General features: G+C 58.1%; 4 protein-coding genes, 1 long non-coding RNA gene and 1 other non-coding gene across 15 annotated transcripts in view; 2 read left to right on the forward strand and 4 right to left on the reverse strand.

Annotated features, from left to right (window-relative positions):
* The first annotated feature begins 5,483 nt into the window (after positions 1–5,483).
* Positions 5,484–40,282, forward strand: PGS1 (phosphatidylglycerophosphate synthase 1). 2 transcript variants are annotated; one of them, XM_047833683.1, is made up of 10 exons: positions 5,484–5,644; positions 14,444–14,633; positions 17,254–17,331; positions 18,820–18,919; positions 19,670–19,859; positions 20,502–20,680; positions 22,546–23,067; positions 31,218–31,366; positions 36,018–36,147; positions 40,150–40,282. In XM_047833683.1, the coding sequence occupies exons 1-9, from the start codon at positions 5,502–5,504 to the stop codon at positions 36,135–36,137; spliced, it is 1,671 nt and encodes a 556-aa protein (XP_047689639.1). In that variant the 5' UTR covers positions 5,484–5,501; the 3' UTR covers positions 36,138–36,147; positions 40,150–40,282. The 2 variants fall into 2 exon arrangements, with proteins under 2 accessions (XP_047689639.1, XP_047689640.1); XM_047833684.1 differs by lacking the exon at positions 40,150–40,282 and having other exon boundaries at positions 31,291–31,366.
* On the reverse strand, positions 39,794–144,570 carry DNAH17 (dynein axonemal heavy chain 17). Of its 2 annotated transcripts, XM_047833654.1 has the most exons (82): positions 144,523–144,570; positions 141,478–141,643; positions 140,131–140,590; positions 138,878–139,071; positions 135,828–136,020; positions 135,534–135,633; positions 135,311–135,396; positions 135,007–135,132; positions 134,192–134,344; positions 133,994–134,080; positions 132,607–132,774; positions 132,268–132,384; positions 127,671–127,936; positions 126,782–126,977; positions 124,758–124,904; positions 119,337–119,445; positions 118,267–118,370; positions 114,677–114,817; positions 112,255–112,398; positions 109,390–109,572; positions 106,133–106,387; positions 104,917–105,086; positions 104,116–104,338; positions 102,715–102,831; positions 102,548–102,634; positions 101,352–101,504; positions 99,224–99,472; positions 97,311–97,433; positions 95,695–96,042; positions 95,497–95,588; positions 95,034–95,160; positions 94,245–94,397; positions 92,878–93,003; positions 92,621–92,728; positions 91,288–91,419; positions 90,831–90,991; positions 90,043–90,199; positions 88,876–88,980; positions 86,540–86,697; positions 85,972–86,110; positions 85,620–85,847; positions 85,100–85,237; positions 83,850–83,982; positions 83,527–83,654; positions 82,765–82,913; positions 80,140–80,422; positions 79,875–80,048; positions 79,438–79,645; positions 77,800–77,965; positions 76,921–77,023; positions 76,140–76,287; positions 75,662–75,753; positions 74,855–75,016; positions 74,198–74,362; positions 73,780–73,971; positions 69,073–69,339; positions 67,891–68,052; positions 66,209–66,442; positions 65,700–65,864; positions 64,138–64,233; positions 63,766–63,983; positions 62,287–62,494; positions 61,871–61,986; positions 60,221–60,413; positions 59,472–59,707; positions 58,696–58,818; positions 56,797–57,001; positions 56,177–56,341; positions 55,831–55,971; positions 55,401–55,571; positions 53,733–53,855; positions 53,002–53,195; positions 50,054–50,202; positions 49,193–49,320; positions 48,270–48,497; positions 47,008–47,199; positions 43,990–44,169; positions 43,479–43,661; positions 42,403–42,585; positions 41,907–42,050; positions 41,239–41,464; positions 39,794–40,242 (listed from the first exon to the last, which is right to left on the reverse strand). In XM_047833654.1, exons 3-82 carry the CDS (start codon positions 140,473–140,475, stop codon positions 39,995–39,997), a joined length of 13,389 nt encoding a protein of 4,462 aa, XP_047689610.1. In that variant the 5' UTR covers positions 140,476–140,590; positions 141,478–141,643; positions 144,523–144,570; the 3' UTR covers positions 39,794–39,994. The 2 variants fall into 2 exon arrangements, with proteins under 2 accessions (XP_047689610.1, XP_047689611.1); XM_047833655.1 differs by lacking the exon at positions 144,523–144,570 and having other exon boundaries at positions 141,478–141,698.
* Positions 59,699–67,137, forward strand: LOC125152032 (uncharacterized). Of its 2 annotated transcripts, none has more exons than XR_007147022.1 (5): positions 59,699–60,138; positions 60,241–60,430; positions 61,444–61,540; positions 62,314–65,890; positions 66,115–67,137. It is a non-coding gene; the product is annotated as an uncharacterized LOC125152032 (long non-coding RNA). The 2 variants fall into 2 exon arrangements; XR_007147021.1 differs by lacking the exon at positions 59,699–60,138 and having other exon boundaries at positions 60,299–60,430; positions 62,314–64,883; positions 65,397–65,890.
* Positions 144,571–174,037: 29,467 nt separating the features above from the next.
* CYTH1 (cytohesin 1) lies at positions 174,038–254,345 on the reverse strand. Of its 3 annotated transcripts, none has more exons than XM_047833692.1 (13): positions 254,214–254,345; positions 195,363–195,445; positions 193,759–193,823; positions 191,671–191,737; positions 191,255–191,373; positions 190,860–190,940; positions 190,339–190,451; positions 189,270–189,418; positions 188,796–188,908; positions 183,509–183,587; positions 180,084–180,155; positions 179,283–179,437; positions 174,038–175,817 (listed from the first exon to the last, which is right to left on the reverse strand). In XM_047833692.1, the coding sequence occupies exons 1-13, from the start codon at positions 254,233–254,235 to the stop codon at positions 175,739–175,741; spliced, it is 1,197 nt and encodes a 398-aa protein (XP_047689648.1). In that variant the 5' UTR covers positions 254,236–254,345; the 3' UTR covers positions 174,038–175,738. The 3 variants fall into 3 exon arrangements, with proteins under 3 accessions (XP_047689648.1, XP_047689647.1, XP_047689649.1); XM_047833691.1 differs by lacking the exon at positions 254,214–254,345 and adding an exon at positions 214,901–215,451 and having other exon boundaries at positions 183,509–183,585; positions 188,797–188,908; XM_047833693.1 differs by lacking the exon at positions 254,214–254,345 and adding an exon at positions 204,984–205,325.
* Positions 187,285–187,386, reverse strand: LOC125152228 (U6 spliceosomal RNA). The gene has a single exon (XR_007147087.1). It is a non-coding gene; the product is annotated as a U6 spliceosomal RNA (small nuclear RNA).
* Positions 254,346–265,077: 10,732 nt separating the features above from the next.
* Positions 265,078–278,614, reverse strand: part of USP36 (ubiquitin specific peptidase 36) — a 37,249-nt gene continuing 23,712 nt past the window's right edge. The window contains exons 12-21 of one of the 5 annotated variants that reach the window (XM_047833664.1): positions 277,702–277,802; positions 276,936–277,074; positions 274,084–274,743; positions 273,334–273,461; positions 270,925–271,461; positions 270,271–270,482; positions 268,584–268,685; positions 268,006–268,121; positions 267,441–267,592; positions 265,078–267,140 (exon numbers count right to left, since the gene is read on the reverse strand). In XM_047833664.1, coding sequence (XP_047689620.1) covers positions 267,461–267,592; positions 268,006–268,121; positions 268,584–268,685; positions 270,271–270,482; positions 270,925–271,461; positions 273,334–273,461; positions 274,084–274,743; positions 276,936–277,074; positions 277,702–277,802 — 2,127 coding nt within the window. In that variant the 3' untranslated portion in view covers positions 265,078–267,140; positions 267,441–267,460. Of the gene's footprint in view, positions 267,141–267,440; positions 267,593–268,005; positions 268,122–268,583; positions 268,686–270,270; positions 270,483–270,868; positions 271,483–273,333; positions 273,462–274,083; positions 274,744–276,935; positions 277,075–277,701; positions 277,803–278,614 lie in introns of those variants that run through there. The other 4 variants (XM_047833663.1, XM_047833662.1, XM_047833665.1 and 1 more) reach the window with 4 other exon arrangements.

A 278,614-nucleotide genomic window follows, 5' to 3' on the forward strand; every position in this document is an offset into this window, starting at 1 on the left:
GTGAGGCTGGCCCCCAGGAGTTTTTGCCTGGGCTCAAGATGGCCTTGGAGAGCCAAGGGTTGGTGGAGAACCACCGGCTGGAATAGCTTGCCTACAGATGGCTGGCTCCTGGAGCGAGGCAGCTGGGAGCCCCTAACCCATTGGGTTCCTGGGTTTGGGACTGCTCACCACCTCACCTGGGCGTGCGTGTAGCATCTGAACTGAGCCCCCCCCCCCCCTGCATTAAGCTTCCCGCAGTGGTGAGATCTTCACGGCGACCCCTTGAGTCCCCTAACCAGGTGTGTGACACCACTAGCAAGGTCCTTGGGTCCCCGCATTGTGAAGCACACGCTGGCATGCACTTTGTTAGGCACCAATTCGTGGGCGAGTTCAAAGCGGAAACGATACACCTTCTCTCTGGCTCCCAAGGTCTAGAACCAGCCATGGGGGCAGAGAAGTGTGTCCGAAGGAGTGGGAGGTGGGGGTCTCTATCAGGGACAGAGGTGAGGCTCTAAAGCATGACGTTGAGGTGGGTCTCCTAAGCCCCTCCTTCCCACTTCTCCCTTGGCTCTCATCTGGCCCCATGCTGTGTCATTCAGAGTTTCTTAACCGGGGTACAGGTACTGCCCCCTCCCCAGGATTTCATAAGCCCCCTGTATTTGTAAACAAAATGCCAGCGGCGGTCCAGATTTCTGGGGTAGATAAACCTACCTGGAGTCACTTCCTGCTTCTGCAAGATTTATTTCACAAAGTCATTCATTCATTCATTCATTCATTCATTCATTCATAAGAGGTCATTGTTGAGCGCGTTCTGCGCATCAGAGATTGAGCGGCGTGCCCAGAAGTTATCAGTTTGGGACCTCAGGAAATTTAGATTCTTTCCAGGAGGTCAAGATTCTCCCACAGTTATGTCATGACTAGTCAATTTTGAATGCACCATGAGTCCTGTAAAGGAAGAGTCCTGGGGGGCTGTGTGAGCATATTATGGGGAGACTGAATCTACTGGGGGGAACAGCCGAGGGGATTCCCTGAGGAAGTGACACACGCAGGCTGGTGGGAAGCTGAGGTCTGGAGGGGTCACCTGACCTCCCCACGTTTCCCAGCCTGTAGGTGCCCGGGGACCGGCGCACCTCCAGTGCCAGGGTGTCTGGGATCCACGGCCCCCCCCGCTGAGTTTACAGCTCACTCTGTCTCTCTCTCCCTCCCACCTACTAATGTAACGGGCCTTGGCCTTCGATCCCTGCTTTCAGGCTCAACCTGAGGCAGCTACAAACTGGTAAGATGAGAATGTTGTTCCCCCTTCAACCCCTGAGAGGTGGGTCAGACACATTCTCTGATTTTTGGAACTTTGAGACTCAAAATGTGTTTCACAAACAGGCAATACAGTCCCAGGGTTCGACATTCAAACGTTACAAACAGATGAACTGTGGTCTTTTACTGTCTTCAACTCTTACCTTGTTCTCCCGTGGTGCTTGGGACATTGTTTCGCAGACCGGAAGATGTGAGTGGAGTAGTGAACTAGGGCTGAGCATGACCCGTAGAGGCACTGGTTAGACTGCAGGGAATTAAAAACATATATATATGTATATATATATATATATATATATATATATATATATATATATATATGTTTGAGACGACATTTAAAAATCTGGAAATCTCACATTCACATCTGACTTTGGGGCTTTCTTTGGAAAAAATGGATCGTCTGGCAACAGTGGGTCTACACTTGGCAGGTCTCCACTGGCTCCTTAGATGGGACATGGGCTCTCCAGCTCAGCATTGGCCCACCCCCAGGACCGGCCTCTCCTCCCCCCTCCGCTCCCCGCCAGGAGCCCCAGGCACTGAGGCAGCAACCCCACCTGGCCTCCGTCTTCCCACCTCCCCTTTCTAGGCCAAAGGGCAAGAAGGACGACATTCTTTGAGTCTCTTCCCTAAATTCCAAGAGACTGGAAATAAATCCAGCCTGGTCCTGGGAGTCCCACCTGCTCGGTGGATGTGGCCTCATCTTAGGCAAGACTCATCCTGAGCTGGGGTTCTCGAGCGAGGCCTAGGGCACGCTTAGCCTCTTGCTTCAATTAACCGTGGGGGCCAGGTGGGGAGAAAAGCAGGGCACGGCCATGTCAGGACGGGCTTCTGCCAAGGAGCCCCCAGCAAGCTCGCCTCCGCTCCCCAAGCAGGACCCAGAGAGCCAGGGATTCCCTGGGACAGAACTGGCCACGGGCCGCAGTGTTTCCCCACGCGCTGGACTGCTACATCAGGAGGAGGCCGGCAGGTCCTTGCTGGGGTGGCGCTGGCTGCCTGCCACGCCACAAGAGGCTGAGATTCCCCTGAAACCGAGAGCTGCATTTATCTCTCACCAGCGACACAGAGAAACAAACCGGCACGCTCTGCCCAGGAGGCATGTCCAGAAATTTGGGCCCGGGCTTCTTGTTGATGAAATGCCAGATTATCCTGGGCCTCTCTGCGGCAGGGAGGCATGGATCACATCGAGGGACAGGTGGGGTTTTGTTTCGCCGATGACAAGACTTTTCGACGCCGAAAAGTTTAAATGATAAGTACAAGAACCTTGACCGGCTCCCCGAGCCCCCCCACCCTGTAGGTTGCTGTTTTCAGCTTCAGTGCTTGGCAGATTTGTTTTTCACAACCTTCAGCTCCTCTGGGCCTCGTCCGCAGCCCCCCCCCCCCCCCCGGCCACCTGAGGCCCCTGGTGCTAGAAAGACCTCATCTCAAGCACTTTTAGGGCCACGCAGGTCTGGGAGGGCTCAATGCCTGGTACCTCGGCTACGGCCATGGGAAAAGACCTGATCTGAAGCAGAAGTTGGCAGACCGTGGCACACAGGCCGGCAGACTGTTTTTGTAAATAAAGTTTTATTGGAAATACGGCTGCACGGGTTCGTATTGGTTGCGGCTGCTTTTGTACCCGGTTGGGCAGTTGCCCGTGAGGCCACCCGGCTCCAAGAGGGTAAAGTAGTCGCGACTGGGCCCTTGAGGGAAACGTTGGCCGACCCCTGCTCTGGGGGAACAGAAGCCCGGAGGGCTGGAGTCAGGTCTCAGTTTGGAAGGGGGGGGGATGAGAGGAGCTGGGAGGACGTGCTCATGAGTGGACAGAACAGCTAAGCAAAGATCCTGAGGTGGCAGCTTGGGGGTGGGGTGGGGGGAGGGAGGGTGTTGAGGGATTGAGAAGAGACGGGTGGTGAGGCCGGGCACGACGGAATGAAAGAATGCAGTGGTCCCCAGCTGGATGCAGTGGTCCCCAGCTGGCTTCATCCGCCCAGCACCTAAGCTCCATTCCCCGGGAACCAAGCACCTAAGCTCCATTCCCCGGGAACCAAGCGTGCACTCCTCAGAAGCAGCTGATAGCCCCCGCCTACGGGACAAACCTGACAAACCAACAGGAGAGTTTTTCCTTGCCGGAGGGAGGTGGGCTGGACCACCTCTTCCTCCTTCTGGAATTTGCTAAGTGCCCTGTGGCTGAAAGAGACCCTTGCGCCCGAAGTAGTCTGGGGAGGAGGGGCCTTCCGCTTGCGTTGGCCTGATTTTCGGTTCGTGTGTGAATCACAGACAGTGAGGCATGGGCCCTTGGCTCAGGATTTCCTGATGTTTCCTGCCCGGGACAGCAGCCTGGCTATCAGGGGCCGCAGCCCACCCCTCCCTGACGTCAACTCTCCTTCCAGTGAATGCATTTCCTTTTCCGTTTGGGAAGACCTGATATCTGTCATCGGTCTCATCAGCTCTTGTCATTGTAACCCTGGCACCTCCTGTTCGGGAAGGAGCCGGTGCGACTGGCCAGAAAGCAGTGGGTGAGGGCAGGAGGGTGAGGGGGGGCCTCAGCAGATGGGCTTTCGAGCCATCGGGGGTCTCAGAGGGCACATGCCTTCTGGCCCAGGGTCATCAAGGTGTGCGTGGAGAGCCCTGCAGCAGCCTAGCCCGCTGGCCCTCCAAGCAGCTTGGGGTACTCCCAGGCCTCTTCTCTGGGCCACCTGTGTCACCTCAGAGTGACTTATCTCCTTTACCTGTGCCCGCTAACCAGCCGACGTCTCTCCTAGTGGAAAGTGTTTGTCTTGTCATCGTGTAAATGCAACCATTAAAAAAAATTGCTCAATCCCTGAAAACCATTATTTAAAATTTTTGCAACTTCTAAATGTGCACGTCCTAGGGCAAAGTCGTGGTTGCCTCATTCTGGTAGCAGCTCTGACAGTTTCAAACTAGCCATGAAGGACAGAGGCTCTAGGTGGGTGGCTTCAGAAGGCACTGGGTCATTGCCTGCTGTTTATACGTAAATACTTACTGGTGTAACTTACCATGCTGTAATACGACCGTATTAATTACAATTTATTTTAGATGGGAAATTGCCAACGGGACAGTACTATGGTTGTCTGTCTCACTCAATACCTCACCCGGCAAAGCACCACCGCGTTGCCAGCTCTCTTCTGGATGGGTAGAATGCTCCTGTGGTCACCATTAAACATCATGGTGCAGGCATTCAGCCACTTGACCCTACAACTACCCCTTGTCCTAGGCCCCGTGCAAAAGTGGAATCAGGCAATGGATGGTCTCATCCTAGTTACTGGAAATTAGGAAATTTGATGATTCACCACTTCTAACTCGGAAGAGGTGAATCAGAGTCCACCTTGTATTTGTAAAGCTCTCTAAACGTAAAGGAAAGCTTGAAACAATCTGAAACGCTCGTTGGTCGTAAACAAGTTGGAAATTCTTGAATAGCCCCACGTAAACAATGTTAGCGGTTTTGTGTATTTACTTTCAGTCTGTCTGCACACGATGCTGTCTCCAATTTTTAATTTTCCCAACGAGATAAGCTCTATACTACTAAAATCTGGACTTTCCACTTGTGTCACTCAAGATTCTTCTAGGACGTAATTCTTCATGGCTGCGCGCGGTCTTCCCACGCAGCGATGCCCCATTATTTATTTCACCAACTCTCCCACTGTCGATTGCTTCCACATTTTTGGTATCATGCACAATGCTGAGACGAACATTCTTGCAGGGAACGCGTAACTGACTTCCGTGGGATACCTGGGTGGAAGCGGAGCTCGGAATGTTTTGCATCCCGTGTGTCCACAACACCCCCACCCCGGGACAAGGACGATGTGGCCACCTCCTACGGCTCTTCCGGTTCCCGAGTCCCAGTCCACGTGGGTCGGCCGAGGAACCCCATGTTTCGGGTCAGAGCCATCTCCCCTGCCCCTCAGGACATTGCTACATCTTCTTTTCGAAGATCGGCTAGAGAAGGTGCTCCCGGTTCCACGGACGCGGCCCTCGGCTCGCAGAACCGCACGTTCCCCGGGCCTGCCCGCTGCACCTGCTCGGGAGCCCCGGCGTCGGGCACGGCCGCGACTTCGCGAGGCCACTCGGGCGCGCGGGACGCTCCCGCGGCGTCTGCGCCTGCGCCCCGCGCGCCGCCTGCACACCTGCGCCCGCCCCGCCCCCGCCGCCACTTGTCCGCGAGGGCCGCTGTCAATAAAGTTCTTGCGCGCCGGAAGCGGAAGCGCCGAGTCTCCATGGCGGCGGCGGCAGCGGCGGCGGCGGGGCCGGTGCTCTGGAGGCGACTGCTGGGCCTGCTGCCCGGCCGCCCCGGGCTGGCCGCGCTCCTGGGGCGCCTGTCCGACCGCCTGGGCAGGAACCGGGACCGCCGGCGCAGGAGGTGAGAGGCGGCCGGGCCGGCCGTGGCGGGGTCGCGGCCGCAGCCCTGCCTCCCTCCGCGCCGGGAGTGCGCGCTCACGCGGGGGGCCGAGCTCGGGCGCCCCGGGCCCCGGCGGCTGGCGTGGCGGGGTCTGGTGGCGAGAGACGCCGCTTGGGTGCGGAGGGGGTCTTTTCCTTACGTGGTCCTGGCCGCGGGGTGGCTCGGCCGGAGTGAATCAGCTCAGCCGGGATTGTGTTCGTGCAGCGCTTCTCACATCCTGCCCGAGAAGGCTGTGAAGCAATCCTGAGTCAGTGACTCTAAGGCCAGGGAAGAGGAACCACTCGACCCCCCCCCCCCCCCCTTCACACTTTTCAAAGGGCCCGTGTTCTGGAAAAGTACTGAAGTGACTTATGTAAATGGCGAGGGAGGCTTTGAAGCGGTTTGTTCAGGCTTTCAGAGTCAACATTTGCCCAGAACATGCTGACCCAAGAGGCCTGCTGTTAGTGCTAATGTAAAAAGAAAAAAAAAAAAAAGATTTCTTGTGTGCAAATGGTTTTCTTATCAGAGACACTCAAGTCTTACCCTTGATCCTTTAAATTTTTTTTTTTAATGTTTATTTATTTTTGACAGAGAGAGAGACAGAGCATGAGCCGGGGAGGGGCAGAGAGAGAGGGAGACACAGGATCCGAAACAGGCTCCAGGCTCTGAGCTGTCCACACAGAGCCCACGTGGGGCTCAAACTCGTGAACCACAAGATCATGACCTGAGCCGAAGTCAGTAGGCTCAACCCACTGAGCCACCCAGGCGCCCCCTTTGGTCCTTTAAAAGAAAAAAAAAAAAAAAAAAAAGAAGAAGAAAAAGATCTTAGACGTAAATGCCTTAGTAGGGTTTGCGTTGTCTTAGATTTTATCTGTGCTACTTGGGTGAGGATGAGACCTCCTGACTTTCCGTGCACAGATCTGTGGTCCAGTCATGCGTGCTGTTTCTAGGTATGGGAAGCAGCCTGCTTCATCCTGGGTTACGGTGGATGATTTTCAGTAAAAAATCGAGTTTGATTCAGGGTGACTTTCAGGTGATAGCATCGGGGCTATATTGAGCCCTTAGAAGCCTGCTGATCAGAATGGCTTTAAGTTTCATATCAGTGAAACCGGCGGGGGCAGGGCAGAGGTGGCCTCAGCGTTTTCTGTACTTGGTGTTTGGCCAAGACCTGGCCATTGCGGTGGGTAGTGAAGTCCGATGACTTCCACGTCTCGGCATCAAACCCCTGGGAAATTTGGTTTAAAGTTTCAAGAAATGTGCTCTCCTCAAAGATGAGGTGTTCAGGCAGTTTTGTAATTTCCCTGTCTATGTTTAAACTCTAGGAAGAACACTTCATTGTTAATTCCTGTTTAGCATTGGCATTGACTATTAACAAATTCTTTTGAAAAAGACATTTCTCTTGAGTGATTTGTGTGTGTGTGTGTGTGTGTGGCGGGGGTGGGGGGGGTGGGGTGGAGAGTGTGGCAGTGGGGAGAGTCTAAACTGACTTCCCAAAGTCCTTTTTGTAAATGGAGGCAGGAGGTGTGTCACCGTATTTCTTTTTGATTAAGCGGAGAGAGGGAGTTGTATCTCTGGGTCAACAGTTAAACCAGAAACTCACTTAAGCCAAAGAAACACAAGTGTCTGAAATTTGTGTTTTATAATCCTTAGGGGAAAAATGCTACCAGGACTGACTGCCGATAAGTGCTGCGACCAGTGTTGTGACAACACTGTAGCTTTCTGACCCTTTTTTTTTTTTTTCTTCTTGCCTTACTGCCTTACGGGTTTGCAGATTTTCCCGGACTCTTTGTGGCCTTGGTGTTGGGGTTTCTCTGGTCTTGTGTGGCCACTCATCCTCTATTGGCTGCTGACTTTCGTTTCTCCTCCAATCGTACGGTTGTACCTCGCAACGCCTCATTCCCCGAATGATGTGGTTTCTTGTAACTCTGGTCGTTGATTCATTGATAATAGTTCTGTGTAGTCATGAGCTTAGACTTTTTCAGATTTTAGCTCTGCCAGTCTGACTCAACTGTTGGAGTGCCTGGTGAATCCTCGTGGCTAACACGCGGGGCGGGGGGGGGGGGTGGGGGGGGAAAGGAGGGTTCTTTCCTTGCAGCGGTTTCCTTGTTAGTTACAGAGACAGCCATAGTGACAGAGAATGCTACTTAAAATTACTTCCAATTAGTGATCTAGAAATACTGTTTTTCTCTTGAGCAGGCGTCTGACTCATTATCGCTTTGGACTGTTGGGTTCATTCGTTTATTCAGCATGCGTGTGTAGAGCACTGCTGTGCTGTGCGTAGGTGCCTAGGAAGACAGGTAAAGACATAGCCCCACCTTCAAGATGCTCAGACCCATAACAGAAGAAATAGTAGAGTAAGGTAGAAGGTCACGGCTGCACCTAAGAGGCACACCAGGAGGTCACAGAAGGCTTCCTGGTGGCTGTGATCTCAGAGCTGCGTTTTGGAGTATAGGAGCAGGCTAGGGAGAGAAGGGGGAGCTGGTGGTGTTCAGGGAAGGATCCTGAATGATGTGGGCTGCTGATTGTAGCAGCAGAGGCGGAAGGCAGCTCTCAAGTCATTTCCAGGAGCTGACTGGGGGCGCTGAGTAGGGAAGGGAGGTGGAGAGAGGAGCTAGGAACAAACATCCTCTGGGCTGAGACCCAGGGAGGCAAGCTCTGAGATTTCTTGTAGTTTCCTTTCCGAGTGGTCTGGGCCTGAGGTGGTGGGGAGTGGAAGGTAGAATCCGCTCTGGTGGGGGAGGCGTAGGGGGAGTGCCTGGGGGGTAGGTCGTGTGTTTGACTTGGGTGACTGCGTGAATGGAGGCACGCTTCACCAAAACAGGGGGTAAGAAAGGGGACTGGGTTTGGGGGTGATGATAAGGTGACCTCGGGGCAGGTCCACTAGTATCCAGGCACGTGCAGGTGGAGATGTTCTGACAGATCCGGAGCTCAGGAGGGGCAGCTGACACCAGATAGTTTGGAGTCATCAGGCTACACAGAATCGACTTGTTATTTGGAGTAGATGAACCTCAGTGGGAAAGGTGTCAGGGGGGCGCTGGTTCCTAATCTCGAGCTTGCCTGCCATGCGAGGAAGTATTTTCTTTGTGGCCTCCTTCTCTAAAAAAACAGCAAACAAATGATTTTCAGTTTGAGCTATATGTGCAGAAAGGGCTTTATTTTTGAGACTCAAGTCCTGTTTTCTCTCTTCTAGGTGTGTGGGTAGGTGTGAGTATGAGGAGTGGTGAGGGGGCTCCAAACGTGAGTTAGAGGGAAACAGAGTCCCAGAAGGCTGTTCGTTTGTTCTTTTTCTTTTCTGTCTCTCTTTCTTTTTCTTCCTTCCTTAATTTTTTTTAACATTTATTTTTGAGAGAGAGACAGAGACAGAGCACCAGGCGAGGGAGGGGCAGAGAGAGAGAGAGGGAGACACAGAGTCCGAAGCAGGCTCCAGGCCCAGAGCTGTCAGCACAGAGCCCGGCCTGGGGCTCGAACCCACGAACCGTGAGATCATGACCTGAGCTGAAGTTGCATGCCCAACCCACTGAGCCGCCCAGGCGCCCCCACAGAAGGCTGTCCTTTCAGTTAGATTGTCTTCAGTTGTAACGGCAGGTCAGCACCCTCCGGTTCAGCTTGTTAGTATCTTCTACTCTGAGGGACCACCAGATTTCCAGAAATCACTTTTTCTTTAAACTTTGTAATGTTCCTTACTTGTTAGGGTTTAGTAGAGTCTGCTCTTGGTTTATTTACAGTAATAGAATGGGTGGGAGGGGGATACTTAGAGCGTAATTTCCCCCAAATAATTCAAACTTGATCCTGCAGGGAATCAGCGGACAGACTTTTAAATTGTAGCTTTGTTGAGTTCACGTTAACCGTGACTGTCCCCCAGCACACTGCGGCTGGGGATGTGCATTAGGCTGGGTCGGTCAGCTGTGTGCCCCTAGAGAGTTAGCAGGGAGCCTGGATTAAAGCGTTTGGATAGATCGTCCACTTGTGAACATGTGATCTGATTCACGTAAACGAGTTCTTTTCGAGGCTGCTGGGAAGTCAGGCCCGTCCGAGCCATTGGATTAGTTGAACGTGTGATTGGTTCTCGAAAGGCACTTGTGCTGTGTCTGGTGCTCTCACCGACCGACCACACCGTGTTGTGGGTTCTGTGGGATTTCTGGCCCCTGGATGTGAGCGACTTCCTTTTGGGCAAGTCCAGAGGACAGTCCTCTAGCTGGTCAGCACGTAGCCAAGTGCTGGCAGCCGCAGCCTCTCACGCCGGACTTGTGGTGGGAGTGCAGAGGGCCGTTGGTCTTTTGTAACCTACGGGAATTCACACTCACTTCCCTTTCTCGGGCTCGGGTCTTGCGCTAGTCAGGAAGGGCCGCCTGCTGCCGGGGACGCAGGAAGTACGGTGCCTTCATGTAGTTTCTTGAGAGCTTTTCTCAGGAAGCGCTATGACTGTTGCTCGCTTCTCATTAGCTCACTTTTTGACGTTTCAGTGTGCACGACTGGGGGGGAGGGTGGGTTTTTCTTAAAAAGTAGTTTCTGAAAATATTGCAGTCCACCGAGCTTGGTTTCTCTTAAAAACTTCATTTTTTCGTCATTTTGTACAGATTTGGGTGGGATCCAAGCCACAGAGCTTGTACCACGAATCTTATCTTACAGTTCCAGAAGAGCCCACGGACCTTCGGAGCATGGCCGAGCCCACGGTGGGGGCCACTTAGTTAGTACCCCGAGGGCGGTATGGGACAGGGGGTAGGGCTCCTGTGCTGTCCGTGGAGGATTTGTGGTTAGTGTCTGAGGACGGTCCTGTAGCATCGCTGTTTTCTTTGTTCAGAGCCCAGGATGCCCCCTTTTGAGAAGACCCCGGAGAGGGCGGCCCGCTTGTCTGGTTCCCGCTGGGGCGGGTGAGCTTCCGCAGCCCCTGGGAAGCAGACCCCTGTCCTCCGAGGCGGAGAGGCTGTGGAGGGGACGTGGGAAGTGTAGACCGGGGTGTAATCCTCTGGTGTTTGCCTGCCTCTGTTGGCCTCTCGCCGCTGCCACGGGGGAGCGGGGTTGGACCTCCGGGCACCCTGCCGCGCATCCAGACGGAGGGAAGATGCAAGGCGTGCCAGTGGTTTTCCATGGAGCACCTGCAGCTCCAGGATGTTTGGTGAAATGAGCTCCTGTCTCCCCACGAGAAGGAGAAGCACCTCCTCTTTCCCCTGAGGCCCCCAGGGTCAGGAGCAGCGTCCGGTTGTGTCTCCGTGGCTCTTCTGCCGTTTCCGAGCGGCCGACTGTCACGAACTCCAGTCCCCCCGCCTCCCGCTGCCTCGGCGGACGCTGGGCCGCTCTGTCCCACCTGGGATCACCCCTTGGGCCAGTGGGCTTCCGCTGTTTTCACTTAGTGGCGGCCGCCGGTCTGGGGGCTCAGGGAAAAGAGCCTCCTCGGTCAAGGCGGTTCAGATGTGGGTTCCTCTTAGAGATGGTGGGAAGAGACTTCGCTCCCCACGCCCCCCCCCCCCCACGGTTCCCCTCCCTTCATACTTACTGTGCCCTCCTGGAGTCACCCTGAAGCCTTCCCCTCGCCCCCCTCACCCAGGGGGAGGAAGGGCCCCAGGTCAGGGGTCCTGAGCCCTAACACCCAGCTGGCTCCCCAGTGCGGGACTCTGCAGATTCTCTGCCCGAAGCCTTAAGCCTCAGGGCTGAACCTTTGCGGGCCTGCCATCCCGCGGTGGCCGGAGCCTGCCCTTCGGAGGGCGTGCTGCTTTGTTCCACTTTTAGACTCATGGGCTGGGGGGGGGGGGGGTGTCAGTGTGCTAGGTTTGTTGTTGCCTCTGGCACCTGCTTGCCCTAGCCCTGTTCTCCAAACTTCCGTGGTATTCCGAGTAAAGGGGCTTGCCTTGGGAGGCCGGGTCGTCAGCAGAAGCTGTGATCAGGTCCCCAACCCCCTCTCCCCACTTCCTCTCTTCGTAACTAGAAACCGGGGCTAGGTGGTACCGGAGAGATGATTCAGGGGCGTCCAGGTCTCGGTGTGGAAATTGTGTGTGTGTGTGACTGACATGGCTGTGCTTTTTTGGTAAAGTAACCACAGCTCCTCAGATCTCTCGGGGCTTCGGTTCCTGACCTGGGACGTGTGGTTTCTTAGTAAACCTCCCTGGGGTGCGGGGACTTGCCCGCACAGGTGGTCGCCCCTGGAGACTGGGGTTACTGTGCAGTGGGGTTGCTGCTGGCACTGGAAGGAACCTTTTCTGGGAAGATTCCCAGGAGTTAGGCTGTAGAAAGCGGGAACCAGCCCCCCCATGGGCTTCTGGCCGAGGTGAGGGAACAGCGTGGGCCCCCAAGTGGCCTCTGGCTTGGCTGTGCCTGCCCTGGCCGGGGCCCTTCGTTTCGAGTTAGATCGTCACCTGGCCACACGTGGTCTCCCCACGCCCATGTCGGCGCTGTGGGGCCCTTTGTAGAAGGCTTTGCTCCTTTCCAAAGTGCCTTCCACTTTGGGTGTGCGAAATTGCCACTTGAGGGCGGGGTCTCCCTCCCCCCCCCGCCGGGCCCCTGCCACCTCTCAGCTCCTTCTCCTCTCTAGCAAAAATAAACCTGTCAGTACACAGATTAAACAGGAAGCCAACATAAAAAAGCCCTCAACAGATCTTGGACGGAGGCCCTGGTGGAACATTCCCGGGGAAAGCTGCCTGGCAGGGACGAGACCTGCCCAAGGCAGCCCCGGGCCCTGAGCCTGGCCCGCCCGAGCCTGCCCTGGGCCTCTCCCGGGCAGGACGGGGCCGACGCTGGACCCCTTGGCGTGTGTGTCATGGGGACTGGCCGCAGAGACCAGTTTTCCCGCTCACGGTGGCTTTTGCCAGTTCCCACTCCTTAGGTTTGCTCGCCCCTCCTCTCTCCTGGGGCAGCCCTCAGGGAGTCCGTCTGAAGGCAGGTGTTGTAAGGCCTCCGGGGGCTCAGGCGCCGAGAGCTCCCCTTTTCGGTCACTCGAAGCCCATGTGCTGTATGTTTTGACCTTTAATTAATGGCAGCGCCTGTGTCTTGTGTCGTTCTTGGAGGATCTCAGGCGTGTCAGCTTGTGAGGCCGCTGGGCTCGTGGGAGCCCGGGGCCGGGCAGCTCTTCCCCTGCGCCCCTCACGGGCCAGGGGGTGCTCACGTGATGACCGGGATGGAGGCCCCAGGCCCGCGCTGGCCCCCTCCTGGGTTGCCATGTGCCGAGGACGTGTTTCCGCATCTCCCTTTTGGGAAGCTGATTGCAGTCTCTGGGCCCAGATGGGGGGTGTGGCCCGGGGTGTTGGCTGGTGCCCTTGTCCCTTCTTTGGTCTGAGAGATGACAGGTGCCATGAGACTGGGGGTACGTCGGTCTGGTGCTGCTGCTGTGGGGTTTTCCGCCTCGGATGGACCATGTTTACTGAATGACTGGTAGACTTTAGGCCCCCTTCGGGCCTTCGGATGGATTGTCCCGCAGGCTTTCCCATCATCTCGTGGTCTTCCATTGGACTGGAGCGTCTTTCCCTCTCCTGGAAGCTGTCTTTGAGCACTGCAGGAACAAGGCTTACGGTTTGGGAAATCGAGGCAGCAGCTGCTAGTCTACGTGTCTCGGCCTTTTGCTTGCCAGCTGCTGCTCATCACCTGAGAACCTTAGCGAGCCAGTGGCCCTGAGTGCCATCACCCCCCCCCACCCCTGCATCGCAGACAGCGGGAAAGGCTAGCTGCTCTCCTCCCTCTGCCTCTGCACGGTGGGGCCCCAGGCCAGTCCCCGACTTCCCAGGATCCAGGGAACCGCTACCTTCCACCCGCTGACTAAAGCGTTCTTGGCAATGAGTCGGCCGGGACAGACCGACGGGCTTTCTGGGAAGCACAGCTGTGGGCCATCTGGCGCCTGTGTAGGGACGTTCGCAGGCCCTGGGAAGATTCAGCGCTCTATCATGAGGCAAGTGAATGAAATCATCTTCCTGGAATCTGTGGCTCTTCAGGCCTTGGTTGGGGTGTTGCAGCGTCCCTTCCCCAGAGCCCCTCGCAAAGCTGCGGTAGAAGGTCACGCACGGCACAGGGGTTTCCTGCTGCTGCTGGCTGGGATTCAGAGTCGGCCCGGGCTCGCGTGGGGCTCCGGGTGTATTGCCCCTCCCTCCCTGTCCCCATGGAGGTGCCAGCCGGGGCGGGCGGCAGACCCGCGGATCCGCGGGTGCGAGGGCAGGACCTCGGTTGCCACTGTCTCTGCCTCAGCGGAGTAGAGCCTGTCTGGGGCGCAGCTTTATGTGGCGTGAGCCCCGGGGACGGTGTGTCCCAGGGCCGAGGGGGGGCGATTGTCGCCACGGCCGAGATGGCCCCCCTCCTCCAGGCTCTTCCTGCTCCAGCTCTTCTCTCCACAGCTGAGTATTAAAGAGAAGACTTTGTTTTTCTAGGTCCTTCCCTAAATAAAAGCCTTGTTTGTCTCTGCAGTCACACAGCTGGCGGCCTGGGTTGCAGTGATCACCCTCATCCCGGGCCTGCCTTCGTTCCAGGTGGCCTTCAGTGGCTTTGTGCAGGCGGGTTTGTCGGGGCGCCTCCGTGTTGAGCGCGTGCGGTGGCTTCCGTGAGTTTACTCGTGGCCGCACTCGATTTGGAGTTGTGTGGACCCAGCTGCCAGTTTGGGGTTTCTCTCTAGGCCTTGGCACTTCTCAAGTTGCTCAGCTCGGACGGGCTGAAGGAAAAGCCCTCGGGCTTACCTGAACTAGGCTAGAAAATCTGAAATCGGTTAAAACACAAAAACCCTCCACTTCCACCTGTCCCCCGGTAGCTGGGACAGACTTCGAAGGGAGTGTTTGAGAAGTATGACCCTTTGCATGTCTCTTTAACCAGGTCACCATGGCTGCTGTTGGCTCCTTTGCTGTCCCCAGCGGTCCCCCAGGTCACCTCCCCTCCTTGCTGCCTGTGTCCAGAGGGTGTGCACAGGTTCCAGTGGATCCGGAACCTGGTCCCAGAGTTTGGGGTCTGCAGCTCGCACGTCAGGGTGCTTTCCTCCCCGGCGGAATTTTTTGAGCTCATGAAGGTAAGATGTGTCCGCAGGAGAGAAGGAGGGACGTCTGAGCTAGAGGCTTGGGGACTTGGGGGCGGGAGGGTGTCCTGAGCAGAAGTGTCTTCTATTCTGGAAGTTTCTTTCTTTTCTTTTTTTTTTTAAGTTTTTTTATTTTGGGGGGGGGGGGGAGCAGAGAGAGAGAGACTCCCAAGCACGCTCCACACTGTTAACACAGAGCCTGACGCAGTGCCCTGACTCACAAACCACAGGATCATGACCTGAGCCGAAATCAAGGGCCGGACGCTTCACTCCCTGGGCCCCCCAGGCGCCCCGCACCGTGGCAGTTTCTGATGGCTACTCTGCTTGTTGCTGTGGGTTCTTCTCCCTGTTAGGTTTTCAGCCTCACAGACGGTTGAGTTGCACTGTCCTCGGACGTTCCTGTGTGGCTCGCATCTCAGGTAGAGCAGCCCAGAGCGTGTGGGCACGTGAGGGGCGGGTCCCGGATTTCGAGTCTTACGGACGGACTGACTGCTTTGGTTCCATCAGGAGGGAGGCTCGTGAGGGGGTGTGGGCGTCCTTGCCGACGGGGTCTGAGACGAAAGGAACCTTACTCTAGTTATGGCACGAAGGCCCCTGCAAACGTCTTCAGGACACAGAACGTCCTGGAGACGAAGACCCGGCCGAGCCACGGATGACACTCGATGTGTAGGAAGTGGCTGGAATTCTCTCATCCGGTGAGGAGGTGTTTAGAGACCACTGGGAGATTTGGACATCCGGTTTTAGGCCTTATGAGTCCTGTTCTTTCCTGTGACTTTGTCTACAGTTTGTGCCTTTTCTGTACTGGGGGAGGGGCTAACCTTTTGTGGGGGGGGGGGCGGGCAGGCTCGGCTTGAGCCTTCAGTGCCCAGGTCTTCCGGTCTCATCCAGGTCCTCCAGGTTCAGCTGCGAATCGGAATAATTCATTTGAAGCTGATCAATTTTTATTAACATGAACTCTCTGGGTTCAAGTTGGCAATGATGTTAGAGTTAAGGTCTGAACAGGTCAGACAGGCAGAAAGGGGGGAGGTCGTAGGAAATGTATGTAGAGATTAACTTTTCTACGGAACGGTCTGTAGTTGACTTGAATACTCGCCCCTTCTCCTTTGGCCCTGCTGTGCTGCGGAGCGCCGCTTAGCTTAATTTCTGACTGGCTCGTTCCAGAATGCATTCTGCGTGCGTGCGTGTTTCCCTGTCTGTGTACAGGCTCTCCCCACCTCTCCCCTGCACTGCTCCTCTGTCCCGTGCGTCCTTTTTGGCTAGAACTGATGTCAGGCCGTTTGCCTTTTGCTCCTACTTGGTTCTGGGTTTGGCTTGAAGAAACCGGTTCTGCAGAGGCAGGTTTTCGTGTTCTAGTCTACTCTGGGTGAATGACTGGCTGCGTCTCCGTGTGGCGATCCCCAGGCGGTACACCTGCCCGGGCAGGGCCGCGGAGGACAGGAAGGGCCCCGGGGCTTGGCCCGGCAGGCCGGGAGGAGGCCCTTCTGTCCTGCCTTCTGGGTGGAGTCGAGGGCAGTTCTCCCCGCACGGGTGGTGCAGAGTGGGATGTATCTCTTCCTAGGGCCCACAGAGTGGCCCTGTTCCCTGATTGGGGAGTGCAGCCTGCCGTCTGCCTGGCCCCGAGCCCTCGTTACAGCCGAGGCTGCTCCTACGGGCCTGGCGGCGGCACCCACAGGCGGTCTGCTGCCTGAGCCGGGGTGCCTGTACCCGAGTTGTTGGTCTGCGTCCCCGCGGTCCCCGCGGGAGCACTTCATAAATAACAAAACAGAGACAGAGGGGTGGCGAGCTGGGAAAATTCTCCGTGCTTTCCTTGTCTGCAGGCCTCTTGCCGGTGTGTTTGCCTGCTCCTGGAGTCAGGGCGGCCCTCCTGTGCGGGCTGGGGGGCTGGGGGGGCCGCGTCCCTCTTTGGTGGGGAAGCAGACACGTGCCCTGCCTCCTGCTTCTCTCTTCCCGCCTGCCGCCTCCCCAGAGGCCTGGCCCTCCTGTCTCCTTCGAGAGCCTGACGGAGCCTGACTGTTGGAATGCCACCGACCTTTCTGCCCTCGCCACCCCCCTCTGGGGCAGGGTGCTTCGAACTCCAGAGGGGGTCATTGTTCCCCGGGCTAGAGCAGGTCTAGGGAAAGGACTGAGGTCACAGTCATCTTTGAATGCCCGTCTGGTCTGTCTTCGTCCCTAGGGAGCTGTCCGCATCGCAGAGGAAATTCGTACGTGCTTGTTATAAAAGTCAACCATGCAGGTGCAGAGGGGGCATGCAGGTTGGCGCCCACGCTGCCCTCCTGCTCTGCCCGCAGGGACCACTCTCAGCAGTCGTGAAGCCCCTGTGTCAGCAGGGTGTGTGTGGGGGGGCAGTAGGTGGGGGAGCAACTTGCTTTCATCTCAGCGGTATGTTGCAGGCACCCTGTCGGGTCACGGCACAGACCTCCCTCGTTCTTTCGATGGCTGCGTCGTGGCTCGTACAGTTAGGCCGTGCCTTACTTTCGGGGGGAGTATTTTAAATTAGGGTCATGGGGCCTTACTTGGTAGCTCACCGTAAGGCGTAAGCGAGTTCAGCCTGGAGGCTTGTACGTTTTCTCAGTGGGCTGTTGGGAACAATCGGCAACTGTTTTTCCTCTTTCAGGGCCAGATAAAAGTGGCGAAGAGACGGGTCGTGATGGCGTCTCTCTACCTGGGGACGGGTCCTCTGGAACAGGAACTGGTAAGGTTTGAGGTGGGGTGGTCCCCACGGCAGCAGATTCGCTCTGACACCCCCCCCCCCCCACCCTCACTGGCCACACGGCCCTGGGAAGTCGGGGCCAAGCCTCCCCGCCAGCTGCCGGTTGTCTGGTGTGTTAGGAGGGCCAGTGACGGGTGCGGGGAGGGCTCCTCCTTGCTCACGTGTCCTCCTCACCCTGCACGGGGCTTCCTGGGCTGCTCGTGTCTGCCAGTCCAGGGCTCAGCAGGCCACATCTGGCCCGCCGCCTGTTTTTGTGTGGCCTGTGGGTTAAGAATGGTTTTTGTGTTTTCGAACGATTGGGGGAAAAATGAAAAGGAGGAGGCTATCTGTGACACAGGAAAAATGTGAAATTCAGATTCCCGTGTCCATAAACAAAGCTTTGTTGGAACACGGCCATGCTCGCTCACAAACGTGTTGTCTGTGGCTGCTCTCTTGCCGGGACTGCAGAGCTGGGTGGTTGTGACAGGGACCATCCGGCCCACCAGACCCAGAGTATTTACTCCCTGGCCCTTTACAGAAAAGATTTTCTGACCCCGTCCTAGACAAATGAGTGGAGTGCAGGTGGGGCTGGGGTCAGGCGCCTGGGCTGTGGTCGGCCTCGTTCCACCCGGACCTGCCGTCGCCCACGGTGAGGTGGGCCAGATGGGAAGGAGCGGAACCCGCTGGTTTACGCGGCGCGGGGGGTGGTGCGCGGGCACGGCGTGTAGGCTGACTTCACGTGAGCGCACGTGAGGGGGTTCTGTTATCCTCATTTCAGGACGCCTTGCACCCTGACGCGGTGAGATGGGCCTGGCGCCCACAGCGTTTTCTTGTTCATCGCTGTCCAGAGACGCACAGCTAGGGGCTGGGGAAGAATGCCGGGGATGGGGGGCAGAGGACGAGGGACTCTGGGTCAGAAGCTCTCTGTCCTCTCCCGCTCTGAGAGGGAGGCCTCCCTCTGCCTCAGGACATGCTTTTAGCAGCAGGCTTGGGAAGCCTGTTTGTTCTTCTGGGAGAAGACTGTCACGTCCAGCTCATGGAGAGTGGCCAGCGGGCAGGTTGTGTGTTGGATTCATCGGCTCAGCAAATATTTACCAAGTGCTCTCCGCGTGTAGGCACTGTTTGCCGTGTGTCGGTGGGGATTGTCCGTCGAAATGTGCGAGCACTGGTGTCTTTCTTAGCCTTTCCAAGAGTGGCAAGGTCCAGACTGCTCGGGCAACGCGTCTCTGACCCACAGACCCTCTCTTCCTTAAGGCCCGGCTGGAGAAGGGTGCCAGGTGGCGTCGCCTGGTTACTGTTACTGGTCTCTGTGGTACGGACTCTTGAGCACTCGGGGCACGTGTGTGTGTGTGTGTGTGTGTGTGTGTTCCGAGAGGACTGGGCGCAGTGGGGAGGGGGCGCGCGTTACCTGGAAAGTAGATCCTTTTTTTTAATACATAATCATCTTTTTGGATCTTACACTTTTGTTCTTTTGGGTTCTCTCCTTGGTAGGTAGATTGCCTGGAAAGCACTCTAGAAAAGTCACTCCAAGCAAAGTTTCCTTCAGACCTCAAGGTGTCCATTCTCTTGGACTTTACACGGGGCTCAAGAGGTAGGGTCTGACACGTTCCCTGCCCCGAGTTTGCCTCTTTTGGAGCCTGTTTCACGAGTTATGCTCTCGTCTCCCCCGTCCCGGGCAGAGGCAAGGCTGTTTGAAGACAGCCTGGAGTATCAGCATTCCTTCCGTAGGAAGTGACTGGAAGCCCAAGGAAAAACAACTTAGGCAAAAAAGAGACTGTTTTTGACTCCCATGACTGACCTGCTCTGGGCAGGTTGATTTGGGGGGTTGGGTGTTCACCAGGACCCATCTGCTGGCCCTCCTTCCTTTGGCTGGCTTTATTCTCAGGCTCCATGCGGTGGCCCTTGGCAGCCCCAGGCCCATCTGGCCGTGACATCTTGTCCTTGTCTTGCGCTGTCCGGCCCCGCCTGGGCCCGGGCACCCTCCCGTGGAGCTGGGGTGAGGGTTCAGGGTGGGTGGAGCCCTCTTTACGCCGAGTAGATACGCCGAGAGTTGAGCGGGTGGTACCCCTGGGAGGGACTTGGGTACAGTTCCCGGGGGTGGGGTGGGGTGAATGGGTGCTGGGTGCCCAAATGGCAGGGGTTTCCTGCACCGACTGCTCCAGTCTTGCTCTGAGACGTGGTGGTGTCCAGAGCTGAATTCGGTCTGAGCCCCTCGGGCTCACGATGGCACCAGGGGTTCTGGCCGATTGTGACGGGCGGTAGGTGGTTCCCCCCTGCAGGCGGGGTGTTTTTCCTGGTGTGAATCGCCCATCCTCGTCCTTCCCCTTGCCCACGTGTTTAGGTAGGAAGAACTCACGTACGATGCTGCTCCCGCTGCTGCAGAGATTTCCAGAGCAGGTTCGCGTCTCCCTCTTCCACACACCTAACCTCCGTGGGCTTCTCCGGCTCCTGATCCCCGAGCGCTTCAATGAGACTATCGGCCTGCAGCACATTAAGGTGTACCTCTTTGACAACAACGTCATCTTGAGTGGGTTAGTTTGCTGCCTTCCGTCCGGGACCTCCCCTTGATATCGTCCGGGGCAGAGGTTTGCAGAACACAGAGAAGGGAAGACCCGTCTTCGTAAGCCTCCGAGAACGTGGTCGTACGTTTCTGGTCTAGTCGTCACACCGTGTCGGTGTCTTCCGCGGCGGCGCGTCTGCTGTGGCAGCGGGAGGCCCGCCAAGGGCCGTCAGGAGGGAGCCGCGGCTTGCAGAGCGCTTGGTGGCTGCCAGGCCCCGCCCTGCGCCCTGTGTGTGCTGTCGCTGTGACCCCTGCGGAGACCCGCGTCGTGCTCTCCTCGCTGTATCCACGGGAGACTAGACCAGTGACACGGGAAGAACAAGCCGGAATGGCGGGTCCACGTCTTCTGATTCTAAAGCCCGGGCGTTGGTGACGAGCCCCGTGGAGTAGTTGGCTTTATAAGTGGCGTTCTCCTCTCAGCTGATTGTCAACTCTGAGGGGCGGGGCTCTGTGGCTCCCTCCTCTGTGTCACCTCACGCTCAGGGGAGCTGCTGGTTACTCGGTCTCTGCCGTGGGGTCCTCGTCCGTGTTTGTCACTGCCCCGTCCCTGCTGGTTCCCCGGGACCCGCCGCGGTCCTGCCCGAGTCCTCAGCTGCTTCTTTCCTCCCTGCAGCGCGAACCTGAGCGACTCCTACTTCACCAACCGCCAGGACCGCTACGTGTTCTTGCAGGACTGCCCCGAGATCGCGGACTTCTTCACGGAGCTGGTGGATGCGGTGGGGGACGTGTCCCTGCAGTTGCAGGGGGATGACACGGTGCAGGTGGTGGAAGGGATGGTGCATCCTTACAAAGGTAGGGTCCTGGGCTCCGCTGCCCTCCTGAGCTGGCGGGCGGGGCCGCCGGCTGTGGCGAGCACGCCTCTGGCGGCCTGGCTGCGGGCTGGCGACCCTTGGGTGGCAGAGCCTCGTTCTGCTTGTGTCTCTGCCGCCAGAGGCGACTCACGGGCCATCGGTGCTGCTCTGTGGGTCCAGGGAAGGCGGGAGGGCGGGCTTCAGCCGGTGCCTGGGGGAGGGGACCAGGGGTCTGGCCTGCGCTTACAGGAAGCAGCCCTCCCCAGGGTCAGTTCCCCAGCGGGGAGCGAGAGGCTCTGTGGCCTCCTGCCTGGAAAGTGAAATGGGAGAGCCCTCAGCTCTGCTCCCTGGAGACAGGCGAACCCTGGCAGCTAGCGTTCTGGGGGCATTTGCATTCCTGTGATTCCTGTGGCTTCCTGGTGGCCTTTGGGAAGGCCTGCTGCTGAATTTGCAACCGTGTCAGCAGCGTGGGGAGGGGTAAGCGCTGACCGTATAAGGACAAGAGCCCCTGTCCAGGGCGCTAGTCTGTGAGCCGGGTGCCTGCCCTGCCTGCTGCCGGCCTGGACGCTCAGTTATTACTATGGTATTTTCCATTTTCATCAATAAAAAAAAATTGTGGAAATTTGTTTTCTCTCTTGTCATATGAATACCTACGTGTTATTCTCAGTTTTGCCCTTTGGCTCACAGAGCCTGAAATACTTAGCTATCTGGCCCATACAGGAAACATCGGCTGACCCCTGGTCTGACTTTACAGGCCAGGCATGAATATGCAGAGAAGAGGGCCCCGCGTTCTGGGAAGGATGAGTCAACACGCAAAGGGGGCAGGTGGGGGCGGCCGGGCCTGCACAGATGTGCTCTGGGGACCACAGCGGCTCGGAGGGATGCAGGGGACACTCACGACACTCAGAAGGACAGCCTGAGACCTCCTGTGGTGGGTGGCACCTCCTCCCGTGTGGGTGCTGCTGTCACCGTGACACGGTTTGCACAGAGCACCCCTTCTTGTCCCGGAGCCCGCCCCCAAAGGCGCTCAGGCGTGGGAGCAGATAAGGACCGGGACGGCCGTCCTGGTCCGTTCCTCTCGGACGCTTGGCTCAGTGTTGCCTGGGGCCTGCTGTCGCCTCATCTCCCCAGAGGGCTGGCTTTGCACAGCACTGACACTCAGTGTCCTGTTCTCTTCCCTCCTGCCCTTCATTCTCTCCCTGCTCCTGCTGGGCTTGTGGTCTCACCCCGACTGCTCAGGTCGGATGCTGACTCGTTAGTGCTCACCTTCCGATAGCGTTTATGGTCCTCTCTCGTCTGTCCGGTGTGTCCAGACGGCCGCTCGCCACCAGTGTCTCGTGTAGACACGCGGGGCCCCGGGCCTGTCTGTCCCCACGCTGTACCTCGAGGGCCCCGCTCCCACCGTGTGGAGCTCGCTCGGCCCGCGGTTGTGCCCACGCTCTGTGGTTCGCGCACCCGCACGCGCCTTTGTTAAACGCTCTCGCTCAGGTGCAGCCTGCATGCCGAGCGCCAGCCCCCGGCGTGCGGGTCGGGAGCGTGTGCGTCACAGGCCCTTCCCAGGCACCGCGTCCCAAGGTCCCGCTCCCCTCGTCTCTGTCCCCCTCAAGTAGTCTGGTCTGTTTTTGAACTTCGAGTACGTGGAACTGACAGAGGCCTTTTACATCCCCTGGCGCAGGCTCTGTGTGGGCTCTCCTCGGACGTTTCTGTCCACGGGGGAGCCTCGCTTGCGGCCTGCTGCCTGCGCTCCGCGGGAGCGTGTCTCTAGACGGTCGGTTGGGGCGTCTGTGCTTGCCTGTCTCGTGCCGCGTCCCCGTGCCAGGCAGGAGTCCAGAGCCTCCGCTTTCCTCCCTCCCTGTGTCCCTGCAGGTGACCGGGCCGCATACTGCAGGGCGGCCAACAAGAGGGTTATGGATGTGATCAACTCAGCCAAGGCCCGCCAGCAAGTGCTGCACGCCCAGACCTTCCACGGCGACTCCCTCTTGACCCAGGAGGACGCGGCAGCTGCTGGTGACCGGAGGCCGGCCCCCGACACCTGGATTTACCCGCTGATCCAGATGAAGCCCTTTGAGATCCAGATTGACGAGATCGTCACCGAGACCCTGCTGACGGAGGCCGAGCGAGGCGCCAAGGTCTACCTCACCACTGGCTACTTCAACCTGACCCAGGCCTACATGGACCTGGTCTTGGGCACGCGGGCCGAGTACCAGATCCTGCTGGCCTCCCCGGAGGTGAACGGCTTCTTTGGGGCCAAGGGGGTGGCGGGTGCCATCCCGGCCGCCTACGTGCACATCGAGCGGCAGTTCTACGGCGAGGTGTGCAGCCTGGGGCAGCAGGAGCGGGTGCGGCTGCAGGAGTACTGGCGGAGGGGCTGGACGTTCCACGCCAAAGGTACGCGGCGGCGGCGGGGCTCGCCCGTTCGCCAGCGCTCGGCCCTCCTCCTGTCCTGTGCTCCCGGCCGCCGGGGCGCCCGTGCCGCCGCCTCGTGTCTGAGCGCGTTTCGGTTGCGCCGGTTTCTCCCTTTTTGCGCCCGGAAGTTAAGCCTCCCGTGGCTGGGGCGGCTCTTTTAGAAAGCGTGCGCGTAACTTCTCACATGGGTGAAGAGGTGCGTGATGTCGCCTTCTCTTGGTCATCGGAGTTTTCCCGCGTTGGCCGTGCCCTCCTCGGGGACGGAGGGTTCGTGAGGCGTTACTTATTTGGCATTAAACAGCCCGGTTTTCGGTCTTTGCCTCGCCACTGCGGTTCGTTTTCCTCTGTGTGAATCTTCCTCTTTTTTTCATAGCTGTGAAGATCGAGGCCCCGTCCTTTCTGTTTTTAGCCGCACAGCGCTGCCCCCACGTGGGCCGTGGTCTGAACCGTATGTGGGTTATGGTCCCCCGCAGGCATGGGTGTGCATTGCCGGGGCAGCCCACACGTGCCGTAATCCCAGGAATGTGGTCTGAGACGGGGATAAACGGGTTTAAAACCGTGTGCTCCGCAGAGGGATTGTCCCCGCTGCTGCTTGATGCCTCGAGGGCACCTGCCTCACGTGTAGTCACTCCTTCCCATGCTCCACGGGTCATAGTCCTGTGTTTGGAGGAAGAGCGACTGGCGCAGAGAGCCCCCGGCCACGAGTGACGGACGTGGCTTTTCTGGCTTCTCTTTGGTGGTCCGGAGGCCCCTTGTGCTCTCGTGCTGGCCCTGGAGTCTCGCTCAAGGGCTGGTCGAGGAGGGAGCAGACGGCGGTACCTTGACCTCTGGTCCCGGACTGGGAGTCCGGGCTGCAGACAGCCACGGCCGCTCGTCTGTGTTGTTTAGATTTGAGGTCCCTTGGGGATCATTGGGTGGGACTCTTTCTGTTACATCGGTGCTCTTCACCCATGGGTACTTGACAAATACTGACGCCCACGTTGCCCTAGACCTGCATCCAGCTCTCTCGGGGACGAATCCAATATGGCATTCACACACAAAAAAAAAAAAAAACCTCTCCAGTTTCTGATGCCTCAAGAATCACTGTCACAGCTCAGAAGGGTGAAGCTTCTGGCCTCGAGGGTGGTTCCCGCTTCCTGCTCGGAGGCCCTGGGTGTGGAAGTGAACTGTCCCCGAGTGCTGGCGCTGGTGGGCTGAGCCGCACAGGTGGGGCTAAGCCAGCGAGGGTGTGAGAAGTATCTCAGGGTTGGTTTCGTTACTTCTGAGAATAACAGCGGTGCCTCGGTGTGGGGTATCGAAGGCGGACAGCTGGACGGCGGGAGAAGCTTTGTTTTTCCAAGAGGACGCGAGTACCTGGGGAGCTGTGTGGGGTCCGCCTAGATGGCGCCCGCTCCCGGTCTGTCCCGTGGTGAGATCAGCGAGGAGGTCCCTTGGCATTCAGGGCTCCCAGCTCAGCCTGGCCTGACAGTTGTGACCGGGCTGGGGGTTATTTCCCTGAAGCCGCGCTGATAAACGTGCAGCGACTCCCCGGTTACCGTTGAAACAGAAACACCCAACCGGCTTTTCCAGTGCGTCTCGCCTTTTCCCGGACTGGCATGTTCCTGCCCCCCCCCCCCCACCTCGGGTGGGGCCCTGCACTCCCGGGAGCACTGGGTTAGTGGGGAAGGCGGGGATCCCAGGGCACGTGTGTGAGAAACAGAATGGGGGATGGGCCCGTGAGGAGGAGCCAGGGGTCAGAGATCCCTCTGTGTTGGAGAGCCCAAGATCCTCTCCTGTGACTGTGATCGGTACTGGCCGGGGGTCCTAAGTCAGCCCCCTTTTCTGGCTCATCCCTGGATGCTCACTCTCCCCGAAGTGGCCTCCGAGAGGAGCAGGCAGCCCAGGTGCGGGTGGGGGAGAGGGCTGGGTTTGTTGTCTACTCTCGGCCAGGCCTGTGCCCGGGGACAAGTGGAGCGTCTGTTCGCTCCTGTCGATGGCTGAGTAGCCGGTACCCTGATGGCCTTATCCAGGCCCCCGCAGGACGGGCCTGGCTGATCTCGACTCCTCATGCTCCCAGAAGCCCTTGGTGAGGAGAGGGAGCTGGACCCCACGTTCGCCGTGTGCATATCCTTGTGGGTCCAACAGCGCCATGCCCCCTAGGAGTCGGGCAGGGAGGGGCTCTGTGTTGCACCTACCTGTGGCATCGTGAGTGTGACGATGCAGGAACAGTCTGCGTGGTCCCTGCCCGCAGGAAGCTAACAGGTGGGGGTGGGAGGGGGAGGTGGCATCCTCCTCGTGGAAGTGACCGCACCGGTCAGCAGGTGCCAGGGAATGGCAGGGAGTTCCAAGGGCTGGGGGGCGTCCTTCAGTCTTCTCCTGCCTATCAAGTGTGAGGATGTCAAGCGGTGGTTCAGAGGCGTCTTTGGAGAGACGGAGCAAGGTAGCTGTGGAAACAGCACTTGTCCTGGTCGGTGGGCTCCTGAGTAGAGGCGTGTTTCACTGGCATGCTTGGCTGATCCCGTAGCAGACTGGAGCATAGATCGCTTAAAAAATTTTTTATTGTGTTTTATCTATTTATCTACTTTATTTTTTTATTTTGGAGAGAGGGAGAGAGTGTGCAGGGGAGGGGCAGAGGGAGAGAGAGCCAGAATCCCCAGCAGGTTCCGTGCTCACTGAGGAGCCTGACCCAGGGCTGGGTCTCACGACCCCCGGGATCACGACCTGAGCTGAAGTCAAGAGTCGGCCACTCAACCGACTGAGCCCCCGGGTGCCCTTCTTCCCCATTTTCACATTGCCTCAAAGTACCAGAGAAACCTTCCACTGTTTAAAGGCACGTACCCCAGAGAGTTTTGCCACGTGGTTTGTCTAGCGTTCTTCGGGGTTTTGCAAAGGCCACCCATTCGGAATGCTGAGGAGGCACCAGACTTGGAGTCTGGAAGCCTGGGTGAGGTTCCGCGAGCAGGATACACCACGAGTGCTGCCGGCGGGTCACCTGAAGAGGCGCTGGGCGTCCAGCCACGTTTCTTTTTTCCGTACCTGCTCTGGTTTACTGCGTGGGCATTAGTGCCCCGTGTGGCCCTTCACGGCCTAAGTAATTATTTTTTCCCTTTTAAATGACAATTTATACTCTTATTTCATGCATTTACTTCCAGGAGACTTAATTTTTTTTAGAGCGGTTTGGGTTCAGAGCAAAATTGGGAGGAAGGCACAGAGATTGCCCTTACCCTGCCCCCCTCCCCCTACGCACAGCCTCCTCCCTCCCGTCAGCATCCGGCACCAGAAAGGCGCAATCATTCTCACCGATCAGCTGACGTCGACACGTGGTATCACCCAGAGTCCACGCTGTATATTGAGGCTCATCTTGTGCATTCATGAGTTCCCACGGAGGAGGACATGTGCCCATTGTCACTGTATTATACGGAGGGTTTCACTGCCCTAAACACCCTCCGTGCTTCCTGTCCGTCTCTCCCATTTCCCCCCAAATCCTGGCAGCCGCTGGTCCTTTCCCTGTTTCCATGTTTTCACCTTTTCCAGAATGTCATACAGTTGGAATCACACAGCCCGTGGCTTTTTCAGACTGGCTTCTTTCACTTAGTGAGGTGCGTTTAAGGTTCGTAAACCCGACATCTTTTCGTGGCTTCACAGCTCTTGGCATTTAGTGCTGAGTAACATTCCGTTGTCTGGATGGACCACAGTTTATTTCTCCACCCACCTACCGAAGGACACCTCGGCTGCTACAGGGATTCCCCTTTGAAACCTGATCCTGGTGGAGAGTGGGGTACAGGGGCCAGGTGCAGAGTGGCCTTCTCGGCGGTCGTCAGCACCGTATCGGCCACGTGCCGTGCCAACAAGCTAACCTCTTGAGGTCTTGGAGAGGCAGCAGCCCCAGGGGTGCCTGAGTGAGGGTGCCGTGTGTGTGTGTGTGTGTGTGTGTGTGTGTGTGTGTGTGTGGCCTGCTTCTCACCTCTCCCGCTTCCAGCAGGGGAGTGGCCTGATCTGCTGTCCCATTGTGGGGCTTCTGGCTGGAGCAAGAGGCACGCGGCTTCGCCGCAGCCCCGTCGGGCAGGGGCCACGTCCACGCTGGAGGACATTTCAGGGGCAGGATCAGAAAATGAGTTTTGAGGTGTTGGCTTCGATTTCATCTGGGTGTGGTATCCTAGCACTGAGAGCATGGTGTGTGGCTAGGGCGGGGCAGGGCCGTGGGATTAAGAGATTTCTGGCTCCTGCTGACAGAGGAATCTGTTAATGATTGTGAGAATTGTCACTATTTTTACTGCTTTCCCGACAGGCTGCCGGTTGGCCTAGTGCCCAAAGGTGAGCTTGCAGTGCAGGCCGGGCAGCCGCACCCTGTGTGCCCAGGGCACGTGTGTCTCACCTGGGCGCCAGCAGGTGCACACCAGGGCAGACAGCCTCTTTGTGGCCCGGAGTGTAACAGGCGGGTGCTTACTCCTCTGAGCGCAAGGCTGTGATGTCTCCTGGTCCCTGTTATTTTTATACGGGTCTGAGAGCCTCTGAAATTTATTGCCAAATACTGTGGCAGAGATGAAGGAGGGGTGCATGAGTGAAAATTTTTTGGGGCGCCTGGGTGGCTCAGTCGGTTGAGCGTCCGAGTTCGGCTCAGGTCATGATCTCACAGTTCGTGGGTTCGAGCCCCACATCGGGCTCTGTGCTGACCGCTTGCTCAGAGCCTGGAGCCTGCTTCGGGTTCTGTGTCTCCTCCTCTCTCTGCCCCTGCCCCGCTCACGCTTTGTCTCACTCTGTTTCTCAAAAATAAATAAGTGTAAAAAAAAGATGAAAAAAAGAATGTTTCCTTGGAGTGAAACTCAGAAGCGTTCCTGAGCTCTCGCTTTAGAACTCAGAGCTTTTTGTATTTCATCATCACGTGTCAGAAGATGCACTTTTAGCCTCGTTTGTGTAAACAAATATTTATTGAGTGTCTGCTGTGTGCCAGGCAGCATTTGAGGTTGGGAATAAGTCACTGGGGACAAGACAAAGCCCCTGTCCTCTCAGGATGTCTGGTTTAATAGGAAACAAATAATGGGCCAATGACTCTATTCAGATACAATGTCCAGTGGTGGAGAGGGTTATGGAGAAGACCAGAGCAAGGGGAGGGAACAGATCTGTTAAATGGGGGTGTCGGGAAGGCCTCTGTGTGGACGGGACACTGAACGCAGTCCCCGGCCCAAGGGTCTGGGCGGAGGGAGCAGGAATGTGAAGCCCCGAGACCTCGAGAGGCGTGACGAGTGAGGGGGGCGGCCTTGGGGGGCAGTGAGGCTGGCAGGTGGCCGGGGCCCATCAGGAAGGCCCAGAGGCCCGGTGAGTGAGCACCTTGGGAGCCATCAAGTCACCAGGTTTACTCTGTGGCACGATGCTGGGACCGACCGCGTGCTGAAGGGACTGGAGGTGCAGGCAGAGCAGCAGAGGTGGCCCCAGGGGCGGTGGGGGGAGCAGGGGTTCTCCTTCTAGAGCCTGGAGCCAGCAGTAGCCTTGGGTCTCAGTCCAGTCATCTGCATCTCCCCCCCCCCCCCCCCCCCCCCCGCCCCAGGATGCTCTCTCAGGGCCTGAGGACCGTCCCCAGCCAGTCCCCTCTGTGCTGTCAGTGTGGTCCCTTCGGCTGCAGAGTGTGGTAGGTCATAGAGTGATTGGTGTTTAGCACAAAGGTCAGGCCCCGGCCTTGATAACAGGCTCATGGCCCTGCTGGGAAGTGCCCTGAGCCCCCGCCCCTCCCCTCCCCCGCTCAGGCCCAGAGCAGGGATGCACCCGCTGTAGCTCCTGCCCAAATGAAAGTTTCCCACTGTCCTGGGGGCCTGGCCCAGGGGTGAGACAACTGCCTTGTGGAGCTTTGCACCCAGAGGGGCTGGCTGTTCCTGGGGCTGCGTCCTGAGCCCCTGGGGCACGGGTACAGCGGGGCCTCACCATCTGTGGTCTTTACGTCCTCCGGGTGGAGAAAGATCGTGGTCCACGTGGGCCTACAGAGGAAGGTGGTGGGGCGGTCACAGGCTGCGTGCTCCCCTTCATCAGAGAACAAGAGAGCTTTCGGGGTTGGCGATTAGGAAAAACGGGTCTATGGAAGCTCTTCAGGGGCCGGTAGTGAAAGCAGGCTGGGAAGTGGTGGCGGGCACAAGGAGCCGTCGGAGGGGGCCGGGGATGGGCCGCCCACCTCCCGTGGCTGGCCCCTAGGTTGCCTCAGGAGGAAGCCGTCTACGTTTAGGCAGATTTCAGGAATAAAAAGTACACACAGGACCGGGTCCTGTCGGCCTTCCCCGCCGGGCCCCGCAGTCCAGGAGCCTTGGACGGACACACTCAGGATGGTGTGATTCACATCAGCCTTAGCTGGGGTCGGACCTCCCTGCCGCTCACTGGCCCTGTCCCATCAGAGTGGGCTTGGGAGAGCCAGCTGGATGGGCGGCACTCAGCAGCCCCGGTGCCTTTCAGTCTTTCTGAGCCCATCGCAAGAGTTGGAACAGCGATGGCAGGCGGCCTTTCCTCTGTCCCTGGCCCTGTCCCCCCAGCTCCAGGCTGCGTGGAGAGGAGGGGCAGGAGAGGCGGAGCCTGGCGTAGGCAGAGAGCCAGAACTGCAGTGGCTGAGGCGCAGCCATTCCAGTGGACCTCGCTGGGCATCTGGCCCGCCCCGTGGTCTCTTGACACGAGATAAGGGGAACCGAGTGGTTGCCTGTGCGGCAGTGGCCCCATGGGACGGTGCAGTTGCCTGAGCGATACAGGCAGGCGAGCAGCTCTGATGTGGCCCCTGTGTGGGGGGGGGCGGGGGGGAGGGTCGAGCACATTACAGGAACAGGCAGCAGAGCACCGTCATCTCTTACCCAAGATATTCTTGGAAATGCTCTTGCTCTGAGTGAGAATTAGGAAATGGCCTTCTATTTTAGGCTCCTTGGCGTGTAGTACGTCGTTGATTCGCTCACGATGGTCATGCGCACCCGAGGGCCCTTTGACAGGGCCGTGTTGGCAGAGGAGGGACCAGCGGCGGTGGGAGGGTGTGAGGAGGCTGGCCCTGAGCAGGGGAACCCTGCGGGGGAGCCGCGGCCAACTTGGGCACCGGATGTTGGGCTGGGTTTTCTGGGCTGAGTGTCCTGGGTGTAACATGCAGGAAAAGACGGGGGCCAGACCCAGGTCTGGGGTCGCGTAGGAGGAAGGAAGTCTAGGGCAGTAGATGTCCCGGGGAGGTCAGGTTTGGGACAGTCTTTTCAGAAGTAGTTGTGATGGGCACTGGGCCGTCCGGGCAGGCCTTGGGACTCGGGATGGGAGGACACAGTGGAAGACCTGCCTGTTGTCTGACGAGGCAGGACCCTGTACCCCCCATCGCCTCATCCTGTGCCCGGCCTTTTCTCTGGCTGTGCCGTCGGCTGGCTCATCTCCTGGCAAGATAGGGGGAACAGTGTTCTCTGGGGTGGGACGGAAGCTTACGGCGCCTCTTGGGTTCTCTCCTCCGCTGGCCTCTCGTGGGCTTTGCCTGTCTGGTTGGATGTCCCCGGGTCCCCAGCAGCCACTCACTTCTGGTGTCCCTTTGGGCGTGATGTGTCGGCAGCCTGAGTCGGAGAATCGCGCGTCCCTAGGTGGGAAGGGGTGCAGAACGGAGTAACCTGTGCTTACCAAGAGCCTCTGTCACACCCGTGGGACCTGCGCCTGCGGGCTTGGGTGGACGAACCTGCCGTTCCCTCGTCCACCTTCTTAGCACAGGGGGGGTGTCTTTCCCGAGAAGCAGGTACGGACTGGACTCTGGTGCACTTACTTCGTCCCCTCAGTGCTCGTGGCAGGACCGCGGAGCCTCTGGCCAGGGTGGGTTCCGCGTCTCAGTGGCCAAGATGTGGCTGAGGCGGTTCGGAGGGGGGCCTAGGGGCCCTGAGGTCTCCGGGAGGGGCTGCCGCACGGGGGCCGTGAGAGCGGAACCTGAGCAGCGGCCTCCGGGGTTCCCTGGAGAGCCCACTTCTCGCCGTGCTTGGGCAAGAGAGGAGGAGGCGGCCTCCTGGGAACGCCGGGGGTCCGTGCCCTCCTGACAGTGCCCGGGTGGAGAGCACGTCCTGCCCGACCGCTCCTTCCCGGCAGGGCTGCTTTCCCCTTAGGTTGAACGAAGCGAAGCATGGAGAGGCTCTCAGCAGATGCTCATTTCCTGTCTGCACGTTTCCTTTTCCCTGCAGGCCTCTGGCTGTACCTGGCAGGGAGCAGCCTGCCCTGCCTCACGTTGATTGGCTCTCCTAATTTTGGGTACAGGTCAGTTCACCGGGACCTGGAGGCCCAGATCGCCATAGTGACGGAGAGCCGGGCCCTGCAGCAGCAGCTTCACCAGGTTGGTTGGGACGAGTGGGATTTCCTGGGGTGAGGGGTGGGTAGCTGGGTGCTCGGCCCTGCTCACCTCACCGGGTCCCCCGAGAGCCGTCTCCGCCATCGCCTCCCGCGTGAGAAAGAAGCGAGTCCTCCCAGTCTGCTGGTGGCCGTCCCGAGAGAAACCTGCTGCGGGGCCGCCCTGAGATGTGGCCGCTCCCCAGAGGGGCCCCTACCCCACAGCCCCGGGGGGATCCTTTCAGTGCGGGAGGAGAGCATTGTTTTCTCACTGGGCCGTGGATGCCGATTAGGAATCCGTTGTGGTCCCCAGCCTCTTGTAAGAACGCACGTCCGTCCGTGTGAAGGGCCACCAGGGGGAGGAGCCAGCCTCACTCGGGGCCTCTGGTGAACAGCCTCAGCAGGAAGGCTTGCCACGCAGGCAGGAAGGGTACTCCGGGAGCCAGTGTCTCTGCCAGGGGATGCAGAGAAGAGGCAGACCTCGTAAGGAGCCCTGAGTGCCAGTGCAGAGGGGCTTCGTGGCAAACTGAGTCATTGCCAGGGCTTGGACAGTCCTGCTCCTAGGTTCATATGCCCTAGCGTCCCTGTGCACCGATCACCTGGGTTCCATCTCACTCCCCGGTGGTTTCCTTTGGTAGTGCTCTGGCTTGGGATTGAAGGCGCAGGAGGTGATGGGGAGGGTCTGGAAGTGTGCCAGCCAGCAGCCGGGTTCCCTCGTGGTGTGTTTGCAGAGTCTGGAGGTGGACGATGTGTGGGACCCAGCAGAAACCCTTGGCTGCCTCAGCTCCCTCCCCCTGGCAGGGGGATGGCGATTGGCCGAACAGGCCCCCTTTTCCTCGGGGACTTTCGGCGTCTTGGAACCATTGTGCTATTTTCCTCGTGCTCGCAGCTGGGACAGGGCTTCTGTTCCTCTGTCCGCGACGAGAGGCCAGCGTTGTCCTGAGCATGGGGGGTGGGGCGTGCTCTGGTGGTTCGGCACGGGGTATGCTGGCCATCGGGAACAGGTGGCCCATCGAGGATCCTCCTGCTTCCCTTGGAAGACCCACTTGGAAGTGGGGAGAGCAGCCCTTTGTCCTGAGCTGGGGTTGGAGACCCTGGGCCCTGTGCTGCCGGCCGGCTCGGGCCCGAAGCAGCAGTGGGGAGAACCTGGTTTCCTCACCGGGGCAGGTCGCAGGGTGGTTCCCAAAGAGTCAGCAGCTGTCTTGGCCCTCCTTCTGTGGTGTAATATTTCATTTTACATTCAGAGGAAAACAGAAAGTTCCTGAGCATTCCGTGGTGCTCTCGTGGGACTCTGTGCCTGCCTGTGGCAGTGCTGCTGGACTTCGGAGAGTGCCAGCGCTGTGCCTGTGCGGGAGACCAGGGCGGTGCTGTGGGCTCGTGAATTTGTGACCTTTACAGCAAAGCCTTTCCATGGAAGGTGCCAGCTTCCCTCCTGAGTCATAGGAATACAGATAACGCTGCTGTAGGCCAGACCTCAGAAGCTTCGGCTATTGACTTTGTTAAGCTTTTATTCTCCAGTGTTTGGGAATTAGTGTTGCGAAACGGTTGGAGCCTTTGTTGCTGGACAAGGAAACGGTAACTGCCTTGTTCCCTGGGACCTGCCTTCTGCCATCTGGGAATCCTGTCAGCGGCCAGTGGGGCCTTGGTGCCGGGAAGGCCTTCGCGACCAGGGGCGAGAGGAAGTGGCGGTGGCTGTGTTCTGGGTGGCCGGTGCGGAATCCGATCTGCTCAGCAGGTTTCTTGCTACCGTGAGGCTTCCAGAAAATGAGGAAGCCTCAGAGCTGAAGCTCCAGTCGGGGCCACTGGTGTGAGAGGGGCAGGGCTGCGCCCGGGCGGGGTCTGCCGGACTTGCGTGAACTTCCGCCCTAGGTCAGCACAGAGTTGTGGGTGTGAACTTGGCCTCGGGCCGGGACGAGTTCTCCACAATCTGGGTTGATTTGTGGGGGCGCGTCCCCCAGGCCTGTGCCCAGGGTCCTCGTACTGGCCGCTACCCCCCCCCCCCCCCCCCCCCCCCCCCACTGCCCAAGGAAGGGGATTGAACCCACATCCTGGATCTTGAGAAAAGCCGGCGGGTTGCGGTCAGCAGCTCTTTCCCTAAATGACATATTTGGGATATTTTCCTTTTCTTCCCAAACCTGAATCCCAGGGGCTTTGGGTTGTGGGAGGGTTGTTGCAGCTCTTAGCTCTTCCCTTCCTCAGGGGTACATTGATTTCTGTGGCTTTGGAGTGCGGAGACTCATTTCTAGGCAGTTCCACCTGTATGCCTGCATGCTGGGACTTCGCCCTCCCCCCACCCTGCCAGGTGGCCCGTATAGTGCCTGATCCTGGGGCTGCCCAGCCATACAGTGGCCCCACAGCCCAGAAAGTCCCTAAAACCCCGGCTGCCCATGTCCCTGCTCTCCTTGGGATACTGGGAAGGGTCCTATTTGTAGCACGCTGGGCCCTGGGAATAGAGAGGTATTTTTATCAGAATCCGAAGTCCCTCCCTTGACTTAGTACGCACGATAAAAACTGAAAGCTTCCTGGTTTTGTTCAGAGAACACGGTTTACCACTTGTGACCCAAGAAAGACTCCCTTGAACAGCATTGTGACCTTGATCAGCTGACTTCCTTCTCCAGCCCCGTTGTGGGGTCTATGAGGAAACTTAAGTGTTTCTGGTAATCTGTTTGAACTCTCGGCTGAGTATCCATCTGAACACATAAAGCTGGGTCTGTGGAGACATCTGCACACCGGCCCTCCGAGCAGCAGGCGGCTCTGGCAGGCACGTCCAGCTGGAGACTGGGGCCCTCGCTGCTGCCGTTAGGAGGCCTGAGGGTGAGAGCTGTCCTAGAAGAGCCCACCCGGCATAGTCGTGCCGCCCGTGCCCTGCTCCGTGTGGCGAAGGCCGTGAGCCTGAAAACCATGCAGGAGAAATGCAGTTGGGGCCCCGGGTCTGCCCAGCCCTCCACGTGGACACTTCCCAGAGCTTCCTCGTGTTCTGGAGGGTGAGGTGTCCTCTGCCCTGCTCTCGCTGGGGCGTCGCTGCCCCCAGGAAGGGAGCGTGAGCTCCCTGGCACCATGGGCTGCGCCCTCCCCGAGCTCCCTTTGGTGCCCCCTGCTGCTACAGTGGGCGGGGTCTTCGAGGCCGTTTGGTCCAGTCCTTATGATGTTGCGGGATAGTCGGTCCTTATGATGAAGTTGGTGTCTTCTAGACGGAGTGATGCAAGGTCCAGAGAGGGATCGCTGTCTCAGCCCTGAGTGGTGGAAGCAGTCAGGGTCACTTTCCCGCTGCTTCTTCAACTACCTTATTAATGGGAACACAGGACTTGGAGGGTGTATTGTTTTTTTTAAAAAAAAAAAAAAAAAGCTTCCTCTCAAAGATTCTAAGCACAGCTTAAGAGAAGGCTTCTTTGTTTTTTATTTTGTTTTTAAGTATAAAGTAAACATTCATCGTGGACATGAAGAAAACTTAGAAGACACCTCCTCCTCCATTCATGGAAGTCATTCTGAGGATTCCCTCTCATTTTTTGTGCCTGTGAGAGGCATAGCTTGTTTCTTGTTAACGACATTAGGATTATATTCTGTGTCGTTTCTTCTAGAACACGATTATATCGTGGTGAATGCTGGTTTGTCTTGGGGGTTTATTATATTTGACTAGTTGGTGTTGGACATTTAGGTGGTTTCCAGTTTTTCCCCTATTCATAAATGTTGCTGTGACAGATAATCAGCATACAAAAATCTTGAGTGCATAGTTATTTTCTTGGGATAAATTCTTTTTTAAAAAAAAAAAAACGTTTATTTTGAGAGAGAGACAGAGGGAGTGTGCGAGGCACAGAGAGAGAGGGAGGGAGAGAATCCCAAGCAAGCTCCACACTGTCCTCGCAGAGCCCGATGTAGGGCGCAGTCTCACGAACTGTGAGATCGTGACCTGAGCTGAAATCAAGAGTGGGACACTTCATTGATCAAGCCACTCAGGGGCCCCTTTCTTGAGATAAATTCTTACAAGCAGAGCTTCCTAAGGCTTTCATACCTGTTGCTCTCTAGAAAGCAGGCGTGACCCGTTTCCATCAGCAGTGCACGAGATCGCCTGTTTCCTTGACCTCTTGTCGGCACAGGGTCACGATATCACAAAGCCACTTTTTGCTGACTTGAGAAAAGAAAAACCGTCCCGTTTAAAACTCTTGTCTTTGAGGGGCGCCTGGGTGGCTCAGCGTCCGACTTCGGCTCAGGTCACGATCTCGCGGTTGATGAGTTCGAGCCCCACGTCGGGCTCTGTGCTGACCGCTTGGAGCCTGGAGCCTGTTTCGGATCCTGTGTCTCCGCCGCCCTCCCCCCCACTCAACGCTCTGTTTCTCTCTGTCTCAAACATAAATATAAACTTTAAAAAAAATTAAAAAGTCCTAAAAAGTTAAAATTAAAAATCGTGCCCGTGAGTTGCTCTACCTCGTTTAGTGGGGTCACTTGTAAGTATTTTTCCTACCGGCTGTACTTCCCTCCGTGTCGCCTGTTCCATACACCCGTGCGTTCCGAAAGCATCGAAGCCGGGGCTCTCGAGCTTGTTTGCCAGGGAAGGGGTGGCCCACGGGCCAGCGTCCCCCTCCCGCCCCTGGGGGGCTCCACATGTCGCGTCCTCCGGCCCGCGCCGCGGGAGGCCCTGATGGTTTGTTCCTCTTCCTCAGGAGCAGGAGCAGCTCTACCTGTGCTCAGGCGTGGTATCGTCTGCCACCTTCGAGCAGCCCAGTCGGCAGGTGAAGCTGTGGGTAAAGATGGTGACCCCGCTGATCAAGAACTTCTTCTGAGGACGGACAGGTGCTGCCCGGCGAGGCCACGGGGTTGGGGGGGGAGGGCTGGTGGCTTCCGCCTCGGGCTGGGTGGGGGGCCCGAGGGCTCCGTCTCTCGGGTCACCATGGTCATCATCCAGGTTTTCGAGGCCTGGATGTAGGTGAGGCGGCCTGGGCGGCACGGAGCGGGGCCGGGGCGACGGCAGCGGGAGGGGCGCTCGGAGACTGGACACGCTCTGCCCACTCAGGAGGAGCCTGCCACTAGGGATCTAGGGACGGAGGCTGCCGCTTGGTGCCCGGAGCCGTGGGCTGTGTCCTCAGGCGGCCGCGAGCGGGGCTGCGGGAAGGCCAGGCGGGGGGGGGGGGGGCCTGGCGGGTGCAGCTGGCGGTAGAGGGGGGGGCCTCTCCCGAGTGAGCCTGCCCTTGCCCCTAGACGCCCCGGATGGGACCGGCCCTGGGTGGGGGTGCAGGGAAGGGGGGGTGGGGCTCGGGCGGCAGCGGGTCCCTTGGGTGCTGGAGCCACATTTCTGCCTTTAAGACCACATCGCATTTAACTTCATCGTCCAGTTTTTCCTCTATCTTAATTACTTTTGATTTTATTCACATAATACACAAATTTAGAAAGTACGGCTAGAAAACTGACAGACTGCAGCTGTTTCCTGCCCTCTTGCGCTCCCCTCCCCCTCCCCCGCAGCCACTTTTAACTCTTTTATCGGGTTTTGGTTTTTGATACTTACGTAGTGGCCCATGTTCCTAAAGAATGTGTGTACGTTGCCATTCCCTTCCCCCTAGATATTGTGTCTCTTGTTAAAAAACCAAAAACCCCACCCAAACAGGACACCAGGGTGGCACCTGAGACAGTAGCTGGAATCCCTTAGTGTCATCAGATACCCTGAAGGCGTTCACAATTGCAGTTGTCTTAGAAGTATTTTTATTTCATTAAATTTTTTCCATGTGTTTGAAGTTCCGGTTAAGGTCCACACTTGTGCGGTGACCGTCAGCCAAGCCTCCTTTCATCTGTGGGTTCCCCTCAGGTTTTTCTCTTTGCAAATGAATGAACCCCCTTTTTATTGGATCTGCTCTAAACGCCTCACAGCGGGGCATCTTTGAAACTCACGTCCTGTTGCTTAGATTTGTCAAAGGCCAAGGTCCCGCCCCCGCCCCCACTTGTCTTCAGGAGCAGATTGCAAAACCTTGCTGCCCAATCTCTTCATCTCCAGGTGCTTGAACCTTTTGCACAGAGAGGCCTTCCTGAGAGAAGGCCTTTCAGCCCCAGGGTCTGGCGGCCCATCCTTTGTGGGGGGGACAGATTGCTTTCCACCGCTGCGTGTTGCCCCAGAAGCACCTTTGTGTGTCTCTTTTGCTGGGGCTGGCGGTCACCTTCGTGGGTTCTGGAAGGCCGGCCTCATCTACACTCTGGCCGTGTGCACGGGGCGCTGTGGCGCCTCGTCTTAGACAGAGAGCATCTGCAGCCCTTCTCCCCTCCCCTCTCCCCCTCCCCAGGGCCGGCAGACGTGCAGGCTTCAGTGGGTGGGAGTCGTGTTTGGGAATCGGGTCGGGGCCGTGGCTCTGCTGCTTTGGGGCAGTGGCACATCAGTTAACACTGTTTGCCTTCATACTAGTTATTAAATTGTCCTGTGGGACAATTAGACTAGAGAAGCCAAAAGAATGTGCCAGGGCACTGGGTTTCTGTTTGGAGAGAGGCTTTCGGTAAACAGCGTTCACATTCCTGCAGATTCTGTGGGACCAGAGTAAACATTGTGCCACAGCCTGGCTTGAGCAATCGAGCCTATGCCCTCCACACTCAGCTGCTCCCTTTGTCTCTGTTAATTCCCTCAAGACGGCTCTGCCCCCCCCTCCCCCCCCCCCAAGCCCTGCACTCTCCGCCAGCCCCTCCGGTCCCCTAGGAGGTGGGGGCTTGGTGCAGAGGGGGGCGCTGCAGGCTGGCACCTTCAGACGCAGGGCGGGCTTCTAGCCCACTCCCTGTCCCCCCCCCCCCCTCTGGCACCAGATTGCAACCCAAAGGTGAATCATCTCTTGGAAAGTTGGGAGATAATTTTGTTGGCTACCCACAATACGTGTGGAATAAATTGCTGTTTTATTTCAGGCTCTAAAGGCAAATTGGAAAGCCTTCCCCTTTGGGGATTATTACCAGGGATTAAAAATGAGTTGCCTGGTGGCCACTAGTTTTCTCTCTAGTCTGAGAAGTGGCCGGCTTTCTGGCCCTCCGGCGCCCCCTCTGGTTCCCTGGCCCTCTGTCTCCGACACGAAGGGCAGCAGCGACCCCTCCTGGCCGGCAGAGTGGCTGCCCGGCAGCCTGGTCCGGTGGCCCAGAGTCCTGCCTGCCTTGAGGGGCGGCCCCAAAGGGGTTGGACCCTCAGTCCCCACGGGAGGATTTGATGGGCAATTTTCCCTCTTCTGTGAGCTCCCGGGCCCCAGGGCCGTTGTGAATTGTCGCCCTCTGAGTTAGGTCTTCTGGGGGTCTCCGCTCCTGTGGCTCTGGTGAGAATGCTTGGAAAAAAGTTTTCACGAAACTTCAGGATCAGATGGAACCTGGCCTGAAGCCCGATACTCCCAGAGGGCTCCCTTTGCTCCGCATTTGAGCCTGAGCGCTGGCCTGTGGGCTTCCCCGGAGACCATCTTCTCTGGGGCCTGTGGGCCCGGCTGGCTGTCTTCCCCGTGGCCCCGGTTTTCTGGCTCGTCACTCCGTCCTGTCTGTGCCGCTATCCCAGCCAGCCCCAAAGGGCAGCCCGCTCACATAGCTGGAACAGCCACGGAAAGTCCGGGCCTGTGGTGTCAGCTGGGTCGTTCCAGCCCGGCCACCCCCGCCGTGTGCAGCAGGCTGTGTGCCTGGGGGGACGGTTCTTAGTCCTGTCTCCCCGGACAAGTTCAAAGGCCTGAAACACAAACAGGCTGAGGGCTTGTCCGAAGGGACGGGGATATCGGTCTTCCCGCGTCCGCTGCCGTGAGCGTCCCCTGGATCGCGGTTCACCGCGGGGAGGCCTCACTTGTCTGGAAGCCAGGATTCCCCGGCCCCGGCTCGCAGTTAGGCGGTGGAGGCCGAATCCCCCCGCCGGGGAGGAGGGGACCCCAGGGCAGGAGGAAAGGAAGGTGCCGAGTCCGCTAAGAAGGGACCCATGGACTCCGCTATTGTGGAAATGACACGTGAGTGACCTCCGAGGACACACATGTTTAAGGGGGGGCCCGGCGTCCATGTTTGGTATGTTCTGTTCCCACGGTTTAGAAAGCGGGCAGGTGCAGCTCCGCCTGAGGGAGAAGTGGCCTCTGGAGTGGCAGGTCTCCAAACTCCGGTGACGGGAGGGGCTTTGTCATAACCCAGAGAGGTCCCGTGTCTCTGGGAGAAGGGGACTGTGTAGAGGTGGCAGCTCCTGGGAGGGAACACCCTGTCCCCTCACTGGCGGGTGGCGTGCGTATAGCCTCAGGCCAGAGGGTGTGACCCCGCACCCAAAGCCTGTGTGCCACTTGTGGGAGAAGACAAACCCGACGGCCTTCTGCCCCTCCGGCAGGTCGGGATCTGGGGGTTGGGGCCTCACCCCCAAGCCCGTGCCAGGCCCCTGGTGGCTGCCCGGTGCTGAGCTGCAGGCCGGCCCCCGTGAATCAAACAAGCACAGCTAAGTGACTTTGCTGTTTTAATTCAGACCGTGCCCTGCTCTTCCACACTGTCCCCTCCCTCTGGCTAGGCCACGTTTCCGTGGTTCTAAAGTGCCTGGGTTAGAACAAAAAGCAACCTGCAGTCTCTATAAAAATCAGTGGCCTTTGCAAGATTGAGCTTCTGTTGTCCGTTTGAAGTCAGGGTTCGGATCTGGCCCTGGGGAAGCGGGGGGCCTGCTGCAGGCCCCAGGCAGCCAGCCAGGCTAGACCTGTAAGAGCAGGGCCACGGCCGCCAGGATCCACTTGGCCGCCTTCTCTTTGGTTTTGAGGTTAAAGGTCCACACGTAGGTGGGGCCGCGGATGCGTGTTTTGTACACAGGACACTCATACATGTTCTTGGTCTCCATGCGGTCCACAGGAATGGCCTTGATGAAGACGACGGGCATGGCTGGCGTCAGCTCCTTCAGCCTTGCTTCGGCGATGACTCCGGTCTGGGTGTCCCAGCGAGCTCCTGCAGGACAGCGCGGCGAGGTCAGGGGGGCCCGTGGGGTCGTGCCCGGGCGCCGTGTGGCGTGCTGGCCGTGAGCCACGCCGGGGGCCGGCGGGGTGCCGGGGCTGGACTGGCACAGGGGTGGCTGGAAGCGGAGCCGTGAGCGGAGGCCCGGGATGGGATGCGGTACACGCGGTGCCCCCCGGGACCCCGCCACGTGCCTCTGAGGGACAGCTCAGCCTAAAGCTCTCGGGGCCACCCGTTTACATTTGTGGTGTTTCCAGAACCTACCCGTCAGCCTTCTTAATTTCGGTGGCAGGAAATCGTACCTCCGGCTGAATGTTACGGGAGATTAACGTTCCCCGACGCCCTTCATATGTAGCGTCTAGCCTACGTGTGCACGCACAGTGCACGTGATTACATGTATGTGCACACGGAACTTTCATTTGCCTTTAACCAGACTGCTCTGTTTCTACTCATCCTGTTAATGGTGTTTGTATTTCCTGTCTGTAATTCCAAAATAAACACGTAGAGCGACTCTTGCTGTGCTCGTCTCTGATATGGGGACCGGGGAGCCCCGAGCCCTTGCTGGCCAAGCCCTGCACCCCCTAGGTGAGGGGGCGGCGTGAGTCGCTGCCTGGGCTGGAGGCCTGTGGTGCGGTAGCTGCCACTCAGCTCCACGGGTCTGAGGGACGGGGCTGCCCGGTGGCCTCAGCGGGTGCAGGACGGGGTGGCTGGCGCCCCCGGACATCCGGCTGTCCCGGGGCTGCCTGCTTCTCGCTGTCCTGCGAGGGCCACACCCCACACTGCCTTGAAACAGGGGCTCACGCCACTTTTGGCAAAGCCAAACCAGGCTGGCCGGGCTCTAGACTGTTGTCTGAGCGTGCCGTCTCAGCCGTGCCACCGACCCCGGCCGGCGCCGGGCCTCAGGCCCACCCGCCCCTCCGCGCGCCTCTCCCACCTGCCCCTCCAGCCACTGCCTCTCCTCCAGCCCAGCAGGAGAGGCACCCCCGTTACCTTCCATGAAGAGCCCGTACACGTAAGCGCCCTCTCGGGGCGGGGCCGTCATGTCCTCCCGGTTCTTCTTGGTCACTTCCACGGACAGACACATCTTGTCCAGGGGCCACTCGTTCTTCCTGGCCATGGACTGCATGATGGCCGTGAGGAAGGACTGTGGGTTGAAGAAGCCGGCCAGCCACACGGTGGTGGGCAGGGCGAAGTCCGTCGTCCAGGCCTCGAGCTCCTGGTGGAAGTATGCCATCGGGGTGACGCCCCGACCTTCCCGAGCCACGTAAATGGGTCAGCGAGGCCCAGCCTACCTGTGCCACAGCGGTACCCGCCGACTCCAGTTAAAATGTAACGGGAAGAGGGGCATGGGGGGGGGGGGCTCAACCTTTGAGGACAACTTGGGGGCCTGAAGGAGGCTTTGATGAGCCGGCTCCCTGACGGGTTCCCCCCTGGGTCTTTGGGCTGTGGCGGTCTATGGAAGCTGCTGCAGGAAGCGCCTGCGCTGTCAGGCGTCTGTGTGGTGTGGGCCGCGTCCTTCCAGCCCTGCTGTGACACGGGCCAGGCCGGCGGGGGCCTCTGGCGGGGCCCACAGCCGCCCCTTCCCACCCCTCAGCCACAGTCCCGGAGGCCTTGGGGGGCGGGGCGGGCCTCCCGTGACCCGCGGAGACGTTCCTTACCCTGATTCGGAGTAGCAGGTCGGCAAACCAGGCCGCCAGGCCCATCATGGAGGGGTAGGCCCGGGCCATCCATGTGTCGGGCACAGTGTCATAGAACAAAGCCACGGACAGGTCCTCCATGTCAGTCGTGATGGTCAGCTCCCCCTAAGGGACAAACGGACAGGGCGCTGGTAGGCACGCAGACCGGGCCGGTCACACAACTTGTCTCCCCCTTCCCCCCGCCCCGACCCCCCCCCCCCCCCCCCCCCCACCGCCGTGCCAGGGGCCCTCGAGAGAAAGCAGTTTGCCACAGAGCCCCGGTGTGCGCCACCCTGGCCTGGCAGGCCTGCAGCTCAGGACCAGGGAACCAAGAGGAGACCGTACTTCGCTAGCACCCAGGGCCGGTCCCCGCCCCCGCCCCCGCGTCCCGCAGCCGCCTTGCGAGGTGAGTCAGCTTGCGGCACCAGCCTGCCTCCGAAGTCGCGTCCCTGGGTCCCGGCTGACCCGTGTGTTTTACCTTTAGCCCCAGGTTCAATTCCTTCAGTGAGCGGCGCATCTCGTTGGTAAGGATGTTCATCCTCTCGCACTCCTGGAAGGCGACCACCACGTATGGGGTCTTCTCGGCTGACTTCGCCATGATCTCGGCCATGTTGAATGTCTCCGGGACCTTCTCCAGGATCTCCTCCAGCACGGCCTTCACCTAGAGGTCAGTCCCCGACAAGCCCCTTCACCACACGCACCTGCCGGCCCACCCCCGGCGTCCAGGTCGGGGAGCCTGCGTTGCACGCACACGGCTAGGACCCTTGGAGCAAAGGGCTCTGCGGGGGGGGGGGGGGGGGGTGTCTGAACAGCAGGGTGCAGAGGTGCAGCCACACATCTGACAAGAAGAGGGGATGTTGGCCGACAGGCTTTGACTATTTGGGTCCCATCGTCAAGACCATGGGACTCTGGCCACGGGGGCAGCAGACCACCCTAGCCTGGTGCCTTCAGACGTTCCCGAATGTCAGGTCATCTGACCGTGTCTGCCGTGTAGGCTGTTCCTGGGGACTGCGTGGTCACACCCTGTCCAGGAGTGGCCCGCATGGGGTCACGTACCCCACTGCGGTCGGGAGATGTGTGGTGTCAGTCATCACACCAAGAAAAGGGTCCTGAGGCCTCATAGCATCGAGGGTCTTGCGATCCAGAATTCGGTCTATTTACTGGGAAGCCCCCTACTTAGCTGCCTGTTACTAGAACCTGTCCAGGATTTCCTAAGCAGCGTAAACGTGCCAATTGCACACGAGAAGGCAAGGGGGAGTGCAGGGAGAGGTCTTACGTTGTCTGGGTTGTGTTACTGGGGTGAGCCCACCGTGGTCGTCTGAGCTCATGGGGAGGGACTGTTATGCGTCCAGCCTGGTGAGCTCCCCCCTCGCCGCTCATGGGCCAGTTCAGCCACGTTAGAGGCTGAGGGGGGGAGGCCGCCCAGGGACTGGCCCCACTGGGGCCTGTCAGCCGGCTCGCAGCCCCAGCCTGCTTTCTGGGGACGCACTTTCCGACCCCAGGTTTTGGGCCCCGCCCCTTCTCTGCCGCTGGGCGCCGTGTTGAGACTCCTGCCTTCTCCTCCCGAGATACTCCGGTGCCTGCTCCTGAGTTGGTCTCTTTGGGCTGCATTTCCAGGACCGTGCGGAACAGTTTCTCTGAGGTGACTGTCAGAAAGCCGATCTCTGCATTGGGGTGCAGGCCGTACAGGTAGGGACTCTCGGGGGGCAGGTTCTCATTGATGTACTCGTGGTAACCCTGCAGAGGGGCGGTCGGTGAACAGGGCTGCCAAGGAACCTGTGTCCGCCGTTGACGAAGCATTTCCGACCAGAATGTTCCGCCCACGCCTTGCCCTCTGTACCAACCCCACTGGTTCTCTAACACCCCCCACCCCAGCCACATGAACGAAGCCTCCACGCCCCCTCCCCAGAGGCTGTGTTTCAAGCCATCCCGGCCTTCTTGCTCAATCACTGATACTCTGTCTGTGACGCCAGGCTGGCCCCCCGGAGCCGGCCAGGACAGCATTGCCCTTTGCTGCTGTTGCGTCATAGGGTGAGCTTGTGTCCCCGAGAGAGGGCCCCCTCACCTTGTAGTCCAGGTTGGGGGGGATCTGAAAGCCCGGGGCCAGCAGGGTCTCGCCCTCCAGCATCTCTGCCCGGACGTACTCCGCCAGGTACGTCCTGCAGAGCCGGCGGTCCCAGTCGTCCGTGATGTGGCCGCCGTACATGATTTCTCCAAACAAGTAGCGTAGGTCGTCCCAGGGCACCTTAGGAAGGACGGAGGCGGTGAGGAGAAGTACCCCCTGCCCCGTTGAGGTTGGTAAGAACCGACAGTCAGCCATCAGTGTGAGGTGAGGGCCGGCTCCTCCTGTGTCACCCCGTCGCCGCCTTGTCCGCTGCTCGGTAGGGTTACCAGGCCTCCCCTCCGCCCCCTGCCCCGCCCCGTCGATGTCTCACCCGGAGGCCCGCCCCTCCTTGGCGGGGTCCCGCCTTCTCTGGCAAGGGCTGCCCAGCGGCTCCCCTCTGCCCACGGCCTGGCCTCTGTGTCCCAGGACGTCCCGCTCCGAGGCCTGCCCTGCAGCCCCAACTTGTGCCCTCGCTCGGGCCATCCTTGTGACCCCCTGCCCGGAAACGTGCAGCCACCCGTGACTCCTGACCAGAGCGGTTTAATTCTGTGCTGACTGGGGGTGTGGACGCTCGGGTGCCGTTTCTGTTGGCCAGTCGGTCTGTGCAGTGTGTCCGTCCGGTGGGTCTTTCTTGCCATCCCGCTGGGCTTGCCTGGCGCCGAGTTTCCTGGCTCGTCGCCCCTTGTGCTGCGTGTGCCCCGCGGGGCTTTGCAGCACCGGGAGCTTCAGCAGGGGAGCTCACCTGCCCAACCTGGGGCGTCTGACCTTATGCTCAGCCCGGAACGCTCCTTTCTACCACCACTCACCAAGGCGACGCCCGACTTCCGAAGCCAGCTCAAATGCCGCCTCCTCCGGGAAGCCAGCAGGTGAGCTCCGGCTTCCAGGTGCCAGCACATCGCTGTTCCTTGCACACACAGCGCCGCCCGGGGGGGGATCCTTGTAGTCCAGGTTAGGGGGGATCTGGAAGCCCGGGGCCAGGCACGGGAGCCACAGATGGCAGCCACACGCGAAGTTTCAGATTTGCCAGCACCCACGTAAGAGCCCTGTTCCAGCAGCAGTAACCAGCATGGAGACGATGAATTAATGAGGTATTTTCCGTTCTCTCACCTGCCCCAAGAGTACTCAGTACAGCTCACATCCCACCCGCAGTTTGGACTGGCGGCCGGTCCGCGGCTGCCTCCTGACACGGTTAAGAGCTTGCTGATTGAATGGTTGATGGATTTAGTCTTCTTTTACTCAAAATATTCACATGCTCTAAATTGTCATTTTGTGCCTGAGAATTTGTGCTCTGCCTGGTTATCTTGGGAATGTGCTGAGCTGCGTATTTCTGCGTTTTGCCTGTTTGCTTTGGGGACAGTCTGTTTGTTCTGGGAGGCCCCTGGCCCCACGAGCTGCCTCCTGTCCGTCCCCGCGGGGTGGGGGCCGTGGGACCAACAAGCAGGGACGGTGCCGGTGGGAGTCCTGGAGTGCACGTCGGAGACGGTGCCCGGCCTCTCCCGAGCGACTGCTCGGAGTCGGGGGCGGGGGGATACGAGCGTGGGACGTGGACATCATCCCAGGTGTTACCTAACGACAGAGGAGGGGTCCCGCCACCCCCAGCCTGGTGCACTTGGCTCGGCGGGACGCGCATTCCTGTGTCCTTCACTGCTGTCCACTGGGCACGCGTCCTCGAGCAGTTTCCTACCCACCTTGGCTTCTGTATGTGCATACGATGGGGCGAAGAGTCTGAATAAACGTCTTTAAAAAACTCGAGCGAGACCGTTCCTCCCACGCGCATCTCCCCAGGAGACTTCTCTAACCGAAGTGCAGAGATGGCGGTGACCCTTCGTCGTGGCTGTTCCCTGCGTGTGCTTGTTTGCGAGTGCTGGAAGGCGGCTGCCAGTGTTCAGCTCTGACTCTAGCCCTCCCAACCTACGGGTGGAGAAGGCCTCGCCCTCCCCCTGGAGAGCTGACTGCTGGCCCCTCCTGCCTCCCGGGGCTGGGTTTCGCCAGGAATGAAGCCAGCACGCGACACCCTGCACTCGGACTCGGGCGGTGGCTGTCCCATGCGGTCAGGGCCAGGGCAGTGGCGCTGTTTGCCCTCAGAGGCCACCAGAGGTGGTCACAGATGGTCCCTGTCTTGGGCTGCTTGCGGGGAGCAGGTGTGCGGGGCTGTGCTCGCGTCTTGAGCTCTTTATGGTAGGGTGGGAAACGGGTGGGTGGCCCAAGATGTGCCCTTAAGCCAGCCGGGGGCTCTTCCCTTGCTTAACCCCTAAAGCTTGAGGCTGGGTGCCTGGTCAGGGGCAGAGCCGGGCTTCGCTTGCGACATTGTCCCCTTCGCTTGCGACCTTGCGTTGGGAGGGGTGCTGCCTTGTCCCGCCATCTGGCCCCCCGCCCCCCCGCTGCTACCCACCCCTGCGCCATGCCTCAGTCCCGTCTCTGCTGATTTGGGGGAGCCAAGGCGTATGGGGTACGCAGGCGTCTGCCTCTCCTGGGGGGTCACAACACTCCCGTGTCAGCACCAGGCTCTCTGAGCCAGACTCCAAGAGGGACCAGGAAGGGGGGGCGGCCGGCCACTCCCGGTCCTCCGAGGCCCCTTGCAGATCACTGCACACATTTACTTCCATTTTCAGGAGAACGAAAGCAGTGCTCTTGTTATCCAGGGGGATTTTTCTGGCTCTCCCTTTAAACCTGGGTTCTGTCTCCAGACACTGCACCCCGGGGAGGTCCCTCATCCACTCCTCCCGCCCAGGGATTTCTGGGAAGGTCCCCCAAAATACCTGCCCCCGTGCAGTGTGCTAACAAGTGGGAAAATTGCCAGACAGCTGACAGGTGCTGCAGGGGTGGTGGCCAGGGCCTGGGTAACAACCGTCCTATCAGCCCGGTGGGGTCACGGGGCAGGTTTTCTTTGACTAATGAGCTCTACGTGATGCGTCCTGAGCATGAGGCGGGAAGGGTGGGAGGGCAGAGAAACCCGCTGGGCACCAGGCTCAGCCTTACCTTGGTGTTGGCCTCGAGGTAGTTGTATAGCACGTTGATGGAGATGGTGAGGTCCCCATTGTTGAAGGGGTACGACCTGTTCCAGCCCTGGGCCCCGAACTTGCGCCTCTCGGCCACCACGGCGTGGAAATAGCACAGGGCGAATAGGATGCACTTGAACTCGATCTCCTTGGTGCACATCTCCAGGGTGTCCTGTGGGGGGGCACAGGTGCCCCGGCTGGGACCCGAGTCCTGCCTCTGCCAGCAGCTTGCTGGGGGCGGGAGGGGCAGGGTGGGCGGGGACCGGCCACCTGAGGCCCCAGTCCATGAGGGCTGGAGGGGAGCATGATTTCTTGTGCTTCTGTCGTTCAGAAATGCTGTTCTATCACCTAAGTATTGATTTTAAGTCGGATTAAACTGCTTCCTAAATAAAACATTCCCAAACTCAGGACATTTCTGGATTCCTTTAATGAGAGGGACCGTCCTCAGCGGCGGCCAGCGCTCCCCCTCATGTGCATGTGAACACTAGCCCAGACTCTCCAGGAACAGGGGCTCGCTGTGCGTTCTCGGCACAATGTGCTCCACAACGAGATCTCTGTAGGTGTTACCAGACGGTACGGGGTGTCTTGTCTTCCTTAAAAAAGGTTTCAGACCCCACTGGGGAGATCAAGTGAGCGCACCCAGAAAGTTCTGGTGCGGAACAGAAGATCAGGGGATATGCTAGGGGCTTGTGGAAGGGGTCTGGTCGCGCAGGGACTCTCGAGGAGGGAGGAGCCCCACCGAAGCAGGTGGAGGCCCCGTGGGGATGGGCCGTGGCGGGGGGGGGGGGGGGGCAGGGAGTGAGCAGCCCGGCAGCCAGAGCCAGTGAGAGCCCGGCCGTTCTCTTCTGCTGCCTCTTGAGCCAGAGGAAGGCCCGGGGGGGGGGGGGGGGGGGGGGGGCGGGCACAGCAGCCCCGAGCAAACCGCCAGGAGCAGGGCCCCTTCCTGAGGTGACGCACACTGCATTTACCTGCACTGACTCGCAGGTCGCGAAAGTGGTTAAAAGTACGCATTTCTGGTTTTTACAGCCGTAATTTGAACGCATCGCACGTTCGACTCAGTTTTGCACGAACATGTTGATTTTGTGGTGCAAGGTGCGAGTGTGCGCTGTGGTGTGGCGTGCTGCACCGAGGACCTGTGCGGAGGCGTCCCCACAGTTCCCCCCACAGTGGGGGCCAGGGGCTGGGGCTGCATGGGGGCCGGGGGGCCGGGGGCCGGGGACGCACCAGAGGGAAGTGCCTCACCTGAGTGAAGAGGTCCAGAGCCTTGTGCAGATTGGCGTGCATGCCCGTGGGCGGCTCGTTGGTGATCTTGATGGCGTTCTCCAAGATGCCCTGGGGGATGATGTGGGACTCGGGGCTGGGGGCGGGCTCGGCGCTGATGAACACGCGGTAGTCCTCGTGGCTGCCCGTGCTGTATCGCTCCACCTTCTTGTCCAGTGTGCTCAGCCACCGCGCCACGAGGTGGATGTTCTGCGGCCGAGACTGGGGCTCAGTGCCCACGCGCCCCTCTTCGCCGCAACCGCGTTCCCTGGCAGGGGGTGGTGCCCGCCGTCCACCCTTCCCCTGGGCGCGCTGGGGAATGTCAGCTACACGGCTGAGGCCTGGGAGTCCGTTCTTGTGCTCCGTTAATTCAAGACCCCCAGCCCCACGGTGAGTCCTTCCCGGCCGCCCCCGCCCCCCACCCCCGCCGGCACAAGGCTGGACACTACGGTCCCCACCCCTCCCCTGAGAGGTTTGGGTAAAAAGGAATGGCCTGAAGCTGGGGTCTCCACGTGGGACCAGGCTGGCCCTGCAGACTGAGGTCAGCACATGCTGGGGTCTGTGGGAGCTGGGCAGGCCTAGAGGTGCTGGTTGAGGTGCAGGAGAGGGGGTGGAGAGGCTGCTGGGCCCAGCTGGGTTTACCCAAAGTGTGGACAGAGTGCCCCCAGGCCACTTTTGCTTCCCCCAAATGAGGAGGAGGAGGGGTGCTGTTGGCCACTCGGGTGTTTTGTGAACAGCATCTCTTTCGGGGTCCTCGGGCCTAACCCCAGCTTCCTGGGAGCCGCCTGTCCCCTCCCACGGTTGTGGGCATGAACCCCATGACCGGCTTTCTTTCGAGGCTTCGGGCCTGTCCCCGCAGCCGCCTCAGGGTGGGGAGCCCCTGCACCAGAGGGGCGCCTCCGTACCTGCAGAATGACCCAGTGTCCCATCTCTGCCGCCACATCCAGAGCATTCTCGGCCACCACCTCTTGTCCCTGCCCCAGGGACACGTTGTGCAGTTTCCCGTTGTCTATGGTGAATCCCAGTTTCTTCCCTAAAGGAGAGGAAATGCATGGGGGGCCTCTGACGAAGGTTGAGGCTCCGCAACCCAGCTGAGAATTCCACACGCTTCCTGCTCTGTTTTGTATTGTGGTAAAACACACTTCAGAACGTCAAATTTACCCATTTAAGAACCATCTTAAAGCGTACAGTCTGGTGACATTTAATAGTCACGATGTTGTGCAACCATCCGTCCGGTTCCAGGACGTTTTCATCACCCCGAATGATGCCCCGCCCCTCCCCTTCCTCTCCCTCCACCGCTCCCCGCTCCCCGCTCCCCCCGCCGCTGCCACATCAGCGGTCTGTCGCTACGGATTTACCTATCCCGGATGTTTCAGATAACCAGAACCACATAAATGGGGCCTCTGTGTCTGGCCTGGATTCCAACCGGCGCAGTGTTTTCTAGCTCCTTGCGGGTTGCGCGTGTTGGCACCTTATTGCTTTTTGTGGCTGAGCGCCAGCCCGTTGAATGGATTTACCACGTTGGGATTAGCCATTCAGTAGTTGAGGGACGCTGGGTTGTATCTGCCTTTTGGCTGAGCCAACAGCCCTACGAAGTACCTGCTCGGACACCTGTTTTCACGCTCCCTCCGATGCCCATCACTTTCTGGGTCTTTGACAGAAGCTGTGAGACCTCACCGCGGTTTTGATGGGCATTTGCTGACGACCAATGATGTGGCCGCCCCCTTCTGTGACCCCCGCCCCCGCCCCCAGCCGGCCACACTCACCCAGGGCTTCCACATCTTTCAGGGGGTCGACGCCTGGGGAAAGGATGAAGAATATCGGCGTGGAGGGGCTGCTCTCCTCGTAGGACTTGGAAAACTCAACACTCCGGCCCTCCACAAATTTGCTGCCCATCTTCTCTTCCACGAAGTTCCTGAGGGAGATGCACTGGTCAGCCCCGAAGGCAGAGGGGGACCCCTCTGTGACCCCAGGGGGAAGGGCCATTTCTTAGTAGGCTTTCTAAGGCAGAGGATATCCCCGGCCGGAAGGCAGTCCTTGCGGGGGCTTTCCTCGTTGCAGGGAGAGGGTGTGGAGGGGGAGCAGGTGCTGGCAGCCCCCTGTCTCTGCCCAGCCCTGCAGGGCACACTACCCTAGAGAGGCCTGCATGCGAGCAGGTGAGGCCGTGTCATGCTGCCCCGTTTTCAGAGGCTCCCAGGTCACCTGGGGGTGGGGTGGGGACACAAGCCCCAGTGGGGCCACAACCCAGGACATCGCAGGTGAGCACGCCCCGGTGCCAGGAGGCCCCTGGGTCCTTCGAGCCCTCTGTGCCCCCAAGGAAGGGGTCGGGTCAAGTTCTCTGCTCCAGCAAGGGCGGCAAGAAGGAGAACACAGATGGGGCTCTGCGTCCTGGCGGTCCCCCGACCAGGGGTTGAGGAGGAAGGATGTTCATGTCGTAGCCATTTTGGTGAACTTCAAGGACCACAAAACATGGTTCATCAGAAAAATCACAGGGGGAAAAAAAAAGGAATGTACATCAATACCTCTCTTCACAAAAGCACTTCTTTGTTCCAAGTCCCAAACTGTCTTTCTTGACCCTCAGAAGTCTGGGGTCCATCAAGGCCCCTCTCATGGGAGATCTAGTGTTCTTTGGGGTGACCTTTGGATCTCGCTCTGCCCCTCTCCCTCCATCACTGAAGGCTGAGCTTACTGTATTCTCAATGAGTCACAGGAGCTGAAATGCTAGGATTCAGTGTCTTTGGAAGAAGCAAGTCAGTCCGAAAGAACAGTGGGAGAGGAGGTGCTTGCTCTCAAGCAGCCGGTCATCTGGATGCTCTGTCCTCATCTTGGAGGACCGTCAGGTGGCCTCTTGGTGGCCTGCTCACTTGGAGGCCACCCCATGCCCTCCCAACTCCTTCCCTCTGACTCCGTGGGGAACCTCGGAGGCTCAGGACTTTCCAGGGACACTTTTACAGTGTTCACCCGCTGCTCTGGCCTTCGCTGGCTTCTGTGCAGTTTCCCAAACTGACACTGGCTCCTGGCCAGGAGGGGTGGGGTGGGGGGGCACGCCTTCCAAAGGCCTCCAGTTGTCCTCGATTCCGGCCTTTGGAACTGGCTGGGAATGTGGATGCTAGGATCCTTGTCCAGGAAGGACTTCTGGAACGTAGGCAGGAATGTCACTAAATCACGGTTACTAATGACGTGGCCAGGCCACGTGGTCATTCTCTGCTGGTGAATTAACGATGAACGGCGCACACTGGTTCCTGATGGGCTCCGCCACTCTGGGCACCGAGTCCTTGGCAGAGGATTGCGGGAGCCCGCTCCCAGCCGCGACAGCCACAGTGGAGAAGCCACATCACAGAAACTGCTGTAAACCAGGGCCTTTGTTGGGAGAGATGTTTGCCGGCACCCCCACCCCCAGGTGCCGCCCTCTCTGGGCCAGTGAGCCTCGGGCCATGTGGGGGGGCCCCGAGTGAGTTCATGCTTTGAATGGTGCCTGGCACACAGTATGCCCTCGATGAGTGCTGCTGTTTCTCGCTGTGGATTTGAATTCCCTTGCTTTTAAGCTACACTGCTTCTCTATACCCAGGGACACTGCAGAAACGTCACAGCGGGATTTGGGTTCACCTGGTGTTTGGGGTCACCCAGGCCCCTGCAAGGTGCAGACGCTCATGGGGTCCGAGTTCCTTCCTTCGTGACATTGTATCGTGCCATGTTGGAGAGTGGGCGCAGGTGGTGACTCACCACAGTGCTCTGGAGGCAGCCGGCGGGGACACCCGAATATGCCCAGCTCCCCCAGGGGGCCGTGTGCCCGCTGTGCTGGCGGGGTGTGCGTCCTTCGCCCTGACCTTTCCCAGACTTTGTTCCAACGTCTTCCAGCATATGACGGGGATGTCTTGTTTCTGTCTGGCCCCTTCCTGCCCTGCCCGTGAGCCCCAGCAAACAGCAAAACAGAAATGTCTGTGAACAGCCAGTGGCAGAGTCCGGCCGCTGCTTTGGTTGGAGGGGAGTTCTGTTAGGGACACAGGCACCGTTTGGGGAATCTGGGTGCTTTTGGGCTCTGCTAGGACAAACAAAAGGCAAAGACACCATAATGTGTCATGTTGGAGAACAGACACTGAGCTTGGTTCCTTGTCTGCTCTGTCCTCCCTCCTGGTGGCATCTCCGTCCTCCCTGGTCGCCCTAGTGGGCAGGAGGGAAGTCCTCTCCGCTCCAGGGGAGGGTGGATGGGACATCTCAGGTGTCACCCGTGGGGGATCGGTGCAGGTGTTCTGTGATGTGGCTCCGGGAGCCTTTCTGTGAGAGGACAGTCCCAGCAGGGGCGTGAACGGGATGGCTTGCCAAAAGGCCATGGTGATTAATTTTCCAATCGTGCAGACGTTTCGGGGGCAGAGAAATTATTCACGAAATTGGAACAGTTCTCTCTGCAAAGGAGCCAAAACTGAGGAAAAGATTGAGCTTCAATTTAGCCAGTGAGGGCATCAAAGTCCTGGGGTGCTGATGGCTTTGCCACTGTTCCCACTGCATCTTAAAAGGACTCTGTGTGGCCCCAGAGCCATTAACGCCCACACTTTGAAGAATCTTGACGGCTCAGGTGGGGTGTCCTGTTTCCCCATCACTTGTGCCTTAGGCTAGCAGGAGGAGGGGGCGGAGCGCTGGTGGGCGGGGTCCCCGTCCCGCCCACCCCCCACAGGGTGGGGCCACAGGCAGCTCCTCCCCCGGGCGCCACGCCCACCTGACTGCGTAGGTCATGCGGTCCGGCCGCATGCATCTCAGCACGCACAGCTTTTGCAGCGCAGTTTTGTTCTTCCACTCCTTGGGGAAGATCTCCTTCTCCGGGGCTTCTGACTCCACCAGCTTCTTCCACCGCTTGGCGGACCCTTCGATGTCGCTGTCCAGGTTCTTGAACTCATCCATCTCCGACAGGGCCTGGGGGCAGATGGCCTTTCAGCTCCCCGGCGCTGGCGGAGGGTGGGCCGCCTGGCTCCACTGTGGGCCCCGGATAGAACCACGGAGCGCATGAGCCGGGGCCGGCCTCCTCCCCCCCTCCCCCCAGAGGGCTGTGGGACTGGGGCCGCTCCCACCGCAGGGGACCCCATTCTAAAGGTCTTGTGAACGGAGACCCCCAGGGCCCCTGAGTGCGTGTGCCCGGAATCGGAGGGGCTTCCTTGGCCCTTTGCACTCGGCCAGAACGGGAGTAGGGGTTGGTGGTGGAGGGGCCGCCCCGCCCGTGGCTCAGCCTGCGGGGTGCAGGCAGGGCTGTGTGCGGGTCGTAAGGACCGCCGGGTTCAGACAGGAAAGTAGAGTTTCCTGCGAGCCGGCAGGTAGCCCTCTGCACCCCGGCCCCTCCTCCGGGGTCCGCCCCCCGCCCCGTTTCGCTGAATGTCCGCCTTGTAAACGTCTCCAGTGTGAGCCCCAGGGGCTGGGCGGCAGAGAGGGGTCGCAGTGCTGGGGCCCGCAGCCCACCTTGATGCCGCCCCATCCCTGGTGCTGCAGGAAGTCCACCGGCGACAGGGCCCCGGCCTTGAAAGGGAACCGCAGGAGGAAATCCAGCTCTACCGGATTCAGCTCTTTCTTCATGGACAAGACCTGGGGGGACATGGGGGCCGCTCAGACGTCACCCCACAACAGCAGGGCAGGGCGGCCGCCAGCCCCTGGCAGGAGCACCTGGGACCTCGGTCACAGACGTACAGACAGACGCAGGGCAGGCCGAGGAGCTCACACCCCTGGCCTGTGGGGGGAGCACCCTCCTGCCCTCTGGGTCCCGGCAAGACTTTCTTTTCACCTTGACTTGTTGATTTTTTAAATTGTGGTAAAATACACAGGACACAAAATGTACCGCCTTACCCCTATTAAAGCATAAAATTTTCGTAAAATCGTATCACCTCTATCTAGAAGCAGAGCTTTCTCTTCTTCTCAAAGGGAACCCCTGACCCTGTGCACAGCACGCCCCCCCCCCCCCCCCCAGCCGGGGCCACTGGTGACCCCAGGGTCTATGCTCTGTCTGGATCTGCCCGTGCAGTGGAATCCTGCAGATGTGGCCCGCTCCCGTCAGCTTCTCTCACTCTGTCCTCCAGGTTCACCCACGTTGTAGCCAAATGATGTCCCGTCGTGTGGAGAGACCACGTGTGGTTTATCCACTCATCCTCTGATGGACGTTTGGGCCACATCCACCTCGTGGCGATTATCAGCAGAGCTGCTGTGTTCATATACAAGTCAGTTCTTTGGGACACGTACGTCTCCGGTACGTATACACATACGTTTCGGGACGGGGAATTTTCTGGGTCCTAGTCCGTGTTGCCTTGTCACGCGTGCCCACCAGCTCTGTGGGTGCCCAGCAGGCCGGGTCTCGGCCCTTGAGAGGTGGCTCGGCCCACTCCGTCCATCTGGCCGGGGAGCTGGGGCCGCGGTCACCGCAGCGCCACAGACGGACGGCCGCGCAGCTCCTCTCCGACGCCACGGAGCAGAGTTTCACCCGAGTCAGACCCTCTCTCTCTTTTTCTTTCTGTCTCTTGGTCAGAAGAGAAACTCCTTTGGAAATTTAGGGCGTGCATCAAGTATCCTGCTGCCCCCTTGGCGGGGAGAAAGCGCACGCCGGGCCTGCCGCTCAGGAACTCATGCAGGTGAAGGAAAACCTCTTTGACCTGGACCCTGACTCATAGTTTGAGTTTGGAAGGGAAGCAAACTTCCAGAAGCTATCTAGAAATTCGTGTTTTCTGCCACACCCACGAGACCGTAAACCAGAGGGTGGAGGGGCTGTTTGATCGATTTAATGGAACAATCCATTTAATGGCTGTTTGGTCAATTTCATCGGGTCTGTCTGTATGAACAGGAGAACTATTTATCCGTCAGTATCTTTACTTCCTTAAGCGATAGCGTTCGGCGTCCACGGTGTTTAACCGCCCGCTGGCGCAGGACTGCTCGCTTGGCATTAACGTAAATGCGGTGAGAACGATGTGTCTTTGTAGAATTCTCTTTAACGGACCTCCCCTCCAGTGGTTGCCACCTACAACCGTGCCCGGTGTCAACAGAACCCCAAGCAGGTCCCCCAGCATCATTTGATGACTCCAATGAACGCCATCACCTGGGAATCTGCATTGCGGGCCACACTCTGAGAAGGGAGGCCAGACTTGCCTGGAAGGCCACCTGGGCCAGGAAGATGAGTTTGTCCCGTTCGAAGAGCCCTCGGGCCGTGTACATGTAGACAGAGTAGGTGATCTCGTCCGTCAGGTTGATCACTCGCTGCTTGACCTCCTCGGCCGGGGCGGTCTTCTGGATGGCTTTCTCGAATACCATGTTGAAGGCCTGGGGAAGGGGTGCATACAGGCTCATGGGGCTGGAGGCCACCCCGTGCTTCCTGTGGGGGCTCCAGTTTATTTCCGCGGCGGGTGGGGGTCTGGGGCACCTGGAGAGGAGCCCCTCCCCGGGGTGCCGGCCTGGAACCGATCCCGTGCCCCGGCTCCCCCTTCCCGCCCCTGTCTGCAGCCTGGACCCCAACTGTCCTGACGGCTGGGGGTTCTGTGGACTCCAGGCCCCCCGCCCCGGAGCCTGGCCGCACCCACACCTTGAGCGAGAACTGATAGATGGGGTTGATCTTGTTGAGGTCGTTGAGGATGAAGTACAGCAGGGACGCCCTCTCTGCGGCTGGCCGGTAGTTCTCTCTGGCCTCGTTGATTTTAGCCTCTGTGATTTTTGCCTCTTGTACCTCAAAAAAAAGATGGGGCTCGAGTGGGACGAGCAGGTGGATAGCGCCAGAGGGCAGTGGGTCCGCCCCCTGCCTGGGGGGACCCTCGGCCGGCAGCTGGCATGCTGCTCCCTGCCTTGGGCCCGGGGGCACGCATGGGACTGTGGCTTCTCTTTTCAGTGACCGGGGGAGGTGGCCCCCCACGGACGCGGCCGTGCGCGCTCACCTTCTCCTCGATCTCACTGGCTGTGTGCTTGGTGGTCTCCAGATTCTCCACTAAGGCTGTGTCCCCCAGGAAGTTCCCCGACGCCGCCGACAGACGGGCCAGCAGGGAATCTTCCAGCTCTTTCAGAACAATCTTGAATTCATTTTGAGACTTGGTGAGGTTGGCCTGCAGGAGGGACAGACCGCGGGGCTGGGGGGCGGGCTCAGGCAGCGGCCGGCGCTGCCCCCACCGCTCAGCTGAGGCCCCAGCACGGACGGGAGAAGCCTGAGCCTGTCCTGGGCAGCCGTGTGTGGCCAGGGAGCAGGGCCTGGGACCGCTCTGAGCCCGCTCTGACCACGCACAGGGGCCGGCCGCAAAGGCCATGCTGGTGGGGCAGCGGTTTGGCACATGGGGCCGTCTGGGCACCGCTGAGGCTCCTCTGCCATCAGTGAATTAGTCGTCTGGTCTGGAATTCGGTTTGGGAGGCCGCCGGGGAGGAAGAGCGGCTCGTTCTGGTGCACCTAATGCCATCGGTGCGACAGGCTGGGATGCTTTGGGGTGGCCGCTGCTGGGTCAGGGAACCTCGCTGTGACTGAACAGCCCGCCCCGAGCCACGTGGGGCTGACGTCAGGCCCCGGTACCTTCAGCTGCTCGAGATCCGGGCGCTCCTTGGCCACCACGGCAGCCAGGAGTTGGTCCTCGAGCCCGTCCCTGGTGACCAGGAAGTTGATGAGGGTGCACTGGGCTTGCACCTCGGGCTTGTAGTGCGGGTTGAAGTACTTGGTGTGCAGGATGAGGCGGAACTTGGGGTGATACTCCACCTCCTTGTCGCCGATCTTAATGAACCTGGCCGTTAGGGGAGGCAGGTTAGAGCTGCGGTATCACCCACAGAGACCACCTCCCATAACAGCCTGGCGGCCCCCTTGCCCCGGGCCCTACTGCCACCACCAACTCTCCTCGGGTCACCAGGAAAGGGCTGTGTCTCTCCTTGTTCCAGTCTTTCTCTCTGGCCTGTGGTCAGGACCTTCTAGAAGGTGCGCCTGCTCTCTCTCCGGCTGGTTTGTGCCGATCTTTATAGCGGGGATCGCGGGGCTTGGTCAACTCTAGCGACACTTTGTACTCACCCGGGAGCTGGCACAGAACTACTCTGCCTGGGCCCCACCCCAGAGCCACGAACACCAGAAGGACGCTGACGTCCCAACTCAGAACGCCATTACGTTCTGGAAGCTCCCCCGGGGGTGGGGGGAGTCTGAGAACAGCCAGGGCCAGAACCTGGTCTGCTGATCCACTGTGGGGGGACCTCTTCTCTCTGTTCCCCTTCTTTCTGGTTGAGCTCACTGCTTTGGAGGCTTCTAACTTCAACTCTCGGGCATCACCACTCATACCAAGCTCTTTTCAGAGGCTAGGACATCAGCATATTTGTTTGTTACCTCTGTTCTGGGCTTCTGCACGCACCCCTGCATTGAAGGGTGGCCCCTAACACCTTTGACGTTTACATTTTCAAAGTTGACTTAATTAAAATTTTTTTAATGTTTATTTTTGAGAGAGAGAGAGAGAGAGAGAAACACCGACTGAGCCACCCAGGCACCCCTAGTATTTTTTATATTAGAAAAGTAATACTAGCTCAGTGCATCAACCAGTGAATGGAGCCACACTGCGGACGGTTACTCAGCAGTAAGAACGATGAGGTCCTGACACACTACTGAACAGACGAGCCTTAAAGACACAGCTCAGGGAAAGCGGCCAGACCCAAAAGAGCCACGCCGCAGGACTCCCTTTATGTGAAATCCACGGAGCTGGAGGGCACAGTGGTGGGCACCAGGGCCTGGCCGGTGGGGGGGGGAATAGGGAGTGACTGCTTCGTGAGTACGGGGTCTCCATCTGGAGGGATGCAAGTGTCCTGGAACCAGACAGGGGTGATGCTTGCAAAACACTGTGAACGCACTCAGTGCCACTGAGTCGTTCACTTTAAAATGGCTAATTTGGGGGGCGCCTGGGTGGTTCAGTCAGATAAGCATCGGACTTTGGCTCAGGTCACGATCTCATGGTCCGTGGGTTCGAGCCCCGCGTCGGGCTCTGTGCTGACAGCTCGGAGCCCAGAGCCTGCTTCGGATTCTGTGTCTCCCTCTCCCTGTTCCTGCTCCACTGGCACTCCATCTCTCTCGCTCTCAAAAATAAAGTTTAAAAAATAAATAAATAAATATAAAATAAAAATAAAACGGCTAATTTTATGTCGGATAGATTTCACCTGAATTTAAAAAAAAAAAAAAAAAAGCTCCTGCGGGCTCCTGGTTTGTATGATGAGTAAAAATGGAAGAAGCGTGGCCACTGAGGACCACTGCTGGCAGGGGGCCTCCGGCAGGTGTTGGTGTCCGTGTTCCTGGCCGGGATGCTGTCCTGCACCTGCCAGTCTCTCCCTGGGGACCGGCACTTTGTTGACCCGGCTGCCCACCAGGAAGGCAGGATTCCCCACGCTTTCTCCACGCAGAGGCCGCACCTGGCCACTGAGGGCGTCGGCACGGATGGAACCGGGAACTCACTTTCCCTTTTTAATGGTATTCCTGCCCAGCAGCGGGTCCAGCACGGGGTCCACGGTTTCGCCAATGTTCTCGATGAGCAAGGTGTGCCCTTCGGAAATGGCCTGCTCGATGATGTCCAGGTAGCTGCGGGACGACACGGGGGGGGGGGCATTTAATGCGGGGGGCTCAGTGACGGCACCACTGGGTGCCCCAGGGACAGCTGTCAGAGCAAGAAGGCACCTAAAGACGAGCGGCCGAGGGGCCGGCAGCACCTGCCCTCTGCGACCCGCCTTCCCCGAGGGGCGCTCCCCTCCGGGCCTATGGGAGCACAGCTCTGTTCTCACTTCTGTGTGTGGCTCCACGTCCCCAGTGCTCCAGGAAGGCGCACGGGGTGGCCTTAGTGACCGTCTGTAGCAAGGAAGCCAGCCCCGCTGGAGATAAGAAATGAGAAAATGACCAGCCGGAAGCCCCTTGGCCAGCACACGGCCGGGCGGGACGCAGCCCGGGCTGGAGCCCAGGTGAGCGCTTCCTGCCCGCAGCTGCGGCGGGTACTGGGGGGAAGAGAGGAGAGCCCCGAGTTTGCTTCTTCGCTCTTGCCGCTGTTCCCCAAGGCCAGATGTGGGAAAACAAATCCCCGTGCAGGCCAGCATCTGTGTTTCAAGATCACCCATCCGTTTAACAAGGACGAAACACCCCAGGTGACTTTCCACACACAGGGGCCCAGCGGCCAGTGGCTACGCTTAGAGCCCGCCCCCCGCCCCAGGCCCCTCCGGCTCCTGCCTGCCACCATCGCGCACCTCTTCTGTCCCAGGCGGATGGCTTTCAGTTCACGGCCGTATTTGTTTTTGATCCACTTGATTCCTTGCAGCTGGGCGTCCACGATGAGGGGCCACCGCTCAGTGTTGCACAGGATGGTGGCATTCTCAGTGGACATGCGGTCACTGGGGAGACCCTGGTTGTTCCAAGTGGCCACGTCCGCGTCATCGGTCAGTAGGCTCAAGGGGTCCAGACCTTCCGTGATCGGGATGGGGGCCTGCCAGGGGGGAGCACTAGTCCTCAGAAGAGGTGATGTGGCCTTACTGCCCCGCGGGAAGCAGCTCTCCAAGTGACACGGTAGGTCTGTGGTTAGACCACGGACGAGCCGTGTCGTCTGGAAGACAGCCAAGCGGCTGACAGAGCCCCTGGGAACCCGCCAAGAAGGGCAGCAGCACGCTGGGCCACAATTTATTTATTTTAGAGCGAGGGCACCAGCAGGTGCACGTGTGAGTAAGCCGGCAGGGGCAGAGAGCGAGAGAGAGAGTCCCGGGCAGGCTCCACACTCGTGGCAGAGCCTGTCACGGGGCGCTCAGTCCCACGACCCTGGGATCATGACCTGTGGCTGAAATCAAGAGTCAGATGTTCAACCAGCTGAGTCACCCAGGAGTCTCTGGGCCACAGTTGAAACCCGCAATGGCCAGAGCATCTGTGAGTGTGGCATTTGGCTGGGTCTGCCCTGCCAGGGGCCTCCCCAAGTTTCCTGAGCCACGAACGCAACCCAACCTCTTACCTTTAACTTATTTATATAAGGGATCCAAAATCTCTCCATCAGCTCGTTGCGGTATTTCTTGGTGAAGTAGCCCATGTAGGAGACGAAGGCGGAAATCAGCAGGACGTCCCCACACAGGGTGACCCCCTGGCTTTTGAAGTTCTTCACCGACTCAGCCCAGCGGATGTTTTCCGATGCCAATCCCCCTACCAGCCTGAATGGAAACACGAGGTCAGTGGGGGCCAAGGGAAAGACCGGAAGGCGGCCTCCGCCTCTAATGCCGTGAGGCTTGGGCGTTTCCTGTCCTTCCTTGGCTCGGAGCTTCGGCAGTGGAAATGCGTTGGGGGACGTTTGGGGGAAGGACTGCTTCAGGGAAGCAAAACTAATGCTTCCTGGAGGCACCTGGGGACCGAATTCTGCGTTGATGTCATTGCTCCACTGACGTTATTTGAATGTTTCACCCACGTGCTATATAAAGCTGCAGCCCGGTCACCGCCGAGCGCGGGCTTGGCAAATGACAGGTCCTGGTAGAGGTGGAGTGGCCACGGCGGCCACGGGCCAGTGTGGCATCCAGAGGGCAGCTGGCCCACGTGGAGCGGGGACTGCAGGGGACGCATCATGTGTCACGGGCCACCGGCCTGAGAACTGGTCCCTGACCCTAGATGTGACCCCACAAACCTGAGAGCATTGAAGTGTTTGTTGAAAGCGCAGGCCCACCGAGGCCCGTCCTTAGCATCACCCGAGGGGCCCTTGCCTCCCAGGGAGGCGCTTTGATTTTTTTGGCAGGCGTGGTCCAGTCTGCACCCTGCTGGAGGCTAGGGCCGTGCAGTCTGGGGGTCTCCCGGGGTCCCCGTGTCTCACTGACCACAGCTACAGTGGGCTGCCGGCCCCCTCCGGGGCAGAGAAAATACCACCAGAATCCATGCACTAGGACCGACCCCTCTGGCAGCTCTTGCGCCAGGCTCTGGGCGTCGCTTTCGGAAATCCAAAGACAAAGCCCTGAAGCCTTGCTGTCTACGGGGGCAGCCGCCGGCACATGTGGCCAGCCCACACCCGCGTGGCCGGTCTGAATTGACGTGTGTGTGTGGGTTTCAAGGGGCCGGGGGGCGAACGTGCATCAGTGGTCTCACCGGTCATTCTTAATGATCACATGTGATCACAACTGATCACACGTTGGAACGATCAAATTTGGGGTTCCGTAAAATGCATTATCGAAGTCCGTTTCCTCTCCGTCCTCTGCTAAGGTGGCAACCAGAACACATAAAATGATGGGTGTGGCCCCAGTCCCTTTGGACAGCCCTGCTCTGGAAGCCCCGGAAGCCGGCGCCCACACCACGGGCGGTAAGAGTGGGAGCAAGGGGGATCTGCCCTGGGGGTGGGGGGGGGGTCTGTGGACGCCGCCTCCCAAGCAGGTCAGGGTAGGTCTGGGTTATGCGGGGTTCCCCCCTGGCCCGAGGTCACGGGATGCGTAGGGGTGCGTCGTGGAGGGCTACCGGCTCCGGGAGGTGGGGACACTGGCCAGTAGTCCGTCAGGGGGGTCTGTCCTCATGACTTAGCACAAGCGGGGACATTGCTGCCTGCACCTGGGGCTGTTCCTCCCCCTCCAAAAGCCGCCCGACCCTTCAGGGCACCTGAAAACAGGAGGGGCACCCGCGGGGCCGAGAGAGCTACCTGTTGGCCAGCGAGATCACCCTGTTGGTGGCATCTGCCTCTTGCTGGCACTTGATCTTCTCCGCTGTCGCCTTTTCAAAGGCCGACGTTAGGTTGCTCAGGTTGGCATTGAGTTCCTGGGAAAACAGACGGGGAGAGGCCCTCAAGTGGGGCCGTGCTGGGCATCCCAGCATCCTCGGGAGCGAGCGCCGAGCGGGGCCTCCCGTGCCGGCTGGGCCCGAGGAGCGAGGAGTGCGGGCCTCTGGTCCCTGCGGCTGGCTGCGGGGGTTATTCGCGGTGCTGAGTACCTGGCGGCCGCCGCGCCCACCCCTCCTCTGTGGGGTAGTGATGGGCAGCGTGAGCGCCTGGCTCGGGTGCTCCCCCCGCCGCCCCGCCCCGCCCCCGGGGCTGCAGGTGCCGTGTGGACCGGCGCTCACGGCGATCTTGTTCTTGATCCGTGACAGCTTCTCCTGTGCCTCCGCCAGCTCGGCATTCGCCTCCTCCAGGGCCTGCCTCTTGGGGGCCACGTCACAATACACCTCGTAGAAGCGCACGATGTTGATGCACCAGGAGCACAGGCCCGCGGCGGCCGTGGACTTGGAGCGGATGAACTCGGGGTCGAAGGTCGGGTTGCCTTGGTAGGGCCTGGAGGGGGAGCAGGTGTGGGCTCTGCAGGCCTCAGGCCTCCCCCGCGTCTGTCCCTCCGGCCCTCAGCTGGCCGCTGACCGCGGAGCACAGGCAATGACCGGGGAGCACGGTGAATCGGTTTCTTTTGGGGGGGGGGGTGGGGAAGGGTCTTCAAGAAGAAGAAAAAAGTGAAACACTGAAGTCTGGCCCCAGAAGTGGTTTGGGGTGTGAGGGGGCACAGAGGCACTTTAGACCCTTCTGGAAACCAGTATTTTAAGGAGCGACAGCGACGTCGTTAAGCGTAACAGACTGGACTCCCTGCAGAAAGACTGGGCTAATTCAAAATAGAACCGACGAGCAATTCGGACGTCGGCCGGGAGTACAGCCGGCCATCCCCGCCCTCGGTTTACTTCGTGTTTCCTCTAGGTTGACGTGGCGACAGGTTTACGTGTTTAGACGCCCGTCGGGGGCCGCGGCCGTCGGGGCGCTGGCAGGGTGGAGACGGCCTGAATCTTCCGCGGTTTGGGACCAGTTAGGGAAATTACACTCTGCCTGCCGCCGAGGCCGTCCGGCGGTTAGAGGAGAGCCCGATGAACCGGCAAGAAAACGTGTTCTCCGGTCAGCGCCAGGAGCCCCGCGATCTCTGCGCACACACAGGCGTCTCGACCGTGGGGGAACCGGCGCCAGCGAGGAGGCTGAGCGCGCGTCCACCTCCCGGTGGTGGAGGCCCCTCGGCGGCATTTGGTTTGCTCCCCCCGCCCGCCCCTCGGCAACACGGCCAGCCCGCCGGGTCTGCCCCTCCAGGTGTGGCGCATTTACGGTGACAACAGCGGGAAGCAGAAAGCACGCACGACGGGGCCCGAGTCAGCGGATGCACACGGCACGCGTGTGTGCGTGCGTGCGTATGTGTGTGTGCAACTGCTCTCGCCTCTAGGGGCCCTGGTGGTGTTTCTCGTGGTCCTGTGGGCTGTGTGACGGGTTGTTAGACCCTCCCATGCGCTGTTGTGGATTTTGAGCCACGGGCCTTTCCGCCTGCACTGACTCCTTCCGGTGGGGAAGGAAGAGGGTGCTGAGGTGCCCCAGGACCCGGGTGCGGCCACGTTTCCCCAGGCCACCCCACCGCCAGCTCCGGGGGCCCACCTTGCTGCACACGGCCTGAGGCCCTGCCCCACCCCGGCCGGCACAGCCTTCCCCTGGGAACAGGTCTCTGGCCGGGGCGGGCGGGAGGGGACCCGGGGGACCCTGGCACCATTGTGCTGAGCTGGGCGGTGCGGCCGAGCCTGACTCACTTAAACGCCTTCAGGCAGGCCTCGGGGATGTGCTCCTTGTCAAACTTCTTCAAGGAGTCCAGGAACGTGTCCACTTTGCCCATCATGATTTTGGCCGCTTTCCAGCTCTTGTCCTTGGGGATCTTGCCCCCCGGCGCGGTCAGGATCATGACGGCGGCCGTGACGTTGACCACGGCGTCCGGGGGTGACCCGAAGGACTTCAGCTCGGTCAGGTTGTTCTGAAAATGACAGATGGGGAGCACCTGAAAGGGGCCCGCAGGCCCCGGGACCACCCTGGGAAGCTCCCACAAGCCTGCGGCCGCTTGCACGCACACACCACGGCTTTCTCCTCCACTCTGACCGGTCCGTTTCTTGCTCCTTCCCTTCCCACACCTTATTCAGCGTGTCGAGAGCTTCCTGCGCGGCCAGCAGGGCCGGCTCCGCCTTGGCCAAGTCCGTCTCACATGCCTTTTGTTTCTCTGTGACATTCTGGAAGGAAGCCACGCGGGCAAGATCAGTGCAGGGATTGGTGGGGGCTGCGTGTGAGAGTGTGTGTGTGTGGGTGTGTGTGTGTAGCCCTGGGCAGCAGCGAGAGCACGGACGGAAGTGAGGAGGGTGCTGTGCCCCGTGCTCCCCTTCATGCCCGGGAGGTCACTGGTCGCCGCCTGGAGCCCGCCTTCCTCCTCTCCGCCCCTGTGCCCCTGCCCCTCAACAGGCTGGAATGAGCCAGGGGGGTGGCAGACTTGGGGTTCCGGAATGGCCCCCGCTTCCGGGACTGACAGCGGTTAATGTCCGGCACCCGCCCCTCTCCAGCCCCTGCATCCAGAAACGGCCCCCGCGAGGGTGCTCCGGGGAGGGAGGCCCGGGTGCTATCCCTGGGGCAGCCTGCCCAGCCAGCACCTTCCACGCCCGTTCCTGTGGTCGTGCCCCACGGTGTGCTTAAAGTCGGGGGCAGGATGCACTCTCCACGGGGTGCCTTGCAGAGAGACCCTCTCCTTTCTGTCCTCGTCCTCTGCACCCAGCAAAGCCCCCAGCCCCTACTGGCTCCTTCCTGATGGACACCACGCGGCTACTGGTCTCTGTGCTCGGCACCCAGAGACTCGGAGGGGCTCTTCCTGATCCGAGGAGCGAACGCACAGGTGCGTGAACACGTTCTCACTTCCTTACGGGGAGGGCGAGCCAGACCTCCGAACTGTTCCATTTTGGAGAAATCACACACTGGCACTAAGAGACAGTAAGGCCTCAGAGCCAGTGGCGGGGGCTCCTCGTGGCCCAGGTCTCTTGGGGTGAAGGCGCTGCCTGGGCGGGCTAACCCGGGGGCACCACCCGGGGCTTCCTCCCCGGGGAGCACCCCTGACCCCGGGTTTGGAGAGTGGTGGGTGCCTGGACATTAAGAGCCACACGTGGATCAGACGGGCAGGTCACAGAGTTTGGGGTGTGAATGTGGGTCCTGACTGCTACTCCCTAGTTTCGAGACCCCCGGGCACGTTGCTGACCACCCTGAGCCTCAGAGGGTCATGGTTCTGCAGCTCCTGCCGCCCCGCCCGGCCCAGTGACCTCGGCACCTCTGGAGGGAGCTCCTGGCACAGGGTCTGAGGACCAGGGCCCCCGTCCAAGGGCGGGGTGCTTCTCAAACCTTAATGTGCTCACAGGTCCCTGGCATCTTGTTAAAATGCAGACCTGATTCAGCGGAGCTGGGCCGGGGCCCGAGAACCTGCGTCTCTTAACCAGCTCCTGGAAATGCCACCAAGGTGGCCTGGGGACAGACGGCACGGCTCCAAGAGGAGGCGGCCCTCCTCTGAGCTGGGAGAGATGCCCCCTCAGGGGGCTTCCTGCAGGTCTGGGAGCCCTCCCGGCCTTTGCCTGGGCCCATGGGAGATACTGACCACTCAGGGGAGGCCTGGCCTGGCATAGCCATGAGCCACAGCCCACGGAGGCCCCACGTGTCTGCACACCTTGTTGATGACCTCCACCTTGGCCTCCTCCTCGTCCGCAATGGCTTTCTCTTTGCTGACCTTCTCGGTTTCCACACCCACCACCTGGATCAGCTTGTCGGCATTCTCGTTTTTCTGCTTGAGCTCAGCCTCCTGAATCGCCAGCTTGGCTTTTAAGTCATCCACCTCAGGGAGGAGACGCCAAGAGACGGGTGAGCTTGGGCCCCGGGGCCACGACACGGAGCGGGAGGGGGTGCGGGGAGGCAGTAAGTGATAGGGTGGCCTCAGTGCAGGGCGTCCTGGAACGGGCACGTCACGGACGCGCCAGACTGGACGCACGAATCCCGCCCGGCTCGGCCGACGCGAAGCACCCAATGTAACGTCAGCACTGCAAAAGCATTTTGAACCCGTTTTTTTTTTGTTTTTTGTTTTTAAGTATTAAAACCCACGCGTCCTTTCTGGCGTGAGAATGGACGTTTCTCTAAGGCCGGAATCCCGTTCCTCCGACTCGGGGGAAGGTTCTTCCCTACCTGGGACGCTGTGCTCTGCAGTTTCATCAGGCCGTTCTCCAGCCTCTCGATCTTGGCCACCAGCTCCATTCTCTTCCTGGCCAGCAGGTTCTGGTAAAGTTTGATCTGCTCCAGGAAGGTTTTGGGGGTGGTGTAGTTGTAACGCCTCTCGGTGGCCAGGTACAGCCTGGACATCTCGTTGACTGTTGTGTGCACGTAGGCTATGAAGAGACTGATGGAAGCCTTGACATCTCCCTGCAAAGGCAAGATGGGCCGTTGGTTCCCTGTCCCCTGGCGGGAGCGACCCCACTCCGGTGGGGGCCCTGGAGGAGCCCCAGGAGGAGTGGGGGCCGACAAGACAGCAATGCCTGTGCAGGCCGTCGTGGGAGCTTGGTGACATTGTACCACCAAGGGTCTGGCTCAATGCCAGGGACGCAGCATGGCTTGACTCACGTGATCACCTCCACGCCCGCCCATACCTGGGAGAGTGCAGGGCCCGACGGTATGTTTGAGTGACCTGGGCCATCCAGTAGGCATTTATTGTGTGAAGGGTCCTACGCTGGGTCCTGCTTCCCACGGCAGGGTCACAGCCACCACCGTCTGGGTCCACCCCATCTGCCTGGGCGCCTGGTCCCAGGAATGGTCCAAGCCATACCAGCCATGATTCAAGGTAATTTGGAAACGTGTTCCCCCTCACACCTGCTGCTTCAGCCATCTGACCTGTGGCCCTCACTGGTGCCAGCCGTGGGGGCCTTTCCCCGATCTTGGGGGGGGGGGCTGGAAACCCCACATCTGTGCCCTGAGCAAAGTGTGGGAAGGGCCCATCCCAGAGTAGGTGCTCTAGCAATGACCAGCAGATTTTACCCACCTTTCCCACCAGGCCCACGGTTAATTTCAGGTTCAGTACTTAGTAACTGAATATGTGTCCAAAATAAAGCAAAACATGATAACCAAGTGTGACTTATTCTAGGGCTCCTCGTTTTCCCCACTGGCTGGGTCAGGGTTTAATGGCCATTTCTAGGCCAGCAGTTAGCGCAAACAGTGAACGTGGGCACCGTCTTTCGATTAAAGAAACGGCCTGCAAAAGACAAGCAGACTGACTTCCCCATCACAGCCGTCCTGGCCTGTAGAGGAGAAGGGCCAGGGCACAGGGGACGGGGCAGCCCCGGGCAGGGCTGTGCCAGAGCCCGAGACCAGAGTAAGTGTGGGCCTCTGTGCACGCTTACCAAGTAAACACGGGCTCCCCAGGCAGCCCTGATCAGGCACTACGTTTAAAGCCTGATCTGCTCAGTCTGTTTGTACCCCAGTGTCAACCCTCCTGCCCCAGCCCCGTGGGGCCGTGGCCTCAGGGGAGGGGACTCCAAGCTGGCAGAAACGAGCGTCTGGGGGCACAGCAATGCAGGATGTGAAAAACAACAACCAGAAACTTATCATCATTTGCGATTTTGATCAATTTCGATCAAATTCGTTCGTTGTGAATTATTCGGCATTAATTTGGACGGTTAACAGTACTGCATTAAGACATCACCGATCTTGACTGCTTGAAGTTACTCCCTCCCTTCTCTTAAATTTTGCACCAAGGCGAGTCCTTACTTGCCTGGAGGCAGAGTGCGTGGGGTCCCCCTGTCCCACGCGGCAGACCCTCCCGGCTCTGTGAGCCCCAGTACAGGGGGCGGCAGAGGGGGCCGTGCCCAGTGACTCACCTGAATGCCCTCCGTTTCCTCGAGGAAGCGTGCACTCACGGACACCAGGGCATCTTCTGGCCACTCGTGGAACCAGCTGATGGCCGTGCAGTTGACAATGGCGGGGAATTTCCTTGCCCGCACACGCAGGACGGAGCCCACGGGAGAGAAACACAGGATCACCTAGATGCGGGACACAGAGGGACAGCTCATTGGTCACGGTGCTGCTGAGGCCAGAGCCTGCCAGTCCGGCAGAAAGCTCCTTCGGAAGGAAAGCTCTCTGTGTCGTCCGTTTCGGGTGTCCGCAGAGAGCACCCGGGGTTCCGGGTTTGCGTCACAACCGATAAATGCTCCACTGACGTCACGCCTCTCGTGAGGGATGGAGAAGTGTGCAGGCAAGGCCCTCTGTCACGGCCGCCGCAAAGTGGGGGAGAGAAAGGCTGGATGAAGGACAGAGTGGGGGATGAGCATCCAGGCGGGCAGATAAGGCCCAAGGACAGGGCCGGCCTCCTCCAGGCCTCCGAGAAGGTGGCTAATCCCCAGACAGTCAGGACTCCCTGGGACCCCAGCTGTTCATAGGTGCTATGCAAACAGGCCCTGGGGTCCCTTTGGCTGGACTGGGAAAAGCCTCAGCCCTGCGGGCCCCTCTCGTCCTCCTTCCACGGGGACCCTGGGCTGGCTCATTGGAAGTGGCCGTTCGACCGGAGAAAAGCCGGGCGGGGCACGGGGAGCATCCATCAGGGGCTCCTTCAGCCCCCAAACGATGTCTACTGGTCAGACTGTGTGACCCAGCAGGTTCTAGAAGAGCTACTGGGCTGAACCCTCCCAGAGGGCAGCACCATCTGGGTCAGGGGGGCAGCTGCCCCTTCTGGATGCTGACAGAAGGGAGAAAAGGACCCGAAGTGCCCTCAGTCCAGTGGGGTAGTTCAGCCCAGTTTCCCTAAGAAAGAACGTTGAAGGTCAAGGCCTACTTCCTCATCTATTTACACCCGTGTGTGTGTCGGGGGGTAGAAAACGCTTCTCTTGGCCACGAGACACCTCCGTCGGCTCACGTCCACCACGCAGCCCCACCGTCCTCTCCGATGGGCCTTCCTCGTGCGAAGGGGGAGCAGCCCCTCCACCCCCCACCCGACTCCGCACGGAGGAAAGGACCTGAGCCCCGCGCCGGGCCCCCCGGGATGCCGCGAAGACGCGAGCTCCCACCTTAAGCTGCCTGCGCACTTTGTCAATGAAGAATTTCCAGCACGTTTCCCGAGTGTCGTTCATGCCGAGGGACTTCACTTGGGGTCGCATAGAGGAGATGATGTTCTCCAACTCGTCGTCCGTAAACAGCCCCGGTATCTCCCCCGAGGCCAGCAGGTCGTTGATCAGCACCAGAAACTGCTCTTCGGCCACCTGGGAGTCTGTCATCAGGAACACCGAGGGGACATTCTTCACAGCTGACTTTATGTACTGTGCACCCAGGTCAACCTGGACGCAAGGAGAACAGGCCGAGGGTCGGTCACGGGGACGTTTGCTTGGAGGCGTCCCCCACAACCACCCGGGAGGGGACAACCGGGGATCAGCTTTGTCAGCAACGTGCGGGGTCTATAGAAGGGGGCCCAAAACCTTGGGCGGGGAGTAGCCACGCTCACAGCGCCCACGCGGGCAGAAGCAACCCAAGTGTCCGTCGGCCAACAAACGGACAAAGGTGGCCTCTCCATATGATGGATTATTGAGGCTTCAGCAGGAAAGACATCCTGACACCTGCTGCAACCCAGATGTGCCTGGGGGACGTGACTCCCGTCCGCAAACGACAAATACCGCAGGATTCCACTGGCAGGAGGCCCCTGGTGTGGTCAGGTTCATACAGACAGAACGTAGCGGGGTGGGCGCCAGGGGTGGGGACTTCGTGTTTCAGTTTGGGAAGACGGAGACGGGGGGGGGGGGGGTTATAAACCAATGTGGGTGTGCTCAATGCCACTGACCTGTATGGTGACAACGGTAAATTTTGTGTTGTGCACACAGTTTGCTACCAAGGAAAGATAAAGGGGGGGGGGAACCCTCAAATAGAGATCCCAAAGGAGGTCCTCAGTAAATGCATCGCGGGCTCAGGTCTGGAGCTCAGTGCCAGGAGGACACCGCTCCGCGCAATCCCTACACGGAGCAAAACGCCTGTCCCGTCCCTACTAGGATTTAAAGAAACAGCCGCACGAAACGACTATGCTCATTCTGGAAGCATCCGTGAAGGAGACTAGTAAAAAGGAGAAAGAACAAACACACGTGTCAGAACGGTACGAATACCTTGCGTTTCTCGAAGAATGTGCCCCCTTACACGCGAGAGATGTAAATATTCGTTCGAAACGTCTGTTGTCCAGGTACTAATGCGAGTTTGCAGGGTTTGATGACCTACTACGTGTAATGTCTAATTTTTCTTTGAGACGGATGGGCCCGTGGAATCGTTTCAAAGGCTTTAAAACGGGCCAGTTGGAGGCATCCCGTGTGGCTCAGTGCTGCCCTCTGGCAGCGGCCAGCCTCCCTGGCGTCTCTGTCCGGACAGAAACGTTACCAAGGTCCTTAGCTGGAGGGGACGGCGGTGGAAAGCAAGCCCCAAGTTCCACGTGTTTGACAACTTAGCACGAAAGAAAGCGAGGGGAGGTCCTGAGCTAGAAGAGGAGGGCCACACCGGTGGGGTTCGGGCAGGGGCAGGGGCAGGGGTGCAGGCTGGAGGAGCCTCAGAGCTAGGAGGAAGGCTCTCCTTGTCTTGCCGCCCCACTGAGCCCGTGGTTGGAGATGTGTCTAAATCCAGAGGCCTGAGCGTGCGCGGCCCGGCTGTCACCCCCAGGGAGGTGGCGGAGGGCAGCGGGTCTGTGGGTGGGAAGGCAGCTTCTGGGGTGGGGGTGGGGTCGGCAGGATGCCGCGGAGGGCCCTTTCTTCCTGCAGGTGGGAGCCACTGGGTGCAAAGCTGCAAAGGTTCCCCAAATTCAGATTCCAAGTCTGGCCCGACTGGCTGAGGCGCGCAAAGCTAACTGTACGGCCGTCCAGGTCAGGGTGGGAGTTTCTGGAGAGACTGAAGGCCTAGGAATGGGGATAAGGGGCTCCTCCTGACCCAGCTGCTCCCCCTCCCGCCACGTCTCGGTCTGTGGCTCCTTCCCATCAGCCCACAGGTGCTCCGCTGCTCGGCCGGCTGGCTCTCTCGGTGCCCCCAGAAGAGCCCGTGAGGCTGTCCCTCCTCTGTTGCGTCCCTGTCCTGCCCTGCCTTGGCTCTGGCCCCGCCGTCTCAAAGCTTCACCCCTCTGACCCTGGCGGCCACACCTGCCCTCATGTGGCCTCGGCCCTGAGTGCTCTCTCTTGCCCGTCCCTCACTCCCACCCTCTTAGGCTGCTGGTCCCGTCCTGGGGTCCCCGCCTCCCACCTCCCAGCACTTCCCAGCCCCCCAGCACGTCCTTCCTCTCCCCCAAATTCCTCAGATGCCCGTGTGTGTGGAGCGGCATCACATAGGTTCCTCCCGGCTGCCCCCCGGGCCCCCAGCCCAGATCTGCCCCGGCATCATTTGCGGCCTGGCAGAGGGCACCACCCTGCTGGGCGCCGCTCCGGGTGCGGACGTCACGGCCAGCTCCCAAAGCTCGGGTGCCTGCGGGTCCCTTCCCCACTCGCCCCTCGTTGACAAGGAGGTCAGTGATCACCCGCGTCCAGGGGGAGTCTAGGGGTCTGCGTTGGTGGAGGGGAGCACACGCTCCCATCTCTGGCTGGGAGGCCCCCTAAGCTGCTTATTATCGTCAGACCATGGGCTGGGCCCTGACTCAACTTCCGGGGCTCCCCATCAGGTGCGTCCCTACTCTCCGGGCTATGACTCAGGCTTTGGGGGAGCATCCCACAGGAATACAAACACGGCAGCGCTGGGGCCCGGAGAGTGGGGAGCCCAGCGAGGCCCCGCCCCCCTACTCCCTCCTGTGCAGGCAGAGCCCTGGCGGGTGGGGGCACCCCTAGACTGCCCCTCAGGTCTCTCCCTTCCCGCTCCCTACACGGCCCGGTCCCAGCCCCTGTGGGGCACGAGGCTTTTCTGCACCTCCCCACCGCTCACCCCGCGGCACTCTCTGTGTCCTCAAACCGCCCTCCAGTTTGTTCTGGAACCTTCCCAGGTCTTGGTTCTCTCTGCTCAAACACTTGATGGCATCTCGTTTCCTGGGGACCACGTCCAGGATTCTCCACAGTGTCCCTCGGGGGCGGTTCCCGACCCCTTTCCTGCCTCTAACCTCCAGCGGGCGTCCACAGCTTATGGTACGGACCATGTAACGACATCACGTCACTAACGGCACAACACAAGCCCCGTCAGCCCGCTTTGTCTCCTTCTTTACTTCTGAACACACAGCAACTGCTCAATAAGTGATAGCGGACGGTTAGCACCAGCCGGCTCGCAGTGGGTGTTGAGGTCACGGTCCTCAGATCGCCTGTAAGAACGCTGTTCAGACTCAACACTCACAACTGGCCCTAAAGTGACGTGCCAGGGACAAAATCCACACGGCGACAGACACTGGGATGCAATCATAAAAATAAACCAGTATTTGGGGCGCCTGGGTGGCTCATTCGGTTAAGTGTCCAACTTCGGCTCAGGTCATGATCTCACGGTTCATGAGTTCAAGCCCTGCATTGGGCTCTGTGCTGATGGCTCAGAACCTGGAGCCTGCTTCCGATTCTGTGCCTCCCTCTCTCTCTGCCCCTCCTCTGCTCACACTCTGTCTCTCTCTCTCTTTCTCTCTCAAAAATAAGTAAACATTACAAAAAAGAAATAAACCAGTATAACTTGGTTGATAGATTAGAAACTTTTTAGCGGAGAAAACCCAGTGAGATGATACAGCTCAGAGGCGAGGGTCCTAAATGCCGTCGAGTGCACCCGGGAAATCAGAGTGAACTAACTTGACCGGATAAGCTGCGAGCCGGTCCAGTCCAGGAGGCGGTGTAGCCCCCGTAGGAAGACCTTTCCCTTAACGCAAGGACCTAAAAATACATCGGCTAGTCCTTTGCTGGAAAGAGTAGGATCCACTGGGGACAAATGCCAAGGACAGAAGCCACATGCTTGTCCAGAGGTTGTGGTCCCTGGCAGAGCCCCCCTGGCAGAGCCGGCAGGGCTGAGAATTAGCACCCCGTCCCCACTGTTGTTCCAAGGGTCTCTGCCAGCGGCCCACCTCCTCCCGCAGAGCATCCCAGGGCGCTGTGCCCCGGCAGGGCTCCAGGTCACCCCGCTAAAGCTGCCCACCAACGACCCTCAGGGTCCTCGGGGCCCCGTGCAGTGGGGAGGGTCCCCGCCGGGTCCGGCCTGCAGAAGCGGCCCCCCCGGCACCAACGCAGAGAGAGATGCGCCCCCTGTAATGCGGTCGAATCAGTTTCAGTTCTAATCTGAAGCAGGATGCCGATTTGCCCTGGGCCACTCATGTCTGGTGAGCACAGTTCCCTGGCCAGAGCAAACTTTCGGGAAAAAGAAATCAATGAAAAGCCTCCGCGGCACGTCTTGGCGATGGGAGACCCGTTGACACTAATGTTTGTTTGGTTAATTCAAAAAGTGGCCTGGCAGGATCCAAGTTCGTAGTCAGATACCGAGTAACCGCCCGGAATTATTTACTCTGGGGACCCGGGAACGACACAGAACAACTCGGCGACCAGGGGCAAGAACCGGGTCCCGCTGCTGCTGGGCTGACCCTACAGACTCCAGCCCGGCGGGGACCCGCACGGCCTCTCCCCTGGGCCACAGGGGCGCGGGCGCTGGTGGAAGCACGTGTCCCGGCCCTTACTCCCTCCAATGAGGACCCTGCAGGGACGTTCACTTTCTGTGTCCCGGGGGGCCTCTTTTCGGACCGGCGCGTGGTCAGAGTTTCCCTGCCCCCCGCCTCCTCCCCTTCCGCAGGGGCGGCTCGTCAGAAAGCCACGTCTCACCTTGAGGTCTGGGATCCCATAGCCCTTCCTGAGGCTGATCTGGAACACGTCCAGCGCGCTGATGTAGGCGGCCAGGCGCGAGAGGCTCTGTTTACCGCTGCCTCCCACACCCACCAGCAGGGCGTTCCCACGGGGCGACTCCAAGATGCGGTTGATTTTGCAGACGTGAGCCACCGCGTCTTCGAACAGCACCTGCCGAGAGCCGAGAGGCTTCTTGGCATCCCGGGGCGCGCGGGCGCGGCTCCGTCCACGGCCCAGACCCTCCTCGGGCGGGGGGCGGGGGGGGGGAGAGGTCCAGGCAGCCTTTGCCGGGAGTCACGCCGCCCCAGGGCACCGCCGTGGTTCCCAGCGAGGCGGGACGGGGAAAGCGGGGTCCCGGCCCCTCGCCTGTGCTGTCAGCACGGCGCACGCCCCTCACCAAGTTCATGACCGCGTTGACTTCGTTGTAACTGTCGAGGACGTCCACCAGGAGCTTGTGTAGATGGGCCACGTTGGTTACCGCGAGGTATTTGGGCTCGCCGATCCCGTGAGAGAAGTGGCAGAAGATATTTGGCTTGGCGAAGAGAAGCTCTTCGCCGAGATCCTAGGAATAAGAGGTAGGGCACTCCCGCGGTCCATCGTGGGCACGCAGCTCAACGCCTCACGCTGCTTGCCGCAGCGGCCCCGGGACGCCGGGCCGAGTCTTCATGGGCCCAAACCGCTGCTGCTGGGGCCCTGCAGACCAGCGGGCAAAAACCTCCCCGGTAGGACGGTCCCATCTCCCATCACGTCAGGAGAAAGAAAAGAATCTTCCAAGAAAGCCTAGGACGTACGAGCAGAGCGCCACGAGCCAAGCAGGCCTTTCTCTACCCCAAGCGGACGGAGGGAGCTCATCACATCCTGTCCTACTGAGGCGTCAGTCCTTCCCCCAGACACACACTCGCGTGACCGAGTCATCTCTAGGGACCTGGCGCGGTCCTTCGCACGTTCACGTCGGGGCCCTTCCGAGAGGGCTCGCCTTATCGGCGGGCCCCAGGCACCCTGCCCTCCTAGAGCCTGTCGGGGCTCATCAGAGGGACTTGGCGGCTTGACTTACATCAAAGAATTTCTTGGTGGAAGCCATCGTGACTCTGCGCAGCACGTCCTGGTCTTTCCCGTCCACCATCTTGTCGCCATACACCCTCTCGGCTTCATGCAGCCAGAGGCGGACTAGGTCGAGCGGTACCCTCAGGATCTCCGCTGTGGAGAATAAGAGCCCCTGCCCCAGGCACGGGACGGTCAGCGTCGTCAGCTGCACTACGGAGGCCAGCCAGGTGCCGTACGCGGCTGACGCGAGAGAGTGGTCACTTTCCCAGGCGGTGATCTGCCAAGGCACGGATGGCCGAGGCCATGTGCATCCCGGAGGCTGTGTCGCGGGCAGAGATGTGGGGGAATCCTCCTCCCACGACAGGGCCGATGCCTTCATTCTCTAACGGGGTGGCTGGCGGAGAAGGGACAGACGAGTCTGGCCACGAGGGGGAACCAGACTCTCGAAGGCCACCGGGCGGGCAGTTACGGGCCGGGGGTCCGCCGCAAGCCTGCCTGTGTCCGGTCCTGGCTCAGCCGTTTGCCGACCGAGTGCCCCGGGCACGTCCGACAGGTTCTTAAGGAGAGTCTACCACGTTCCAGACCCTCTCTGGGGCTCCGGGATCACGGCCCAGATAGGCCCTGCTTGCATGGGGTCCACACTTCGAGTGGGAGATGCAACCAGGCAAGCAAAACAACAGGGTAATGACACACGCAGCCCCATCATCATTGCTGTCATCAGTCCTTAGGTCGCTTTGCTTTCTCTCCTGAGAGCAGCACAGGAGGAGAGTACCCACGGATCAGGGACTTGGCCAGAAGAGGGCTGAAAGAGCAGTACCTGGAAAATACTGGAGAGGTCCCTCAGGTTGAAGACATAATGAAATTTAATGGCCGTGGGAAGAAACATTGCAGTGACTTTCTGATGCAGGGCTGTTACCGGAAAAAGATACATCGATTCTTAGGTGCTCTTAACGGCCTCGGGAAGGGCAGAGCTTAAGGTACAGTTTTGAAAGCAAACGGACTACGAGGTGGTGACAGTTTGAGTAAGAAGTTCTGCACGGCCGAAGAGGGAGGCTTGCTGCCCTACTGACGTGTAAATCACTCCTTGCACACTGAATTTCCTACCCCTGCCCCCCGCCCTCCCCTCAAGCCACTGGATTTCATCACATCTCCTGCTGCAACATAGCATCGTTTAAAAATATTGATTTTAAAAGTATAAATAACCTATCTGCCAGGGGAGACTACGAAGCAGCCATCAGCCCCATGAAGCAGGAGGTTTTCCTGACAGGAGGGGAGGGGATGAGCCGTCAGCTTACCCAGGGCCGAGGTCACCAGCTGGGTGCTCATCTTCTGAACCACCATGGGGACCGAGCGGAAGGCCAGGTGCTGGGCCAGGATCGTGTTGTAGATGGTGGTGAGGGCCTCCTGGCCCGGAAAGCTCACGGCAAACACAGAAAAATGGCGCTGCCGGGAACAACCACAGATCCCCGTCAGGCGGCCCCGGGGGGACCAGCTGGTGGCCCGGGCTGCCTGCCTGCCTGGGGGCGCAGGCTCTGCCCCCGTCACCTAGTGTCTCGCGGGCATGGTCGGAACGGACGGTCTCCCTCCTTGGGCCTCATATGTGGTGAGATCGAACGAAATCATAAGGATCCGCTTGGATCCTTCAGAAGCGAGGTCCTGCCTGGATGGGGTTGCAGACGGGAGATCCTGCTAAATCTGAGTTTCAGACCGGCGCTTGGGGGGCTCAGTCGGTTCAGCGTCCGACTTCGGCTCAGGTCACGATCTCGCGGTCCGGGAGTTCGAGCCCCGCGTCGGGCTCTGGGCTGATGGCTCAGAGCCTGGAGCCTGTTTCCGATTCTGTGTCCCCCTCTCTCTCTCTGACCCTCCCCCGTTCATGCTCTGTCTCTCTCTGTCTCAAAAATAAACAAACATTAAAAAAAAAAACCTTAAAAAAAATAATAGATAAATCTGAGTTTCAGGTAAATAACAAACAATTGTCCTGATGAGTAAGCGTGTCCCAAATACCGTAGGGGATGTGCTTGTTCTGAGACCTCAACCCCACGGTGGCGGGACGAGCTGAGTGTGGCTTCCACCCACCTGGAGCCTGGGGTCGATGGTGAACGATCCGGAGGTGGGGTTCATGCAAGCCACGTACTGACAGTTGTGGATGTCCTTCAGCGTCAGCTTCTGTCTGTCGTACCTGCGCGAGGGAGACCCCCCCAAAGTCGTGCCACCGGCCCCCACCCCGCCCGCCATCATCTCTCGCACGTGGTGACCAAAACCCGCCATGAGTGTCGCTTATATATGAACGGGCCGATTTCACTTCCTGTCCTCAAGGAAAATCTGGAAACGAGAGGCAGCGGGGTGGCTCAGCGTGCAGGCGCGAGCTTCCGCCCCAGCTCTGCCGTCCAGCAGCATCGGGCCCCCCCCTCCCCCGGGCAAGGCAGCCCAGAGCCCCGTGCCCTGCGCCAGCACGGGGACTAAATGCGCTAACGCACGGAGACCCGACGCAGGGCAGGGGTGCCTGGCCCGGGTCGTTCTAATCATGAATGATAATGACAACGACGATTCTCAGATAGGCTGGCCATTTCCCTGACAAAACTTGCAGGGACTCGGATGAGCCGAAAGGTTACATTTTTCACGTGCCTCTTACCTGTTGGGGTTCCCCGCACCGCCCACCCCCCCTTATGCGTTTTTCTCCGCTGGGAGTCATTGCTTGCTCTTGGCTTCCAGGAATTCCTGGCACGCTCCGGATACCGACCCGCCGTCAGCCTCTGCGAGTCCTTGTCCCTGTCCTGCTAATGCCGGATGGTGCTTGTGCCGTTACCGTGGGTGTCTTGTGAACGGGGGCCCGCGTGAGCGAGGGGCGGAGGGAGGCCAGGCTGTCCCGAGCCTCGCAGGAGGCGCACTCCTCTGGCCCGGTCTGCATCCCGGTCCTGGACCCTCCCCGCAGCCCCCGCCCCACCGCCCGCTTACCAGTGCCCGTGGTCCATGTGCTGTCGGATGAGCGTATGGGGCGCCACGGTCCCGTACTTGTCCACCTCGGGCATGTTCATGTCGTCGATGAAGTAGATCAGCTTCTTGGTGCCTGGCGGGCCGTAGTTCCTCCCGGATTTCTTCTCCAGCGGCTTCTCCAGAACCCCTGGAGAAGGGAGCCAGCCGGCTGCCACCATACCTGGTACATCCTGGAAGGAGGTCCTACGGGGCCCGTGGTCCCCAGCACCAGGTGGCGTGGCCTGGGCAGTGGCCCTGGAGGGGGCCCTGAGGATGGGTGGGCTTCGACTCCGTCACCCCCAGGAGCAAAGCTGGGAGCCTTGGGCATCAAGGGTCCAAGGCGCAGGCGGCAGGAGCCTTGCGCCTGGACAACCTTGGGGCCACCCCAGACTGGCTGTGGCGGGAGCTCCCGGTGGGATCTGCCCAGGAGCTCTGGGATGAGGGGTCCTGGCGACTACTCCCATCCCCCCTCCTCTGAGGACGGAGGCCAGTGGAGGGGGCGTGGCCGGTGAAGGGGACCCTGGCCAGTCCCTGGTCTTCAGTGAAAAGGGATAATGGGGACTGTGGCGGTAAGGGGCCAGCCACTGGGATGAGCGTGACTGGGGGCGTCCAGGCGGGGCTGTGAGGACCCATCGTGGTCATTGAGCCCCCCCTGTGCCTTGCTCCTGCCCCTGTCCCACTCTGCACCTCAACCTGGCCCTCTACTGCACCCCTTTCCCTGGCCTCACCCCTTCTCCTGGTCCCAGCCCCACCCCACACCCCTGCACCCCTGCTCCTGGTCCCGTCCCACTTTGCACTTCAACCTGGTCCTCTACTGCATGCACCCCTTTCCCTGGCCTCACCCCTTCTCCTGGTCCCAGACCCACCCTGCACTCTAGCTCCTGCCCCTGGCCCCACCCCTCACCCCTGCACCCCTGCTCCTGGCCCCGTCCCACTTTGCACCTCAACCTGGCCCCCTGTTATGCCCCTTTTCCTGGCCTCACCCTGCACCCCTTCTCCTGGTCCCAGCCCCACCCTATACTCTGGCATACCCCTGGCCTCACCCTACACCTCAGCCTGGCCCTGGCCTCATCTTGCACCCATGTTCCTGCCCCTGGTCCCACCTGTAGTCCTGTTCCTGGCCCCAGCCCCATCCTGTACCCCTGGCTCCTGGCCTTAGCCTCACTCTGCACCCCAGACTGGCCTCAGCCTCACCTTGCACCCCTGTTCCTGCCCCTAGCCTCACCCTATACCCCTGCACCCCTGCTCCTGGCCCCGGCCCCACCCCACGCACCCCTGCTCTGGCCCCAGCCCCATCCTGTACCCCTGGCTCCTGGCCTTAGCCTCGCTCTGCACCCCAGACTGGCCTCAGCCTCACCTTGCACCCCTGTTCCTGCCCCCAGCCTCACCCTATACCCCTGCACCCCTGCTCCTGGCCCCGGCCCCACCCCACGCACCCCTGCTCTGGCCCCAGCCCCATCCTGTACCCCTGGCTCCTGGCCTTAGCCTCGCTCTGCACCCCAGACTGGCCTCAGCCTCACCTTGCACCCCTGTTCCTGCCCCCAGCCTCACCCTGTACCCCTGCACCCCTGCTCCTGGCCCCGGCCCCGGCCCCACCCCGCACCCCCGCTCTGGCCCCACCCTGCAACATGGCCGAGGTCGTGTAGAAGTTGAAGGGCACGGCCTGCACGAGGTAGTCGTCGGTGTTGAGGCTCTCCAGCTTGTCCCCCATCAGCACCGACTTGCCCGTGCCTGCGTTCCCCACCAGCATCACCGGCCACGACTTCTCCATGAGCAGATCCATGAAGTAGCGGATACGCGTGGTTTCTGTGGTGTGCACCAGAGAGGCCTGGGCCGGGGGGGGGGGGGGGGTGGGGTGGGGGGTGGGGGGGGAGGAGTCGTGACCCTCAGACGTCCTGCACCTCTGATTTCCACCTCCCGGCTAACCTGCAGACCCAGCGGTTTGCCAAGTCCCCGGGTTTACTGTTGAAAATCGTGTGTGTTCGGTGACCCGTCAAGAAGTGTGAGACGGGGCGCTGAGTCCCGCTCCCCAACTGTCACCACCCCGGGGCGGGCACCTGCAGCGGGACGTCGGGGTCCAGCTCGAAGGAGGGCACTTTCTCTGTCCACGGCAGGAACTTTTTCGTGTCGGGATCTACGTAGTAGTCAAAGATGGTTCCCTGCGAGGGGAACTTGATCGTCTTGAACTCGTTGACCCACCATTTGCTGAACTCGACTCGATAGTCCACAAGCTGTTGAAAAGCAAACCGGAGCCCGGCTAGGGACGCCCAGAGGCCCCACCTGGACGGCTGGCTCCCCGGGGAGGGGGGGGCGGCCGCTCACCTGGTCCTGGAACATGGCCCCCCCGAAGGCCCAGAAACAGGCAAACACAAAGTAGAGCTCGTACAGCTCCTTGGAGGAGTCGGGCGGCACGCTCTTCTCTGTGAGGAGGCACTCCAGCAGGTACAGGATGGTCTGGATGACCGTGACCTCCGGTATGGGCGTGATCTTCTTAAACCCAAAACGCAACTTGTCCAAGCACGTGGGCAGGTACTTGTCAAAGAGGATCATGAGGTTGGCCTTTTCCGACTGCACCTTGCGCCTCTCAATCCAGCTGCTCACTACCCTGGGGGAGACGGGGGGCACCGGGTGGTGGGGCCACCGTGGCGGGCCCGCGTGGCCTCCCTCCCCTTGGTGAACATCCCCGGCGCCTCTGAGTGACTCTGGCGCTCCTGCCTGGTGATGCGGCCAGATGCAGACCTTGAGAGGGTCTAACGGGGGTGGCGGGGCCTTGGGGGTGCGCTCTGCCCCTGGCATTCTAGCCATAGGGGGTCCTGTAGCCTAGAACGACTGGGAGACATCTTCGCTACCCCAGATGAAGCCACTACTGATGGGGGCAGAGCTGGACATAGGGGAGGAGAAAGATTTCACATCGTCTGTGTGGAAAGGGGGAGGGGGATAGGAAGGGAAGGGAAGGGAAGACAGAGGAACAGGCACCTCTCATTAGATCATCTGAGTTCCTGGATCCAGCCATGCCTGAAGCACCGCTTGGTGAACTGAGCCAACCTTTTTTTTTTTTGCTTTAGCTAGTTTGAGATGAATTTGTCACGTTCTACGGAGGCGTCCACACTAATGCAATAGGGAACCATTGAGGACCCGTGTTGGCCTGTCTGGTGTCCACCCGCTGCTGGCGTGGGTTGTTGAGAAGTGGGCCACCCCAAGGGCGAGGGTACAGACTCTGGAGCCTGCTGCCTGGGCTCGAATCCACTTCGGCCAGCAGCAGCAGCTTGGGTGAGTTACTCAACGTGTCTGGTTCCCAGGTTTTTCACTTCTGAGTGGGAGTGAGGACTGCCTGGGCTGATATTTTTAGAGCCCGCAGAAGGGAGCCTGGCCTGCCGTGAGCGCTAAGTGGCCTGCCTAAAGCATAAACAGCGTCCGGCCCCCTCGTGGGTCAGCGAGCGCATCATTTCCAGGATGGGGCAGAAGCGGGGGGCTCACGTCACCAGACACGGCTAGCCTGGCATCCGCAGCCCCGAGGACAGGCTCCGATTCCTACCGTGCCTCCATCAGGACGGAGGACCGGCAGCTAAAACGTCTGCCCCACTGCACCCTGGATTGTCCAGAATGACAGACCGATCCTTTCCACGATCTGTGTCCGCGGGCAAAGCGTGGTGAGCCCCCGCCCGGCTCCCAGGGGGAAACCTTGCTCCCCTTCCTGCTCTGGGATGTGCCCTGCGGTCTCCCGGCCTCAAGTCACTGCTGTCCCCGTGGGAGGGATGCCTTCCTCCCGGGGGTCGGGGGGCACGTGTTGGCCCCCTGCCCTCTTCACTTCCCCCCCGCCTCGTCCCCAAACAGCCACTCACCGGCTGGGTCCTTCCTCCGGGGGCCTCGAGAACCACTCCTGGCACAAGGCTTCCTTTCGGCTCTCTCCTTCCTCCCCCCCACCCTCCCCCCCCCGGTGCCCCCGAACCCTCCACCTCCCTCCTGTTGCCTCGCCTTCCCACCCTGGAAACTCTCACATGTGGTGTAGTGGCTCCCAAAACACATGTCCACCAGGACCCATAAATGTGACCTTCTTTGGAAAAGGGTCTTTGCAGATGTAGTCAAGGTTAGGATCCCGAAATGAGGGCGGGCCCCAATCCCATGAGTGTCCCTACAAGAAAAGGGGACTGAGGGGAGACCACGAGAGACACAGAAAGGTGGCCATGTGGATGTGGACGCAGAGATCGGGTGATGCATCCACGAGCCAAGGGTCGCCACGGGTGGCCCGGAGCCACCAGCAGCCAGGAGAAAGGCCTGGGCCGCCGGCTCCCTGGGAGCCTCTGGGTGGACCCAGACCCTCCAACACTCTGATTTTGGGTTCGGGCCCCCGAATCAATGCCAGATCTTCCATTTCTTAAGATTTTGAGCATTTCTCACATTGTCCCTTCCTCCCTGCCCCCAGTGGTCACCCATCGTCGCCTGCCGTGGCCGGCCCTCTTCACCCCAGAAAGGGCCCCCGTGTGGGCCCCGCAGGCCGGTCCAGTATCAGCTCCTTCCTGCCAAGAGCATCTTCAGGCTTGACGCTCCATCCACGGACACCCGACCGCCACCGGGACCCTGGAACCTTTCACTCTAGCCACCCCGCCCCGCCACGTTCCCGTCAAGGCTGGTTCTCGCCTGGCGAGCTCCCTGCAGTTTCTGTCCGCCTGGAAAACTCCCTCTCCCGCCAGGTGTCAGCCCAAACTGCGCCTTCCTCTCGGGAACGCTTCCCCGCAGGGTTCCCGGCGCACGGGGCCGTGTGCTAGTCACCTCGTGTTTACACGGCTGTCGCCGGTCCTTCCGCTGCCGTGACCCGGGGCCCGGGGGAGGCCCTGCGTGCGGTATTTGTTGAGCGAATGCCCGCACGCCCGCACAGGCGACTCGGAAACGCCACCAGCCTCGCCTTTCTCTGCCAGTTTGGAACGGAAAAGGGAAAACCCAACTCACGGGTTCCACCCCAGGTCTGCGGGGTTGATGTACAGGATCCCGGCTCTGGAGACGGTGGCCGGGGTGGCCGTCCTCAGGTGGCTGATCTCAAACACCAGCCTCATGGTGCGGTTCAGGGGGATTCGCTCGTTGCTGGCCAGAGTGAGAACCTGGGAAGGGGGTCAGGCCTGTGGGTTTTCAGCGGCCGACGTGCCATTGTCCTGATGGTTCGTCACACGGGGGTGTCTCAGAACAAAGAGGGCCCGTGCACCTGTGCTCGTCACCAGCCAGCTTCCCTAGATGTCCCTGACACCTGTCCCACCCCCAGACAACACAGGAGGCTTCCCGAAGTGACCACCGCGTAGGGCATCACTGTGATACCACATTTGCTTCTGGAAAGCGTGGCCCTCCCCCGCCACCGGAGTTCTTGTGTTCCCTGTTCCACCCAAGAATCGTCGTCTTCTGCCGTTTCTAGATCATTCTGAATTCTGTTTCTGTCTTCCAAGATGTTAGACGTCCTGCCACGTTATGTCACGCGCCATTTAGGCAAGAAAGTTTTCCATATCTGTGCCCTTCACCCATGCTGCTGCTGTTCCAGACAGACCCTCACTCCCCAAGGGCCAGCCTACAGAAGGTTCCGTCTCACTCCCCAGGGCCAGTCTACGGAAGGTTCTGTCCGTTGTGTGCAGCAGGTGGTGACGTGCTTCCCGTGAGCCCCCTGCCCCCCTCCGGGCCATCGTCAGGCTTTGAGGGTTAGCTCTAGAACCCAGGAGCCCCTTGAACCTTGTTGTCATCCATGACGGTGTTGAGAGATTCGATCCACATAGGGTCTATGTCCCCATCCAGGACGATCCACTTGGGGCCATCATGAGTGATGTTGGCCAGGTCCCGCATTATGGTGGAGAAAAGGCCTGTGAGTGAGCAGGGCCAGGGTGGGTGAGCAGGGCTGGTGTGGGTGAGCAGGGCTGGGGTGAGCAGGGCTGGGCTGGGTGTGCAGGGCTGGGGTGGGTGAGCAGGGCCGGGGTGGGTGAGCAGGCCCGGGGTGCCCCTGGGACCCCTCTGGTGACCCACCTCCACTCCGCCTGCCCGGACCCGGCTCCTCCTACCGTCTTTCCACTCCCTGGTGGCCGGGTTGATGATCCCAAAGAGCTCGTCACAGGTGACTGCCTTGGGGTCCAGGTCCACAGCGATCGGCTTCCTCTTCATGTTCTGGTAGGTCTTGTGGAGAGACTTGAGGACCTGGGCGTGGGGGCGGGGGGCGGGCGTTCACACCGGGCTCGGGGGCCCGGCCACTCCGGCACCCGAACCCAGCAAGGTGCCCTCCACGAGGGCTGCGGGGGCCTCCTGCGAACCCCAGGCAGAATTCCTGCTCCGCGACTGTTGTGCTTTGCCGACACACGGGTGAGCGTGCGTCCCCCGAACGGTGGCCGAGGCAAGTAACCCGGGGACGGGGACCGCAGGCGCTCCCATCCGCGGACAGCGGAGCACCTTGTGCCCGGAGACCGGGCTAAGCTCGGGAAAACTCGCAGGGATTTCCTGACCGTGGAGGCCGTCCCCGCTCGCGGAAGAAAACTCCCCGCCATCCCTCCACCCAGAGAAAAGGGTGTTTAAGGACATTTGTCGGTGGTTCACGTGAACGCGCGTGTGTGTGCGTGTGTGCGTACAGACATAAACATGCATACGTGCGGGGCGCCTGGGGGGCTCAGCCGGTTGCGCATCGGGCTTCGGCTCAGGTCATGATCTGGCGGTTTCTGAGTTCGAGCCCCGCGTCGGCTGTCAGCACAGAGCCTTCTTCTGATCCTCTGTCCCCTCTTTCTGCCCCTCCCCTCTCCCTCTCTCTCTCTCTCTCTCAAAAATGAATAAACATTAAAAATGCATACATATGTATATGTTCCTTTTAGAAGACTGGGTTCATACAGTTTCTGCCTTTTTAAAAATAACTTGTGAGCGTCCCCCGTGTTATTACTTTGGAAACGATCTTGAATTAATAGCACGGGAACCCATCCTGGGGGCGTTCAGCTGAACACTTGGCTGGCTTAGAATCTTCCGATGTTATCGATGTGAGTAATATTGGCCGCCACCCTCTGCTTCTCACTATGCCCAGGTAGTGGCAGGGGACAGGGGACAGGAGGGGGGGTGGGGAGCTGGTGCAGGGGGGCAGGTGGGGACAGGAGGGTGGGGGTGGGGCACTGGCCACAGAGGGCCAGGTGGCTGGTGTCCAGGGGGAAGGAGCAGGAAGAGAGGAGGACCCAGGACAAGGGCTGCGGCTGCCCCAGGGGTGTGGGGAGGTGACGAGGCCCTGCGAGGGTTGCGCAGGGGGCGGGGGGGTGGGGGTGGGGGTGGGGGGGCGGCGTGCCTGGGATTTGCCGCTGCCCGCGTTCCCGATGACGAACACCGAGTGCCGCACTTGGAGGAGCTCCTCGAGCTGTACGACCTTGAGCACGAAGTTGTCTTCCGCCTGCAGCTTGAGCTCGACGACGCTCTGCTTGATGATCTGGGGAGGCGCGCACAGGGCGGGGTGCTGGGCGCGGGGACCAGGCGGTCCTGGCGGGAGGGGGACTTCCTGCCTGGCAGGGGGTACTGTGAGGGAGGCCCCCGGCGTGGCTGTGTTCGCTCGCTCGCTCGCCCTGCCGGTGGTTCTCCTGAGCACCCCTGCGGGGGACAGACCTGCCCGAAGCCCTCTCCGGTCCCCCGGGAGACCTGGCCCCCAGCATTGAAAGAGGGGCCCCCCGGGGCTGGAAGGCCGTTCGTGGCTCCAGGGGGCCTCTCGTGGCAGAGGGAGCTGCGTGCCCCACTGTCGCACCTGCCATGGAGGTGCCGACGCGACACCCCCCCCCCCCCCCCCCGGCTGGACCCGAGGGCCCGCCAGGACCTACCTTTTCAAAATTCAGGTCCCGTTTGCGAGGCACGTCCAGGGCAGGGAAGAGGTCCCCGATCAGCCCCATGAACACAGGCAGGTCGTCGGTCACGATCTTGGGGATGTTGAAGTCTCTCAGCGCCCTCATCAGCACCTGGTCCTCTGCCCGGCTGGGGTCGCCCCTCTTCAGGGAGCCGGCCACCACCAGCACGGACTTGATGGCTCGCAGGCCCCAGTCGTAATGATCCTGGGGAGGGCAGGCACGGGCGGCGGACGTGAGCGAGCCTTCCAACTCGGGCAGCTTCCCCAGACTGGCCCGGAAGCCACCCTCCCCAGCCGCCCTGCGGGCCCCAGATGCCGTCAGCTCGCACCTGCTTTGACAGGAGCTCCCTGCACAAGGTGTAGAGCGTGATGAACTTCCTGGCCAGCAGGCGGGCGTCCAGAAAACCCTCGGCCACCAGCATGATCTCACATATCAGTTCAAAGTCGGGGACGACCATGGCGCAGGGCCTGGGGGGAGATCGGCGGGGTGGGCCTCCGGCTTCTCCCGTCTTCCTCCCGCCACCCCATGGTTGGTCAGCTAGCCGTGCACCTCACCTGCCAGGCAGCCCGCAGCGTCAGGGTTTCGGGGCTGAGGGCGTGGGCTCCCAGCAGCCCCCCTCCACTCTCCACCTCCCTGGTTCCTCCTATGCCCTCTGCCCTCCGCCCGGGCTGTTGCCAGGCCCTACACCTGTCCTACGGACTCTTCTCTGAACCCTGCCTTCCACCGACGGGCACGTGCCCCGTGCCCCCAGGAAGGCAGAGAGGGAAGACCGCCGTCTACTTTTAGAGGGGGCCCTGCCCGCTAGACCCCCCGCCTCCCCGACTGGGGAGCCCCGTGTCCCCGGCCTCCCCTGGCTCCCAGCTTGCTCTGGGCTAGCTTCCCCTCTGCCCACGCACCTGAACAAGGCTTTTAAGTTCTCGGGCAACTCGGTGCGTCCCGCGTAGCCAGGGTTCATGGTGATGAACAGGCCCACGGTGGGGATGAGGCTTATCATCTCTCCCAGGAAATTGAAAGTTTTCTTCTTGGCCCGAATTGCATCTTGGACACATTTTACCTAAACAAGCACACAGACACGTCCGCGTGGGAATGACCAGCTTCCTCGGGCTGGATCTCCGTCTGTGTTAAAGTGCACGGCTGTGAGTTTGCAGCGGACGCTCCTGGTCTCTCTCTCTCTCTCTTTTTTTTTGGGGGGGGGGGGAGGGGCAGAGGGGGAGAGAGAGAGTCTTAAGTAGGTTCCACGCCCAGAGCAGAGCCCAGCTCAGACCTCAATCTCGTGACCCTGGGATCACGACCTCAGCTGAAATCAAGAGTCAGATGCCTAACCGACTGAGCCACCCAGGCCCTGTTTTCTCTCCTTGTAATGAAACTTCATTTTGAGACACTAGACTCCCATGCTGTTTTCAGAAACAACGCGGAGCACATGCCCGGGTGCCCCCTCGTGTCCTACCCGGCGCCCCCTAGTGGTAACATCTGGCACAGCAGCAGTGCAGCATCACCAGCAGGACCCCAACACCGACAGACAGTCGAGACAAGGGACATTGCCGTCACCACGAGGACCCCTCACGTGCCCTTCTATAGCCATAGCCCCACTTCCCCCCGCCCCCACCTTCTCCTTGGCCCCCGGCTCCCCATTGCTGTAACCCTGCCATTTCACGAATGCTGTGTGGGATCGTGCAGCTTGTAATATGACGTCGCCCTGCAGAACGCCAGGGTGTCGTGCGGCGTGTAACGTGATGTCACCCAGCAGAACGCCGGGGACGCCCCCCACCCCCCCGTCCCCCAAGGGCGAAGCTGCCTCAGAGTTGGTTCCGCACTATCGCTGAGTGGTGTTCACCTCCTAGCGGCTCCGTGTGTCCCGTTCCTGCCCTGGAAGTGCCGCGTGGGAGCACTGATCAGAGCCACCTCTGTGTCAGACAGTCTTTAAGAAAGCCGGCCCTGGGGGAACTCTAAACTTCAAGGGTCCTTGGCCGGGTTTGACGTTCCGCCCCGGCAGAGCAGCTGCGAGGCCGAGCGCCACCACTGGAGGGCGCCCCACGATCGCGGTTAAAACCTTCCAACCACCCGGACTTGAATTCAGAGTCTCCGCCTTCCCCGCAAAGTTCCCGCCTTCGGTCCTGGCCTTTCCTCCCTGGCTGGCCCGCAGCGCAGGGCTCCCTTGCAGAAGGGCTCCCCCCCACCCCACGCGAAGCCTCTAGCTAGCACCCCGGGCCGGTCCCTGCTGGTCCATTGGAGTCAGAAAACATTCTGGGGTGCAGTGACCGACTTAGGGGGTGGGGCAGTAATTGCTGCTGCACTGGTGGACTGGGGCCGGGGGCACCCCAAGGCATCGGCCTTCGTCCCCTCTTTGCCTTCCCGGCCCCTGGCTCAGGGCTCGGGGACAGCTCTATGTCAGGAGGGTAACAGTGGAGGATGTCAGCTACCCACGTTCACCTCCCATCCTGCGGGCCAGCCTGTGCCCTCAAAACCATCTTGTGGGTTAGGAGGTGGTTCCGATCACTGAACACAGAGGGTTCCGATCCCTGCCAAGCGCAGAGCTGGGGAGTCCGATCAGTGAGTTTCAACCGGGCCCCACGCCCAGGTTGTGAGTCTCGAGCGGAGGGGGGGCCGGGGTCCCCTCTGCGCCCCCCGCTCTGCCTCCCAGCCTCGTGTGCTGGCCGGAAGGCCTGGCTCCGGGGACCTGTGTCTGCTTCTCTGTCTGTTGTGCGGGGGTGGGGGTGGGGGTGGGGGTCCTCTGCACCAGCAACAGCCTGACCTCCGGGGCCTTTTGGAATATGCAAAGTTGCTTCTGGACCCCCAGCTTGGCCTCAGTTCCCCGGAGAGAGCCCCGTGGTTCTCACCTCCTGCGTGTGTGGGATCACTGGAGGAGTGTGGAGTGGGCACACAGGGCTGTGGCCACCCGAGCATCCTGTCCCCACCTCGTCCCCAGCGCCCCCCGTGGTGCATTCCCGAAGTTCACGGGCAGATTCCCCCCTCCCCTCCAAGCACCGCTCTCTAACGCATCCTGCACTGACACCTGTTACAAAGAACTCTGTCCCCGGCCTCCAAGCAAACTCCGACAGCCCCTCACCTGCGGTCGGTTACGTACACGCCGCTCTCTCCGATGCTCACTGGTTTCGCTTCCGTGTGCCTGCCCGGACCCCGGGCACCCGAGGGACAGCCCCGGGGGAGACCACCCGTCTCTGTGCCACAGCACCCCTCGCTGCGCGGCGCACTAAGCCCCGCGGGGCCCTACCTGCACGGCGATCACCGACAAGACTTCCACCGAGATTCGGTTGAACTCGTCGAAACAGCCCCAGGCTCCTGTCTGGGCCAGGCCCTTGTAGATGTTGCCGCAGGACTAGAGAGGGTGAGAGGGGAGAAGGGAGCCCTGGGGAGAGGAAGGCAGGCGGAGGGCCGGCGCCCCCGCCTCAGGCGGGGCTAATACCGCGTGGAGCTGGCCGCCGGGGAGAGCCCATCCTGCCCCGGTGATGTCCCTGGGGTGGGGGCTGCCCTGCCACCCCCTGCCCCAGCTGGACAGTTCAGACAAGCGCATTCGCGCAATGTTCTTCTTGCACACAAGGGACGGGGCTTCTCTCTGAGGGGCTGGTGGGGCGTGAATGTCAGTTTCTTCTAGATGCTTCTGGCACCCCAGTCCTCAGCTGGGTGATCGGCAGTCTTCGGGGATTCTGCGAGGGCTCCAGGGAGTGTTACGCTCCTTCTGGGGCGTCCGGGTTCAGGTTTGACTTCTCCCGACTACAGAGGCTGGCGTGGACCGTGGCCTTGCTGGTGAGGTTGCTGGTGCCACCTCAGGAGGGTCGGGCCCCGGGGCTCGCATGCGGGTGGGGAAGGGACTGGAGGCCCCCGCAGGCTCAGGCTCCCGGCCTCAGGCCCACCCCCAGCCCTCCTGTTGGAAGCTGCTCTACGGGGCCTCCAAGAGGGTATGCACTCTCCCAGGACCCTCAGAAAACTGACACCATTCTGCACAGTGTCCAGGGCCTGGCGGGGGCCCGGCCTGGCCTCTGGTCCTAAGCCTGCCTGGACTTGCTTTTACCCGGAAGCCCCAGGCTGGATGAACCACGACACACGTGCCCCCAGCCACCAGGGGGAAAGCTCAGAGCCGAGGCTGGGAGGAGGTCCCCTCCTAGGGCGGGTCAGGACATTCGGGGCTGGGCGTGCTGACCCTAGGAGCCTCTTCCAGACGTGTTAGTCACATCCACGAGGCCCTAGCTTCCCGGGAGGGCCAAGACGGCCCTCTGAGCCTGCTGGGTACAGAGACTCTGCAGACCGGGAACCTGGGGCCTCTCCTCCCCTGGTTTGGCCTGCAGTGTCCAGATGCCTAGAACACGCTTGGAGCGTGGAGGGTGCTGTACGTGGTCCCCACGGGGGCCTCTGGCCGCCCCCTCTGGGCCTGGGAGCTCACCTTATAATCCATTTGCTCGGAGCAGTTGAAGACATACACCATGGTGCCCAGGGCCCTGCCCAGATCCTTGGTGGTCTCGGTCTTTCCCGTCCCGGCGGGGCCGGCAGGGGCTCCGCCCATGATCAGGTGAAGGGACTGGGTCAAGGTTATGTAGCATCTGTAAGGGACCTCTGATCATCCCGAGTGCGGTGACCCCACGGCTGCCCCCTCTCCTCTCACCGTAGGGTCAGCTCGTCGTGCCCATGGTGCACCTGCTGGGTGCCAGGGAGGGACAGGGACCGGCCTGGCCAGCGCGCAAGACGCGGCCCAGGAACCAGCACCGTCCTGGGGCAGACGCAGCACAGACGCTGTGCCCACCGCAGGGCGGAGTAAACCAGTGACAGTCACCTCACCATCTTGGAGGGCTCGCTCTGAGCACCTCCTGGCCGGTCGGAGTGCTTCGTCTCATTAAATCGCTCCTTCTTCCACAAGCTCATTCGTAAGATGGCACCCCCCTCCCCCCCCGCTGCAGGCCCCCAGAGAGGATAAGCCAGTCCCCCAAGACCGCACGGCTAGTGAAGTGATGGGTCCAGAACACGGTGCCCGAGGCTGGGTGTCCCCACCGGGCGGCAGGACTGAGTCCGAATGCAGGCCTCCCCGACCCAAGCGCCTGGTTCCGTCAGCCACGGGGGGCCGGGGGCGGGGACATTCGGGTCTGACAGCGCGAGGGAGCACGGGGAAGGGTCCGCAGAAAACAGGCGGTTTCCTTTCCCGGTTGCTCGGGAAGCGACGGGCGCCGGTGCCCTCACCTGTCCGTGAGCGGGGTGATGACCAGCCTCGGCGTGTTGCCCAGGTATTCATACGAGTACTGGATTTGGGCGTCGCAGATGTTGGCAAAGCAGTGTCTCCTGTCCTCGTCCCAGCGATGCCGGAGCTGTGACTGCCAGGTGAAGGCCTGGGAGCTCTCCACCTGCAGGGAGGCGGCAGGAGGGGGGAGTGTGGGAGCCACAGCTGACCCGGGAAGGGCCCCCGTCCCTCCTGCAGGGTCCCACCCCACCCCATCCCCCCCAGCCCAATGCTGCTGACGAGCGAGCCCCTCCCCCCAGATTGACTGCTCACCAGGGGTGAGTCTCAGGGAGGGATGGGGTTGGGGGGGAGGCGCAGGGGGAGGTGGCTGCCACCAGGAATAGAGCGGCCTCCCCAGGAAGAGGCACGAACGGGGAGCCGGGGTCCCCGAACACCTGACCCTTGCCCGAGCGGCCGTGCCTTGGCCGTGATCATCTTGGCGACCACGTCCCGCGCGTGCACATCGACGGTACAGATGGTCATGATTTTCATCCTGTCGCCGGCAGTGAGGGTTCCAATGAGCAAGGTGATGAGTGCGTTCAGCTGGCTGATCTGCAGGGGCAGAGGCACCTCGGCTGGGACCCCACGTGCTGCCCATGCCCACCCCCCCGCCCTGCCTGGCTGCCTGGGTCCCCTGGGAGCTCACGGCTGGGGGGGGACGGTAGGGTAGGCATGACTGGCACGCCTTTGCTTACAAACAGGGAGCGCAGAGAAAGTTCTTCATATCCCCCAAGTGGGGGGGGGGGGGAGGCAGAGCAGCCCCTAATGGAATTCCGCGGAGGCTCTAAAAATGACGTAGCCCGAGAAAAATCTAGCGCCACGGGGAGATGGTGGGTATTCAGTAAAAACGGGGGGTTTTGAAGCCCTGCAGATAGTGTGTGTGTTATTTACGTGCAAGTCAATCACACGCACGTGAAAAGATCAGAAGTGTACATACGAGTCGTTGACGGTTGGCACAACAGGTGGGGGGGGTTATGGGTAGCTTTCTTATTGTGGACGAGGGGGAGAGAGAGAGAGAGAGAGAGAGAGAGAGAGAAGAAATGAATGAACGAATGAATGAATCCCAAGCAGGCTCTGTGCTGTCAGCACAGATCCCCATGTGTGGCTTGATCCCACGAACCGTGAGATCACGACCTGAGTCGAAAGCAAGAGTCAGACGGTTAACCGAAGAGGCCACCCGGGCACCCCTAGCCCAGAATCTTTCTATTTGCTTATTTTTTTAAATGATTTTAAATCAATTAATTTTTTTTTTTTTTTATATTTCCAACATCAAACTTTACTAGAAGATCCAAGAATCTTTCAAAAAAGGCTCACGGTAGCCTTTGATGATTTCCAGACCAAAAATTAAAGTTATCCGTTTCTAATAAGTTTTTTTTAATGTATATTTATTCTTGAGAGAGAGTGAGTGAGGGAGTGAGCCGGGGGGCGGTCAGAGGGAGACACAGAATCGGAAGCAGGCTCCGGGCTCCGAGCTGTCAGCACAGAGCCTGACGCGCGGCTCGAACTCACGAACTGTGAGATCATGACCTGAGCCGAAGTCAGATGCTTAACCCCCTGAGCCACCCAGGCGCCCCTAAAGTTACGTATTTCTAAAAAGGTTGGTTTCCTTTGGGCAGAACCACTGGGGGTTGCCAAGACTGGAGCGCTTTGGGCCGACCGATTAGTAGGGCAATCCCGCAAGGGCACAGCCGCAGAGCGGATGCCTCTGGAAATCTCTCGGCGGTGTTTCGGAGGGACCCGCGGGACCACGCACCTGCTTTTTGTTGTAATCTTTGATGGCGTTTTCATAGCCTTCCTCCAGCCTCGCGAACGCCAGGCCCACCTCGGTGGCCCACCAGATCTGCGTGCACGTGAGCGCAATCTGAAAACAGATGGGGGCCCCCCCCGTCACCCGCGCTGTGAGCGTCACTTCTGATAAAACAGTCCCTGCCGGCCAGATAGGCTGTTACCGGTTGGACTGACCGAGGGGCAGGTGAACACAGCCACCCCCCCGCCACCCGAGCCTCAGACCTGGGCTGGGTAATCAAAGACCCACTGCTCCCTCGGCTTTTCCTCGTATGTCACCACGGCTTCTGGAATTTCGTGTCGGAGCGTGGCGCGCATGCGGTCAAGCACTCGGTTCAGCCAGACTTCCACCTGGGGACGGGAGCCACACTAACCCCACGGGCCCTGAGCTCAGCTAGCTCCAAAGACTCGCTTTGTCATTAAAAAAAAAAAAAAAAAAAGTACCAGTGGCCGTCACCCCAGGGGTAGGAAAGTCAAGGTTTTTGCAGAGCAGGAAGAATGACCTGCTTAACAAAATACACTTGGGAAGCCCAGTGGTTCCCCCCCCCCCCCCCCCCCGCCTCCCGGAGACTTGTCGCACTGGGCTGGGTGTTCAAGCGTGCATGTGATCTCCAGGCAGACAGGGGAGGGGATCCAGAGAAAATTCTAGAAGACTGGCTATGTCTGGGCCCCTGGGGTGCTACTGATGTTGGGAGACATGGTGTCTGTCCTCTCGGGTCCCCGGCATGTTCTGGCTGCTCCTCAGGTACCTCGTGTCACGACCCAAGGTGGTCCCGTGGGACAAACTTGCAGAGGGGCCTTCTTTGTATTTGGAAATACAAGCCCTCAAGTAGCCACTGCTGGCGGGGGTGGGGTAGGTGGGTGGCGGCGGGGGTGGGGGGCGGGGTGGAAACAGGACAATCAGGTTGGTTTTTCTTTTAGACTAAAGACGGTGCAGGCCAACTGTGTCTGTAAGGAGCTAACGGGGGGAAGCGGGTTTGAACATGCCTCCGTGATGGCTCTTGCCCCAGCCCTGCCAACCTTGTCCTGATTTTCCTTGAGCCAAAGTCGGATGCGTAGCCGACTGAGCTCCCCAGGCGCCCCTGAGAACTTCCTCTTTCCTCCCCCAGTGAATTTGTCTCTGAGCTACATTTCGTTTAGGATGATGTCAAAATCCCATTTGGTTGCTGAGTTGGGCAATGAGACGGGGGTGGGGGGGGGGTGGGGGTGGACAAGGGGCTGCCGGAAGTTTCTGTCGGCAGGAGGTGGCCTCTCAGGGAGGCTAGAGAAGGGAACGGGCCGCCTGAGGTGAGGAGAGCTCTCTGGTCAAAGCCCTAGATCTGACTGTTCGGGGCCCCTCCAGGCGGTCCCCCCACAAGCCCCTGAACAGCTGGACTGTGTCAGAAACCTCCCCTCCCCACCCCTCCTCTTCTGGCTGTTGGCTCACAAGATACGCTTCAGGCTGTGCAGGCGGGGTGTTTCTGGAAATGCTGTAAGGAAGCTGGTGAAGCTTTTATTCGAGAGAGAGACCGTCACGGGCCGGTGGCCGTGCCGACACCCCCTGCCAGAGGTCCCCGCTGTCCCTCCGGCGCGGACGTGCCCGCGGCGCTCACCTGCCCCGAGAGGTCACACTCTTGGTCAAAGTGAACGAACTCGTCTTCCTTGCTGTGCATGCCCAGGCCAACTTTGAGAGGCTTCCTGTCGTCATCGAGGCGGAACTCCAGCTTGCACAGGCTGTCGAAGAGCTTGGCCAGGTGACGGCCCACCTGGGGCGGGACAGGGCAGACACTGGGTCAGGTGAACCAGGGGCCGGGGGGGGGAGTGCGGGGGGGGGGGGCACGTGGCCTGCTTCTCTCCCCCTCCTCTGATCGGTGATGACCAAACACGTGTGACCAACCAAGGGCACAGCGGAGGGCTCTGAGGCGGGAGCCGGCACTGAGAGACAAAGGTCTGTTCCGGAAGATTCCGTGTCCTCGACAAGGCCGGGTCCCTGGGCCACCCCGTGCCGTCCCGTGACTTCACGATTCAAGGAAAGTATAGTGAAATATAGTCGTTTCCCCCACCTGCCTAGTTAGTTACCCCTTTTCTCTTTCAGCAGGGCCTCAAGGAGACCTCTCCTCCTGGCTCTCGGGGCCTGGGGTCTGTTAGGACCAGCCAGCGGGCGGGTCTCTGAGAAGCAGCGGCTCACCAAGCCCCGGGCCTCCAACCCATCTTCCAGATGAGGAAAGCGAGGCACGGTAAGTATGGGACAGGACCTGAGACGCGTCCAGTGAGCGGTCACGGCCGGGCCCCCGGCAGTTTCTGGCGCGGACGGCCTTGTGGAGGTGACGTGCACCCACACGCCTCCACCCCAGCCAGGGCTGCCGAGGGGACGAGCACGGGGCCGCCCGGGGCCTGCCTACCTCCACGGGGTTGTTTCCGTTGGAGAGAATGTCCAGGAGGTCAGCCGAGGAGACAAAGTAGAACCTCGGGAAAGCCAGTCTTTTGGTCTCTAAATATTCCGCCAAGGCCTTTTCGCACACGGCCAGGCTAGGAGGGGGCAGGAAAGGGGGCTGTTGAGGCCCAGTCCTGGGAAGGCCTCCTCCAGCCCAGCCCAGCCCAGCCCGTCCGCGCTGGGCTGACAGCCCCGGAGACGCCCGGCTCGCAGCCCGTTTCATTCAGACCTTCCGACCTGACACGCCGCGGGCGTTCCTCTGAGGCCGGACACGTGCTGCGTGGCCGGCGTGGCGCCCTGTGGCCGGGAGCACGAGCCCCCAGGAAGGGGAGTTTGCTCTGTCCTGGCCCGGGGAGGGGGCGGGGCGCGGGCTGATGGCTCAGGTCCCTGCAGCCAGGACGCCTCTCACCCGGACAGGCGTGGGGACCCACCTCTTCTTCAGATTCTCGAGTTTGTCATAGAGGCCGGGTTTGTTGGTGGCCTCCACCACGTTGGGCGTTTTCACCGCCTCCTCCATCAGGGCCTGGGAAGAGACGGGACCCCCCCGCCCCGCAGGGCGTCAGTAGCCGCGTTTTCTCCGCAGAGCCCTTCCCGCAAAAGCCCGGGAGGAGGGAGAAGGCTGTGCTCGCCTTGAACTGCAGGTCAATGCCGTCGAAGCGCCTGGAGTCCTCCGGCAGCTGGGCGCGGATGTCTTCTGAGCCGATGAAGATGCTCTCCAGGTGGCTCCAGGTTCTCTGGACCTCAAACCAAATGGAGATGACGGAGTCCGCCGTGGACAGCTTCTGCTGCCAGCTCGTCACCTCCTTCAGGAAGTGGGACAGGTACTTGGACATCATCAGGTTCTGCAGCTGGACCTGGTTGTCCTCCAGTGTCTCCACCAGCACCTCGTCCGACTTCAGCATCATGGTGCCCGTGCGCGGGTGCGGCTCGTGCTCAAACTCCATGGTGGACCAGGTGCTGTCCAGGGCTTTCAGAACCTTCCAGGGGACACAGAAACGGGCTCCCTCAGCGGCTGGCAGGAGGGGCCGAGAAGGACCCGGAGTTCTCTGGAACACGGGACGAAGCCCTGCTTTGAGAAGACCGACACGTTCACGCCAGCAACACTGACAGCCGCCAAGAGGGGGAAACAACCCAACTGTCCGTCAACAGACGAACAGACAGGCAAAACGAACAGGTCATCGGCAGGCCGTTGGGCCATAAAAAGGAATGAAGTTCGGACATACGCTCCCACACGGATGGACCTTGAAGACATCACGCCACGTGAAAGCAGCCAGTCGGAAAAGGCCGTACGTTGCGTGACCCCGTTCATACGAGACGGCGGGATGGGCGAATCCATGGGGACGGTGGGTTCGTGGTGGCTTAGACGAGGGACAGGGATGTACAGGAAGGTGGGGGGGTTTCTAGAGGGCGTGGCTTTCTTTTTGAGTTGACAGAAATGTCCCAACGTGGAATAATTCTACCACGTGATGCTTGCCCACGTCTATGGAGAGACAAAAGCCACTGAGTTGTACGCGTTACATGGGTGAGTGCGACAGCATGTGAATTATGGCTCAGAGAAAGCCAAAACGCGACAACTGACACTCGCCAAGCAGGCGAGGAGACAGGTTTGAACCGCAGAGGGAATCCTCCCCAGTGTCCCTGTGTCCCGGGACCGCCCCAGCCAGCCAGTGGCCAGCCCTCCTGCCTTCCCTCCTTCCACCTCTCCTCCAAAGCCACAAACAAGGGTGCTCCATGAGAGGAGAGAGCTCGGGGCAGTTTTAAATGTGCTACCATTGTTGGGGCGCCTGGGTGGCTCCGTCGGTTGAGCGTCCGACTTCGGCTCAGGTCACGATCTCACGGTTCGTGGGTTCGAGCCCCGTGTCGGGCTCTGTGCTGATGGCTCAGAGCCTGGAGCCTGCTTCTGATTCTGTGTCTCCCTCGCTCTCTGCCCCTCCCCCACTCGCACTCTGTCTCTGTCTCTCTCAAAAATCAATAAAACATTAAAAAAAAAAAGCGTCACCATTGCGCACAGGAGACAGAAGTATAGCCGGGGTGGAGGAGTGGGGTGGAGGGGTGGGATCCTTTCCTCAGTAATAAATTCTGGAAGTATCTGGGGGGCGTCGGTTAAAAGAAAGCCCACCAAGCTTTTGTTTTTGTGTTAAGTGGCCGCTGGACCCCATGCTTGTAGGCGGTGGGCTGGTGGGTCAGGTTCAGCATCATCCCATACGAACAACATTGCTTTTGACAAAAACAAAAAAAAAAATACCTTTTCCATCCCCGACTCTTTCACAGCCTTGTCCACGATGTTCCGGACCTCGTCCTCGTATTTGTGGAGGTTTAACTGTAGTAAATCTGCCAGGGTGGTCTCGTCTGACATTTCGAATTTCACCTGGGGGGTGGGGTGGGGGGAGAGACACGTTCCGCATCAGGTCCTTTAGCACGGGACAGACATCTCTGTGCCTTGTGGAGAGAGGCAGGTGAGCAAGTAATCCGGGCTGCAGGGGGGGAGCGAGCGGGAGCTCTGTGCCACCGTTGACGGGCTCCGTGACTTGGGTGAGTGGCCTTTGCTCCCAGTAAAACTGTGTAAGAGCAGATCCCACCTGTAGTGGTCTGAAGGGTCTCCCAAGTTCGTGTCCACCCAGACCTCAGAATAGGACCTCATTTGGAAATAGGGTCTTTGTAGATGTTAAGGATCTTGAGATGAGATCATCCTGGATTATCTGTGTGGCACCTAAACCCAGGCATCCTTATAAGAGAGAGGAGAGGAGGAGAGGAGAGGAGAGGAGAGGGCTTTGAAATGCAGAAGAAAGCCATGTGGTCACAGAGACGGAGATTGGTGGGACGCGGGAGGCAGCCACAAGCCAAGGAACGCCTGGGGCCACCACAAGCTGGAAGAGGCAGCGAAGGACTGTCCCCAGGAGCCTTCAGAGGGAGGGACCCCTGCCCACACCCTGATTTCAGACTTCCGGCCACAGAGCCACGAAAGAACACGTTTCTGGGGTTGGAAGCCCCCGGTGTGTGGTTCTTGGCTGTAGGAGCCCCAGGACGCTAACGCACCTGTTCAGGGATCAATGCTATTGACGTTACTCGCCATTGTTTTTGGGCACTGTTGCTCTAGTGACAGAATCAGGTGCTGGCCTTGTGCCACCCAGTCCTCAAACCCCTTCCACACGCCCTCTCCTTCATTCTCGCCATCCCACGCACATTTCCCGACACCGCTTCTGAGCCCCCTCTGGAAACTGGCTTAACCAACTGATAGAACGGAGCGTCTCCCGATCACATTTGGGAAAATAGCTGCTGGGGTTTCACTAAGTCCCCGGCTGGGGCGTCTTAGGTGCCTGTTGGTCGCCGGCCAGGGGTCTCTCCCGGGGCGCCTGGGTGGGCATATGAAGCTGCTGGCCAGTGGCCTGGAAAAGCTGTGGTCTCAGCACCCAAGTACTCCAGACAGCCTTTCTGGTTGTCTTGTGTGTCTTTCTCCCAAGGCTCAAGCCACACCCCACCTGCTCCCGAAGCCTTTTCTGTCCTTTCCTGCCCTCGGAGAGGATGCCTCCTCTAAACTCAGAATCGCTGCTGAAAATCCCACTCGGGGATCCCGAATATGATGGCTCGTGCTATCCTCCTCTCGCTTCCCTGCGAGAACAGGGAACAGAGGCTGTGTATCCCCCCCCCCCCCACCTCTATCCTGGGCACCGCTGTGGGGCCTCTGCAGAGTAGCTGTCCAATATAGTTTTGTTCAATGCTTGCAGACGGTGGGAACTGTTCCTATCTGCCTCCTGCGGATGTCGATGCCAATAACAGCCCCCCGACTGGGGGACACCCCTGGGAAAATTAGGACGCTAGGGCTCTGTGGTCCCGGGGTGCACGGGGAAGCCAGGAGAGCTGTTCATCCGAGCCGAACTTCCGGAACCCTGTGGACAGCCAACTTACAACCGAAACCGACTGCCGGATTCGCGGGGCCCGGTGCAAAATGAAAATGATGGGGCCCTTTGTTAAAAAAATTATTAGGAATTCCCAGACGGCCACAGCAGAGCGCTGCACGCAGCACGGGGGCCCTCTGCGCGCAGAGCCCCACCCCCCCCCCACCCCCGTGTGACCGGTCCAGGTCACAGGTGCCCGAAGCCGGCCTTGCCCAGGCCCGGCTTCGCCCGCGTCGGGCCAGCCGGCCGCCGAGCGCACTACCTGGGTGGCCTGCATGAGCTGGTGCCAGTGGCGGTCCCGGATGGCGGGGTTCTGCAGCTCGCTGACGGCACGCAGGGACGTGATGGTGTTCTTCACCATGTTGTCCAGCCCCACGAAGGCATCCCAAGCTTTTATCTCCTTGTCCAGGGACCTCACGTCCTTGGCAAACTTCTTACAGTCTGTGTCCATCTGTTCGACGTTAATATGTTTCCACTTGGTGGTCTTCCAGTTGTCGATGCTGGTGTTCACCTGAGGTGGGGACAGCTCACTGAAGGTTCGGGAAGACGGCCGGGTTACCTTCCTGCCGTGGCCCCCCGGGGAACAGCGAGGGTGGTCAGGTGGACAGATACAAGGGTGGCGGCGGCCGGGGCAGGGAGACGAGTTGTACGGATACAACTTAGAAGTCGGCAGTTAAGACAGATTTGGGCAGTGTCCTATGGTGGGTGTTATTGCTCTATTTTTTTTATAGTTTTTTTTTTTTAATGTTTGTTTATTTTTGAGAGAATGAGAGACAGAGGGCAAGCGGGGGGGAAAGGGAGAGAGAGAGAGGGAGACACAGAATCCGAAGCAGGCTCCAGGCTCCGAGCCGTCAGCACAGAGCCCGACGCGGGGCTCGAACACACGGACCTTGAGATCAAGACCTGAGCCGAAGTCGGACTCTTAACCCAAAGGCCCCTCTACTTAACAGGACCACCCGACGTGCTTCGACCAGGAAAACGTGAGTGATGCCTGGCACTCGGGGGCAGAGGCACTTCACCGCCAGTGCTCAACTCCGAGTTCTGTCGCCTTGGCAATCACAGACACGCGTGTGGCTACCTAGCCCGGATCTCTGAGCCGCCCCAGGGCTGCTGGGAACCAGCGCGTGGATTCGGCACGGAAGAGAAATACGCTTTTGCTGTTAACTACACAGAGCTGTCTTTCAGGGCTGTTTGTTAGTGCAGAGTAACCTGGCTTATACTGACTGGTGGCAACGTGTTAGAAGAAACCGGAAGACACAGAATGTTCCCCTGGGAAAAACCCTACCAACAGTGACGACAGAAGACCACAGATCTTCTGGGTCTGGGATGGGCTGAAAACGGGGATGCGTAGCTGGGATCGAAGGGACGAGATTATCGGCACAGGCGCTTGAGGCAGGGAGGCCCGGGCGGGACAAGAGTACTTGTTACCGAACGAGAGAGAGGTGGGGGTGTTTACAAGAAACCTGCCTGGAAGCTATGCTCGGAGGCAAACCTCAACCACATCAGTGGCTCTTTCTGGCAGGTTTAAGCTTATTCTCTATCCTGTTTTCCTACAAGCGTCCTGGCCAGTTCGGTCTGGAGAGCTGTCCCTGAAATACTCTGGCTGTAAACGCTTACTGTTCCCTCCCGGGCAACATAGGCTCTAGTCTGTGCTGAGTGGTGTTTGTCGAGGGGAAGTGCGGCCACCCGTCCTCTCTGGCTTTACCGCTGCCTGCTGGGATGGCCTTCCGACGTAAGAGACTCGAGTTCGGCTAAGTGTGGAAAGTAAGTATGCGTCCGCTCTCGTTAGGAGCGGTCGTAAGAGAGCCTGTGACTCCAGAGACGCCTCCCCCTGTGTGAGCACCGCGTGGGCTCAGTGCGGTCATCTTCAACATTGACCTCTGCCATCCTGACAGAGGAACTAAACGAGGAGACAGAGGGCGCTTCCGTACGGGGGGCCCTGCGTCACGCCGGGAGAGCAGTTCTCCCCAGATTAGCTCGCGGAGCAGATTCGGCTCCGTATAAAGGCGTGATGGTTTTCCCTCTCGCAGGGGAGGAGGATTTGACAAAGATCCTCAAGTTCGATCCCGAGAATGAGAGAGAAGGCTCACGCGTCTCTGCAAACGGGGGAGCTGGGAGGAGAGGCGGCAGGAGCCCCCAGGCGCTCGTGCGCTACCCTTCGAGAGGGGGTGCCTGCGTCGGCCACGCCGTCGCATCCGAGCAGCAGGAGGATGGCGGGAGCACCTCGTCTGGGCGCTGGGGTGCAGTGGGGGTGCAGAGCCCCCTCCCCCCGACACCCGGGTGCTGGGCTGCGGCCGGTGCAGAGCCACCCGTCCCCCCGCCGCCCCGTCCTCGGGTCCCCGTGGCGCTGGCCTGCCCCGTCCACACCTGGGGCCTGCCATCCGCCTCACCATGACGACCATGTCCCAGAGCTCCTTCAGCAGGCGGACCTCCTTGTGACAAGCTTTGAGCTGCTTATAGTCCGGGACCGTGACTTCGAACAGGCTCCCGGACTTGCACAGGGAGTCCATGATGCTCTCCATGGACGCGATGCTCTTTTGTTGCTGGGGGGGGGGGGGGCAGTGAGGGAGGGGGTCAACAGCACCGTTGGCACTCAGTGCCGGCCTCCCTCTCGCCCTCTGCCACGTCCCGGGGCACCTTCTCGGGGTCGCCGCCAGCACCCTGCTGTGTCCCAGCCCCACACGCCGACCATGGGGCAACGGTCGCTACCCTCCCCTCCTGCCTTCAGACGCCCGCTGCTTCTGATCGTGCGGGAAGGCGGTTTAGGCTCAAGGAGTGAACGGACTCTATGCGAACTTCCTGAGACTTCCAGGCTTTCCCAATTTTCACGCTCTATTTTATTTTATTTTTTACCTTATTAAGCATTACGTAGGTAATGCGTGATTGCTTTCAATATGACGGAAGCCTAGGCAAGAGGAGGAAGGCAAGAGTCACCCCAAACCAGGAGAGCGAGAGTGGGCGCTTCCGTGTCGAGTACGCGCGTTGTCTGCGCGGGCGTGAAGGTGGGCTCCCCGTGCGTGCGTGTGGGCGGCTCCAAGAGGCCTTTCGCACGCACACACCCAGTTACTAGACAAGCTCACGCGGATCCCCCTGCAGAATCAGCCCAGGCCCCTCAGGCTCCAGGAGACGCTGAGCGCCTCCCCACTGGGCTCGGGGACGTGACCCTGCAGAACGGGGACCATTTTGGGGACCATCTTGGGGAATGGCAGCCCCGAAGCTGCGTGGGAAGAGCAGAGGCTGGGGGAGAGCACGCACGGGTGACCCTGAAGGTCACATGCACTTGGGGTCTCTTGCGCTAAGTCCTGAGTGCCCCACACGCTCCCCCGTGGGAGGCCGCGGGACCCGAGCCCGAGTGGGTGGTCAGGCCCAGCCCCGTGGAATTTGCACGTTGGACGCCGGCCCCGGATGAAACAGCGGAGACGGAGGGGGACGTGGTGAGAGGCTCGGGCACGGGACTCGGGGTCCGTGGGGACACCTGCGCACACGCACAGCCCCGAGGCCAGGCCCCTCGAGGCCGCGTCCCTGGACGCCCACGAGTGACAGCCTGAGGAACGGCCGAGAGGCACCGGGGCCTCGACCGACGTACCTTATTCAGGGACTTGTAGGGGTCGGGGTCCGTGAAGGTGAACGGCGCTTCTTGCCGGAACTTCTCCCTGAACTCGTGCTGCTTGAGCTAAGGGAGGAGCAGCCGCGTCACCCTCCCCAGCCCGGCCACGTGGAGGGTGCGGGCCCGGCCCCCCGGGATGGCACCACCTCGAACTGCTGGCACTTCCGTCTCAGGATGTTGACCTCGTTGGCCTGGAGGGGCGCCACGTTCTGCTTCACCTGGATGGCCAGCTTCTTGGTGTTTGTCCACTGCTCGGGCAGCTCCTGCGGCAGATGGAGCCCAGGGGCCGTTCCTTTTTCCGTTGTTTCAAGAAACTTCCTATCGCGAAGTGTGACGGACCCACGGGGAATCGCCAAAGGAGTAGAGACTCCTGTGTGCCTCCCCCGGCCTCCCCCCGGGGCTGGCACCTCAAACGGCTGCGGTGCGACCCCCACCCCAGGAAACCAGCATCGGCGCGTTTCCGGGAACCGGGTGGCAGACCTCGTCCGCTTTCACCCCGCGTTAACCCGATTCCACCGGCGCACGAGTGTGCACGCGATTTGTGCGGGAGCGTGTGTCGTCCTAAGCGATCTGAACCCACGTCTAGGTCCCTGTGACCACATCCTCGGCGCGCACACACGGAACTGTCCTTTGCCGGGAAGAACTCGTCCTACGTGGTCTCTGTATCTGCCCCCAGCCCGTCCGTGGGCAACCACTAACCTTCTCCCCATTTCTAGAATCTTGCTAGTTTGAGCACGGCTTTAACGATCAGATGGATTTTTGTATTTTCAAAGTTCTCCACCCCTGAGCAACTATCGGACTTCTAATCGTAAGATGCTGAGGCCCTCCCCCTTCCACCCTGCCCTGCCACGGGGAGAGCCCGGCTGACCCGGGGCCTTCCGGGCTGGGCAGTTCCCAGAGCAGCCACCCCTGTGTCCCTCCAGGAGGAAGCCGGCCCTGCCTCGGCCTCACAGCCCTGCCCCTCACCTCTGCGGGGCCTCCGCTGACCCCGCTCTCCATCCGCTGTCCCCCACACCCAGGGCGGACCCGTCCTGGGGGGCAGGTGTGGGGTACAGGGGCATTTTTAATCCAACAGTTAAAGGGAGGCCCCACTGGCCCCACCCTGGAGGCCGCCTCAGTGTCCCTTCCTCTGTGGGGACATTCCACGGGGTTCCTGAATCCAGAGGGGAGGTTTATCGTGCAGGTCCCGCGTGAGGCCTTGTCCCTGTTCAGACAGCCTGCACCCCCACTGCAAGGCCCCCAGCAGTGGGCAGCCTCCCTCCCCTCTTCCCTGGAGGCACTCCTCCCCTCTTCCCTGCACACCCTCCTCCCCCCACCCTGCCCAGCACTGGGCGGCCTCCCTCCCCTCTTCCCTGGACGCCCTCCTCCCCTCTTCCCTGCACACCCTCCTCCCCCCACCCTGCCCAGCACTGGGCGGCCTCCCTCCCCTCTTCCCTGCACACCCTCCTCCCCCCACCCTGCCCAGCACTGGGCGGCCTCCCTCCCCTCTTCCCTGGACGCCCTCCTCCCCTCTTCCCTGCACGGCGCGGCACCTGGCCACTGTCTACCTGCAGCTTGACATGCGTCTCCTCCGGCATCTCCTCCCCGTAGGTCTTGAGCAGCTCGATGGTTTGCTTCAGGGGCTCAAACATGTTGTCGGTGGCCACCTGCCTCTCCTTGACCTTCATCAGATGCCCCATCACCTCCACGAGACCATCATAATCCCCCTCCTTGAGGGGCTTTGTCAAGCCCATCCTGGCAACTTTCATGAAGGCCTCTAGGTCAGCCAGGCTGTTGAAAGAGAGGGCCCGGTGACAGGCGCCCCCCTCCACGGGGAGGGTGAGGCCCATCGGAGGCGGCGGCCAGCCGCGAGGGCTCCCCCATTGTGCTGCGGGGCCGTGCTGAGCAAGGCAGAGCTCCTGTCCGCCCCCCGACACCACCTTGACCCTCACCCTACGCCTTACCAGCCCCACTCAGACTGGCCTCCTGGGCAGAGCTCAGCCCTCCCATAGTCCCTCCCGGCACCGTGCCCTCAAGGCCCTGACTGCCGCCTCTGGTCTCGTGGGGCCGGTCCCCTGGTGACACATCAGCCTGCTCTGCCCCACCCTCCAGGCTGCAGACCGTGCGTGCTCAATAAACAGGTGTCGAACGAAGCACAGGGTGTCCCTTCACAGCCGGTGACACCTTTCCGCTGGGACCCCCACCCCCACCCCTTGCTGGGGGCCCACTGGCCTCTAAGCCTGACCTCCAGCCGCCCCGTGGCCCGGAGGAGCGCCCACCCGCACCACGGAAGCCTGTCTGTCCGGCTCTCCAGGGACACGGCCCTCTGCAGGGTGGCGGGGGATGGGCCGCGGGGTCCCGGTGCCCACCTGTTGACGACGTGTTCGCTCAGGTGACGCTTGAACATGAAACCCCAGCGCTTGATGATGTTGAGCAGAGCCTGCTTGAAGGGGCGGCAGTCACACTGCAGCCAGCCGTTGAACACCTTGGTGTTCTCACACTTGGACACCTCCTCGTACAGCTTCTCGTAGGAATCGATCTGGAAAGCGGGGCCACGGCTCAGTCGGGCGGCCGCGGGAGGCGGCGGCACAGCACGCGGGCGGCCCCCACCCCCCTGCGGGGCACGGCTTCCCGTCCCAGCAGCCCCGGGTTCCCCGCAGCCCAGTGGCCGTCCCCAGCTCAGGCAACCTGTCGGAAAGGGACGCCATCGGGCAAGGCCAGCACGGCCTCTGCAGGACAGGCCAGAAGCCAACAGGTGAACGCGGTCAGGGCAGGCTCGGGGCACCCTACACTTGGCCCTCTTCGCGCGGCGTTCCATTCTCGGGGCTCTCACGCTCCGCCAGCCGCCCCCACCCCGTGCGGCGGCATCGGCCCTGGTGCGCGTCTCCCCTGGGGGCGGGTCACTGCTGCTCACGGGCGACTCCCCGTCACCGCGCGTGGGCAACAGGTAGAAGTTTGCGTATTAATGGTTTTTCTCACGTTCCGTCTTTCTGCTCTGGCACCTGCAGCCTTGCTGAGCCTGGTGGGACGGTCCCTCCCAAGGCTGGCAAATTCCCAGGGAAGGCCTCTCCCCAGGGAGCGTCTTTCTTATACCAACCAACCCAGAACCCACTCCCCAACCACCCTCTTCGCCCTCGGGGCCAACATTCCCCTGTCCTCAGCACCCCAGGGCCTGGTCCCCACAACGAGGCACCAGCCCTACACCGCGGAATCCACTGACGTGATTCCCACTAGCTGATCCTAGGTCCCCTTGCCCTGCCTCTCCCGAATATTCCTTCCAGGCTGTGAATCACGCCTTCCCCTCTGTCCCTCTGCCTCCGAACCGACCCCAGTGCTGCCCCCCAGTGCTGCCCCCGTGGCCCTGCGGGGCGAGGCCTGCCTCCTCCTCCTGGAACCAGTGAGTCACAGACTCTTCCATGGCGATCATCTCCTGCTCGGTTGGAGTCACCAGACCCGAATAATAATAAAACCCGCATTTTGAAACCTTTCACCGGAGGTTTGAATGGAGCCCAGTGACCTCCCTCCCTGGGGTGTGCGGCGGGCGGCGGGGGGGGGGTGATCCCAGGGGGCGAGGCTCACGCGCACCTGCTGTTGGAACTGGGCGAGGGTGGGTGGCGTCTTGGGGAGGGCCTCCTCGGCCCGGGTGTCCAAATCGTCCAGGGTGGCCGCCCGCCCGTAGATGAGGAAGTTCTTCATGAACTCCTGGGGGTCGTCCATCCACAGGTAGGAGTACCTCTCGAAGGAGTCCTGGTACTCCTCGGCCTCCTTCATGGCGCTGAGGACCAGGTTGGACAACTCCTCCCTCGTCTCTATGAGGTCCGACATGTCCTCGAGGTCCGCCTGGGAGCGGGCAGGAGACAAGCAGACCTGTGAGCGGTTTTGCCGGGGGTCACGGCGTGGAGGTCATCTCTCCGCCCTGCAAGGAAGCTCCCTGCCGGCGGGAGCGTTGCTAACCTCTCACGGTGGGAAAGAGAAATCTGACCACTTGCAATGTTCGCCCGTGAGGAGATCACGTCGAACGTGACTTTTGTCTGGCGGACCCCAGGGTGACTCACACACTGATTCATCCGCGCCGTGCACCTGCTGTGCGCCACACGAGGGGGTGGGCACGGGGGATCTAGACAGGGCTCGCACGGAGGGTCCAGGGGCGGAGTCAGACGTTCACCAAAGAATCCCAGACCCTGAGACTTGCCCTAACGTTCACCCGGGAGGAGGTGGGGGGAACGCTCCCTGTGGAAGTGACCGTTGTTCTGACCCCTGCTGGATGGGGGGGGTGGGGGGGAGGGCAAAAACCAAGAGAAGCAGCGAGGCACAAGCAAAGGCCCTGTGCTGGAAGGAAGTGGCCGTCTGAGGAACTAAAAGGAGTCCACCACGATGGCTAGAGCGGGCACCAGGGGAGGCCTGTTCTGGACAGAATCTTCTGCGTTTCAAGCGACAGAAAACCCAACCCAAGTTGGTTTAAGCAGCAGGAGAATTCACGGACCCACGGACCTGGAGAATCTCAAGGTGGAGGGTGTGTGTTAATTACGGGTTTTATCTTCGTGTCTTAAGATTCGCTGACATCTTCTAAAAAACTTTTTTCATATTTATTTTTGAGACAGAGACAGAAAATGAGCCGGGGAGGGGCAGAGAGAGAGGGAGACACAGAATCCAAAGCGGGTTCCAGGCTCCAAACTGTCAGCACAGAGTCTGACGCGGGGCGCGAACCCACAAATGGTGAGATCGTGACCTGAGCTGAAGTCGGACGCTTAACTGACGGAGCCGCCCAGGCGCCCCAAGATTCACTGACGTCTTAAGAAACCTTGCTGGCTGGGGAGACACCACCCTCCTGGGGACGAGCCAATTCTGAGCGAGACTAAGGGCTCAGGAGCAGGGAGCACACCCTTCATATGCAAACCATCCAGCCCTGGGTCTAGACACCCCCCTCCCCCCGCCCCCACCACCTCCTTTATCCCAAGCCAACGCTCCTCCTATCCTAAGTGCCCCAGGGTCAGGTACCAGGTAACCGAGGTGACCCCTGGGCCTCAGAGTCACTGACGTCAGTGCAAACTGGCCAGTTCTGAGCTGTTTCCCTCACCAGCCTTGCCTCTCCTGCAGAAACCCCACAAAAGTCTCTGGCCTGGGCTCTCTTCCTCATTCCTGCTTCTGCCTCCCGACTGCACCTGCTTGGATCTCTGCCACCCCGCGGGGCCCGCCAGCCTCCCGTTTCTTTTTTTTTTTTTTTAAAGATTTTTTTTTTCAACGTTTATTTATTTTTGGGACAGAGAGAGACAGAGCATGAACGGGGGAGGGGCAGAGAGAGACGGAGACACAGAATCGGAAACAGGCTCCAGGCTCCGAGCCATCAGCCCAGAGCCCGACGCGGGGCTCGAACCCACGGACCGCGAGATCGTGACCTGGCTGAAGTCGGACGCTTAACCGACTGCGCCACCCAGGCGCCCCAAGGCCTCCCGTTTCTATGGGAACTGTGAGCAGCACTAACTTTCCTCTCAACGGCACCGGCCTCTCCGCATCGCCGCTCAGTCACCTCCGTAAACTAAGATCCCACAGGTAGGAATGAGACCGGTGTGTGTGGGGGGGGTGCAAGGCCTGGGGCGTGGCATGATCAGTAGGATCCTTGTCTTACTTTGCTCTGTCCTCCTCCACGTGTGGCTTCCTCAGCAAATGAATCCCCTCAGAGCCCCACGGAGGCTGCAGGAGCTCCAGACTCGCATCCTGCCAGACTCCGGAGCTCACGGGGTCCCACGTCCATACCTGAGCGAATGTCTGGTGACAGACTCTATTCTGGGCTCTGTGTGCTTGCCGTGTGCACTTGGGCCGGGCTCGTCCCCTTCCTGTGGCTCAGAAATCCTCAGGCCGTCTTCTTTGCCCGATACCGTCAGCCTGGAAATCCCCTCCTCACCCTTCAAGACTCCGTGCACACTCAGCTCCTCTGGGAAGCCGCCCTTGACCTTGCCAGTTATCTCCTCTGTGTACCCACCTCACCGCACGCGTGCACGGGCACACACGCTCACACACAGGCACACACACACGCACGTGTGCACACACGCCTTCCTCCCTAACAGTACAGAGCTTCTTGTTGTAAATATCTGTTATTGCAAAGAATTCATGCCCGTTACCAAACTTCAAGCGGTGCTCACGTATATGAAATAAAAAACAACCTTGCACCCCCTGTCCCGCCCCGACCCCTCACCGTCCCCCATCCTTAACCCCATCCTGTTTCCAGAGGTAAGCACTCTTAACAGTTCGGAGTGTATCCACAGAAATACAGACTTTTGTTTGTGTCGACGGATGAAATCGTATTCTACGCGTTGTGCCACAACTTGATGAGCACTTAACGACCTGTCACCAGCCTCTTTCCACCCCTGGCTCATGTTTGGGACTCAGCTGGCTGTCCTTGTGCGGATGGGCCCGAATCTACTGGAATCTACTGGAGAGCTCCCTTCTTGGAGGGCATTTAGGTCTTTTCCAGTTGGGGTTTCCCTGTTATACAGACAACGCTCTGACAGACACGTCCTCAGACCTCCCTCCAGGGGGAGCCTAACTTCCTATGCCTTTTTGTGTCTGGAGAATCCGCTCTGACTGGGTCTTGTTTCCAGGTGTTTAATGCATCGAGGGTCCGAGGATGTGCGAGCCAGGGAAGCGTGTTGGTCCAGATGCCCGAGTACTGAGGGACTCACAGGGTTAACCTCCAGAAGGGAGCAAACTACCAGCCCGCGGGGTAAGAGCACACTCTTGCCAACTTGGTGGGGTGGGGGCGCGTCGGGGAGGTGACCGGAACAGGGGAGCCGTAGGAGCCTCTGCAGGGGAGGAAGGTGGGGCCGGGTGAGGCCCGGACTGACCTTGTAGCTCATTCGGTTCTTGGCCAGCCGGGGGATGAGCTTGGCTGCAGTGTAGATGTCGTTGATCAGGCCCTCAATCAGCATCAGGAAGCCATAGTCGGGGCCCAACTCCAGGGACGGATTGAAGACCAGCCCGTCCTCGTCCAGCTGCATGAGGACCTCAAACAGCGGTGCCACGCTCCCCTGGAAGAGATGGTCCCGGGCTCAGTACCTCGAGCTCGGATGAACCGCTCCCAAGGTCCCAGTGTTCCCTCCGGGCACCACAGGGCTGCCCCGGGCCGGCCGGGAGCACTTGGGGGAGCACGCCTTCCCGGGCCCTTTGAGCTGCAGGGCCCAGAGCAGGCTGGAGCAGGGGACCCCCCACTGCCTCACTGCCAAGCCTGTATCTGTCGCTCACCAGCTGCGTGGCCTCCCAGGCTCCCCAAAACCATAAAATGAGGATAATCTTGTATAGAACAGAGACGCCAACTGTCCCCGTCTCTTGAGGTTATTATGGGGACTAAGTAAGACAGTAACGCATGAAGCGTGGGAGTGGTGGCCGGTGAGTGTGAGTGGCCCACAGTGCATGGTGGGCTGGGGGTGGGGGGGTCCCAGCTGGGCAGGACGGGCTTCGCTGCGCTCCAGAAAGCACAGCCCTCCTGCCTCTGGAGGCCCCTGGCTCTAGGTAGTTGTGCGGTGAAGCACCTTTGCCACAGAACTCATTGATGGTCGAACAGCTTTGCCATAAAAGATTAAAAAAAAAAAAATAGCCCGTTGGTGGTTTGTTCTCAGAGGTGTCTGCGTTTTTATCACACGATATAAACCTCGGCTAGCCCTCGCCGTGGGTGCCAGGGGAGGTCAACCGCGGGTGTCAGCGTGATGGAAAACACGGTGGTGAACTTCCTGGGAGTGTGAAACAAGGCTGGGTAAAGCCAGGTTGCACGCTCCACTCTCCTAGAAACTCAGTTACGACGCGCGACGGCATCAGCATTTTCCCGTATTTCCTGCAGAACGCTGGGTGCCTATCAACCTACATGTGACGGTGTGCCAAGGGGACACGTCAGCGGAGACGCTTTCACGGGGCAAATACCATCAGTTACCAATTGGCACCCTAGTATTTGGAAAACGGATACCTCTCTTAAATGAAGGAAGAAATTTATTTATTTATTTATTTATTTATTTAATGATTTTATTTTTGAGAGAGAGAGAGAGAGACAAAGCATGAGTGTGGTAGGGGCAGAGAGAGAGAGAGAGAGAGAGAGACAGACAGACAGACACACACACACACACACACACACACACACACACACATACACACACACACACACACAGAATCCAAAGCAGGCTCCAGGCTCTGAGCCATCAGCACAGAGCCCGATGCGGGGCTCAAACTCACAGACCGTGAGATCATGACCTGAGCCAAAGCCGGACGCTCAACTGACTGAACCACCCAGGCGCCCCAGAAGAAATTATTAATATGATTAGTTTTGTCCTCTTTCATGGGGGCCTTTTTAATGTCCCTCTTTTATCTTTCATGGCAAAATTGCCTTGTGGCCAATTAGCGAAGCAACTAAAACACCTGCTGTGGAATACCAGCCACCAGGTGGGTCGGCCTCAGCTGTGCCCCAGCAAGGACAGCCAGCCACTGGGCTTCCCGTTCATAAAGCACGTGTGCACCGCAACCCTGTCTGTTCCTGGATCCCCCTTGCGAGGCTGCATGGCTATGGGTGATGGCCTCATTTGTAAGGTGACCCGATGGAGGTTAGCCCCACACCAGCGATGCTCCCAGGATGGGCCAAGGCCCACGGGTGGCCATGAAATCCACTCCACGGCTGCTAGTGTTCTTCTAAACACAGTCCCACGATGGCCCTGTGGGCGATTGACTTGAGAACCCAATACAACCAATGGATGGCGTCTACTGGCGTTTAAGTGAATTGCTAACCGGCACAAAAGGTCAGTTGCCACCAACTCAGATGACCAGGCTTTTCTAAAGCCTCTGACTCAGGGCTCTGCTCTTGCTGCTGGGCCGCGTGTAAATATGGGGACTCCCTGGGACTTTTGGAGAAGGACATTTTGTCATCAGGGGATCGTCATGGTTTTGATGGTGACTAACTATAAATTACAGAACTTGCTGACATTTTGCATCACTGTGGGTTGCTTGGTGAACCTTAGAGTCGGTAGTAACGATGACGATCCATCAACAGAATTTTGGGTCTGCGACTGTCTGGTGACACCCGGCCTTTGAGACGTACGTGCTGGGCTCAAGCATGAACCATCCATCTCTGCAGCTGGTCCGAGGGCGCCTCGCTGTCCTTCCCACTGTCTTTTCCAGTGGGTGCACTGGGTGGGCCGGGGGATCGTTGATCTTGCCCTACTAGCATATTTGATAGCATTTGGGAACTACTGTAATGAAAAAGACATGGCTCGGGGAGGGCTGGCCCACGGGGAAAACGATGGAGAACATTCGGGGATGAAATCAACCAGCACGTCCTCTTTGCCGACCTGCTTTACACTCCCGCCCGCCCCGCGGAGGGTTGAGTCGGTTGGTAGCTGATGTTGCCGACAGGAGGGTACGCCCTGCCCAATCCGTAAGACTAGGGGGCCAGCGGTGCCTGCTTTCCCTCACCTAGCGGCAAGGCAGGGCCTGGCGGATGTACGGTGACCAGATGCCCTGAGTGCTGGGGCCTGAAGAGGGTCCTGGCATGCAGGAATCTCAGTTTCAAGTCCAGGGTGAGGAGTTCCCCCTACGCAGGTTTTAAGGTCTGTTTACTTGTAACGTGATAGCCTGGTCTATGCAAACTATAGATTGCAAAGTAGACCTTGCTCTACAGTTAAAATACCGTAAGTACAGCACAGATGTATGTGTATCTTATGTTTATAACTCACATCCGTGACCATGTTGTCCATTAGGTAATTCAGAGATTTGCGGATGAAATGGTCAAATTCGTCCAGGACCATGTCGTCAATGTAGTCGATGTAGTCTTTCCAGGACTGGCTCGTCGTATCTGCTCTGAACAGCTCAGCATTTTCCTGCGAACAGAACCACACAGTCGGCTGACGCTTCGTGGATTCACCTGCTCCTTCGTCAACCGACTCACTAGGGGACTCTCTGGACTACTCTTGTCCCTGTTCACATACTCCAGGCACACGGGGTTGCTTTCAGCTTCTTGAAAGTGCCGGGCTCTTTGCTACGTCAGAGCCTTCCCACAGGCTGCTTCCCATTCTTGCCAAGCCTTCCTTCTTCTAACCTTTTAGGTTTCAGCCCAAATGTTACCTCCTCACAAAGGAAAGCCCCCCTACCTCCCCGTTGGACACACCCTATTCATCTCAGATTTGGCTTCTGTTCCTGCCTCTTACCTGTAATCCCTCTAGCAATCCATTATTTGTGCCTACTATAGCACAGATGCAATCCTGAATTATTGAATTTATTTGTGTTTAGTCTGTACCTCCCCTTAATACCAAGCTACATGAGTTCATGGATTGACTGTCCTTTCCACCGCTGTACCTTCAGCTTGTGGCAGGATGCTTGGGACAAAGCAGGAGCTGGTGAATGAGTGGATAGGTGGGTGGAATGATGAGTGGATGGGTGTTTGGATGGATGGATGGATGAGTGGGTGGACAGATAGGTGGATGGGAGGATGGGTGGATGGGAGGATGGGTGGATGGATGATTAGATGGCTAGATGGATGAGTGGTTGGATGTGTGGATGGATGGATGGATGGATGGATGGATGGATGGATGGATGGATGGATGGATGGTTGGTTGAGTGGGTGGATGGATGGATGGATGGATGGATGGATGGATGGTTGGTTGAGTGGGTGGATGGATGGGTAGACGGATGGGTGGATAGAAGGATGGGTGGATGAACAGATGGATGAATCTGTAAAACACTGAGAGCTATAGGGTAAACAAAGATGAATATGGCCCAGTCTGCACCCTCAGGGCAGTTATCTTCTAATAGGGGAAAGAAGACACAGGCGTAAGTAACTTCAGCCTAAGGCAGAAAGAAATGGTTCAGATGATTATTATGTGCATCGAGGACTCTGGCAAATGGGACAACAAAGCCTTGCCCCCTCAGCTTGCTGGCTTCCACTTTTCCCAGGTTCCTATTCCCCGGCGCGCTGCCTCCTCTCTGTCCTCTTTCTGTGCCATTGTGTTGTGGACCCTTCCCTCACTCCAGCCAAATTTCTCTCTGCTTTGCCCACTTCCAACACATCTGAGAGCGTTAACAGGTTAACTGGTCAACGCTTCCAAGTAATATGTTTGCAGCTACACAGTTTAATTTAGTGGGAGCTTCCGGCACCAAGGCAAAGGGGAAGGAAGAGGGTCTGGAAACGAGACAAAATATCTTCTGATCCAGTCAAGTAACTCCACTGGGGCAATGGCCTTGTAAACAATGGCTTGACCATGAGAACAGCCAATGAGAGACCCTCCTCCCGGGCGGGGCGGTGGGTGGGGGGGTGGGTGGTGGTGCTGCGGTCTGTCTGGGTGTGGTGATCCATCACTGAAGTCCACATCCATGATTTGTACCAAGCATCAGAAAACCCAAAAACAACTGCCCTGAAAATATCTTGAGCTCAAGGTAGAATCTTCTTTTTGGGGGGCCAAGGCAGAGCTCCACCTCTCATATGTGCCTCAGAAACAAGCTAAAACGCAAGCTGGATCAAACGGCGGCCAGTGAGGAAGGTGAGAACCCCCGCGTCGTCGGGAACCTGGGTAGACCTTCCAGGGGCGCCAGGCTACCGCTTCTCCTTCTCCCTCAGAGTGCCCCAGCCAGGACAGAGGCCCACGGCCCCTTGAGGCTGTTGGCAACAAGGCACAACCTATGCTTGGGGCAGCCCAGCAGGTGAGTGCTCTCACATCCCCCCGGTCGGAACGTGTCGGCACCGGGACACCAGGCACACACGTTCCACATTCCTCACCCGCGTTTACGTGTTTCGTTTCCTCCTCGCGCTCATGTCGGGAAAGCGCCAAGGACAACAGAGACACACGGCGCCTGTCCTCAAGCAGCGTAACCCAGGGAAACAAGATTTGCTGACCTTGTACGACGATGTCACTTGTCTATACCACTTTTGTGCAGGGTAGGGCGTGCCGACCCCTTAGCACGGAGGAGGGCAGGCCCATAGCAAGAGAAACTCGTTAATCGAGGGTATGTTTACCATAGTCTGTCTGCTTTCTGCAAGCGAGACTCTCGGAGTAAAGAGAGTAACTTCCGTGACCACTAAAGTAATTTTTGTGGCATCTCTGGCTCTCCCTCTTCTACTGAAAGTGAGTGGCCTCTCGAAGCGCCTTCTGGGTGAGTCCTTACCATGACCATGGCTTGAATCTTTACACCGGCGTCCTTGACCGCAGTGTAGCGCTTGTTGAGATTGACCATCCTTCCGTCCAAGTCCAACAGGGCCTCCTTCTTATTGTCCTTTCTCTCAAACATCGGGTTGGCCGACCAGTCCTGCAGGGCACAGGTGGGAGTGAGGAAAACATATGGGGAAAACACCTGTGGTCTTGTGCCTTCGCTGCCTGCTCGTTGATGCGAATGTCCTTGTCCCTCGGAGAGGCCTGGGGGCCCCTGAGGACACTTGAGCAGAGAGCTTAGACGGTTTGCCTAAAAGCCAGGCAGAGCCTCGGGGGGTGGGGTGGGGGTGGGGGGGTGCAGGGAGACCACTGGATGGCTCTACCTGCCTGACCAGGCCCAAGAGGAATCACCCTGGGGCAGGCATCTGTGGTGAGGGGTGTGTGGTCAGAGCTGGGCAGAGCATCCATGGCTCCGAATAGCAGGCCCAGGGGGAGGAGTCCCTCTTGTGGGGACAGCTGACCTACTGCTGGGTCGGGGGAGCGGGGATAGGGGGTTCTGACCCTCCTATAATTGGGACCTCTACTACAAGGATTCTTGTTATCGGCAATTACGATATTGATTTTGCTCTATTATCCAATAGTTAGATCTTTTTAAAAAAATTTTTTTAAACATTTTATTTTTGAGAGCAAGAGAGACAGAGTGTGAGCAGGGGAGGGGCAGAGAGAGACACATACACATACACACAGAATCCGAAGCAGGCTCCAGGTTCTGAGCCGTCAGCACAGAGCCCAACACGGGGCTCGAACCCATGAACCATGTTATCATGACCTGAGTGGAAGTTGGATGCCCAACCTACTGAGCCACCCAGGTGCCCCCTTTTTTTTCATTTTAAATTCTCATCAATACACACAGCAACAAAACACTGAGTGGGAAAAGTTTCTGGACAAAACCCACACCCCCTTGGCCCCATGTCTTCCTGTCTCTCCATCCTGGTCCCCACTGGAAACTTAGGTTGCCCCAGCACTCGAGATGGTTTGTGGGACTCTCTGTGTCAGACTGAGTCATGTCTAGACCGTCTTGTGACTCGAGTGTGAGCAACCAAGGTTTAGCTCACCTGCCTCTCCCTTCTCCCCAGTATTTGAGAATTACATGTGCCTTATTTATTTTTTTTGCATTATTTATTTCAGGTCTAATAGACTGACTTGAATTGTTTTCTTTTCCAATTACTTGGTTTCCTCATGCAGCCGGGGAGTCAGATACTATTTACTGTCTTGTTTGGGTTGCTGTTTTTGGATGGAGTAATCCGTGTGAGGGCCTGGGCGAGCCAGACCCCACTTCTGCACCCAAACCCTGAGTGAGGTGGCCCTCCATCCACCCCCTCCCTTCTGGCCGGGCTGCAGCTTCTGAATGGACGTGTAGAGGACACGGCTGGGGGCAGGGCCCTGAGGCCAGCACGAGGGGCCCGGTGACTGCTCCCCCTGTAACTGAGATTAACGTGGGAGGTGAGAAGGGCCAGCCAGATGAGATCGGGCCCCTTGATGGGATTAGTGTCCTGATAGGAAAAGGCAGAGAGACTAACTGTGTCCTCACCATGTGAGGCAGGAAAGGAGCCCTCGCCATCAACTACAGCTGACGGCACCCTGATCTTAGACCTGCAGCTTCTAGAGCAGAGCCGAGTGAACGTGTGCTATTGGAGGCTGAGATGTCGTGTTATGGCAGCCAGGCCAATGTCCCCAACCCCCCTTCCTGCTCTGACACAGAGGGCGCAGTCAGAACGCACTCCTGACCCCAGCAAGATCAGAGCCAGGAGAACCAGCATTCCTGCTGTGCCCGGTGGAGAACGTGGAGACTGGCAGAGCTCCCGAAGGGGGTACCCATGGGACATTGAGCAGGTACAGAAGATTCGGCCTCTTTGGGACAGGAAGCACTTAACCAAGTCTGGGGAGCGTTAACAAGAGGAGACACCTGTCCAGACGCACAGCGGGGGCATTTCTGAGCCCCGATGGTGACGAAGAACTTTACGTGCCTACAGAGAGAGCAGGGGCACCCACAGGACAGTCACACCATCGCCAGCCTTGTCAACGTGGGCCTGGGAGACAGGGACTGTGATGGCTGAACTGTGTCCCCCAAATTCACAGGCTGAATCCCGGACTCCCTGGTATCGTGGGATGTGTCTAGAAAGGGGTCTTTAAAGAGCTGGTGAAGGCAAAATGGGGCCATTAGGTGGGCAAGAGCCTAGTGTGACTCATGTCCTTATAACAAGGGGAGATCAGGACACAGACATGCACAGAGGGATGACCACATGAAGACACGGGGAGGAGACGGCCGTCTGGGAACCCAGGACAGAGGCCTCTGGAAAACCACTCTGACGGCACCCTATCCGGACGTCCTGCCTCCCAGACTGTGAGGAAATGAACTTCTGCTGTTTAAGCCGCCCAGCCAGCAGGCTTTGTCAGGGCAGCGCGAGCTCGCTGATACACAGATGTCTTTAGACTGTTGAAAGGAAAGGACCGTATCAAAAAAATTGCTCATCTGGACAGGACAGCTGCAGGTGAGGTCAAGAGAGACAGATTTTTGGACAAGCAAGGACCCACTAGGTCATCAATGCACCTTTCCTGCCCGCAGAAACCACCTGAAGAAATATTCCACTCAAGCGACAACCGAGCAATGATCCCAGTCTACAGTTTATGGAGTAAACCCAAGCGGGTGTTGGTGAGCCCCTCCCTCCCTACCTCTCAAACATAGAAAAGAAAAAAGAGAAAAGAAAAGAAAGTTCACACCATGACAAAGGAGACTCAAAACCAAACGATGGCCAGAGTCAGAAACGTGAAACTCTTCCAGCTCAGACATTTGCAGGGAAGGGGCCGGAGGTGGCAGAAGATGTGAGGTCCCATGGGTGGGGGCACAATGGGCAGTAAAACAGAATGTGATTGATTAATCTTGATATATCGATGGATAAATAGAGCTTAAACATGATTGTTTTAAAAATGAAATGGAGTGGGGTGCCTCCTGGTTGGCTCAGTCAGTGGAGCACGTGATTCTTAATCTCAGGGTCATGAGTTTGAGCCCCACGTTGAGCACAGAGATCACTTAAAGAAATAAACTTAAAAAAAAATGGAGTCATGTAGTAGACTGTAAATTAACGAGGCAGGGCAGTTCAAGCTCCCCTTTGGATGTGTCACTGCAGATGTCTCTCTGCACGTTAGGGCCTTGATGATGGACCGTGGGGAAGCTAGTGAAGGAATTCGCCCCCAGTTTCCTGGATTGGGCTTGAGTGAAAGTCATCTCGGTGCCTCCCTGAGCGGAGCTGAGTCTCAGGGTACCTTCCTGCCCCCTGTTCCCGGTGCCTTCCCGGCAGAGAGAGGACCCTACAAGCACTCTTGCCGAGCTCAACAGAACGGAACAGAATTGAATTCTGCACCCTGGCCTGGGACTTCTCTGCCTTGGGACCACCTTGACATCATTGTGCAGTCCAGAGCCTCACACAACAAGTTCCTGCTGCCTTTGGGACTCTCTGTGAGCATCTCCGCAGGTGCCTTCTCCCCAGGACCCTCTCCTGGGCTTCTGGTTAAGCCCTGCTCTATAATACCTTGCTGCTTACTCACCTTCATGGCCTGAGAAATTCCATCTATATTTTGCTTGGCTTTTTGCATCCTGTTCTGCAAGTTATGTAGAATTTCTCGCAAGTCTTGGATATACTCTAACACACCTAAAATATAAACATCAAGGAATATAACGAAATGAACAATTCAGAACAGTGAAAAGTCTTGGGAGGCTTTCGCACTCATCACTGCCAGACAGCGCTTGGAAAACATGCCCGCTGCTCATCCAGAGTTCTCCAAACGCAATGCTGACGGACGACGCACGCAGCGTCTGTTCGGAAGCAGGACTTCCCTATCCCCAAATAGGTGGGTCATCAGTTCTCGGGCCCCCACCCCCCGAGGGGACCCCTCGCGCCCCTGCCCCTCCAACCACCAGCAGGGCACTGGAGACACATGAGCATGGTGACAGGTCTCAACATCCTGGGCCACAGCGGCTGGAAAGAGGTGCGTCCTTGGGCCACAGTGAGAAGCAGTGTATCTCCTCTGCACGGAAAGTCCAGGCCAACCCTGGCTGCAGGAAGGTGGACGGTCCCACCTTCTAATTGAGACAGTGGAGACAGGATATGGCCGAAAAACGGCCCAGGGCAAGTTGCAGGCTTTGATAAAGGAGACAGCCTTGGCGGTGGTGGCCACCCAGAGGTGGGTCTGGAGGGGAGGGACATCAGGGGGGAAGGCTTCTGCCTGCTCCGGTGGCGGGAGGAAGGGACTTCATGGGCACACTTCTTTCTGCTTCTCCAACACCTGCCCAGGAAACCACCAAAGAGCCCCAGGCCCCACAAGCCCACTGTGAAAACTTTGGGACCCTTGGTGTTCCCCGCAGGGGTCTTTGCCTGATTCCATTCGTAAGTGACACAAATGGGCTCTTTGGGACAGGGCAAGCAGGTGGAACTCTCCGATGGCCTTTAACATAACCCCACTGGAGTCAAAGTGGACCCACCCAACCGGGAGGCAGAAGCAGCCATTTGCAAGTATCATAGGACAGACACTGGACAGGGAGGACATCCCCCCCACCCCGTCCCACCGCCATTGATCTGCTGGTCACCCTCCCAGTGAGACAAACATGGCCTCAGTACCTTCCCCGTTCCAGAACAGCGTTGTTTCAGCAGTCAATAACTTGACATCGATTGCTTCCAGCTCTGACTTTATTAGTGGAAATTCCACATCCATCACGGTGGTCTTTATCTGCAACAAAAAGGCTACAGTCTCAGGGCCTTTGCTCCAAATCCAGCCAGATTTTAAATGGTCTCATGGTTAGGGTTTTCTTACCCACTACCAGCCAAACCAATTACAGCTTGTGTCATTTAATTGGGAATTATGTATAATTCAAATTCCAGAGATTTCAGCTTCTACAAGCTACCTTTATCACCAAGGATTTATGTATGCACTTAACTCTTGGCTACCTACGGAATGGGGGTAGAAACAGAAGGAAAGGGGATAATGGGACAATAATGAGTGTGTAATCCCAAACTGTTTTTATTTGGCTTAAAATCATACAAAGAAACTCAGAGAAATGGACAGGAGTAACTGAAGCAGGTCGGGGCTCAGAATCTCTCCTTGGTCATAAACCCCAAGCCTGCAATTTAGGTACATCAAGGAGACCCAGGGGGTGCCTGGGCGGTGTGTGTGTGTGGCAGGGCGTGGTGGGGGGGCCGCGCTCAGTTGGCTAAGCCTCCCACTCGATTTCAGCTCAGGACACGATCTCGCAGTTCATGAGTTCAAGCCCCACATTGGGCTCTGCGCTGACAGTGTGGAGCCTGCTTGGGATTCTCCCTCTCTCTGCCCCTCCCGTTCGCGTGTTCTTTCTCGCTCTCAAAATAAATAAACTTTAAAAAATGAAAAAGGAGGGGCGCCTGGGTGGCTCAGTCGGTTAAGCATCCGACTTCCGCTGAGATCACGATCTCACGGCTCGTGAGTTCGAGCCCCGCGTCGGGCTCTGTGCTGACGGCTCGGAGCCTGGAGCCTGTTTCAGATTCTGTGTCTCCCTCTCTCTGCCCCTCCTGCCCCCCATCATCCTCTGTTCTCTCTCTCAAAAATAAACACACATTTAAACAATTTTAAAAACAACTAAAAAAAATAGAAAAGGAAATCTAGGATCTACAGGGAAGCTATTCAAGCTGTTTGTGAATCAGAGCACTCATCCAGGTCCTATATAGTGTTGATACACTTCTACCCTGCTCTAATAGAGAAATTCACTTAAGGCTTGGAAAAAACACCAATTCACAAAACAGGAGGAAAAAGGAGAAAGAGGGTGTATACAGTTGTTTATAAATTATTCCTTTGTTTTTTAACTTTTTAAAAAATTTAATGTTTATTGATTGAGAGAGAGAGAGAGAGAGCGCGCGAGCGTGAGCAGGGGAGGGACAGAGAGGGAGGGAGACAGAATCGGAAGCAGGCTCCAGGCTCTGAGCCATCAGCACAGACCCCGACGCAGGGCTCGAACTCACGAGCCGTGAGATCATGACCTGAACCGAAGTCGGACGTTCAACCAACTGAGCCACCCCGTCGCCCCTGTAAATTATTCCTTTAAATGATAAGCACCATTGGAGTCTTGGAATGTCCTTTTACCTAGCAACATTTTTATTTTATATAACTTTTCAAGGACACTTGTACTTTATAAAGTGAGGGATGCAAAACAGAGTTAAAATCGTACATTAAACGCTGACCACTCACTCTTGCCTTTCAGAATAATCCCTCACATACATTTATTTGGTCCTTTTACGTGCCCCCCCCCCGCCACCCCTTTCTGCTGACCTCCACCCTCAGGTGTTTTCATGTGGTTCACTCTCTAAGCAGGTGGGTGAGGCCAGAGAAGTAAAGCTTACAAACCTATCACCGATAGAAACAGGACGGAAAGAAGAGAATTCCATCTATGGAATTACAAAGCGAGTGAACGAGAAGGTACCGATTCCACTCATCAGAGTTTAGCTACGAAATAACTATAACGGGCCGTGGTCCCCTCCCAATTACCCGTGCCGTGGCTTTGAGAACATATCCCAAGTGAGATCGTTTCACAGCACGCCTCTGTGGTGTGTTTAGTCACTAAGTCCTGTGACTAGAGTTCAGTGGGGAGCCCTTCACACAGAACTTCTCCAGCTGGGAAAGGTGCTGAGTTCCTGGTGACTGCGTCACGGGCAGAGACGGGAGGTATGTCCCGGGCTCCGAATCCAAGGCCAGCCTGGCCGGGGCCGCCTCAGGCTGCGCGTCCCGTCCACGACGCGCGTGGACACTCAGGGCCTCAGGAAGGCCGTTCGTTTATTGCCTATTTTCCGTAGTAACCGCCCAGAAAAGCAGCCACTATGTCTGTCGTAACTGCCAGAGTAAACAGAGCCCACGGCGATGAGATCCACTTAAGGATATGTCCGTCCTGTGTATTTTTTAAGAGCCTATGTTATAAACCCACGCCTTTAGGGTGCTGTCCTCAGAAGTGTGACCTGGGGGAAAAAAACACACTCGGGCGGTCCCTCGGATACCCCAGCAGACTCCTTAAAGCACCGCGTGCCCCTCTCTGGCTCGGACACCAACAGACCTGAGCCGTCTGCAGGCCAGTGGTCTCTTGCCAACAGAAAGCACGAGGACAAGAAGGGCCCGGCACGTCTTTAAAGAGGGGGAACCCCGGGGCGCCTGGGTGGCGCAGTCGGTGAAGCGTCCGACTTCAGCCGGGTCACGATCTCACGGTCCGTGGGTTCGAGCCCCGCGTCGGGCTCTGGGCTGATGGCTCGGAGCCTGGAGCCTGCTTCCGATTCTGTGTCTCCCTCTCTCTCTGCCCCTCCCCCGTTCATGCTCTGTCTCTCTCTGTCCCAAAAATAAATAAACGTTGGAAAAAAAAAAAAATTAAAAAAAAAAAAAAAAGAGGGGAATCCGCGTCAGCAGCGAGCGTCTCTAGCTCCAGGCCTCCTCACCCTAACCCAACGTTTGTATCAGCAGAGGGACAGAAGAGGGACAGAAGAGGGACAGACAGCATCCGTAGCCCGAGCGAACGTGCTGCTGGCTTCTTGAGTTGGAGAGCAGTGGGCGTGGCTGGGTTTCGTGTGGAAACACAGAAGTCAAAGATGGGCTCTTTTTTTTTTACATTTATTTATTTATTTATTTATTTATTTTGAGAGAGAGCGAGCGAGCGAGCGAGCAGGGGAAGGGCAGAGAGAAGGGGAGAGAGAATCCCCAGAAGGTTCCACGCTGTCAGCACAGAGCCTGATGCGGGACGGCGCACATAAGCGAGCCACCTACAATTTTATCCTGAGAAACACGATTAGTGAAAACGAGCTTCCTTCAGTTTCCACTGACCACGTCTTCGGTGACGTTTCCACCGTCACGCGCGTCACCGCGTGGCGGCGGTATTTCTGACAAATCGACGTGACGGCCCGAGCCGGCCCGCTTCACTTCGCGCTCGGCTTTGCCAGCATGGTCACGAAGGGGGTCACCTCCACCAGGAGCAGGGGGCTTCCCGGGTCTCCCCAAGGCCTCTCTCTTAATCTTCGGATATTCCGACTCTTCTCTTGGCTGGCACCAGATTGCTGGGCTCGGTCCAGCACACGGTGTGATCTGGCCACCGTCCCCTACAGGAGAGGTTGGCTAAGCACGATCTGCTATTCCAGAAACACCCTTCGGACTCAGCATTACTGCTGCCATTTTCTTAGGTCCTAGGAGGGAGGTGCAGGGCGTGCCGTGCTCCGGTGAATACCAGCTCACATGGAACCTAGGGAGGTTGCTGGGGAGGGGACGGAGAGCAGGTGCAAGTGCTCCCCTGCCCGTGCGGGATGGACCCGGGCATTTGGTACAGGACTCCTGCAAGACAGGCGAGGGAAGGCAACAGAGGCACGGCCCTGCGGCTCTAAGAAAGGGGCCCTCGGCTCAGGAACCCGTGAACAGAGGCATCTCTTGGGCGGATCTGAGGCACAAAGCACAAGAACAAAAATGAAAACGTTCCAGGCCCCAGACGGTGCTGCCCGTCGGGGGCAAGCTCGCTGCGAGAACCATGAACCTGCCGTCGGTGGCTTGAATCTCACGAGAGTGCAGAACGAGTGAGGTTACCAACCGGAAATGCACAGACGTGGACGCATCTGGGGGACCCAAGGGGATGGGACCAGCAAAGTCCACGTTCAGGCACCTCCTTGGACTCTCGGGGCCTCTCTGGCCGCGGGCTGAGCTGCCTGTTCCCTTCCTTCCACAGCCTGTGCTTCTGTCCTTCTCCGTCTCTCTGTGACTCCCACGTGAAGGAGGCTGGCAGCCAATTCCAAATTCCCAGGGCTCCAAGGAGAGGGAATCTTGGTGGCCCTGTGGATCAGGCGGGTGTGGTGGGCCAAATGGCTCTCCAAGGAGGTCGGCGTCCTAGTCCCTGGGATCTGCGACCGTCCCACCTTACCCGGCAAAAGAGAATTTGCGGATGAGATTCACTTAGAGACCGGTAGGTGGTCCAGAATTATCCGGGCGGGCAGGCCCAACGCAATCACAAGGTCCTCGTGAGAGGGAGGCGAGAAGGTCGGAGGGGAAGAAGGGGCGTAACAAAGGAGGCAGAGGCCGGAGGGGTGTCGTCTGACGGCAGAGGGACGCGGAAGGCGGTGGCCTCGAGGAGGCAGGCGAGGAGGCGGCTTAGCCCGCCAGGAAGTGGCCCGTCTCTGATTTCAGCAGAAGGAAGCAGATCTTGGACTTCTGACCTCAGAGCCGGAAGAGAGTAGACGTGTGCTGTCGGAAGCCACTGCGTCTGTGGCGGCCTGTGGCGGCCACCCCAGGAGGCTCACGCAGAGCCCACGTGCAGCCTCGTCCGCCGCAGCCTGGGCAGGAGCGAAGGTCATGTGGCCCCAGCGGCAGCGTCTTCTGGGGTCTGTGCGGAGAGGGGTGCCCGCCACGGCCCACGGCGACCCGAGTCCACGCCTCCCCGCGTCCCCTTCCGATCTCGGATTCAGCTTCCAGGGGCTCTCATGCCAGGAAGGGGGTGCGCGGAACAAACAGCCCCGGAGCCGGAGGCCCCGGCCCCCGGGGCCAGTCACTGGGAGCCCTGATTCGGAACCAGCCTCTGCACGACCACCCGTGTGAGGTCCCCAGATCTGGCGGAAGAGGACCTCTTGTGCCACAGAGCACAGGTGGACCTGTCCCCTCCCAGGTCCCGGTCCAGCCTACCTCGAGGCCAGCTCCCGCCCTCCACCTCTTGGGTCACAGGGTCGCTGGGAAATTTGTAAACCCGCCCACCCCGCCACACCCCACTGGGAGTAATGGAATGCCTTTGAGATTCCCCAAGGGCAAACTACGTTTAGGAGAGTACGGCGCCTCTAAGCAATCGTGGGACGGAGGCCAACGTCCAGTGGAAGTAAGGTTTCCATCACTGGCTGTTCCGTCCCCATCTCTGCCGCTGCTGTTTGGGTTGATGGCGGAGTGGCTCGAGCCACGTTGTAACAAGAGGGGGTCCTCACCTCCTCTACTGCGCTCGGAGACCCTACCCCTTTGTTTGTCCTAAACAAAACCCGAAACTCGGCAAGTAAAACCAAACTGCACCAGCTCACCTCATTGTACCAGCCAACGATGAGTTCCAAGTTGCCCACAAACTTCCGGAAGGTCTCATGCTGTGAGAACAGATCCTCGGCACTGCTTGGGATCTCTTTTTGCTGCTGGAAACCCAGGTACTTGACCTCTCTCAGAACTGCCACCAACTAGGGCCAATGGAGATCACAGAAAAGGTCAGGGCGCGACCCCAACGGTACGGCCCTCAGCAGCACAGGTGAAGGGCGCTCCCAGGTCACTCCCCGTCCTGGGCGCACCGTCTCCCGTTGGCATCCAGGACACCAGGCTCTCCCAGTCACCGCCATCAGGCGGTGCTTTGATGCTTTAGAGGTTTGCATGCTGGAGATTCCCAGGGTGTGAGCCCTCTCGATCGCTCTCGCCTCGGCGACCTCACCCAACAGCATGGCTTTAAAGACCAGCCACGTGTGGGTGGCACCACACACAAGTTTGTGTCCCCAAGCCAGACCGCTCTCCCGACCCCCGCGGACTCCCGTATCCACCCGCCCACGCAGCGTCTCCATTCGCGCGTCCAGACGACATCTCAAGACCAACGTGGCCAGAACAGGCTGTCTTCCCCTCAGCCTGCTCTGCTCGCCGCCTCCAGCTGATGGCAGTTCCGCCCCTCCAGTGGGCCAGCCCAGAGCGGCTGGGGCTCAGGCTGTCATCGTCAAAGACTCTCTTTCCAACCCGTCCGAGCCCCACGGGCTCTGCGGCCAAAAGCCATTCGCCCCTCACGCCGTCGTCGCCGACACGCTGATCTGGGCCACCACCATCCGGTGGTCTCTCTCCCGGATTATGGCAAAAGGCTCCTCCCAGCTGGGCTTCCTGCCCCTGCCCCTGTCCCCGCCCCCCGTCTGTTCACACGTGGCACCTAGAGGGATCCCCGAAATATACAAACCACATCGGGGCACGTCTGTCCTCGAAAACCCGCCACGGCAGCCACGTCACTCGGAACGGAAACCCAAGTCCCTCTGCTGGTCCTGGAGGCTCTCAGTGCCCTGTCTCCCGCCCTCCTCCACCCCTCCCTTCACCTCCTCTTCCACTCCCCTCCCCAGCCCTCTGCTGACTCCACCCTGACCCCAGACCCCACTGGCCTCCCCGCTGCCCCTCGAACACACCCGTGTGGTCCTCGCCTTAGCCGTTTGCCCTCCTCAAAGGCTTCTCCTCGAATCCGCTACCTCCCTGACCTCCCGCAAGTCTCTGCCGACATCCAAACTTCAACCTGCCCCCCAGCCCTCCAGGTTCTCGGAGCCACCCGTCCCTACCTCCTCAGTATCACCTACCTCGCTGCTTTTGTTATGCCAACTTAAATTTCCTCCTGCCCCTCCTCCGCCTCCTTCCCCCAGCTCTCCCTTTCCTTCCCGCCCCCGTCCTCCAGTGAAAGGTATGCTCCAGGAGGACAGAGATTTTTGTCTGCTTCGTTCGTTCATTTACTCCAAGCACCGACACAAAGTAGGTGCTCGGTAAACATTTGTGGAGTTAAAAAAAAAAAAAAAGACCACATTTTAGTGGAAGAGAAGGGGAAACCTCACATCTGCCTCCCCGGCATCGCTGCCGGGATCTAAAGCATGGCAGGTGCGTTGTGGCCGGAACCTGGGCCACCCCACTCCTCTGTCTTTGGCACTTGGCTCACAGCTACCCAGGTTTGAGCCCTGGGATGCACGCCCCACAGCCCACCCGTGAATCCTGTCCACCCAGCCTGACTTAACCAGAGGGCCCCTCTGCTCAGACCCCGCAAGGACCTTTCTCTCCGTGTTCCTGTCGATTCTCAGATTGACGTTGCCTCTTGAGACCACAGGAGAGGCAGCCAAGCTGCGAAGGACTATCGTCACCGAAGCTGCCGTTTGGTCTCGTGCCTCAGACACGTCGCGGACACGCTTTACCGCTCACGCGGTAAGGTTCCAGCTAAATACGCCACGGGTCTGTTCTTTGGGCTTCTCCCACCCGCCATCCGTAGGGGGGCCCTGGTCCCAGTGGAACCTTTGACGCGGACGCCCTCTGGACATGGCGGCAGGACGGCACGCACCGCTTTGCTGAAGTTGACTCGGATGAGGTTGGTGACGGGGTCCCGCCGTATCAGGGGCTGCCCCAGGTTGAAGTGGCAATCCTGGTCCACGCCGGCCACCCACTGCCGGTAGGTCCTCTCACGGTAGTTTCTTAGCAGCCCCATCATCTCGTCGTACTTCTGGTAGATCAGCTTGGCCTCCGTGCTGGACATGACCCTGGAATCGGTCAGATGGGGTGACGGGGTGGTGAGGTGCCCGCCTCCTTCAGGGTCTCTTTAGCGCCCTCAGTGCGGCTCCCAGAACTGGGGGTGCTGAAGCAGCCGGCTTTCCCTTTCCTCTGGGCCGGGAGACTGAACGGACAGACAGACAACCGCCTGTGACGGCAGCAACGGGTCCAGGATGTCAACCCCCGCCCCGGTAACAATTGGCCCCAAACGGCCAGGACTTGGTTGAGGACTGCCAGCTTCCCGTCCAACTCAAGATGGATTGGAGAAAGCCGGAGACGCCCCCCAAGCCAATCGCAGAGGCGACCCCTCCAGCCCCCAGGCCCGGGGCGGCCTCCAGTCAGGGCACAGCTGAAGCCTTCTCTCTGTTCTCCCCTCCCCCGCCTGCGTCTGCGTCCTGCCGTGACAAGCTCCGACCAGCCAGTGCTCGTCCTCACTTGGACGGTTTCGTCACTCTCCCTCGGGCTGACCGTCGGGGCGGGGGCAAGCCAGATCCTTAGGGCCGAGCTCGCCGAGCAGGCTCCCGCTGGAGGAGGGGGGATGGGAGTGGGGTCTCTTCCGGGATCGTGCTCTGGGGAGGAGAGGCCTGGCCAACGTGAAGGGTGGGACGGCCTCGGGAGTCGGGATGGACCCTCCCCTCCCCTGCCGCCACGGAGGCGCGCTGCCCCCCGGGGCCGCGACTCACGGGTGGTCTATGTGCTTCAGGTCCCTCATGGGTGCCTCCAACCTCTCCTGCAGCTCCAGGCTCCACTTCAGCTGCCCGGCCACGGGGGGCATGTTCTTGTGGAGCGGGGGGATGTTCCCGTCTGCGGAGGCTGCGAGCTGGGCGTCGTACAAGGTCTTGGTGTTGTCCAGCTCGGCGTCAAACAGCTCCAGCATGACCGAGTACCTGGGCACCACCTCAGCAAGAATCAGAGGCCGCTCCAGGAGGCCCCCACACATGTACAGGAGCTGGGGAGCGAGGAGAGACGTGCCTTCGCCGGGGTCCCCGCCGGCGGCCCCCTCCCCGGCACCACCCCCGCCGCGTGGCTGTTGGCCCAACGGGGCGAGGACACAGAACCTTCCTCTGTGGAGCAGCTGGTTAAATGGGACGCCTCCGTGATTCGCAGGTTGACACATGCGGGGTCCCAAAACGCTTGGCTGGAAGCCAACGCTACAAACTAGGTCTGAGGTCTGGCAACATTCGAGGCCCGAGAGAAGTCAGGCTGGCCAGGGTGGGGGCGGAGGTGGGGACGGGGGGCCCAGGCAGTGAGCAGAGATGCCGGGGGGGGGGGGGTGGGGAGCACTGATTGAGAACATCGCCCCCAAGGATTTGAGGAAGTCACAGAGGGAGGTTTGGAACGTGGAGTAGGCTGTGACGCTGGGGGGTTCAAGCCCAGGTTACCGCATCCCCTGTAATGTGTCCTTTACCCTGAGAGGAAAGCTAGGCCTGCAGACCTGTCTGCTGGATGCCATTGGCCCAAATTAACCTGGGAGGCAACACAGCACATTTCTGAAAACAGTAACCATGCCCGAGGAGAACCTCTGCAAGTAGCTGGCTCATCGCCCTCACGGCCTATGTACGCTCAACATTAGGAATTGTTTTAGAACATAAAACGCTTAGTAGAAGAGAACAAGATATTTTATCTGGATGTTTGGGGTAGGGTGCTGGCTGGAATCAGATGGAGAATTTTCCTAAAAGGTCACAGCTCATGGTCAAGGCACAGCAAAGCCTAGGGCCCTGGGCTAGGCCTGAAGGGGGAGCCCTTCCTAGAACCCAGACAGAGAAAGTTCTGGAAGCTCCTCAGCTGGCCTGAGGTCATCCCAGACCCGGACTGGGGCCAATGAGAGTGGCCCTTGAGGCAAACGGAGATCAAAGGTGCTCAGGTCACAAGGTCCAAGGCTCTTGGGGTCTGGGGGCACTGGACCCAAGTCTCAGATTCGCCCCAGTTTTTGGTGTGAAAAATATGACAATGTCCCCAAAATGGCCTTTCTGGCCAACAGTGAGACCCGGCTGCAGAAAAAGGAGAGATCTTCAGGCCCCCGGAAAGCCAGACAGAGTAGCTGGATCGCTGGGAGAAAGTAAGGCTCCAAGCACAGCTCCCTGCGGGGTGGGGGGGGGCTGCCACCGGGGGTCACCATTGTCACAAGTTCTCACAAAATTGACAAGTGCCCCCTGGAAGACACAGGTTCCTCTTGTTGGTTCACGACCCTCCTGACGGTCTGTCTGTCCGGTTCCCCTCCCACCACCCCCCCTCCGCGTTCACATGGTTTTGGCTTCTGGGCAGGAAGCTAATCTTATTTTCTGCCAGGAGATCATGCGGAAAATTGCTCTAGAACTTTCCTGGCTGTGTGTGAGAGACGGCATCGGGGCAGCTTGGGGACTTGCAGGGAATCCACGGGCTGGGACGGAGGGAGCCCCGGGGGCCCGTCCTAATTAGGGCTCAGGGTTGTCAAGCTGGAAAGGAAATGCTCCCAGGTGCAGAGGGAAAGGCAGGTAGATGTGGAAATGGTTTACAGGCACCGTTTTCTCCCTCCTTTTCCTTTTTTTAATGTTTATTTTTGAGAGAGAGAGAGAGAGAACGAGCAGGGGAGGGGCAGAGAGAGAGGGAGACACAACCCGAAGGAGGCTGCAGGCTCTGAGCCGTCAGCACAGAGCCCGTGGGGAGGTCTGAACCCACGAACCGAGAGATCAGGACCTGAGCCTAGATGTTAAAGTCAGACCTTTAACCAACCGAGCAACCCAGGCACCCCTCTCTTTTTCTTTTTTTCTTTTTAATCTAGCACGAGCACAAAGTTAAAATTTCGGAGAGAACCTTTCCTTTTTGCGTGCAGAACCCAGATTAAGGCCGTGAAAGGAGAGGGGACGAGAAAGGCCCCGGGCAGAAGAGTGCCCTGTTCACGACCTCTGTGCTCTGGCTCGTGGCCCCCTCCCTCCGCCACCCCCTCGAGTGCCTGGGGGGAGGGGGCTTCCTCCCGGACACCCTGCCCCTCGCAGCGCGGCGCTGACCGCAGGCTCCCGATCACGAAGGGGATGACTTTGTTGGTCTGGCCGCAACAGCCCAGGTCCCTGAGTCCTCTGGACTGAACAGCACAAAGCCCCAGCCCCTGAGCCCCAAGAGCACAGGTACGCGTCTCTCAGCTCTGCCCTTGCAGGAGGGGAGACACAGGGCCCGCCAGGCTCCTGCGCTGCCCTCCAGCTTGGGAGACCCCATCACGGGGTGCGGCGGGAGACTCCTGTTTCCAGGTTACAGGACTGGCTGGAAACCTGTGTTCGGGACCCTTGGAGCTTTGGGACACCAGTACCACTCCGCTCCCTCGGCCGGAGCCAGTTCCCTGGGCGACGAGAGCCCAAAAGCACCTGCTGTCGTGCCCGGCTGGCTGGGTTCCGAGTGCACCCAAATCAAGCGCCTGCCTTTGGGGAGGTGATATTCGAGCCCGGAGGACAATGAACACACAGAGACCCACACACAATAGAAGACACCAGGGAGGGCCTGCGGGTCTGCAGGGAAGTCCTGGAGGCCTCGCGCTGGCCTGAGGCAGCTACCTAGGGGGAAGAATGTTCCAGAGACGGGAACAGCACTTCCACTGCTGTGTTAATTTGCATTCACGGATATTCTGCTTGGAGCACCGACTGAATCTAAGACTAACTTGCTCATCCCATTTGCAGATCCGATTCCCTTGCGTTTGCAAGAACAAGGTCTAGAAGGCGAAGGCAAAGGCACATCCTGGCCATTTCCGCCGGGGAGATCCAGGATCCAGGAAGATGGTCAGCACCCTGAGCTACCTGGGCCACCCCGACTGTCCTCCTGTCTGGCCACGCTCGGGCTGGTTTGGGGTCCCGGCTCTGCCGCTGGCTGGCTAACAGCGTGACCCTGCGCAGGCTTCTGGACTTTTCCGAGCTGGCACAAGTTGATGGCTAACGTGGGTGACAAGCTCAGCCGAGCGCGTGGGACCGAAGATCCTAGAATGACTACTGGGCGTCCCCTGTGGGCACTGAACTTCCTGCAGCAGCCTAGAGCCTGCACACCAGGGGAAGCAGCAGGTCTGACCCGCAGAGTGTCCGCGTCGAGAAACACGCGGAAAACCAGGCAGAAATAAAAAACCTCCCCAAGTACATCCGTATATTTACGCATCTGAATGCTCGATGCCCGTTCTCCAGAGGGGCCGTGGCATCAGCAGAGTCCCCCCTCCATCGTTTTGTTGGGACCAGGCAGGCCCCGGAAATGCATGAAGAGGGGTGAGCGAGTGCAGGAAGGAGTGGTGGGGGCTGGGGCCAACTGGACGCCACGTTCTGTCCACAGGGAGGAACAGTTGTTCCCTTCAGCCGCTTGTTACTACGAGGGGCTGTGTAGAGGCGAGCGTGGCCAGATCGCCTTTTCCAAGAGAAGGTGAAAGTCTGGACTTTCACGTGAACCTTCTCAACTTTTACATGTTGGCGGCTTCGTTCAAAAAATTTTTAACCTGCCGGGCGAGAGTAGGCAAGTCTAGAGAGACAGAGAGCGTGAGTGGGGGAGAGAGGGGCAGAGGGAGTGGGAGAGAGAGAGAGAGAGAGAGAGAGAGAGAGAGAGAGAGGAGGGGGGCAGAGAGAATCCCAAGCAGGCTCCAGGCTCAGCACAGACCCCGATCCCACGACCCTGCCATCAAGACCTGAGCCGAAATCAAGCGTTGGACGCTCAACCGACTGAGCCGCTCAGGCGCCCCCGTGCTTCCCTTTTGAACAGATATTGTCCAGGGGGGTTAGCGCCTTTCTGCCGTCTATTTTTTGACATTCTTTTTCCATAGCATCATGCCTTTTTTCTAAGCGCAAAAGTGCTAAAAACATGTAACGCTCACCACCTGGACATCGTAGAAAAGTACACGGAAGGCAGACACGTACCCACAGGGCAGCGGCGGGTCCCTGTTAATGATGCCGGGGCCACTCGTGGAGCCTCGGATGTCGAAGAGGGCGTGAATTCAGCTCAGCGGGTCAAAAAGTGCACGTTTTATTTTTACAGCAACTCTAACGTTTGGTCCTTTTGAGCAGGGGGAGGGTCGAATCGAGTGAGAACAAAGGGACACCTTCACTTAGTGACTATCGGTAAACGGACGAACTGTCACCTGCTCCTTACTCCCTTTCCTTCCTTACTCTTTGGCGACAAAACCCGACAGGAGTTACCTAAGGAGATCTGAGACGCTGAGCAAGGCCCCCGGCTGGGCCAGCCCCTCCTCTCCAGATGGTCACCCCAAGGTGGCTCCCGGCATCTCCCCCCCCGGGTGTTGCTGGGACACACTGCGGCCGGCAGGCCCCTGCCCACGCCTACCTTTGCGCATGACTCAATGGAGCTGCAGTCATCAAAGCCCTGGCAGAAGATGGTGGCCAGCCGCCTATCCAGATCTTGAATTTTGGTCTCAAAACCGGCATAATCGTCGTCAAAACTCTGCAGTTGAATCAGAACACCAACCTGGTAAGTCGGCATGCAAAGCGGGGGAATACTCGCTCTGACCGCGACCCTGAGCCCGCTGGCAGGATTCGGGGCTCCATCTGAGTGCGCAAATTGTCGTGAGCACGTCTTCAGAACGTGACCGTCTAACACACCCCCTCCCTGTGCCTCCCACACCCGGGGCGTCTGTCGTGGATCCGGCCGAGGCCCCCGACTTACCGAATCTCCGGGGTCCAAGGGGTCATATTTGCACTCGGCAAAGACCTTCACCAGCTCAAAGACCTCATCGTAAATCTGGGTGACCATGCTTCCAAGGATGTTCCCTCTCACTCCCCCGAGCTCAATTTTCTCCAACTTCAGAAACTCGATGGCTGTTTTATAAAGATCCTGGGGGAAGGGGGAAAAAAAAAACCCACCCAGTAATCTCCGTAACTAAACGCAACGGATGAGCCACTTATCCAGCAGGAAGGAGCCAGGGAGCAAGAACCCTGGGGGCCTCAGGGCAGTGGGGGGCCCTCTGTTCATTTCTGTTCTGTAAAGTGCTTTCTGGAACACTCTGAGAGTCACCTTCAAGCCGTGAGGAGGTTGGGCTCTTCTGGTCCGGACCCCACACCGCCCGAAAGGCACCTCTACATAGATCACGCTTTACTCGGGGCGCCTGGGTGGCGCAGTCGGTTGAGCGTCCGACTTCAGCCAGGTCACGATCTCGCGGTCCGGGAGTTCGAGCCCCGCGTCGGGCTCTGGGCTGATGGCTCAGAGCCTGGAGCCTGTTTCCGATTCTGTGTCTCCCTCTCTCTCTGCCCCTCCCCCGTTCATGCTCTGTCTCTCTCTGTCCCAAAAATAAATAAACGTTGAAAAAAAAATTAAAAAAGATCACGCTTTACTGGGGCCCCCATTTCCTCAGCTGTGGGGGGAGGCGGTTGGAAAGGCACCATGTAGTTTCTGCTGTCCTGACTCAGCTTCAAATCCTCTGCTTCCTGGAAGCCCGTCCCCAACTTCGAGCCCGTCCCTGACGGGGGTCTGAAAGGATGCCCTCACGCCCAGGATGCCAGGACAGAGGCCTGCATGTAAATCCTACCGCCTCTGAGGTGAGGCCCTGTCTCCTCCTGGAGGCTTTTGCAACTATTCTGGCCTCTGGCGGGGGTCTCCCTCTCTCTCTGCCCCTCCCCTGCTCTCTCTCTCTCAAAACTAAAAAAACAAAAACAAAAACAAAAACTTTAAAAACGTTCATTTGCTCGGTCACTCCACGTATCCGACAGTGCTCGTGCGGGGTCCTGCGTCCGTCCACACCTGCCCCAGCCTAGCCCCGCTAGTCCTCTCCCACGGCCTCCCGGCTCCCTGGCTGTGCCTGCTTAATTTGTCATCAGCCTGCTCCTGGACAGAAGGTGTGGGGTGTGGAGAAGCAGCCACAACGGGCCACTTTTGTTCTTGGCCGACAGCTCCGGGCGCGGAGGAGGCCGGCCCGTGACTCGGTTTCCCCACGACGCGGATGCTCGGGCGGGACTCTCATCCCCCTTGCTGGGGGCTGTGTGATGGTGGCGGGGTAAGGACGGGAGGCGCAGCTCTGCCAAGGTTAAGGGCAGCCTGAACCAAGCGTCACCTGTACCTCAATGGTCTGGATGCGACGAAAGAAGGCATTCATTCTGGAAAACGCCAGGGACGAAGGGAACTCCCAAGGCACCGGCTCCTTGTCCTTCAAGGGGGGAGAGAGAAGGGAGGCCGTGCTTGGCCCAGACACTCCCACGGGTGCAGGTGGAGCTCGCGCGGAGTTGCCCCCCGACCCGGCTCTGACGTCAGGCCGTACCTTAAAGAAAAGCCTCATGTTCGCACAGCAGAAGTCGTAGGTGTGATAGAGCTCCTTCAGGACGCCCACGGACAGAGAGATGCCGCTCAGAACCTCCTCTGTTTCGCCCTGCAAGCCCTTCAGCACCATTTCTGGGCTCAGGAAATTGCGCGTCTGGGCCGAAGAGAAGGTGTTCCCAAGTCGTGACTGAGCTCTCCGGGGGGGACATCCGGGCGCACTGCCCACAGGCCGCTCAGCGGGCTACGAACAGCCCGGCACGGGGTCCTCGGCCTACCCCTTGGGACACGTCAACCGTCCCTTATGTCCCTGCCCCAACCGGTCGGCCGGCTGCCTGCCTCGCCCGGCCCTGCAGCCCCACAGTGTATGGGCTGCTGCACAGATTCCGGTCCCCCGGGACCAGGGGCCTCCAGGGACCCAGAAATACAGCCCTGCCCCCGCCTGCAGGGTCCAGGCCCGCAAGCACCACCCGCAGGTGGCCCAGACTCAAAGGCTGGTGGCTGGCTGAGGCAGGCTGGTGACAAGCAGGGAAGGAAGGGAATCCGGAAGGATCTCGGGGCAGGTGCATAAAACCCCTCAGTCCCGGCCGAGTCTTGGGGCGCTGGGACTCGGTCCCCTTGCTGTCCTCCTCTCTCCAGGTGTGGGGGGCAGCTTGGGCTGGCACTGGCCAGGTCTTGGGAGGACTCTTGGGTGGCCACCAAGAGGGCCCAAGCTCAGCCCGGGGCCCGTAGACCCCGGTGCCAGCCACTTTGCGTGCGTGTAACCGCCCGGGAACGCCAGCATCGGGGACACGGAGAGACAGGGAGGGGCAAGGTTACCATCTCGATGATCAGGTTGCAGAACTCCTGCAGGATGATGATGATCCGGGAGGGCGTGTCGTCGTGCTCGGAGGTGGCCCAGATGAAGCCGGTCGTGAACAGCACCTTGGCGATGACGGTGGGGAGCTGGCGGGGGGGAGACGGGCGGGTGTGCCTCCAGGAAGGGGACCCCAGAGCGGAAGGAAGAGGCGCTCCCCAGGACCGTGCAGCCCTTCCCGGCCAAGAAGCCCCGTGGCGTGGGGGAACCCCTCCCCCTAAGACACGAGACCAGCCCCTCAGAGCGGCCTCTGTCCGGCTGACACACCACCGTGAAGTCGGTCTGCTCCATCTCTTCCAGAAGGATCCGCAGAGGCTTCAGATACAGAACAATGTCATTGGCCTCCTTCAGCCCTACACGGGACGAGAGCAAGGGCTCTCTGTTCATCGACACCTGCTCCTCGAGACCCACCACCCTTCCCCAAAGGAAGCTGCTGGAGGGGAGGCGCCCCAGCCCCTCGCCGAAGGCACCGACCGCTCCCTGGGCTCACCTTCGGTGACGTTCATGTACACGCTTTGCAGGGCCGGCCAGTAGCAGCTTCTGGCTTTTTCCAGGATCTCGACTATTTTGTTCACTTTGGGCCTGTTCAGCTGAGAGAGAACACAAGGAGCCTTTCGAGAGAGGCTCAAAGGACCCTGACTCAAAGACCCTAGACCCTGCGGCCGCTGGAGCGGAGGGCTGCACGTGGGGCCTCGGGGATCCTGGGGGTCCGCACGGAAGGGCCGCGTTGGTGACGAGTCCGCCTGGCTAGACGGTGGCTGCCGAGCAGCTCAGGCCCGGTCACCTGCTCATGGATGCACTTGAGGTTCATCAGCCGGGCATCCCAGAACTCAAACTCGACGCGGGGCAGGGGGTGCTGTCCGTCCAGCAGGGCCTGGGCCGAGTCTTGGCTCAGCACGTCCCGGATCTGGTGGGACCAGTCGATGATGACGGTTTCGATGGCGTGCAGCAGCGAGTTGTCCAGGGATGGGGGGATCCTGCAGAGCAGAAGGTGGGGGAAGAGGCTCTCACAGCCACAGGTGCCGGGTTTTACCAGCTCTGCCCCTTCTGGGCAGGAATCGTGCCCCCCTCCCACCCGCCCCCGCCAGCGGCCCTCAGACAACAGGCCCCAGGCATCTTGCCTCACGTCCCAGAGGGTGGTGGAGGAGGAGGAGGAGGAGGGTGGAGGAGGAGGAGGAGGGAGGAGGAGGAGGGTGGAGGAGGAGGGTGGAGGAGGGTGGAGGAGGAGGAGGGTGGAGGAGGAGGAGGGTGGAGGAGGAGGAGGGTGGAGGAGGAGGGTGGAGGAGGAGGGTGGAGGAGGAGGGTGGAGGAGGAGGGTGGAGGAGGAGGAAGAGGAGGAGGAAGAGGAGGGTGGAGGAGGAGGGTGGAGGAGGAGGGTGGAGGAGGAGGAGGAGGAGGGTGGAGGAGGAGGGTTGAGGAGGAGGAGGGTTGAGGAGGAGGAGGGTTGAGGAGGAGGAGGGTTGAGGAGGAGGAGGAGGGTGGAGGAGGAGGAGGGTGGAGGAGGAGGAGGGTGGAGGAGGAGGAAGGTGGAGGAGGAGGAGGGTGATGCAGGAGGAGGGTGATGCAGGAGGAGGGTGATGCAGGAGGAGGGTGATGCAGGAGGAGGGTGATGCAGGAGGAGGGTGATGCAGGAGGAGGGTGATGCAGGAGGAGGATGATGCAGGAGGAGGGAGGGGGAGGACGGCGGGGGGAGGAGGACGGCGGGGGGAGGAGGACGGCGGGGGGGGGAGGACGGCGGGGGGGGAGGACGGCGGGGGGGGAGGACGGCGGGGGGGGAGGACGGCGGGGGGGGAGGACGGGGGAGGAGGAGGACGGGGGAGGAGGAGGACGGGGGAGGAGGACGGGGGAGGAGGAGGACGGGGGAGGAGGAGGACGGGGGAGGAGGAGGACGGGGGAGGAGGACGGGGGAGGAGGAGGACGGGGGAGGAGGACGGGGGAGGAGGACGGGGGAGGAGGACGGTGGGGGGAGGAGGACGGTGGGGGGAGGAGGACGGTGGGGGGAGGAGGACGGTGGGGGGAGGAGGACGGGGGAGGAGGACGGTGGGGGGAAGAGGACGGTGGGGGGAGGAGGACGGGGGAGGAGGAGGACGGGGGAGGAGGAGGACGGGGGAGGAGGACGGTGGGGGGAGGAGGACGGTGGGGGGAGGAGGACGGTGGGGGGAGGAGGACGGTGGGGGGAGGAGGACGGGGGAGGAGGACGGTGGGGGGAGGAGGACGGGGGAGGAGGACGGTGGGGGGAGGAGGACGGGGGAGGAGGACGGGGGAGGAGGACGGGGGAGGAGGACGGGGGAGGAGGACGGGGGAGGAGGGTGCAGGAGGATGGGGGGAGGATGGGGGGAGGAGGGTGCAGGAGGATGGGGGGAGGATGGGGGGAGGATGGGGGGAGGATGGGGGGAGGATGGGGGGAGGATGGGGGGAGGAGGGTGCAGGAGGATGGGGGGAGGAGGGTGCAGGAGGATGGGGGAGGAGGGTGCAGGAGGATGGGGGGAGGAGGGTGCAGGAGGATGGGGGGAGGAGGGTGCAGGAGGATGGGGGGAGGAGGGTGCAGGAGGATGGGGGAGGAGGGTGCAGGAGGATGGGGGAGGAGGGTGCAGGAGGATGGGGGGAGGAGGGTGCAGGAGGATGGGGGGAGGAGGGTGCAGGAGGATGGGGGGAGGAGGGTGCAGGAGGATGGGGGGAGGAGGGTGCAGGAGGATGGGGGGAGGAGGGTGCAGGAGGATGGGGGGAGGAGGGTGCAGGAGGATGGGGGGAGGAGGGTGCAGGAGGATGGGGGGAGGAGGGTGCAGGAGGATGGGGGGAGGAGGGTGCAGGAGGATGGGGGGAGGAGGGTGCAGGAGGATGGGGGGAGGAGGGTGCAGGAGGATGGGGGGAGGAGGGTGCAGGAGGATGGGGGGAGGAGGGTGCAGGAGGATGGGGGGAGGAGGGTGCAGGAGGATGGGGGGAGGAGGGTGCAGGAGGATGGGGGGAGGAGGGTGCAGGAGGATGGGGGGAGGAGGGTGCAGGAGGATGGGGGAGGAGGGTGCAGGAGGATGGGGGGAGGAGGGTGCAGGAGGATGGGGGGAGGAGGGTGCAGGAGGATGGGGGGAGGAGGGTGCAGGAGGATGGGGGGAGGAGGGTGCAGGAGGATGGGGGGAGGAGGGTGCAGGAGGATGGGGGGAGGAGGGTGCAGGAGGATGGGGGGGAGGAGGGTGCAGGAGGATGGGGGGGAGGAGGGTGCAGGAGGATGGGGGGGAGGAGGACCTCCCAGCTCAGAGAGGCCCAGATTGAACAAGGATGAGGCCACGTCCAAGGTGGGCTCCTCGTGCCATCCTGATCGGGGCCGCACAAGGCATGTGTCGGGGGTTGTGTGGAGGACCTGCCTGCACAATGAGCCCCCCAAGAGCGGTCACCCTCCGACACGAGTAGATGGAGCACGCCGTCACCCCACAGCGGCTCCGAGAGCCTCACACACTAGCCAGCTGAACGTGGTAGTCGGGCAGGTGCGGGGGGACATCTCGTGCCTCCCGGGGCCTCTAGGACGACACAGCCTCTACCTACACGCGTGGTCTCCGCCTGCCCCAAACCCCTCCCACGCCCCTCGGTGCCCACGTCCCAGATCTGGATATCCTGTGTGACACCCTATACGCACCGCGGGCCGCCTGGACGCACACACGTGCGTGGTGGGGGAGGGGCTCCAGTCCCCCCCTCCCCCCCACCCCCGCCGCGCTGCCCTCCTGCCTTTGACCTCGGACTCAGCGCCGTCTCCCGGCACCCCGTCCTCCTGTGCTGCAACCCTGCCGGGCCACCGGTCGCCTACTCCCGCACCCGGCCGGTGGCCTGGGCCGAGCCGCCTACCTCTCCACGGACTCCAGAGTGCCGTCCAGACTCCCCAGGTGCTCCGGGACGGGCAGCAGCGTCGTCCCTCTGATCTTGCCCCCCATCACGAACATCTCGTTCTTCAGCTTGTGGACCTGCCTGACAATGTCCTCCGAGACCACCCGGGGCCATCCGCTCAAGTTTTCGCTTTGGTTTAACAGAGAGCAGAGCACCTGGAAGGCAAGGGCCCCGGACGTGTGCCCACGTGTGTCCTCCGACCCGGTGGCGCCCAGGAGGAGTGGGGACCCCGAATCGATGCCAGGGGGACAGCAGAGGGGCGCGGGCCCAGGACGGCCGCCCGCCGGCAAAGCCAGCTCCGCGAGGGGAGAGCTGGGTCCCCCCCCCGGCTCACGTGAAAGCCCCAACCCTGGCACCCTGGGGTGTGGCTGTCTTTGGAGACGGGCCTTTCAAGAGGTGATCGAGTTAGAATGAGGTCACACGGGTGGGAGGCCCAAATCCAACGCGACTGGCGTCCTTGTGAGAGGTCTGGACGCTGACAGACACGGAGGGATGGCCAGGTGAGGACATGGGGAGGAGACGGCATCTACTGGACCAGGAGGGAGGCTCCAGAAGGAACCCCTCCCACACCTGGATCTCGGACTTCCAGCCCCCAGGCCCGTGGTACCCTGTCGTGGCAGCCGGAGCAGACTGACGCGGACGCCTGTCAGCTCCGGGCCCGCCAGGCTCCTCCTCCAGATGGAAGGACGCTGGCCTGAGCCCTGAGTTGGCACTTGGGTCCCACGAGTCCTCATCTCACACGTGAGGAGAGCGATGGCCAGAAAGCTATGTCACTCGGACTCTGGCTGGTGTGGCTGTCCAGAGGTCCTAACGTGGTGCCGGGCCAGGGGCTCTCGGTCTGGTCAGAATGCAGGTCTGTCGGGGCCCGGTCGGTTGAGCGTCTGACTCCGGCTCAGGTCACGATCTCACAGTTCATGAGTTCACACCCTGCGTCGGGCTCTGTGCTGATGGCTCGGAGCCTGGAGCCTGCTTCAGATTGTGCGTCTCCCTCCCTCAGTGCCCCTCCCCTGCTTGTCTCTCTCTCTCAAAAATAAACATTAAAAAAAAAAAAAAAAGGACACAGGTCTGCCTCAGCATCAGGGCTCCTGCATTTCTAATGGGGTCCCAGGGAGGCTGATGCTGGTGGCCTGTGGCCACCCCATGAGTGGCAGGGCTCTAGACCACCCACTACCAGAGATCCTTCCTCTGGCCCCTGACCCACCCGGGGCACCCACCTCCTCCACAACAGCGATCAGGTGCTCCACAGGGGTGGGGCTTATGTCCCCGTAGATGAGCTGGTCTTTGTAGGTATCCTTCTTGACGTTCCCCGGTTTCTTCTTGATGAAGTAAACGCCTTTGGACTTGAGGGAGGCGGGGAAGCCCAGGCAGGGTATGATCATGCCGGCCGGACTGAGCGTCAGAACCAGAACCAGCACGTCCGGCTTCTCAAAGAACTCGGTGAACAAGGCCAGGTTCTCCTCGGCTCCCACCATCTTGCTCCACTTGTCGGGCTTGAACTTCAGAATGAGGGCGGCGACTCCCTCTAAATACTCTAACCTGACGTCCGGGGTGATGGTCATCGTGACGCTTCCTTAGACCGCGGTCGTCCCTCTGGCGCGCAGAGACGCCGACGCAGCTCTGTTTGCCGGGACACCTGGCGTCCCCCCGTCTCTGGAGCCACTGGAAACCTCTGTTCTGACCAGGCAGGGAGGGAAGTTTCCTTGTGAACGTACACTCTTCAGCGGTGCATGGGCTGGGGGGATGGAGGGACTGGGGGCGGGGTGGGGGGGACCCTGCACTGCCGGGGGGGGGCTGTCTCCAGGGGCTAGGACCACACACCAGTGGGGTGCACTTGTGTGAATTGAGACCAGGGAGCTAAGAGCTGGGAAAGGTAGAGACGGGTGCCGGTGAGAAGGGAGGGCAGAAGATGATCGGAGCCAGGTGGTCCGATGGGGGTGGCGGTGGGGGGCAGATGAGACCAGAGAAGGGTCAGGTTGAAGGGTCCCGGGGAAGACCTCACACCCCAAGTGCACGGGCGGAGCTCAGAAGGAGGCAGGGGTGGAGCCCATGTGCGGAGAAGCGTCAAGTCCATTGTGGTCTCCACTCCCCCCCGACTGTGGCCATAGTGTACCCCAACTTTTGCCCAGCTCTTTGGCCTTCCCGTGCCGCCCCCCACCCCCCACCACAGGCTCATGAAGGGGTCAAACTACAGATTCCTCATAGACCCCTCAGAAGCTGCTCACACCCCCATCCAGGAGACGACCCCGTGGATCTTCCTGCAGGGGCAGGGTTCACTGGAGTGCTGGGGGAGGGGGGGAGGAGGTGAGCAGGGGGAGCACTGTGGTTTTATTACCACCTAGGACCCGTGCGGCTCCAGCTTTCCAGGGGCCCTGGGACTGGAAGGACTGGAAGAAGCCAGGACTAGGGGCTGAGGCAGGGCAGAGAACAGTCTGGAGCAGCTGGAGTGAGGGCCCCGGGAAGGCAGGGAGGGAGGCGGCGGTGGGCAACCTGCACGTCCTGCCCAGACCCAGCGAGGACAGAGCTTGGGGGTCCGAGCACCCGTCACACAATTAAAGGCTCACCAGCTGAGCAAATGCTTGTGCCAGGCGGAGGCAGGGTGAACCGGCCAGCGGCGCTTTCCTGGACCAGAAAGGAAATGGCTCCCTTCCCTTGAGGGGCTCCAACTGCCACGGAACTTCTGCAGGTCTCCTCAGCAGCTGGGACTTCTAGGACTTTCTTCCTGGGGACCTGAGGGACCAGCAGTGGTGGAGCAAATGGCCAAACCTCCATCGCCCACCACCGTGGGGAGGCTCGAGGACTGTAATATTTTTTAAACTCAGTTGAGCCATCTCTGCCTTTGAACTGGAGCATTCGGGCTATTTCCAGTTCCTGTAACCCCTACTATATTGGGATTTAGGTTTATTGTCTTACTTAGTGCTTGGTATTTATCCCACCTCTTCCAGAATGCCTTTCTTCTCCTGTCTTGCCACCTTCTGGATTCTTTTTTAATTTTTTTTCTAACATTTATTCATTTTTTGAGAGACAAAGAGAGACAGTATGAGTGGGGGAGGGGCAGGGAGCGAGGGAGACACAGAATCCGAAACAGGCTCCAGGCTCCCAGCACAGAGCCTGTCGTGGGGCTCAAACTCACAAACTGCGAGATCATGACCTGAGTCGAAGTCGGATGCTCAGCCAACTGAGCCACCCAGGAGCCCCTGGATTAAATAATTTTTATTATTTTGTCCCCCCTCTCATTACTTTGGTTATTATACATCTTTTTGTTTTCCCTCTGGAGGCGCATAGACATCACAACATGCATCCTGACATCCCACTATACTATTCACTACAACCCGATAATCAAGTTCAAAAAACGATTTCCATTGACAATAACATCAATTCTGCTTACAATTTCATTTCCAAGAGCATCAGAAAGAATGAAATACTTAGGATTAGATTTTATAAGGAAGTGCAAGACGTATATGCTGAAAACAGACAAGAAAACATCACTGAGAGAAATTAAAAAGACTTAGGTGGATGAAAGGCATCCTGTGTTGATGGTTCAGAAGATAGTCTTGTTAAGATGACAATTCTCAAATTGATCTATAATTGATCTAGATTCAACCCAATTCCTATCCAAATCCCAGCTACCTTTCTTGCATAAATGGGAAAACTGGTTCACCCTATGCCAGGGAAATGTGAGGGGCCAAGAAGAACCAAGACAATCTTGAAAAAGAACAAAGTTGGGGCGCCTGGGTGGCTCAGTCAGTTAAGTGACTGACTCTGGCTCAGGTCATGATCTCACGGTTTGTGGGTTTGAGCCCCACATCAGGCTCTGCGCTGACAGCTCAGAGCCTGGAGCCTGCTTTGGATTCTGTGTCTCCCTCTCTCTCTGCCCCTCCCCTGTTCACTCTCTCTCTCTCAAAAATAAACAAAAAAGAAAAAGAAAAAAGAACAAAGTTGGAGGACTTGGACTTCCCAAGCTCAACACTGCCTACAAGAGCTACAGTAATCAAGACTGAGAGCATCCGGCGGACATCCAGATGCATGCAACAGAACGGAGACCCTAGAAGTCTTTTATGGGCAGTTGGTGTTAGGGATGCCAGGAGAGTCCAGCAGGGGAGGCAGTAACCTTTCCAACAAACGGCACTGGAATGAGTCCAGCCCACACGCACAGGAAAGGAGTCAGACCCCTACCTCACACCACCTACAAAAATTGACTAACAATGGATCAAAGACCTAAATGTAAGAGTCACAACCTTAGAATAAAGCAGAGGAGTTGATCTCCACAACCCTGCAGGAAGCGATGGTTTCTTACGTGGGACACCGAAAGCATGAGATCAAAGAAAACAATGGATAAATGGGGCATCATCAAAATGAAAGCTTTCTGTGCTTCAAAGGACACTACAAAGAGAGAAAAACCCACAGAATGGGAGAAAGTATTTTCACATCTTCCATCTGATAAGGGACTTGTATTCAGAATACATATAGAACTCGTAACACAATAATAAAAATGCAAACAACATAATTAGAAATGGATAAAGGGGGCACCTGGGTGGCTCAGTCAGTTGAGCGTGTGGCTCTTGATTTCAGCTCAAGTCATGATCTCATGGTTTAAGGGTTCGAGCCTCACATCGAGCTCTGAGCTGATAGAGAATGAATCCCAAGCAGGCTCCACACTCTCACTCTCTTCCTCCCTCTCTCTCTCTCTCTCCCCCTCCCCCTTGAACTACACACACTCTCTCTCGCTCTCAAAATAAATAAACTTCAAAATAAAAAGCTTAAGGGGCACCTGGGTGGCTCAGTCGGTTAAGCGTGTGGCTCTTGATTTCGGCTCAGGTCATGATCTCACAGTTCGTGGGTTCGAGCCCCATGTTGGGCTCCATGCTGACCGCTCAGAGCCTGGAGCCTGCTTCGGATTCTGTGTCTCCCTCTGTCTCTGCTCCTCCCCCACTTGAACTCTATCTCTCAAAAATGAATAAATGAATAAAAAAATTTAAACAAAACACTTAAAAAGAAATGGACAAAGGTAGACTTTTCTCCAAGAAAGACATACAAGTGACCAACAAGCCCATGAACAGGTGTTTACATCGCTGACTGCCGGGGAATGAACTCATGTGAGGCGCCCAGAGCCATCAAATCCATCCATCCAGAAAGTTCCCAGTGCCCAGCCCTCTGGATGAGCACTGCACCGGGCACTGTGCCTGGGCCACCGCGGGCCTTCTGTAAATATTACCAAAGAAACAAAGGCCCTGAGAAGTCCTGCTGCTAGGAGGTCTGTTTAACCTCATCCAACCTGGTGTTCCCTCAGATGTGTTGCAAACACGGTGGAGCCCTTCTTTCCTCGAAGCCCCATCCCTTGTTCGAAACCCTAGACGCACGTTTAGGTGGTCCCACTTCACTACAATTGTGCTTCCCCAGGGTCTGTGTGTCCGTGAGACGCAAAGGATCGGATGTCTCCTGCTGAAATCGTGGACGTGCAGGGACTCAGGGAGACCTCCTGTCGCCCTCGAACCACAGCCCTAGGGCTCCAGGGTGGGTGCTGTGCCTGATGCGAGGGAGAGACCCATGAGGGCCGTGGAGTTTCCCGGTGGGTCCCACCTGAGCAAAGAAGACAGAGGAGGACCTACTTTCCAGGCGGCACTTTTGACACGGACCCACTGTCCACGTTGCAGCGGGAGCGGCAGGCCCTCTGGAAACAACCAGGGCAGCGGGCGAAGCTTCCGGACCGGGAGAGGCCCTCGGGGCCGAGCCATGGGCGGCTGGTGGTGACCCTCCGCCCTGGGGCCCCCAGCGGGGCACATCAGTCACTCACTTCCTTTGCTGACAGTCACAGACCACTCCAAGAAAACTCATCCCCCACTCACCAGCCCCAGGAAGCACTTCCTCCCGGTTTCACGGCAGACCGTGACCCATCATTAAACACAATCGCAGGACAATTTTCTCCTGCTGGGGACGCTTGCTGACAGCAGGGGGCCGGCCATCTGGCTCTCGTCAGCCCTCCCCGCCCCGACATCCTCCCTCTGCTCCAGCCCTGACACACGTCCTCATGCTGAGTTCCTGGCAGAAGAGGGACGGGAGGACAGTCGGGCTTTGTCCTCCCGCCCTGGCACTGGGCAGAAAGGGAGGGCCGAACCCTGCCCGCCAGGCTGGCCCTGCAGGGGACTCTTCCTTTGTGACCAGGGCAGTGTGGCCAGAGAGAGGGTTCTCTGGCCTTTGAGGTTGCCACAGGTCGCCGCAAGGGTAGGCACTCTGGAGGCCTGGGGGCCTTTTCTAGCTTGGGCTCTTGGGACAGCAAGCCCCGGGGGTGAGGCCCCGACAGGCACGGAGGGGAGTGTGTGGATTCCAAGCGGTCCAGGCTGCGAACGGGGCAGGCCCGTGGGAGCACTTTGCAGCAAAAGCTGCCCCTGCCCACCCCCGGGGAAAGGGGTCGGTGCGCGGCGCTCCCCACGGGAGCCGGCGGTTGATGGACATGCCTCGCGCTGGCTGGCCCAAGAGGAACAGAGCCGACTCTGGTCTGAGCTGAGAGAGACAGACCCTCCGGTGCTCCTGGGGTGGAGGAAAGCACCAGACACAACTACGAACACAGCAGAGGCAGCTGGGCACTTGCAGCCCTGCCCGGCGAGGGGTCCGTGGGTGGGAATGACCAACGCGAGACGCCAGGGGACAGGGATTCTGGCTAGAGGCAGCCGAGGACTTAAGACACCGAAGGCGGGGGCCGAGGAGCCCGAGCAGACATCAATGGCAGCGGGGGTGGCGGCGACGGAACGGGACTCTTCCCGAAGACTGGCTTAGGCGGACCCGGAACCTGGGCCCCAGCACCGAGAAGCAGCCTGTCCGAGAGAGAGAGAGCGCTCAGAGGAACCCGTCCCCAGCTTGGGCAAGAAGCCTTCAGGCTTCAACCTCGTGAGGGGTTCGGAGTTTGGGGGAACAGAAGTTGGCCCTCGGGGCAGCAGACAGAGGGGTCCCTCCCGCCGGCCTGTGGCTCGGGGCGGAATTCAGCAGAACCACAGGGAACTTGGAGGGACCGGATTTCTCAGCCACAAGTCCTAGGGTACACGGCATGCCCAGGGCCACACAGCAAGGTCACAGGGGATGAGAGAGACAGAATGTGGACCTCGGGCTCTCCCTTTGTCGGGGTCCAAAGGCAGGGTGTCTGGGTTTTGCGGGGTGGCTGACTGTTGGCTAACCTGAAACAGAAGAGGGGAATTAGGGTTCAGGAGAGCGGAGGCCGCGTCTTCTGAAGGGGGAACTCCAGGTGGGGGGGGTCTAGTTGCCCATCTGGCTGTTTTGCTCCTGGCCTGTGACCCGGCAGGCAATGTGCTCCTGCGAGATGGACGGCTTCCAATGGGTGCCTCGGAGTCAAAGCTCAATGTCAAGCACTTACCCCACGCCTTCCAGGAGCCACGCCCCATCCCCCTGCCAGGCCAGGCCCTTGTGTTGCTCGAAACTGGCTGTGGGCCACGCAAGCCTCCTGTGTCCCGGTCTCCTGTGTCCCGGGCAGGCCCCGCGGGTGCAGCCCAGCTCAGAGCCTGGGAGCTTTATCTCTGTTTAGAGCAGCGGGAGATGAGAGGTCCTTGAACCAGCAGGAGCACCTGGGGGCCAGTTAGGGCTGCAGGTTGTTAGTGGGAAGTCTGGGGGTGGGGCCCAGCCATCCTCATCTAAACAAGCCCCCGGGTTTCGAATACAATTTTGGTCTCTGTTTGGAGTAACTTTATTGGAAGCAGCCAGTAGCTCCAGGGCCCTCCTGTGTTTCCTTTCTTTCTGGTCATTCAAGCTCCAGGAGAACCCACCCTCAAAGCCGGCCTTCCCTTCACCAAGCCCAGCAGGTGTCGCTTCACACAATGGTTCTCCGGTGGCCGCACAGGGGAATCACCTGGGAAGCTTCTGGACCTAATGGTGCCCCGCCCCACTGCCCCAGGGGTCGAGGCCATATGTCCAGGCTTTAAATCTTCCCTGTGGGTCTGAGTGGGGATCCCTGCCTGGGGAGGCTTCAGTGCCCTTCAGAGGGGAGTCTCGCCTTCCTTTACCCCATCGTGGCCAAACAGTCACAGAGAGAACGAATTAGAAATCCGGGCAGATTCGACTCGGAGACAAACGCGTCCCGGCACAGGCAGCAAGGTGCACGCCAGGACCCCTCCCGAGGGACACAGAATCTGCCAAAGCCCTCGCAGTCGATTGAGCTATCGTTGACTGTCTGTCTCCCCATCAGGGGAGACCTTGGACGTGCCCTGAAGGCGTTCCAGCAGGTGCCAGGCCAGGCCCTATGGATCCCCCCTCTTCTGACCATTTCTTCGGTGCCGGCTGCTCGTCCATCACATCGGCCAGGTGGGCAACACTCTGTGCTTGGGAGCCCGGGGGACAGGCCAGGCTTCGAGAGACCCACGGTCCCTCTAGCTCAGCATCTACTGGAGACCAGGAAATATCAAATATTGCTTCCTTGAAAGCAACACGACCCCTAGTCTTTGGACTATTTCTTCAAAAGGTTGAACTGCGTTACAGAATACTCTCCTTCTCAATGACTTAGTTTATAAGATCTACTGGAAAACAAATGCCTCCAAGGTGAACTTAAGTGCCCTGAGTAACCTCTGAGAGTCAGGACAAGGCTGTAAGACTCCAGGCTTTTCCCATTAAAGCACCACGAGCCTCCCTCCTGCGTGCTCCCCTCCGTCCTGCCTTGCCCGATTGCTCAAATTCAACTCTGAACTTCAGGGGAGGGAGAGAGACACACAGGGCCCCAGGGGCCGGCTGGGCCACTGCTGGAAGGACTTCTCGGCTTTGTTTGCAAAATTAAATGTGCTTTGAGAGTAATGAGTCAGGAAAGCGGCATTTGAAGGAGGTCTGGAAATGGGATTTCCTGCCTGTGGGTTGACTCACGCCTGTCTGTCTCTAAATCTACCCCAAGGACATTTGTTCCAATGCGACAGGGCTTGTGTGCATCCCCAGGACTCCTCCGGTGTGTGTGTGGGGGGGTGGGGAGATTGTCCAGGCTTTGGGGAGGATCCTGCGTTCTTTCCTGACTCCCCCTACCAGTCACCCTGAGCAGCTGAGAGATTCATCCCCCAAGGCCTGTTCCCTCAGTCTGGCCTCCGTCCCTGAAGCTAGAATCTCAGTGGTCCTTTGTCTTCTTGGCTAGCACAAAAGCAACTAATAATTCGGGGTGGCCAGCTGTCCTGGTGTGCCTGGGGCCAAGGGACTGCCCAGGATCTGGGACTTTCAGAACAAAGCCCAGGAGAGTTGGGGGCTAACTGGTGGCCCTCTCATTGCTGCCAGGGCCAAAATGACTGCAGTAGAAGTGAACACAAGCTGTCTGTTTTCCCCAGGAACCTTCCTGGCATCCAGAAGAATTCCCTGTGGTTCTCGGAGAGGTGGGGAACTTTCTCAGGACCACCCAGCTTGGAATTAGCAAGCCACGTTTGGAATCCCAATTTTCCAATTCACCAAATGCTGCTGGTTTACCCCTCGAGGCATCGTTTGAATTGCAAAGCTTTATTTTATAGTCTTGGGTGGTCCTCAGACCAGACCACCTCAGGGGATCTGGTGGAAAGGAAGCCTCTCCACCCGTCCCTGGGACTCAGAACCGGGGTTTGACTCTAGGCACAGGCGCGATTAGACCAGGGACAGGCCAGCTCCAGACACAGGTCAGATCGGAGGAAGGTGCTGGAGTCATTGCCACTCTTATGCAAAGCCACAGAAAAACAGCACCTTGACCTGGGAGCAGCCTCCCCAAGCTAAGTGGGATATTTAGCGAGACCCTAGGCTCTGAATTAGAGTTTTATCAAATTCAAAGGGCAGTTACAGGTGATTTTGAATAAAACTGGGAAATCCATTTTTAACACACGGCAGAAAGAGATTCTTTTGTGTTGTAAACGAATAGACTATTTTTTAAGGTAGTTTTAGGTTTACAGAAAAACTGAGTATAAATTACAGAGTTCTGACATGCCTCTTACCTCCTCAGTCCCCACCCCTCTCCACCCCCCAGTTCCCCTATTAGTAACGGGGTGGTTTGGGGTGATGGGGGTTTGGAACCCACGGCCAAGAAAGAATTCTTGAGATGTCTTGGATGCAAAAAGGTGGTTTTATTAAAGCATGGGGATAGGGCCCATGGGCAGAAAGAGCCACACTAGGGTTGTGAGGGGCAACTGATTATATACGTTGGAGTTGGGGGAGGTAAAGATGGGGGAAAGTTTCCAAAAGGATTTTCAGATGTTAAAGAACACGGGGCACCTGGGTGGCTCAGTCGGTTAAGCACCGACTTCGGCTCAGGTCGTGATCTCGCGGTTCTTGGGTTCAAGCCCCGCGTCGGGCTCTGTGCTGACAGCTTGGAGCCTGGAACCCGCTTCGGATTCTGCGTCTCCCTCTCCCTCTCTCTCTCTGTCCCTCCCCTGCTCGAGCAAACATTTCTAATAAATTTGAACTTGATAAACAAGCGAGGTCTTGCGACGCGAGTGTACGTGATGCCTGATGTCACGTGATCACAACTGATTCAGTGGTTCTCTGTGTGCGTCTCTCTCTCGCTGGGGGATTGTGGATGATCGTCTCCTATGCTCAGATGCTTGGTCTCAGGCCGCGGTGTTTGGCAGAAATCAGTGATTTTTCAAAACCTTGGAAGGTGCCCACAATTGGCAGTAGGGTAATCTTTGTCACATTTTGGACAGTACTTTGCTTTTCCAGACAAGAGTGAGCCTAGGAATGCTTTGCTTCATTCTAGGTCAGGCTGCCTGCGGATATAGACCCTTTCCTCCGCTGCCTTATTGCCGGTTACGTTAAATACAGTCTATGACAAGAGTTTATTAATACTGCATTGTAGTCGACACCCGTGCGAGCGTATACCATGGCCCCCATGCAGAACTTTGGGTTACAAGCGTGTTTCTGGAACAAATTGTGCTCGCAAGCCAAGGCTGCAGGTTACAAGGAAATACAATTTTATCTACTTTTCTTTCTGTCTTTGTTCTCCCTGTCAGTGACACCTTGCATTCATGTGGAATGTATGCTAACATTGAAGAGCCCACACTGATACGTTGTTTTTTTTTTTTGTTGTTTTTTTTTTAATAACGGAAGTCCACAGTTTCCCGTAGGGTTCCTCTCGGTTGTGATACATTCTATGGGTTTGGACAAATGGACGGTGATGATGTATACCCACCACTATAGCCTCACGCAGAGGGCTTCGCTGCCCTAAACACCCTCCGTGTTTCCCGTTCATCCCTCCCTCCTCCCCAACCCCTGGCGGCCGCTGGTCCTCCTACTGTCTCCAGAGTCCTGCCTTTTCCAGAACGTCCCACAGTTGAAATCGCACGGTCTGTGGCCTTTTCAGACTGGCTTCTTTCACTCAGTGACGTGCATTTAAGACTTTTCCATGTCTTTGGGGAACTTGCTAGAGGGGTCTCTCTCTCCCGCTCTCTGTCCCTCTTCACCACTAAATAATATTCCATTGTCTGGATGGACCACAGTAACTTTATCCATCACCGACTGAAGGGTTTCTTGGTGGCTTCCGAGTTTTAGTGACTCTGAATAAAGATGCTATAAACATCCGTGGGCAGGTTTTTGTGTGGCAGCAACTCTTTAGCTCCTTTGGGTCCAAGTACCAAGGAGTGTGGCTGCGGGATCCTACGGGGACGGTGTGACTGGTTCTGTAAGATACCGTCTTCTGCAGGGGCTGCACGGTGAGCAGTGAGTGGGCTCGGGGGGCTGCACATCCTCGCCAGCGTCGGTGTGGTCAGTGCTCCGGATCCTGGCCATCCCGACAGGTGAGCGGGGGCACCTCGCTGTTGTGGCTTTAATGTGCCCTTCTCTCGTCGGGGAATTACACGACACGGAGTCCCTTCTCGTGTGCGTATTTCTCATCTGTGTATCCTCTTTGAGGCGGTGTCTGTTTAGATCCTTTGCCTAGCTGTTAGTTGGGAAGCAAATTCTTTTAAAACAAGATACTTTTAAAAAGCCACAGCCACATACTGTAGGAGTCCATTTATATGAGATGTACAGGGTAGGCAAAACCGTAAGACAGAGGGCTGCCTGGAGGACGCTGGGGTGGGGGTGGGGGGTCAGGGCGAGGGGAGAGGGGGCAGGGTGGGGGAGAGGAGGGGATTTTTAATAGGGGCAGCTGGCATGGGGGTGGGGGGGGTTGCTGTCCCTGTGGGCTGATGAAAAGGTTCTGGAACTCTATGGGCATCGGTTGCCCAGCACTGGGAACGCCCTAAATGCTACTGAAGTGTTCACTTTAAAACGGTTAAGATGGGGGGCTCCTGGGGGGCTCAGTCGGTTGAGCCTCCGACTCCGGCTCAGGTCATGATCTCACAGTTCGTGGGTTCGAGCCCCGCGTCAGGCTCTGGGCTGACAGCTCGGAGCCTGGAGCCTGCTTCGGATTCTGCGTCTCCCTCTCTCGCTGCCCCTCCCCCATTTGTGCCCCCATTTGTGCGTGTGCTCTCTCTCTCTCTCTCTCTCTCAGAAATAATAAATAAACGTTAAAAAATAATTAAAACGGTTAGGATGGTAAATTTTGTTCTGTGTATTAGATCACAATAAAAAAAGAAGAGGAAACAAGCGGCCTCGGTCGGTGAGGCACTGAACGGAAGCAGGGAACTTGCCCAGCAGTGGGGACAACACGGGCCTGAACGAGGCATCTCCCCCAGGACCCCTGCTCTCAGCACAGAGCACGGAGACCTCCCTGCACGCCCCCCACCTGCTCTGTCTGCCCGTGAGGGTCCCGGGCTGCCCCCCCCAGCCCCCTCAGGTCACGGTCACTGGGGTGCATCCCTCCCTTTGTGTCAGTAACTCCAGGCGTGATCCTGATGCCACGAAGTCACCAGCGACACCACCGGCCGAAGCGGCCTGACCTCACAGAGCAGAGCCCCATCCCTTCCTAATCCCGGCCACTCCCCGCCCGCCCCGCTCACCGGCTCCCCTCCGGTCCTCTCTGACGCTCAGCTTCGGGGGTGCCGGAGGTGAGCCCTCTCCCTCCGCCCGGCTGCATTCAGGGTCCCCGTCACTCGGGGAAAAACCAAAGGTCTGTGTTGAAAATGACACGTCCGCTGAGCAAAGTTCAAGTCGTGAGCCCTGGCTCCCACCTGCCTCCTCAGCGCAGCTCGGTGCCCCCGCCGGGGCCCGTGGTTCCTGCCCCGTTCCGTGCTCCTCCCCGAGCAGAGGGTCCCTGTCGCCTGGGAAGGTGGTGGCTCTGAGGGCAGGACGTGGGTCCCGCGCCGCAGCCGGCTCCGGGAAAGAGCATCTGCAGGGGAACAGCAGGGACCCCCACCGCCCGGCACGGACTGACGATGCTCAGCCCCTGCCTCACCGCTTCCCACCGCCCCGCGGGGCAGGTGCCTGCGACCCGAGGTACAGATGGCGACCGGGCAGACAGTGGTGGCGAGGGCAGGTGCGGTGGCCCCTCGGCACCACTGTCTGCCGAGGACCTCGGTACGTCCAGTGCCGACACACCCTCCTCTCCTGCCCCGACTGGACCACTCGCCCCCGGGTCCCTCCTGTAGCCCCACGAGCCCCCGGCCGGCGACTGAGTCCCTCGGATGATCTCCGTCCCGGTCCTTCTGCCCAGACACTGAATGAGACGACTTTCCCACCTTCCGGGGGCCTGGCCCGTGACTTGCAGGCCTCCTGGCTAAACGGTTTCCTGGGGGGAAAACAGGACCGCGGGGCCTTGCTGAGAACTCCCTGCCATCGGTCAGGACGCCACCGAGGCTGAGTTCTCTGAGATGCAAACCCTTCAGCACCGGCCTCTCCCGTCTTTCCAGGATTCCCGGGCCTTAGGGGCCCTCGGAGTTACAACCTTCGCGCAGGACCAGACGGTAACCAGTCTAGGCTCCGAGAGCCGGGTGGGGTGTGTCGTGAGCGGTCACCTCTGCCACAGACAGCTGGGGGATGAGCGGGTGTGGCTGTGTTCCCATCAAACATTCCTTGAGAAAGCAGGCCGAGGACAGGGTGTGGCCGGGAGGCCGTGTTGCTGACCCCTGGCTTCGAGAAAGGCAGAAGGGAAGACGTTCACCGGCTACGTTTCTTTTCTTCCTGAGTTCAGGACACCGTCACGGCCCCTGGGGGCTCGGGAACTGCTCATTCAGAAGCGTCTGTGACCTCCCACGCCAGCTGGTTCCCCTGTAAGTCGGGGGTCTCCCCCACCGCCCCCCAACAGGAGGTGCAAACCCATCTCCTGCTGGATCCACACAGGGTGGGGTGTCTCTAAATCGTAGCAACTCGCCTATCTTTCTGCTCCTTGAGTTTCCAACTAGGACGATTAAAAAAAACCCAAGAACTATTTTCGAGGCCCTTGCAGACGGCCATTGGCAGAGTGCCAGCCGCGGCTGGCGCTGCGACAGCAGGGTCCTCTCTGAACCAGCCGGATGGTGCCTTCTATCCGGGAGAGCAAATTCCAAGGGACTTCCGGGGTTAAAGCTCCAAGCCTCCGATGCAAGAATGCTGCCTCCCAGGCCGACTGGAGTGCCTCCAAGCAGGTGAGAGACATCACCGTTGCCCTGTGGGTGTTTGCACAGTTACCTGCAACAGTTATTAAAGCCAAGTAGCTAAGACACTTAGAGTGAATTTTAACATTTATTTATTTTTGAGCGCACGCGCAAGAGAGACAGAGCACGAGCAGGGGAGGGGCGGAGAGAGAGGGAGACACAGAATCCGAAGCAGCTCCAGGCCCGGAGCTGTCAGCACAGAGCCCGACGCGGGGCTCGAACCCACGAACCGCGAGATCATGACCTGAGCCGGAGTCAGACGCTTAATCCACGGAGCCCCCCGGGCGCCCCTAGAGTGGATTTTAGAGCGACCACTGGAAAACCAAACAGAGGACGAGCCGCTGTCTCACAGTTGAGACCTTTGCGCCTCTTAATCCCCGAAAATGAGGCATTTCTAACCCTGAAAAGTAGCCGGCACAGCCCAGGCACCTGCCACGGTCACGCGCGGCCTCCATGGGTCAGGGGCTCAGTGAGGAAGGCACAGCTCGCAGGTCGGGCGGGATCCCCACGGGCCTTGTGCGGAAAGACACCTGGGAGGGAACAGGAGGGGCGGCTGTGATCTCAGGACCGCTAACTGTCCCCGGGGGGGCGGGGACACTTGCACTTGCAAAGCCGATGTCCCCTCCGGTTTGCAGAGTGGGGTTTGTAGCCGCTGCACCCACTCGCGGTTGTCTGTCCAAGAGGTGCATGGGGGCTGCCTCCTGTGAGGTCCCTTGCTGGCGGCTGCCGGGACTTTTCTCCGGGGCTCGGGGAGTTTACAACAGAGCAAGGATGTGCCTGCCGCTGGCGGAGAAACAGGGGAGGCTCCTGTCGGGGCCCGTCTGTCATTCTGTCTGCACTCCCTCAGGCAGGCGTCCCGCGGGCCGGTTGTGACCATTGTCTCCATCACAGGGCCACCAGGATGGAGAAACCGTCCCCAACCTGGGGACGCCTACACCTGTCGCAGCCCAGAGAGGCCAGGAGGCAGGGGCCGGGCTCATCCCCACCCAACACAGGGGGGCGCCACCCCGCCAGGGATGTTCTCCCCAGAGCCCTTCTCCTCCACCCAGACACGGGAAAGAGCCCACTGGGGTCTGGAAGGCTGCAGGGCTGAGGCCCAGCGAGGAGACGGGCTCACGAGGACAGAGCCCTGGCGTGTTTTGCTCGCTCTTGAATCCCCAGCGCCTGGCACATCCTTGGAACAGAGTTGGCTCAAGAAACACCTGCAAAATGAATGAACGAATTACCAAACAGAGAAGCAGAAACCATGACTGAAACATAAAAGTCCGTTAAAACGTGTAGGGCTTCCTCACCGGGCCCGGAGCACCAGGCTTGAAAGCAGGGAGGGGAGGCACACTCCTCGGGGGCAGAACTCAAGGAAGGCCCCAAACTCTGTGACCAAGATAGACAACTTTTCGATGCAGTATTTGAAGAAAATCAAAGGGCACGCAAATAATTCATGATAACCTTTTTAACTTTTTAAAAAATGTTTATTTTTGAGAAAGAGAGAGAGAGAGAGAGAGAGAGGCAGAGAGCATGAGCAGGGCAGGGGCAGAGAGAGAGGGAGACACAGAACCCGGAGCGGGTTCCAGGCTCTGAGCTGTCGGCACACGGCCCGACACGGGGCTCGAACTCTCGAACCGTGAGATCGTGACCTGAGCCAAAGTCGGACGCTCGACCGACTGGGCCACCCAGGCGCCCCTAATTCATGATAACTTTCAACTCAGCAGACAGTAGAGGTGAGGGAACTGTTAACCTCAAAAGGCAGTACTGGCTGAAAACGGGGTCCACGAAGCGTTTTGATAAAGTCAAGAATAGATTTAGAATAGAAGTTAGGGATGAACATTAGTCCAGAGAAACAGAACCAGTAGGATATGCACAGAAATAACCAGGAAGACATGTTTAATGAGGGGTTGGCCCATGTGATGATGGAGGCTGAGAGGCCCCATGGCCTGCCGTCTGCAAGCTGGACACGCAGGAGAGCTGGGGGTGTGGGTCAGCCCAAACCAAAGGCCTGAGCACCCACGGGCGAGGGCAGGAGAAGATGGGAAGAGAGAGGTCTCAGCTCAAGCAGAGGGAGTGAATGAGCCTTTCCTCCGCCATTTTGTTTTATGCAGGCCGTCAACGGATTGGCTGATGCCCACCTGGGTCTGCCTGACTGGATTCAAATGCTAATCTCTTCAGGAAACAGCCTCACAGACACGCCCAAAAATAGCTCACCGGCCACCTGGGCATCCCCTACCCCAGTCAGGCAGACACATAAAATTACCCATCACAGGATGCTTGGGGTGAGGTCATGGAGGGTATGGAGGCTTGGACATCAAGTGAGCCCCATTTGCTGCATTGGATGTGCAAGAGACCTAACGCCAGTGGGGTATTTCTTACTTTTTTAAAAATAGTTTATTTATTTATTTGGGGGGGGGGTGGCGTGAGCAAGGGAAGAACAGAGAAAGGGAGAGAGAGAGAGAGAATCCCAAGCAGGCTCTGCACTGTTAGCACAGAGCCCGACGCAGGGCTAGAACCTAAGACCATGAAATCATGACCTGGGCCGAAGTCAGACCCTTAACTGACTGAGTGACCCAGGCGCCCCCCGTTTCTTACTTTTAATACAACGCAGCGCAGGAGAGACTGATCTGATTACCAGAACGAGGCAAGCTAAGTGGGCCTCCTTCCCCTGAACCCCCAACCCCAAGCTCCCAGCCTTTTTTGAGGGAAATGGCCAGACTAGCGCGGGTGGCTGGGGGAGGGGACTCCCGGCCCCACAGTTTGGTCCCCACAGCGAGGCCACTTGGGAAATGACCACCGCACGACTGTCCCCACACCAGGGCGCAAAGCCACCCGGCACCGGGGCCTGCCATTCATCTCCAGTGGCACGGCGGACCCTCACGGCCCTGGGCACGCCGCCCGCCAGGACGCTGCGGAATTCGTGGGAGCCAGCTTTCCCGATTAGCGCGAGAGGCTGGACGGACAAAACGGCCAGCAGCCGGACCGTCTGCGACCACAGGACCTTCACGCAACCGTGGCTTCCCTCATCTTCCCTCGCTTTCAACCCAGGACCGATCAGGAAAACATAGACGTGCCCCAGACCCAGCCACAAAGGATGTCCCGCTCCTCATTAGCCCACAGCTCCCCCCCACTTCCCGCTCCGCCATAGGCTCTCCCGTCCCTGGGCAAACGCAGGGACGGTGGCCAGCGCCCCGCCGACGAGCCCTGAGTAAGCGGCCTGTGTCTTTCTTGGGCGTCTGTTCATTCCCACAAGCGGACGGGGCGGCCAGGGAGCGAGGCCAACCTCCGACAGGACAGGGACTTACCTCCTGTGGTTCTGGGAATCCACTGGCCCCTTCTTCAGTCAAGAGAACTCGGCGGTGCGGGTCACGGTGTGGTCTCAGGCTGCCTTGGGAAAACTGGCAGGAGACTTTCTAAATAGTTCAGCTGCGGCCCCCGGCTTCAGGAGCCCAGCCTGGGCAATGGGGCTGTCTCGGGCCCTGTGTCTCTGAGAGACGGAGCTGGACCTGCCCGGGTAGGGGTGTCACAGTACCGTGAGGGGCTCTGGGCGCTCCCTCCGCCTGGGAAAGCATCCCCCAACTTGCAGAGGGGGGCGTTGGGTGCTTCTGAGGCAGGATGGCCGAGTGGGTAGGAGCCCAGCCGCGGAGGCAAATCGCCAGGGTTTCAACAACCTTGGCATCCAGCCTCTCGACACGTCAGTTCGAGACGCGGGATAATAAAAGCGCCCCCAACCTAGGGGAGTCGTGAGGGTGAAGAGAGACATTTGTAAGGCTTCGGGAACAGGCCTGGTGCAGGGAACCTTACCTGGTATCACCCGTCTCCACTCTTTCTTTTGCCGAACAGAACAATAAACGCGCAGGTTCTCGTGGGATCTTTTCTCGCCCCGAAAGCGAAAACGAATTACAAAATCTCTAATTTCGAAGCAGCTCTTGGGCATCCTTGATACTATGTCGAGGCTTCTGGGCACATTCCTTAATTCTGTTCTTTTCTTTCCCGGTGGAACACCGAGTCCTGGGGGGAGGGCGGTGGTGGTGGGAATGCCAACGGGAACATTCTGGTTGCTGAAGAACCCGCTGACTGCACCAAGACGGGAGACTTCCGGGTCGTCTGCTCTGTCGTTAGGTCACCGGACTGGCCTGCCTCCCGCTGGGTTGGCGGGCCCTCCCTCCCTCCTCTTGAGCTCGGCGGGTGGTGAGGACTGGCGTCCTCGAGGCTGCCTTTTCGGTCGTCTTCTGCTCTTGCCCTGGTCCGTCTGCCGCTACCTTCCTCCAGACCCGGCTTGGGGAAGATTTCGCTGGACTCCTCGGTTAATCACCTGGCATTTAGGGCCCATGCTCAGGAACAGGCGGAGACCTGACTGCTCTGGGCCCACACCGGGCACGGGGCTGAGAGCCAGCGTTCACAAACTCTGCTAACACCTTGCCCTTCCCAAGGCATCTAGGTGCACGGTCGTTTTTCCGACAGTTCAGCATTATTGCATTTTACGAAATTGTTAGTCCTGTAACAGATTGGACTTTAAAAGCGAAATAAAACCAAAAAATAGGTCCTTTGGCACAGGTAGTTTGAGAAGCACCAGGCTGGCAAATGAAAGAGGCCTGAAGACCTGGGACAGAGGAAAAACACATTTTTTTTAAGTTTATTTATTTATTTTGAAAGAGAGAGGCAGAGACAGAGCATGAGCAGGGGAGAGGCAGAGAGAGAGAGAGAGAGAGAGAGAGAGAGAGAGAATCCCAAGGAGGCTCTGCACTGCCGTCACGGAGCCCAATTCCAGGTTCAAACTCACGAACTGTGAGATCACGACCTGAGCCGAATCACGAGTTGGGACGCTTAACCGGCTGAGCCACCCAGGCGCCCCAGGAAAAGTCCATTTCTAAGATACAAGTTTAAATCAAGGAAGATCCAGAGCGTGGGATGCCGTGTGCAGAGCTATGGGGGAGCGGGCAGCCAGGCAGGCAGGGGTGCTAAGGCCTGCAACCATCTGGCCCATCCTCCCACCCCCACCCCCACTCGCCTGGGGGACTGGGGGACGGTCACCATACTGTCCGGTGGGAAGGGCTCAGGGTGGCCACCCAGTCTGCCGGCCACACCATCCCGTGTCCTTTCCAGGCAGGACGTCTCTCCACCACCCCCACGGCTTCACGGTCATGGTTGGCCAAGCTAGAAATGGCACTCGCTGCTGCTTGCCCAGGGTCTTGAACTTGGGGGTTCAGAAAGAGCTGACACACCCTCTCCCAGGGGGGGTTAAATCATAACCCGGGGGGTTCAGGAGGCTCCAGAGGAAGAGAGCGGTGGACCAGGTGAACAGAGCAGGAGTGAAAATGGAGACAGTCCTGACAGCATTCTGGAATGTCCCAGGTATCCTGAGCCCCATCTGCCCCGGGGGCTCTGGGTCCTGTGCAAAAGAAATCCCAGTCCTTTAGGCTTAAAGAAGCATGGGTTGGGTTTTCTGTAGCCCTGAAGACAGGGCCGATCCAAACGCAACGACCCCATGCTCCAGAGTCAAGGCCACACCCTTCTATGGGGTTTGATGGTTTGGGCTCCTTTCCGGGTCCTGGCTCACTGCTGGCCAAGCCCTGAGGGACAGAGTCTCCTGAGCTGGCAAACTGAAAGGAGATGCGGTGGGTTCAAATGGAGCGTGTTGGGACTGGGTCCTGATTCCTGCTTGTCAACAAGTCAGCAGCAGCATGGTGAGGTCGCTGTTTTTGTGGCTCAGCTCTGAGGGAGGGTTGGCAAACTCGAGTTTCAAGGACTGGTCAGTATAAAGGGGCTCGTTCTGCAGGGGCAGAGCGCGCAGGGGTCAGCCTTCTGTGTCCTCGTGGTGCCCCTACAGTCCCCGAGTTACCCTTTCCGACGCTAACCTAGGTGCTGCTGGGAAGGTATTTTACGGATGGGATAAAAGTTCATCATCGGCTGGCTTTACAGAAGGAGACGATGCTGGGCTATCTGGGGGGGCCTCGTCCAATCAGTTGAAAGTCTGAAGAGCAGAGCTGAGGTTTCCCTGCAGAAGGAAGACTCCGCCCGTAGCTTTGGCAGCTTTGGTCAGCACCCTTCCTAACAGCCGTTCCTACAACCTCAGGCTTGCCTCGCCAGCCCCCTCGGTCACGTGAGCCTGCTCCTTGCGACAAATCTAGATGCACACACGCACACAGACACTCACACACCACAGGCTCCTGGTTCTGTGTCTCCGGTCGAGCTCTGACTGGTACACAGTGCGTTAGGAACTTGGGCCAAGTTCAATACCAGAGCTCGGGAGCTCCCGCATTGTGGACAGTCCATAGCACCTGGCATCAAAGTCTCTCCCGGGCCCAGCAGAGCTGATGCCGGTGGCACAGTGGGACCGCCACGCGGGCCGTGGATCCCGCAGCATGGCATGAGGCCATCTCTCGACAAGCCGGTGAGAAGAGATGCTCAGACGCGAGCAAGTCAGACGGGAAACCCGGGACCTTTTCCTCTCAAGGTGAACCCCCGCTCCGACGTGGGGGAGAAGGTGCCGTAGACCCCAGCGCCCGCCTGGCACGGCAGGAGCGGTCACCCGAGCCCTCGCACCAGCCCCGCACAGGTCAGCTCAGTGCCCTTGGGAGAGGCGCCCCGCCACTCCGTGCCTCGGTTTCCCTATTTACAAAGTAAATTAACCGGGTGACCTCTAAGATCCCGCGACCTCTGGCATCGGTGGTTCGATCCACAAGGCAGCAAGTGTGGCATCGGGCACAGGGCACCGCGCTCACACGTGGGGAGCCCGATGCCTGCTCTGGAATCGCTGAACCGCCTTCGAGAAACCTGAATTTTAAGCGAGCTTGACGAGGCTTCAAGCCTCACCCAAGAGCACAGCTCTCGGCCGGGGCGTGAGGCCCCACAGCGTTTCTCTGCTTTTAGGGGTGCTGGTAGCGACCCAGTCTTGCTAGGGCCGGTATTGGGGTACTTTTCCAGGGCTCTGTCTTAGCGCATCTAACACGCTTGCCCTGGGTTTGTCTCTCCAATGTACAGGTGATAAGCGTTCACTCTGACCTGGGTATCCGGTACCTTCCCTCCATCTTTGCCAGGGAGAGCCTGGGAACCGTCTGCCCCATCAGAAGGCTCTCAAAGCTGCCGGTGGCCAGGAGGACACCTTTCAGATGGAAATCGGTGGCGTGCCTGGCTCGGGCAGCAGCTTTGGAAAAGCCAATGTGGGGTGCTTCCAGGACCCAGGACACCCCCTCCTTGTACTTGGTCTGTGTCCGAGGCTCTTGTCTTCACCCCCTTTTTCGTCAGCTTGAGAACCTGCTTCTGTCTCTCTCCAGCGACTTACGGAGACGGCCACCACCCTCGAGAGCTTGATAATTCAAGTTACGCCTTGGAACCTCCCAGCGGATGAAGCTGTCTGTTTGCTTCGAATGCGCTCAGACATTTGACATAAACCACACAATGCAGAAGGGCCTCCAACTTTCCAGACCTAAGGAATGAGGCTCCGGGAAGGGACACCAGCCCGGCCGCATGCGCTCTCTGCAGGGAGCTGGCCGGGCCTTCGGGGGGTCAGTGATGAAAACCAAATGTCCCGGCGCCTCTTAGGAATGAAAACAAGATAAAAGTGGGCCTGGAGAGCGGGGTTTACAGACAGTGCTGGAATCCGTCTTGGGATCTGGAGACTTTTCCTGATGTGTGTTCACGTGTGTGAGTTGTTTGCAGGGGCGGGAGAGCACGGGCGTTGGTGGAACAGCGTGGGAGAAAATAGTGCAGACGCAAGACAGGCTGGGCCTTAAGAATAAATATAGGGGGGCGCCTGGGTGGTGCAGTCGGTTAAGCGTCCGACTTCAGCCAGGTCACGATCTCGCGGTCCGGGAGTTCGAGCCCCGCGTCAGGCTCTGGGCTGATGGCTCAGAGCCTGGAGCCAGTTTCCGATTCTGTGTCTCCCTCTCTCTCTGCCCCTCCCCCATTCATGCTCTGTCTCTCTCTGTCCCAAAAATAAATAAATGTTGAAAAAAAAAAAAGAATAAATATAGGTTCTTTTTTACCCAGAACGTGGTCGCGCTTTGAGCTAAGGGATCGGGGGGGACTTTGCGGGGACAGAAGTGTCATTTCTGCCATCGGGCTTTGTCTGGTCTTTCGTAAGGAGCCTGCGCCTTGAGGGTGGCTCCTGGGTGTCTCCCAAGCTCACCACTTCGTTGCGAAGGGATGTGATTATGGGAAAACTGAAGTAGGAGACACCTCCGTCTGTCCTTTCGCAACCGGGGCGGCAGGGGGCCTGGGGACTCCAGAGCGGTAAGGACCACACGGCCACAACAGCTTGCACGAGGGATCGGACCCCCGCGTGGAGCCGTGACGGGAACCACAGCATCCAAACCACAATGAGACACGACTTCACAGAAGGACCAGAGTCAAGACAGATAATAACAGGCGTTCGCGAGGATGTGGAGAGACGAGCCCTCACGCGCTCTGGCGGGCACGTAGAATGGCGCGGTCACCGTGGGAAACAGCTTGGTGCTTCCTCAAAAAGCTAAACATAAAATTGCCCCGTGACCCGGAAATCCCACTCCTGAACACGTGCCCGGGAGAACTGAAGACAGATACGGAAACACATAAACGCACGAGCACGTTCGCACGAGCATTCGTCACGACGGCCGAGAGGTGAAAACGACCCAACGCCCGTCCGTGACGTGCGGTGCGTGGGTCAACAATCTGTGGTCTAGCCGCACCACGGAACGGTGTTCGGCCAGAGAAAGGCACGGAACTCTGACACCTGCCATGACGCCAGCAGACCCTGCACACGTCGCTGAGACACAAAAGGCCTCAGATTTCTGGAATAGGTGAATCCACGGCGACAGAAAGCGGGGGGTTGCCAAAGGCTGGGGGAGGGCGCAACAGGAAGCCGCTGCTTAACGAGCCCGGGGTTGCCTTCCGGGTAACGAAAGCGTTCCGCAACCGGGGAGAGGCGCTGGCTGCACGCCAGGGTGAATCACTGATTGCCGCCGAATTCTCTAGAAACGAAAACGGTTCGCTTCCGTACCGCGGTCTCGTGGTCTCCTTGAAAAGGGATCTGGGAAGCGGGTGAGGGGCCCCTTACTGATTTTCCACCGCGGACTGGGACCACAAAGCAGCAATCGAGGGAGAAAGTTCTGGAAGTCTCCCCTGAGGCAGGATGAGCGGGATTAGCGAGGCCCGTGAGACCGCATTCTCGCCTCTGAAACACATGTTGCTGTGGCAGAGCTTCTGGCTCAGGTAGAGAGTACAGGTTAAGAAACGTGAGCGAGCCACAGACATTACACCTGCCCCCCGGGCCCAGCCTGCTCGGCAGTAGAGGGCATACCGATCCTGAGACCGTGACGACGTCAGCATACGGGCCGTTCCCACCTGGTACCGGGTTGGAGAGCGTCCCCCAAAGACGTCCACCCCGGAGCCTGTGAGTGAGACCTTATCGGAAATAGGGTCTCTGCAGACGTGGTCAGTAAAGATGAGATCCTCCTGGGTCAGGGTGGGCCCCAACCCAGAGACGGTCCTTCTAAGAGGACAGAGCAGAGGCACAGGGAGGAAGGCTGTGTGACACGGGGGCAGAGACGGAGAGGCAGCTGTCGGCCTGGGGACACCAAGATTCACCGCCAGGAGCTGGGAGAGATGGGGAGGACCCCGCCCCAGGGTCGGCCCCGAGACACCCTGATTTCAGACGTGCAAGAATTTTGTTGTTTCAAGCCGTCCATCCAGCGTGTGGTCCTCTGCTGATGGAAGTGTGGAGCCAACAGTCTCAACAGCCGGGCTTTTTTGAGGGAACAGGAGTCTTGCCCCGACCGCCGTAACCCTGGACGGCCGCTCCTTCTGTCTCACACATCCAGCCCCGATCCCGGGCAACCGGGTCGTAGGACGATTGCTCGGCGAGGACCAGAACAGGGGCAGGGGAAAGAAAAAGGCTCTGAGGTGGGAAGCCGCCCAAGGACGTCCCGACCTTTCCCCCGGAGGAGACGCAGAGGCCGGTGGGAGGACAGAAATCGTGGGAAAGAAAACACATTCATGTTCCACGAGGAAGGTGGTCCTGGCAGTGACTCCAGACAGTGTGCTGCCTGCTTTTCCTCCCAGGGACGGTCAAGCGTGACAAGGGACAGCAAGGGAGACGGGGTGTGTGTGTGTGTGTGTGTGTGTGTGTGAAGAAGCCCGCCCACCATTAGCTATGACGTCATCTTGCCCGAAGTCTGGAGAAGCCCTGGACTTCCGCAGAGGCGTCTCCTCCTCGCGGTCAGTTGAGAAGCAGAAGCTGCGGGCGCATCCGTGCGGGGAGTCCTGGGGACCCAGAGAGGCCGCAGGCGTTACTGGAGGACCCGCTATGTCACCCTGCCCCCCCACCCCGCCCAGTGGGCTGCCAGTGTCCCTCTTACAGGAACGGGAGGGTGCCAGGCAGCGCGCGTCCGTGGGGTCCCCAAACCCAAAGACCATCAGATGTGCCACGGCCAGTGTCACCGTGCGAAGCCAAAACCGGATGAGAAGCCCTCCCCCCACCCCCCCAAACCTGCAGCCAGCTACGGACACGGACGTCTCGGAGCGATACCCCAGCGGCCGGTTCCCAGGGCAGGTGCAGGGGCGCGTGCCGGGACAGAGGGCTGCCACGGCCTGTCCCCTGCGGCTGGCTGCCGGCGTTTGGAGGGGAGCCGGGGCCAGCTCCAGCCTGTGGCGCTCACACCGGCCGGGGCCGGGTGTTTACCGGAGAAAGACGAAGCTTTAAACCCGGCGATGCTAGCGAAAAATGCCCGGCAGAGCTGTTTACCGGGTGAAGCGGAGTTAAATTTAGTTTTCTCGTTGCCAAGCGGGGAAGGGCCTGTCAGAGGCGCGTCTGAGCAGGGACGGAAATAGAACCCCACGTCCGCACACAGCGGGTTGAAAACAGTCGATTCGCACCCACCCCGAGACAGAGAGAGGCACTTTGGTGTACAATTGGGCACAACCGAGCTGAGCGCCGGACCCGCACTACGGGAAGAAGAAAGGACAAGGGGTTAACAAAACGCATGAAGGTGCCAGATCTTCCCGCCCCCGGGGGGAAACCCGCTGCGGATCCGACGACGGGAGGAGAGCCGGTCTTTTGAAGAGACGCAGGAGGCCGGCCAACAGTCTGGCAAGACGAACCCACGCGAGGAATGAGGGCGTAGCTGCGATCGCAAATAGGAAGGTTAAAAGTTACAGACCTCCACGCACCATGTCAGGCCAGTAATTTGAAATTCTAGAACAACGGCCCTCAAGACACGGCCCCCTGACCGCACGGTGTTCACGTGGCGAAGGAGAGCACGCGGCGGGCAGGAAGCCCACGGTGGTCCACAAACACGCGGGTCCCACGCCCGGAGCTTCCACGCCCTCCAGAGGCACGGCGCTCCCTCGTTCCCGGTGACTTCCCACCCTGGTCCTTCTCTGTAATGCCTCCCTCCGTCACCCGTCCGACACCCCGTTCGTCGCCCTTGCGCGAAGCTGTTCTCGTCACGACACCTGACACCGGGAGGGCTCTGGCGGAGAGGAACGCAGGCGTGTCAGCCGTGCAGTGTGGCCCCCGCCCCGGCCCCCCGCACACGCCTGTCCCCACCCCAGGCATCAGATGTGCCTCTCAGCTCACTAACCTGACATCGTACCGTTTCAGCTCACACATCCTCGCACAAGACTCTCTTTTCTGACCAACACTGGCCAACGGGCGATGATTTTATGATCTGTAATTCAGAAAAAAATTCATTCTCCCGTGGATTCTTTTTTTAAAAAATTTTTTTTTTCAACGTTTATTTATTTTTGGGACAGAGAGAGACAGAGCATGAACGGGGGAGGGGCAGAGAGAGAGGGAGACACAGACTCGGAAACAGGCTCCAGGCTCCGAGCCATCAGCCCAGAGCCCGACTCGGGGCTCGAACTCGCGGACCGCGAGATCGTGACCTGAGCCGAAGTCGGACGCTTAACCGACTGCGCCCCCCAGGCGCCCCTCCCGTGGATTCTTAAAATTAGGTTCCTAATTAGAAAAAGGTCCATTCAAAACAGGTGCTGAGGGGCGCCTGGGTGGTTCAGTCGCTCGATTGTCCGGCTCTTGATCCGGGTCATGATCTCGCGGTTCATGGGTTTGAGCCCCGAGCTGGGCTCTGTGCTGGCAGCACAGAACCTGCTTGGGATTCTCTCTCTCTATCGTCTCTCTCTCTGCCCCTCCTCCACCCTCTCTCTCAAAAATAAAATAAACAAAAAACCCAGGAGCTGAACGTTGAGCAGGGAGGTGTGCGTGTGTGTGTGTTGGTGGATGGGGGGGAGGGGCAGCTCATAGAATAAAAAGGCGAGAGAACAATCCATCCACAACTGATCTGACTCTGCTATGTGCCAGCTGGAGTCCTTGCTTTCCAAACGTACCCGGATCCTCCCTTCTTCTGAGCCGACCGTCCTGTGTGCGAGAACTTTGGAGCCCCTACGACCATACGGTGAACGCTGGTCTAAAGTGCAGGGCCACTTGCGCAGGGCGCTCAGGCCGGAGAGGCCAGGAGCCCTGTGCGGGCAGCGGGCACCGGAACGCGCCCCGTGGACACGCAGACAGAGCTCTGCAGGCCCAGTGGGAACAGCACGCTCACTGCGTCCTCCACCAAGGCCGTCTCCTGCTAGAACCCGCACAGACGAGACCAAAATCTGAATATCAAAACGTGGGGCTGAGCCCGGGCCCGGCCCGGGCCCTGGCCCCCTCCCACACCTGTCACTGGTTCCGGGGGAGCCACCCTCAAGGGACGCTGGCTGCACGTCGGAGCCCTGGAGAGCCTCGAACCGTCCAGCCCCTTGAGTGCGGCCGTATTCGGGCAGTTACAGGTGAGGGCGCTGTCCCCCAGGGCGGGAGGGCCGAGCTCTGTGTGTGGTAGTAAGGGTCAAGGGTCGAAGCTGGTGACGTCATGGTCCAGGGATGTGCGGGCTGAGGTCGGCCCCGACAAAAGGCAGGAAGGAGGCCAGGAGAAGCCCCCAGCGGGAGGGCACACGGCCCAACCGCCAGCACGGCCCAAGGAAAAAAGGTGAATTCACTCAGGTGAAGCCACTGGCAGGCACGGATGATTCTTTCTGGAAAGTTTAGGAACACATGAGCTTCCTGCTTCGTGGGCACATTCCAGGCCTAGCCGCCTAGCAGTCATCCCAGCCTCCAAGCACCAGTGCCCTGCAGCTCCAGGCCACCACCCTCGTTCCAGGAGGGGCAGCCTGGGGGGGAGTCCAGGCCCTCGTCGAGGCCCTGTGCACCTGGAGAGGGCATAGAAGCCCCCCACCCTTTCCCCACACCACACCTTCCTTCCTGTCTCTCCATCTGGCCGTTGACCTGCATCCCTTATCATACCCTTTAATAAACCGGTAAAGCTCAGCGTTTCCCTGAGTTCTGTGAGCTGCTCTAGCAAATTAATCGGACCTAAGGAGGGGGTCGTTGGAACCCCCAATCTGCAGCCCATCTGCAGGCTGTCAGCTGCCCTGGGGACTGGCATCTGAAGTGGGGGCTGGGGAATAGTCTTGTAGGACCAGACCCTTAGCCTTTGGAATCTGATGCTATCTTCGGGTAGACAGTGTCAGAATCGGGTTGAATTAAGTCGAATTCTTGCACACCGGCAAGTACTAGATCCAGGAACATTCAAAGAGCAGGGCGCTCTTAAACGAGGAACCCCTTCACGAAAGATCTGAGAATAGAAAAACTCGAGAGAAACTCCGTAGAAAGTTATTTAAGAAGAAAATAGAAAATCTGACACAAAGCATTTCTGCTGATGGAACTTCTCTCTCCCACATCACCCACGAGGCAGGAGAAAGCTGTAATTTAGCCCTCCAGACTGAATACGTATCCTCAAACACACACTCGGAGATATACGAAAAAGAAAGACCTGCAATCAGAAACCTAAGGCCGAAGCACGGAAAAAACAGATGAAATGCAGAAAAATATCTAAAAATTGGAGGTGGGTAAGGTGTACAGGAATTCTCCGTTCTATGCTTGCAACTTTTCTACGAGTTTGAAAATACCTGAAAATAAAAAGTTGCAAGAGGGCTGAGGATATTCTCGTGGATGTCTCCGTGCGCTGGCCGGGAAACCGCCCCGCCGACCCGTGATGGGGCGTCACAGCCCCCACGCTGCAGAGGGCAGTCAGGCGGCCCCACGGAAGACGGGTCATGGGAGGGCCCGGCGCAGGGCGACCGCGGGAACGGGAGCCTCGAACGTGGTCTCTGGGGAGGTGGGGAAGGCCAAGGCTAGAATCACAGTCCACGGCCTCAGGGCTTGGCCACTCCGGAGAAGAGTCTGGTCCAGCAGCGACCAGAGAAATGGCTCCAGATCCCATCCATGCCGTGTGCTGGCCGGAGGCCTTCCATAGCAGAGTGACTTCCACGTGGTATTTACACAGTACACGGCCGGTGGTTATGATAACGGTGATGGTGTTAGCGTGGAAGGTGGCGTTCACAGTTCCCCTGCACCCAGAGAGCAAGCCGCAGCCTTCAGTTTGTTCACAGCGTGTGCAGAGTTGATGCATTTGCACCCGGATCCGCCGGGTGTTTAAGGGAGAATTTGCAGCTGCCGAGAGGAAGAGTAGGGGGGAGAGTTCCGCGAGCAGGGAGCGCGCTCTCAGGTGGCAGGAGATGGGCCAAGGATAAGGAGAGAGGGGTGGGGCCCCCCGAAACAGGCTCCTTTCCTCCTTCCTCTGCTGCTTCTCCCCCCTACAACTTCGGAGCACCTCCAGCCTCACAAGTTTGGACCACCTTACGAGTCGGAGCACCTACCCCGAGACGTTCTGAACGCATCTGAATCACATTCCGTTGGCTTGCAGAAAACGGGTTCTGACAGAATACTCCCATGATCCTGTCGGGCATAAAGCAACCTGTGGCTTCTTGTCATGCATTTATTCATTCAACGGACCTGTCCCGAGGGCCCTCCCTGTGCCAGGTGCCGTCTAAGGAGCTGGGAACCCGGAGATGACCTGAACAGACAGAGTCCCCGTTGTCACAGAGCCGCCAATCTGGTGTGATGGCTCAAATGACCATATCACCATGTCCCTCAAGAGTGCAGACGCAAAAAGATCCTTAACAAAATATTAACAAACTGAATCCAGTAAAATATATATATTCTTACGTTTCTTTATTATTTATTTTGAGAGAAGGAGAGTGAGCGAGCAGGGGAGAGGTAGAGAGAGAGAGGCAGACAGAATCCCAAGCAGGCTCTGTACTGTCAGTGCAGAGCCTGATGCAGGGCTTGAACTCACGAACCATAATCATGACCTGAGCCAAAGTCGGACGCTTAACCGACTGAGCCTCAGACACCCCATCCTGTAACATATTTTTAAAAACTCATGAGGGGGGCGCCTGGGTGGCTCAGTCAGTTGAGTGTCTGACTCTTGATCTCGGCTCAGGTCATGATCTCACAGCTCGTGGGTTCGAGCCCTGCATCGGGCTCTGTGCTGATGGCTCAGAGCCTGGAGCCTGCTTGGGATTCTGTGTCTCCCTCTCTCTCTCTGCCCCTCTCCTGCTCATGCTCTGTCTCTCAAAAAATAAATAAATGTTAAATAAATTTTTTTTTAATTTAAAAATTAACTCAAAATGGGTCAGACCTAAATGTAAGAGGTGAACCTTCTCCGGCTTAGAGAGACCAAGCCATGACCAGAAGCTTAGAACTTTCGGCCCAGCCCCCATCCTCCAGGGAGAGTAGAGGGGGGCTGGAAATGGATAAGTGATCGATCAAGCCCAAGTAAGGAAGCCTCCATAAAATCCCAAAGTATGGGGTTCAGGGAGCTTCCGCGTTAGTGACCGCATCCATGTGTACTGAGAGGGTGACTCACCCCACCTTCCTGGGGACAGTGCTTGCATTCGAGATGCCCCCCTGGAATGCGCCCCGTGAATCTCCTCCCCTGGCTGTTCCTCTACGGCCTTTATCACATCTTTTAATAAATTGGTAAATATAATGGTTTTCCTGAGTTCTGTGAGCCCCTCTAGCAATTTAATCAAACCCGAGAAGGGGAATCATGGGAAACTGCAGCTTACCACCCAGTCTGACCGAGGCTGTGGGTTCCCTGGGGACCCCCTGCTTGGGGGGGGGGCACTCTCCGGGGACCGAGCCCTTCACCTGTGAGGCCGGCCGCTACCTCCAGGTGGACGGTGCCCGAACGCAGCAAAACTGTGGGACACCCACCCGGTATCACTCCGGATTGTTTTTTTTTGGGGGGGGGGGATCCAGAAACGTCAGAAGCAAAGTGTTCCATGTGAAGGTAAAGGAGAGACACACACACACAGGAGGTGGAAAACTGACTTTTCCTCACACACCTGTCTAAAGAACATTCTTCTGTCTGCGGACATTTCCAGACCCAGCCCTTGGATCCCAAGTTGAAGGTGAAGTCATAAGCGCTGGGAAGTTTAAACACAACACACGTCCCAACAAACACCTACACCTGCACGTAGGCGCGCCCTCGTCTGCACAGCACCTGCACTTACCTCTGAACGTGCACAGGCTGCTCCTTTGCGGTCTGGGCTCTGCTCCCTGGAAACCTGACTGTCCGCCTCCGAGGAATGTCCAGTGACTTGTATTAACTCCTTGCTTGTTTCTGTTTCTTTTTAATTTTTTTTACATTTATTTATTTATTTTTTTTTTTGAGAGACAGAGACAGAGCACAATTTGGGGAGGGCACAGAGAGGGAGACGCAGAATGCAAAGCAGGCTCCGGGCTCCGAGCTGTCAGCCCAGAGCCCGACGCGGGGCTCGAACTCACAAACTGTGAGATCGTGACCCGAGCTAAAGCCGGACACCTAACCGCCTGAGCCACCCAGGCGCCCCTGCTTGTCTCCATTTCAACCCCGGGGTCAACGTAAAGTCACCTAGTCTCCCCCGCACACCCCCTGTCCCCGACCTTGGGTTTCAATAGGCTCTCCAGACTCTGGGTCCCCGGTGCACCTGACGTTGGGTGAGGTGCCCCCTCGAGTCTGCACTGGTGCCCCGTGGGGCCAGCACATGTTAAGGACTCCCCGATGGAGCCCACGCTTCCCTGCGGTCTCTAAGGGAGGGTGCCACCCGCACCCAGAAGGTGTCATGCCAAGCTCACAAACTTGGCGTCCGAGTCCCGGGGGTGTCGCGCTACTTTGCGGTGTTACCGGCCATCCGGGCGTTAGCAGAGTTGGCTGACGCGGTCAGTAGCGTCACACAATTGCCTGGGGAAGGTGAATGCCGTCTCGGGTGCCTAAAGAAGCTATGGTTCCAGCTCTCCGCCTACACGCTTGGCGAGAGTCATTTTGGCAGATGCCCCCCTCTCGGGGTCGCTTCTGACGTCTCCTCTGACGACTGCACTGGTCCGGGTTCTCCAGACACACGGGAGAGCTTGCTCCCCCACCCCACACCCTCCGTCCCCCCGGGCCATCCTGAGAGGACACAGCGAGAAGGCAGGAGGGCCTCCCCAGGAACTGCACTGGCCGGCACCTTGATCTTGGACTTCCCCGCCCTCAGAACTGCGAGGAGTACATTTCCGCGGGCTAAGCCACCCCCCCGTCTGTGGTGTTCGTGTTGCCGTGGGGCAAGCAGACTGAGGTCCCTCAGGGAACAGACACGGAGAGAACAGGCGAACCGTGTGTGGACTGAAATGCAGCTTCCCGGGTTCCCGTTACGTGGGGGCCCCACCGAGCTATGGAAAGCGTGGGCAGGCTTAGACCAGGCTTAGACGAAGGCTACTCCGTCTGGAGCCCGCGGAGGGGCTCAGGAGGGGGGACTCTGCCGATCTGCACTTAGGGCTTTCTGGGCAGTGTCCCGTGGAGACGGTCCGTAGCTCACGTTGGCTTCACAGAGGGGCCTGGGGCCCACAATTAATTAGAACCGCTTCCATGGGGACTCCTGGGTGAGGCGGACACACAAGCTCTTGCCAGACGGTGCGTCCCCACACGTCCCGAGAAGACAGTCTCATAACGGAGAGGTTACGACCAGGAGGGCTGGTTTGTCAAGGTCAGAGCTCCGGTGAGGGAGTAGCATCTCTACCTCCCTCAGAAAACAAAAGGAGACCCCGCTGATCCCTAGGAGATAAGGGGATTAGCAAGTCTTCAAACAGGTGCCCTGGGAGCCCCAGGGACAGACTAGCTCAAGCAAGGAAGAGAAAGGATGAGGTCAGGTGCCGTGTGGCTCTGGGGGAGCTGGTGGCACCCCCCCCCCCGGTGGCACCGCACACCCAAATGTGTCTCGTGATGCCGTTAGGTCCGCGTGTCTGAAGAAAGGGCTTCATCTCTACGGCCCCGTCTACGCGGGGCGGCCTCTGTCAGGGAGACACCTGCCTTGGTTGCGAACAGCCCGTTCCTGCTGACGGCTGGCGAGCCGGGCTGAGGCGCGCGGGTTCTGGGGACGCGTCCCACTTAACCTGCCGAGCGCACAGGCAGCCAGCCCCTTTGGCGAGGCGGAGACCCAAGCCGCATGGGGGTGCCCCGTGTTCGAAGCTGGGGTCTGCCCTGCCAGCGGCAGGCACCCAGGAGCAGCCCCAGGGCAGCTAGGACGGGGAGGGGCAGAGAGAGAGAGAGAGAGAGAGAGAGAGAGAGAATCCCAAGCGGGCTCTGCACGGTTAGCACGGAGCCCGATGTGGGGCTCGATCTCAGGACAAGACCGTGACCTGGGATGAAATCAAGAGTCAACCAACTGAGCCACCCGGGCGCCCCCCTAAATTTCTGTTTTTTTTTAAAAAAAAAAAAGATGGAGATTATAAATTCAGATTGATGTTACGGTAAGAACAGAATAGGACAAAGGGTCAAAACGTGGCTGCTGGGGGCCAGCGGGGAGGGAGGGACGGACGGGGGGAGCAGGAAGCACGTCCAGGGCAGCGGACGTCTTCTGTACGATGCTGTAATGATGGCTACAGCTCATCATGTCTGTCCAAAGCCACAGAGGGAGCCCGAGTGCACACTGTGGGCTCTGCGGGATGCTGATGTGGCAGTGGAGGCCTGTCAGCTGTGACGCACGGACCCCCTGGCAGGATGCGGATGGGGGGGAGGGCAGCTGTGCCGATGCGGGGGCAGGAGGCCAACGGGAAATCTCTGTACCGCCCCCTCAGTATCACTGCAATCCTAAAACTGCTCTAAAAAATACCGTCTATTGATAAAAATAAAAGTAAGAACAGGGTAAGTGAAAAAAGCAGGACCGGGTCGCATGACGGACTGCGCCCCTGACCCTGAGCTTCCTGGCAACCCAAGCAAAGAGCAAAACAGACCCCGCGTCCACTCTGCTCAGTCCCTCCTCCCCCGAACCCCACCGGGCAGAGGCAGGCACCGCAAAGCCCCCTGCGTTCATGGGGTCTGGGCGGCTTTTCAGGGAGGCTGGCCCAACACCCGGCCCCGCTGGGCTCAGCCAAGCGGCCGTGGGGGGCTGGGGGCCGGAATCGGGACGTTCTCGCTACCCCGGCAGAGTGTCGGGTCACGCCTCGCGCTCTCTGGCCCTCGGTCAGGCCAGGGCCCTTGGTGACGAAGGCCTAAAGAGTGGTGGCCCCCAAGCCGGCCGGGGGTGGAGCAGCCCCGTCCAGAAGGGCCTCTGGCTCAGATCCTGAAGCTCCTTGTGTGCAGGATCAAGTGGTTCCTGCTTCCCTGTGGTGTTTACGAGCACGGAGTGAGGAAGGCTCTGGGGGACCCTGCCTAGGCTGAGCCAAACCACCGTACAATTTAAATGCAGCGTGGTTATGTAAAACTCAGCGAGCTGTGGGTGCCTGGGTGGCTCAGTCGGTTGAGCGTCCGACTCTTGCTTTCGGCTCAGGTCACGATCCCACGGTTCGTGGGTTCGAGCCTGTGTTGGGCTGTGCGCGGACAGCACGGAGCCTGCTTGGGATTCTCTGTCTCCCCGCCCACCTCTCTAAATAAATAAACTTAAAAAAAAAAAACCAACCCAAGACTCAGCCAGCCATACAACAAAGAGCGTTCCTTCCCCAACAGAAGAGAGTCAGTGCCGTGCAGGTGGCGATGGGAGTCCAGGGACGTGGCAGGGACGTGGGGTGGGGTGGCTGGGCCGGGGTCTCCGGGAGGAGGAGGACATCCCGGGAACAGACGGGGGAAGGGCTCCCGCGCAGAAGGGAGGGCGCCGGCAGGGGCGGCCAGGCGGGAGACAGCTGGTCCAGGAGAAACACTGCAGGCGCCCAGCGAGGAAGGGGAGGGAGGGCTGGGCTGTGAGCAAGAGGTCTGGGATCGACGGAAAAGGGCGGCGCTGGCCCCAAGCGCGCAAAGGAACGCTGGTCTCTCCGAGACGCCCCTTGCAGAGGACCGCGGCGCACGGGTTTAGGAGACGCTGCCTGCTCCAGACGCCCGCAGAGATCGAGAAGGCCTGGAGGCGAAGCGCCCCAAACCCGCGAGAAGCAAGGACGGGGACGGGGACGGGGACGCGCTGCTGTTTCAGGGAAAGGACCGCCAGTGAGGGGCAGGCCCGGGCCCGTCCGTGTTCTGGGCGGTTCCGGCTCCCCGCGACTCTTCCCCGGTGCCGCGTGGGCACGGCTGCAAACTGAAACACGCGACGTATGTTCCACCAGCCGAAGGCGCATTTCTCGACCTTAGCTCGACGTTGGAGGTTGGTCCCTTGTTTCTCTGAGACAAAAGGGGGCAAGCGGTGAGCGGTCTCCTGCAGAGCACAAGACAGCGCCTGGCCCGACTTCCCACGCACGTTACTGCCGGACCGCGGACAGACGGACGGCCGCGCGACCGAGGTCACTCGGCCCCCGCCTGGGCGCGCCCGCCGGCCACGGCCCTCCTGCTCACGGTCACCAGGGAACAAAGGAGGCCGCACACGACACAGCTGCTTTGGGCAGACGTGGAGTTTATTCGCTGCGGTTCCTTGGTGCTCGTTTCCAATGCCAAAAAAAACAAAACAGAACAAAACAAAGAAACAAAAATACAAACGCAAGACAACTGGGATAATAATTATAAGTTTTTTGAAACCCTGTCGACAACTTTCAGTCGTTTCTTTATATTTTATATTTTGACAAAACTTTTCTTTTTTTTTAAACAAATACAAAATAATCTAAAAGGAGAAAAACTATACACGGATTATGTACACCTCTGATAAATAGACGAATACTGACGCAGGGGCCTCTCTGCTATCTGCCAGAACCGGGGCACAGGACCCGGCCGGCCGCGGGCATCCAGCCCAGACCCCCTTCCGCCGCCCTCACGAGCCCCGGTAGGACCTGTATGAAGTGGGGGGCCCCAGAGGGTACCCCGCTCAGCACCCCCTTCGTGCCCTTTTACGGAAGCGATTTCCACCGGACGGTGCCGGCAGAGCAGGGGTGGCGCGGCCCGAGGAGACCGCCAGCTCCTCTTCCGTGAGGCAGCGCGTGCACCACCTGGTCCCCGGCCGTTTGGGGGCGCCGGGATGGCCCGGGCCAGGCGCCATCCAGCCCGGACGAGCGGCAGGAGCGGCCCCGAGAGTCCCTGAGAGAACAGCAGGACGACTGCCTTTCGTGGCTCCCTTCACACCGTTAAGTTAGGAGGGGCGAGGCCAGCTCCAATTGAGGCCGGCCTCGTCACCCCTTGCCCCACCTGCCTCTCGGGGGGCCCCCCCCAATATGCGCCCAGGGCAGGGCCGGCTTTGAGGCAGAGGAGCCAAAGACCTAAGGTGATCAGGGAAGACCCCCGTCCTCTAAAACGAGGAGGAAGGTCTGGGGGACGGGGAGCCACCAAGTCAGAAGCAGATCAGCCGGAACCTCGCTGGGGTCACCGTCCTCACAGTTTTGGTTACTGGCTATTTAGCTCAAGGAAAAGGCTGACCTTGCATCTTAAAGCCCAACAAGAAGGATTTGGAAAGAGAGAAGATGAGCGGCCGGGACCCTCTCCTCCCCTCAGCAGCCCCGGCACTTGGAAGGGAGACGCGGGCCGCCGCAGGCCGCGGGGCACGGAGTCCCGGCCGGGTCGGAGCCCCCGCGGCACCCGCCAGCTGCCCGGGGACCTGCCGCCCCGGAGAGGCCACCACGCCGGGCAGAACGCCGTGCAAAGGCGCTACTTTAACTTTTTCTTTCTTTCAAAACACAAAAATATATCTTTATAGTACGTGGCTTGTCTTCCGTTCCACTTTTTTCTCAGCGTATACTAATATATCGGCACGTGTATTTTCGGTGCAGGGTTGAAGGCTTCTTCACAGGGAGATAACCGAGAGGTAACCAGTTGGCTTCGAGCTCCGCTGCCAGACCTGCCGAGCGAGAGACCTGAAGGGGGCGGGTTTGCCGACGGGCTGGGCTCTGTTCTTTCCGGAGAGAAAGGCTCAAGACCCCCCCGCCGCTCGGGCATCCCCGCCCTCCCCGCCGGTGCCACCGCCTACCCTCTCCCACTTAAAAAACAGACAGCGAGAGCTGAAGCCAGTGTCTAGGAATCCGGGGTGACTCCCAGCAGGTGACGCCCCTGCTCGGCAGCCCGGCCCCGCCCGTGGGGGGGACGGGAGACAGAGCCCAGGGCCTCGCACGCCTCGCACGCCTCGCACGCCGGGGGCCGCTCACTGCGCAGGCTCAGTGTCTTTTCGTGGAGGAGACCTTCTTCTTCCGCGCCGCCAGCATCTCATAGAAAGGGTCCCTGCTGATGGCTGCCCTGGACACAGAGAGGGGACAAAAGAGACAAGACTGAGAACAGGCCCGGAGACGAGCCCAGGCTGGGGCTCCTGCAGTAGCACGGGTGCCCCCTGCCCCGCTCGACGGCCACCGCAAAGGCCAAGGCAGTGGGGCCAACCTCCACGGGGTCCACACGACGACCGAAGGGACACGAGCTTCGAGAGAGACACACGGTGCGTGTGACGAGACGATTCCGGAGCGTTTCCTGCCTGTTTCTACCTGGACTTACGGGCAGCACGGAACCGCGTTCCAGCCCAGAAGGACGAGTGTGGCACCGGAGCTCCACGAAGACCGCGGGCGCCACACTCCCCAACCCGTCCACGGCAGGCGGTCTGTCCCGGGCCCACCGACTCGACAGCCGCGCAACTGGGCCGTCCACACCCTCGCTGGGCCCTCGGGGAGCGGCCGGCCAGGCCTGCTCCGCTCTGTGTGCACAGCCCGGTGAGGAGGGAGCCTGTGTCCCGGCCCTGCCCCGGAGACACGGCGCAGGATGGTGACGGCAGGGCCGGCCCCGCGTCACCGTCACTCCCGGCTCGCAAGCAGGTTGCGGCGCGGGCGTCCTGAAGCCTTCCGCGAGCGGACTACTTTCCACACGAGCTCGCAAGCCCCGCCGACCAGGGTGGATGACCGCTCGGCCAACTGACTGCGACCTGTTCAACCGAGGTCACGTGTCCCTGAGGAGTGTCTCCACGGCTCCTTGGGGCAGCGAGAACCGACAGTCCCCGGCACGTGTCCCGAGGGCACTTGCCACGAAGGCATCAGTTAAAGTGTCGGGAGCCACGGCGCCGAGGCTGAGGGCCGCACGGCCGCCAGGAGCGCGGCTTCTGGAGTCATGGGCTCAGTCTGAGCACCAGCACCACCCCTGTGGCTCTGGACACTGGGATGGGCCTTGCTGTGTGCCTCAGTGTCCTCATCTGGAAAACGGGATGCCTCTACTCCCCAGGCTGCGGTGAAGGGTAGGGAGACGGCGCCCAGAGAGCACGAACAGTGTGAACCCCGCACCGGAGACGAGGCGGTGCTGGGCAGAGCGGCCCCGGGGAGGGCCTGTGTGCACGCTCCCTGAAGGACGGAACGGCGGACCTGACTTCGCACAACGCCCAGCTTCCCCGGCTGCAGAGCAGACCATCTGAAAGAGCAGCGCGGGGGAGGCCGTGAGCGGCCACAGAACAAAACGCGCTCTGATGCCCCCGTGATCACACAAGGGGTCCACAGCCGGTGGGCCACGCACACACGGGGGCGTGGGAAAACTGCAGAGGGCGCCTCCGACTGGCAAATCAGCTATCAGGACGACCGTCCATTCGGCTGAGGGCGTGAGTTGTATCCCTCACCTCGAACCACATACTAAAAATAAGTTCCATAAGGATTAAAGAATTAAGTGGTTTTTATAAGATGTACGGCAAAAACAGAGCGTGGGATACGTGGACGAGGGCCACTCACCGCCCAGGATGCCCAGGGCACGGCGACTCCCCTGCCCAGACCTCAGTGGAGGGCGTTTAAGTGTTTCTTCAAATGCCGGCTAGCGAACACACCGTGTACGTCTCGTCTCACGTGTACCATCTAGTGATCAGCCCTTCCCTGGGGCACCCCGTGCTCGCCACGAGCGGAGGGCTCTGTCTCGTTTCTGGTGGTGACGACCCAGCGTCCACAGGGACACTGGAGCCTCGTCTGCTGGGCGAGGGTCACACAGGGCCCCTGCAGATGCCACACATCGAGGGGCGGGGGGGAGAAGCTACCAGGGCCCGGGGCGCGCTGAGCATGCCCACCACGTGACCCGGTCTCACCCCCAGACGTCCCGGGAGCCTTCCCCATCGCTCCGAAGGGGTGGGAGGCGTGCCCAGTCACCAGGGAGCCCGCCATTCACCGCCGTGCCGTGGGGAAGCCGAGGTCTGCCGGGAGGGCAGGCGGCGCGCCCAGGAAGGACTTCCGGGCTGACTCTGGGTGAGTCTGTCCTCTGCCCCGCCTTCACTCATCTGTTTGCTGTTTCACCCTGGCCCTGCCACCACAGCAGACTCCAAGCTACAGTGCTCCCCCCCTCAGGAGCAGGCTGTGGCCCGGGCAGGAGAGCACCCGTCACAGGGGCCGTGCGGGGCTGCAGGGCCTCAGGTCCCCCGGTCAGGGCCGCCCCCCTGGACTCCGGGGGAGTCACAGAGCCCAGTAACGAGCAGACTAAGGAAAGGGCCGGTGACGCCTGGCGGACCAAGCACCCGATGGGGAGAGCAAGGACGCGCTCTCAGAGATAGCAGCCACACCACACACGCGGGCACGATGGCCGTCTGGACAGGCCCCACAGAGGTCCCAGGGAGGGAGGAGGCGGCTCGCCACATGCGGACAGTCCTCGCCGCAGTCACCCCCGCACCGTGCCGCTCAGCCAGGCGGGCAGAGCCGAGCCCGGGGCCGCTGCTGTCTGTACCTCCATAACCCTGACAACCGTGTTCCCTCCCCACAGCGCAGCCGTGAACGGTGCGAGTCGGTCTTGGGACCCTGGGTCGCACCCATGTGACTCTGGGCAAATTACATGACCTCCACGGTCCTCAGTTTCCTCCCCTGTAAACGGGACAACGTACCACTGAGGGAGACTCACGAAATGTGATGATATTTTACCTCCACTGAGCTGCCGTCCTGAAAACGAGACCTGCTTCCTACGACATGGGAGACCAGCTGGACAAATGGCACCTGTGCCTGTCAGCCCGGTCACCCGCCCCCTCCTCGGGTCTACGAGGTGCACTTTGGGAAGCCTCGGTTTGAGGTGCTCTCTTAAACACGCTGTCGTGGTCAAGCAGCTCAAGACCCACTGAGGGGCGCCTGGGTGGCGCAGTCGGTTGAGCGTCCGACTTCATCAGCCAGGTCACGATCTCGCGGTCCGTGAGTTCGAGCCACGATCTCGCGGTCCGTGAGTTCGAGCCCCGCGTCGGGCTCTGGGCTGATGGCTCGGAGCCTGGAGCCTGTTTCCGATTCTGTGTCTCCCTCCCTCTCTGCCCCTCCCCCGTTCATGCTCTGTCTCTCTCTGTCTCAAAAATAAAATAAAACGTTAAAAAAAAAAAAAATAAATAAATAAAATAAATAAAGACCCACTGAAAAGCAGCCTGGGAATTCCAGCTCTCACACAGGACCCAGGACAGAGGCGGGCGGCACTCAACAGCCGCAGCAATGAAGCATTTGAGAGGGGCACCTGGATGACTCGGGAGCCCGAGCGTCCGACTCTTGACTTCGGCTCAGGTTATGATCCCAGGGTCGCGGGATCCAGCCCCATGTTGGGCTCCTCACTGAGCATGGGCCCTGCTTAGGATCCTCTCTCTTTCTCTTGGTCTCTCTGTCTTTCTCTCCCCACCCCCCACTTGTACTCTTGTTCAAAAAAATAAATAAATGAAATTTGAAAAGTAAGTGCCTGAGAGAGGTGAGAGCCCTTGTCAGGTGAAAGCAGGTCTATTTTTCAGATGCCACCTACTTGATGCATTTAATCCACTCGTCCTTCTCCTCGGGCGTCGGGGCTGAGATGCGGTAGACCGTGTGGTTCCCCTCCACCACCCGCCCGTCGGCCTCGGTCTTACAGGCCTTGATTACTTGGTCTTTGTTGTCGGGGATGTAGAGCTCGAAGCAGTTCTGAGAATCAGAAAAGAGAGGGACAGGGCGACAAAGATCTGAGAGAGCTGCCCACCGACACAGAAACAACGTTACTTTACTCCTCAAAAGACTGTCCTGACCTCCGTAAAATATAGGCAATGCGGATTTCCCTACGGGGAAGAGGAGCCTAGAGGTGGAAATCTGCAGAACGCAGGCTGCACGTCAACAAGGCTGATAGCGAAGGCACCAGCCAGATACACACACGTCTGTCCTGCTCCCAACAAACCGAAAGCAGGGAGAGCCGGACGTCACAGGGATGCGGTTTGGCCCCCGCCCCCGCCCCCGCCCCCAGCCGCGTCGCCGGACTCCCAAGGAGAGGGATCTGTAAGGTACCCGAAGGGCCTCCCACGAGTGGCCCCATCATGAGCGCCTGCCACTGCCTTTTAAGCAGGGACAATTCCATCCCTCGTGTGACACTCAACAGGTGACACTAAGCCACACGGACAGAACGAAGAGGTCACTTACTGCCTCATCTTTGGTTTGAACACGGAAGACAGTTTTAAAGGCAGGCCACGTTAGAGGGACGACGCTACTTTTCAGTTCTAAGTGGATCTTTGCAATTTCAGTCCTTGTCAAAGACCCGCTACACCCGTCCCTTCTGTCCCCCTGCCCCCCGAATACTCACTGGTTTTTTGGAGTCTTCCACCTCCCGGATGCTCAGATTCTCTAACGGGATGATTCCCCGGGGCTCCTTATCCTGCAGGACAGAGGCGTGAAGTCCTTACTTCTGGCGTCACAAGCACGAGCACGCACCCTGCCGCGTTCCTCGCCCACAACTCCCCCGGCTCCTCTGCTCCTCCCCCGTGGCCTCGAGCTCACAGATCTGCTCTAGGGCCCACACCCCACGCTCTAGAATCAGAAAAGGGTCAGGAACGTACGGCTATGGGGCCCCCTGTAACCAGAGGCCTCTGCAAGGAGAACGCCCGGGGAGGCTCCTGAAAGACTGAATGTGGCAAGAGCCCCACGGGAGGCCCGCAAGCGGGGAGCACGCTAGCCGCTCCCACTCAGGAGACCACCCCGCTTCTCTGCCTGGCCCCCCGCCTCATCTCATCAGCCCGTGTTCCAGTGTCGGCAACCCCGGAAGCCCTGGTCTCACTCCAGGTGCCCTGCTCGGTGCCCCAGATGCCAGGGGCCGAGCTGTGTGTATAGACTTACGCCCCGCCCCATCTTCCCCTCGCCAGACTGCACCGTCTTCAAAGAGAAACCGCCTTCCTGACAACCCCACGGACATCTAAAAATGCACCTAAACTCCTGTCCGGAACAGAGCTACAACACCCCTGCCTGCCCTCGGCCCCAGTGGCCCCCCTCCAGCACTTCCCCTCTTGGCAAAGGCCCCTACACACACACACACACACACACACACACACACACACACACACACACACAGACTCTCTCCCTGCCTGCCAGACATCTGATGTCAGCCTTCACACCTCCCTCTCCTGGATATGCAGCCAACCGACAGCCAAAGACTTCGTTCCAAGTTCAACAGTGTAGCTGGGCACCAAGCTCCTGCGGCAAATGTCCCTGAGACTCTGTGCACTCTCGATTTGCAGATCCAGGTTCCTTTTCTTTTCCAGGGCCTGACCCCACATAACACAGGGTGTCCTTGCACATGCAGATGCCAGGAGTCCGGTACTGGGATCACCTTTCTTTGTCCTTCAGAACTGGCTACCTTCTCTCGAACCGGTTTAATACTTGTTTTTTTCCAGATACTAGCTCCCTGACTGTCTCAACCGTTCCTCTACGATAGGGACTTTATTCTCGGCTGATCTGTTCTCCTTAAAGTTTTAACTTGTTAATACGTAAGTTACAAGCCTACGATTACACAGCTATATTCTAAATACATCACTGCGATTCTCATTTGTTTTCCAGTCTGAACCTGGGGTGGGGGCGGGGGGTCGGACAGTTTGTGTTCCGGCCCCTTCCACGGTCTCACGAGAGCACGGTGAGCCAAGGGCAGGGCCGCCTCAGACACCTGCCGAGCTGCAGCTCTCCTTGGGGACTGCGAACGTCCAACATCAGCTTGGGGCAGATATAATGCTTGTGGACGCACACCCCCGGTGGACAGTTTTCCCAACTGAGTTTACAGCCCAGAGCGTCTTCCCTGACGCTGCAGAGTGAGGCCCATCTTCTCACTCTTCCCACATCACCACTCCCTCCCCAGCGTCAGACTTTACTGCTGGCCAATACAAGAGGGAAACAGTTCTACTGGGTTTGCTTCTCTCCGACTCAGGGCAATGGGGAGGCAGCGGGGGCTTCACAGAGATGCCCCCACCCCCCACCCCTGCTGGTGAGCGGAAGGGGTCGTCCCTCTTCCCGTCCCCGCCCCCCCCCCCCCCCCCCCCCCCCGCTGCTACTGGATCCCGTCGCTGTTCTAGGTGATTCTGCGTGGAAGTTCTGCCCACCACGTTAACTGTGAGGCCCCCTCAGCGTCTGCAGAAACCTCCCTGCCTTCCGACGGCCTGATGCAGTGCTGGCACCGAGTGCAGGACTCCATGATGCCGCCGGTCAGCACCCCGAAGGACACAGGGTTCTAGAATCTCGCTGCACCGCCACGGAGACTGAGCCAGTGCTCGGGCGTATCGCGTTCGCGTGCCTGTACGTGTTTCATTCTGACCCGGAGAACAATGAAAAAATCCAAACACGACTTTTAAGATGTCCTCAGTCTTGAGATCGTTGAGGAAAAAGGCAAAATCTGGGCTGGGCGGGGATGGGAGGGGACAGAGAGGAAGGTACCACGCTGTTCTGAGTGGTACTTCGGGGGTGAACAGGCAGAAAATGACTGTCGTCAGTGGTTCCCTCCTGGACCGAGTGCCTGAATCACAGGCTGATACACACTCGCCGCGTGAGAAGTTGCACCCGCATGGCGTCCACGGTGAGGGAACGCCACCAAAGAAAGCCACCTGGCCGCGTGGCCAGGAACGTGCCGGGGCCGCGGCTCCTCCTAAGCTGTGCACCCGGGACTTTCATTTTCCATTTAAGTGACGCTTGTTCTGCATTTGCTACAAAAGACGCTTCCTCGTCCTCACTGCCGCAGGAGGGTCAGAACAGACACCGGCTGTCCCCAACTCAGCGCCCTGATTCATCCAAGGCACAGGTCCCACCAGAGACGTGACAGAGGATCGAGTTGCAGGTGGGGAGCTGGGCTGGGCCCCAGCCGACCCCCAGGCTTTCGGGGGGCTGCATCAGAGGGAGCCTCAGAAAAGGTCTTATCTTGTAACCTTCATTCTCACAGGCTCTTATCACAAGAGACTTGGGGTGCGTGGGTGGCTCAGTCAGCTGGGCGTCCGACTTCGGCTCAGGTCACGATCTCACAGTCTGGGAGTTCGAGCCCCGCGTCGGGCTCTGTGCTGACGGCTCAGGGAAGCTGCTTCGGATTCTGTGTCTCCCTCTCTCTCGCCCCCTCCCCCCCCCCCCACCACGCTCTGTCTCTCTGTCTCTCAAAAATCAATAAACGTTAAAAAAATTTTTTTTTAAACTTACATGTGACACATATTTACAGTTATTATTCCGTTCCCGCTGAAAACCAACAAAACTTGCACGCTTCAAGAAAACTTCAGTTTAAAACTGCAGGTGGTTTCCAGCCCCCCCATCTCATTTCACTTTCTCCCCTCTTAGGCCTTTCACCCCTGGACTGCCTCTCCACCAACCAGAACATCTGAATTCTCCACAACGACATTTCCTCCACCTCCCTTTCGAGGAGGCCACAAACTCTTCCTTGGCACCTGACCCAAGTTCACTCTTTCGGACCCGGCCCCGAACCCCATTTCTAACGCCATCTGTCCTGTCAGGCTGCCGCCTGCCCCTCCGGGCTTCTCCTGCCCCGATCCCGGCGGGGGGACGTGGGCTCCGAGCCACAGCACCTTCGCCGAGACACCCAAAGCATCTCCGGGGCCCCCGGCTCTGGGGTCCGTCCCGGCTCCCCCTCTTCGCCTCGGGTCCCCTCGCGCCCCCTCCCCACGGCCGCCTCCAACCGCATCGGACTAGAGCGGCAGCGGCCACGGAGGCCGGGCCCACCCCTGGTCCCACAGCCGACGGGCAGGCGCTCACCGTTGTGTATTCAAAGTAGTAAAGGCAGTTGTCGGTCAGAATAAACCAGCGCCTTTTCCAAGTCTTGACCCTGCCACCTGCAGAGCAAAAAGAGACGCGTGTCCGACAGGAGGCCGGCGGGCCGGAGCGGGCTCCGTGACGCACGAAACTCTCCCCTCGAAGAGCGTGAGGGAGGAGGAAGCGGGGGCAGGCACCAGGAGAACATGGAGGCCATGGCAAAATTTACATCCGTGACAAGACACAGAGCCAGAACAGAAGCGCCTTTCACAGAGTGAAAGTCCGTGGGAGCAAGCACAGCAAGCAGGTCGGGCGGCCCCCGGAGATGAGCTCGGGATGGTGGGATGAGAGCATGGCTTCGGGGAGGGATGCCCGGGCGAGGAGGACGCGCAGGGCGGGCCTGGCTGGGCCGGAGACGCGCCAGCAGAAGCCCACCGGCGTGGCGGGGACGGGCCCACAGAAGAGAAAGGGGGGAGAGGGGCAGCCCCGGCCCGGGGCACACGTGGAGGGGCTCCGCGGGAGGGGGCGGGAGGGAAGAAAGGGGGACTCAGACGTGTTAACCCCTTCGGGGGCAAATCTACGGGTTTCCTGGAATGTGGAACTCAGACTCCCGTGGTTTCGCCCTCTACCCCACCTTCCTGATTCGAGTGAGCTTCTACTCTGGCTTCCCAGCTTCTGAGGGCCGGCGTCCTACCAATGGAACCTCCCCAGAGTCCTGGACCAGCCCAGGCGCAAAAAGCGCTCAAGGACCTCCCCAGCCCGGGCTCCCCACCTGGAGCTCCGGACACGACGGGCTGGAGGAGGGGCCGCGGGCCAGACGGGCGCTAAGAGCAGCGGCCGCGAGCGCCCAGGGGCCCCTTCACCCTCCGCGAGGTCTGAGTGAGACCGCAACGCGGGGGCCGCGATCCTACGCGGAGGGGGACCCTCGGGAGCGAGGCTCAGCCGCGAGCGGTTTCCGTGAAGCCACGTGTGCGCCCCTCGCGGCCGTGAGCCGAGCCCGTCCCAACCCCGCCCACGTCGGGCAAGGGGCGGCTTTCTGGACGCGGAGCCCACACGAGTTAGGCCAAGGCCTTCTCGCGCCGTGACACGCGTGCCGTTTTGGAAGCACTTCCTGCTGCCCCAGCAGCTCGTGCTCTTGTGGAGACTCTGCCTACAGAGAACATTGCTCCCCCGCGCCGCGCAAAGGCCTCTGGGGTGCAGAGCTCCCCTGCCCCTCGCCAGAGGCAGCTGAGAGCAGCGTGCCTGTAAGGCTGTGCCGCCAGGTGCGAGGATGCTTCCCGACGGGGCGTGAGCACTGCCCGTCGTGTGACGGGAATGACGCGCCCAGCGCCGGTCCCGGCATCAAGCGGGACCGTGGGCCTTTCCGGTCCCTCTTCCGGCTCTGTGTGGGGGCCCGAACCCCGGGGAGGTTAAGGGACCCATCGCAAGGCGCCACGGTTCTAAGCGGCACAGACCCAGCTTACGAAGGGCTCTGCCGTCAGCACGCGCACGCTGCCCACCCGCCGGGGGCCCTGTGCCAGCGCCAAGCGAGGATGGACCCCCTGCGGCCGTTTGCCAGCTGAGGTGAGCCTGTGCCTCCGGTCCCTAAGGCCCTAGGGCATGAATCAGGAGAAAAACCACAGGTGGAAATAGGACATGCGTGTGGAAAATGGGAGAGGCTGGGCAGCATCGAAACAAACGAGGATGCCAAAGAAAACAAGGAACATACTTAGAACTGGAGCCGATATGTTACAAAAAGGAAGCCCCCTCCCCCACTCGAGGGCCTGAGAAATCGGCTCTTCTGCCTCGCGGGCCGTCATCCCCACGCAGGGCTCTGTACACGGGACACCTCGACCATGCTGACTCCCATGCGCTCCCCCCACAGGACCACCCAGGGGCACTCGGGGCTTCGGAGGGCATGGAGGAGGGGTCAGATGCGGAAAGGAAGAAGGTGGAAGGAAATCTAGGAGGAAAAGCGAAGCCGGGAAGATTCCCTCCCTGATTATGAAAGCTTGATTCCCCCTGACAATCTGCTGCGTTACAGAGACCTCTGCCGTGAGGGATCACGGAGGTCGCGGGGGGACATTTCCATGTTGAAAGAAACAGACATGAAACAAGCAGACAGACCAATGCGCGCACCTAGGACAGTCCCTGTGGAACTCACAGGACCCCTCCCACCCCCGTAACGGCCAGGCGCCCTCTTCCCTAGAGCTGACAACCCCCCAGAAGGTTCTAACGAACGTCACTGTCGGGGCTGTTCTTTCTACGTGCAGCTCTCCGCTCGAGTAACGCTGGAGCACACACTTGAGGGGCTCCTCCTCTAGGAAAAACATACTCCCCAAATCAGCAAATGGAGAAGAGATACCAACAACATGACTAAAGGGCCAATTTGGGGTTTTGAACAATAGTCATTGAAAAAGAGGAGGGAGAAAAACAGAACCATGAAATACGGAGCCGAGGGCGTAATGCGGTCCCCTCATCCCCAGGACTTCTGGGAGGGGCTTCTGGGTTTTGTCTTTTTTTTTCCAAGTTGGCATCACTTTGAGTTTAGGAGATGCCATTTCCCTGTTTCACGCAAAGGCAAATGTCCCGAGCTGGGTCATTCACTTCCTGTCCCGGTGTGCCTTCTGCTCAGGACATACCAGAAGCACACGTGGCACTGGAAGGCAAACCTCCCTCCCCTTCCTCCTCTTCTCCGCCTGAGAAATCACCGTAATTCACAGGTGCCAATTTGAATGCAACGCACACAGGATTCGCCTGGCCAGTCATTCCAAGGCAAAATCCAGTGAATTCTCCCTCTGCTTTTAGAAACCCACCCTTCGGAGGTTTCCTGCATTACCGCCGTCAGTAAAGTTTCCGTTATTCCACGGCCTGGTACCTAGCTGTCTGATGCACCGTGTACTCGTCGTAAAAGGGACACCGTGAACCCCTGAGCCTGACCAGTTCCCTAGGGACTGTACAGTAAGTTAGAAGCAGCATTAACACTACCACCAGCGATTAAAAAACAAAATGACCGAAAGGAACAAAATAAGAAAACGCTGCGGCAAGTAGAGTGGCCTTGGCAGAGCGAGCGAGCAGGTGGGGGGGGGGGGGGGGAGGGTGGGTTACATACCTCCTGGAGTTTGGGGCAAGGAAAAGGAGAGCCAAAATCATGGAAACATACAAATGAGGGAGAAAAGAAAATTAAAACAAAGAAATTAAACCCGACTCCTTAACCTTTAAGTGCAACGTATTAGTCATTCACGTCTGGCTGGGGGAGTCAAAATCGAAAACCCCTAGCGGGACACCCGCCACTGCCTGGCGCGTGAAGGGGCAGCCGGTTCGAACCGCCACACGCCAGCCGGGGAAGGCAGTGTCCGCGGCGCCACCGAAAACCGGGCCCCCAAAATGCTACAGGTCGGTCCTCACAAAGCTAACGTTTATCAGCACATCCAGAGTCTAGGGCTGAGAGAGTCTGACGACTACTCCGGGGAAAGTTTACTGTCTTTCTTCAGATGCCGACCGCTTCGTGAAGCGTGTGCAAGAACGCGCACACACGTTCCCATGAATACATACGTACATGTGTGTGCACACGAGAACACGCGTTCTTAGGGCTATCTGCAAACACAGACACACACACACACCGCTGCAGGCGGCCGGAGGCCCTGCCTTCCGCAGCCTGTGAGCACACGGGGGTGAGTCTAAGTGGCCACAACGAAAACACGATGCGAACGGTCGGTTCCTGGTTCGGAGGAGGTTTAGAAAAGGTAATTCGAGGACCTGAAAACAAGGCCCACATTCCGTTCATGTTTTTTCCTTTTAAAGATACAGGATGCCTCATGAATTTGCATGCCATCCTGGTGCAAGAGCCAAGATCTTCTCTGCACTGTTCTAATTTTAGCACCTGGGCTGTCAAAGCTACCACTCAGCATTAGCACCGAAACAAATTTCACTGGAGGGGAAGTAAATCCAAGCTGGGGTGTACTTTCCCATTTCCAGCGGGTTTCCTCTTAGCTCGACCCGCCGGGCAGTCAAGACACAGAGCGGGACGGCGGTCTCTGGGGTGAGCGGCTTTAGAGCCTTATCTTCAAAGGTTCTACTGGCTTTTGAACACAGGAGAAATGCTGACTCACTCGAGAGATGGTCAAGCCTCTGACCGGTGCTTTGAGGAGAATTTATAAATTAAGTCATTAGACCGAAACACAAGGACTTGGGACACGCTTTTTAAAGGAAACAGAAATCCTACCGCCGCCTGAACTAGTCAGAGATGACAGATTCCGTTTCAGCGGCTCCCAGAGGTGTCAGAGCAAGAGAGAAACAGCTTCTGACTTCACCGGGACTAGCGGCTGAAACGGTAGAGGGGGATCATTCTAGCAAACGCCTCCTGACGATGAGGGAACCGTGCGTCAAAAGGCGGAGGCACAAGACAACAGGAACGTACGTGTTCTCTCAGGGCCAAAACACCGCTGTGACTATGTCCAGGGGCTCTCCCCGTGTTCTGGAACAATTGACGAAATAATCACGTGTGGGCATGAATGTCACGAAAACCCTACTGCGTCTCCTTTTGGTTACTCTGTCACCTGCACACGAGGCAGGACCACAGACCTCAGCAACATGGCCTCACTTCTGGCAGAGGGAAGATGAATACTTTTTTTCGTTCTTTTTGGGAATGGGAAAAAAAAAAACCATCAGGGGGGCTGATTTGGCTGGAGAGGAGGCGGGGGCGGGGGGACCACTGCCCGAGGAGGAGGAAGACCGCTGTGGGTGGCGCTGCAGCCAAGGGCTCAGGTTTGCCATGCACACTGCCTGTGGGAGCCGGATGCAGGGGGAGGTGATGATGCGCTGGGGGGGGGGGGGGGGGGAGGCGGGAGCACCAGATACGCTTGGTGTGACGGCAAGAAAAGAGACGGACGCCGCTGGCCACCCTCCCGGGGACTGAGAGGGCGGAGAGAGGAAGAGGGCCAGGTCCTCTGGGAAGCGCCTCGCAACAAAACCCGGTCGATCACCTCCGGAGTCACACCGTGGAGCGCGCGCCCACGGGAGCCGCGTTCACGGACAGTGAGTCTGTCCCCAGCGGTATCTACATATCCCACGGGGGCACTGCGCTGACCGTGCGTTCGCTTCCCTTCTGGAGGCGGAGCTTGCTGGGAGAGTACGAGTTCACAGCAACTCGTTGGCGCTCTCCACAGCGCCTCCTGTCACCAACCCCCACCACCCCACAGCGCACGTGTGTGTGTGTGTGTGTGTGTGTGTGTGTGTGTGTGTGTGAGTGCACGCGTGCGGCCGTCCTAAGACTCCGCGTCGGGAGTCCTGACCCAGAGTGCGTTACTTACCGAGTTTCAACAGCCAGCCTTCTCGGTCTGGATTGAAGAAAGTGTGGGTGAGGTCATTCCCGTCGTCTTCTGGGATTTTAAAGGGTTCGTTTTTTATGCTCTCATACAGATTCTGGGATAAAAGAGGACACTGCATGTCTCTGGTTCTAGAAGGATCTTCCCCCTCCCCTTTCTCTTCATTCACGCAATAAGCACGTGTTACGGGCCACACGTCTGTTAGGCACCAAGAATGGCAGAGCGTGACCCGTGCCGCCTTCAGGCGGCTCCCAGGGACAAAATAAATAAGGTGCCTAGTGGATAATTAAGCAAGAAATTGCTCTCGTGCTTTGAGAGTCAGACTCCTAAACCACTGCCCTGTCCCCCGGCGAGCCCCCCGGCCGGCCACACTGCCCGCGCCTTCACGGAATTCACACACTTAAGCGACAGGCCTCTCTCCTGTCCCCGTCCCTGTCTCCCGGTCAGAGCGCGCTCACCCGGAGCAGCTCCTCGGGCAGATCTCCTCCGTCGTTGATGCCGCGATTCATGGCGATGAACCTCTCCACGGTGGGCTTGTCTTTGACGTTGGGGTTGTGCAGGCTGGTGTTCAACATGATGATGGCAAACGAGAGGACGTAACAAGTGTCTGCAGAGAAAAGCAAACAAACGATCAGAAGCATCCCACCTGAGGGAACAAGAAATACCCAACGAGATCAAGAACACAAGACGTGCTCTCGAAAGAACGAGACCGATCCTCACGCCCGGACGCCCTCTAACTGAAAGTTACATACCACTAACCAAAGAGGGCGGGACACAAAACGGCGCGGCGACCGTTCAGGCCTTACAGGGGATTATTTTTCAGATCGCTAAAGGAGAGCGGCTACTCCGCAGACAACCCGAAAAACAGCACAACGTAGAAGAAAGAAAACACAGAACACCTACGATGCCACCACCCGGTAACAACTTATTTCCGCCATCCCACGAACGAACGGACGTGCCCACCGGCAGCACGTGACTAACGTACCTCAGGACGCACCCTCCTGACGGAACTGCAATCGGAACAGACACGCTGTTTCGAATCCCGCCACCTTGCTAACCTTTAGCATTCTCTCGGGGCAATAAAACCTCTTTTTGTACACATAACTTCTTTTAATTCTTTTTCTCACACCGAAGCAGAGCGGACACACAGCGTTCCAGTGGTTTCGGGCGCACGGCACACTGCACGTTACTCCCGCCTGTCACCACAGCGGGATCACGGTGGTATCGACTGGAGTTCCTATGCTGCGCTTTTCAAACTTCTAGTTACGAGATAAGCCAGCCACGGAGATGAAGAATGTGATTTTTAGTGGTTGCAGCACGTGGCCTCACTCACAGACACTGCGACGTAGATTCCCACCCCTTCATCCCTCCTCCCTGGACTTTTGGATCCTGCCCAACTTCTCACTATCGTAGCCAACGTCTAAATCCATGTTCCCGGCGTGAACCTTTTGTTTTGGCAACTGTCCAGAGCCGAGGAAGGATCTCGTGCAAAATGGCGGTCAGCACCGGGGAGCGGGACCGCCCTACCTGTGGACTGGAACACGCCATTATTGCACCGGCAGTATCGCTGGGCGAACGCCTCCATCATGCGGTCGATCTTCTGGGCCTCTCCTGGCAGCCGGAAGCTCCACAGGAACTGCCTGAGTGGTGAGGACGGGCTGTGTCACTGGGCTGGGGCCCGGGGAGACCCCCACCTTCCGCAGGTATGGCTGTTAACACTCCCCGTGGATTTGAATCCCAAGGGACGAAGGGAAACCTGCCGGCTGCTGGCTTCTGAAGTGCGGCAACTGCTGACTTCCTACTCTAAGACGGGGAATCAAAGGGTTTTCCAAGCCGCAAATTAGAAAAAAAATTCACGGGGCGCCTGGGTGGCTCAGTCGCGTAAGCGTCTGACTCCGGCTCCGGTCACGATCTCACAGTTCGTGGGTTCGAGCCCCGCGCTGGGCTCTGTGCTGACAGCTCAGAGCCTGGAATCTGCTTCCGATTCTGTGTCTCCCTCTCTCTGTGCCCCTCCCACCTTCTGGGGCGCCCTCCTCAAACTCACTCACCGTAACGCTTGGACAAGGTTAAGGTCAGTGAACTCATGTAACTCCACAAACGCATGAAGAACCTGGATATTAAACTCGTCTCTATCAAGAGAAACAGAAGATGCGGGGGGGGGGGGAGCGGAAGTCAGGCACCGACTCTGAGAATCAGGCCGTCCCCAGCCAGGCAGTGTTCCGTGCTGAGTGCCACGGTCCCGCGGGCTCCGCACACACGGCAAGGAAGGAGCCACGTCCCTCTGTCCCCACGCCTCCGCGACGCCAGCCACTATTCCCCAGAAGAACCCTCTCAGTGCCGGGGTGGCTACTGCTGCCGTAGGACAAGACTCTCTTCAAGGGCTCAGAGCCTCCTGGAACTCCTGACCCACCCGCTCTGCCACAGGTGTCTCTCCAGGCCTTACCTCTCCCCCAGGTAGTCACCAATGGCTGTCTTGTTGAGGCCTTCCCCTTTGTACAAGAACTGGGCGAGGTCCTCGCAAGCATTCTTCAGCAGGTCGTTCTCTATCAAGAACTGGATCCCCTAGAAAAGGCAGCACAGACGCCAACGACGCTCACCCAGGAAACATCCAGAAAGGAGGCGGAAGGGCAGACAAGAGGGGGTGTGGGCACTCCGGACACACAGGAAGTGTCTAATAAGTACTCGGCGGCTGACACACGGGGTCGGGGTCGGGGAAGCCCCCTGAGGAGCCACGGCTTAGCGCGGACCACGTGACGTGTGCTCTACAGAAGGGCAGGGAACTGGGACGGGCGCCGCGGAGCTCCACCGAGCGCCGCAGAGACCCCGTCGTAGAGCCCGAGGGCTCCGGCAGCACCTTACCTTTTTAGGGTCCATGTTAAACTTCTTCCTGCCCATGGCCACCTGCTTGTTCCTCTGCATGTTCTTCCTGAAAAACAACCAGCACGGCCATGTTGGCGCGCCAGGCGGTCGGGAAGTTCTGAGGGACCGCCATCGTCCCCACCTGCATCCGTCCGCCGGCTCACAGGGATTTCTGAAAACCCTACCCAGGGAAGCACGGGCCTGCGTAGGTCTCAGCGTGGCAGGTCGGCTGGAATCCCGACCCTGACGCCACGTTCGTTTGCTCCCTCTACCCCACCCGTTTCCTTTTTTTTTAACGTGACTTTTAAAGAAACTTCATTAAGGTCGCATGTACACATCATATGATAAACCCATCTTTTTTTTTTTTTTTTGACGTTTATTTATTTTGGGGACAGAGAGAGACAGAGCATGAACGGGGGAGGGGCAGAGAGAGAGGGAGACACAGAATCAGAAACAGGCTCCAGGCTCTGAGCCATCAGCCCAGAGCCCGACGCGGGGCTCGAACTCCCGGACCGCGAGATCGTGACCTGGCTGAAGTCGGACGCTTAACCGACTGCGCCACCCAGGCGCCCCGATAAACCCATCTTAACTGTACATTCGAACGACTTCTCGTAAGCTCACGAGGCCGTGCAACCATCACCATAACCAGCTGTAGAGCATTTTCACCACCAGCAAGGGTGCGCTGTGTGAGCTCATCGTGCGTTACCTCCCTCCGCCCGTCCCTTTGCCCACGGGACAAAGGCCCGTGGCCTGCAGCCGCCTCCCGTTGGCACCGTGTGACGTCAGAGCGCAGGAAGCACTCCCACACACGCCTTTTTCTGCGCGCGCGTTCATCTCCCTCAAATGAACGGCGGGCGCTGACCTGCCGGCCACGGCACGGGCGTCAGCCTCACGTTACAAGAAAGTGCCACGCCGTCTCCCCACGGCCACGCGACTCTATCCTCAGCGCTCGCCGACACCAGGGACCCCCGGCCCACTCTCATTGGGGCCGTCTTCTCGTTACTGATTAGCACGTGTTCCACATACACATTCTAGAGGCAAATCCTATTTCAGACACGTGTATTGCAAATGTCTCTCCTGGTCTGTGGCTTACCTAGTCCTTTCTTTTCACAGCATCTTTAAGAGCACAAGCTTTAAATTTTGACGAACCCTAATTTATCTGCTGCTCTAAAGCTACAAATTTTTGGGGCGCCTGGGTGGCGCAGTCGGTTGAGCGTCCGACTTCAGCCAGGTCACGATCTCGCGGTCCGTGAGTTCGAGCCCCGCGTCGGGCTCTGGGCTGATGGCTCGGAGCCTGGAGCCTGTTTCCGATTCTGTGTCTCCCTCTCTCTCTGCCCCTCCCCCGTTCATGCTCTGTCTCTCTCTGTCCCAAAAATAAATAAAACATTGAAAAAAAAAATTAAAAAAAAAAAGCTACAAATTTTTGTAATGGCAAGTTAAGAAGGTTATAATCCCAAAGTGACAACACGGGGCCTGAAAGTGATGAGCTGGCCACTTTCTGCAGAACGTGGGTTACACTAATCTCTAATGGCACCTCCCACACCCGCTTAAAATAACAAAATCAGATGGTCTTAGGAAGCCAGACAGGGGACTTAGGCTTAGAAAAATACAGACGTGTAGTGAGTTAGAAACAGCCCCGTTATCGCATTAAGTACTTAGAAAACGGTCTGGGAACCCCATTCAAAATTAAACTCTGGAGTCACTGACGCTTCACGTGGTTAACCTGCAAACGCTCCTTGTGTGGTGCTATAAAGTCCTGTCTACACACTCTCCTCCTTGGAAATGGTGCGGGCAGCGTTAAACTTTTCCTTGGCACAAAGGGAAAATAGAAACCCTAAAATGCAAACACCACGGACAACGAGGGAAGAGACGGCAGTGACCACAGTCATTTAAGGGCTATTTCAGGCTTTAGGGGCCTTCGGGGTTCTCTGGCTCCAGCCCTGCACCCTGCAATGATGTGGAAAAGCCCCCATGGTCAGAGCCCCCGCACTGAAGGGCCCCAGGGGGTGTGTGTGCTTGCTGGGGACCGAGGACAGAAAGTGCACTTTCTCTGTCCGTGGGCCGCAAGCAGGGGCCGGACAGACTCACCTTTCTTCTGTGGACCCCAGGGTTTCGATTTCATTAGCCACGTCTGCTATCTCATCCTTCAGCCTCTACAAAACAGACAGCCCGGAATTACCAGGAGGGCCTGGCGTATCTCCTAGAACTCCCCCCAACCAAAACGAGAGCAAATAAACCAAAACGAAATAAAGACAAACCAGAAAAAAAAAACAAAAAACAACAACAACAAAAAAAAACCTTAACGTGGAAACAGTGAGAAGTGCATCTATTTGACAAATATTTATGGCGCTCCTGCCAGGAAGGAAGCGTTCCAGAGAACCAAAGGTGAACAAGACGGCCCCTGACCTCGAGGAGCTTACGGTCTAGGACAGAACTTCTGGTTGTGTGCACTGTGCAAAACACAGCCTTCCCACTGAGACACGGCAGCCCGGAGACAGCCTCTCGGAGCCCAGCAGGTGTCGGGAGACTCGGGAAGAGCTGCCCAAACGCCCAGGCTGCGGGGCCGGGGGTGCTTGGCCCGGGCCGACACTGCCGCCAAGCGGCCGGCAGGGGGATCGTCCGTCCCACGCTCCGGCCTTTGCAAGGCAGGCAAGCAGACCCTCAGACTGGACGGACTGGACGGGCTGGACGGGCGCGGTGAAGGGGGCTCTGAGCGAACGTCTGCTCAGACTTCCTGGCATTTATCAGTGAAACAGGAATCCGAGAATTTGTGCAGATGATCAAAGATACTGAAACCGACACCGTGAGCAAGTCTTTCCTCTCCATACTGGGCAGCTCTGGGGTCACAGGGTGTGTCCCCTCCCCGCCCTCCCCTCTCCCGAGCTCCCTGCCCTGAGGGCTAAAGGAGCCCAACCAATGGCTTCTATGACTTACTTCTTTTTTAATTTTTTTTTTTTAACGTTTATTTATTTTTGAGACAGAGAGAGACACAGCACGAGCAGAGGAGGGTCAGAGAGAGAGGGAGACACAGAATCTGAAACGGGATCCAAGCTCTGAGCTGTCAGCACAGAGCCTGACACGGGGCTCGAACTCACGGACCATGAGATCATGACCTGAGCCGAAGTCGGCCGCTTAACCGACTGAGCCACCCAGGCGCCCCTATGACTTACTTCTACAAAGCGTGGCGGTTACACCAAGGAGCTTGGAAAAACTCTGGTGAAGCAGCCATGGCTGCCTAGGCGTCTCCTAGGGACCCGCAGCCATGCTAAGTCCCAGGTGAGCAGGACCTCATTCAACCCTCACGGCAACCTATCAACCGCGTCTTCATTGTCAAGTTCAAAGAGCCTGGATCCTTGTGTCTGAAGTCACTCCTCCAGAAAGAGGCAGCGCCAGAACCAGACGCGGGTCCGGGCCTGACCTGAGGTCGGTGTTCCAAGCACCTGAGCCTCACCCACACCCCACGTGGCAGCGCGGGCTCCACTTGGGGGTCACCTAGGACGGCAGACCGGCCGGGTGGGGCCTTCCCAACCCCTCGAAGAGTCTGCTTTCTCACGGGCGGAGCCAAAGTGACCGTCAGTAACGAGGCTCGGCCCCGGGCCGTGGGGGCGGGGGGGTCAACTCCCGACACCTGGTGAGGAGGCTCTGGGAAGGACACCTGTCACACCGCACGTGTCGCTGCTGGCACCGCCTACCTGAATGTCGGCCAGCAGCTCCTGCTTTCTCCGCCGGATGTTCTCCAGCTCCTGACGCTCCTCTGCTGTCAGGTCACTGGGAACTACAAGAAAGGAGGGAAATGTTACTAAGAAAGCTTTGTCACCAAAAATAAACAGACTCCAGAGACCACAAAAGGACAAGGACACCACGGCAGCAGCGAGAAGCCCGTTTTGGAAACGGGGACAGCTCTGGCTCCCGTTCGTTCGTTCACCGGCTTCACCAAAGGAAGAGAGCACCCCGATGAGAGAGCCGCTCTGCTCCACGAGCACTTGCCATGGAAACGAGAGGGAAAAGGCGGCCTGAGGTCAGATGAGGTTGGCCAGGGATGAAAGGACTGTCAGCCGAGCCCTGGCCATCTTCAGCCCTTACAGCGGGGGCACGTCAGGCCCCGGTGAGCCAGCCTCTCGAGGCCTCGGCCCCCTCGCCGGGCCCACCCCGAACCCCGAACCACTTCTGTGACACCCTTAAGTGGGGGGGGGGGCAGCGGCTGCGAAACCACATGAACGCATCGGTGCCATTGCTGGAGGGGGAGGGGACGGATTACACACGTACAGAGGAAAAAAATCTCGAAGGATGTACCCCCCACGGAGTGCTTAACTCTGAGGACTGGGTCACGGAGACTTTTCTCGCTGCTTTATGCCCTTCTGGTTGAGTATGGTGTTTTTAGACTTATTTGGAGAGAGAAAAGGAGAGAGAGAATCCCAAGCAGGCTCTGTGCTGTCAGCGCAGGGACCAATGTGAGGCTCGATCCCAAGAACCGTGAGATCATGACCCGGGATGAAACCAAGAGTCAGAGGCTCCACCGACTGAGCCACCCAGGCGCTCCTGTTTGAATATGTTTCAATAAGCTCTCATCCTGAGAACAAAGTGCCGAATTCACAGGCACGGTTCTCCCCACGAAGCACCTCTTCCTCGGAGCCCGCCTCTCCTCGCCCGTAAGCACAGGGACGCGGGATGGAAGCCCGCAGGTGACCCTTCTGAACGTGCTGCGGAAAGCCCCACGGTCCGTGGGGAAAACCTGGGCTCCGATCCCGGCGCCAGCCCACCACACGCCAATTAGGGTCGCTTTAACAAGTCACGTGGCCTGTTCGGGCCACACGCTGTCACCTGCAAAGCAGGCGCACACCCTCACCCGCTTCATCGGGCTGCCGCACGCACGGAGTCCAACGGAGAGAGTGCCTCGCGCCCCACCTGGCGTTTAGTGGGAGCTGGGAGGTGGTGGCTTCTGCTTCCCTTGGGACAAGAGCGAAAGGCCCCCCTGTGGCCCGACGCAGGCGCCAGCGCCACACCACGTGGTACAGGAGCCACGGCCACACGTGGCTACGAAGCACCTGAGATGTGACTGGACCCGTCTGAGAGGGACGGTGGGCATAGACTTTACACAGAGAGGGAAAGATCTCTCTGATAACGGCTGATGTCGATTACACACTGAACTCGTAACCTGACGAATAAAAGAGGATTCTAAGTGGCTCTCACGTGGGCTACTAGAAAGTAACGCTGCATGCGCAGCTCATATTACGTTTCTTTTTGTGTTTAATGTTCATTTATTTATTTTGACAGAGAGAAAGAGAGCAGGAGTGAGTCAAGCATAAGCCGGGAAGGGGCAGAAAGAGAGGGAGAGAGAGACTCCCCAGCAGGCTCCGCACAGTCAGCGCGACCGTGACCTGAGCCAAAACCGAGAGTCGGAGCTTAACCGACCGAGCCACCCACGTGCCCCTGCGGCGTATATGTTTCGCCCGGACAGCACGCAGCTGGAAGAGCAGCCCTGCTTGAAAGCGTAGGACCCACGACTCTCTTTCGAACTGTGACACCGAAACTTTACGGCACGCAGGGGCCAGTTCCCTTCCCCAAACGTTTCATGAAAATCACGGAAGACAACACAAGAGGGTAGAAGCAGCACACACAACAACGACACCCACAGCACAGGTAACTTAGCTCCATTAGGTAAGATGGCTTGTCGTTTGTCTACCCAGCTTTCCCCCACCCTTGTCCAGAAGTGCCCAAATTTTAAACTTCCCCAAGACGCACTGAAAAATGCACTTGCCATCACGACCCGATCTTCTCCACACACGACGGTGTCAAAACCATGCCTTCCCCACGCGAAGCCCACTGACACCATCATTTTATTTTACCCTTCGTTTTCTTAACGGTGGCCGTGAGGTCACCGCAGAACTAATGCACGGGGTCCCACTAACGCTAGAGGCTGCGGGATTCCGGCGGACCCCCGAAACCCAGGCTGGGTCACCCTCCAGGAGTGGCCTCGCTGTGTCCCTGAGAGCCCCGAGGGAGTGCTCCCCTGTGAGTCACAGATCAGCTCTAGTCAGAGCCAACCCTACTTTGAGAGACCACACAAAAGGCGAAACGCAGATCCTCCCTTCTAGAGAAAAGCAGGCTTTAAAGGAGTTCATGCTAACGTTTCCGGATTTCACAGAGCAGATTTTCTAATCCACGAGGACCGGAAGGTCCCTTTAAGAAACAATTTCCGGAGGTCCTGGAACACAAACGTTCGTTCTAACATAACAGGTTTTGAAAACGTGAGGCAACAGTTCGTTTTTAATAGCCGTTCCATGGGGGAGAATCACCAGGCTTTGATTTTGGAGCCAGAGACGGCTTAATCAGATCAGCGAGTCCCTGCCCAGGCGGAGGCAAGACTAAGTCCTCAGAATGAGGCTGACGAAAACCAGAACCATCGTGTAGAAAATTTGTATCTCAAGAGCGCTGTGCGCCCCGAGAAACCGATTTTTCTCGTTCTACATGGAAACTCTCTGTGGCTGCTCTGTTTCCAGAACCTCAGCACCCAGGCGTTCTGGGTGAGCGCTCACACACGACCGTTTCTCTAGAAGGCCACCGTCTAGTTTCTGTGCTCTAAATTCAGAATGTGCTGCTGGCCCTCCCCCTTCCAAGGTACTATTTTAGAAACAGTAAAGGCATTTTTACAAAGCTATAAACCTACAACATCAAAGACTACGGGGAGAGGGGCCACTGGCAGAAGAGATTTCAACAAACTTCAGGGACAGAGCAAGCAGAGTGCCGACCCCTTCTGGAAGACCTACTCCGCGTGTGCCCACCACTGCCACGTCCACAGCACCCCGCACATCGAAGCTCTTGCACACGTATCCGCCCGAGGCAAAACAGGAGAACTGGGCCAGCAGCTAGGCTGGGGGACCCGGGTGCTGTCCTACAGCAAAGTAGGGCCGCGCCCAGCCGGCCTGAAGCAGCCCCCCCTCTCCCCGCTGCACACGAGGCCCACCCTGCACGCGGAGCTCCCATCGAACCTGCCCCGTGTCTTTCCTGCACCCACGGAGGCAGCGGAGCCCACGGCCCGAACAAGAAACAGCAAAAGCCCACCCTGGAGCGGAACAAAAGAAAACTTGAAAAGAACAGAAAACCCTGAAAGAGGGACAACGCAAGAACACACTCCTAGAAAATAAACGTATTTTTGTCCCCCCGCCAGAAAAGGATTACAAGATAAAGGTGAGGTACTCCCGCAGAATAAAGAGTCAAAGCACTTGAAAACAGCAGCAGAAACGGACTCAGTGTCCTGAGGTCTTTACAAATCCCACAGAGAAACATACGTTGTAAACGTTCAAAGTTGGAAAACAAATTCAAGAATTGGAGGATTAAAGAGGATCCTAGAACCTCCGTGAGCAGGAGGGGAAGGAGGGTGTGGCTGGTTCGTGCTGGACCCTGGGAGACGGGAAGGGCTTTCAAGGGTCCACACGGGAACCACTTTGACCCTGGAATTCTCAGTCAACTGGGAGGGCAAAATAGAATCATTTCAGACACAGGAGGACTCCACGTTTGTCCCCCCGTGCTCCCTCAGGAGGAGGAAAACGTGTTCACAAGGATGGGGCTCCCTCGGGAGCACACACCCCCACACGCATGGACAGAATGACCGGATCGGATCAGGAGACCGATGACGGGCTGCGAGAGCCGCACCCCAGAGAAGCAACGGGAAGGCAAGGGAGGGGTCCTGGGCCTGCCCTCCACAGCACCAGGACGATCACTGGAAACAGAGAAAACGACACCGAAGGGGAATCACGAGGCGGCCACGGCCGGCGGCAGGCAGCGGAAGGTAAGGGGAGTCCACTGGACCTGGGCGCTGGGACCGGCTCCCGAGGGGGGAGCCCAGCAGAGCACACGCGGGCTCCGGGCCGAGCCGCAGGAACATCCTCGCGACGGTGCGGCGTATCCGCCGTCACCTTGCGGAGCCGGCCTGCACACACAGCACAAAGGCTAATGGAAATCACGCGGTACCTGCAGCGGAGGCCGGGGGAGGGGCGAACGGAAAGGCAAGGAGGGCGCCAGGCACCTGCTTACAAAAAGCAGCGACAGACCTACAGAGTCGGGAACAAGAAAATGACGTCGGAAACGTGTGAATGAAGTTCCAAAGGTGAAAATAAAGGAACCAACGAATGGGACGGGGGGAGAGTGAAGAGGAAGAGGACACACGGTGAGAGAGGTCGAGAGACCATCTCTGACGCTGATAAAATAACCAGCGGGATGAGAGTATTAATATGCATGTGGCAGCACCTACCGGTCGCTGAAAGCCAGAAAAAGTTAATTACTAGTGGCTGCTTCTGGGGAATGAGTCTGGGAAGGGGGGGGGGTAGCAAGGGCTCCTGAATAGTCACTTAAAAAAAAAAAATACACGTAGGTGCTACTGCATTTTTAAGATGAAAAAAACGTCAATCTACGTTACCAGGAAAGACGGGCCTTCCGTGTCCTGGTGGTCACAAGGAAGCAGCTTCTGGCTAATTTGCAGTGAGAACGAACAAGACGTTTGCTCACATGTACTCCGATGCCGTCTCCTGACATTAACCACACGCTCTCTAAGCCCCCCTGCATCCCACACTCAGCCACCTGAAGTCACAGCACTGCTTCCCTTCTGGTTCAGCAAATCTTCCGAGAACTTTTCTTTCTAAAGGAGGGCAGCTTTAGATCTCATCATGCTCGTGCAATTGTTCCCGAGGCAAGGAAAACCCCAGCACTTAAGAAAACGGACCACCTGCACTTAGCCTCTCATCAAGGTAACACGCCCCGTTCAGTACAAGCCTTCACCCCCACGTTGCCCACGAGGAAAACAGATGCCGCGGGGAAAATGCTTCGTGTCACTTAACAGCAAGAAGAATAGAAACCGTGGCTGGGGAGCCCAAGGGGTGAGTGACCCAGCCCACCCCACCCCCGCCCCCGGGTCCGGCAGGCCGCTTACAGCCACATGCACCCCGAACCCAGCCTTGCTGGAAAAGCAGCATGGGCCCCCCCCCGAAGGGCATGTATCCACGCCGTGGCTTTCCCTCGAAGCCATGAGGGTTAAACTGTAAAAGATCGGCTGATGGGCCAGATGGCACAGCAACAAACAACTCCTCCCTCCCCCGACTGCCACGTGCTGCAGCCACGCTTGTGTGCCAGGAAGGCGGCTGAGCCCCCTTCTCTTGAAAAGAAGCGCAACCAGGGAGGCGGCGGCCTGAGCACAAAAGGCGGGGAGCAGAGCGCCTGGGGGTCTGGGGGCCTCGGGAATGATTCCCGCAAAGGTTAATTGACAAGGTGTCCCCCTTACAGCAGGGGGACCGGTCCAGGACGGGCCCTCCCCAGTCCCTCGCAGGGTTCCAGTTGAACCGAGGGGATTAAAGTGCCCACGACAACAAGGGGCCATTGTGCTCAGCTGTGAACAGAAAAGCCACACAAGGGAAGCTTCCATTTATTTCTTTATTTCAATGTTGCTCTGCAGATTTTACCAGCAGGCAGAGCCCCTGAGCTGAAATGCGCTCCAACCAGCATACACAAAGGAGGACTGTCTTAAAGGGACAGCTCCCATCCATACGCACATGGCGCAGCCACTGCTCCCCCGCTCCGCAGCCGCAGCCGTGGCCGCGAGCAGGTGCCCGGCCGTCCGCCATGAAGTTCAACAGAAAAGGCAGCTCTTCAGACGGCAGTCCCTGCTCAGCAGGAGTGCCGGCAGCCGCCCACCCAAGTGGAGGACCCTGTCCTACATCCCCGGGGCGCTAAAGATGTGCTTCCACAGGCCCCCCGGCTGCGCCAGCTCCCTCTGCCCGCCTGTAAAGCACAGCACTTGTCTTCTTTTTCCAATCCTAATCTTCACCCATCTTATATACAGCCCCTGCCTTTCGGTGGCTCAGAAGGGTCCAAATTTAAACCAGCACAGCAGGGAAATGTTTTAAGCAAAGCCAAGAGTCTAGAAAGGCGCTTCCCTTCCCCCCAAGTGTGGAGAAGGTAAACAGGAGAAAACACCCTGGTCCAATCCGCCCCCACCCCGCCCCCAAGCCAGGGGAGCGCAACGTTGTGTCCGGACACAACCCCGCCCTCCAGAGAGCACCAGCACCTGAGGAACCCCAGCTAACCCAAGCCAAACCCTTTACCGACCTGTACGTTTTATGAAGCACAAAAAAACACACAGCCTCAGAAACCTACGTAAGCCCCACCTAAAGCAGCAGCAGCAGCAGCAGCGGCAGCAGCAAAGTGAAGCATCAAGCTTCCTTACACCCTCTGGAAGCTGCTGCCAGCTCTAGAGAGAACACAGCTATTTACTAACAGCTTTGGGGTTCACGGGTGCCAATCCGGGGAACTGTCCGTGGGAGGAAGGCAGATTCTCTCCCCTCCACAGACCCAAGGCCAAAGGGCCGGTGCTCACAGCCCCCACACCTGTGCAGACCGTCCCAGCTGGACGCTTCACGCGGCCCCACCCAACGGGTGAGTCACCCGGTCTCCCCGGAAATCCCTGAGACTCGCAGTGTGAAGAGTTCAAAAGGCGAGAAAGAACTCAGGCATTGGAGATGGACGTGTAGCCAACTTTCACAAAACTCTCAATTCCAAGCTGACATGAGAAACCCCTGGGATCAGATCTCAGACGGGGAGAACACAAACCAAAATGGCAGCACGACCCAGGGACAGGACACCACGCAGAGATATGGAGACCACAGACAGCTGTAATGGTGAAGGGACTTCGCTGAGAGCCTCAACTTTACAGATAGGCCTCAGGACGGGGATCAGAATGCAAGGGGCGGGGGGGGGGGGGGGAGGGGGGCGGAGACAGACGGAGCACACGGACGTGACTGAAGCCGGGAACCCATGGGCACCCGCGAGCCAACAGCACACGTGATCACGTCACACCTTCACAGGAAGTCTGCCAACTTGAGAAAACCGAGGGCTTTCCTCCCTGCAAGTCAAAACCACGGCAATCCTTTGGAAAAACGAACACTGCGTTGTCACCTCCAAAAGCAAGGGAATTCTGACACCTGCCCCAACGTGGATGGACCTTGAGGGCAGCACGCTCGGTGAGGTCAGCCAGTCGTGAAAGGCCGCGTGCTGGAGGATCCCACTTCTGTGAGGTCCCTAGAGCAGCCAAATCCACAGAGACAGACAGGAGAATGCAGGGGGCAGGGGGCAGGGGGCAGGGGGACGTGGTGCTGCTGGGGACAGAGTTCCAGTTTTACGAGACGGAAAACTTCTGAACACTGCTCACACAACGATGCGAGCCGGACCCTACACTTACAACGATAGATGTTATTTTGTGTGCATCGTACCGTGATTAAAGGTAAACACACAAAAAGTTAACAGCAATATCCCGACTCCCTCGTTTCTGCTTACTGTGCTCGTCTGCCACGACTGACTCATGACTTCACTTTTGTGTAGAGTGATTTAAAAGTGTCTCACTGCCAACTCACGGCCTAGGAGATTTTGAAGGAATGTGCATACGCGACGTGGACGGAAAAGAGTTAAACTAGTGTGTGGCTAACATAACTGATACTCAGCAGAGAGGCCCGAGGCACCTGCTAACAGACTAGGAGAAGAGCAGACACGTTAATGATTTTATAACCGTATTCTGCATCTTTATAACAGAGTTTGGATATTTTTTTAATGTTTGTTTATTTTTGACAGAGAGAGGGACAGAGCATGAGCAGGGGAGGGGCAGAGAGAGAGGGAGACACAGAATCGGAAGCAGGCTCCAGGCTCCGAGCTGTCAGCACAGAGCCCGACGCGGGACTCGAACTCACAGACCACGAGATCATGACCCGAGCCGAAGTCGGACGCTTAACCGACTGAGCCACCCAGGCGCCCCCATATTCGCATCTTTAAGAAAAACTCTGCTCCCACCCCGGTCGGCTCATCTAACCACTGCCCTAATGACTCAAGCCTCCTTAGTTCCGAAGAGAAGCTATCTCTTCGGAGAACCTAATTAGTTCTGTGACCTTGGGCAAGCCACCACCTCACCCTGCCCCACGAATGGGCCTGTCATCATCACCGCCCTTCTCCAATGACAGAACATGTACTGAACAGCCCCACAGACACCTGGCTGGTTCAGTCGGAGGAGCGTGCAACTCTAGGTGCTGGCGTTGTGAGTTTGAGCCCCACACTGGATGTGGAGATTACTTAAACATAAAATCTTAAAAAACAAAACAAAACAAAACACACACAGCCCCATAAACAGTCCTGGGAAAAAACAAGCTATTCTACCATTTACCTTACACACTAAAGGGAATTGACACATTGTATCTAATAAATCCTAGAACTCCAAGACTAGCCAGCCAACCAAAGGGAAAGGAGGTCAAATTTCCAGGCAGGAAAAGGGACGAAGTCATAAAATTGTACCCTAAAAGTTTGCTTGAGAAAAACAAAGTTAACAACATCTGCTTTGGATAAATGCTAAGAACTAGCAAACAACCGTTTTAAAACCCTCCCCCTTGTCTAAAGCCCGGCAGCTAACACGGGATCCAGCTGGAGGTCTGCAGAAGGTTCTCGCCTGCATTCAGACGTCCAACCTCCGTGTGCAGCCTCCGTGTGCAAGGCCGGGTGTGATCACAGAGCAGGGAGCAGAGCCGCACCAGCTCAGCGGGAGAACCATTTTCTCACACTGGCCTCCTTGACACAGAGGCAGAGCGCTCGGCCCTGGGGGAGCCCCCCAGACACCCGGGCTTGCCCCCCCATCTCCTGGGGAAGGGGACCGGCCGCAGGCGACCTCCGGCTTGCCCAGCTGCGCTGCCACACCCCTTTAGTCCAAAACAGGGGCTCCATGCAGGTTTTAGGAAGCCGGTTCTCTCTCACTTTACCTGTTCCTAAAACCTATTTGGATGCCACCTCTCTGTGAAGCCCTTAATTTTTTCCACACTCAAACATTCTCAGCCGGTCTAACAGCTGCAATGGACCCCGAGGACCAAAGTGAACGTGCAATTCCAACTCCTGCAAGGAGGGCTACCCAGACCCAGGAACGGCTCCACTGGACTCAAAGAATAAAACAGAAACTCACGGGGTGGATCCAGAGGGGACAGAATCGCCCTGAATCCGTCCCTCTGCTTCCTGCTGTCCTAGCAGTTCTCACCTCACCCCGGAGGGCCACCGACATCGGTGATGAGCTTCTTCCTGAATCTCAGGCCGAGGGTTTGGACACCTGCCCCCAAGGAGCTAGTGGAAAACCCTAGGTCGGGGGAGCAGAACGCGAGACCACAGGCAGACGTGCGGAGACAGCGGCGCAAGCCAGCCCGGCTGCAAAGCGTGACCGAGCGGGGCCCGGGGCCCGCACACTGGGCGCGACCCCCGCGACGCGCTCACGCACCCCCCCCCCCCCCCGTCCGGCCTCTTACCCGAGGCGAGCCCCTCTCCTGCAGCCCCAGGGTCCTGGCAGCGCCCCCGTCAGAGCCTGGGCAGCTCGCAGCTTTCCGCTTCAGAGGCCGCGGAGGGCCGGCACCGCGACCCCATCGTCCCGGGCCCCCGGGAGCTCCCGCGGCCCCGGGCGGACGGAGGGACGGAGCGAGCACGGCATGTGTGACAGCAGCGGAGAGGAGGCGGCGAGGAGACAAAAGCCAAGAAGCAAGCGGAGACCGAGGGCGGAGAGGGAGCGGTCCCGGCGGGGAAGGCCGGCCTGGACAGAGATGGCCGCACGGAGCTGCCGCCTGGCTGCCACTCGGCGCGTGTGCCGGGGGCTCCTCGCGGGCGGGCGTATTTCCATGAATGTGATTATTACAGCCGGCCCCTCCTACTACCCCCCATGCGGCCTCCTGGGGGAGGGGTGCGCCGCCAGCTCGCAGGCAGGCTGCGCGTGCTCTTCCCTCCCCCCCCCCCTCAGGAGCAGAAGGCTGATGGCTGCTTCCCTGGGAGGACGCAGCGCTGCCGTCAGGTGTCCTCTCATCACCGAGCGGACAAACGGAGGGCACCCCCTGAGCAGGCAGTGACGCCGACCAGACCGGGTCCACACGGGCGCGCCGGCCTTCCTGGCGGAGGGGTCACCTCCCACTCGGTCACCAGAGGCTGTAATCTCACATTCCAGCACGTTCTGGATAGGAGGCGTTCGGCAGGTTGAATTCGGGGACAGTGGCTGGGACAGGACACATCACTGCGGCCCGAGAGCTCTCAAACTTCAGACAGCCCGAGGACACCCCTGGAGCACCATGAAACACACACACTCGGACCCCCGGACCCCAAGACGCGGGCTCCACGTTAGACCACAACACAGGATGACCCCGGGGCAGCTGTGCACAGGCCACCCGGGGAGAAAATGCTGCCTTTGACTCACAGGGGCAGACACAGGTCTCAAAAGCAAGTGCCAAACAAGCAAGGAGAAAAGACGCAAGAGGAACCGTTAAGCACAGATCAGGGCTCTCTGACCCCGGCGGCACTGCTGACCTCCTGGCGGGTCACTCCCCGTCCTGGGGTGTCCAGGGCGATGCAGGGCTGTATCCCCTGGCCTGCACCCACTGGACGTCGGAGCGCCCCCCCCGGCCCCCTCCAGATGTGACAACCAAACAGGTCTCCAGACGCTGCCCAATGTCCCCCTGAAGGCAAAACCACTGCTCCAGATAAAAAACGAGGGGAAAAAAAAAACCCAAAAACATCCCCACACCCTCCCCTGACTTCTGCTAGGAGGTGCCCCCACCCCCACCCCAGCCCTCGCCACACTAACGTGGGTTCCCTTCTCTGTGGATTCCTCGTCACCACGACAGGGTCACCAGACCCGACCCAAATATCCCAACTCTGCAGCCCAGCAGAGTCTTTTAAGAAACAGCCATATGAACAGTTTTATTTTTGTGTCAAAATGGCAGTTCTCATCTACAAGAATCATAGCAAGTCTATGAGAAACAAACACGAAAACTATTTATAAACTCTTCGTTTTAGACTGCAAAAGGAAACAAGCTTTCTGCAAAGGCGAAGACGGACCGTCACCCCTCCCCCACACACTCCGGCCACCCCTCCCCCCCCACCCCCGCCCGCGGAGGGTCCGCCGCAGGGGTTTCATCTGCGCAGATGGACCTCATACTGTAAATGTACAACCACAGCTACGTCCCCTTGTTTGCAGCATTACTGATGTTTACAAAAATACACACACACACAGCAGGTGGCTCCTGACCTCTCCCCTCCCGTGCAAGGCTCACTGCCACCCACCGCCCACTCCTCCTGCTGTGCAGGCAGAGGACCTAGAGCCCGCTTCACCGGCAGCGCGTGAACCTGGACAAAGTTCGGCCTGAATGTGGGCCACGGGCAGCTGGGAGCACAGGCCACCAGAGTCCATTGCGGCACAAACAAAATGACCCACAAAGTGAGCGGACGGGAAGTCAGATGAAAAAGCCGCCAACGAAAGGCTGCAGCATGGCCCTCCTCAGAAATAAAGAAGACAGATACTAAAATAAATAGCCCCATGATCAAGGTCATGAAATCACAGTGATCAAAGAAAAAGACCGTTCAAAGGCCAGTAAGCTCAGGAAATCTACAAGCAGAGAAAATTAAAAAAAAAAAGGTTTTCTCAGACTGTTAATTCAACAATCTTAAAAAAAAAAAAAAAAAAAAGCCCATACCACCCATAAACAAGGCGCCCTACTAGTTACTGTAGAAGATACAGAGACGCTCAGAGATGCTTTCAGCCCCCCAAGAGCCCCCTTCCTTCTGGAGGGAAAAGAAGCAAGTACGTGCAAACACACACTAGCAACAGGTGCCGTGGGGTCGGGCCCGTGAACGCAGCGGCCAGGCTGCCGGAAGGCTCCGCAAGGGGCCGAGGCCAGAGCCGGGCAGCAGAGGGCACTCCAGGCTGGGCAGAGTGACAGTCGCACGGGGAAAGGGGAGAAAGAACACTCTGGAAACGTGTGGAGAAGCTGGAGTCCCACCGTGTCCTCTGAATGTGACACCAGGACGTCTGGACTCTGCTGTTGTTGAGCCGGAGAGAAGCACTTCAGGTGCGGTGAGAAGTGGCGGGGAGGGGCGTCAGAAAGAAAGAGCGGGCTTCTCAGCGGTCACGGTCGCGAAGGGACAGGGCCACAGGGCCACAGGGCGTTTGTCCAGTGCAGTAAAAACCTGGGTTCCGAAGCGGGAGCAAAGAACTGAGTGTCCTCTGCCGCCCCCTAGCGGCTCAGGGCTGCAACTGCAGGCTGACACAGGGCTCCCCCGCGCAGTGCTCACGGCTTGGCTGGCCCTCCGTCCTGCCCTCCCTTGGCCAGCGCGGCCCGGGGCGCACGGAACCGGCCAGTGACCCTTTACCTCGCGTGCGGGGGAAGGCGGCAGCACTCGCTTTACTTGAGCCACAGCTTCTGAGGTGGAGATAAATCAGCATCTTTCAATTCATCCAGGCCCCACACGGGCTCATCCTAGGTGTCGAGGCGTGAGGCACGGCAAGTCCCAGCTGACCTGGGCAGCGGCCCCGGGCCCAGCACGCGGAGCACCTGATTCTCCGTGCCCCCGCCCCCCCGCCCGTGTGACACGGCAGCTGAGGCGTGGAGCTCTGCAGCACTTCCGCTCCATTCCTGACCCTGAAAAGTGCTTAACTTTCCTTTAGTAAAAGGGAGAAGCATACATGCTTCTTGCCACACATCTGTTCCCACCGGGCAGGGCCTGAAGGTCTCTTAAGAGAGCAGCGCTTTCTACTCTAACCCCAAAGGAGAAAAAACCCGGCTCCCACAACCACACCCTGACCCTGATCAGAGTCGCCGGGGATCCAGAGAGGGTTTTCTGATTTCTGAGAGAAGCTTCCGAGGGGCTGGAGGCCCGGGCCGGGCGGGCGCAGCTGGGACAGGCACGGAGGGCCCAGCCGCGGGGCCGGGCCAAGGGCATACCCGTCCTGTCCTGAGAGGCTGCTCTCAGAGCCCTCCACCTCCGGCTCTTTGCAGAGCGCACGGCTGAGCCACCGGGGGCCGCGCTGCGGGGAGGAGGGCCACGAGAGGGCCCCAGTGGGTGGGCAAAGCTTAGTTCCACGTTCTTTGCGCTCCGGGACCCTGGGTGGCGCTTCTCCGTCTCCAAAATGAACTGGAGAGGCGATGTGATCCATGAGAGGGTGGGGGGTCTGGCTGTGAGTTCCCGACACCAGGGAGGTTTCTGGTGGCCTCCCCTCCAGGACAAACAGATCCTCTCCTCTTGGCCTTTATCCTGGATTGTCTGCTGTGATGGGTTTCTCTGGACAAATTCCTTCCCATCCCCAAGGCCCGCACGGCCACCGCGGCAGGGCCAGCCTCTCACAGCGGCAGGAGAGTCACCAGGAAAACAAAGGAAAACCTCAACAGGAAAAGGTCTCTCCTCAGTATGCAGGTCACGGTTCCTAAAAGTACCTTTACATCAGGGCACCTGGAGTGGGTTGGGCGTCCAACTCTTGATTTCAGCTCAGGTCATGACCTCATAGTTCGTGAGTTCGAGCCCCACGTTGGGCTGTGCTTGGGATCCTCTCTCTCCCTCTCTGCCTCTCCCCTGCTCATGCTCTCTCAAAACAAAGAAAGGGGGAAAAGAAACTGTATCACCAAGATTTTTTTTTTAATTTTTTTTTTTCAACGTTTATTTATTTTTGGGACAGAGAGAGACAGAGCATGAACGGGGAAGGGGCAGAGAGAGAGAGGGAGACACAGAATCGGAAACAGGCTCCAGGCTCCGAGCCATCAGCCCAGAGCCCGACGCGGGGCTCGAACTCACGGACCGCGAGATCGTGACCTGGCTGAAGTCGGACGCTTCACCGACTGCGCCACCCAGGCGCCCCTGTATCACCAAGATTTTTACAGAAACGGTATAAATGAAATAATATCAAAGTCCTTATGAAAATATTTACATACGGACAATCCAGAAAAGTACAAAGGAGAAAAAAGATGAAGTTAGAGAGTCGCTCCTGGTGACTGACGCTCACGAGGCTCGGTGACGGGAAGCGGCCCGGGGGACACTCAAGAGATGCCGACACACCTGGCCACATTTCAAGTCACAGGGTCTCGGGGAGAAAAGACACACAAATATAAAGAAGGATTATTCGGACAACGGGGGCGTGGCAATGAGCCAGCCAGCCATTCGGGGGCAGGCTGAGCTGAATGCCTACCTCGTTTATGTCAAAGTAAATTCTAGCCGAACCAAAGATTTTAATGTAGAAAGAGAAACCATAAAAATTCTAGAATGAAGCACGGATTACTATGGCCACAGTCCCGGAGAGTGTGTTTCCTGCACTGAAACGAAACGCCTGGGTGCAGACGTAAGCAGCCTGGACCACAAACACGCAAGCACGTGCGAGGGCGAACTTCTGTAAGTCCCAAGGACAGGAGCACGAAGACCAGAAAGTCACCGACACCCACAGCGGGCCGAGGACACACAGGCAGACACGAGGACAAACACACACGTGGCCAACGTGGAGAGATGCCCGAACGCTCCAAAAATTAAAAATTCAAAACACGACAATCAAAACACGAATACCATACTGCTCTCCGTCATTCCGGCAGAAATGAAAATGTCTGACGACACAGGAGACCCTGGCGAGGACGTGGGGGCACACAGGCCAGGGGCGTGTAACCTGGCCCAACCTTTCCACAGGACCGAATCTTACAAGCCACGTGCTTTTCGATTCAGCGAATTCCATTTAGGAATCTGCCCAACACGCATCCTCCCCAAGACTGCAAAAATGAAAGACTACTTAAACACGATGTGGTCACTAAGAGGAATGAGATAATCCGGGAGTGCTAATCTAGAAAAATCTCTGAGACACACTCCGTGCAACAGGAAACCACAGAACACTAGGTGTGTGAGCGCACAGAAGACTCTGAGAAGGACGCGCCTGAAGGTGCCGGCGGGGACCGTCTTCGGAGACCGCGTGGAAAGGCTGCGAGCCAGTGTGGGTGTGGACGCGTCACTTGCAACCTCACCGCGTGTTTGCGTCCACAGCTCAGGCAACGCGGTATGCTGAAGTTCCTATTCAGAGAAAATCCGGAAATGCCACCAGCCACTTACCTACACCACAAAATACTTGCCCAGATTGACGCCTAAATATTTCTTTTGTGGAAAAAAGTACACCTGACTTCTGTTCTAATGTCCGTAAAACGCCTGCTGTAGCCACACCGTTCTGCTCTGGCTTTGTACGTGGGGCTCTGCCTGAAGTCTCTGCACCAGAATCCTGAACTCTAACAGAAGATGCCGAAGAAAGGAGACTCTAAACACCAGAAAGAAAGGAGACGCAGAAACAGCCACTGGCTCAGAAAAGAAATTCACCGGATCTTTCTTAGGTCAGAAGCTGAGCTTTCGGGAGCCCTCTGTGCAGTAAGGAAGTTCTTTCCTTAAGGAAGGAGGGGCGTGCTGGGGTGAGTGCTGACCGCTGGCGGGGCGGAGCGGAGGGAAGTGGGGCCTGACCTGCCCCTCGGTTTCCTCCAGTGTGTCACCCACATCTACGTGGGCAGACACAGCATGTACTCAGGGGACACGCACAGGAAGTCACGAGATCGCCAGGCCGTAGCACGTGAACGTGGGTTCCTGGCGGAGCCGGCCGTCCCTCGGGGAGCCCTGGTGATCGCAGCGGCCAGCCAGGCAGGACTGACCGGGTCACTGCTGAGGCGGCACGGGTCTGAGTCCACACTGGGGTCGGTGACTGTCCCCGCTGCGAGACGAAACCCCCACCGGCCGCAGCTCTTCAGACAGGAGAGGCCTTTAGCAGCTACAAGTCTACTTGTCACGAGGAAATCTCAGCCCAGCGGACAAGCAGTTAGGGGAGCAGAGACGAGAACGACGTATAGCCAGTCAAGCGGCCTTCGGAGGGCTGTCAAAATGCAAGGGAAAAGGGAGAGCCCGGCACCGTCCGACACTTCCAGAAGGCCTAGCCGCATGCAGGTGCTACCGCCCCCACCACAAACACACCTCAGCGACCCTTCCAGAAGCAGAGAGGGTTGATGGCAACAACGGGAAGGTCTCCTGTTCCCGAGGCCCTGTCCGCTGACCACTTTGTAGGCAGATACACGCTCTGAAGGCCCGGACCTGGGCCTGCCTGGACCCACGATACCTGCCCTCCCTTTCTACCTACGCTGGCTCCTGACACAATTCCACCTGCCGCCTTCCACACCCCACCTGTGTGTCGGACCCCGGGCCCTGACCGCCGGCGGCCGGGCCCGTGCTTTCATATTCCATAACCAAGGGAACTGGGGAGGCCGCAGAAAGCCTCAGACAACGGGTAAAGGTTCACTCTTCTAGAGGGGCAGACCCAAGCCTCGTTTCCGCTCGCCTTCCTCACCAGAAAGAAAGGGCGGTTCTGCGCACTGTGAGCGACGTCCCTGGTGCGCTCGCAGAAGGGCCTAGAAGATTCCGACCAGAGCCAGTCCCCTTCGAGACCTGCCACAGCAGATGGTGAAGCAGGTCCGCTGGGAGGTGCTCTTGCTTCAAGGTAAGGATGCAACCATTTTGATCTGCACATCACAAACTCAACCGCCAAGGAAGGGGGCAAAACCTATCTTAATTTCTAGTTACGGCGCTTGGGCCACCCCTCTCCCTGTGCACCGCGCCCTAAGCGGTTTGCCCGACGCGAGGCCGGCACAATCACGAGGATCGCGCTAAGACGAGGGGATCGGGTGGGACGCTATTCCAGGCGCCACCTGAGAACCCACTACCCTGGGGGGGAGGCACTCTACCTCATTCCATCCCACCCCTCCCTAGACTCACAGGGACTCTCACAGCTTAAGATTCTTCTCTTCCGTTTCCGCTTTTATTTGGACGAGATAAGCAAGTCCACCTGTGAACTCTGCGTGCTTCCTGACAACGAAATGCGCACGGTCACGTCCAGTTTCACAGACGAGCGAAGACTCGCTCGGTACAAGTAACCTACTAAGAGAGGCCAATGCGAACTCACTGGCCGAGTCCTTGGCTCTTTATTTTCTCTTACTGGAATGATCACATGCACTTCCACCTACTGCGCGCCTGCACAGGCCCGGCCTGCGCTCGGAGCTCAGATTTAAACGGCTCCGGCCCCTGCCCTGCACAGAACAGCAAGGCCAGACGGGGAGGCCCGTGAACCTGTAGCCACGGCCCACGCTGCCACAGGGGCCACGCACACCCGGCACTCGGAGGACGCCTGGGGACACCAAGAGGCCCCAGGGAGGTCAAGCCTCCGAGCCAGGACTCGAAGGGCGAGTGGACTCAAGTGGGGAAGCAGAGACTACCGCGGACGCACGTACCACGCAAGGCGAGGGGGCCGGGAAGCGGCCGGTGGCCGGGGACAGCGAGCACCCCTGGGGTCAGGGCCCAGGGCGCGTGAGGACTGGGCTGGCACCCGGAAGACAGTCTCGCCTCCGCCTGCCGGGGCCTCGTGTTCCACATGCGGGGGAGCCTGGGCTCCGGCCCAAAGGCAAGGTTCGAGGGCAAATCGAGGGGGCAGACGACGCACCGAAAGGCCAGGCTTGCGAAGACGCTGCCCCATTCGGTGCGCCGCGTCCGCCCTGGCTCCACGCCTACAGGACACGGGAGCGGGCGCCGGCGAGCCGCCGAGTGCAGGCACCAGGGAAGGACGGCGGCCAAGAGCACGTTTAATTCACGGATTACGGGTCTGAGATTCGTGCGGCAGGAAAGGTCTCACTTCCCTAGAGACATTTTCAAACCCCACTCGCCCTCCATCCGGGGTGTCCTCGGCGTCCTGGGCACTAGTAAAGGCGGCTGCTCTGTGGGGAGCGTAACGCGGACACTCCCCTCCCCCGGGGACCCGCCGGAGGCGGGCCCGTTTGCTCCCTTCCCGTTCGCGGCTGCCCGAATGCCATTACCGCGTCTCCTCGTAACCCCTCGGGCGTTTATTTTAGCGGCAGTTAGAAGGGCAACGCCATCCTCCCTCACGGCCCCCCTCTCGGCCCCCCTCACGGCCCCCCTCACGGCCCCCCTCTCGGCCCCCCTCACGGCCCCCCTCACGGCCACGGCCCCCCTCACGGCCCCCCTCACGGCCCCCCTCACGGCCCCAACACACAGCAGGCCAAAGCGCTCCTGGGAGGCGACGAGGGAAGTGGACAGTGGCCCGCTCTTGACGGTGACTCGCTCGAAGCAAAGCTGCCCATTAACCCTGTCTCTCGAATCTGAGCCCGGGAGTCCTCAGTCCCCAGATGGTGCCCGCTGCCACCACTGGGCCAAGCGCACACAGCGCGCAGCTCCGGCTGGATCAGCAGGCCCCCCGGGACAGCCAGAGGCCGATGACACGGGGCCCTCCGGGTCAGCCTCGAAGTGACTGTTCAGCAGGACCCCTCCCGGGTCTGAGGCCAAGCTCACCTGGACCACCAGCGGCGTGTGAGAGTGACCGGCGGTCGCTGCCCGGGCCAGGCTCACACCTGCTGCCCCCCGAATCATCGGTAAAGTGCCCTCCTCCACTCTTGCACGTATCCCCCTTCCGACGAGAGACCCTGGCTACGGTGGACCCACCTTCCGGATACAGCACCTCCCATGTGGGCTGTTCGACGCTAACCCGGAACTGCCTCTCTTTAGGCCCCGTCTTCAAAAGTACCATCACGAACACCCCTGTATGTCCCTCCCTCCCAGAGTCTTTCCCACACGGTACAGCTTTCCCAGTCACCCGCGGATCCGGGCCAAGATGATCTGCACTCAAGAGGTGAAGCTTTCCAACGTATCTTATAGTGAACCAGATAAGGAAAAGCATAAAAATGACCCCCAAAACTTGTTCCAACTTTCACAAAATCTGCTGTGAAATCTTCAAACTCATCCACGTCGTTCGTTACTAAGTACAAACCGGTACATGTTTGTGCCGTGTCTTCCAGCATTGAAACATTGCCATCTGGTGACGACATCACAAAACAGACACACGTCCGCACGCGAGCTTCAGGACGACAGAAGGGGCTTTCGCGCACCTCCCTCCCAGGGTCCTCGGGGGCGTACGGGCCGCGTGACTTGTTGCCCTTTACTTAAAACGTCACGGTTTACAGTGTGGGCGCGGAGAGGACCAAGGAAGTCTGCAGACCCCTCAGGGCCTCTGGCGGCCGGTAGCAATACCGAAAGAGGAAGATCAAGTTAACCCCGAATGGCCCCTCCGTCGCACCTCATTTAGTGCCAACGGACGCCTCCGTGGGGCTCTCCCTGGTCGCTCCGATCCGCACTCCTCACCATCACTCTCAGTCTGGACACGGGCCAGCCCCGGCCTCCTCCCCGCCACCGCACTCTCCGGCCGTGCTCCCGAAACAGCGAGAGCGAGCCCACAGCCTGGGCTGCGCTCCCCCCCGAAAGGCAGCACAACTGTCATCCCGGCGTCACCCACACGGATCGAGAGAGACCTCACCCCCACTCCAGACGCCCGGGCGGGGCTGGGACTCACCATCCTCCTCTTGGGTTTTAAGGACCATCTTTCCCCACCAGAGCAGGGCCCCGAAGGTTGCTAGGTTGTGTTTCTCAGAGGCCAGCTGGCGCGGCCGAGCTCCCCTGGGCGGCGGGGCCGGGCGGGGCGGGAGCACCTGCGGGGCCGCCAGGCGCCGGGACAGCTCAGAGCGCCTTCCTGAACGCCGGGGACCAATGGGCCTCCCGCGGCAGAGGCGTCACGGCCACCACCCAGTTCCTGGAGTCGAGCTCAAGAAGCTTCGGAGGAAGTTCACCAGTTAACCGTCTCCTCCTCCCTGGAAGCAGCCCGAGGCAGGAGCCCAGGAGCCCGGCAGCCGCCCTCCCGGACTCTCCTCCGACTCAACCACAGCGACGGACGGGGCGAGCCCCCGTGTCCCTGCACCTGGCGAGCACTTTCTCAGAAGAGAGTCCCATAAAGCCCCGGTGCTCTCACACCGAGAGGGCGGCACACTTCCGAAGAGAATGACTAAGACACCGTCATCGTTACGGTATGCTCTGAGGTCACAGGCTAAAAGGAGAAGGCAGATTTTAAGACAGAGAGAGAGAGAGAGAGAGAGAGAGAGAGAGCGAGCTAGGGAGAGGGGCAGAGGGAGGGGGGAAGAGAGAGAGAGAGAGAGAGAGAGAGAGAGAGAGAGAGAGAAAACGAACCTTAAGCAGCCTCCACACTCAGCACAGAGCCCGACACAGGGCTCGATCCCATGACCCCCAGGATCATAACCTAAGCTGAATCAAGAGTTGGGACACTCAACCGACTGAGCCACCCAGGCAAGAAAGCAGATTTTGAGAGGAAAAAAAAAAAATTCCAAGGACATTTCCAACACAAGCTCGGTTTTATCCCCTTTCTATTTTCTCCTGTGGGTTCGTTTCCACATACTGTTATTATATTCACGATACGTGTTTACTGTTGAAATCAGATGAACGGTAATGAGGAAAAAAGCCTATCACTCAGGAATAACCACTGGTGACACTTTGGTATGTATTATTTATATTCTTCCAGATTTTTGTTCTGTGTATTATATTTTCACTGTCTCTTTGTACACACACACGTACAAATAGATCTTTTATCTCTATAGATACCTTGGATCCTATATATGACATGTATAATAACCGTATACGTTACACAAACACGTATCTCTTGAAATGTGTTTATATCATCTCTAGACATGATACATCTAGAGTATATACATCCAGAGAGAAATATAGATCCATAAAGAAATAAATACATGTATAGAAAGACAAAAATTCGATGTTTTACATGCTCTTTTATAATCGGCCATTTTTTACTTATGACAAACGTTTTTCCATGGTGACGGACGCAAGCTGATCACATTTTTTGTCATTCGCAGCATAGACGGTATCTACCCAATCCCCTATTGTAAGACTTCTACGGGGCTTCCACTCTTCCTGCCCATCTCAACACCCACGGGCACACATGCTGGCAGGCCCTTTATCATCCCCTGAGCAAACGTTCTCAGAGCGGAACTGCTGGATCTAGATACCGGGTCCCCTCCTCAGTTGCTTCACTTACGAGGGGCCAACGAAACAACGTGTGCCTCGGGCGTCATCGCTGCAGGTCCCGTGGCCCGGCCTGGCACGGCTAACTCATCGCCCCGTGAGGGGCTCGCCTGACACCGAGGCCCAGGGGCGTCACCCGACTCGCCCGAAGCCTGAAACCCGGCACCGAGCTCCGCTGCTGGACCCCGACCCCCTCCTCCCGGTAGCCTTGGTCGTGAGCGCACCTCCCGCAGCAGGTGCGCGGGACGCGGGGCCAGCCGTCCTGAGGCCGGGCCCTGACCGCGGGCAGAAAGGCACACGTCTACGGCCAGACACCAGAGCATCGCTTCCAGGCACGCTCGGAACGCGGCCCCAGCTGTCTCAGGGCAGCGGCCCCGGCCCACCGTTTTCCTTCTTTGTCTGATAATAAATAAACACACAAACATATACTTTTGGAAACCACTCTGTTTTGCAGAGGCAACTAACATAAACCAACTTCTTACCTTCAGTTCAGTACGTCAAAGTTACGCTTTCTCCGGCGCGTCCCTTTCTGGAACGAGTCACAGGCCAAGTCCCCTCCAGCCCCATTTCAAAACCTAAGTTACTCATTTCCCAAATCAGTATTCGTACCCTCTGGGGCCAGGGCCGGTCTCTGATGCGGATCCCAACTTTTCAGGGGACGGGTCACTTCTACTTCATGCCTGTCAAGCGGCAGAACGTTTCTCTGGAAAAGATGCCCAAAGTCAGGCCTGCCCCCCCTCACCCCCACGCCCACCCCCTTCCCGGCATGGGCACCTGCCGCCTTCGCAGACCCTGCCCGAGCCTGCCTCCCCCCTGGCAGGACAAACTTCACGTCTGCTAGTCTGAGAAGTGAAAAACGGCTTCTCGGCGGTTACTGTCTACACTGACCTGATGACCGGTGGTGCTGATGACCTTTTCAACAGTCTGAGGCATTTCCTCTTTTCTGAACTGCTTATTCATACCGTTTGCCCATTTTCTTATTGATTTGTAGATTATGAATTCTTTGTATTAAACGTTGCAAACTTTGGGGCACGTGGGTGGCTCCGTCGGTTAAGCGTCCGACTTCAGCCCGAGTCATGGTCTCTCGTTTCGTGGGTTCGAGCCCCGCGTCGGGCTCTGTGTTGACAACTCAGAGCCTAGAGCCTGCAGCCCGCTTCCGATTCTGCGTCTCCCTCCCTCTCTGCCCTCTCCTGGCTCATGTGCGCGCGCGCTCTCTCTCTCTCTCTCTCTCTCAAAAAATAAATAAACGTCAAAAAAAACACATTTATTTTAACGTCGCAGATCTTTTCTCACAGCCGGTCGCTTGTTTTTAATAGCAGTTGTGGTATCTTTTCCCTTCATAGAAGCTTCTGTGTGTTACAATCAAATATGTCATCTCTTCCTCCACTGGCTTCGTTCCGGGCACGTGGAGTGCCGGGTACCCCACGGCGTGCCGGGCACCGGCCTCCGTGGCACGTAGGGCTGCAGGAGGCTGGGGAGGGAGGGCAGCGGGGAGGACAATGCACGTACGTGGGCAGGTAAGCGCCCAGCGGGTCGGGGCTGGCTGCCCCTGGCCCGGGCCTGGAGCGCAGCAGACAGCGGCAGGAAGGGAAGGCAAGGCCGGAGGGCGGGGAAGGCAGGGGAGAGCTGCGGAGGGCCTCGGGGGCTGTTTTCGGGACTTGTTTCCGCGGTGGGTGAGACGGGGAGGCGCTGCCAGGGGCGGGCACGAAGTGAAGGAGCGGACTTCCGCTGTCACGACTCCGGCCGCGGGGCAGCAGGGGCACAAGCAGGGAGACGGGCAGGGAGGCCGCTGCCGCCACCCAGGCGAGGGGCGACGGGACAGGGATCAAAGTCCTGCTCTATTCACTCGGAAGGCAGCGCCAGGGACTTGCTGACGGAATCCCTGTGGGTGTGAGAGAGGTCGAGGGTGGCCCAAGCCCTCTGGCCTGGGCGGGCGGGAGAAGGCACATGCCGTCTCTGGGCGGAGCTGCCACCAGGGTCCCCGCCCCAGGGCGCAGGGCGCGCCTCGGCCTCTGCCCGGACCTCCCGGACTTCCAGCCCCGCCCTGCGCGGCACCGCTGGCCAGTTCACTTCCCAGGAGGGATTGTAAGGCTCATCCCCATGTGGGGACGGCGGCCCCTACACGACCGGCTCCTGTCCCGGTTGTGTAAGTTGTTGGCAGGAGAACTGCCGCTCAGGCCTTAAACCGGGAGCACGGCAGGCGCACCTGGCGGGCCACCACGCTGCCTGCCGCGCGGCCACCGCTGTTCCAAAGCTAGTGCAACAGATGACATTATTCAAAAAGCGAAGTTGTGAATGAAGGGCAACTTTGGTTCCTAAAAATAGAAGTTTAACTACCAAAGCGCCAAACTCTACGTCTGACTCACTCCTAAGCGACTGCATTACTTACCCCAGATCTTGGGGCATTTTTCAGATTGCAGGTGGGTGCTATTTATAAGCACGTCAGCCAACAGGCAGACACCTGGCCTTCCCGGGCAAACGGAAACAAAGTGCCACCCTACTGGCCAGGCACAGCGCCAGCATCAGTCCCAAATACGGCACCCAAGATGATACGCGGCTCCTTCAACGGAGCTGTGCACAAGTTCAAAGCACACTCTGAAACCACTGGGAAAACAAGGAAAATACAAAAGCGCAACAGTTACCCCGGCCTCAGAGCCGTGTGAGGAATGAGATGGGCGGCCCAGCCCCTGGCCCAGCCCCACAGCAAGTACGAAACCAACAAAGGGAAAGGCAGCCCTTTGTAGCTACTCGTATCCACCTCACACAGGAAGGCGCTTGGATTACAGGCGTTTTGACTCGAGACGTGTTATGTTTTCAATTAATAAAACGCCTTCAATAGCCTGAGTCCTTTACCCCCGTCTCGTCTTCTCTGGGGACAGGCAGGCGGGAACGTGCACCCTGGTGATGGTTTGAAATGACGCTGGGAGGAAACGTACATGAATATTCATGTCACGTCCCGGGGAAACTTTTCTCTCTGCGTGATACCTACATCAGTCATGATCCCAAGGAGCGGGAGTCTGGAGGGTGAACTGAGACAGTGTCTACAGAAGTAAGGGTGGGGTCTGGGGAGACTCACAAGTGGTGGGGAAGCACCCTAGGGTCAGCAGGAAGGAGCACCCTATCAGGGCCAGGCCCGCAGGTGGCGGTGGCTGGCTGCCTTGGGGACAGGACTCGGCTAACCCTCAGCCGCCTGGCAGGGAGAAAATACCTGGACCTTGTTCTCCTCTGACCAACCACCTGGACAACTCCGGCGGGGGCCAAGGGCAGGGGAGCCTGCGGGCACAGTGCACCCAGGCAGCCTCCAGCAGAGCAGGACGGAGAGGGGCGGACCCCAAGCCACAGGCTGCCGGGCACCTCTCCTTAGGTCTGCCTCGGCCCCATCAGCTGCCTAGAAGTCTCAGCTCCTCCTCATGGTTTTAAGACCCTTCTTAACGCGACCCTGCTAGCAGCCCCTCCGGATCTTTCTCTGACCCTTCACGCCTGGTTCATCTTCTTCAACCAAAGGAACATGCACACATCGTACAAAAAACAAATAGTACCTACGGCTTAAAACAGAAACCCACAGTTTCCTGCCCAACTGTATCCCCCACCCTTGTACCCTGCTCCACAGAGGTAGCCCTCTCAGCTAGGCCTTCTGCTAATCACCTCCCTGTTTCCAAGTAACACACCTACACTCTCTGCTCCCAGGTTTTCAATTCTGGACACCAACTGCCTGCCACGATGGACGAAGGCTTGGCTTCTACCTCTCCCCTCCCCCCACAACACACACACACACACACACACACACACACACACACACACACACTGGCACGCGCGCGGTAGAGTCACACGTAAATTCTGGGTTCAATCAACACTTACTATTTCCATAAATACTGCTCACGACTTAGCTATAGAACCTACTGTGGTTAAGATTACCATAGACGGGCGCTAAGTGTCTCTTTTCTTCCGTTTGCTGAGTTCTCTGCGTTACGGGCCGAATGCCAAACTCTCTGCACTCAGGCAGGAAACTGTCCACGGGGTCAAACATTCGGAGCAGCCTGTGTTTGGCGACGGCCCTCCAAAAGCCTCCACGCGCCTCCGCGGCCTGGCCTTGCAGCCTCCCCCCGTCCCCCTGGCCCTTGCCGGCTCCGGTTCCTCTGACTCCGTGCGTTTTCTTTCCTGAATTACCCTCTGATAACAGAACAAGGACGCGCAGGGGCGGGTCTTCACTGCTGCGTGGATTCTGCGTGTCCACAAATACCCCTCTTCTTCCCTCACACTCGACCGGCATGTTGTCTGGGAACAGAACTTAAGTGAAAATCATTTCCTCGCAACGGTGAAGGCACTCCCTCGTCATCCCCTGTCCCCACGGTGCTGTTAGCTACAGTGCCCTTCTGACTCCCAGAATTTTCCGTGGGACCTTCTTCCCCTCTCCGAAAGCTTTCGGGGCCCTTGCTCTCAGTGCTGTGCAGCTTCGTCACAAGGTGCCCGGGTGCAAGTTCGTTTCCACGCACCATGCTGGCCCCTAGGTAGACCCCAATTCTGAAGTCTTATGACCTCTAACGATGTCCTACCCCTTTCCTCAGCTGCTCTCAGTGTTTCTGTTAGACGCTGGCCCTCTGCCGTGGATCCTCTGGTTTTTATCTTTTCACCCTGCTTTTCACCTCCTTGTCGAGCCACTTTCTAGGAAGGGTTCTGGCAACGGAGCGAAGGCCTGTGTCCACCCAAATCTGTGTGTTGAAACCCTACCGCGACGCAGTCTGGAGGTGAGGCCTCTGGGAGGCAATCGGCTTGTGAGTCCCTGCTCACGTGGGACCGGCGGCCACACGGGGAGAGGCCAGAGGGCAGCTGGCTGTCCCGTAGCTGGTGGGCACACGGGACGGCCCTCTGGGAGCCAGGAGGAAAGAGTTCAGCAAGAGGCGCTGACGCGGGCCGGCTCTCTGACCCCAGCCTCACACCCAGAGAGAGACACGTGTGCTGCAGAGGCCACCCGGTCAGGGGTACCGTGTCACGGACGGCTCTCTGCTTCGTCCTCCACGCTTGGCCCTCGGTGTTTCCTTTCTGCTCTTTTCAGGGTGCACGCACTCACTCTTAATTCCGAATATTCCTTCTGGATAGCATCCTGTTCTTGTTTCATTAATACCACCCCTAAGACTCTGAAGTCCGTGGCTTTTAAGACGTTCTGCTATGGTGTGGTTCCTCAAGTATCTTTTCCTCCACTTGCGTTGTTCTCCTATTTAACGCGGAGGCTTTTCCTTAAACGTCTAGTAAACACAGGCTGTTTCTCCTTGTCTAAGAGCCCGGCACCAACAACCTGCTCGGAAGCGGTGTGTGGTGGGCTGGGTCTCCCTGTAAAATAAAAAAGTGGTGCCGCGCAGAGCCCGGGAGCGACTCTGTGGGTTCTCTGTCCTACTAACCCCAAGAGCCACCCTCCGACCTCCCACCTGGGCTGTGCGGGCTGTAACCCTGGCCAGCAGTACCGGGGCCGGGGGGCAGGTGGAGGAGAGACCGGGCGCGCACGCTCGAGGCCACGCACCTCCACATCCTCCTTCGGGAGTCAAACCTTCGTGTTTTACCGAAAGTGGAAGGGACATCGCCTTGCGGCAAGACAGAGCAGAGGAGACTAGAGCGTACCTGCCCGCCATGAACACCTTCCATCCAGCCTCCCGTTTCCAGCCTCCCTCAGCTCTGTTCTCAGAGGCCCATGGAGCCCTGCAGCCTTTCTGGGCTGTGAGGGGACATCATTCCCCTTCCTGATGGCCTCCTCCCCTGCAGCTTAGATCCTTCCTGGCCAGCTGCCAGCAGGAGGGCGGCACGGGGCACACCATCACCAGAAGAGCTGCTGTACGTGGGGGGTGGGGACACAAACAGTTCTCTGCAGCAAAACACACACACACACACACACACACACACACACACACACACCTACACATACTGCAAACTCTTTGGAAGGTTACCACTGCTTGGGCTACCTAAAACACACGGATTTAGGGACATGTGGGTGGCTCAGTGAGTTGAGTGCCTGACTTCAGCTCAGGTCATGATCTCACAGTTTGTGGGTTCAAGCCCCGCGGTCGGGCGCCATGCCGATAGCTCGGAGCCTGGAGCCTGCTTCGGATTCTGTGTCTCCCTCTGTCTGTCTGCCCATTCCCTGCTCGTGCTCTGTCTCTCTCTCTCAAAAACAAACACACAATAATAATAATAATAATAATAATAATGAAATAAAATAAACAAACGACGCACATTTGTACTGTTTTCCTCACAGATATGAATAGATCTTGCCCAAAAAGGGGGGGTGGTGCTGAGGACAAAGGAAATGTGTGTGTGTTGCAAAGACGTCAAACGAAGAATTCAAAGAGCATGGCCATTCCATGACAACTGCGAACCTTGCACCTGGAAGAGAGCGTCCTGGGGTTCCTGACTATCTGCCAATACGGACTGCCGTGAGGCAGAGTTTCTAGCACTTTTTTTTTTTTTTTTTTAAGCACTCTTATCATCAAAAGAAAAAGTCAAGGGGCGCCTGGGTGGCTCAGTCAGTTGAGCCTCTGACTCCTGATCTCAGCTCAGGTCATGATGCTGGTCATGAGATCGAGCCCCGCGTCAGGCTCTGTGCTGAGTGTGGAGCCTGCCTAAGATTCTCTCTCACTCTGGTCCCCTCCCCACCGGGGGGGGGGGGGTGCGGGTCTTGCGCTCTCTAAAATAAAATAAAAATTTTTTAAATAAAATGGTTACAAAGGTAAACTTTAAAAAAGTCAGAATCAGTTAGGTATCTATTAAAAAACAACAATCTAAACCATGCCCTCTGCACTTTCCTTTCCACACACAATTTGAATTTCAATTTTTTCCAAGAAGAGTCATTAACTCTCGTAAGGAAAGAATAGAAAGGTACAATTCTTCACAAACTCTGGTCTTATTTTCTGTGTGAAGAAAATCCATTATCAATGGCATAAAATGCCATAAAACTGAGAAGCCGTATGTTTCTGAGCTTATACGCAGTTTTTCCTGAGAAGGGGATGGATACATTTATCAGATGCTCACGCAGAGCCCTGGTGCTCGAGAACTCGCGTCTGGGGTCACACTCCTCCCGGGGCGGGTCCAGGTGGCACCCGTCCCGGGACCCCGGCTAAACGACTCCCCACTTTCTGGTGACGGTGGACCAATGTCCCGACGTACTGCACTCGGCAGCCACCATCACCAGCCTCACCAGTTCGGGGAGACTTTCGCAAACAGGTCACAAATTCTTCAGAAAATAAGAATGTAACAGTATTTGTGAGGCTAAACGTAAACATCAAAACATCGTCCTCCACAAAGACAGGGAAGCAACAATACTAATTCTCAGATGAGAAAGAAGAAAAAATTCAAACTGTGCTAGAAATTAGTTGGTACAGCAGTTTTAAATGCCTTTTAAAGTAAAAAATAATAATAATAATAATACTGGATGCAGTAAAGTCGATCTGTGCTGCCCTCTGCTGGCTAAATAAAGACACAGTTAAAAGGCTGACAACTAGCCAAGTTGGCCGATAAATTAAATGACCTTTAGAACATGTATGGGGAGAAAAAGAGGACCTTCATGGTTTACCTAGGACGGGCCATGCCCTGCTGATATTTACCAGTACTTCTGTCTTATTTTCCGAAATGGTTTTCTTTTTTTTAATTTTTTTTTTTTTTTTCAACGTTTATTTATTTTTGGGACAGACAGAGACAGAGCATGAACGGGGGAGGCGCAGAGAGAGAGGGAGACACAGAATCGGAAACAGGCTCCAAGCTCTGAGCCATCAGCCCAGAGCCCGACGCGGGGCTCGAACTCACGGACTGCGAGATCGTGACCTGGCTGAAGTCGGACGCTTAACCGACTGCGCCACCCAGGCGCCCCCGAAATGGTTTTCTTAATAATTAAAATTGGTTTGCCCTTTGTCCGCACACTGGCTCAGTTGTGGGAACAGGTTACCAGCTGGTAGGAACTTGTATCGTACACGTGATAAATAATATATTAACTAGCGTGGGTTACAGAAGGAAACCAGGAGCGCGTGTGTGGGGAGCAGGCTTACGAAAGCACCGAATACGGTGGGGGGCACAGGATCGCCGAGGTGAAATCCGGGCCATAGTCACAACGCCCTCAAGACAGAAAGACCACGCAGGCCTCGCTCTTCCACGATTCTGTGACACACGAGACGCATTTATGTTCTTCTCTCAACGTCCTGCTTCCCATTCCTCTCCGTGAAGACCAGTAAAGCTACACAGCCCCTGCAGGATTTGATGACCACGGCCACCTCTCTGTTTAGAGGCCCGAGCTTGGGGACCCAGGCCGAGGGCCCCCTCTCCCCCCATTGCCTGTGTCTCCTTAGGAGAAGGTCTCACCAACCTGGGAACCTTAGGTTAGAGAGCCTAACACACTTGGAAAACCTGTTCTCCCATTTTCTAGCTACTGGTCACACACACATGGCTCATTATTTTAAGAAGGTTATTTGCTGGGGTCCCCGGGTGGCTCAGTCAGTTAAACATCCAACTTCAGATTTAGGCTCAGGTCATGATCTCGTGGTTCATGGGTCTGAGCCCCACATCAGATTCCACGCTGGCCGTGTGGAGCCTGCCTGGGATTCTCTCTCTCTCCCTCCCTCTCTCTCTCTCTCTCTCTCTCTCTCTCTCTCTCTCTCTCTCTGCCCCTCCCCAGCTTGTTCTCTTTTTCAAAGTAAAGAAATAATAACAAAAAAATAAAACAAGGTATTTGCTGAGGACTCTGCATTCATTCAAAAAGGGCTTGAGTTTTCACTGTGTGTTCAGCCTAAACAATGCCTGTCGAACGGTGCTGCCGACCCTCCAGCTGTGCGCTGGGGCCACAGAGATGGGGACACTGTGCCTCCCCGGCACATGACAGGGATGGGAGGACCCAGGGGCGGCAGCAGTCACAGATGCCAGCACGCGGTGTGCTAAGGACTAATCCGGGAGACCAGGCGCTCCTAGCTCTCAGTGGAAGGATGCCCCAAATCAGTCCCTGGGAGAGTAGGGGGGCAGTCCACAAAAGCGGAGTGACTTCTGGGAAAAATCCTAGTGGCGATCCCTGGTGTTAAGGAGGAGATCTGGGCAAGGTCCGATACCACCCTGGGCTACAATCCTGAAGGACGCAGACACTGGCCATCAGGGTGAGGAGGTGCTGTCCGGGAGAGGAAGGGCACCTTCAGACAGCGGACCGGGCGAGAGGCCCTTGGAGGCCTGGCTCTTCCTGCCACGTGCACGGGGGCACAGGGGCATCTCTGTGCCCACGCAACACTATCTCATCCTTCCCGGGATGTGGCCCCCAGCCGAACTCTCCTCCCCCAAACAAATCCTCAGTCCAGACACTCTACTCTTTTTCCAAGCTAATTTTATATCCAAAGTCACCCCGGTTGCTGGAGTGTATATACTTTTCCCAGCCAGGAAACCTACCTGAAAAGAAGTCTGCGTGGAAGAGGGACCCATTAAATGCAAGATAAAAAGACGGGAGATAAAAAGACGGGAAGGTTGGGGCGCTTGGGTGGCTCAGTTGGTTGATTTTGGCTCGGGTCATGACCTCAAGGTTTGTGGGATCGAGCCCCACGTCAGGCTTCGTGTTGACAGCATGGAGCCTGCTTGGGATTCTCTCTCTCCCTCTCTGCCCCTCCCCTGCTCATGTTCTCGCTCTCAAAATAAATAAACAAATGAACAAACAAAGACAGGAAGGTCCAAGCAGGCAACAGGCTCACGGAGCCGTCAGAGTCTCGTGAGGTCTGCCATGTTAACTAAAGGGATACGTACTAAGGCACAACAGTCAATCGGGTACTTTTTAAAAGCACCTTATCAGTTTGCAAAGAAACACAGATACTGTCCCAGAAATACAGAATCTCTTTTGGCATAAAAACAGCCACGGAGCAGAGCAGGGGACCCTCCTACCATCACCATCCACCATCGTCATTTCGCGACGAGGCAAGCTCAGACACAGGAAGGGTGTCAGGAGCTTCGCTGACCCCGGCCTGCCAAGAGCGGGCCCAGTGGGGTTCTTCCCGCGGCTGATCTGCTCTCCGTGCTCCCTCCTCCTGTGGGACGCACGATCTGCCCACGGCAACCAGACAGCAACACGCGGCGTGGGGTCCGGCCTGATTCCCCAGAACTCTGGCGTGGCCTAAAGGAGAGCACCTCTACTGAAACAAGTCTAAGAGCCACAAAGGTGGGCCAGTAAGAGAGTCTCCCTGAAGGTTAAATTCGTCTTCATGTTTGTTTTTATCAAAGTAAACTGCTTATGAAATAAAGCATGAAAACTAAATGATCACCTAGAGTACTTTTAACCAAAGGAAGGATCACCTCATTGAAGGCAAAACACACCAAACTTTCTTCTTGTTTTCAATTTTTTAAATAGTTTAATTTCTTTATTTTTCTTTCTTTCCTTCTTTCTTTCCTTCTTCCCTTCCTCCCTCCTTCCTTCCTTCCTTTCTCTCTCTCTCTCTCTCTCTCTCTCTTTCTCTTTCTCTTAAAGTACGCCCCATGCCTGGTATGGAGCCCAGTGTGGGACTTGAACTCACGACCCTGAGATCAAGACCTGAGCTGAAATCAAGAGTCAGACACTTACCAGAATGAGCCATCCCGGCACCCCTTAAGATTTTATTTTTAAATAATCTCTACACCCAACGTGGGGTTTGAACTCACAACCCTGAGATCTAGAGTCACATGCTCCATCGACTGAGCCAGCCAGAGGCCCCTCTTCTTGTTTCTAAATTAGAGAAGAAATACAGGATTACTGTGTTCCCGGTAGAGGCCCAGGGGACAGGATATAAAACACAAAACATACAAGTCCCTTCTTACGGCCTGCATAACAAAGGTTAAACGGTATGTGCTTTTCTACAGGTTACTTTTTTCATTTAATAGGTCCTGGACGTTTCCCTGTGTTGGAGCGTATGGATCTCAACTTTTGGAAACCGGTACACCGCACGGCAAAGTGTGTGCCGCACTCCCGTTTCCGACTGATGACCTTGAAGTTGCTGCCACGGGCTGAGCTAGATCAGCGTCTCCACCAGGCTTTCCGTGCTTGCGCAAGGGTGTCTGGGGAAGACAGTGGGGAGGGCTGAACTACAGAGCGCTGGTGTGGGCACTGAACTCTGTGTCTTGAATCCCTGTAGACTTGCAGAGAAGTGGCAACAACATGGAGTCCCTGAGTCCCCATCTCCCCGCCCCCCCCCCCCCCCCGCTTCCCCCACTTCCCCCAGCACCACCTTCTTTCTCCGCCTTACGTAACCCCAGTAGTTACTGCAACCAGGAAGTCAAGGCTGGCTGGGCGTGGACAGGCGGCCACACTCCCAGGGACGCCTCCAGCTCTCTCGCTACTGTCCTTTCTCCTGGATCTAATCCAGGGGTCCCCCTGCCTGTGGTCGTCCTGTGTCCTCAGTCCCCGGTCTGTGACAGCTCCCTGGTCCTTGTGCCTCGTGGACTTGAGCCCTGGCAGAGGACCGGCCCCTGAATTTGTAGAAGGTTCCCCGGTTTGGATTTGTTGGAGGTTTTCTGATTTCCCTGAGGTCGGGCACTTTGGCCAAAACGACACAAGAGGCAAGGTCGTGTTCTCAGCGCGTCATGTCGGAGGCCCGTGACCTGGCTGAGTCCATTTACTAGTGACGCCAACCTTGAACGTGTGGTAAAGGTGAGCAGCGGGTTTCTGTAAAGTGATGTCCCTGTGTAACTGGTGAGTGCGCGTGGGAGACGCTCTAGAGGGGGTGGCCACCCAGCAGTCCGCCGTCCTCCCCTGCCCGTTCACCTTGGTGCCAACGGCCCGCTGCTTCACGGTGGCTCCTGTGGCTTGCAACCCGTCCCCAGCACTTTTTGAGCACTTCTAGACTTTCTGCCATCAGAAGATTTTCGAGGCGGGTTCACTGTGTACTTTTCCCTGCCCCAGCCCCGCGATCGACCATTTTGCCAACGATCCCCGGCTTTTAGTGGACTGCGGTGCTGATGGGAAACCAAGGTCTGGGCAGTACAACCACGGGCCGTGGTACCAAAGTGCCCCCTCAAATTCCACGCCACACACTACGAGGGTGTCCGCGTCCCCCGACTCCACCAACGCCCTTTTGCACTCTGGTAATCTGACGGCTATTATAATTTGTATTCCCCCGTTTACTAGGAATAGCCAACACTTATCGTTACTGGCTATCTATGCTTCTCCCGTGAACTGTTCCTATCTTTGGTCCTCTTTTCTGTTTGTCTTTTTATTAATTTGCAGGTACTCTTAGTATGTTTTGGATAGTAATCCTTTGCTTGTAAGCGTTGCAAATATTTTTTCCAACTGCACTGTCTTAACTTCTATGAGACATCTTAACTTTTTAACTTATGTCACACAAAACATAAACAATAGAAATTTATATGTTAAGTTCATTCACATGAAGTCTGTAAATTATCTTTTATGATCTGGGTTTTTGTGATCTTATTAGGAAATGGTGTTCCTTCCCAATGAAGTTGTAAAAATATTCACTTTAAAATTTACATATACACATGTATGTGTATATATATAATATGCATTATATATATTTACATATTTTGTCATTCTATACTTAAAAGAAAAACCTTCAAGTCAATTACCAAAGTGTATACAATACATATGTACACATATACAAACATGTATATAAAGTATATATACTTTTCTTAATGTTTGTTTATTTATTTGGGGGGGAGAGGGGAGAGGGAGAGGGGCAGAGAGAGAGGGAGACAGAGGATCGGCACTGACAGCAGAGAGCCTGATGTGGGGCTCGAACTCACGAACCGTGAGAGCATGACCTGAGCTGAAGTTGGACGCTTAACCGACTGAGCCACCCAGGCGCCCCTAAAGTATACATGCTTTGATCTATACTCCATCTGGAGTTTTTTTGGTTCCTTTAAGTACAGAATGACAAAGGAAATCTGAATTTTTAAGCTTTTTTCTGACTGCAGAGTCAAGTGCCATCACCATTTGTCAAGAAGCACATCCTTTTCCCGCTGACGGGAGACGTCACCACGGTCAGGACAGGCAGTGACTAAAAGCACAGGCCCAGGAGACAAGTGCCCACAGGGCGGTCCTGGACGTCCCACCTTCTAGGCTGTGTGTGTGGAAGCTGCGTCCTCTTTCCATGCCCGTTAGTTTGCTCCTCTAGGAGATGGAGAAAATCCTCCCACTTCACAAGGTTATCGTGAAAGCGCTTGGAACAGTGCAGCCGTCCAGGAAGCCCTGAATACGTGACAGCAATTGTCGTCACAAACCAAATTTGTATGACAAGCATTGGTCTGTGTAGCCAGTGTTACCGACAACAATACTAAAACGTGAGGCATATACGTCATTTTAAATCTTCTAGCAGCTATGTCAAAAACTAAAAGAAGGGGTAAAATGATCCTTAATAATAACTTTTTAACCCAACATCATCTGTGACGCTTCAGCATACAACCAATTTAATGAATAATTAATAGGACATTCTGCATGATTTTCTCTGTACTAAGGTTTCAAAGTGCAGTGCACGTTCTATACCAGGGCACACTTCCCGTTTCCAACCACGGCTGGTGAGCGCTGGGGCCAGGGCAGGGGTGGCCCGGACCTCTGATGCGGTAGGATCACACGCGTGTGCCTGTGCACACGCGTGTGTGCAGGAAAAGTGCCCAAATGACGGAACATCCATTCACGACTGCAAAAAAGTCTCTTGGAAAACTAGAGGCAGAGGAATGTTCTTGTCACAGGATGAAGGGTACGTACAATTTATACTGCACGTTATATATTCTGTAGGGAAAAGCTGAAAGCTTCTCCATTAAGACTGAGAAGAAATCTGCCTTTGAACTCAGCCAGAGGATTTTCCAGCCCAATCTTTCTCAACCAGGGAGCCCGGGAGAATCCTAATGCCCTAGCTAGTTACACAGGGCAAGAGAAGACATAAGGAATGGAAAGAGGTTAGGAAAAAAAGAAAGAAAGAAAAAAAGAAAGAAAGAAAGAAAAGAAACCATCATTATATCACACTTGGTTTGACCACACAGAAAAGGTAAAAAACCTTAAAGATGAACTCCTACAATCACTGACGGGGTTGAACAAGGCTGCTGGTCACAACAATATCGCTACACAAAGCACAAATGCATTTCAGTAGATTAGCGCCCCACAGGAAGCAGATGCTACAGAACAGCAGACAGAACTGATCTGTCAACAGTGTGCAAGAGTTTTACCAAAAGAAATCCTGACACGTACTTGGAAGACTTTAAAGAGGCCATGATAAACGAAGGGAGAAGCTGTATTCGTGACTCCTACACGAGAGACGTCAGTTTCTTTCCAGAAGCTCTCCGGATTTGCCGCTGCTACAACCTACAATGCCTGCAGGTTTCACCGGTTTGTTTCAGGGATTAGAAGGCAGTGCGGTCCCGAAGGGGAAGAATGAGAAGAGCCAAGGCAGAGCCCCACACAGACGTAAGTGCATGACGGAGGGGCCACACAGATCATGGGGGCGCGCTGGGGGACCCGCAAACTGAGTTTTCTACAAGAGCTGCCTGCCGGGGATGTGCCCTTCCCGCAAATACCAGGAAATGTGAATATGAAAGGTCAGAGCTGCGTCTGTAGCAATAACCCAACGCTGGAAACCACCTAAATACCCATCAAGAGTGGAGGAGATTTGTAAACACTGTGATACATTCAAACAATGAAACATTACACACTGGCAAAAATGAACAAACCGGCTCCCTGAAACACAGTGGGGGAACCTCATGAACATAATGCAAGTGAAACAGCCTTCAAAATCACAAGAAAACTTTACTGAACGAATTTTATATCAAACCCCAAAATAAGAAGGGTTAAGGACACGTCAAGACACTCTCTAATGGGCAAACTCAGAACACAAACTTCCCACATAGCCTTTCTTGGGAAACTTCTAGAAAATATGCTTCCGCAGACTTAAGGTAAACCCAAAACAGAAAAGACAGGGACCTACTAAGAGAAGGTGCTCCAACCAAGAGGGAAGCCCAGAACGAGTGGTAGCGAAGCCAAAACAGAGGCCACGCCGTAGACAAAGAGAAACCTCTCTGGATTTGAGCAGGACGGGGGGCACTGTCCAGGCACAGACAAGGGACTGATGTGTCCAGGCAGGCAGAAAACATGCGAGAGAAGCTGAGGGCAGAGGGGGAGTATGTTAGAAAGCAACTGGTGATTTCAAAGAAACCCAGGCAAAGGACAAACTGGGGCAAAGAACAGCTCCGGGAAAAGCAGACTTGTACAAGAAAGGCAGTGTGGTTGGGGAGACCACGTGGCCCGGCAGAGACTACCGTGGTCAACGGCAAGTCAACAGATCGTGTCTGAAACAGGCAGTCGAAAAGCTGTCGGAGAATTGTGTCTTAAATTGGAAATACCTGGTGTGACAAATAAGCAGCTGATCAAATTTCAGAACGGCTGCACCAGGGCAGGTCTGGGGTGGGGGGTGGGGGTGGGGGGGGGACAGGGGGCTGTTCCTTTTCATCAGTTAGTTAGTGCGACCATTTTTTTTTCCCTTTCCTCCAAGATGGCAAATGTTTGTTTGCATTTGTTAAACAGGGGGGCTGCAATCGATGCAGTGCATCTGAATTTAAAAAATCAAACGCAGGGGCGCCTGGGTGGCTCAGTCGGTTGAGCAGCCGACTTTGGCTCAGGTCATGATCTCGCGGTCCATGGGTTCGAGCCCCGCGTCGGGCTCTGTGCTGACAGCTCAGAGCCTGGAGCCTGCTTCCGATTCTGTGTCTCCCTCTCTCTGTGCCCCTCCCCCGTTCATGCTCTGTCTCTCTCTCTCTCAAAAATAAATAAATGTTAAAAAAAAAATTTTTTTTTTAAATTGCTTTAATCTGAAAATGGTATCAACGCTCAGTTTCCTCAAGGGAGAGTGGTTTTTTTTTTTAATTAAGATATAATTTGGAAACCGTAAAATTTACTTTTTCTAAGTGTGCCACTCAGTGGTTTTAGTGCATCCACAAAGGCACGTGACGGTCACCACTATCTAATTCTAGGACGTTTTTATCGCCCCAAAAAGAAAACTCCATTCCCATTAGCCGTTACTCACTGCCCGCTGCCCGCACCCCCAGTCCCCGACAACCACCAACCTGTCTGTGCTTATGGGTTCGCCTGCGCACGGCAGATGGCCTTTTGTGTCGGGCGTCTACCCCTTAACGTGTTTTCAAGACTCAGCCCTGCTGCAGCACGGATCAGCGCTTCGTTCCTTTACGTGGCTCAATACTGTTCCACCGCAGGGCTGCGCCTTACTCTGTCCATTCTACGGGGAGGAACAGCCAGCTGCCAGAAATAATGCTATTGTGAGCACTCACGTCAATTTCCACGCGGGGCGTGGCCTTCTAAACTACGCAGGTGCATCGCTGTCATAGGAGCAAATCCTGCAACATTTTCTAGTTTTCCATCTGAGTCCCACCTGCTCTTCCAAGTCCGCTGCCTCTCCCACGGCGCTCTCCCGTCGCCCACCATGCCCCGTACGTAGGAAACAAACCCAAAGTGTTGACTCGCATTTACGAGTTTCACTTCTGACCATCTGATGGTTCTGTGATCTAAGATTCCCATTCCCAAAGATGAAAAGCGTCTGCCGAGCCAGCTTCACACACTTTTAATAATCGCGTTAGGTATTCCATCAGCTCGGTATAAACACTCATCATCCCACTGTAGAATGAATGGACGGTTCACACCGTCCTGGGTCAAAAGGAAAGTATTTAAAGATCAAACAAGCTTAACAGCTTTGTAGGAGGGCATGGAGAAAAAGCTACCTGCAAAGTTCATCCTTTAACTCGATTAAGGTAATGCATTACAAGCACCAATCGTCTGTGATAGACTCAACGGATATTTCCAGAAGGGATCCCTCTGGTGCTTCTACTTGGACGAGTACGAAGTTAGCATGAGAAGCAGGGAAGAGCAAATTCATTCGCTGGGTGTTCTGGGCTTCGAGAAAATGCCCAGCCCTCACCGGGTACGAAGGCGAGGGGCATCGTGGCGTGCAATTCAAGCGGTTCTCCGAAAACTCAAAGCCTCAGCACGGGCGGGGGCGGGGAACGCGCGCAGTTCTGCCCTGGACCTCCACTCCGCCGCGCAAGCGCTGCGCGCCTCCCTCCTGTCTCCTCGGCTCCCTTTCGGCCTTTCTAATCACACATCACCCCTTTCTCTGTAAAACCACAAGACGAATGTTACAAAATCTGTGCACCCCACCCATCCTTTTGCTCAGCTGACAGAGAACAAACCGAACCAGCGGGGACGAAGCCATCACACCACGGAGGAGCTGGGGAGGAAGGCGGGCCGTGCCCGCTTTTTGTCGCGAGGCAGGGCCACGAGGGCACGGGTGGCACCACAGAAGTCGGCCGGACTAAGCTTTTTTCTTGGCATCTGTTACTGGCTTTTAAACAAACCGAGCAGAAACCACTGTGGTAACGTCTCCTCCCCTGGTTCCAGAAGGCAGTGGTTTCAGTAAGATCCGAACAAGAAAACTCTACTTTTGAAAGGGCGTTGCTTCGAGATTTTCTTCAAGCTCTTACTTGAACTACTGTTTGGACGTTTATTCCCTTAAAAAAAAAAAAAAAAAAATCCCTTCCAGCCTCAAAAATATTCCTACCAGGTTTAGAGGCCGGTCTCGGTTTGCAGAAGCAGCCCTGACCCGGGGAAACCCTTACCAATGCTGCCCGAAGCATTTCTCGGCCTGCTTCCTCTGGGTCTGAAAAGGGACAGCCAATCAAGTGCCGGCACAGCTCACATGCCCAGAAAAGGGAGAGCATGACAGGTGCACACAGTGGCATCTATCACAGGAAGCCGGGGCGGCACTGTGGGCGGCGGGGCCGGGGGGCTCCTCTAACGCGGCAGGCGGTAGAGACAGAGGCAGGCAGACTGCTCGGGGACATGTTTTGGAGGCAGGATGAACTGGAAAATGAAAGGAGGGAGTCAGGGTTGACTTCCTGACATCTGACCTGCACATCTATGTGGACAGACGTGCTATTTCTTAGGACGGGGAGAGCTGTGTCACCCTGAGTTCACGGGAGACCCCCTTCAGACACCCCAGAGGGATGGTAAATGAGGCAGTAAGCTGGCCGAGCCTGAAGCCTGGAGGGAGGGACAGGGCCAGAGACAGCCCACTGTAGTGACTGGGGTAGTCGTGTCCCAGCAACGGCCAGGCACTAAACCGGTGTTCCCGGGAAAGAGCAGGGCTGGGTTGCTGCGAGCCCCCAATCACATTTTCTCAGCCGTCAATATCCAGCCTCGCCTCAGGTGTGTTTCCGTTTAAGGGCACCTCGTTTAGTCTACGTCGTTGCTTCGCCGACACTGAACTCAGGCCTGGAGGAAGCTCATCTGCCACATCTCGCTGGGGCACATCAGAGCCTCCCTGCACTCGGGGACACGGACAGCACCTGAGCACTGCGCTCGGGGCTGCCTGAAACGGCGAAATCACCAACACGAGGGGGAAGACACAGCACTAAACGGGCCGCAAAAAGGACCCTGTTTACGGCAGGGGGAGCGACAACTGGGGGGCAGGGCGGTGCCGTGTCCCCCCCGCCCCCCGAACCCTCAGGGGGCGCCAGGCAGTTTCCACTTGCCCGCACGTGTTCCCAAGCACGAAAGCACTAGCTCTGGGGACTGATCTGGGGTTACAAATAAACGTTAGAAGGCAGATTCACGAATATGGAACCCACGAGTAATGAGGAGGGGCTGTATGAACGTAGGAGACTTCGCCGGAAGGCAGCACGTGACGCTGCGGGTTAGGTCAGACCGGGATTCCCAAGTTCAGAAGATCCGATCAGCAGGGAAGAAACCGTGAGAAACGTGACCTGCTTTACACGTTCGCCACCTTTTCCCAGACGCTCCACGTCAGGCGACTCCTCCGCCCCTTCCCCCCGCGACAAAGCTGGTGGTGTGGTCTCCACTCGCTGACTCCCTTCTCTACTCCCCGTAGTTCAGAGCGTGCAAGGAAAAGAAAGAAATTTTATCTAGTGCTCCCTCTGGCTGTCAAGGAAAGCGCTTCACCAGACGCGTTTCGCAGCGATTTTCACAGAAGTCACCTTTTAAGAGGATCTAATTCAAGTAAAGTCTCTATCATCAGTCGCCGGGTTTCAGAGCCACGGGGATCAGTGCTGCTGCCCCCGGGAACTTTGCAGGCACCTAAGTTAATTTGTAACTTTGACCACGGAAATGCGAATAGTGCCACAAACCTCCCCTCACCAAGTGCTCGTACAGATGAACTTTTATCCTGAAAGTGTAAAATGCCTCATTAAATTCAAAGCTGCAGGTAGTACTGTAAAACAACTTGTTTGTTTAGTACAAGACAGTCCTGCCCAGGGGCACCTGGGGGGCTCAGTCGGTTAAGCATCCGACTTCGGCTCAAGTCACGATCTCACGGTGTGTGAGGTCGAGCCCCGCGTCGGGCTCTGTGCTGACGGCTCGGAGCCTGGAGCCTGCTTCGGATTCTGTGTCTCCCTCGCTCTCTGCACCTTCCCCACTCATGCTCTGCCTCTGTCTCAAAAACAAATAAAAATTTTTAAAAAAGAAAAGAAAAAGGAAAAAGACAGTCCCGCCCCAAAGTTATCTATAATCTCGGCTGGGAAACAGTGACATCAAGAAAAAAAAAAAAAAGGTGCACTCAGGGGTACCAACCCCTCCCCCACCTCCCCCCCCCCCCCCACCGAAGACTGACCCCTCCATCCCCAAAGGCCTTAGGCGCGTGCTGGAGTGAGCGAGGGGAGTACAGGGTGAGCACCCAGGAGCGTGAGGACACTGAGGCCAGGCTTCTCGTGCCCCCCGCCCCCCCGCAAGGCTGACAGACAGTAAACCCAGGACCACACGGGGCTTCCGTGAGGTCCCGGGGAGTCTTGCAGGAGACCCCAAGCATTTAATTAAGTAGTACTAACAATGACGATGGAAAACAGCACGTACCAAGGCACTAAGCAGACTCAATTGGCGACTTACCACACTGCAACTATGCAAAGACCAACGTCCCCAACTTTCAGTTACTTTTGACCGCTGCCACCTAACTCGCATGGGGACGTAAACTACGGATTCTTCAGAGTAACCTTCAATCAATACCTTGATTCCAAAGTAGATCATCTACCTGGGAGTTCAAACACCTAGAACCCCCAAACAACAGAACTGTTCTCAAAAGATTCTACAGAAAAATCCCTTAAAAACAAACAAACAAACAAAATGCTAACAGGGTCACCCGGCTGGGCGCGTCGAGCATGCGACTCTTGATCCCAGGGTCGTGAGTTCAAGCCCCACACTGGAGGTGGGAGCTACTTAAAAATGAATTAAAAGACTGGGGCGCCTGGGCGGCTCAGCCAGTGAAGTCTGACTCTTGGTCTCGGCTCAGGTCATGCTCTCCCGGTTGGGCTCTGTGCGGATGGCGTGGAGCCTGCTTGGGATTCTCTCTCCCCCTCTCAAAACAATAAACATTCAAAAAATAAATAAGTAAATAAACAAACACCCCCCCCCCATCATTAAAGAAGATTTACCCAGGGGTGGTGCTGTAGCCCAGCAGGGGGCAAACACCTTAGTAACAGGAGAGCGCGCCTCTCCCGCTAGGCCCACGGAGCGCGGCAGACTCTCCCATGCGGGCTGAGTCATAAACGTCATGCACGAGAGCATGAACTGCAGAGAAGCTCCCCCAGACACACAGAGGAGCTCTGGAAAGGGGAGAGCACAGGAGAAGCAGACAAGGCTGACGGAACTTTCCAAAGGGCCCCTTCTCCCCCCAGCCCTGCACGGGGCCCGGCCACAACGATTTATACTTGTAATCTTGTGCGAGGCTTTCTCCCCAATTTTAAGGAAGTTCAAAACTGTGATGTTTTTACTGCAAGAACAAGGAAAAAAAAATGTTTTCATTTACTCTGTGGCTTTTTTTTCGGGGTGGGGGGTAAATGCTGATTTTCTTATTTGATGCAAAATATATTGAAACGTTCTGTAACAGACTGGCACGTTACGCTTACAACCAGTAAAAGCTTTTCTAACACTTATTTCGGGACTGTTGCGCACCATTTGCACACACCAGTCCTTGTTACCTCTATTACATTCTACATAAAACATCTTCGAGGGAAAAGAAAAACCCTGCCGTATAACCCAGCCGTTCCACCGGTACTAACCCAAGACGCCCACACAATGACTTGCACACACACACACTCACAGCAGCTTAATTCACGGTGGCCCCAAACTGGAAATAATCCCCATCTTCGTGACAGGTGAATGGATGAATAAAATGTGGTCTGTGCAGATAGTAGAAATAAAATAGCTCAGCAATAAAAAGGGAAGACTGACACTCCCAACAATGATCTCATGCACTTCACGCTGAGTGAGAGCCAGGCGCAAGAGAATACATTGTATGATCCCATTAATATAAAATTCTGGGGAACGCAGACTAATCCGTAGTGACAAAAGGCAGATCCGTGGGAGGGAGGGCTGGGCTGCAAACAGACAAGGAAGGATCTTCTCAGGGCGATGAAGTGTTCCCGGATCTTCACCTCTTCATCGTAACTGCACCTTCACCGGGGCAAAAAATCTGTCAGATACATCTCATCAAACCGCACGCTTCAAATGGATACAGTTTAAATAAAATAAAATCATGAATGGATACAGTTTACCATAGGTAAGTATGCGTTAAATTAAAAAAAAAAAAAAAAAAACTACAAGAAAAGGGAACCCGAAGAGTTTCTTGCAACAGTCAAGTGGGAATTAATGTATTCGTTATGACTAAAGACATTTAAATGTCACCTCTGGTGTGTCGGACTGCTGTGGAGCCCATGAAGCCCTGGGCGGCGCCTGCTGGTGACGGCCACGGGTGCTGACACTCCCCAGGCACCTGTGCGTGTCGACTCCCCAACTGACGTACACGGAGCACCTCACTGGACCCTTCATCTGACCCTGAGAGGCAGGTAGGACTGCGTCATTACCCCAGTCCAGTGGCCCTTAGAGAAGACAGAGAATCTGCCCAAGGCACAAGATGGCCAGTTTTAAATAAAATTTAGGCTGACCCATGAAGGATCTGTAACAATGCCTTTTGGCAAAATTGGGAGGGGGGGGGGGGGAGTCATGAAGCAAAAAAGTCAAGCTCCTTTCAACCACGGTGTCCCTGTCTGAACAGAGATGGTCTTCTCTCCTACCATAAACAATTTTAAAAACCTATCGGTTCACAACGACATCATGATTCGTGTGAACTCCCTCTCCCTCTCTCTCCGCCCCTCCTCCACTCACGCTCTCCTTCAAAAATAAACAAACTTAAAAATTTTTTGGGGGGGGCGCCTGGGTGGCGCAGTCGGTTAAGCGTCCGACTTCAGCCAGGTCACGATCTCGCGGTCCGTGGGTTCGAGCCCCGCGTCGGGCTCTGGGCTGATGGCTCAGAGCCTGGAGCCTGTTTCCGATTCTTTGTCTCCCTCTCTCTCTGACCCTCCCCCGTTCATGCTCTGTCTCTCTCTGTCCGAAAAATAAATAAACGTTGAAAAAAAAAAAATTAAAAGAAAAAAAAATTTTTTTTTAAACATGAGAAAAATGATGCCTACGACAATCCACGAAATTGAAGGCAGATGGGTTCCCACCTTAACTTTATTAAGAAGCCCTCATCTGAACTCAACGGAGAAATGAAATTAGATGACACACACTATCCACAGAAAACCAGCTTCTTCTATCTACAGCCTAAGGTCCCGGAGGGCTCTGCTCATGCCCAACCCCAGGGCCTGCACAGAGCCCAGCTCCCAACAGATGCTCAATAAATAGCTGTTATACATTCAAACGGACCCAGGGATAAACGGCTACAATCTCCACGCTGACTCCCGCAGACACTAGACAAGATCTTAGAACAGTCAACGTTCACGCCAACACTGAGAGGGGAAAGAAAAGAAGATTTAAACATTGTATCAAAAAGCCAACGACTAAAAATCAATTCAACAAGAGGAGCCCAGCTGGCTCAGTCAGTGGAGCGTTGGACTCTTGATCTCGGGTTGTGCGTTCAAGCCCCATATCTTGGGGTTGTGAGTTCAAGCCCCATGTTGGGAGTAGAGCCTACTTTAAAAAAAACAAGGAATACAAATAAATTAAAAATAAAACACTTCAGTGTCGGGAGGGCAAACTAATACAATCAAACACTCGTGCGAGACGCAACTGTGAAAGGGATGGATCGTACTTGCTGGAATCTAGCCTAAGAAAACACTCAGAAATGTGGGTGAAGTTTTACCACCAACGTTACAGGGATGACCCTGTCGTGGGACCAAAGTGGAAACTTCTAAATAACCAACAAGAGGGGTAACTAATTAAATGGTGGTGCACCCACACGGGCCGCGTTTGGCAGAGGCGGGCCGCCAGGGGACCCAGGCGTCCCTGCACGTCTCTTCGGCCACATCTGGTTGGTCAAGGAGACCACAGCGCAACTCGCTGGCTCCCAGGGGAGGGGGCCTGGCTTGTCCGCTGCTCGCTACCAAAGGTGCTTGGTCCTCGGCCCCTCAACTGCAGACGGATCCTATTCAAGCGCGGCCCTCGTCCGGGCCCGTCGCGTCACCCCGTGGGACTCGGGCCGGGGAGGCTGAGGTCCCGCTGAACGCAGCGCCGCTCGTGACCCACTGTCTCCCTACCTGCTTCCAGCCCCCATAAGGCTGCGGCCGGCCAGCTGGCCTGCTGTCCTCTGTGAGGATGGGGCCCTGCCCTGACAGATGCCACTAAAACACTGTCCACCTACACATTTTAATGGCCGAGAAAAACACATCTGGAAAGCTACAACGGAGTCTGCAGAATGACTGGAGCCCATTTTTAGGTTTACTTTTTAATTGTACATTTTTCCAAAGGGACTTAGGCGGGCTGACAGCACAGAAAAAAAAATTAAAAAAAAAAAATCTGCAGGAAATTACACCAAAATGTACACAAGTAACGAGCTAATTACACTCTTCCCTCTACTTGGCATTTTCGAAATCCTCCATTAGTAAGAATTTTCCAAAGTCCGCCCAAGTGGCAACAGAGTAAGAAGGACACACACGATGCCAGACAACCCTCGCGAGCCGCCTAACGCGGCCGAGGGTCAGGCTACCTTCCAGGAGCCCGGAGGGGAGGGAAGGCGGCCGGAAGACACTGGCAAGGCGACTGGGCTCAGTTCTCCCGCGGGCTCCCGCGCCTGGCAAGCCAGGTCCCAAGGGGCAGAGGCCGCTTGCTTTGCTGGACGGATCAGAGCAGAAAGAGGGCCTGAGCCCAGGGGCCGCCTGGCAACAGAACAACAGAGGGACGGCGTCTCTAAAAGGAACAAAACGAAAACCACAGACACCTGGGGAACCTGAGGTGGGGAGGCAGCTACACCTCGCAGCTTCGATAAAGGAGGAAAAAAAAAAAAAAAAACCAAACTTGGCTCTGTGGGGGTTTTTGGATTTTTTTCTTCTCCTTCGATCCGCTGAGCCTCTACTTAAAGACCTCTGCCTGAAGGCGCCTGGGGGGATCAGCTGGTTGAGCAGCCCATTCTTGATTTCGGGTTTCACAGGTTCGTGAGTTCCACCCGGGCTTGGGCTCTGTGCTGAGGGTGCGGAGCCTGCTTGGCATCCTCTGTCTCCCTCTCTCTGCCCCTTCCCTGCTCTGGTGCACACACGGCCTCTCCCTCTTTCTGAAAAATAAATAAATGTTAAAAGAAAAAAAAAAACTAAAAAAACAAAACAAAACAAAACAGAAAACCCCCAAAAACCAACCTCTGCTTGAAAGCTCAAAACGCTCGAAGGGGAATTCTGAACCGCCTGAAGCAAAACCTCATCAATCAGCCGGTTACAGTTGGAGGGCACTTCCTACAATCTGGGACACACAAACCCTCACACCGTCACTGCTCACAATGGACGTGGGAAATGATGAGATCAGATCAATCTCTGGAGCACCAGCCCAAGCCAGGGCTACCACCACCCACCCCGGGGAGGAGGTGTGAGGTTCCTCTGCATCTGAGCTCCTGGAGCTTTTAGGAGCTCTGACAACGTGTGTGTGTGTGTGTGTGTGTGTGTGTGTGTGTGTGTGTGTGTGTGTGTGTTCATTCCTGGATCCTACCCTGGAGGGCCCTGGGTAGGTATGGCTCAAGTGGGGCCCTGGAAAACACTGATTTCTTAAAAAAAAAAAAAAAAAAACAAAGCCACCCAGGCGATTCTGCAGATGAGCCAGGGATGGGAACCACACCTCGCTTGTCCCAATTTACAAGACAACAAGTTTCAGATAGGTAGATGAACACTCGTATGTTCATCTTCCTAAGACACCTGCCTGCTCCAACTGGAACAGGTCTCCAGGCGGAACTGGAAACTACGTGGTGATTTTACAAATGTGGATATCTAAAACCAAAAATTCAGGAAACAGTAAATTCCTTTCATTTATTTATTTTTTTGACCGCTGACACCTTGACCCTGGCCTCTTATCCAAATAGTCAGGTTTTTACAGATTAGCAAAGAACGCGATGCCATTTTACGAGTTTGAATGCCTTCTCTTAAGGCCAAAAAAAATCCCACTATCCCACAGACTGTGAGACTTTTAAATGGAACTAAAAGGAAATTTTACACACAGTGTACCACATCCCTACCTTTCTAAAAGCTATACGGAACCCAAGGAAGCCTGATGGCATCACTTCTCAAAACCAAAATCCACCCCAAAATAAGCATTATTCAGCCACCATCATTTCCCCCGACTGCCCAGAAGACCGGACTTTTCTTTTCTTTTTAAAAATTTTTTTTTCAACGTTTATTTCTTTTTTGGGACAGAGAGAGACAGAGCATGAACGGGGGAGGGGCAGAGAGAGAGGGAGACACAGAATCGGAAAGAGGCTCCAGGCTCTGAGCCATCAGCCCAGAGCCCGAAGCGGGGCTCGAACTCACGGACCGCGAGATCGTGGCCTGGCTGAAGTCGACGCTCCACCGACTGCGCCACCCAGGCGCCCCTTAATTTATTTTTTTAATTTTTTTTAACGTTTATTTATTTTTTTTTGAGACAGAGAGAGACAGTGCATGAACGGGGGAGGGTCAGAGAGAGGGAGGCACAGAATCTGAAACAGGCTCCAGGCTCCGAGCCACCAACCCAGAGCCCGACGCGGGGCTCGAACCCACGGACCGCGAGATCGTGCCCTGGCTGCAGTCGGCGGCTCCACCGACCGCGCCCCCCAGGCGCCCCAAGACCGGACTTCTCTCCACTCCCTCCACCCTCACCGGCCCTGCACCTCCTCCCTGCCCCGCCCCCCACCCTGTGCCCCGTCTGCAGCTTTGTTTTGGTTTCTGGGTCTGACTTGGATCCTCATAAAGGCGCCCGAGGTTTTCTTGGCACACACACACGTGAACTGATAAAATACGTACTTTTTCAAATAAACACGATAGCTCACGAGCCACCTGTTTTCCCACTCCGCATCGATCGGCCATCCCCCGCACCTGTACACACAGAGGGGAGCCTAGTATTCTGCAACACAAACACACCACGATGTACCGAACTGTCTCTTCGCTGGTGAACAGTCAGCGGTTTCCAAGTTCTGGCTCTCGCAGCGACGCTCTGGCGCACGTCCGTGTTCACCAGGACGCGGTCAAACCGTCCTGAGATTCTGATTTTCTCCAAGTGCCACCCAGTCTCATAGGGACTGTCTCCTTCAGTCCCGCGGCTCCAGGCTGAAATCAGGTGAGGTGTAACCTACTTTTGTGTGGAAAGCAACCGACCTTGGGGATACGGCAGAGAACTGAAATTGTGCAAACGTCCTAGAGCCTATAAAAACCCCTTTAAAAATCAAACTTGACTTCTAACTATGTGCTTTTCTCTGGCAACTGACTTTTTACCATAAAGATGTATTATCTTTATAATTTTTTTAAAGCAGAAGTTTAAATTCCTCTTAGTAGAATGCTATAAATACGCACACATCTATGTGTTTAAGAAAACGGGACCTTCAGAAAGAACAGTAGTATCTGGCCAAAAATTTGGTTTCGTATCCTTGAAATCTATTTGGGGTGGAAATTAAACCACATGAGCCTCTGGCACGAATCTGGGCAAGAGTAAATGCCCCTAGCCCGCCTCCCCCACGCAAGGAGATGTCCACTGAGATGCGGAGAAGGGCAGATGCCTGGGAAAATGATCGCCAAATCACGTCATGCCGGTATCTCCGTCCAGAATAATGAACAACTTTTCCCTATCAAGCACCATTGTTCAGGGATGTTTCCATTACCTGGAACCTGGAAAAATTCTCCTTACTCTTGAAGAAAGTACAAAAACATTCCTAAGAATCGGCAGCAACAACACAGCCTTCTGACCAAACATGGTCTTTGTTCTCTGGTCGTCTGATGACAAACAGGGTTGCTGAGAAGCAGAAACAGGATGGACGGGTCAAAGTTCATGGCTGCTCTGCATGTGCTCTCCTCCACCTTTGAATCAGGAATGCTCTTCCAGAACCAGAAATGCTTACCAAGAGCAGACCAAGTCTCCATCAATACTGTAATCCTTACTGTCCACGTGGGACACTTCCCTCCCTAGAAACACCCAGGGACAAAAGTCCTAGGGCGGATATGGTCGGCAGAACCACCAAAGATGTCCACAGCCCAGTCCCGGAACGTGTGGATCTGTTAAATCGCACGGCGAAGGGGAAGTGACGCAGAGGGAGTGAAGGCAGCGCACCAGCTGTCCCGACGATGGGGAGATGATCCTGGATCATCTGGCGGGCCCAACGGAACCACCAGGGTCTCGTATATAGGAGGAGGAGGCAGGGGACTCAGGATCAGGATGATGAGATTAAGAGTTTAGCAATAACTGTGGGCTCTGAGATGGAGGGAGGGGTCAGGGGCCGAGGGACGCAGGCAGCCTCTGAAAGGTGAAAAGGGCAAGGAAAGAATCTCTCCAGGAGCCTCCAGAAGGATCTGGCCCTGCTGACACCTTGGTTTTAGCCCAGTGAGACCCAGTCTCGTGACCCTCGGGACAATAAGATAATAAATTTGTGTTGTTTGGAGCCAGTAAGCGTGCGATCTTTTGAGCGGCAGCCACAGGAAGAGAATACAAATACAGCAAAGTCACTGTCCCCGCCTCGCCGACACACGAGGGCACATCCAGAAGCGATCCCGAGTCAGAGCAGCCTTCCGCCGCCAAGTCCGGCTGCTTTCCTGACTTTTTCATCCTGAAGAAAAATTGGTAACCTAGGTCTACTCCTTATCAGGCATCTGTCAAACACGTCAACGCTTCCTAGAATAAAGTAAGCCCACACCACAAATCACCTCCTGTAGAATGCAGGAGCCCCTATTTTTTTTTAATTTTTTTAAAAATGTTTATTTATTCTTTTTGAGAGAGACAGAGCGTGAGCAGGGGAGGGGCAGAGAGAGAGGGAGACGCAGAATCCAAAGCAGGCTCCAGGCTCCGAGCTGTCAGCACAGAGCCCGACGCGGGGCCTGAACTCAAGGACCGGACGGATCACGATCATGAGCCGAAGTTGGACGCTTAATCGACTGAGCCACCCAGGCACCCCTGCGGGAGCCCCTCTTAAAGAACCTCCTTGCCGCAGTCGTCTTTCAAGAGCAGAATAACCCTATTTTTCGTCTCAATGTTCCTTTTTTAAGACTCGCACTGAAATCTCGGAACGCACGGAAAGCGCTTCCATAACCCTCCCGGCAGCTCAGCGGCAATTCAGCGGAGAAGAGCCTCCCCCTGGGTCACGGCCACAGCCAGCTGCCGCAGGAACCGAGCCCCCGAACAAAGCACGGGGCAACAGAGGAACGAAGCGGGACATCTTACAAGTGAGGTGAAGGGCTACGTTCTCATCTCAACTGCACCTCGCGGGCAGCCACGGGCCCCTTCAGTGGCCTTCGTCTCCCTGTCGGCCACAGACGGAGAGACGGCCGGAGCGACTCCTTCAACGCACTCCGAGAGCCCACAAGGTCCGGGCCGGCGCCGGGCGGGCACCTGGGGCCCGGCCGGTAACCAGAGACGCCGAGGCGGTGGAGACGGAGCGGACGCGGTCACGTGACTGCCGGCAGGTGCTCTAGGGACGAGCCGGGGCTGGCGGGCAAGGGCACGAACCGGGAGGACGTGGGGAGGAAGGCATCCGAGCCGGGGGAAGAGCCAGCAAGAGGGCCTCTGCGGGCGGGCTGAGCCGAGGCGCAGAGACCTGCGAGCGGCGGACCCGGTGGGGGGGGGGGGGGGGGGGGCTCGCTGAGGTCAGCAGCCGCCGAGGCCAGCAGCGGTGGAGGAGCCTCCCCACGCCCCGTGGCCACAGCCAGAGTCAGACCACCAAGTCCAGGGGGGCGTCCCTAGTTCTGTGGGGTTATCGGAAATCCAGGAAATCGTCCTCCAATTACAATCCTAAGACTCTTCAGAACTTCTTTTCCTCCACGCTTCGTCTGGGCACAGAGGCAAATCCCTGAAGGTCGCTGTCAAAGTTACCGAACGGGCTGAAGGAGAAGCGGTTCCACATCAGGACAAGTCATGGGGACAAGGGAGGAGAAGTGCCCTGGGGGGAGCATCCCAGACCAGGAGCCCCGGAGGCTCCTCGGCTCCAAGGAGACGGCCCAGGTCACCCAGAAGCTGTGTGCCGCCTCCCTCTCCGTCCAGTGTGGCCCTGACAGGAGGGTGAGGGCCCCCGGCTGGGAACCGGGAGGTGCGCCCCAGGCCCCCCACTGTCCTGAACCACAGGCCCCCTGCGGGAGCTCCGGGGGATGGCCGGCGAGAGCCAAATGTGCAAAAGCCGGCTTTTAAAACTCCTTCAAACACGGCACTAAATGGGCAATCTCGCGTCACGGTTAGGAATCCGGGCCCCCAAAGTCCGTCTCTGAGCCCGCAGAGCTGAAGCCTTGTGTCAGCATCCTCGGTGACCCCTCCAGGGTACCGCTGTCCTGAGGGGGCCCCGCTCAAACGCCGGCCTCTCCCCGGACAGGAGACAAAGCTGCCAAGTCCGAGCCTCAGGTGGGAAGACGCTGGAAGACGCTCTGTCATTCGCCCGAAGAAATACTATTCTCCAGCCGGGTTCTCCTACTTCACTGTTGACATTTCTTTTCTCAACAGCCTTTTCTATTTCATCACAAGGGCGAAAAGGCAAGGAGTGTCATGAAAGGTCCCTGTAAGTGGCTGAGAGGCCAACTTCAGTACGATCTGTAAGGGGCGGGGCGGGGGGGGGGGATCACGTACGTTAACTGTCACCTGGTGACCCGACTGCTCGCTGACATTCTGGCTGCCCAACCACAACACAAGCTCTGGCTCTCGGGACTCATCAAAGGCCAGCCCGTCACACCCCTGCCACCATACCAAGCCCGGGTCACCAGAGGCCCTGGGAGGGACGCTGACCTCGAAACCGACACCATCCAACAGATGAAGGGCAAGAAGAATGGCCTCCAGTGGAACCCGTTTCCAATTTCCACCCATTTTAAAATCAACAGCGCGCTCTTTCAACCTAAATCTGTTTAATGACCCCCAATGTAGGCTGTAACTACAGAACTACCCAAACTGTATCAAGACACAGAACTCCGCACCCCAGTTCCAGGAGAAACAGAGAGTTTAGAGAGCTGATACAAAGCACAGAGGGTCCAGGGGAAGTGGGAAAGGGGGTCTGAAATAATGGGGAATAGGAATGAGCAGACAGCACAGCAGAAGCGACTTCGGGTCTGCGAATCTGGCTGCCGCCTACCGGTGAGGCCACCTCACACACACAGCGACCTCTTCACCTGGGGAGGGGCAGGCTCTGTGCTCCTCCCCTGCAGGATCACCCTGAGGACTCAGGCAAAGTGCTCGGCAGGAACTCAGCGCGGACTAGGCTGTGAACTCCTGCTGCGCTCTGGTGTGCCCCCATCTCATCTCATCCGGCCCCAGAGCCAGGTGCTCCCCCCCCCCCCCGCCGCCCCCGAACTCTCTCTCACCCAGCACAGTGAAAACCGAACCCGCCAGACTCCCACAGCATTTGCTCACATGTCCATCAGAGCTCGTGCTGTGCGGTCTTGAAATTTTTCAACATGTCAACTCCACTAGGAGCTTCCTGAAAGCAGGCCTGTATTTTAAAATTCAAGCAAACACCCTGACACCAAGAAGGTAATGAAAAAAATGCTCAACAGGCAGAAAGACGGATGGGTAGCTGGAAAACAATTCAGATGGCAAGAAAGAGAATGAATCAAATGTCTTTCCAAGCATGAATAATTGGGGTGATAGGTAATGGTGGTAAAAGTGAAAAAAAAGAAAAAAAACCACACAGGAAAAGTCTGGAGGGAGGACTAGACTGGAGAGGCAGGACACCTTCAGACACGCGGAATCTGAGACGGGGATGTACGGCCAAGGGGACCGTCCAGCGGGCAGCCAGAAACACGAGAACACAGCTAGAAATCAAAATATCCTCTTAATTTCAGTCACTAGGGCTGCTGGAAGCCGTGTTTCAGGGAAACACAGAACTTAAAGTAACTTAAGCTAATAGGTGCAAACACACACGCGGCCCCGGCAGCTGCTGGCTACAAAAGCCCCACAGACAGAAGAACATGAGCCCGGTCCTGCTCGAGGAGCCGTGAGTGAATCCTGTAATTCAAGACTGGCTCAGAATCATTTTCAAAACGTGTATTGATTTTTTTTTAATGTTTGATTTTAGTTTTGAGACAGAGAGAGACAGAGCACGAGCAGGGGAGGGGCAGAGAGAAAGGGAGACACAGAATCGGAAGTGGGCTCCAGGCTCTGAGCTGTCAGCACAGAGCCCGACGCGGGGCTCGAACCCACGGACTGTGAGATCATGACCTGAGCTGAAGTCGGACGCTCAACCGACTGAGCCCCCCAGGCACCCCTATAGTCTTTTTTTTTTAATACACATTTTGGGGGTTGGGGCGCCTGGGGGGCTCAGTCGGTTGGGCGTCCTTGCCCAGGACCACAGCCTTCGCCCTCTTCTCAGCACGCGACCTCCCCATTTCCACCTCAGTTGAGCTGGCCCTGGCTCACTCTCTCTGCCTGACATGTCATTTCCCTGCCATCTTCACCTAGTTGGCACCGACCGGGCTTCTAGAGCCCAGTTCTGAGAACTGTCGTCCGTCCAGTCCGGTTCAACCCCAGCTCCAGGCAGGACTCCTCCAGCTGCTTACCCAGGGTTTTCACACCTGCCACACGCGCTCTGACCCTCGCCCTCAAGGCCTCCACGTCTGTCTTCCAGGCTCCAAGCACGCCTGCCAACGGGGGCTGCACGCTGGGGCGGGGGGGGGGGGGGGGGGTGCTGGCTGACCGAATACGCGCTTCTGAACCGCTTGCCCAGACGGGCCTACGACGGTACTACCGAAGAGGAAAGGTGTTTTAATAGCAGGACACCGATTCCATCCTTCGCACCAGCATTAATAATTACAATATGCACTGTAACGATGCCAGAGAAAGGTACTCTTCTGAAATAGGAAACCTTGAAGACTCAAAAAAAAAAAAAAAAAAAAGGTAAAAAAACAGGAAAAGACTCAGATAAGGAAGGTCATGTCCTGACCCTTGTTAAAGGAGCCAGGCAGCTCACGGCCACCTCAGCATCACAGAGACAGACACTGCCACACCATCCTGGATAAGGACGGGTAACAAAAATCCCCTACACAGCCTTCAGCCTATCTTACGTGTTTTCAGTGCAGAGAGACCCGCAAAACAACATTACCAGCAGTTTCAGAGGATGTGGGACTCACTTCTTGAACATTTCTAAATCATTTTCCACCTCCTCCGTGCCTCTATTATTGCAACTGAAACTAAGCAACAATAATTAGACAATCAAGAGGCAGTGTGGCAACACAGCCAATGGACAGGTTCGGGCAAAGTACTGTCTCCAGGAGCCCGCTGTCCGAGCCTTTCGTGCTGGAGGGCGAACAGGAAAGGGGCGGACAGGTCTTCGGGGGCGGACTCCGGCGGCCACCCGGCCCCACGCTGAACCTCTGCCCCACAATCCAGGGCAACACGCCCGCACGTCGGCCTCACCCTCGCCAACTGACCCGTGGGTTCGCTCTCACCCTTGAACTGGGAGGCACTCTCCTTCCGGTTCTTTCCGTAGAACTACCTGATCTTGAATGTTTGAAACACATTAAGGAAAACCCATTTGGCAAGACTGCTTGTGATGAATACACGGGACATTTAGAAAGAAACGGGTATGAGCCTTAAGATCCCACGGACCGACCCAAGTATCATCATAAGCCAGACCTGTAAGAGCTACCTAACTCATGAGTTCTCCTCTAAAGGAAACATTTGTATTTGGCCAGAAGACAATATATGGGTTGAGAGATCTTCAATCTTTAGGAGAAAAATTAGGTGCGCCTGGGTAGCTCAGTCGGTTGAGCGCCTAACTCTTGATTTGGGCTCAGGTCATGATCTCACGGGTTCGTGGGTTCAGGCCCCGTGTCGGGCTCTGATGCTGACAGCACAGAGCCTGCTTGGGATTCTCTCTCTCCCTCTCTCTCTGCCCCTCCGCTGCTCACACACTCTCTCTCAAAATAAACGAACCCTTTCAAATAAGAAAGAGAAACAATTAAAAAAAGATAAACAGGTGACCACCACCATTGGGCAAAATCTCACCCCAACCCCAAAATCTCTCCCCATGCTGAAAACATCAGAGTGAGAAAAACAGTCAGTTCATTTGTTCACAGCCACACAAAAAAAGTTAATCTCAGGTAAGTAAATAAAGGCGCCCTCATCCCACACAAACACGCAGGTCATAATACGCAAAAACGCAAAAGAATCTTTCAACCCAGCTAGTGATTTAATGAGGTGCCATTTTGTAACCAGTAGATTTGTTTCCTTTAAAAAAAAAAGCTTTCAAATGCAAATCCTCACCAGTGGCGCACTTGCCGTGATCCTCAAACACGTTCCCCCATACATCGCTAGGAACAGGGTATATCTGTACAGCCCTTTTGGAAAGCAAGTCGGCACCATGTACCAAGGATTCTAAAAATGTTTATCGCCTCTGACAGGTTAATATCACCCCTGGAAATCCACCTTAAAGACCACAAAATGTATAATTATGGTAACCTTATGTTCCAGATTTTTCTAAGGAAACCCTGACTTCATAGAACTGTATTGTTTTCCATAAAGGCAAATCACTAAGCGTGTAACTGAAGTTGAGAACAACCAAAGACACCATTATCACTGGGGGAAAAAAAAAGGAAAACTGGTCTGGCACAGGGTCAAACGCGTACAGAGGGGTGTTCCTGTTTCTGTTTGGGATGGAGAGCGGCAGGCAAAAACTTAACCACTGAACATGAACTTCTGCAGCATGGAACCCGGTTCAGTCTACTACTGTTCCCTCAATGGCTGCCGAGGGGTCTGTGCTGGGTCCCAACCCCACGCTGGCCTGCCCCCGAGGCACAGAGACGAGACAGCAAATCTCCCCTGAAGGCACGGGGCTCCCACCCCTGCCACAGCAGCGCCCACGCACCCCATGGCCCACACCTCGTTTTGTCTTCTGATGGCGGAAGTCGGGCCCTGGCTGAGGTCAGCGTGTCCTTCACACAGAAGCTTACTCCTTACAGGCCAGTTCTCCCTCATGGCGAAACTTGGGACAAGTCTGAAGCTAATGGAAAGCAAGGAGGGTAGGAGCTGTGTTCGAGAAGTAAAGGCCATACATGGCACCACGGGTTCAAAGATCTTCAGCGGCTCTGCTCAGATATTTGATGGTCTGATGTCAGAACTGTGACACAGAATCCTGACGGCTAATGCTTCCAAAGTCACTACGGGATGGCCCTGCCCACCTCTCCCTCACAATCTGTCCCGAGAGAGAGGTGGACAACACACGGGGACTCTGGAACCGCGATTCCTGGGTCAGAACCTCCCGAGAACCAAGCTAAAGACCCTCCAAATACGCACATGCACAAAAACTTTCACGTACGCTTTCGGGAGGGCCCCAGGGGCCCGCTAAGAGGTGGCCTGAAGGTTTACAATGTCCGCTCAAGTTCAGGAGGCACCAAGGGGAATGGTCACGGAGTCTTTTCGTGGGCAGGGTATCTACGAAGGCAAAAATCCCTCTTCCTCTTGCAAAGAGAACTGTGAAATCCGCAAAGAATGGTGACCTAAGAAGAGAGCGTGACCCTTTAAAAAAAAAAGTCCCCATTATTCCACAGTGTTTAGAAAGAAACTGGGGGACAAAGATCGACCAGCCACAAGCAATAGGCACACTTCTCTTCCAACGTCAATTAAGCTTTTAGAAAATCACCAATTCCACAGTTTTCAAAGAAAACAGAGCCCGAAGGGGACTTCTGTTGAACTCTCCTCCTGCCCCCTGGCCCGGGTCCTCACAGTCCATTATGCCCCACCACGTGCACCGTGCGAAGCACCCGATACCTGTCCAGTGAGTTAATAACCTCTGAATTAAAAAGACGGCATTACAGGGCGCGTCTACGAGAGGACGGGCATCCGAACTCGAAGGTGTGGTCACTGGGTCTACAGAACACCGGAGTCCACAGTCGGGAAAGGCCGTTCTGGGGGTGCCTGGGTGGCTCGGTAGGTTGAGCGTCCGACTTTGGCTCAGGTCACGATCTCGCGGTTCGTGGGTTCGAGCCCCGCGTCGGGCTCTGTGCTGACAGCTTGGAACCTGGAGCCTGCCTCGGATTCTGTGTGTGTGTGTGTGTTTCTCTCTGCCCCTCCCTTGCTCGCTCTCTCTCTCAAAAATAAACATTCAAAAGAAAAAAAAAAAAAGGCCGTTCTATTAGTGTTTTAAGTTCTCTGTAATTGAACAGGGAAAGTCTAAAACTCATCCTCTGTCTTCAGCGTGTTATGAACGAATTCTGTTCCAGAAGTGTTTCATGCCCACACGGCAGCCAGGAAACCACAATCCTTCCCCTGAGACACAACGTTAAAAACAGGGCCTGTGCGCTAGGCTAACTCACGACACGACGGAGGTTGGAGGTGCCGAGAGACCGTCTGGGCGCGCATTTTGTGTGCTCTATGAGTCTGCACCCCACGTGTCCTACCCCCGCAAGGTGGGTTCCCTGTAAAACCCGGGAGGGGAACCGCCGCTCTGGGGACAGAGACAACCCTCAAAGAACTGACATTCTTATTCTTCGTAGCTATTAGGTACTTCTTGTGTGGTGAGCCCTACGGGTGGGGAATCTTCTTTAATTCCAACGTTTTTGGTTCCACCAAAATACAAAGAAGATGACATTTTTAACTGCATAAAGGGGAAGAATAAACTTCTTTCTCACCTTTACGTGTGGTCAGCAGAATATCGGCCCCCAAAGATGTCGGTGACCTAATCACCAAAACTGATGACTGTGTTACCCTAGGTGGCAAACGTGGGATTACCCCTGCGGAGTACCCCTGCTAAGCTGGACCGTCCCGGTGGGTCCAATGTAATCACAAGGGTCCTGATAAGAAGGGGCAGAGGTCAGAGAGGAACGAGAAGAGGCTACCTGCTGGCTCTGAAGATGAAAGGCGCCCCCCCCCCCACCCCGCAAGGAATTAAGGTGGCCTCCAGAAGCTGAAGAAGGAAATGGATACTCCCCTAGAGCCCCCCAGAATGGAACACAGTCCTGCAAACACCTTGACGGCAGCCCAGCGAGACCCAAATGTGGGCTCGTGACCTCCAAAACGACACGAGCATAAATTTATGTTGTTCCGAGCCATCGAGTTTGTGCTAATCCGGTACAGCTGCCCCAGGACACCAATCCGCCCGCTTCCATTTACCCCTTCCAAGCACAAATTCACCGCATGCCCGTTGGCAAAGCAGTCGCTGCATTAAAAGCAACCAGACCGACAGCTTCCTGCCCCGCTTGGCGGGTCAGAACACTAGCAGAGGGCAAGAAGAAAGCCTGGCAGAACCCCGGGGTCCCACGCAGATTCAATGGCAAGAGAAGGAAGAGAAAATAGCAGCAGGCGAAGCTTCTCATGTGCAGAAAAGAGGAGGCAGGAGGGGTGGAAAGATCCTCTGAGGCCAGCCAGTGGGTGATCCCCCCCCCCCCCCCATCACAAAAAGGAGCGCACAGAAGGCTTCTCTTTGGAAGGTAACTCGGGGACGTCTGACGGTCGCCATCCCCAACGCGCTCCGGACTTGAGCTGCCAGTGGGTCTAGAGAGCAGCTGCACATTCCCCGGCGCGCGGCTCGGGGTCAAGTTGCGGGTCACAGGCCCCCCTCTTCCGCAGCCAACAGCTCCACAACGCCTTACTTGTAAATAAACACAAGACACCAGACCTGCCTCCGCGACTGCCCCCGGACCGGCTCCAGCGAGCCGCACAAGCGCTGTAAATGGGGCTGCCTCCTGCGCGGCTACCAAAACCACCCAAGTTCGCCCCTCTTCCTAGTTGCCAGTTCTTTCCGAAATTCCTCCCGAATACAATGTTACTCAATTCCCAAGGAACCTGCGGCGAGCCCCGCAGTTTCAGGCTGTTTTGAGGGGGGAATGCGCCGGCTCCCGGCCACCAGCGGTTCGGGGGGCCGGGGGGTGGTAAGGGTCGCAGGAGGGCAATGTGGGAACTGTCAAGTGGGACGCCGTGCAGGGCGATCTGTCCCCGCGCACCCGCGGGAGCGCAAACTTGGGTGTTCCCGAAGCGCGGCCGGGCTTCGCGGGGGGCTGGCACAGCTCGCGGGGGGCCGGGGGCCGGCAGAGGGGCCGGAGCCCGCCCGACGGCGCCCGCTCCCCGCAGCCCGCCCGCAGCAGCGCCCCGGGGAAGCCTGTGCGCTCCGTGGCCGCCCATGTGTGCTCCTCGCCCGCGAACAAAGACGCGGACCCGGCACACAACTTGCGGACCCCACAGAGGCCCGAAACTAGGGGGACGCGGCCCCCGCAGGAGACACCGCGCGACCCCGGCCTCCGGTCCCCGAACACCGCCGACCCCTGGGCTCCAGTCCCGCACCGCCGTCGCCGCGAAGCGCCAGCCGCCCGAGCAGCCGGAGGCGCCGGGCGGACCCGGCAGGAAGCGCGGGAGGGGGCGCTTGCCCGGCCGCGCCGCGGGCCGTACTGACCGTAGCTGTCGTCCTCCTCCATGGTGCCGGCGCCGGGCTGCGCGCCGGACCCCGCCGCTCGCCTCTCACGTCCCGCCGCGCCTGGCCCGGTGCGCCTCGGCCCGGCCCAGAGCCCCGCCCCCGGCCCGCGCAGCCGCCGCCGCCGCCGCCGCCGGCCCCTCGACTCCCGCGGGGGGCCCCGCCCGCCACCCGCGCGCGCCCCGGCACGCGGCCGCCGCCCGCACGCGCCTGCGCACGCGCGCCCGCCCGGGGCCCGCCCCCCGAGCCCGAGACCCCGCCCGCCGCCCACGCGCGCGCGCATCCTCCCTCCCCTCCCCGCTCCGCACACGGCCAACTCCAGGCCCGCACCTGCGCACGCGCGGCCCCCGGACCCCGCCCCCCCCCCGAGACCCCGCCCGCCGCCCACACACCCACACGCGCGCGCGCGCACCCCCGGGCACGCCGCCAACTCCAGACCCGCGCCTGCGCACGCGCGCACGCCCGGGCCCCGCCCCCTGGTCCCGAAGCCCCGCCCGGCCGCCTCCGCGGGCCCCGCCTGTTTCGGGTTTCGCAAGGGCGGCGCGGCGTGCCCAGCCCACAGCCGGCGGGCGGCCGCCCACACGCCCAAGGTCGCGTCCGGCCACCGAAGGGAAGGGTGGTCCTCGTTGACGTCAGCCCCGAAGGTCATGCCCGCCAAAGCTTGCCAGGGAGGGCCGTGTCCTTGGCCAGAGGCTGCAGGGCATTTGAATTCATTGATTTCTGTGGTCCAAACCTTAGCCCCATGCGTGCCATGACTTCACTGCTTTCATACATGCTTTTATTAGTCCTTTGAATTTTCCTGGATCAGGTTTCAAAGGGACGCACCTCACCCCCCAGCATTTCAGGATTTTCGTGCTCCTGATTCTTGCATCTGTAAATCCACACGTTTCTAGACTGTTCCCTACGTGTTTTATTTGCCCGCACCAGGCTTAACCAGTCCCCTTCCCTTTGCTGTGCTGGGGCAGGGAAGCTCTGCACCTGAAAGTTGGGGACCTCTGCTATCAGGGTGCTGGGCTCCTTAACAGGTATCTGCTTGCATTAACCAGTGAGGGGATGGAAGAATGAACTGGAAAGACCCTTGGAGAACAGTTTGTCCTGAGATCTCGCAGACAAAGAAACTGAAGCCCTAGGAGGTCCAGGGCACACACAGGGCTGAGGCAAGGACCAGGCAGTGGCCCCTCTCCCAGACATCTCCCAACATTACCATGCTAAACCCCCCCCCCTTACTGCGTTCCTACCCGACCCTTTATGATAATTGCTCACAAGACAGCAAAAGAATACAAGAAGGGATCAAGTGAGACACGAAGGCCGTTTCTCTGTGACAAAGAGGAAAATCTCAGGGCTGTGGAATGACAGCCCCAGAACTCAGGACTCCTCACCCAAACACCATGCACTACCTCAGGACCTCCGTGGACATCCACGGACCTCTGGGGGTTTAGACAAGTCACAAGAGGGAGGTGAAGATAACTCTTCCTGTGGGCTGTCCTGTCCCCAGTGCAACCCCGTCCTGGCTGACTTTCCTGCTGGAACCGTTCCTTCCTGAGAGTGCCAGCTTGTCTACACTGATAGCTCACAACTTCTATGGACAGTTTCAGTGTTTTTTAATCCCCGGTGCCCTCCCTTGTCCACTTTGAAACACTCACGGGTAGATACAAATGCTGCATGTAAATATACGTGTTGTTCTGTGCAAAACGATTTTTCTGGAAGGCTCCACAAAAGAAGTTAAAAGGAATAAACTGGGAGAAAGGTTGAGACTTTTTCATCCTTCTTTCATTTTTAAGTTTATTTACTTATTTTGAGAGAGAGAGAGCGCGAGAGAGAGCTCGCAAGCAGGGGAGGGGCAGAGAGAGGGAGAGACAGAATCCCAAGCAGGCTCTGCACTGTCAGCACAGAGCTCCACGTGGGGCTAGAACTCGCGAACCGTGAGATCATGACCGGTGCCGAAGCCAAGAGTTCGAGGCTAAACTGCCTGAGCCACCCAGGGGCCCCGTGACCTACGTTTCATTCTATACTTTGTCACGGTCTTTCTGTGCCGTCTGGTCTTTTTACACCGTGTGAATGTATCTTCATCGTTGTTAATTTAGAAAAATAAAGGAAAAAAATGCTACTTTTCTAGCCACTCCCAGATGCACGGGATCTTTCTTGGTTTAGTGCTAGCCATAAAAATTACAGGACCCTCAGGGACTTCAGGATCACTCGGTCACTCTGGCTGGTCCAAGCCCCTCCTGGTTTACAGATCATTGGACACCCAACACAGTGCGCTACACCTGGGGCTGCTGGAGGAGAGCTCGGCCTTGGCCAAGTTCCTGAATGCTCATGAACCTCTCTTGGAATATCTCCATGGTGGGGGCGGGGGTGGGGGAAGTGTGACCCCTCCCGGCAGCCTATTTCATTACTGGCCAACCCTCAAGTATGCCTCCCAGGACTTCTCAATTGTTCTAGGCAACAAAGAAAAGTAATTTCCCCTTGAGGGAAAAGAAAGAAAGAATGAATGAGGAAACTTGGTGCTTTTATGTCAGATCTGCTTCTGATTAGCCCTGTGACCTGGGCAAGCCCCTCAACCCTCCAGACCCTTTCCTGCCCACAAAATGCAGCCTCTGCCTGTAAACATGCATTCTGCCCAGAACTGAGCTCTGAAGGGACAGGTCTGTCCCTGTCTTCCGCTCAACTTCTACACGGCTGGCTGACGTCACTTCTGTTAGAGGAGACGGATTTCAAGATAACAGCCTAAAGAACCCTAATCTTTACATCCTATCTGGGGGGCGGGGCTATAGCTCTGGCCCACTCTTCTAAGAGAATGGCTCCTTCCCGAACATCCCTCTTAATTTCACGAGCGGACCAACCCAGCCTTTGGTGGGGAACCTTAGTGTCTCCATTTCTTTAGGCACACCCTGCCCCCCAAGTGTTTCTTTCAAATGATTCCAGAAATTAGACACTTCTCTTGAATAGATTATGTTCTCTTTCTCCTAAAAGGTTGATTCTGGTGGATTCATGAGTTTCGTCTTGACTGATTTCGCCAGATGGACTAGTTTATAGAGGGGACTTTACAGCAGGGAGTCCTATTTGGGCCCCGGCGTGACCATGTCCTTTGGGGGTGTGTGCTCAGTGATTTGGCTGCGTGTTGTTTGTGTTGGCCTGGGCTCCGATGCTCCATCGACTGGCTTTGACCTGGTGATCTCTTTTCACCCTAGCGGAGCACCAAGACTCTCGCTGACATCCGTCCCCTCTGTCTTCTCCCTGCCACTCTCTAGGCCAGAGTCACCAGGAGATTCAAGGCATTCCCGAGCTGGCTTTCTTCCCTTAACGGTACGATACGGGGGTCCCTTGCCACCTGAACTCTTGCTCGGTGACCAAACCTCGGGAAGAAAAGCCATTCAGATGACAGGTTAATTCTCACTCTCCACACGGAAATCGGTCGTGGTCCCAACTCCCAAATGTTAGCCCGTTAGGATAATGAGGGGTACTGGTGTGAATGCGAATCATTGCAATTAGCATGGCACTTGACTGTGTACAAGTTCGTTTACCTGACAAGGTTTTGTTCCAGCAGGGGCTGTCAAATAGCAGGTCCCAACTCTCGACGGCGGAGGAACCGATCATCGTTAGATGAAAATGGACTAAAATCCAAAATCCGCATCTGTCACACGTAATAAAGATAGTGAGTGCTTGTTTCGGTCGGGTGTGAAGGCGTGCAAGGATGCGGCATGTATTTCTGACTCAAAGTCACTGGCAAAGACGCTCCATTAGATCACGTTTGTGACTCACAGGGATTGCTTCGATGTGTTCCCTGAACCACAGATTTGGAAACTGAGGCTCACAGAGGCCGCGGTGCAGGGTGGGAGACACCAGGCCGGCTTCGCTAGCTGCTTGTGTCCTCAGCCCCTGGAGGGGAGAGAGCTGGAGGCAGGGAGAGCTGGGAGACACGGGACTCCACGGAGGACCTGGGACTCCCCCCAGTCCGCCCGTTGTAACCCAGGCCTCCGTCCTGCATTGCTGTTTCTTCAGACAACCTGGAATATATGCCTTTTCCCTGTGGTTGGTCCATAAAAGGTTTTTTATGTTAATGTTATTTTTTAAAGTGTATTTATTTAGAGAGAGACAGAGACAGCACAAGTAGGGAAGGGGCAGAGAGAGAGGGAGAGACAGAATCCTAAGGAGGCTCTGTGTTGTCAGTGCAGAGCCCAGGGTGGGGCTCGAACCCACAGACGGTGAGATTAGAACCTGAGCTGAAACCAAGAGTCGGATGCCACGAACAACTTTTTAAATCGGGGGAATCTGGGTGGCTCAGTTGGTTAGATGTCCCACTCTTGGTTTCAGCTCAGGTCGTAATCTCAAGGCTTGTGGGTTCGAGCCCCATCTCGGGCTCCGTGCTGACAGCTCAGAGCCTGGATGGAGCTTGATCCGGATTCTGTGTCTCCCTCTCTCTCTGCCCCTCCCCTGCTCATGCTGTCTCTTTCTCTCTCAAAAATAAACATTCAAAACATTTTTTTAAAAATCAGAATTATGAAGGAAGGTTTTAAGCAAAAAATAATCCTAATAATTTTTCTTGTGCTTACACTGTGGTGATTCAAACTTCTTCAGAAGCAATCTGTGTTCAACAGGGGGCAGGTTAATGTGTTACGGTGCTTTCGTTACAAAGGACCGTTCACAGGCTTTAAAGAGATCGAGGCCGGTTTCCGTATTCACCAGCGTGAGAGGATTCCCAAGCTGTAGGCAGTGAAAAAAGCAGGGACAGAACCGGAGCGTATATTTCCATTTGTAATAAAAATATTTACACACGTAGTAGACGTTTATACTCGTATGTTCAGCCACCCGACAAATGTGTGTTGGGGGCCGACACCGTACCAGGCACTGTTCAAGGTGCTGGGGACACAGCCACGGAGAGAGTGGCAGGAAAGCCCTACCCGCACGGAGTGTCCGGGCCATGCCTGCCTCTCGGAGAGCTCCTGCCAGAGACAGACAGGAGGAGTAGGAGAGACTTCATTACACATCCTTCCATACTGTTAGGGGTTGGACTGGGGCCCCCAGAAAGGAACCTTGAAACCCTAGCCCCCAACACCGGTGAATTGTGATCTTGTTTGCAAATAGGTTCTTTGCAGATGGAATCAAGTTAAAACGGAGTCATTAGAGTGGCCCTAATCCAATGACTGGTGACTTTCTAAGAAAAGGAGATTAGGGCACAGACACACCCAGAGGAGGCAGACTGGAGGGTTGTGACCACAGACCAAGAGCCACTGGGGGCGTCAGAAGGAGTGCAGCTCAGCCCACACTTTCTGCAGGTTTCAGGTGTCCAGAAGCATATGGTGAGAGGGCATAAATTTCTGTTGTTTCAAGCCCTCCAATTTGTGGGGCTTTGTTATGGTAGGCCTGGGACATATAGAGCTTTTAAATTATACATCATATATACCAAAGGCCAAATATGTACCTATTTTATGTTTTATTGAAAACAACTTTTTTAATGTTTCTTTTTGAGAGAGAGAGAGAGAGAGAGAGAGAGAGAGAGAGAGAGCAGGGGAGGGGCATAGAGAGAGGGAGACATAGAATCCGAAGCAGGCTCCAGGCTCTGAGCTGTCAGCACAGAGCCCCACATGGGGCTCGAACTCATGAACGGCGAGATCATGACCTGAGCTGAAGTCAGTCGCCCAACCAACTGAGCCACCCAGGTGCTCCTATTTATTTATTTATTTATAGTAATTTAATTAATTAATTAATTTAGAGAGGGAGAGGGACAGAGAGAGAGAGGGAGAGAATCCCAAGCAGACTCCACACTGTCAATGCAGAACCTGATGTGGGGCTCGAACTTATGAACCATGAGATCACGACCTGAGCTAAAGTCAGACATTCAACTGAGCCCCCCAGGCGCCCCTATACCTCTGTTAAAGTTTTAAGATAGAACTTTTAGGGCCGCATCGGTGGCTCGGTCAGTTGAACATCTGACTTCGGTTTCAGGTCATGATCTCGTGTCCACCTGAGGCCAGAGTGGAAGGCAGGCAGGGGCTCTTCTAGAAAAGCCGATACACGCGAGCAGGAACGGTGTTGAGAAAGGCATTCGACCCGGCGTCCTCCATAAACAGGGGACCGGGCAGGGGCCTGAGAGGGGTTCTTCCCTGGCTCTCTGGTTCCGCTCTCCCGGCAGGCGGGGCGCTGGGGAGGAAAGGGTGCTTCGCACACGTAAGAGACCACAGACCAGATCGCTCGTGCGGGCCGAGATTGGGGCATTGTCTTGCTTTGAAAACCCCCAGATTTTATTTTGCTAAAGCTCGCAATTTCTTCTGTGTGAATGGCACTTAAAATCTGTTTGTAATGGAACTTGATTGTATCCAGCTGTCACCAACTGTTCCCGTGCCGCCCAGAAGACAGCTGGCCACGTGCCACGCGATTCAGGCTCTCACTTCCAAGGGGGGGGGGAGGGGGCTCCAGGTCCCGCCAGACTTTGCCCCGATGATTTCGCTTGTGAAACAGAACAAAGCAAAGGGGGCCGCACAGGGGCTTGGGCTCAGGAAGCTGCCACGTCAAAAAGGAGCGGCATTTGAAGCCAGTGATGTGGGTGGAGGGTGGGCGGCCCGTTTTCCGAGCACGGGCTACATGCGCGGTCACGAGTGACACTTCCTCAAGCGGCTTTTCCAGTGCACTCCCCTGCCAAAGATTTCCGGGGCCCTGCTCTGGCCAGTGACTGCTGGTCACCGGAAGCACGTGACTGTGGGTGACTGTGGCCTCGTAAGACAGGAAACGGGATGATCAGCGTGAAAGAGGAGGAAGAGGTGTGTTAAAAAAAATAAACACAGATCACTTCTTTTTGATGATTTTAGTTTTTAGACAGAGAGCCAGCGAGCGAGCACCTGCACCAGCAGGGGAGGGGCAGAGAGAGAGAGAGAGAGAGAGAGAGAGAGAGAGAGAGAGAGAATCCCAAGGAGGCTCCACGCTCAGTGCAGAGCCTGACGCGGGGCTTGATCCCATGACCCTGGGACCCGACCTGACCTGACTCTTTTCCCAGCAGCAGCTGCTCCTGGAGGAGAGCCAGGCGGAGACTGTGTTGGAGGAAGCACGCCCGCCCAGCCCTGGGCCCCCGCGTTTTCGAGGCCTTGACAGACGGCTGCCCCGAGGCCGTGCAGGTGCAGTCAGCGTTAGGGATTAGCCCAGAGGTGTGGGAAACCTCTGTAGGGGGCGATTGCCTAGGGTTTCCTGTCCTGAAAGATCGTCCTGGGGGCCAGGAGACCAGAGCAGGAAGCAGGCCCACGGGAGGTCGAGCTGGTTTGATTCTTGGGGGGGGGTCAGGACAAAAATGGGGATTCAAGCTTAGAGACGGGTGGCGGTGACGGGACGTTGGGGAGATGAGACTTCCGTTGCTGGAGTGTGTGGGGGTGACGGGAGGGAGGTGTGCAGGGGGGTGGCCACGTTTCCGGATGTGGCAACGGGGTAGGGGGTGAGCCCCCAGCCACGGAGGGGCCCGGGAGGAGCAGGACCCGCTAAGAGGAGGCAAACAAAAGACGGGCCAAGAACTCGCCAGAAGGGCATCCAGAAAAAGACGTTCAGCAGGATTACATTGATCGGGCAGGGAGATGTATTGATCGGAGCTGACGGATTCTGGCTCCATTTAACGCAACAGCTTTAACATTTAAAGGACAGAAAAAGGGGCGCCTGGGTGGCTCAGTCGGTTGAGCGTCCGGCTTTGGCTCAGACCGTGATCTCACGGTTCGTGGGCTCGAGCCCCGCGTCAGGCTCACTGCTGTCCACACAGAGCCTGCTTCAGATCCTATCTCCCCCTTGCTACCCCTCCCCTGCTTGCACTAAAATAAAACAAGGATAAAAAATAAAAGAAAAAGAACTCTTGGCGGGGGGCAGTGAACAGTGTCAAATACGGAAAAGGGCTTGTGGCAAATGCCCATCACATTGGGGATGGGGCTGCTGAGTGGAGTAATGACAGCAGCACGCTGAGGACCTCGAGGAAGGAGCGGAGACCAAGCTGGGGCTTGGCTGGGGGAGACGGTGGCTGGGGCGGACACAGAGACAAGGGGTTTTAGGGTGGCAGACAAGTGAACAGGTCATGAGAGGAGGAGGCAGACGGACCCCCAGAGGGTGGAAGAGGCTGGCCTCCAGAGCAAGGGCAGGGTACCAGCCCTACGGAGGGAAGGGGGCGCATCTTCTGCTGTCTGTGGTCTGTGGCGGTCCCCACGGGTCAAGCCTAAGTCTTCCCGTCTTCCGTCTACGCACCCGACTTCCTTCCCAAACTCCCCCTCGTGCCGGCCACTCCATAGAACCACTGGATCGTATCCAGCACCCCCTGGGAGCGTTCGAGATGCGCGCTCTCAGCCCCCTCCCTGCCCCTGCCTGCTGGATCAGACTGTCGGGGGATGGGGCCCAGCAACGACCCCCTGGTGATTCTGACGCGCGCTCACATTTGAGGCTCGCTTGGGACCAGGATAAGCGCTTCTCGGCACTGGCCGCCCAGTAGCGTGCAGGCAGAGGGGTCTTAAATGCCGATGCCCAAGCCTCGCTCCCCGGTTCCAGTTTCATTCACACTGGCCTGGAATAGCCCGCCCAGCTGACTCTGCTGCCCACGAGTGTTGGAACCAACAGGAGCAGAGGAGGATGGGGGGCAGGTGGTTCCTCGTGGTTTGTTCTTCTGCTTCGGAGCAGGAGGGGGTTCCTGTAGCGGGATCGGAAAGCATTCGCCAAGAGTGAGTGGCACAGAGGCGGGAAGGGAGCAACGGCGTTTGGGAAAACCACCGAGGGGCTGGCAGAGCCTCATAAAGACGGGCACCAGCTGGTCCAGACGCGCCGAGGTGGGGGAGGAAGGGGCGGGGCACGCGTGTGGCCAAAGGGAGGGGCCGGGGGAGAACCACGCTGCTGAGCACCTACCAAGAACCAGGCGTCTTCACAGCCGCCCGAGGGGCTCCTTCTCCCCTGCTGTGTCCTGTCTGCACGGAGGCCATCCGCGCCCCCGATACTCAGGGCAGGGATTGGCCCTCGGGCCCCTCTCTGGACCAGAGGGCATGGTCACTGCTATGGTGACCCCAGCGGGTCCCCCGCGTGGGTCAGTGGGGTCAGGGGGTGGGGGCAGTGGCCAAACGCCTGGGCTTTTCTGAACCCCAACATTCGGAGCCCACAGCTCACCTACACCTCACCCCTGTGACCCTCCCGAGGTTCCTGTTCCCAGAACGTGCGCATTCCTCGGGCGTGACTGCATCACTGCGGGGAATCTGTCACCCACTGGCCTCCCTGGAACACTGGTTCTGCCACTCAACTGCCCACCCAGGCCAGGAGCTGTCCTACCCCCACCCGGAACCTTCCGCTCCTGGATGCCAGCTCCCCCTCTCCACTGCCGCCTCCGATGCCGTCCTGGGGCAACTGTTGGCCGGCGAGCGGACGGGTCGTCCTCACCTGTCTTCCCTCCACCCCCAGCAGACTCCAGAGTCCACGGCGCCAACCAGACCTTGCAAACTCTCGTCTCAAGTAGAGCAGGAGCTCACGGGAACTCCCCACACGCAGACGCCCGCACGACGTGGCTCATGCCGACATCATCCACCAAAACATACCCCACGCTTTGTGGACAGACATCCTCGTGGTTCCCACCCAGAGCCGCCGGTCCCTGCCCTAGAGACCACGGGCCACCTGAGAGATTTAGCTCTCTGTTCACCTTTACACGTACGGCCGGCACCCCTACAGTTTGGAAAAGTGACAGTGACGAGGAGGTGGTCCTGCCCCTATGCCCGCCGGGCCCTGGAGCTGAAGTGGACCCCCAGCCTACCGCCGCCCAGCCCGATTCACGAACTACAGACATGAGCTGGGCTTCGCCAGCCGGGATTCTGGGCTGCCATCAGCCGCCCCAAACTCTCCCACCCCACCGGGCACCCCGTTGGGTGTGCGTCCGGCTGTGGTCTCACTTCATCTGCTCTTAGTGACGTGGCAAAGGCCCCGGGTATGACGGGCATGTTTGGGTGGGAACTCGGAGGAGACACTGAGGGGGAGGAAGAGGGAAGCAGCTGCGGGGCTCGGAAACAGGCCTGCCCGGTGGTGTTCGCGGAGTACCTGGAAGCGAACCCACCTGCCGGAAGCCTGCCTCCAGCCCAGGGCCGCCTTCACTTCCGTCTCCCGCTCACAGGTGGGGCTCTGGCCAAATGTAACCTCCCGATCAGGGTCACGGTCACCTGTGCGGGGACCTGCCGCCCCCGGTGGCCTCCCCCAGCTTCCAGACCCGGCTCCTCCCGCTCAGCAGATGAGCCCAAATTAAGCTCCTGTGTGGACCCCGGCATCCAGTCTTCCTCACCACGCCCCGCAGCGTGTGGCCGGAGCAGCTGGGCCCGTCTGCCCGCGTCAGGAGGGGCTCAAGGGGCGCGACCCGCGTGGCCGCACCTGCTCTCCGCCGGGCACCAGCCAAGCCGGGAGGATCCCAAACCGGAGGCCTGTGCTGCTCTTGCTGACTGAAGAAAACTCACAGTTCGATAAAACCTATCATTTCTCTCTCCTCTTTCCCCGCAGAGACCCAGACGTTATTCGGTTACCAAAAAAAAAAAAAAAAAATATCAAACAGCAGCAAACCTCAGTGGGATGCTACGGTTTCCAAGTTTCCTCAACACAGTCCTCCCTGCAAATCACCCACGAGGCTTGGCGGGCCACTTACTTCAAAGGGCTCCTCTGTCTTAAATTCCAATAAACGTATTTACTAATACACTTGAATAAACCCCTTGGTTCCTCTTCTTCCTTAACGAAGATCTGCTCTATGCTTTCCCACGTACCGGCGGGTTACAGCACCACACCACGGGGAAGCCTTCACCTGTGCCGGGGGCTGGAACGCAACTCTGACAAAACCAAAGGGAGAAAAACAGAAAAACAAGGACACGGGCAGGGCTCACAAAAACTCGTTTTATTGCACCCGGATCTTGGCAACGTCTGGGGCGCCTCAGCCCCGGGAGCGGAGGCGTGGCGCACGGGACGCAGTGGGCTGAGCCCACCGGGAAAAGGCAGGTGAGTGAGGCCACACGGGACCAATGGGAGAGGGGGACCCTTCCCCCGCAAACACAAAGTTAAGTTAAACCCATGTTCTAAGTCAACCAAGTGACTGCTGTCATATAAAAGCTTTTGTTACTTATATATATTTATATATTTACACATCCCCTAGGGTTTGGACTGACTTTCCGGGCTCACCCTTTCCCCTTCCCAGTGTGGCTGACGACCTTCTGCGGGAGGAAAGGGCTTGCCCCTACGGAACAGTGATGAATGCTGTAGACAGGCCAGTGCTCAGCACCGCCCAAGACACAACGGGCATGTTTTCCTAGAAAAAGGTTTCATAATTACACAGTGGATGAGGGAAGAGCCTGGTCTGAAGAGGGAGCAAGAAAAGAGACAAATTCTGTGTTGCAGACAATGAACTTCCCTTTTCAACTATAGAACGTTCCAGAAAAATAGGGCCATATAAGAATGAAGGTCAACACTGCATGGGGTGGGTGGGTGGGGGGGAAGCCCTGCCCATAAAGGCCCTTGTCTTCCCCCCACAAACGGGCAGACGACAAGGCCATAGAACACTGGGGACTGGGGTGGGGTGGGGTGGGGAGCAACCTTCATCTACGAACAAGGTTCCGTCCTCTGAAAAACCAAAGGGCCCCTGCACAGGTGACACAGCACCCAAGCTTCCTGCTGGGACCAGAAGCAGCCCCACAGCGGGCCAGGGTAGCAGTACTCTCCCACCTTTTCCAAAGAGAAACAGAAGAACAGAGAGGAAAACCAAACACAACTACCTCCGTGAAAAAATTAACGTACCTCCCTCTGTGACACACGTAACGCTTTTTCTGATCCCCCCCCCCCCCCCCCCCCCCCCGGCCCCAGAGCAAGCGGCAAGGCTCGGGAAGAGTGTGGCACAGGGGTGCCGGACAAGGGCATCGGCGGGCCTCAGGCCGCGAAGGACGGACAGGTCCACACCAGACGTCAGTCCACCTCCACGCGGACGTTCCCAAGAGGAAAGGACGTGCAGACGTGTTCCGTGGAGTCGCTCTAAGATTGACCTCTACGCCCTCTACTACTGGGTCACGTGTCTGTTCTCCGGAAAACGCCACCTCGACTGAGGGTTTCCCACATTTATTAAATTACAAGTCGCAGGCACAGCTTGAGCAAGATAAAAAAGTGATCTCGAATCATACAATCATCTAAATTCAAAAGCACTCACAAAATTGAGCAAATAAAGCTGGTATTGCGTACTGGGGGAAGGAAACATATTGCTGATGGAAGCCACAGACCTGGTCAAAACGAAAGTCTTCTATTAAGTAGCAAAAGAAAAGGGTTCTACCCCAAGACCACCACCTCGATAAAGACCCGCGGGTCGCTGCAGCTGCAGGGGAAGGAATGGCAAAGCCACCTCGGAATAAACAGCCGGAAAGGCAGGCGTGTCGGCACATCGTCTCGAGGCCCCTGCTCCCCGGAGCCGGCCTAGAGTCTCTCGCGGGGGACGATACACCGGAAGGGCCGCCCCCGATTCCAGAAAAGGGAGGAGTGCGGTGGGCGGCGGCCCCGGGCTTACCCTCTGAGGGGACACGTAAGGCATAGACAGAGCCCTCCCCCCCGCAGAGACGGGGAGGCCGGGACCAGACGGCGGCGCCGGCCGCCGGCAGCAAGGGACGGACGTCTCGTCCTCTCGCCCGAGGATGCGCTGGGAGGGGTGCGGCCGCCGTCCTCCCCCGCGCCCCCCGCGGACCACACGCACCGCCGGCCCGGCGTGCTGCCACCCGCTCTACGCGTCACCGTGCGGCTCGCGCCGTGACACCAGAGGTCCCGATCCAAAGAAGCCCAGGGCCTCCGTGGGCCGTCCTCCTGCGGCGGGCTCGCGGTGCCGGCCTGGCGGCCACGGGGCACAAAGTCCTCGGCGGGGCTGCTCTCAGCTCAGACGGACAGGACCCAGGAAGGACACCTCGTCTCTGGAGGCTGTGGGGCAAAGGACATTGCTCCTGACGAGAAAGGAGAGCCTGGGACTCCCGCCAACGTCCCAGAGGGCGTGTCCACACCGGTCAGCACGTGACATCAGACGGAGCCAGCTCTGTCCCGCGCACACGCACCACACCCCCCACCCTTACACCTCATCACACAACCCCCACTCTTAACACACACCTCACCACACACACGCATATGCACCAGACACAGCCCAGAACCCCACACTGACATCCGCTACTCACACACACACACACACACACACACACACACACACACACACACACACGCACTGACCCATCTCGACAGCAGCAAACTCAGCGGCGGTAACTGAGGCTGGTAGCCTTAGCTGGGTGAGTCACAGACCAAAAGTTCCGTCTACTCTGAAGTTTCTGGAAGGCGTTGAAGGTTCTTTTCTTCTCTTTCTTGAACTTTTTCACTTTCTTTTCCTGCATCAAGAAACCGCAGGCATCACAATTCCCAAAAAGGGCTCGTCCCATTCCCGCAGCCCCTCGTGAAGGCTTACTGCGGGGGGGGGGGGGGGAGGGGGCACACGGATCTCAACATGCCACCAAATCGACAGGCTTTCTCTTCGTGTAGCCCGCGGGAGGCGTCCCCACTGTCCCCACCTTGCTGGGGAAGCAACAAAGCAGCGGGGGACAGACGCCTTGTCCGTGGCCACGCCACGTTCAGAGCGGCCAGGCCGGCATCGAGCCCAGCAGCCCACCTCCCGCCGTCCCGGACGACTTCACGAGGCCACTGCCACTTCCAACCGCCCCAAAGGGCCTAGTCCTCCCTGAGCCAGGCCTCAGCGGGGCCACCACGAGCACCCCGCCACGCCGGCCACGAGCACACCCCGTACCTTCCCTCGATCGAACTCTTCGTCCCAGTCGTCGATCACCGTGGCCGCGCGGGCCCATCTGCTGTCCTGAATGGCGTCCTGACTGACGGCCGACACCTCGCCGTCCCACGTCAACACTGCAAAACAGACACCTCTGTGCACCGGCTTCCAGAACGCGGTGTAGACAGGGACGGGCCTACTCCTGATACACTCAAACGTTCGAGTGCCACCCTCTGGTGAAACGGACATGCAGAGAAGGACGGGGGAGGGCAGAGGGGCCCGCAGCGAGCAGGACAGTCAGCGGTTCCGTGACTTCCATGCCGACGTCCTTGGCTCTGCATCGTCAGCCCGCAGTTAGTCCCTTTCAGACCCGCGCCCTCGTTTACCAGAGGTCTCAGGCGCAGGATGTTTCCCTCCAACCCGTGCCGGCCCGGCCCGCGCCGCCCAGGGGCACAGGGTCTGCTCTCCCCGCCCCCAGGGACCGGTTCCGAACGGACACTCCTCGGCTCATCTTTGGAGCCCAGCAATTCCCGCACCCCAGGATCGCGACCCCAGGGCCCATCTGAGTCCTCTGCGCTGCCCGGGCTCAAAACCGGTACCTCTCCTCCCGTAGGCTTTATCTGAGGAATACTCAAGCAGCTCCTGGAGCACGTCGGCCTCCCCGTCTCGGACCCAGGACGCACGAGGAGCCCGTGCCTGCCCTACAATCAGACAAACACCACGTCTGCCTCTCACAAGGGCCCCGACTGCTTCTCCACAGACGGGCCACCGACCGCCCCGACTCTCGGAAAAGACCAAAACCCCAGCGCCCCACCGTGGGAACCGACGCCTCCTCCAGGGAAGGGGCCAGAAATGAGGGGCCGGAACCGGAGGGAACCACGAAGCACCAGCATCACCTCAGCTTCTGGGGAGGCGGTCTCTCAGCCCCGTCCCGGCACGGCCAGGTCACCACGGACACCTGGGTACTGACGGCTCTGACCACCCTCCTCAGGCTTCTAGAAACGACGTCTGCCTGGTCCCAACCTCTGCCCGAGCTCCTCTGCCTACAGCTGCCAGAACGGATTCCGTTCCCTCAGCACAAAGCGGACCTTGCTCTCCTGGCCTCCACTTTGTCGGTGACCCCATGAACTGTGGGCTCGTGTCCCGAGCGCGGTGCCCCTCGGCCGGTGCCCGCTGCCCTCTCCAGCCTCCTGCCCTGCTCCACAGCACGGCCCGGGCCAGTGGTCCCGCTGAGCTACCGCAACGCTCTCCCCGTCTCCCGGCCGTGAAGGCCCTTGCCCACGAAGCCCAGCCTTGTGATATTCGGGATGGGAAGCAAACAGACGAGGGGCCGCGGGGGCACCTGCGCCGGGCGGTGGGCCCTGTGGCCCGAGCACCGTCGCCACGTGCTCAACGTGCTGACACAGCAAGCCGGGGTCTGACGACCGCGGCCAGGCTGCTCCGTGGCCACCTCCGTGCGGACGTTTTCTCGACAGGCTGGCCGCCTTATTCGTCACGGCCTCGTGGTAGCGCTTCCCACGGTAATCAACGCCCAGCCAGATTCGCTTCTCAGGGGCTGGACAAATACACAGCGCTCCCCAGCAGCCCGCTCGCCCCCAAAAGCACGAACGTAACTGGATCCCCAGGCGGCACAGCAGATCTCACGGAGTCTGCCGCCTGCCGGGTCCCTTCCCGAGCAGGGGTGACCTTCTCTACCCTTCGCTTAGCGGACACGCTGTGTCAGGAGCACCCAGCTGAGGCTGGCCAGCTCTGAGGGAACAAGGAAACAAAAGCCAGAGGAGGTGCTGAGCCACGGGCGTTTAAGGCCTGGGGACAGCCGAAACACTGGGCACCCGGGCAGCAAGAGGCCACGTGATCTTCAGAAAAGGCCAAATGTAAACACAGGCCGACACTCCAAGTTCAAGAGTCACGGAGGAACTCTAGGCTAGATGGCCCAGGACTCATCCTGACGGGGAAGTTCAGGCAGGAAGAGCCCTGAATCGGGAAAAACACAGTATTCCCAGAACGTGGAGAAGCACACGCGTATACCTCTCTGCTTCTCCGGAGTAGTCACAGCCGAATGCTTGTCCGGATGGGGAGGCAGTGACCCCCAGGGCAGGCGGCTTGCCCACGGGGACAGAGCAGAGGTAAGAGGTCTTCATCCTGGCCCCTCCCCCTGCACCGCACCTGCCTCTGGAATACAGCAGGCCTGTGCCCAGCCCCCTTCCCCTGCGGTCCCCTTCCCGGATGTACAGCCGCGCGGCCCCGGGCCCAGCCCCCGGCTCCCCCTCCTCGGCGGGTGCACACCTGCTCGGTCCCCGGGCCGCCTGCCGTTCACGGCCGGTGAGGGCTGGCTCCCAGGGACGGCAGGGCCCCTCTGCGTCTCGCCCCTGCAGGCTTCGGGGAGCTCGTTCTCTTGTACTTCCTGCCGTGACTCCTGCTGCCTTCTTTTCTTTTTCTTCTTCCTTGGAGATGCTGCACTGGCCTCTGACTCGGTGACATCCAAGAGAGAACAGCTGCTGGGAAGTCAGTCAACAGTCAGCTCTGAGCAAACGGGGAGTGAGAGTGGGGGTTCACTCGCCCCGGAACTCCCAGATGGCAGATGCCTAACTGTGCGGAAGAGCCCCCCCTGAGAAACTGCCCCCCCCCACCCCCCGACGTGAGCAGGACAGAGCGTGCTAGCTGTCCGAGGCCACGGTCGGGGAGAAAAGCCCATAACTGCAACCGACCCGGGCAAGTCGTACAGGCCGGATGACGCGGCCGCGGCGCCTGCCGCCTGGGGGCACGCACCACGCCAGCCGGCTCTGGAACAATGCCGCCCGCTCACCGCCCCGGCGAGACACCTGAGGACGCGGCCACGTCCTAGAAGCCTGGTCGGCACGCTGTATTGGCAGATGACACCCACCTGGGTCGGACCGTGTCGCTGGCGGGGTGGGGGGCCGCCTGGCTCCCTGCGCTCACCTGTGCCACGGTGGGTCCTGCGGGAGGCCGTCTTCGGCGCCGAGGCCCTCGGCTCCCTCCCGCCTCCTCTTCCTGCCGCTCACGTGGCACCCCGCTTGCTGGCCGTTCTCTGGCTGCCGTCCGCCCTCCTCCTCCAGGCGGTCCGCGGGCACCTCCGCCCGGCCCTCCTTCCTGCGCTCGAGGCCCCGGTGCTGCCTCTGCACCTGCCCCTCCTGCAGGGGGGAGGCGTCCACGGCCTCCGCGCGTTTCCCCTTCTTCTTTCTCCTCTTCCCGGGAGGGGCTGCGGCCGAGGCGCACGTCTCTGAGCCCCGCCCCTGCGTCTCTCCCCTCCGGTTCCTCTTCCTCTTCTTACAGAGGCTCCGGGGGGGCTTGCTGGCCTCCGGCAGCTGGTGTGGAGGGGCCCAGAAGCCCCCGTTGACCTGAGGCAGGGGAGCAGAGGCGGAGGAGCAGCTCTGTGGGTCTGACGTCCCGAGGGGTTGGGGGCTACTGGACAGTGACGAGCAGGGGCCGACGGGGAGCTTCGGACGGCTGGATGGTCTGGGAGCAGGTGAGAGCGCCCTGTGAGGACACGCTGCTCTGATGCACAGCCGGGCCCTTCCCACCCACCCTCGGCCCCCTTCCCTTTCAGGTGGTTTTCCCCGCTGTCAACCTTAGCCGTACGTTGGTCATACATAGCGAGTGAGAAAAGAGACTCACGAGAAGACGCAGATACACCGAAAGTCAAAGTTAATAAAAATCGTAACATCTCTCTTTGTCCCTATCACCAGACGGTTTGAAGTATTTTTGCAAATTCTTGATATTAATTAAAAAAAAATTTTTTTTAACGTCTACTTATTATTGGGAGAGAGAGAGAGACAGCGTGTGAGCGGGGGAGGGCCAGAGAGGAGGGAGACACAGAATCCAAAGCAGGCTCCAGGCCCCGAGCGGTCAGCACAGAGCCCGACGCGGGGCTCAACCCCACGAACCGTTGAGATCGTGACCTGAGCCAAAGCTGGCCGCTTAACCGACTGAGCCCCCCAGGCGCCCCTCCTGTTGCTAATTTTCAACACGAGTGTGCTGGGAGAAGCAGCTTCGCTGAGCTCCCCACGAGCCTCGCGATGTTCATGCCCGGGACGCCAGCCTCGCAAGGAGGGCCGGTGCAGGCCTAGGGGTCGTGTACCGGGACTCTCCAATTTGGGGGGCTCTGGGAAATCAGGGGAACAGACTCTACAGCGGACCCTGCAGCTAGACGGGGACGGGGCAGGAACGGGGGCTCCCTCACGCCGGACTCTCTGGTCCACCTCCTGCCGGCGGCAGGGTCCCAAGACAGCTAACCTCTGTGGGCCTCACTGTTCTCACTCGGGACTGAGTGATGACAAAGCCTGCCGGGAAGGGTCACAGCAGCAAACAGGACGCTGTTCCCTAAACTGGAACAGACTGACACCTGGACAAAGGGAACTACCACGCCATTTACCGCGCTCCCCGGCAAACGTCATGAAAAAGCTGCGTGTCAGAGAAAGAGTAAGAAACACACAGCAAATACCTTAAGAGTCTAAAGGACCTACCCGCTGCAAAAACACTGGGCTGGGTCCAGCCCGAGCACGAGGGCGGGCGAGGCTGGCTGGCGGGAACACGTGGCTGACCACACCATCCCCGGGGCGGCCGGGGGGTGGGGAGGACACATCAGCGCCCACGGCAAACACCAAACTACCAGCACCATGTCCCGGCCTCACCCAGCTGCCTCCTTCCCTCCCTCCCCAGGCGCCAAAGGCCCCACCGGTCACCGGGCGACCGGGCACATCGGCAACTCCGCTTCCTACCACTCGACACCCTGAGGGACACCCGCACCCCATGTGTAACAGGCTGGGAGATGCGTCGGCGCGGAGCCTGAACAGACCCCCCCAGAGAGCCACACCTCCCGCTCTGGACGCCCGCCCGGAGCTCCGGAGGCCAGCGAGCCCAGACGGCCCGGGGAGCCCGCTCGGGGGGCACCGGGGGGACGCACAAAACGACACCGGCGGCAAAAAGACACCCCTCGGTGGGCTCACAGAAATGAGTCCACGCAGGGTCCTTCTGGGACTCCCGCCTTCCTCTTCTCCTGTGCGGTCCCGTCATGAGGCTGGGGAGGGACCACAGGCACGTCACCGTCACCACAGGGACACGGCAGACAGACGGAAAACGAAGACCAGTAAAAAAAAAAAAAAATCAGTGTGGCAGAGAACAGGCCGCCTCTGACCGGCCAGGGCTCCTTTGCCAGATGGAAACCGGGAAAACAGGGAGAAGTCGGTGCGGGATACGCCCTGTACCTGTCCAGCTGCACAACACCGTCCATCCCGCAAGGCTGGAGACCTGGTGAGTCTTCACCAGCCAAGCACACGCTAAGCACAGGGGAGGAGCAGCCGGTCTGCAGGGCCCGCGCCCACGGCTCACCTGATGGCACCGACAGGCCAGGCGGAGGCGGCGACCGGGTGAGTGGTTTTCCTGGGGTAGGTGAGGTCGGACAATGGTGAGAGGGGTGGACGGAGGTCATTGCCGGCTGCCCTCCGCAGGGTGCTGGCCTGCAGTTATTGACATAAATAAAAACTTGGTGGTCTAAAAGAGGTTGCCGTGAGTGAAGAGGGAAAACAAAAATGAAAATAAACATAAACGAAAAGTAAAAATGGAAGAGCCCAGAAAGAAGGATGAGGGGACAGAAGGGGACAAAACAGAGGGAGGTGGGGGTGGGGAATGGTAGAAGAAGAATCAGAAGTGTTTTTGGTTAGAAACAAAAAGGAGAAAAGGGAGGAAATTGAAGCAAAAGTCTCAGCACAACAGTCGCATCCTCGAGCTTCGTGCTACACGCAGAGGCGCAGCCCGCCCGCGTCCTGTCCGCCCACCGCGCCTGCCCCGTCCTCCCCGAGGCTTCCGCGGGAGATCCTGCCTACGGACGGATCCGGGGGACCGCCACCTCGCCCCGACCCCCGACAGCCACACGCAGTATTATCACACCAGCGTCCCCCGGGCCCCCGCCCGCGCCCGGGACGGCCCCGTGCACCCTGCGAGTGTCCACAACCACTCTGTTCCTCCGGTCGAGCGGGGGGCCAAAGGCCCCACCACAACCCCCACCCCCGAGACTAGCACCAAACCTGCTCTTTGAACTCTACAGACACACTTCCTGCGGTGAGACCCTCACACACCCACCTTCTTGGCAGAAAGGGCCAGTTTTTTGGCTGGTGGAGGAGACATGATGCTTGCGGGCTCAGTGGCGGTGGTGCTCAGGACGGGGGGCTTGGGCTTCGCCGCCTTGGAGTCCTCTCCGCCCGGCAGCGCTCTGGGGTTTGTTCCCTGAGAATCACCCGAGGGGGCGGCTCCGCTCTCGGGCGTTGGGGGGGCCTTGGCGGGGTCGCTGCTGGCGGAGTGCTCCGGGCTGGGACCACCGGAACCCCTCCTGTCGGGCTCGGGACGCTCGCTGCCCGCCGCGGGCCCGCTGGCAGTCACTCCGGCCGGGAGCCTGGGTGAGGTAGAGGGGGCAGCAGCCCTGCCGTCCCAGGAGCCGGGCCTGTGGCCCTCGCCCCTGCCGCCGCTCCCGGTGCTGGTACCGTGGAGCCCCTGAGAAGCTCTGCGTGACGGGGACACGAAGTGCAGGGGAGTCGGCTTCTTGACTTTCTTTCCGGGCTCATCCAGAATGGTCGGAGTGTTGGGGGGTGTTTTGGAGAGTCGGGGGGAAGGGGACCCCAAGGGTGGCTTTGGAGGAACATATCCATTCTGAGACTTCAGACCCAACACGGAGCCGTTTCTGGAAACAAGCACGCCGAGCTCCTCGGTGGCCTGTAGCTTCCTCAGCGTCGCGGGGTCCAGTCGCTGGAGGAGAGCAAGCAGGGGACACGGTCACACCCGGGAGGGCGCAAGGGACACAGTGACACCCGGGAGGGAGCGCGGGCCGGCGGCTCCCCCCGCGAGGTCAAGGCACCGTCAGAGGTAGGCAGGTAGGCAGGGTCCCTGCCAAGCAGTTCAAGACAGATTATCCGGGGGGACACACGGTAAGGACACTGTTGCTTCTCTGAACGGTGGTGGGATTTTGTGAGTCGTGCACACGTGGGGATCTTTATGGTCACCTTTACCGAAAGCAGGACGTTTTCATCAGGAGTCAAGAAATACAAAAAAGCGTAAAGTAAAAAAAAACACGTACCCGAGCCGCACCCCTCGGCTAAACGTCAGCACAGATGGACACGCTGGCATCCCCCCCGGCCGCCCTGCCACCCGAGGGCTTCTGGCCCGCACGGGGGGTGTCCGGGCCCACCTGCGCGCTTCCCGAAGCACCGTCACTCCTCTCAGTAAAGGTCTTCCCGTGTGCCCAGCAAGCACCTCGGTGAACAGTTTACCCAAGCTGCCCTGCCTCCCGCTGCCGCGGAAACGAACCGCGCCACGGGGTTCCGGGTACCCTTCCGGGTACCCCAACTCCTCCTCCAGACTCCTCGCAGCGGCGTCCGTGCCGTCCCTGGTTTAAATGCTCCGCGAGGCCGGTGTCTGCAGCCTGCCGGCCTCACCGCCCGCCGGGTTCAGGTCTAGGAGTCCGAGCTTACAACTGCTGGCCGAATGAACCACCAAAAGACCAGACCTTTTCCCTATTTACTGCTCGGTGCTCGTGTTTTCGGGACGGAATTCCGAGGCCGGGAGCACTTCTGTGAATTCTGAGGCACGCTGCCGACGCGTTTACCAAACTCTCACCAGCAAGAGCTACTGGGTCCTTCTCACATGGGGCACTGACATTTATGTAACCTACAGAATGTTATTTAAAATAAAATGGCTTTGGGGGCACCTGGGTGGCTCATTCGGTTGAGCATCTGACTCTTGATTTTGGATCAGGTCATGATCCCAGGGTTGTGGGGTCGAGCCCCGTGTCGCGCTCCACGCTGAGCGCGAAGCCTGCTTAAGATGCTCTCTCCCTCCCCCCCGCCCCTCGCCCCTAGTCGTGCTCTAAAATAAAAAATAAAATAAAGTGAAAAGGACTTTGTCAATTGCAGTATGTGTGGAATGTTATCTTCATGATGCTGAGGACCGCAACGACACCCCGCCCCTCCCTCCGGTGTTTCTGAGCACAGCTGAGGCTTACGACTCCTGGTCTGGGCCACAGGTCGTGGCCTTTCTTTGCTAGGTCAACCCAACGCTTCTAATTCTCACGTGTTGGCAGGGAAACACAGATCTGCAAAAATGACCAGACCCCCGCAGACCGCGAAGGGCCCCCACCTCCCGGCAGCCTGCGTTTGGATTTGATCTTCAGACCGAAGGGGAAGGTTCACAGAAGCGGTCGACAGAAAGGACCGATCTGTTTCTCAACGGCAGACGGTGTTGCGGGCGGTAAGGAAATCCCTCAGGGCTACTTTGGTCGGTACGACTGGTTTTCAGTAGAAAAATTCAAATATTACACAAAAATAACTTGAAAAGGAGGGTATTTCCTAATTGCTAACGTTTTTCCACCTTAGATCTCTCGCTCACTCTCTCCCTCCGCGTATCCGTACGTGCGCACACGGACACGTATGACGTTTCCTTTCCTAAGCACCTCAATACGTTTTAGACATGATGTCCCCTCGCTCCTAAAAAGGGCCGTGTATATTCCTCAGAACACGGATGTGTTCTTAACCTGATCACAGCAGGATTATCAAAAGCAGGAGATTAACATTGCTAGAAACCGCTCACATTTCCAACATTAAGTCGTGGAGACAAAGACGACGCCTTCCCGGACGCGTCGGGGCGAGGACACGCTTGGCGAGCCCGTCACCGCGCTTGTGCGCGGCAGCTGGTCTGAGGGGCACGCGGAGCTACGGCCTGACTCGCTCGCTGGCTCAGGGTTTCTCCTCGCTGTCCCTTCCGCCCCTCACCCAGTGTCAGCCCGTGACCAGTTTAAGAGAGAGCACGGAATAAAACAGGACAAACCGAGCTCTCCTGCCATCGGGCCGGGTTCTGAGCGTGAAGAGCGCTGGGGGCCCCAGGACCCCCTAGGGGCGCAGGCAGGAGGATCCGCTGCGTAAACTCACGTCCTCTTAAACAAGTACCTTTCCGGTCAGCGGGGAGCAAAGAGTCCCGTTGCCAACATTCTTCCTGAAGCGGTCGGCGACCACACCTGCCCGGCCGGGAGCGGAGGACGCCGTCCTGGGGAGGGAGCCGTCAGGACTCTTCTTAGAGCCCGGGATTCTGTCAGAGGAAGAACACGGTCTGGTTCTCTGAGCTCTCACCGCCCCCCCCCCCCCCCTTACACCACGGCGGCCGTCACACAGCCTCGGACGTCCGCTCGGCACAGGCAGGGAGCGCGTCAGGGTCAGAGCCCTTCCGAGACTGAACTCTCGCTTCACCAGAAAGCCAGAGGACCCCCCCACCCCACCCCGCCCCACTCAATCGCTGCGTTCAAATTCAGCGGGACGCGGACGAGGCAGCAAAAATGCCTACAGTCTCCAGGTCCTCCGACCTCTAGGTCGGGGACAACCGCCCCCAAGAGAAGGGGCCCCGCTGCGGCCTCCACCCTCTGCCAACGTGCTCCAGTGCCCACTGCGGCCGCCGTCCAGACACGACACATGGCATCTGGGGCAGCAACAGAAAGTAATAGGCAACTCCCCCACTCGTATTCAACGTGGAGCAGGCGGAGTCCTGCTCTGGCCCCCTCCAGAGGGAGCCGCTGTCACGACGGCCAGGCAGGCGGGTCTAACGGAGCAGTTCCTGGCGGATGCTCCCCCCTGCACGCGCACGCGGCAACGGGCACGGGGGAGCCCGCGGCCCGCAGCAGAGGGGACGGGCTCGCAGACGGCGGGGGGCAAAAGGACTCACTGCATGTAGAAGAGCACGTAGGCCTGCTGGTTCAGAACCACCTTGATGTTGCTGGAACGGACCGAGGAATCGTTCATCTGGTACCACTGTCCGTTGCTTGCCTGGAGCGGCACGGGGTGTGGGAGAAAAAGACACAAAACGGAACAATCAACACGTGTTCTGTAAGCCGTATCTTTGAAAGAAGGAAATAAAAAAATCTGCTGTTAGGGGCGCCTGGGGGGCTCAGTCGGTTGAGCGTCCGACTTCACCTCAGGTCGTGATCTCCCAGTTCGTGGGTTCGAGCCCAGTGTTGGGCTCTGGGCTGACAGCTCGGAGCCTGGAGCCTGCTTTGGATTCTGTGTCTCCCTCTCTCCTTGCTCCTCCCCCATTCACACTCTGTCTCTCCCTTTCAAAAATAAATAAACGGGTGGCTCAGTCGGTTGAGCGTCCGACTTCAGCTCAGGTCACGATCTCACGGTTCACAAATTCGAGCCCCGCGTCGGGCTCTGTGCTGACAGCTCGGAGCCTGGAGCCTGCTTCAAATTCTCTGTTTCCCTCGCTCTCTGCCCCTCCCCTGCTCACGCTCTGTCCTTCTCGCTCTCAAAAATAAATAAACATAAAAAACAATCTGCTGTTAACCGCCATGTATACCCGTGTGCTGTCAATGACCTCGTGTTAAAACGTCCAGCGTTGCTCTCGCCCCAAATCCCCGCTCCCTCCTGGTGCAAGGCCGTCTAGGGTCTGATCTGCACAGCGTCTCCCACCAACACCCGGCCGTCCTGAGCCGCCTCCAGGCTGCTGGAGGCAGCCTCCCCCCGGAGTCTCAGCCCAAGTCCAAGGACGCTACAGATCCTGGCGCGACGGGTTCTAAAGACATCTTTGCCCTCCGTTCGCTGAAGCACCGAAGGGACCGGAACGCAGCCACAAACGCGGC

Source organism: Prionailurus viverrinus, chromosome E1 (genome assembly GCF_022837055.1).
Source record: "Prionailurus viverrinus isolate Anna chromosome E1, UM_Priviv_1.0, whole genome shotgun sequence".
Classification (NCBI taxonomy): Eukaryota; Metazoa; Chordata; class Mammalia; order Carnivora; family Felidae; genus Prionailurus; species Prionailurus viverrinus.

What these genes read in the sequence shown, in the direction of transcription:
- PGS1 (XM_047833683.1), top strand. Translation starts at nt 5,502, where the DNA reads ATGGCGGCGGCGGCAGCGGCGGCGGCGGGGCCGGTGCTCTGGAGGCGA. An exon ending in AATTTTTTGAGCTCATGAAG is followed by an intron (nt 14,634 to 17,253) that starts GTAAGATGTGTC and finishes TTCCTCTTTCAG; the next exon opens with GGCCAGATAAAAGTGGCGAA. An exon ending in GATGGTGCATCCTTACAAAG is followed by an intron (nt 20,681 to 22,545) that starts GTAGGGTCCTGG and finishes GTGTCCCTGCAG; the next exon opens with GTGACCGGGCCGCATACTGC.
- CYTH1 (XM_047833691.1), bottom strand. Translation starts at nt 214,928, where the DNA reads ATGGTCCTTAAAACCCAAGAGGAGGATG. An exon ending in TAAAACCCAAGAGGAGGATG is followed by an intron (nt 195,446 to 214,900) that starts GTGAGTCCCAGC and finishes CCTTTCTTGTAG; the next exon opens with TTCCCAGTGACCTGACAGCA. An exon ending in AACCTTGTCCAAGCGTTACG is followed by an intron (nt 190,452 to 190,859) that starts GTGAGTGAGTTT and finishes CTCACCACTCAG; the next exon opens with GCAGTTCCTGTGGAGCTTCC.
- DNAH17 (XM_047833654.1), bottom strand. Translation starts at nt 140,475, where the DNA reads ATGACCATCACCCCGGACGTCAGGTTAGAGTATTTAGAGGGAGTCGCC. An exon ending in ACTCTGGAGTCCGTGGAGAG is followed by an intron (nt 136,021 to 138,877) that starts GTAGGCGGCTCG and finishes TCTGCTCTGCAG; the next exon opens with GATCCCCCCATCCCTGGACA. An exon ending in TCAAGTGCATCCATGAGCAG is followed by an intron (nt 135,634 to 135,827) that starts GTGACCGGGCCT and finishes GTTCTCTCTCAG; the next exon opens with CTGAACAGGCCCAAAGTGAA.